Source organism: Macrosteles quadrilineatus, unplaced genomic scaffold, assembly GCF_028750875.1.
Source record: "Macrosteles quadrilineatus isolate MER2022 unplaced genomic scaffold, UCM_ALF_1.0 Scaffold_1__1_contigs__length_201487025, whole genome shotgun sequence".
NCBI classification, from domain to species: domain Eukaryota; kingdom Metazoa; phylum Arthropoda; class Insecta; order Hemiptera; family Cicadellidae; genus Macrosteles; species Macrosteles quadrilineatus.
The window spans coordinates 95,514,806-95,750,567 of record NW_026542594.1 but is presented as its reverse complement, the minus strand read 5'-3'; the positions used below and the strand labels follow the sequence as shown (position 1 = coordinate 95,750,567).

The 235,762-nt window shown below is 35.7% G+C and overlaps 1 protein-coding gene across 2 annotated transcripts; it reads right to left on the bottom strand.

Moving 5' to 3' along the window:
* Window positions 1-105,940: 105,940 nt before the first annotated feature.
* LOC128990869 (mutS protein homolog 4-like) lies at window positions 105,941-228,187 on the bottom strand. 2 transcript variants are annotated; one of them, XM_054413536.1, is made up of 17 exons: window positions 227,888-228,187; window positions 204,569-204,917; window positions 194,027-194,151; window positions 192,540-192,688; window positions 190,797-190,987; window positions 187,237-187,358; window positions 171,218-171,438; window positions 159,967-160,164; window positions 158,328-158,514; window positions 152,819-152,958; window positions 139,423-139,526; window positions 122,309-122,528; window positions 121,305-121,406; window positions 111,791-111,904; window positions 111,096-111,304; window positions 109,218-109,395; window positions 105,941-107,902 (listed from the first exon to the last, which is right to left on the bottom strand). In XM_054413536.1, the coding sequence occupies exons 1-17, from the start codon at window positions 227,973-227,975 to the stop codon at window positions 106,562-106,564; spliced, it is 4,038 nt and encodes a 1,345-aa protein (XP_054269511.1). In that variant the 5' UTR covers window positions 227,976-228,187; the 3' UTR covers window positions 105,941-106,561. The 2 variants fall into 2 exon arrangements, with proteins under 2 accessions (XP_054269511.1, XP_054269592.1); XM_054413617.1 differs by lacking the exon at window positions 121,305-121,406.
* Between the last annotated feature and the right edge of the window lie 7,575 nt (window positions 228,188-235,762).

The window sequence follows — 235,762 nt, the reverse complement described above, 5'->3', positions numbered from 1 at the left end:
TCAGTAATCGGACCACCTCAGTCTTCTGGCTCCCTCAGTAATCAGACTACCTCAGTCTTCTGGCTCCCTCAGTAATCGGACTTCCTCAGTCTTCTGGCTTCCTCAGTAATCGGACCACCTCAGTCTTCTGGCTCCCTCAGTAATCGGACTTCCTCAGTCTTCTGGCTTCCTCAGTAATCGGACCACCTCAATCTTCTGGCTCCCTCAGTAATCAGACTACCTCAGTCTTCTGGCTTCCTCAGTAATCGGACCACCTCAGTCTTCTGGCTCCCTCAGTAATCGGACTTCCTCAGTCTTCTGGCTTCCTCAGTAATCGGACCACCTCAGTCTTCTGGCTCCCTCAGTAATCGGACTTCCTCAGTCTTCTGGCTTCCTGAGTAATCGGACCACCTCAGTCTTCTGGCTCCCTCAGTAATCAGACTACCTCAGTCTTCTGGCTCCCTCAGTAATCGGACTTCCTCAGTCTTCTGGCTTCCTCAGTAATCGGACCACCTCAGTCTTCTGGCTCCCTCAGTAATCGGACTTCCTCAGTCTTCTGGCTTCCTCAGTAATCGGACCACCTCAGTCTTCTGGCTCCCTCGGTAATCGGACCACCTCAGTCTTCTGGCTTCCTCAGTAATCGGACTTCCTCAGTCTTCTGGCTTCCTCAGTAATCGGACTACCTCAGTCTTCTGGCTCCCTCAGTAATCGGACTACCTCAGTCTTCTGGCTCCCTCAGTAATCGGACTACCTCAATCTTCTGGCTCCCTCAGTAATCAGACTACCTCAGTCTTCTGGCTTCCTCAGTAATCGGACCACCTCAGTCTTCTGGCTCCCTCAGTAATCGGACTTCCTCAGTCTTCTGGCTTCCTCAGTAATCGGACCACCTCAGTCTTCTGGCTCCCTCAGTAATCGGACCACCTCAGTCTTCTGGCTTCCTCAGTAATCGGACTTCCTCAGTCTTCTGGCTTCCTCAGTAATCGGACCACCTCAGTCTTCTGTCCACATCAGTCCTCGGACTATCCCAATCTTCTGGCGATCTCAGTAATCGGGCCACCTCAGTCTTCTGTCCACATCAGTCCTCGGACTATCCCAATCTTCTGGCGATCTCAGTAATCGGACCACCTCAGTCTTCTGGCTTCCTCAGTAATCGGACCACCTCAGTCTTCTGGCTCCCTCAGTAATCGGACTACCTCAGTCTTCTGGCTCCCTCAGTAATCGGAAAACCTCAATCTTCTGGCTCCCTCAGTAATCAGACTACCTCAGTCTTCTGGCTTCCTCAGTAATCGGACTTCCTCAGTCTTCTGTCCCCATCAGTCCTCGGACCATCCCAATCTTCTGGCTTCCTCAGTAATCGGACCACCTCAGTCTTCTGGCTCCCTCAGTAATCGGACCACCTCAGTCTTCTGTCCACATCAGTCCTCGGACTATCAAAATCTTCTGGCGATCTCAGTAATCGGACCACCTCAGTCTTCTGTCCCCATCAGTCCTCGGACCATCCCAATCTTCTGGCTTCCTCAGTAATCGGACCACCTCAGTCTTCTGGCTCCCTCAGTAATCGGACCACCTCAGTCTTCAGGCTTCCTCAGTAATCGGACTTCCTCAGTCTTCTGGCTTCCTCAGTAATCGGACCACCTCAGTCTTCTGTCCACATCAGTCCTCGGACTATCCCAATCTTCTGGCTTCCTCAGTAATCGGACCACCTCAGTCTTCTGTCCACATCAGTCCTCGGACTACCCCAATCTTCTGGCCAACTCAGTAATCAGACTACTGCAGTCTTCTGGCTCCCTCAGTAATCGGACTACCTCAGTCTTTTGGCTACCTCAGTAATCGGACTACCTCAGTCTTCTGGCTTCTTTATTAATCGGACTACCTCAGTCTTCTGGCTTCCTCAGCAATCGGACCACCTCAGTCTTCTGGCTCCCTCAGTAATCGGACCACCTCAGTCTTCTGTCCACATCATTCCTCGGACGACCCCAATCTTCTGGCCATCTCAGTAATCAGACTACTGCAGTCTTCTGGCTTCCTCAGTAATCAGACTACCTCAGTCTTCTGTCCACATCAGTCCTCGGACTACCTCAGTCTTCTGGCCATCTCAGTAATCAGACTACTGCAGTCTTCTGGTTCCCTCAGTAATCGGACTACCTCAGTCTTCTGGCTCCCTCAGTAATCGGACCACCTCAGTCTTCTGGCTCCCTCAGTAATCGGACCACCTCAGTCTTCTGTCCACATCAGTCCTCGGACTACCCCAATCTTCTGGCCATCTCAGTAATCAGATTACTGCAGTCCTCTGGCTTCCTCAGTAATCAGACTACCTCAGTCTTCTGTCCACATCAGTCCTCGGACTACCTCAGTCTTCTGGCCATCTCAGTAATCAGACTACTGCAGTCTTCTGGTTCCCTCAGTAATCGGACTACCTCAGTCTTCTGGCTCCCTCAGTAATCGGACCACCTCAGTCTTCTGGCTCCCTCAGTAATCGGACCACCTCAGTCTTCTGTCCACATCAGTCCTCGGACTACCCCAATCTTCTGGCGATCTCAGTAATCAGACTACTCCAGTCTTCTGGCTTCAACAATACGCCTAAAACTCATATCGTGAAAGAATTTTTTTATCATGGAAAATACAGTTTACTTATACCGGGGTCCGAAAAAGAACTGAAACATTTTAAAGGCAAATACTTGTACAAAATAAGCGACTATGTTGAATGTCTTATATGTATATAAAGCTTAAATTCTCTAGTTTTATTAGAGACTTATAGCTCGATATGAGCACTAGTGACCCGGCTTAAATCTAAGTGAAATTTGACCTCTTCCCAGGTTTTGGTCAGTACTTCAGGGGATATAAACGGTGTCATTAAATGTGGCATGTTAGATGAGTATTTTTCACATACTTGGGTGAAATTGAGATGGGGAATGGCTCTGTCTATTTTAAATAGAATGGAGCGCCGCCACACTACGGTCAGCCTGTGCGAGAAGCACTGGATACTCGATTCGACGATCGGTGGATTGGCAGGGAAGGGCCCATCCAATGGCCTTCTGGAGTCCAGATATGACTCCTCTAGACTTTTTCCTTTGGGGGTAGTAAAGAATTATGTCTACTCGGTGCAGATTCGGGGTCTGAATCACATCCGACAAAGAATAGTCGCATGTGTTGGTGCAACATCCCTTGACTGACCAATACCTGGGAAGAGGTAAAATTTCACTTAGTTTTATGCCGAGCCATTAATAGTCGAGTTATACTAAGTTTCTAATAAAACTTGAGAATTTAAGCTTTAAATACATATACAAAACATTCAACATAGTCTCTTATTTGGTTAATTTGTCTTTAAAATGTTTCAGTTCTTTTTCGGACACTCGGGTATAATACTTATTACTTTTTATCATCAGTCAGACATATAACAGTAATCGTCCCCATCAAGACATTCGATCAAACATTCTGAGATAATGTACCATCTGTGAGAGAATGTAGCAGATGGCTACACATTGTCCCGCACAGTAGACGAGTACGCCGGTACGCCCCGTGGCTCATGTTGACAATTGATGTTTGATATTCTCAACTGAGGTAGTCTATTGTCTTTGCCAGCTGATTTATCAATCTCGTCTCTCAACGTTCCACTGCTAACTTAATTAACATCAGCTGAGTCAAGCCTGTCGTCGTCATCGTCTGTAGAAGCTGCTGTAGTCTTGACATGTACAATGGGACCTTTGTGCTTGCTCCCTTTGTTGACATTGAAATTATGCTGTCAGTTCAAGAATTGTACTGTTGAATACATATAGTTGTACTTTTGTTGCTATAATTTCATGGTTTCTTTTTAAGAATATTATTACATGTGTATCACCAGTTATGAAGGAATGAAGTGTTGTGTTTATAATTTTACATGTTATCAATTGAACTTCAAAAGATACCTAATTAAATGACATCAAAAATTAATATATAGTCTGGATTAATATATAAGTATATATATTCGCCAGTTCAATTGAGACTTCCGCAAAGTTGGCTCACTCTCATAACTTTAATGTATTAGTTTATCTTAAACACATTTTTATTATCTTAAGCATACTAGCTGATTGCCGAAGTAATTTCAACTGTGACTGTTGATCTGTTAATAAAATGGGATGAAAAAACATAAATTTAGTAAGCTTTTTCCAAGCTTTCGAAATGGAGTTGAAATAATTTATTTAATATAAAATAAGCTATACGCAGGGGTAAAACTAAACATCTTCTCCTACGATTATAATTTCTACACAGTTACTGATCCATATCGGCCTGTAGATTAAATTATTTAATTTAATTATTATCGCTTGAATTTATTTATTTATTTCCAACGGATTACACCAATTACACGTGAGTAGTACATATGAATTACGTAGTAAGGTTTCATGAATGCATTAACAAAATATATCATAAATATTATGAGGCAAGTACTCATGCCAATGTAACACCTCATAGGTATGGACCTAAAAACCTGACATCATTCTCCCTACCGTTGCAGTCCATAGATAGTGTATTATATCAATAAAATTCACAGCTACACATAATACTGACAGAAACAAGACATTCTCAACAGTTGACCTCAGTATATAATGTCACATGCTCGTTGCACGCTGTATAACCGTGGTGGACGTGTCAACAGCTGTAGTAATGAATAAATCAGCGAAACAAGCACGATAAATTACAGGCTTGAATCCACCAATTTGTGACTCAATTTATATTTATGAAACATTACTATTTTTAAAGGACAATTTTAGAGAAATTCTGGAAAAATTATGAAATATGTGAGAATAATTATGATTTGAGAAAATTACAAATATTTTCTTCTACTTTCCACCAAACAAAGTTTTATGAAAAACATCTTTATTACAACGGAAGAAAATTATTCAACAAACTACCAACTAATATTCAAAACTTAAAATTAAAGGAATACAAAGAAAAATTAAAACAAATCCCTACTGAAAATCCATTTTACTCTATTTAAGACGTCAATGAATAATGCATAAAAATTTAAAGAGTTTTATTTAATACGAAAAACAATTGTACTGTCGATTCAATTTTTATTGTCAAGTCAATAAAGTATTTATTTATTTGTATTTTCTTCGTGTATACAATTCTCCAACAGCTGAAAATAAATCCTTAAAGGAACACTGAAATATTCTAGGTAAATGAAATGTTTTTATCTTGGAGAAAACTAATGTGGTTAGAAAAAAGAAAATTCCTTTACTATGGTTTTGAGATGTTTTGACATAATGCACACGAACATTATGTAGCTAAAGTAATAAAAATGTCCTTATTGTATTTTCTTGACCCATCGATCAATTTAATATAGGCTTACTGATTAAAGACAAAGTCATTTATAAATAAATATTTTTTTTAAATATAACTTTTTTAAACACACTAAAACAGTAGAAAATAATTTATATATATATATACGTGGAGAGAATAAATACGTATAGGATTTAAAACGAAAAATGTGGGGCGCATGCAGAAGCTAATTTACGATTTTGTTCATCTATTTAATTATTAGCTGTTTTTAAACTCAATTATGAAATATAGATGTAAATCATACAAACACGATGTACTGTGTGAATTGGTTTGTTTCCTATCAACAGCTACCCCCTCTTTATTATTATATATTGCATGTGCCCCACGTTTTTTTTAATCTTACAAGTATTTATTCTCTTCACATATTTATCAATTATTTTCAACTTTTTAGCCTATAATGTGTAAATATTTTAAATATATTTTATGTGGCCTGTTAAAACATAACCAAAACCTTTTTATTTGTAATAAGATGTCCTATCTTTACTTTGGAATGTTTGTTTGTATTTAAAATCTTTTGGGAGCAGAACCTGTACCTCTTACCTCTGCTCTTTGAATGAACTGTCAAATTAAAATATTTACAGAGGACTTCAATTGACATTTTTTCTTTTTTTTCCATTTACAATCTGTTCTTTAAATATGTTGAACAATAAGTAAATGCCATGTAATACAACAAAGTAACTTTTAAGCATTTAAATAGCTGCTAAGCACTGTCAACAACAAATATTCTTAAAATATCACACTACAAAAATCTGAAGGGCAGGTTCAGAACTGAGGGCCTCTTAGAAAGTCTGTAAATTATACCCGTGTTGTTGAGTAAGTTAAATGCTAAATGATTTTGACGAGATTCTAAGTTCGTAATACAGTATATCTTTCAGTCTTTCACTTAAGGTCATGATTTTGTCCTTAACTGTAGGCATCTTAAGGTCTTGATGTAGCGTTCTATTGGTGACGTACCAAGGTGCATTAGTTATCTTTCTCAGCATTGTCGGTTGGTATGTTTGGATAATTTCGATATTTGAAGTACTCGCCGAGCCCCAAAGTTGCACTCCGTATTTGATATATTTGATATATTTGACTATTTATATTCTTTCAAAATGCAAACATTGAAACTTTGGAAGCCCGGGGCGTAGCCCAAGGGAAGTATGAAAATAAAATGATTTAACATTGCATTGTCATCCATTAATTTGTGAGCTATGTTTCAAGTTTCAATTCTCTAGCTCATCGGGAAGTTAGTTTAAAATCGATTACAAAATTTGTACAGAAAAGACAAGAAAGCGAGCTAATAAAAACGTGTTAAAATATAGGTTTAGTATCAAGACGTGTATTATACAATCAATAATACAATGAATTAATAAAATCGTTATGCCTTGCATGGACTTCTATAATTCCTGCCAGAATTATTGTTAGCTCAAGGTATTGACTCTAATAGACATTTTTTAAAGATTGTCTTAATTCATGGTGGAAGGGTCTTAATTATTGTTTATATAAATTACTAGCAGTTACCCGGTGCAAGTTTCTGCGCTAACAACTATTATTTTAAATGGCAATTTGTTCTTCACGATAAATAATAAAAATGTATAGGTACCAAAAACAAAAATAGAATATTAATTTTACTTAATTGCCAGTGGATAAACAATGTTTTTGTTTTTTTCATTAGGTATATAAATATATTCGTGTACCACGTGAGAACGCAATATACAGCTGTCCGTGTGAAAAGAATGCATGTACTAAATTTAAACCAGCAATAGTCAGGAATTGCCCTTGTGCCTTATAATGGTGATTGTGAAACCAAGGCGCAAAGGAAATTTTAGTCGCTTGAATTCAAAGGGTAATTCGGAAGAAATAATCGGTATTCTAAGGATTAATACTATTTCTCCTTTAAACTTACCACTAATGACTGTTGCTTCGATCAAGTTTGGTATCATTTTTTAAACTGTCAGTCTGTTTCCGTTGCACAGCTTGGGTTTATTTAAGTTTTGCATTAGTATTATTGGAGTTCCTTCTTTAAATTACAGTAATGTGTAATGTTAATGACAAATTAGGAGGAATTTGAATACCTGAATTAGCACGCACGATTATTATTCACTTAATAATTTATGTTAGTTTGGATGGGTATAGAACAAAAGATAAAAATATTAAGGCATTGCCATCCCTTTTATTGATTACAGTATAATACTTTGTTCAAGGGTTTTACTTTTTTTATGTTTAAATATTTAATAGTGGAGGATTTAAACTTTGTTGAGTACACAGGTGTGCTGCACTCGAGGTTTAATAAATTGGACTCGTCCCAAGTAAAATAGTTTTCTGTGGTACATTCTGTGGAAACGGTCTGGCACTATTTCAAATCATGACTAATACAGAATGATGTGATTATTCAAACTACAAAACAGTTGGTAAAAGAAAACATCTGTTTTTAAATTATATTTATTTGTAAATATTGTAGTTCCAAAAGACTGACATTGGACCATTGGACCCCTTAAAACCCTCTGGGGCGTAGCCTTTTGACAGATCTGCACCAAACTTCACACAAAACCATCCTTGAATAATGTTTAATAATTCCTGAAAGTTGCATAACAATCTGTCGAGTGGTTTTGGAGCCCATAGGGTATATACATACATACTTCATCTTTTATAGAGATAGATTTTAATATTGTTTTCAAAGATGTTTCATAGTCTGTTTTTATGCCTGTTTTAGTCTGTTTTATAGTATGTTAATTTAGATAAGTGACAAGCTTTTTTTGGAAATCAGAATCCTTTATTAAAATCGCTTGCTTGCCTAATAAGACATTTTTATTCATTTACTTCCATATGACTTTCTTACGTATGTACACCACACGATCCATCTCCATCTGTCCAACCACTCATAGATGTCTCTCTCCTGTCAGCCTTGTCTCATTGTTCAACCTTGAATTAAAGCATAACTAGGCATACATACTTGCCTCTATGTAATAGAGTCGAAACATTCCTTCAGTAGTTCATTTTATGTTTTATGTATGAACCAGTGTATTTATCGAAATACTGGAGCCTTTTTCCAACGAAAGAGCTGGTTTGTAATCTCTGTTTGTAAAAACTGTTAATTTAAATAGTCAATGACAGGTAATTTCAAATACTTTATTAGTTTGTATGCTGCTAAATATGTTTAGATATTAACTATATACATCGTATAATACTTAGCCAGTTAACTTATTTATATAACCTTTTTGGCCTAATTTTAAGAGTCTAAGTAGTTATTGAGTGTTCTTTTTTTTAGCAAATTTCCCTATAGGGAAGTAGCTATTAGGTCTCATGGTAAGACTTGAGCCCGGCACCGATTTACTTTGTCATTTTGACGTCCCCAGAGGCCAAAAACACTAATCTTTGCAATTTTTATATGTATATATATATGTCCATAAACGCGATAACTTGAGTAACTTTTGTTAGCTTTTTTTGAAATTTGGTTTGAAGGTGTAAGGCAGAATCAACTTGAATGAGTTAGTGAACCAGCATGATTGGACGATGGGAACAGGGTTTTCGGGGAGTTTTATTGAGTAAAAATTGGGTTTTCACATTTTTGTCCATCAAAACACATAATTTCTTAATATCTCTCTAGAACATTTTAAATAGTTTAAAAACACAAATAATTTAGTATATTGACGTGTGTTTGTCCGGTTGTTGGTTACGGAGAAAATTCAAAAAGTTGTAAATTTATAATTACCATGTTATTCTTATGGAGAATATTGTAAAATATTTTAGTTCGCTTGATTATGGATATATTTTTATCAAACTTGGCAAATTATTTTTTTTATACTAAGCTATTAATATTTTACTAAAAATCACACTTTATTAGCCTCCCTGTAGCAGTAAACATAGGTACTCGTTTAACTTAATGTTATTTGAATAAATTTAATTTTATATCAATTCAGGCAAATGGAAATTCGCTTAGTTTGCAGGTTTTGCTGCGGCGGAGGTATTTCTATTCAGATAGGTGCACAACATTATTTTAACTAGACAAAAAAAACATACTACTCGTTAGATCCTGCAGAAAATGTGTCTAAATTATCCAACTTTGTTCAACTTCTTTGTCTCACTCGTTATACTGTTTACAGCTAGGAATTGTTGACTTTTATAACATGGTATCACCGAGCAACTGGCTCATTTACAAACCAAAGTTTAAGGATAACGCTTTATTGCAAGGATATTCATCAATGCACTGTTGTCTTTGACGATTTGGATTTGTTTGTTTAATTTTTAAACTCCATAAGATCAACGTTGAACAGGTAGGCCTATGTTTCACTACTACTGTACTCTCGAAAGTGGCCCATTCAGGGCAATGTAGGGGTTGAGGCAAAGGTGGGCCGAATGAGTGCGGAAAAATCTCTCAAACGCTACCTATGAACTTTATCACGATGCAAATACACCCAAAGTTTCTCGGTTGATACATTCCACTGCATAGTTGAGTATTTACCTGTTTAAGATAACTATCTAAAACTGTAATAGCACAGTTAATTGGACTGATAATTGATTGGAAAATTTACTTAAGTCTTTTGGTTGAGCAATAATAGAATAATAATTCCAATAAAATAATAGATAAATAAATACTCCTGTTGACCTAAATTGGAACATCGTTCGTTTGGGTTACGAAGAATATGACAAAATCATAAGTTTTGATGGTTTGGAAATTGAAGATTTTCGGCAGGCTTAACTGTTCGAAAGCTATTTCGTATACAGTGTGATGGAAAATTTGTAATTCGATGTTTTTGACGGATTGTGTTTTATAAGGGATAAAATAATATGTAAAGATAGAGGGGTGTGGCATTTTTAATTTGATGAAATCGATTGTTGATTGGCTAGACTTGAACCCAGGACGTCAGGGACCGAAGCCCCGCCTCTACCACTGGAGCAACAGCTCTCACTCCCCCCAAGCAACCTAATAGATGATTTGTTCCTCGCGTTGACTAATAACCTGAAAGTTGAAAGAAACCTAGTCCAAGTCCTTGAGGTAGCCCCCGGTCTATTGTATCGTCAGAGTGTTGTAGGGTCCAACAATGGTGGTAGGCGACACGCAAACAGTTGCATCACTGAGGCTCACATTGATGCGTAGTGGTACACTTACACTGCCTTTTATATCTTGTCCTATTTTGTCACATTTAATAACAGTACTTACCTCACTCCGCCTCCGATCTGAGTCAGCAGAATCATGTTGCGATCAGTGTGGGTATGTTGGCTCAATCAAAGGCAGTTAATAGTGCTGCAGTTATTAGATTGCATTAGCTGGTAGGTAGGTTGCTAAGCATTTAGTATTGTCGGATATTTACCATAGCATATACTATTACATATATACTACTAGATGTACCCGCGGGCTTTGCCCCGTTTAACTTCATAAGTATTCGCATGGCTCATTCAAGTCCTGGTTGAAGTTCGTTCGCTACGCTCACTCACCTTTTGGTTGGAAATTGGCTGTTGTCATCAATAAAAAAAAAAATAGTGCTGCACCCTGTTGGTAATCCTTGTAACTTTTATGCTATTGAACATCATAGAACAGAACCAACTTGTTTAATTGAAACAGCTGTTAAGATTCATTAATTCATTTTAAATATGAAAAATCATAAGATTAACATGGGGAACTACAGAGCCACTGGGGCGGAGCCCGAAAGGGTTTTTGAGATAAGAATATGCTTTAATGTTAATCGGGAATGTGAGCTATCATCATGCCAAACTTCAGCCCAATCCGTCCAGTAGTTTATGCGTGATTGAGCAACACACACACAAACATACACACAAACTCACAAACTTTCAGATTTATAATATTAGTAAGATAATATATACATAATATATATAATTTATAACACATACATCATAATATACATACTATATATACTATTAGCATATACAGCATAGACCAATTACAGCTTTCTGAATCCCATAGTTTCTTCGAAAGTCTTGATATCATGAGATCGATGATCCTCAGTACACAAACCAAGAATGATTTGCAACACGATATGTAATATGATTTTATTCCCCTTTGACAAGGCCTGGGGAAGCCTGCTGGTTGATTCAGTTACTTTTCTGGTAAACCAAAAATAACAACTAATAAAACCGTTGCATAAAAATGGCCACAGCTCTAGCTCAAGAACTGTTAACATCCCTGATTGCTATCTCATAGTCCTACATAACGATTACACTATGCCATCCGGCTAATATAATATTATACCACATCCATATTGTTATCAGAGGTATCACAAATTAATATTGTTTATTGATATTTAAATCCTAATAATCTAAAAACTTAAGTTTGTAGTCTTAACTAGAACAGACCATTTCATTTCTTCCCATTTTCATGGAAAAAGTATTTTTTCGTCAAAATATTCGAGTTTGAGTTTAAGGTGGAAATCCCCCTGAACGTAAAAAGTGGTTTTGGAAGTGATGTCTCTGTGTGCGTGTGTGTGTTTGGATGGACGTGGATGTGTACAGATCTACAAAGTACATATATTCTGTGGTGTCTGATTTTGACGAAATTTGGTATCTGAATACTAACTCATCGTATCTCCAGGCGCCTTTTCAGATTTTTTGGAAATTCTTATTGGAATGGAGATTTTTTCTGTAAGAACCCAATTATGGTTCAAAAGTTGTCAATAGCAACTTTTGTGGTTGTCCCTATAAAATATCATAGTTACGGTGTCGTCTTGAGTTTCACAGCGAGTGCTGTGGGTGAGATGAGAACTTACCGTTGTCACTTTTTTTGTGCGGAGTAACTTTCAGTGAATCACGAGCACATTCACCTGAAATAGACCCTGAAGTATCTTCACCTTGTCTTAGTAGTGAGGACTTCTATCATGTTTAGAATCGAGAGCTTATGTATTAATTTTTAATATACCACAACAATTGTAAGCTTTGTAACTAATTATCTTTACATATGCTATACATGTGGGGCTCCTAAAAAATCGTGCCGATGTTTTGTGAAAAGTTTTTTTATAGTCCTTTTAACTCTTACTAAAATCGTACAACCCCAATTTACTTAAAAAAATAGGTAAAAGTCATCGAAACTCTTGTGGTTTTCCCCATTAAATCATTGACTTCCATCTCTTACCAATGGGCCATTATAAGGGTTGTTAACGAGCTAATCGGAAAAATTGCGTGTCAAATTGCTGATACATTTTTTACGATTTGCATTAAGAGCAAGGATTATTAATAAAAAAAATGCTCAAATGGAGAAAAATGAAATTACTGTATATGTTTTAAATTATTGATTACGAAAGTCAGAATACATTTCTACGTAGCATTGAACTTGATTTACTAAATGACATATGCCCTTCTCAGGCTACGAAATTGCAGGGTGCATCCTCAAGGTCGGACATCTACGAGTTAGTTAAGTGAAGATGGGTGTTGTACTGGCATGTAGAGGGACGTAATAACATGAGTTAAACTCGCATTACATGTAGATGGCCTTGTATACACCCGCAACTGCCGCCCATCTTCCATCGGGCCAAAATAGCATCGATGCGTGCGTACATATCGCCTTGGACACGATACTAAATACATTTTCTTCTAACAGCTGATCCGACACAATGATCTGACATAGTAGATCCCACACAGACGCCGAGGCGATTGTTGCGTAGAACTCGGCAATATTTTGAAATTCGACTTCTTTGAATTGCTTCATAAATTGAAACCCAAACATAACACCGCAATTTATTGTAATTAAACCAAGACCATTAGTTTAGACGATTTGTTGTCCTTGGTGTATCACGTGACCAGTGGAGATGAGTATCAGTGGCGGTCGCTTCGTCGTGCTGATGAGAAGCCGCGGGCGTTCACCTACGGGAAACGGACAGAGGAGCGCAAGTCGTAAAACTGTCAACCCCTCGGCCGAAGAATTCGTCGGGGGTAGGACCAAGGAGCGCAGAGGTGCTTGCGCTCCTTGGTCCTACCCGTGCAAGGAACTAATCCCCTACTTACGAGGGTTGAACAAGACAATGCTTGAGTCGACCCTGTGAGTAAATCCCATTAGTCGCGCCTCACTGACTACACCATTGATTCAGGTATATTTTTCTAGTGCAACTTATTACCAAACTAATGTATCAACAAATTACCAGGCCGTACACTTTCACTTTCGAATTTAAATTGCAATATAAAAGCTGATCCTTCAGTTGAATGTTAAACCACATTTAGATTTTTTTATTTTATAAAAATTGATTTTAAATAGGCTACTTTTTAATAATTGCGACTTGATTAAGGTAGGTGACTTTAGTCTTCATGGTGTGGATCTAAAATCAATGAATGGAAATTATTGTAAATTAGTAAGTTTATTCACTTTTAATAACTGCTTTAAACAAACATAATCTTTAAAAATAAAGGGGTATTGCACCCGTTAGTTTTACCTTAGAAAAGGTGTTGAACCCTATTAAAATGTGCAAATTTGCAATGGGACCCCTCGCTATGAAATATACTAATTTTTATGCAGGAATGGTTTGTAAAATCCTTAGCTAATTTAAATCCATGAATACAATTAAATGCTTTCAACGTGTACCCACCATTAATAAAAAAAACTAGAATTTTACATCTTAGTTTTATAGGTAAATTCAACAGACAGAAACCATCTCTTCTTTATGATATGTAAAATGCGCATATCCATTGAAGTACTTTATTTTTCCATTGATTGATAAAAAGAAAAGGTAATACAAAACATACGTACCAATACAGTATATAGTTGATATACTTTGCAGTTTCTCAGACTCGAGAGCAAGGATCGGAGTCAGAATTTTACTATGTATATTGTATTTTTGTCAAAATGATGACTTTTTATGTGGACAATTTTGTACTATTTCGAATCCCATATATTTTTTCCAAAAATACAATACGGGCCATTCTCAATTCATTTCACATTTCTTAGGAGGTAAGCTTTACTTTTTAATGCCAACAGTGATAACATAATATTACAATACCCCCGCCGCAGCAAACCTGCAGACTAAGCGAATTTCCATTTGACTGATTGGATTTACACTGAAATGTCTACTTAAAAATATAACATTTATTCTTGATTTAAATAGAATTAGTTTAACAAGTACTTAGGTTTGCTGCATCAGGGAGGGTAAAACTTTTTTTGTAAAATGTGAATAGGTAGTGAGAAATAAAAACATTTTCCAAATTTGATCAAAATATGTTCACAAACAAGCAAACTACAACAGTTTACTTATTCTCCATAAGAATAACATGGGAATTTTAAATTTACAATTTTTTGGAATTTTCTCCGTAACTATTAGGCGCATAATAACGCTTCAATATACTAAATTATTTGTTTTTTTAAGCTCTACAAAATGGTTTGGAAAGAAATTGCTAAATTTTATGTTTTTTTGCGTCAAAAATGGGAAAAACCTATTTTTACCCCATAAAACCCCCCGTAAACCCCCGTTCCCATGGTCCGATCATGCTGGATCGCGAACTCGTTCGAATAAACGTACGTTTACACGTTTGTACCAAATTTCATCCAAATCGGATCATTTTTGCTCGAGTTATCGTGCTGACGGACATATATATATATATATAAATTATTTTCTTGCATTTTTAGGGCTACTAATATAATAAAATTAATACATATATAACAAAGTACCCTTTTAGTAATTATTTTATTTAACTGAAATTGTCATGAAAAATCAAATAATTACTAAAAGGGTACTTTGTTATATATGTATTAATTTTAATATATATAAATATATATATATATATATATATGAATTTGAACGGATGGTGTTTTTTGCCTCTGGGACCTCAAAACGAAAAAAAAAATCGGTCCCGCGTCCAGGTCTTACCATGAGTACTACGGTAATAGCTTATTCCCTATATGGGAAATTCGCTAAAAACAAGATTTTACAAAGGAAAAATTTTTTAAAGTTACTTAGCCAACACTTTATATGGTAGCATGAATCAAATTCCATATAATTTTAAAGTTATTGCAATTCCAAATCATCTTCCTAATTTAAACTCAATTTGTATTACTTTCTTTTAGTTTTCGAATTATCATCTATATTTGGCGTTTATGTTGTCACCATGTAAAACGTTTGTTAAATGACACAAATTATGTATAATATAACATTGTCATCACAATGTCTAAATAGCAACACGTCACAACGTCAAACAACATAATTCATTGTTACTATTGTTTGTATAGGCCTTAAAAATGTTTAAACTGTAGGCCTATGATTTGATGTTTTTCAAAAATAACTTTGTTCTCGCTGGATAAATAAGTTTGATTATTTTGCCCTGAAATAATCAGTTAGCCTTATTTAGATGAAACCGTTATTGTTAATTTAAAGAAAAATCACAGTATATTACATTGTGGATGCTGACTAATGGTGCACTCTGATTAGGATTTATTTGCCCCAATGAAGTATTTTTACCCACGAATCTGTGACATTAGTTAGAAAATGTACCAATTGCACCGTTAACATTAACCGAGAATAGAACTTTCTTTAGGAATCTGCACCGGTAACGAATTTGTAAAATTAGTCACCTTATTAGATGTACAGCAAGAAATTAAAAAAAAAACCCACGTCACTGATTGTAAGTTACTCATTACTTATTATGTCTTATTTGATTCTAGACTCAAAAGTTTATTTTTTTATAATAGATAATTTACTTTGTAACTGGTAACACTACTTGAATAAAGACAAGTTTTAATTTTTGTAGTTTACTCTTTTTTTAGAATTCCTTTTAGAGTATGTGCCGGTTATTGTTATTTGAATTCAGCATTAAAATAGAGTAATTATGTTTATATTTATTGGTAATCCGGAGGCTATAAAATCTACTTAAACGATGCTTAAACCATTACTTTGGAAATAGCCAAGTAAATTCTGATTAAACAGATTTGTGCTTGTCTAAACAGTTGGGAATAATTATAGGATCTTGAGGAGTAAATGTTTTCATTAGATACACTTTTTTGTCGGCAATACAACAGTTAAAAAAGTAAACGAAACAAAATAATCGGGTTTTTCAGATATTTCTAACTATTTCAGAAAAACCTAAGTAATTCTTATTCAAAAAGTATTTTTAAATTTAAACAAAGCCTATGTAAACAACACTACTTTTTGAAGTAAATTTAGCCCAGGCACATTGTCATTTGGCAAATATCACTTTCAGCAGTAGGCTCACCCACCTAATCCGGAAATGCACAACATAATATAATGTTGTTCTTAAGAATTAGTTTCAAGAATGGTATGCGTTGCTCCTAAATAGTACGAACGTCCGGTAATATTAAGTCATTCAATATCCTAACCTCTATCACGAGAGAAAATGTCAGGTGTTTCCACAGGACGGAGACGAAGGTTGAATCACGGGTCGATGATCAAAACAAATCACGTAGAATCATGCATGCTATAAGTAATTAACAGTCGTCATGCCTTCAAAGCTATTTCAAAATTGTATAAACTATACCTGCAAAACAAAATAATGTAAACATTTGATTGTTCTGAAACGCAGAGAGAAAGTTTAGCTGTCTCGAATAATCTAATATGATTTTAATTATAATAGAATAATGCAAATTTAGTTCCGTACTATTTAGTGATAAATATTTAATTTTTATTAAACTGCACTTATGCAGTTTGTCTGCATTGAAAATGGGCTTATTAACGTAGGACAAAAACCAACTGTTTTTAAGATAACTACTTCGAATGCATAATACAGTATCTTGCATTGTCTCTGTTAACATATTTATAGTTTCAAAACTACTCCTTACATTTTCATTTTAAAGTAGTGTATTCAATGAGGCACGACTAATGGGATTTACTTGTAGGGTTGACCCAGCCATTGTCTCTTTTAATCCGTATAATTAGGGGATTAGTTCCTTGCATGGGTAGGACCGAGGCGCGCAAGGTACCTCTGCGCTCCTTGGTCATACCCCTACGGATTTTATTTATGACCTCCCATTAGAGCAGGTATTGTGCGCTCCTCGGTCCGCGAATCTTCACCTACACGCACGGATTCGCGGACCGAGGAGCGCACAATACTTGCTCTAATGGGAGGTCATAAATAAAATCCGTAGGGGTAGGACCAAGGAGCGCAGAGGTATCTTGCGCGCCTCGGTCCTACCCATGCAAGGAACTAATCCCCTAATTATACGGATTAAAAGAGACAATGGCTGGGTCAACCCTGCAAGTAAATCCCATTAGTCGTGCCTCATTGAATACACTACTTTTAAATGAAAATGTAAGGAGTAATTTTGAAACTATAAATATGTTAACAGAGACAATGCAAGATACTGTATTATGCATTCGAAGTAGTTATCTCAAAAACAGTTGGTTTTTGTCCTACGTTAATAAGCCCATTTTCAATGCAGACAAACTGCATATTTTTCTAAGTGCAGTTTAATAAAAATTAAATATTTATCACTAAATAGTACGGAACTAAATTTGTATTATTCTATTATAATTAAAATCATATTAGATTATTCGAGACAGCTAAACTTTCTCTCTGCGTTTCAGAACTATCAAATGTTTACATTATTTTGTTTTGCAGGTATAGTTTATACAATTTTGAAATAGCTTTGAAGGCATGACGACTATTAATTGCTTATAGCATGCTTGATTCTACGTGATTTGTTTTGATCATCGACCCGTGATTCAACCTTCGTCTCCGTCCTGTGGAAACACCTGACATTTTCTCTCGTGATAGAGGTTAGGATATTGAATGACTTAATATTACCGGACGTTCGTACTATTTAGGAGCAACGCGTACCATTCTTGAAACTAATTCTTAAGAACAACATTATATTATGTTGTGCATTTCCGGATTAGGTGGGTGAGCCTACTGCTGAAAGTGATATTTGCCAAATGACAATGTGCCTGGGCTAAATTTACTTCAAAAAGTAGTGTTGTTTACATAGGCTTTGTTTAAATTTAAAAATACTTTTTGAATAAGAATTACTTAGGGTTTTCTGAAAGTATATAGTTAGAAATATCTGAAAATAAATCGATTATCTTGTTTAGTTTACTTTTTTAACTGTTGTATTGCCGACAAAAAAGTGTATCTAATGAAAACATTTACTCCTCAAGATCCTATAATTATTCCCAACTGTTTAGACAAGCACAAATTTGTTTAATCAGAATTTACTTGGCTATTTCCGAAGTAATGGTTTAAGCATCGTTTAAGTAGATTTTATAGCCTCCGGATTACCAATAAATATAAACATAATTACTCTATTTTAATGCTAAATTCAAATAACAATAACCGGCACATACTCTAAAAGGAGTTCTAAAAAAAGAGTAAACTACAAAAATTAAAACTTGTCTTTATTCAAGTAGTGTTACCAGTTACAAAGTAAATGATCTATTATAAAAAAATAAACTTTTGAGTCTAGAATCAAATAAGAGATAATAAGTAATGAGTAACTTACAATCAGTGACGTGGGTTTTTTTTTAATTTCTTGCTGTACATCTAATAAGGTGACTAATTTTACAAATTCGTTACCGGTGCAGATTCCTAAAGAAAGTTCTATTCTCGGTTAATGTTAACGGTGCAATTGGTACATTTTCTAACTAATGTCACAGATTCGTGGGTAAAAATACTTCATTGGGGCAAATAAATCCTAATCAGAGTGCACCATTAGTCAGCATCCACAATGTAATATACTGTGATTTTTCTTTAAATTAACAATAACTGTTTCATCTAAATAAGGCTAACTTATTATTTCAGGGCAAAATAATCAAACTTATTTATCCAGCGAGAACAAAGTTATTTTTGAAATACATCAAACCGTAGGCCTACAGTTTAAACATTTTTTAGGCCTATACAAACATTAGTAACAATGAATTATGTTGTTTGACGTTGTGACATGTTGCTATTTAGACATTGTGATGACAATGTTATATTATACATCATTTGTGTCATTTAACAAACGTTTTACATGGTGACAACATAAACGCCAAATATAGATGATAATTCGAAAACTAAAAGAAAGTACTGTAATACAAATTGAGTTTAAATTAGGAACATGATTTGGAATTGCAATAACTTTAAAATTATATGGAATTTGATTCATGCTACCATATAAAGTGTTGGCTAAGTAACTTTAAAAAATTGTTCCTTTGTAAAATCTTATTTTTGTAATATTATGTTATCACTGTTGGCATTAAAAAGTAAAGCTTACCTCCTAAGAAATGTGAAATGAATTGAGAATGGCCCGTATTGTATTTTTGGAAAAAATATATGGGATTCGAAATAGTACAAAATTGTCCACATAAAAAGTCATCATTTTGACACAAATACAATATACATAGTAAAATTCTGACTCCGATCCTTGCTCTCGAGTCTGAGAAACTGCAAAGTATATCAACTATATACTGTATTGGTAAGTATGTTTTGTATTACCTTTTCTTTTTATCAATCAATGGAAAAATAAAGTACTTCAATGGATATGCGCATTTTACATATCATAAAGAAGAGATGGTTTCTGTCTGTTGAATTTACCTATAAAACTAAGATGAAAAATTCAGGTTGTTTTTATCAATGGTGGGTACACGTTGAAAGCATTTAATTGTATTCATGGATTTAAATTAGCTAAGGATTTTACAAACCATTCCTGAATAAAAATTAGTATATTTCATAGCGAGGGGTCCCATTGCAAATTTGCACATTTTAATAGGGTTCAACACCTTCTCGAAGGTAAAACTAACGGTGCTATACCCCTTTCTTTTCAAAGATTATGTTTGTTTAAAGCAGTTATTAAAAGTGAATAAACTTACTAATTTACAATAATTTCCATTCATTGATTTTAGATCCACACCATGAAGACTAAAGTCACCTACCTTAATCAAGTCGCAATTATTAAAACGTAGCCTATTTAAAATCCATTTTTATAAAATAAAAAAAATCTAAATGTGGTTTAACATTCAACTGAAGGATCAGCTTTTATATTGCAATTTAAATTCGAAAGTGAAAGTGTACGGCCTGGTAATTTGTTGATACATTAGTTTGGTAATAAGTTGCACTAGAAAAATATACCTGAATCAATGGTGTAGTCAGTGAGGCGCGACTAATGGGATATACTCACAGGGTCGACTCAAGCATTGTCTTGTTCAACCCTCGTAAGTAGGGGATTAGTTCCTTGCACGGGTAGGACCAAGGAGCGCAAGCACCTCTGCGCTCCTTGGTCCTACCCCGACGAATTCTTCGACCGAGGGGTTGAAAGTTTTACGACTTGCGCTCCTCTGTCCGTTTCCCACACGCACGACCCGAGGACCCGTGTATGCTACCCCCGCACCTGCGACACGGGTACAGTATCTCGAGCTGTAACCACACGAGAACCTATATATGCTTACAATACCTACATTCGTATGGTTGTCTTTTCAGAATAAAGTATCCCGCTCCTGGGACTAGAATAGCTTGAACAGGCTGCAGAAAGAAATAGCAAATGGCATTTCCTTCGAGTAACGACAAAAATCCCATGTTTACTTCCATTCCTACGAGTTGAGTATTGACCCTGAGCAGTAAAGTGCTATTCAATACACGCATTTAAAAACTGACATCTGTATCTTACGCGTTATTTAATAGCATCAAATATAATAGTCGTAATTGTTATTGAGTGATTTATTGTGTTAACATAGTGCTGAGGCTGTAAATTTAATGTTAAACTGAACTGTAATTTTTATTAAATAAATTCAATAGGGCTTGTAGTTTAGGATATCATATTTTTAGGTATCAATCTGCATTTATTTAAATTAAAAAATATACTCGTCTGGCCCTCGAAAGCCTGCATCAGTTGTTGCAAAATGCAATAGAGTTTAAAGAATAAGGGGCCGACTCGCCGTTCCGCATCTGACATGCTGATAGAGTAGTGTTGGACCGGCAAATCACACAGCCAAGGATCTATAATCGATTGTCACAGAGTGGATAATCGTCATTTGGCTTTCCTAATGAACGACCGCAACATTGAGAAATATTTCACAAGAGTGCCATAGAGCGGGTGACGTTAAATTTGATCATGCCGTCTAATAATGTCAATCGTGGTGGTCTCTTGGAGAAATTTTGATTGAGGCTGCCCAAGAGAGGGATATTGGCTAATCTTGTGAATGTTGGCACTTCCAACTTATGTTTTAAAAATCAAATGTAAATATAGTTTATAGTAATGTAGGTCCGAAAATAGGTCGGGCTTCGTTCATTCCATTAGGATAGAGCCTAGGACTCTCACGGCAAGATATCTCTAAATTTAGATTATAGACTTTGTGATTCGTAGTTTGAACTCTGCAGCACAGCTAGGATGGAATGTTAGCATGCCCACATTTTAACCATACTATGAACCTACAAGTAGTCCCCGGTTGGTTTGGTTACTTGTGACTTGTGATCTACCAGCTGTATCGTCATTAGCCACACAATATTTGAGTCCTACATTTATAGTTATTTTTTATCTGGTTGGATCATTGTATTTTATATCCATTCTCATGGAATAATAATAACTTTTAAACAAACGTAGAGAATCCCCCAATAATAGGGATTGGGACCGTCCATGCTACAATTATTGTTATTTTCCTAGTTGCCACTGATCTGTTAGGCTTCAATGCCTCTAGTTTATTGACGGTTTGCTTAAGTTACGCTAAACGAAAGTGTGAGTATCCAGTGCCCCACCCTGTCCATAGTCGTCACCCACTGGCACTGTCATACTCAGTCCCACACTCACTCTCGCTGGCTAAGTCTACATCTTGAAATGTAGTACAACTTTTACTTTCATGAAATCGACAGCGTTTTAATTTCTAAGTGTTGACACAAACAAGACTCTCGACCTTTCTATTACGTTCAACCACCATTAGGGATATATTTTGATGTCGATTGCCATACATTTAGGACTCATATGTAAAATGAATTGTCGTGCTTATAAATATAGCTTATACTGTACGATTATATATCAACACCAACTCAGGATACCATGATACCAACCGTGAGAATATTCTCGCGACAGACCAAGATTAGTATTGTCATATGGCTTGGTACCTACAGTAATAAACATGTTGATGACGGTCTCGAGGATATCGAGTGACCAGGTGCAGTAGTGTCAGGGCAAACCCAGGCTAGAGTTCTAAAGATGTTGATCATCACGACGGTCGCAGGGATATGATTAGCCCAATTCAAGATTACTTTCACCTACTCAACATACCAGGTGCAATACCGTTGCCTCCTAGCTAGCAGATATTTAGAGAATCCTATTTGCCACACGTTACGTAACCCTACGTCTTTACCACTGTATCTTATGTGATTCATCAGATATGGCGGTTTAGGTATAACATTGAGCGGGACTATATGGCGAGTTGGTCGTAATTTTGCCACAAGATTCCGTCTAGGCAGGAATATTTACTGCGACGACCACCAAAGCTATGTACGGGTTATGGCGACCGTCACATCCCACACCACCTCCTCCATATGTGCGAGGTCCGAGTCTCATGACCGCAGATTCATATCACACAGCACAGCACCAGCCGACCCTTGGTCAGAGAGTACATTTATACACATTCATTTTACAAAGACGTGTGATCAGTTAATCTCAATTAACTATGCTCATTGCGCTATCACAGTCATTGGTACTATCTAACAAACGGTCGACATTAGACAGAAACAAGGCCAGAGCTAGAACCGTCCCCTTACCAAAACGTTAACAATGCCAACGACGTAGACCACGACGTTTCTTGTGCAAATAAACTCAAACAAAATCATACTGTCTGTTGTCACTTTTTTTGTTTGAAAATACAACTTCCATGATTTTAGTTCAATTCGATGTATCAACTAATAATAAAACTTGATATCTTACTGAATAAGTGGCATTGAATAGGGTCAAACTCAGTGCTGCCATAATATTTATCTAAACACATCTGTCATAGTTAATCCTATCAGGCGAATATTTACTAATTTTTGAATCATGAACAATACACATATCTTCAAAAATTAATTACTTAATGAGGAATTTGCTCAGAAATACAAAAGCAACATTGACTGTCTTGTGTTAAAAGAGCGTTCATACATTGCACAGTTTGGTACTGTAGCGTAGTTTACATGCAAAGTTGATCACAGTATGTCTACTGTTGCCTACCTTTAGACCACCACATGGAAGCAGAAATGAAGCCCAAACATTTTATATTAGCGTTGTATAATGATTACCTATTAGAGTTGATCAGTAGAAATGTGCTAATGTTTGCATACACGTGTGTGAATCGCCCATCGCCCGCGCAGTTCACTACCCAGCATTACGACACGGGAGACCCAGCGACGACCCACCCGGGCTGTCGACCCCATCAAACTGCGAGTCGTTTTAGATAAACCAATTTAATGGTCTAACAAATTAAAAATTAGAGTTGTTAGACCGTGGGAGGTGTTTGTGTAATGGAGTTGTTTTCGGATCGTTGTAGAGGTTTGGATTAAAACTAATTTAACACCTTTATGGCGAAATAAACCCAAAGAACGAAAAAAGTGTGTGTCTAGAACTGTGTGGGCTAATACCCACATCCTGGGCTACAGGCATATTCGTCGTCTTAAAAATTAGTTTAGTTGTAAAGGGTTAATGTTGCACATGTTCACTTACATTATTTTAATGTAGTATTGGTGTTTGCTTGAAAATAAAGTAATAAAGTCCAATCATATCTCGGATACACCGTACACATGCTAAATTAACCTGGTGGTGAAAGGGTTAAACGGAGTTTAGAGACTCGTAAAGACTTTTAACTTGACCATTTCAGATCTTAAGTTAAATTAGGTATACAACGAAAGTTTTATATGCCAAAAATATTTTGGCAAATGTTCAGTAAATTTGGAGTAAACTCTCGTTGATCTCAACATATCGGATTGAAGACCCCACCCCCATCACTTTGTTCCATCAACTGGAGCAATACTATTGAGAGGTTCGTATACACTCTTCAAACTCAAAGAGGACTAATTTTATATTATTATGTGCTCAGTTCATTTAATTACAGTAAATATTTCTAGGAAACGTTGCTACAGAAGTTGTTACTTGATTGATTCCTGCAATATACGTATCTTTGGATCATTTAGAAGCTTTTACCTGTCCACACATAACCAAGCGTCCACATTGCTCACATAGTACACAAGAAGTTTACCATTGCTAAAGTAATAATATCAATTTCCACTGTGATTAGCCATAGCTTAAATGAAACATAAAAAACATCTTCATCGATCACAATTCTTGTAAATTCCAAATAGTTTTATTTATGCTATGTTGACTCATTGGCTCGTAATATAGCCGATGACAGCGAATTACGTAATTTGCTAGAAATAAAATGTGACATTTGGTGAATAGTTCAAGAACACAACTAAGGAGGGAGATTGCCTTAATGAAGGACAGCCAGTGTATGAAGTAATTAGAACCAATGTGTTCATCAGGAAAAGCTGACGAGCTACCGATCTTCAACTACTGTATGCACCGCCTTGCTACAGAGATTTAACCATTGACTATATAACACTAGTAGTGTTATATAGTCAATGGTTTAACACTACCGGGCGAGTTCCTTACAGTTAACATTCTGTTGAGGCAAATACATAACTTACTATTTTTTTGCTTCAGTAAACATCGTAATAAACATCCTTCGATTGAATTTATTCTTACCATATTTTACTAGATAACTTTTTTCTAAATAGTAGAGAATTGAGCGAGCCTGTAAATGAGATTTGATTAAGCAGTTTTTATGTATAAGATTAACAACTTATTGACAACTTATACGATCTCTTAGTTTCTACATTATAGTAGTTTACATGCAAGATGAATAAAAAGTCAAGTCCCCCCCTCTAATATTTTTCCAAGTACAGAGATATCCTTTTGGGGGTCGTTCAATCTTAGCAGGAAGTTTCATTTTATGATTTTGAAATTTTTGAGTGTCCCCCCAAAAGGGGGGATTTGGGGGACAACTCAAATATTTTAAATGTAAGGCCGGGCGCACACCTGATGCGGCACGGCACGGCACGGTGCGACGTTTTGCCTTAAGGCGCCTTATAAGACTAGATTTATATTATTTCAAATGGGGGTGCCGCACACATCATCGGGCACGGCAAGGCAAGGCAAAACAGCGCCGTACGGCGCTTTGTTCTGCCTTTTCAATTTTCGTCTTTTGGGCAAAAGGCTTGAGGCAAAACGATGTGCGCATGCGCGAGGATCGACACCACGTTCAGCGCAGTGACAGCCCCTGTCAAAATCAGTGTGCACTTCCAACGATTAGTAATTATGATTTTTTTTCCGGATCTGCTAGTTCTGCAAAGAATGGTTTCAGGTCCTTTTTTGGTTGATGGGATGCACCAACGATTCTCTGTTAGGGAGATCCTCCATTACATTCATTAGGTACCATCATTGACTATATAAACACAACAGTCAATGGTACCATATAGCAGCGATGGCAGCAGCATCTTCTTCGCCTTCTGCATCCATTCTCACAAAAAAGTGTAGTACAGAGTGTCACAAAATGTACAAACAACCTCATAACACAAAGTATCTCACTTTACTGAAACCATGGGATCGACCATGTGGGTGCTCAAGTCGCCTTGCCGTGCCGTGCCGTATGCATCTCAAATCTCCATCGGGCACGGCAAGGCGAAGCAAAGACGTCTCGCCTCGCCTTGCTGTGCCGTGCTGTATCAGGTGTGCTCATTTTGAAGTGTTTACAAAAACTTAAAGAATGGTGAAAAGTAGAGGTCGCTATCTCTTCCCTATCCAAAATGGTAGCCAATATTACCATTACGAACCAATTTTACCATTGATTTTCCACAACATTTGACGGGCTACCATTATTATTGACTGAGGAAGTCTTAGTGTGTGCTACTGTGTGTGTGTGTTACTACGATAACACTGGTGGTTGTATGTTGTAGTTTAATTAATAACAAACCCGATCTTCATCAAACATTACAGAAAGTCGTCATTTTATGTCACTAGCAATTCTAACTTTTCGATGATCCTGGATGTCTTCAGTAAATATGTACAGTTGCATGATCCAGGTGTAAAATGTCAACCTAAAGATTTGAGTAGATACAATAATGGTCCAAATAAAATAAACAAGCACAAATGGACATAGAGTGCACATAAAATACTCTCTTTATTCCATACGCAACTCTGCAATCAACTGCATCATAATGTGGAAATATATTGATAGTATTTGTACTTAAATTGGGATGTACACTAAACTTACATTTATTTGTATATCAAACTATATGCCTACTTATAATGTTAGTAATCATCGAGCCTCATACATCTCTTAACTAGACTACCCTATCTTCCAGCTGAATGCTCTACCAGTAAACATAACGGGACCGCCATATATCCTTCGAGTTTACTGTCCAATTGTGTTGTTCAAGACTAAATTACCTGACTTAATTCGCTATTCAGGAGAGTTAGAGGATTGGATGGTGACTTTATAAGCAGCCGGCCACGAGGCCACTGACCAGGCGGCATAGGAGCGAGTGGTGTACACTCTTGTCCGACTAAAGACCATTAGAGCTCAGCGAGCGAGCCGCTGGTCAATGACAGTATATTACAACAGTAACTCTACACTATAACCTGGGGCTGGTGCCGCCGGGAAATCGTCAGCTTCATCACTCGAAGGAGTCGTCCGTTCCGTATGTTAACAGGCTGTTTCGGTATGTACAGCATATAAACATCGTACACTAGCAGACTGGGCTTGTGTTAAAATACGAGGCTACTGCAGCTCAATTGTTTTTGAAAATACCATTTTCGGAAAAGCGTGTATTCAAAATATAATTACTCGTTAACATTCCAGTACGGCTTTTGAGACAGGCTGTTACTCTGTTAAGGTAAACACTTGTAAAACAACGAAACCGAGAAATTATCGTGTGATTATTAGGATGAACACAACTAACTTTTGAAAGATTGACATAGTTCATTTACTTTGAAAGCACGTTAAAATGAGAAAGATATATTCGGGAGAGCTTAATAAATTATTGGATAGGTGATAGAACCCAATTAATGCTAGAAATAATCATTCTACGATTTTATCATTTTAAAACTCCTTACATACACTTAAAATCATCTAACCATAGTAGCCAGGACTACTAACATCTTAAATCATAGTTTAATACCGGTACTACACAATAAAATCTCTTGTTTGATCAACAGAGCAGCAACTGCTACTCTATATTTTCAAAGCTTTAACTTTCTCACCTTGGACAAACTCTTGGTGATAAAATAACGGAAGGTGACAACCCTTTTACTCACGATCGAACGCCAAAGATCAGTATCTCGCAAATCAGGACATTCACAGCCGTGCCTCCCCACTACGAGGGCTCCTGCTAGGTGATGTTATTGCACCGTTATTATTCCTTACATGGCGTAAAGATACGATAACTCTGACGATGTTTTCTAATCTGGGTCCCATCTGCCAACTGTGCCAGGTACCGTTGCGGTTGGGTCGCGAGTGGTTTACAATGTTATTGTGACTGTGTGGGGTGAATGCCCAATGCAGATGTTTTAAAACAGGTTGTTTTAAGTTGAGAATTAAAAGGATATTATAAGTTTATATATAGTCCAGTAAAATAAGACATTTTGGTACCGGTATGCAAAAGGTCGGGTAGTTCTGATTTTTGGATATGTTGTTAGTATTGGGCCCATAACATAAAATCCAAGGGGCGCACATGAAAAGAGCCCAAAAACTCAGGCAGACGCTTGAAAAGCGCCCGGACCTCCAAGGTCCCAAACAGGATGGTGCGAAAAGAGCCCGGTCTCTTTTTAGAACTTTCACAACGGGTCTTCAAAATATAAAGAACAAATAACACAGTTGAATTACATGAAATTATTTACAATATTAAAAGATACACTTTTAAAAGATACATTAATAAAATATATATTATTCAAAGATATTTACAATACTAAGATATAGTCTGTTTACCTAACCTAACCTAACCTAACCTAACCCAACCTAACCCAACCTAACCTAACCTAACTTAACCTAACCTAACCCAACCAAACACAACACTATTTACTAAAACACTACTATATATACACACACAATTTATAGTCAGCTTCCTCCTCCTCAGGTACCTGAGGAGACCCGGGCTCTTTCCATGCTTAAGATTAGTGAACCTTTTTGGGGATTAAAATTTTGGGCTCTTTTCATGCGCTCCGAATCCAAGTTATCCACCTCGAGATGCTGCCGCTCGCCGCGGGGCGCGCCACTTGTTATCGAAATATCAAAAATATGGCAATTCCTATTGTTTTTCACTGAATCTCGCGAACCGCTCATTTTACCGAAAATGTTATATTATTACATTAAAGAAGAATAAATTTGTGACAGTTTAAGCCCAACAGCAAGTTTGTAGCGTAAATAATGGTCAAAATACAGACCATCAAAATAAATATATTTTCCAAAAACCAATAAAAATTGTGGTTTTTTCAATATTTCCACAATATAGTTGTTTGAAGCAAACACCGTATTGATTTAGAGAGTATGCCAGTTTATTTGCTATTAATAGAAAATAAATTTAAGTATGAATAAAAATACCCCCACCTCAGCAAACCTACAGACTAAGCGAATTTCCATTTGCTTGATTTGATTTTCAACATTAGGTTTAACTGGTGCATAGGTTTTGCTGCTACAGGGAGGGTAATATAGTATATAAAATAATAATAGTATGATAAGAAAAAAAAATTACCCAATTTTATAAAAATGTGTATATAAATAAGGAAAAAACAATAATTAAAAAATCTACGCTTTTGGAATAACTTGAGGTTTTTTTAATTTACATTTTTAATTTTCTCCGTAACCAATATCTGTAAAAAAAAACATTTTAATGTACTAAATTATTTGTTTTTAAGCTCTACAAAATGGTCTAGAGATATGTTGTAAAATTGTATGTTTTAAGGGTCAAAAATACGAAAAACCCGTTCTTAACAAAAAACCCCATAAACCAACCGTTCCCATGGCCTGATCAAATCAAATCAAAATCTGTTTTATTTCCAAAATTTTTTTACAATATATACATATACAAAATACGAACAATAGTCCCGCATAGGCCGTAAAAGACCTGTACGCAGGACGAGCTCTATTACAAATCAAATTAGAAATATTCTTAAAAGTTAAAACTAAATTAATCCAAATACTATTTACAACTAAGCTATGAGACAGCTACAGGAACAGTTAATGTTAAGTAAAAGGTAGTCGAGTGAATGGAGTTGCAGTTACTAATGTCTGTACGCTAAATATTGTTTGGTGTACTTGTGTATTTATTATTGTTATGTATTGTATACTGAACTGATAAGTGTCTCAGACTGATCGAACCCAATCTCCGACAGCCAACTGCTTACCGAACGTTTATAAACTGGAAGAGATACCTGTAGATCTCTAATCTCTGATGGTATATTCATATACAAAAAATTCGCAATTTAAAAAGAATTGGTAAGGTTTGCAGACTTGAAAACTCGGGGTACCTGCATACCTACATTTACAGCTTTTGTGGTGGGATAGTTATGTGTGATTGGCGTCACTATCAAATCTTGATTGGAGTAGGTACAAGTAAAGTTTTGATAAAAAGTTGACGCAACGAAAGTAATTGAGTGTTTTTTAATAATAAATTTGTAGGGAAACGCCTGTTGAATTAAAAAGCTATTTTAATAATTAGTTTTTGTATGACAAACAGTGGCTTTAAAATATTGCTACTAGCTCCTCCCCATACTATAATTCCATATTGAAGTACCGATTGGACAAATGCATTTTATAACATTTTTATTTCATTAATGTTAAGAATTTCGCGTACGTTTCTAAAAACATAAATTAATTTCCTAAGTTTTGTCCTATACTTCAATGATCATTTTTTTCAAATTTCACTACAAGACGTACAGACAAGTTCTGGTGTGGAATTTGGTCTGATTAGGCCATCGAACAGGCCCTCATAAAGACAATGAAAAGCTCTGGTGGATTGACTCGGGGACGAGGGATAACAGACAAAATGTTGTAACTTGATGGGCGCTTGGGATGATCCGTCCTAATCAAATCTGTAGGAAGTTGAGAAATATTATAAAAAATTACGTCAGTTGAACATTAACAGTGAGCAACATGTTGACGTGCGCAATTCTCGCATTGCTCGAGACAACGAAATTGATGAAAAGATGCAATAGTGGTTTCCTCAAAACACACCATTCAATATAAATGATATGCTGATTATTAGCAAATTCCCCTTATAGGGAATACGCTATTACAGTAGGTCTCATGGTAAGACCTAGACCCGGGACCGATTTACTTTTTCATTCTGGTATTCCAAGAGGCCAAAAATACTGTTGGTTCAAATTGTTATAACATATACAAATAATATATACCGGGTGTCCGAAAAAGACTCCATAGTTTTAAACAAAACTCACGATACTCTTGTTCAAATAAATGAGTAATAATCATTTCGTGCTGTGTAGAGTATACTTCAAAGTTTTAGTTTTGTACGTTGGCAATGAGTTGCGTACACCTATTTGACCTTGAACATAGTTTTGGTAATAAATTATAATACAAATAATAAAATATTAATGATAAAAATTAGTAAAAATAGCTTACATGTCTGCAGGGCTACAAATGGTTCGCATATTGAGGTGTGATAGTGTTAAAATAACTTTTATTTTATTACCTTTCATTTAATGTATCAGCATAGCCTTCTCTATGGTATCAGTCGTTGAACAGTAGTTTGTATCTAGTACAATATATAAAAAAAAATTCAAACTAGGTAAGTTTTTTGGAGACCCTGTATCCAAAAAAAAAAAAAAAACTAAAGATTTTACTAAACTGTATCCAAAAAAGTTATTATCGTCCGTTAGCAAAATGATTCCCAAAAATCATCCGATTTAGTGGAATTTGGTACAAACATTACTTTTATTTGTGAATCAAGAGATGGACTATTTATCATATTTACTTTATATTGTAAGTGACTTAGCCTATTGCTTTTGCTTAATGGCCTATATAAATCATTGAATCATGCACACGTACATTTATTTATTAAAACGAAGTCGCAAAGCATGATCGGCATGATAAGGCCATAGGAACGGTTGCTTTATAGGTATTTTGCCGGTAAGAATTTTTTTTTTCATTTTTAACCCTCAAAACATACAATTTTACAATTGTATCATTAAATAATTTTGTAGAGCTTAAAAACAAATAATTTAGCACATTAAAATGTTTTTTTACAGTTATTGGTTACGGAGAAAATAAAAAAATGTAAATAAAAAAACCTCAAGTTATTCCAATCGCGAAGATTTTTATTTATTGTTTTTTTCCTTATGTTTAGACACATTTTTATAAAATTGGGTAAATTTATTTGTTTCTTATCATGCTATTATTATTTGATATACTATATTACCCTCCCTGTAGCAGCAAAACCTAGGCACCAGTTAAACCTAATGTTATTTAAATAGGTTTGTGAAAATCAAATCAAGCAAATGGAAATTCGCTTAGTCTGCAGGTTTGCTGAGGTGGGGGTATTTTTATTCATACTTTAATTTATTTTCTATTAATAGCAAATAAACTGGCATACCCTCTAAATCAATACGGTGTTTGCTTCAAACAACTATATTGTGGAAATATTGAAAAAAACCACAATTGTTATTGGTCTTTGGAAAATATATTTACGCTACATACTTGCTGTTGGGCTTAAACTGTCACAAATTTATTCTTCTTTAATGTAATAATATAACATTTTCGGTAAAATGAGCGGTTCGCGAGATTCAGTGAAAAACAATAGGAATTGCCATATTTTTGATATTTCGATAACAAGTGGCGCGCCCCGCGGCGAGCGGCAGCATCTCGAGGTGGATAACTTGGATTTTATGTTATGGGCCCAATACTAACAACATATCCAAAAATCAGAACTACCCGACCTTTTGCACAGCAACCCCATATTTTCTGACAGATTTACTGGACTAATATATTTTTAAAACGGTTTTATTAGCTGGCTTTTTTTGTCCGGTACAAATTTTGCAATCGATTTTAAACTAACTTCCTCATGAGCTAGAGACTTGAAACGTGAAACATAGCTCACAAATGGATGACAATGCAATACTATTATACTAATTACTATTACTATATTATACTAATAAATCAGTTCATTTTCATATTTCTCTCGGACTATGGCCCATAGGCTTCCAAATTTTCAATGTTTACATTTTGGAAGAATGTAAGTACATCAATTGAAGTCAGCTGTAAATACTTTAATTTTACAGTTTGTTTTAAAGAGCAGAGGTTCTAAAGTTTTATGATTATGAGAACTGGCTGTTACCCACGGGCTTCACCCCGTTTGACTTCATTTATATTAATAAAACTATTGATTGGTTAAGTTAAGCTGAAATAAACAAAAAAGAACACAGTAATACAAAGAAATAATCACACCTGATTTTAGGTAATAAATTGAAAGAATAATAAACAAATAAATACACGTGAGGTATTTCTAACATTAGGTACATGGAAACTTCCCTCTAGAAAGTAATTACGACCTTAAAGGGCAATTTATGAGATAATGGATGGTTTTGCAGAAGGTTTTTTTAGTTTTTTGACGAACATTTTAAGTATATATGGTTTATGGGGGTGTGACTTGTTTTCTCAAAAGTTCATGGGTACTTTGTTATTTATATATGGATAGTATGGTTATGTATTAACAGGCTATTTATAAAATATATTTAGTACATTTACACATTAATGACTAAAAACTAGAAAATAATTTATAAATGTGCGGGGAGACACTTGTAAGAATTAAAACGAAAAACGTGTGACGCATGCAATAGATAATCTATACTAGTTTAATAGGTGAAGATAATTGTAAATTAGTTTTTAAAAACGTGGTAATTTAAAAGGTTTTTTTATTAAAAAAAATTATTTATTTAACTGTTCCTCAAACTAATTGACATCAATTCAATTTTCACCTCCAAAATCGTTAAAATTGTCCAAAAAGTCATACTTCAACAGTTAGTTTTGGGTTAAGTATTTTTATTTGTAAGCTGTAAAAAATATGAACGTAATATATAGTATGGACAAAATACAAAACAATATTTCGCAGATAAATCTTTTTCCGGCTTTAGTGAAGCTTTAAATTGTTATAGCAGTTTACATTTAATATGGAAAAGGAATTAAAAAGTGAAGGTCAAATAAATTTAAAAAAAAAATGGTTGCAAAATATAATTTTTGATCTTAACAAAATATAATTCGCAGAGAGTAATACTTTGATTACTTTGTACCCAATCCCTGATTCCACTATCAAATCATTTTGCATGAGGAACACTGTGTGTTTATTATTTGTACATTTAATTATTAATAAAATAGCCTATTTTTCATCTACATATTGCAGAAGTCTCTCAGCTCTAAAACAGTGTACTTTAAATGTAGTCTGGGGAATAACTAGTTTGTTGCTTGTTTAAAAGATGATTGTGACCAACTTATTTACCTTGTGGCAACTATGAATTTTGCCATCATCCACTACATGAGTATCATTTTAAGGAGCTTGGTGGATAACCAACACAGCATGCTCTGATTGGAGGAAGGAAAGGCGAAAGTATTTGGTGAAGCAATAAGTGATTGCAAACGCAATTATCAGCCAGTAAGTTATGCTTCACTGAGTAAACTTTCCCGATCGCTAATTGAGGACGGACAAGCCATTATGTGGCCTTCGTTAATAAATAAAACTAATACAACTGGGCAAACTCAAATATGCAGTCCATATTTTTAAAGCGCTTAAATTGCATTTGGAGTGTAGAAATTATTCAAATATTGTTTCTTCCGGTAGCCACATGGATTTACCATCACGCAAAAAATTCAAACAAATAAAAATAAGAATGATGGATATTCAAGAGTCTTTATTCCGTTGATCTATAAACATAGAAATAGGAACAGTCAAATCGTACTAATTGCTAATACATTCAATTAAAATTAACTAAAACTATGTACACTAAATTTAAAATTTACATTTAATTCAGACATTTCAAATTTGTGAATTGAATAATATTTCATCCCTTGGGCCTAAATTGACTATATTTGACCCGAGGTCAAGTTTTACGATCGAGGCAAAGCCATGATCGGAAAATGAGCTAGTCACTTTTTGCCCGCGTGGTGAACTATATTTTTCGTCGTATAGCATCATTAATTAATTAACAAACAAAGCTAGAAAACGAAATAATTTTGGTGTAAAGATAGCCTCTCGAAACGACTTCAAGCTTTTTTCAATTCTACTAATGCAAATAAGCAGCTGTTTTGTAAGTGATTCCATTAATTCAATTTGATTCAATTCGTAATTTCGTCTATTACGATGGTGTTACAGTACATTATACCATCGATATCTCGAGCAATCGACAACAGCTAAAACCTCTCCTAATTAATCAATCGATAGGGGGTGAAATTTGAAAGATTTATTTTTGTATGGATAAGTACTTGGTAAATACAAAGGTTTATTACTGTCATGATATCAAGTCTGATAAATAATGGTTAAGAGTGTTCTCCTTTATCTACTCTACACATAGTTCTCAAGATGTTCTTTTGAATCACGAGAATGTCATGTACAGCACTAGAGTGCCCCCACAAAACTATTCCATAACAAATATGAGATTGGACAAAAGATAAATAGGATATTCCTAAATATTCATCTCTCACACAATGTCTAAGCTTCCACATTAAAAAAGACTCTCTAGAAATGTTCTATCAAAAACCATCATTCCAACCAAGCCTACAATCCAAATGAAAACCAAGAAGCTTTAAATATGTAAAGTCACTTCCACCTGTCGTACTCAGGACTAAATCTCCTGAGTTTTATCATTATTGCCAAGCAACTTATTTGATGGAAACCAGATTTGAGCAGCGTCGTAAGCATGATTTATACTCTACTCAAGAGTTTTCATATTGAAATGTGATGAAAGTAACGTGGTATCATCTGCATATATGACTGTCTTAGAAAGTATGTTGGAAGGTAGATCTTAATTAAAACTATAAAAAGAAATGGGCCAAGAACTGAACCTTGCGGAACACCAGTGGTTACAGTTAATGTTGTAGATTGGCTGGAATTAAAATAAACATATTGCTTGCGATTAGACAGATAAGACTTCAATAGGTTCAGAGAGTTATGTGAAATGCCATTTTATTAAGAGAGTTAATCAAGGAGAATACGATATTCAACACCTGGTACCCAAACGAAAAACATCGAAACCCGAACTGGTAGGGACTAAAATGATTGTTTTTTTTTTTTAAGTAATGATTCAGCTGAACACGCAGGAGTGACTCAAAGACCTTATAGAGGATGGGAACAATTGAGATTGGTCGATAATTCTGTACCAGAGCGTTACGAGAGTTATACGATGTAATAATGAATTTAAATCATTTCCAGCCTACTTAAATGCAGCTATCATTGCGTCCATGGAGTATTTACTTCTTTTAAGAATGTACGACGTACGTTGGTTTATAATGTTCTCTAAGACGACTCTAACAAGAAATTTCGTTAAAGAGCCAATTAGAATATTAAATGCAGGATTTTAAGTGCATTTTTGCTTTAAAATGGTTCAAACAAAAGTAACAACTGCTTATTCGCCCTCTAACGCTATGTTTCAGAGTGGACAATCTGTCGGTAACTGTAGTAACAAGTAGACTTAATGGCGTTACTCTTACTTGATTGCTTACTGTAGTTTAAAACAGGGAAAAGCCAAATATATGTAATGGAAATCAACACTTGGTATTCGATAGCCGATTAATTGTAGCCTATCGCAAAGGTGACAAGCTCGTAGAGGTAAGGCTTGTAACAGTAGGTTTAAGTTGGGACATACAAATAACCATGAGGTAAGGTGCCGGGCTTAAAGATGTTATTACAAAAAATATGCTTACCAAAGTTCCGAAAGAATACCTTATTTATTAAGTTTAAGTTATTAGTTAAGGACGTGATAGACAAAGGCAGCATTTTTAAGAAATTAAATAAGCATACCGGTATAGTGAAAGAAAAATATGATAGCATATAGTGTACAGTATACTTTATTGTCTAGTATAGTGAAGTAAAATGCAGATCTTAATAGCGTGGTAGGCTTATTGTAGAAAGCATTCAATAATCTACATATTTAATTAATACGGCTTATTTGAAAAGTATTAAGAAGGCATTTTCTCAAGAGGGATATCTTTAAAATGGAATATATTTTTGCGATAATATCAATTAACACGATTACATATCTAAATATACTTCAACGATTCGGCTATTCAATTGTAAGATTTCGAGCAGTAACCAAGATTGTGTTATTGTTTAACATCACAGTAGTTTTCCTCGGTTTACTACTGCTAATACCAGTTCTGTGTTTATCGAATCGTGACTCCGTTTCCTGCAGCAACTCTCCTCGGCCAATATTTGAATGTTTTGCGAGGCTCCGTTATGATCCTGCCATGTTTTTCCACCAGTCTCTCACCACGAAGGTGAGTCAAGGTTTTCTACGGGTGAAAACCAGACTACTGTACTGCTTTCGACGTTAAAACATGAGACGTTCCAGTTCTAGATTTTATACAGAATAGTTTTAGGAATCAAGTGAAATCGTTTCAATTAAAGGGTTGACAATTTAAGAGGTTATATTGAGTATGAACCATACTACCGGTCACATAACTTAGTATTTAGGTAACGTAATGACCCTTCCATCAATCAACTTCCAACTATCCCAGGGATTTCTTACACCAATTTTTTTCCGATGCCCGTTATCTCGTATTTTGTCCTCTTTCTACGAATTGACTGTGTCCGCTAGAAAATCAGGAAGTTGATATTCAAACTGGATATGACACTTCTTTCGAACATCAAGATACACTTTAACAATGTGCAATTGCTGCAAAATGTAAACATTATAAAAAGATTAACCCCATTCGTATTAACAATAATGTTATTCAAGAAATATTACGAAACTCATTTTCTCATGATCAGAGACCCTTGCAGAGTTCTGAAACGCGTATTGTTTATCATTATAGCCCACTTTGTATCATTACAAACGTTCTACTTAACCCCTTATTTTCACCTATGTATAACCTGTGATTAACTATCTGATCGCGCCAAAAATCTTATGTGCCCTCTGAAGCATAGGATCGCGCGTGGGCACTTAGCACGTTCTTTGGGTATGCGGGAATGGGGATTTCGGCAATTTGTAAATGATCCAACGAGCTGGAGAGGGGGCTCGCTGGACCATTGGTAGAGGTTGCAGGGGGAGGGGAGATGAGGAGAGGCCGGTTCACAGCGGTCGCCGACCTTGTGACGTCACCCTCACTTCTGCACGCTGTCATCCTCAGGATTTCCGCTCGCAGCTCGCAGCTACGTCGGTGGCGTCTGCAGAAATCAGTATGCAGGGGGTAATTGTGGGAACAGGGCGGTCCCGCGCGGCTGCCAAATAGAGAAAGCAGTAATAATCACGGCAAGAACATAGTTCAGATAATAACTAATACAACATGATGTACAACCCTAATAAAAGTTTTTAGTCGGTGTCTCGATCGTATAAATAAAAACTATGAATTAGAGGTACAGCCCTATTTAGTTAAAGTTGTTTATGTGGTGCAATTCCTACTACTTTCAAAATAGGTACAAAGCCGTCATATTATACCTAAGAGTTGCTAGATAAAGTAATATTGTTGAGATAACTTTCATTCTCAGATCTTTAGCAGGTTTTCGGCAGGATTTATATGACGTATCAAATAGTTCTACAGTGCAGTACAGTTTTACGCCTACGGTGATACCGCAGTTCAGTTCCTTGTATACACATTTGTGTTGTGTAACACATACACTACAGTTTTTTATACCCCACCTTCACATCCAATGACCTTAGCCTGGAACCGTTTCACAAATTACTTGAGGCTTGGCTCAGAAGCTCGTGGCCTTATCACATACAGTAGGTAGCTAGAAATCAATGAATTGGTGGGATTTTAACAGAGGATTGGAACCCTGCGTTCTGCAACTGTGCCAATAATTAGGAATATTGTAATATTTCTAATCGGACCTAGTAGGCCTATGTGGTACGTTTGTATCAGTAGCGTAATACAACCATAAATATACACCTGGTTCTGGTTGATTATGATATTATTAAATTAATAGTTTAAAGAACATTAGAATGGTATGACCAGATTAAATGCTAGTACATGTCAGGAGTGAAACATTCCGCCCTGCAATAAAGAAGTCGGTGTTTGTGTGTGCAGAACGCCTCGCTTGATGCTAGTTCTCTAGCTGACTCACTATGTATCTTCAGCCGCTGCTCAATATTTATACCTCGCTGACCGCTTCCTTTCCCGGCTCTCGTCGCGGGGGTCATCGCTTCCATCGACTCCCCCTCCCTCTTCTACCACTGGCCTGGCTGACGTGTGAACTAACAACAGATCTAGCGCATCTCCACTTACCGCAGGATTTATTCTCTTTTCAATAATACTGTACATAGAACCTAACACCTGATTACTCAACTGAAAATAAATTATACTTTATACATTTATTATATAAACATGCACATTTGCACAACTACACAAGATATTAAAATTGCCAACTAAAGCACCAGATAAAACAAAATACGAATTGTCATTTGGTGCATTGGTACAGAACCACTCTCATAATAGTGGAGAATGTAGAAGTAGTACAGACAGCGCCGAATGCACACAGCGCCGCGCCAGCTATTTTAATGGGTTGTGTCCATTTTGAGGCGGTCGTCTATTTTCCAGTCAAGAGTAAAATCGTCCATTTACCGTTCAACCCAAAAATCTTGCGGGGTGCCTGAAAAATAGTTTTCCATTTTGCGGTCACATTTCAAATGCCAAGAACAAGTGAGCCAGGTTGATGACGCATAGCAGCGAGACAGGCAGATGACGTGAAGGTATGGTGTACACCAGTAGGGATAAGCAATCACATGTTTTACCGTCCCAATGATGGGGGATATCTTGTTTACATTATTACAAGTACCTGGGGACTAAGCATTGCTAGTGGTGTTTAATTTTGTCAACACGTTAAGAAATAAGCATTGGCCTTCACATAATATGGTATATTATGTACGATTTCCATGATATTATAAAATACAGCATGTAATAAAAAAAAATGATATAGGTAGTGTAGTCTCATGTCATTGTAGGCATAAATAACACACAAATCTGACACAGAACAAAATACAAAAAAAAACTGCATTTAAAAATATCATCATTAGGTATTGTCATTTTTTAAAGCTATCATCATTAGTTTAAGACTTATTGTTATAAAATGTTAATCTCATATTTTACAGCTTATTGTCCTATATTTGACATAGGGTTTCTTCTACCAATGAATTGACTAAGCCATTAAGACATTAATACATCGTACAGTTTTATGATTGCCCTAAGAAAATGTTATTTAAAAGAAACAACGAATTCCATTTGTAAATCTACTCTTAGAAATATAGTGTACACACTCTAATTTGTAATTTTATTCATTAACTTGTAATTTTTTGTACATGATTTCCTATATTGAATGGACCTGTATTTTATTGTGTATATACTGTATAAATTAATAACTGGTATTTTTTTTTAGACAGATTCATTAATATTCGGAATTTTTATGGAATTATATATTTTGACGGAGTCATGCTTAAAAGTTGTTCCGTCAACAACTTCTCATTAAGATGTAAACCTCGAAATCTGTACAAAATCAAGAACTGTTGCTGCTCTATATAAATGGAACCACTATTCATTCAGTTAAATCATGTAATCTAGAAATAAAAACCTGACCGCAAAATAGAAACCTTCAACGCTAGAACCTCCTCACCGCTCACGCATTTCTACACTTGACCGGTAAATGGACTGACCACAAAGTGGAAGACGCCTTTAATGAGAGTAAGCAGTTTTGACCTTTGGATAATTAGTACAGGTAAAATAATACAAAAACACTCCATATAAACAACAAAATTTGTACATTCATGAAATTTCACCTGTGAGTTACTAATAATATGAGAAATGAAGATCCGATGAGTCCCCAAAATTTTGGGCGTGCTAAGGCCCTTTTTGGGGCCCTTTTTGTTCCGAAGGGCCCTTAATCCTGAATAATTTTGTTTTTACGTTTAAGGTCGTGTGAGGTGTGGTTTTCGATGGTTTTAGTTATTTTAAATCGATTGGGACTAGTTTTATGTGTATTAAACCACTCCGTACAGGGTGTTTAGAAATATTATTACTTTTTACGATATTTAAACATTTATTCATAAAGTGATAAAATTAGTTACCTCCATGCATGCTCTATATAAAAGGGGATTATTGAAAATAACTAATTCTTTACTATATAAGAGGGAAGGATCTCAAGGAGTAAGAGAAAATATTAAATACCCCCGTCACAGCAAACCTGCAGACTAAGCGAATTTTAATTTGCCCGATTTTCAATTAAATCTAATAGTTTAATGAAATGAGGTCTAATAGTTTAATGAATACTTAGGTTTGCTGCTACAAGGAGGCTAATAAAGTGTGTTTATAGTAACATCTTAATAGCCTAGTATAAAACAAATAAATTTGACAAGTTTTACTAAGACATATCTATGAACAAACAGACAAAATCATTTTACACTATTCTCCTTAAGAATAACATGGAATTTTAAATTTACTATTTTTGAATTTTATTCGTAACTAACACACTTACAAAACACGTTAATATACTAAATTATTTGTTTTCTTTGAGCTCTTTAAAATGCTGTAGAGAAAAATTGGGAAACTTTGTCTTTTGAGGGTCAAAGATTACATATTTTTACCACATAAAACCCTGTTCCATGGACCGATTATGCCGGTTTCGTTAAAATTGAACCTAAATTACTCGAGTTATCATGTTTATGGACACGTATATAACATGGATATATTATATTATATATGGATATAAACACATATATACTATTTTGAGTAGATGGTGCTTTAGGCTTCTGGGGCCATCGAAATGAAAACGTAAATCGGTTTCGGGTCTATGTTTTACCATGAGACCTTCGGTAATAGCTTATCTCCTAAATGGGATGTTCGCTAAAAGGGGATGAAGGGGATGGATGAAGTTTCACACTATAACATGATAACATAGGTTACTAAGCAAAAATTTCAACTTTTAAGGTGGTGTGAATAATCTTTCAACGTGTTTATTATGCAAATCTATTAAGACCAATTTCAAATTGATATGTATTTTTCTAAGGTAGTATTTAAGTTATTTTTTACATTTATTAAAAATTAAAACAATTGCATTTGTATGGGTGGCGCATAAAGAACGCATGGATTTGAGTTGAGTGGTGAGAGCAATAGGAGCGTCCGTGGAGGGACAGGGCCTGGTTGTTTTGTAGGTTAGGGTGTCCAGTTTTAGTAGCAATGGTGCAGTGGTCCGTGGTACATCGCATTTTTGCGGTAGAACATTTATTCAAAAGTAATTTAATCTGTTAAAACTGTTCAATGGCTTTTCTGCACAAAGTTCAATGCTCCGCGAGTCCTCAAAAAAGTACGGTAAGGCCCAAGAATTTCCACTTTCGAAAGTTACACCAAACGTTAAGTTTCAAATCATGCAGTGGTTTTTGATGCAATTCTTTTGGGTCTTCTGCTGCCAAATAGCGCCAGTTTTGCCTATTGACATAACTATCCAAATGAAACTGCGCTCCATCATTAACATCATAAACAAAACGCCATCAGAGGCAAGAACATCAACCATTCTCTCAAAACAGTTTCTATTTTTCGTAATCACGTTCATAAATATTCTGGACGATCATAATTTTGTAAGGATGAAATTTTAACTCATCTTTCAGGTTGTCCTGCAAGGAGCGTCAAGACAAGCACACAGTTGGAGCGCATCGCCTAGTGTAGCGGCGAGGGCTTTGAATAACAGACGCCCTTACTCTGTCGACATTTTGTGGAGTTCGTGCCGTGCAAGGACAACCAAACCACTTCTGCTTCATAACTGATCCAGTTGTGCAAAAAGAAGCTACCGAACAAAGTATTGTGTTGCGATCGGGTTTTCTTTTGAACCATTGAACTTTGCACGAAGTAGCCATTGAACAGTTATAGCAGATTCATTATTTTTTTATAAATGTTCTACAGCAAAGACTCGATGCGCCAGGTCGATTATATTATTGCTACTAAAACTGGACGCTCTAACCTACAAAACAACCAGGCCCTGTCCCTCCACGGACGCTCCTATTGCTCTCACCACTCAACTCAAATCCATGCGTTCTTTTATGCGCCACCCAGTATATAACCTTACATTACATATTAAAATGAAGTACTTAAACTAAAGCTATTTTTCTACAATTTATGTAGTATCTCTCTTTACAATTTCATTATCACAATAATTATTCTCAGACGACTCATTAAAAATTTTATTATTCTTAGCAACTTGTCCATCTTTACTGATTTTGTCCAAGTTGGTGTTCAAGCAGGATTCCCCTTTACAAACCTAAAACCTTGCATATTGCAGAACAGGCAACACCAATCTTAAAGCACGAACAATGTGGTGCAAAAACACCTTTCATACATACTGACGTTTGCAACTTGTATCTTAAGTTCCTCAAACTTATTTTCAATCAATCCAAGTACAGTTATCTTTCGTGGTTATGACGACCAGGACAGCACTAAGACATCAGAGCAGCATTGTCGGCACAAGCATTTTTGTCCTGAACAATGGGAACGAGGTTTATGGGGTAAAAATTGGGTTTTCTTATTTACTTTACCCTCAAAACACAAAGTTTCCCAATTTTTCTCTAGAACATTTTAAATAGCTTAAAAAAATAATTTAGTATATTAACGTGTTTTTGTATGATACTAGTTACGGATAAAAATACTAAAATTATAAATTTAAAATTCCCATGTTATTCTTATGTAGAATAGTGTAAAATGATTTTTTTTATTGTTAATAGATATATTTTGATCAAACTTATTAAATTTATTTGTTTTATACTAGGCTTTTAATATTTTACCATAAACACACTTTATTAGCCGCTTTGTAGCAGCAAACCTAGGTTATCATTAAACGCAACGCTATTTTAGATTTAATTGAAAATCAAGTAAGTAAAACGGAAATTCGCTAGGTGTGCAGGTTTGCTGTGACGGGGGTATTTAATATTTTCTCTTACTCCTTGTGATCCTTCCCTTATTTTATAGTAAAGAATTGCAGTTATTTTCAATAATCCCCTTTTATATAGAGCATGGAGGTAACTAATTTTTTTCACTTTATGAATAAATGTTTAAATATCGTAAAAAGTAATAATATTTCGAAACACCCTGTATGGAGTGGTATTTGTTTTATACTAGGCTGTTAAGATTTTACTATAAACACACTTTATTAGCCTCCTTGTAGCAGCAAACCTAAGTATTCATTAAACTATTAGACCCTTTTTTCATTAAACTATTAGACTTAATTGAAAATCGGACAAATTAAAGTTAGCTTAGTCTGCAGGTTTGCTGTGACGGGGTATTTAATATTTTCTCTTACTCCTTGAGATCCTTCTCTCTTATATAGTAAAGAATTACAGTTATTTTCAATAATCCCTTTTTATATAGAGCATGCATGGAAGTAACTAATTTTATCACTTTATGAATAAATGTTTAAATATTGTAAAAAGTAATAATATTTCTAAACACCCTGTACGGAGTGGATTAATACACATAAAACTAGTCCCAATCGATTTAAAATAACTAAAACCATCGAAAACCACACCTCACACGACCTTAAACGTAAAAACAAAATTATTCAGGATTAAGGGCCCTTCGGAACAAAAAGGGCCCCAAAAAGGGCCTTAGCACGCCCAAAATTTTGGGGACTCATCGGATCTTCATTTCTCATATTATTAGTAACTCACAGGTGAAATTTCATGAATGTACAAATTTTGTTGTTTATAAAACCCTATTTTACCTGTACTAAATAGTGAAACAAATAAACTGCAATAATAGGATTATGGAGGGTTAAAGGCTATTAATTCAGTTTCAGCGTAATGAGGTTGCCTGCAAAGTCCCCTCATTTACGGTTGCACTGACATAAGCAAATTGAACCAGCTGTGTGGAAATGTGAAATCTAAATTCAATTGACAGTTCTGCTTGTTTACATTTGAACTTTGTTGATTTGTTATTTGTTACCATGAAGACCAATCAATATTTACTTTGAAAACTCTCACCTCAGAATTTTTAAAACCCGCGTGACGGAGCCCTAGGTCAATACCGAAGCGGGAATAGTTCTATAAATATCCTCGGAGCTGTAGCTTTATTTTTGTCCAATTTGAGCACAGCCGGTTTAGTAGTTTTTGAATTTGTCACATATAAACACACACACAGATAGACAGACATACACCACCTCTTCTTCATAATAGTATAGATAGGCCTAGATAGATATTATATTTTTATTTTTTTTTTTAAATATTTTTTTATTTTTTACATTGGAACGCCCTTACTTGTCTATGTAAATTAGAATTTAAACAAATATTTTTAATCAGCTGTTTTAGTTAGTACAAACTGTCGAAACAATGTTTATACTAATAAACGAGTGATTTTTACAATCGACTGTAAAATAAATCAATGTGTTGTGGATTGCCACTTTAAAATTCCAATCATAATGAATTTAAATTACACTGAAACTGAAATAATAAAAGCCAAAATTAGTTGTAAATAAAACGTGACTTTTCTTTATATTGCTTTTACAAATAAACTATACCAAGCCAAACGGCCGATGTTGGGATTGGAGTTGTACATATTCACGCCCAAACATTTCATTTGAAATGTTTAACTAGTTTTTATTTAAAAATTTGCCTTGTTACCTTACTAATGTATATTTCCTTGACGAAACGTATATTTTTAGGTGTTGAAATAGAGAAGAGGTTGATAATGTGTGCTAAGTACAGTATGGTTTGGTAGTGTTGTAGCACGTGTAGTGATAGAAATAACCACGGTAGAAATAGGTTATATTGCCTATCCGTGCCGTGCGGACGTTGCTCCTAGAGAACAGAGACCAAGAGAAAAGCATTGTTATACATATCGGACTTGCTATAACAGTGTTAACCTAAATTACTTACAACAAACAGCGTTGCCTTAGAAGCGAAATAAATGTATCATTTTAAGCTGTGTCACATCTTGTTATACTTGTGGCTAGGTCAGATTTAAAGCAGCACAGCTTTTCTTAGTTAAGTTCCTTTTTCCTTCTGCTTTGCCATTTATATGTCATGACAATTTATGACTTAAGTATGATTACGATGTTTGGTACACCGGTTTATCACTCTGAGACCGTGACAGACTACGTGTACGTAAGAATGCTGATGAATTCAAATCCACACTTTGGCCAAGCTACAAAACGTTGTTAAAAATTGTGGAGACCATAGCTCTAAAATCGCCTTCAAGAAAGCCACAAAAAACTCTGAACGTTAATATACTTGTCTATTTGTCTACAAACCCATAACATTTTAACTTTAGAAAGACCCTAAAGGTATGGGACCTTAGGTCTACGAAAAATGAGAAAATAACCTTCCACCACCTTGTTTGTTGTTGACATTTTAATTAAAGTTTATTGGTATTATTGAATTTCCCATATAGGGAATAAGTTATTACCGTAGGTCTCATTGTAATACCTAGACCCGGTACCAAATTACTTTTTCGTTTTGAGGTCCCCAGAGGCTAAAAACACCCTCCGTTCAAATTCATATATATTTTTGATGACTTAGTTCTTCTCCGATTTACCGAGACATTTTTCTTAGTGGCCTTCAACATTGATTTAATTCGAAATTAAATGTTATATTAAAATATACATTATTGCTATACTGTGTTCGCTTCAAGTTCCTGAAATGAACGCCCTTAATCGCCCTTTGGAGATAAATTCATCTCCCAGCTCTTTGGGAAGAATGTTTGTTTCCACATTTTAAACTTTAAATCTGTTTAAAGGAAACATTTCTAAAAATCTCTTATTAAACGCTCGTGCTCACAGCCACAGAATGACCGCCATGTGTCATGCGGTCGTCATGACAAGTATAAGTGAGCGGGTGGTCATAGAAAGAATAAACATATGTTATTAAGACACTTTTTTGTCTTTGATTACATATACCAGTTATGAATGCTCAAAAAGTATTTTTAATTGTGTCATCATAACTATTTGATCGTGAAGGACGTTTTCACAACTTCGCAAGGCCTCGTGTCCAGTCTGTGTTGCAAGTCACACATGGTCATGTCATGTAACTCTGAGCCATCTCTGATGTCAGCTTCAGGCTCTAATGACATCATAGCTGCGCATCATCAGGATGTGCAGAAATACACTGTACAGAAATAGGAATGTACGGTTGGGTAATTGCTTCTAAAGAGTACTGAGTGATAAATAAATTCAAATAATTCATCTTCATAACGTCGTATTATTTTCATTAATTCTAGTTTGACATTTAATGAACACTGTTGATGTTTAGAGACAGCTATGGGATGAATAGTGATGATTTTTCAATGCACCGAGGAGATTAGAGGAGTTAATTGCTGTAAAGCTTATATTTTTCTAGGGTCAAAAGTTTGATTATTATTTTATCTTCATTGTCATTGCGTTTTTCAAATAATCTACGGTACAAGCATTGACTATTGGATACTAAAGGATATTGATATTGGTTGTATTAATAGTCAAAGCCAAAAGTGAGCACGAACCATGAGTTACTTAAATTTGTAAAATCTCCTTAGGGAAAACGGTTTTCTGAGATAATTAGTAGTGTCTCAGTAATGGCCCCCGGACGGGGGTTCCCTAGTGGGTTCCCTGGTGGGTTCCCTGGTGGGTTCCCTGGGGGTGTCTACCATACAATCCGTGCCCCTATGTGTGTTCTTGTCAACCTGTACACACAATTTCAAATTATTTGTTTGCTGATATTAATATTGCAATATTCAGATACGAACTTCGGAACAAAAAATTAATTTAATTTGTATAGAATTACCGGGGGACTGAGTCATGGCTCGGTATAGTTTATTTACATTGTAATAGTTAATTCCAATGTAAAGAAAATACACGTTTTATTTACATTTAATTTTGGCTTTCATTATTTAAGTTTCAGTTGAATTTAAATTTATTATTATGGTAATTTTAACCTGGCAATCCAAAACACATTGATTTATTTTACAGTCGATGGTAAAAATCACTCGTTTATATTATCACTAGCTGTTGTACCCGTGCTTTGCAACGGGAAGAGGACACGAAATAGAAACATTTTTAAACTTTACATCTGTTGATAAAATAGTTACTCATACGCCAACACTTTTAGGAACAAAATTTAACCTTTATGGCCTTTATAGGAGCATTTAAGGCTTTTTGATCTGGTAAGTAGTGGATACAGCAATTTTGGTGCTGATTAATTTTCAATCTTGTCTAGGGTGATATGTGAAAATCTTATATCTTTTTCTTTATATTTTAAATTTTAAATTTCAATCTTGAAGTTGCAAAACTACCAATTATTAAATTTAAATAAACAATTTTGTATGTCAATATTCTTTGAATTAAATCACAAACTAGTTGCTCTGCCCGTGCTTCGCTACGGGGTGAGGATGCAGAAAAGAATCATTTGGTTTTACTTTAATATACTATAAGGTACAGTTACAACACACTTACCAGGAAACATATAGGCAAAGGCTCAATCGTACCTATTGATTATTTAAATGAATATCTCTTAATGTATTACAGTACCATCATTTTATATAGTGTATATAATTTAAAATATATGCAAAAGTATAACTCATTGACCACATGGCACCAAGAAACAATTCTCCTTGTAAACAAATTAAATTAAATAGCAGAACAGCATTTCTGACAACAGCTGTAGTTTCATAACAATGTTTTTCCCCATGTTAATCTTATGGAGAAATACGAAACTTTTAAGGGCCCCAGGGCCTCACTCTCTAACTATTTCCCTATAAAAAAGGTTTCCTGCACAACTTCACGTTACGCTCTTTCCAATGACACCAAAAACATGTCAATCGGTTCAGTAGTTTCGGAGGAGTAATTGTCACAAAAAATCTGCTTGCGTATTAAATAAGTAATATATAGATTCTTCCATCTTCACTCACAATAAATCATTAGCAACACTAACATCAGCTGTTATAAACTTAAAATATAGTTGTGTCTTATCAATTGCCATTATAAATACACCTTAAAACAATAATGTTAGAGAAACTATATCTATACCATAAAAAGTTTAAATTATTAATTTAGCATTACATACGACAGACAAAACTAATATGATTATCAAAACATCAAGGACTAAAGGGTGTAATAGTAAATACAATATAATATACTTAGAATCAGTTATGCAATGGCACACATTATGTGTCATTGCATCTCTGCTTTTACTCTACAAAAATATCAACAAAAACATAATTGTATACAAACCAGTTCTTTTATTAAGTTCTTAGTCCATTGCCTTTACATTTCTACACTTACCTTTGATTAAGTAAACATATCAACAGATATTTCATTGGTTTAAAAAAACAAAAGAACACTGTGTACAGTGTAGTGTTATGATATTTTCCTTGGTTTAATTTAAACAGTGGTTTAGCAACACACAAAAAATAAATTTATCAAAATGCACTTAAAATTCTAAACGTGCTAGCTATGTTCAGATAAAATAATAGTATTTGGTATTACAGTACCATTAAATATATTTACAAATCTACAACGAATTCTATAACAAAAAAATTATCGGTGTACAATTTAGTTATTGATGGTATTCTTAAGTTTAATTTAAGCATAGTTGTAACAAAATACAATAAATAAATTAACCTACATGTAAAAAATCAATGAAGGGTAAGTTATGTTACGTTAATTACACATGTTAATTTGTTGAATTTCAAAATAAATCCTCAGAATTCATACAAAGCATCTATACATTGTAATTTGTATACTTTGATACTGATTATACTGATTACTGATTTTGTAATTTTGATACTGGTTCCATGAAAAAATATCAATCACATTATTTTCATGACTTAGATACTTTAACAAATTTAAGGCAGAGACTGGGTTGCTACAGCAACAGTTATAGAATCCTTTTTATTTCTATAACCATTGACATGGTTTAATAAAACATATTCTATGATAAAGTTTAAGATTAATTGAGCCTACCACATAGTTTTGTAAAATATTATATTTAATTCTTTGGATCAGCTGTCTGAAATTGTGAACAGCAATTTGGCAGTTCTTCCGGTTTACATTGAAATGTCAAAGCAAATTTAAACATTGCGATTGTTCTCATTACAGCCGTGGAGACGAATCAATAGTTTCTTTTTCAAATCCCGACCTCATAACATTATTTTATTTCAATGAACCAAAACCACATTGATATTTGTTAATAGTTAATTTATTATTGCAATTCTAATATTTTTCTGCAGCGTTTTGTTGCGAGTTGTTTCAAATTAGATGTTGCAAAAAAAATAATAATACTGCACCCTGTTGGTAAACTTATACAGTAATAACTTTTTAATGCTATTTAATATCATCAAACCAACTCGCTGAAACTCGTTGAAACAGCTGATACAATTCTTTTATTCCTTTTAAATATGATTACTGTAAAGGTTAACATGGGAAACTCCAGAGCCACTGGGGTGGAGCCCGAAAAGGCTTTTGAGATAAGAATGCGTCTATATATTAATCGGGAAGGTGAGCTATCATCACACCAAATTTCAGTCCAATCCGACCAGTATTTTTCGCGTTTACTTGTCACAAACATACATACATACATACCTTCATCCATACATCCAAACTTTCTCATTTATAATTGAGCGGAGCGAAGCGAAGCTCTTTGGGATCAATTTCAATGCAATCTTTACAACACTTAATCCCAATAACGGCTGAATATATTTCAGCCAAACTTACAAAGGTTGTTTTGTCAGATGTTTAGATGGTTTGGACGTAACAAATTTCAATTTTTGATAATGCCTAGATATAATTTTTAAGTAACTCAAAGTTTTTAAATTTTAACATTGGTCTTAAGGGTTGCCAAGATCGATTGTTACAAAATAACAACGTAAATGTAAACAAAACAAAGAATCATAGCATATTTTCAAATCAAGCCACGACCTAAACATAGTACAAAGGGAAAAATCGGATGATGAAAACTGATCAAATAATACAGAGAAAGTCTTAGGTTTATATTTAAGTCGCAATTTAAAAACGACCACTGACCGAATAGGTACAGTCATAGATAAATCATACTTTCTTAGGTACAGTATTTAAAAGATTTGATTTTTACGTAGGTAAATAAAGTTATAACTAATAACATTGTATTCTAAACAATTCGTAGGTGAATCACATTCAGATCCATGTCACAAATTAATGGCAAACTTAAACAGGTCCACGACGTAGGAAGTGTTGAAGGAAGTGATAAATGCAAAAAGTGCGGAGTTTGGGAAATGTTTGTGGCACTTACATTAATGTATCTGCAATCCTAAAATGCTATGGGAAGGGAGGGAAACAGGTCCACGACGTAGGAAGTGGTGAAGGAAGTAGTAAAGGCTAGCAGTTCAGAGTGTGGGAACGCTTTAAGGGAAGCTAGATTAATGTATCCAAACCATTAAAATGCTATGGGAAGGAAGGGAAACAGGTCCATGACGTAGGAGGGGGTGAAGGAAGTAGTAAAGGCGAACAGTCCGGATTGTGGGAACGCTTCAGGGCAGTTAGATTAACGTATCTAAAATACTAAAACACTATGGGAAGGAAGGGAAACAGGTACATGACTTATGAAGCGATGAAGTAAGTAGGGCAGGCCAGCAGTGCGGTGTGTGGGAACCGTCTGTGGCAGTTAGATTAATGTATCTCAGTATCTGCAATCTTAAATTGCTCTAGGAAGGGAAGAAAACAGGTCCACGACGTAGGAAGTGGTGAAGGAAGTAGTAAAGGCTAAAGGTGCTGAGTGTGGGAACCCTTTGTGGCAGTTAGATTAATGTATCCGTATCGGCAATCCTAAAATGCTATGGGAAGGGAGGGGAACAGGTCCACGGCGTAGAAAGTGGTGAAATAAGTAGTATAGGTTAGCAGTGCAGAGTGTGGGAACTTTTGTATTTTGTATTATATCTGTAAACATTTTTTTTCATTTATTACTGAAAAAACCGCGAAACATAATTGCTCCACTCAACTGGCTTTCACTACTCTGAAAGCAATCCTAGTACAGTACTGTATTATTAGGATAAACATTGTTTTGACAGTTTGTTCAAATGAAAACAGCTAATTGAAAATGTATGTTTAAATTCTAATTTACATGAAATAAATATAATATCTTCCTTTCAATTATAAAGAAGAGGCGGTGTCTGTCTGTCTGTCTGTGTGTGTGTGTTTGTATGAGCTAAACTCAAAAACTACTGAACCGACTGTGCTCAAATTGGACAAAAATAAAGCTACAGCTCCTGGATACATATAGAACTACTAGTGGCTTGTAGGGACATAAGTCCCTAAAAAGTGCAATAATGTAAAAAATTATTCTTTAAACAAACGCAGAAATATGTTATCTATGTGTCAGAATAGATGTCCCTGTACACCTTATCTTTTGTGTAAAAAACAGTTTGTTGTTTGTCTTTGTTTGCCTTTGTTGATGTTATCTATCTATACTATTATATAAAAATGTAGTGGTGTATGTCTGTATGTTTGTTACCAATAGGCGCATAAGCTACTGAACTGACTGGGCTTAAATTATACAAAAATATAGCTACCATACCAAGGACCTTTATAGGACTACTCACGTTTCGATACTGACCGTAGGCTTTGCCCCTTTGGCTTTAAACGTTCTGAGGTGAGGATTTTAAAAGTAAATATTGATTGGTCTCCATGGCTGCGATGAGAACACATACAATGTTTGCAATTTGCTATGCCACCCAAATGTAAACAAGCTGAACTGTCAAACCACATCAATTCACAATTCCACAGCTGGTTTATAAATGTAAATAGGCATATAATATTCTCTACAATCATGTGACATGTTTGTTTATTCTTATATTTGATGGTTCATTGATTACTGATTTTATGAAATAAGTGAGATTGTATATCTGTTGCTGTATCTAACCCTAATTAATTATTTAAAATTTTGTTAATGTGAATTGGAAGATTAACATATTGAAAGATTTTGGTGTAAAAAATAGAAAGATTTCACAATTTTGGGGTGAAATTATAAAGTTCACAATTACTTGAATCATTTTAACATTTTTGAACAATTTATTAACATGACGTGTTTAGAGTAGGGCACACATCTTAAAAATTTAAACTTTTTTCTCAAGGAGATAATTAGTTGTATATTTTTGCCATTTAGAGAGAAATATTGTTCACACCATTTGCCTTTTCACAAATTTTTTAAACTTAATTTCATAATCTACCCATAGATTGGTTGTGATGTTTTCTAATCGAGAGGTAGCTGCTATTACTACCTATCTATATTATAACTTTTGACACTTCTTGTAGATTTCACATTCTATTCTAATAATGAATAACTTTTTAAGAGCGTTTCATGGTCATTACATGTATATTTTCAACCAAGTTCCCCTTAACTTAACCTACCCTCGACATAAACATTGTTTGAATAACGTTAAATTTCTTAATTCTAAGCTGGTATACAAATATTTCAATAAAAAAAAAAACAATAAAAAACTAAGTTGTATATGCACTTTCCTTTGGTGCATGAATTAGTAGGAGCTATAAATAGTAGGGCTAAGTATATTTCTGTTTGTTTTTGTAGTAAGAGTGTTAATGTTTTTGTTTGTTCACATAGTATATAATGAGATATTCTTATAATAAATGATCAATGCTTTTTAGAAGCAAGATCACATGTTTATTTTCATTCAAACCGTAATATTAACCAGATGTTGTAAATTATTGTTTGTCTATGTTTGATTTTATCATTTAAAAGTAAGTAAAAACTTTGAGTTTTTTTATTTGTTTTATTGTTTGAAAATGTTTTTGTATGTAATTAGTAAGTTAAAAGTTTTTGATGGGTACATTTATTGGAATTGAATCTTATTTTACACTGTTTTTCATTTCAGATTTCAAAAAGCAACATTTAAACATACATCAACCCCGGACGAAGGACGGGTGTACTCTGATAGTTTTCAATAATTCATTTGAATCACTACAAAATAGGTTTAACTCTGCTAAAGGCAGTAAACGGCATATAAGAGTATATGATTACTTCATCTATGATATAAGTATAGGTTAACTTCAGCATGGTTGCTTATGTCAGTGCAACCGTAAATGAGGCGACAAAAAATAAATAAAACTGTAAGAGGGAACATTATGGGAAAAAACAAAGGGCTTTACAAACCTGCATGTGATATGACTCTATATACTCTATGACTCTCCAGAAGGCTTGTTGTTTCTAATTGTTTATTTTGAATATCTGTTTAGGATAATGTACCACCACCAATGAAGCAGTGAGTCGCCTAACTTCACATGCTCAAGGTCATGCTTAGACTTACATGTTTCGAGTTACAGTACTATTTGCCACGAAGTACGGTTGTGGAGACAGGTCGACAGTCGCCTTGGCCGAGGTAAATGACTGTGTGGTTAGCCCGTGTCATCAAGCGTGTGGTGGTGACGTCACATGAACCACTGCCACATACTGACAAGCAACTAGCTTAGAGTGCTCAAGGTCGTCTGTTAACTAATCGATACAAGGTATGGTTGAGGCAGAGGAGAAAACGTAGTATACACCTAGCCGAGGTGGGGTTCTAATTTTTATCAATCTTTTAAAAAATTAAGTTTTTCCCTAAGATCAGTCTTAGTAGTAGGTCGAAATTACTTAGGGAGTTGTTTAATAACATTTTGAATTACAAAAATTCAAAGTTTTAAATTTTAAGGCAAATAAAATTGTAGACTGTGTTGCAAGATGTGTAGAAAATTCGCACAGTATGCAAATCATGCAGATTTGTTCTGAGTAATTTATTCATTCGTTCGCCTCAGCAGCCATTGAATGGGTCGTTGTCTTGAGAATGCGCCCGCGGCGAGAGATGTTCCCCATATCAAAGATATTCCTGCAAGATTGGCCGTTTGATTGGACGTTGGTTCGCGGCCGTAGTGAATGGCATTACACGGTCCGAGCATTAGCAGTTGAAGGTTTATGGGGCTTTATATTGCGAGGACGAGTCGTTAAACTCCAAATTGACTTTGAGGCTCTGCAAAAGAGAAGTTGAACGTAAAAAATAAAAGACGCAGAAAATAATAAACAGAAATATGAAAAGTAAAAATATGAACATACGAACAGAAAATAATAACAGAATGACTTCAAATCTGTTTCACTTGGCACTGCCTAAATACAGAATTTGCTATGTATGATGTTTCTTGTTGAATCCCAATCTCATTAGTTTCCTACGCATCTAGAATGTTTTTGCTAACCCGCGAAGCCATATACGCAGCCTTACTCCACCCACACATTGTAGAACGTGAACTTGTACGTGTAACAGTGAACATACCTACTTTACCAGACTCATTTTACCGTGTACATCGACATGCACAAACCATGTCTGCACGGTATCCCCTCGGTTTCTTTGAATTTGATTTCTGTGGTTGGATTAAGTCTCAGCTCGTTATCCAATTAAAATCCTTTTGAACACATCGGCTAAGCCTAATCGATATTTCAGCCCGATACAGCAAGTCTCAGGGAATTCTTAGAAGAACCGACACATTGGCTAAATGAGAACACTTGTCAGGCCAGAACATGTCCGACCGATCCTTGTATGGTGTCTCCGGACCAATCAGCGTCCGGCTAATATTATCGCGGAGAGGTGATTGGACGATAGTGGCGTGGATTTGTATTGAGAGTCGTGAGCAGGCATCAATCAGCCTAGACTCAGCCGCCTCTGAGTTAACAAGTGCCGAGTACGACTGAGACTGACGGCCAAGTCGTGTAGCAGGTGTCGTTGAAACTGATCAGCTCCCATCTGTTTAGTCCTCTAACTAAGAATTAGTCAAGAAACTAGCCTATGACAATTAATTTTATATGAGAGCAAAGCAGTTTGAATGCAAGCTCTTTTTATTCCCTCCTTTGGAGTTAAGTTAAAGCGTCAATTTTTTTGTGTTTTAGGGGTAAGTTTTCAATGGAATTAATTTTTGGGACTCTGTCATAAATATTTACTACTCAATAAATAAACATCAATTTGGCGTTACTCTTACATAGGTACTAACCATGATAATTTAAATTACTAAAGAATTTAAACCGAGTGCATTACCATTCTTTGTCTGATAGAAGCCAAAATGACTACTAGAGATATACAGTAATTGTATGGCCCTACATACCAATCCATAAAGCCCATGCTTTAAAAGAGACTGATCAAATTAAATATAGGCTAGGTAAGAGACGTGAGGGAAGTACTTTTTGACCAGAGGACTCTCAAGGAAACTCAAGGACGAAATCCCGCACAGGTCATTAGTGCTACTCAAATGCTTTTCAACACACAACAGACATAGACCTAAGGAGGTTAGTAAATTTGGGCCACATAAACTAGCACTACGAACAATCATTAAGTTAACAGTAAGCTAATTAGTATTCCAAGAGTAGTTTGATTTCGTCCTTAATTCCTTAGTTCCTTTATTTGGCCATATTGACATTAATCAGAAGGCTTATTCAGATTACATACAAATACAGTTTAAATTATAAACTAAAAATAACTATTAAATTTACATTTGATAAATTAATTCATCAAAAAAGCATACCACCCACCATGACTAGTCAGCTATAAAATCACTGATACAATAATACTTGCGTTACACTAGTAATTATTGAAGGGATAAAAACACATAGGTTTTGAACAAATGTTTGGATGGTTTAGTAATGCATTAAATACCCACGCCACAGCAAACCTGCAGACTAAGCGAATTTCCATTTACTGTCCGGCTGGATTTCCACTAAAATATTTCCTACGGAATTGACACTGAAGAGAAAAATTTGATGTTTAAATCTGTTGTATAAAAAAGTTACATATCCGTCTTTGGTTTCAGGAACAAAATTGATTTTCCATGATTATATAAAAAAAATATTCTATAATTGTTGCTGCATCAACACCGGCTCTGCTTTCGATTTTTTTAAGTGTCTAAGTTATGAAAATAATTTTATTGAGATATTTTCATGGAATCGGTATGAAAATTACAATGTGTAGATGTTTTGTATGAATTTAGAGGCTATGTTGTATAAATTTGAACTACTTAACATGTTTTGGGTTAACTTAACATAACTTGCACTTCACATTGCCTTTTTATATTTTAGTAAATTTATTATTTATGTTTTGCTACACCACTGATTAAATTAAACCATGGAAAATATCATAAAACTAAGCAGTACACAGTGTTCTTTTGTTTCTAAGATCATTTAAATATCTGTCACTCTGTTTACTTAATGGTAAGTGTGAAAATGTAAAGTCAATGGACTATGAAACTGATTGAAAGAGCCTGTTTGTATATTATGTTGTCCGTTGATATATCTTTTTAGAGTAGAATCAGAGATGCAACAAAACGTATACTGTATTTACTATTACATTTTTTAGTCCTTTTGATAATCATATCAGTTTTGTCTACCACCTGCCTGTAAATTAAATAATATGCAGTAAAGATGTAAAAATTAAATTTTCTTTATTATTTTATTAAAATTAATCCTTATTGGCATTACTACTTACACGAGCTAAGTTAATAGTTTGAATCTTTTTATAGTATGGGTATAGTTTCTTTAATATTTCTAAATAGTGTTGCTAATGATTTATTGTGAGTGAATATGGAAGGATTTGTGATTTAATTTGAAGAAGATTGATCTAAACAATTGTTAATTTAAATTTAATGATGAGTAGTTTGAAACTTCGAGATTGAAATTTAAAATGTCAATATAAAAAAAGATATGTAAATAAGGGAGATGAAGGTAAATCTTGTATGTGAAAATGTTACTGGAGAATTTTGTAAGTTTTTCTCATACAGCCTACAAATGATTTATCAAAACCATTAAAACCAAAATGGAGGTTTCCACCACTTACCAGATTTAAAAGCCACAAACGTTTCTATAATGGCCATAAAGGTTGAATTTTGTTTTCAAATGCGTTGGCAGATGTGTAACTATTTAATACAACAGATGTAAAAATGTTATAAAGATCAATGTTTAGGTGAGTCGGTGACTCAGTGGGTAGCGTCGCGGACTTCGGGCCCAAGGCAGCGGTGTCGTGGGTTCGGATCCTGGTCACTGCCACAAACTTTTATGAGTACAATTCACCTTTGTACTGTACCGGCTCACCCCTTGCTTTGCTGGATACGTTCCACGCACAGATCTGTAGTCTATGTGGACGGGCAAATGCAAGGTTAAAGAGGCCGCCTACCTCTAAAAAAAAATAAAAAACTGTATTTCGTGTCCTCTTACCGTTGCAAAGCTAGGGTACAACAGCTTTATATTAAAGCGTTGTTGTACGCTAAAATGGTTACTAAGAAAGGTTCAAAACACTGATTTAATTTAAGCCCATAATTAACTGCAACAGTTTAATTATTGATTGAATTAAATATATTGAATAATATTGAAGGGAAAAAGTCAAATTTGATCAAAATATGTCTTAAAGCAAATTATTTACTTTGGGTTGTATTTTGGTCAAATTTGCCTTTTTCCATTCCATAATTATTTAATAATCCCCCCGCTGCAGCAAACCTGCCGACGAAGCGAATTTCCATTTGTCTGAATTGATTTTCAGTAGGTTTAACGAGTACCTAGGTTTGCTGCTACAAGAAAACTAATAAAGTGTGTTTTTGAGTAAAATATTGATAGCTTAGTACAAAATAAATATATTTGCCAAGTTTGATCAAAATATATTCATAAACAAGCAAACTACAACATTTGACAATATTCTCCATAAGAATAACATGGGAATTTTAAATTTACAATTTTTTTATGTTCTCCGTTACTAATAATAGAACAAAAATACTTTTATATACTAAATTATTTGTTTTTTTTTTAAGCTCTTTAAAAAGGTCTAAAGAGAAATTGGGAAATTTTGTGTTTTGAGGGTCAAAAGTGAGAAAAACCAATTTTTACCCCATAAAACCCCCCGTAAAGCCCCGTTCCCATGGTCCGATCATGCTGGTTCGTGAACTCATTCAAGTTTATCCCGCTTTACACCTTTAAACCAAATTTCATCAAAATCGGACAAAAATTACTCAAGTTATCGCGTTCACGGACGTATATATATATATATATTATTAATATATAAGTCTATATTAATAATTGGAAACATTATAACAACATTAAGTACCCTTTTAAATTTAAAAGGGTACTTAATGTTGTTATAATGTTTCCAATTATTAATATAATAGTAGCCCTAATCACAACCATAATTATTATAAGTCTATATATATATATATATATAAGTCTATATATATATACATATATATACATTTGAACAAATAGTGTTTTTGGCCTCTGGGGACATCAAAATGAAAAAGTAAATCGGTCACGGGTCTAGGTCTTACCGTGCTACCTACGGTAATAGCTACTTCCCTATAGGGAAATTCGCTAAAACGTAAATTCATGCCATACTTATTCATTCTATGCCGTACTTACATTCCATTCATACTTATTCATTCCATACTTCGGACATTTTAAATCGATATTTCAGTGAAAATCAATTCAGGCATATGAAAATTCACTTAATACAAGTTTGCTTTCTTAACTGAATTTAAAGTACACATCATATTCAGCCTTCACACATAAATGCATGACGTATCCCCATTACGAGAAAGCAGTGGGCAAAGAATGAATGGTATGGATTTTCCAATGGGGACCTTGACAGAGTTAGAGATTTTGATTTTTCCCTTCAGCTGGGCACATAAAAGTGATAGGAATGCATGGGTAACTACTGCCACGATAGAAATGCTCATAAATACCGTATAAGAGAACTTGATATATTGGAAGGTTGAAAACTTATTTGGCCTTGTTCGTAGATCGTATGAAATGCCTTAAAATGTTGTCCTCACTCAGTACACCCTGACTCCCTTAAAAAAAATAATACGGAGAGGCCTTGTAGCCCTATAGGGAAATTCCAATTGGCTTTTAAAATAATAGACAAATGTATGACAACAAACTGTAGTAAAGATACATTTGGAAAACCAGCCTTCTCCTTTTAAAGCAATTTACAGAAGTTGAAACAGAGTGTTAAGAAATACAATTTGTTGCACATAAGTCATTGAATGGTCGCATATTATACATGCATTTTACAGTTTAAAATTGTATTAATCCCCATCTTACCATTTCAAGAGTCTCACAATGAAGCGGGACACCCTGTATATAATGAAAAAAACCTGTTCAGGATCATGTTTTACATCTAAGTTGTGACGATTGTCAATACACTTAATTTATGTGTTTCATGACAATAAATATTCTTGATTCTTGATCGTTAATATATATTCTAGAAAATCTTACTTTCAATCCAGTAAATTACCGCAACCTTAAACCCATAATTAAATTCTGGTAATAATGTATTATACAGTATTTCTGATGATATTTTATGTTTCCTATCAAAACACTCCATCAGAAAGAATCGTTAAAAAAAACATTGAAGGAAAGTGTATCCGAATCTAGTTAATAGCCTAAAGGTCATTCAGTAATTATACATTCACTGGTTATACCCAAAGCTGTGATTCAGTAAATAACTGGGTGTTTTAATAATCAATAATTATTTTAAGGAGCTGAGCTTAAATGATAGTTGGTTTAGTTATGGCTTTGATCTTAAATTAAGTACAGAATTGTACCTTAAAATTTTTACTGCGAATAAAATATAATATATTGCACTTTGCATCATTAATCAAGGAACTATGACAAATACAACCTTTGTTCACTAAATGAGTAATAGTAAATGAAATATTGAAGATGAACTGGTTGGAACAATTAATTTTGTTTCTGTTACAAAAGGACGATTGGCCCTTTCTTTTTTAACTATTGACAGAGTAGATTCAAATCTGCCCCCAAAAATACTTTTAACACAGTCTGTAATAGTCCAGGAAAAATAAAAAAGCGTAATATTATGTTTTTGGTATTCTAAACAACTGTGGTTTACTGTGTGAGGAGGGGTAAACACCCACATTTTTAGATTCTAAAAGTAATTGAGCGGAGCGAGCGAAGCTCTTATACGTTGACTCTTATGCATTTCGTAATACGCAAACTCCTCCTAGACGGCTGAATCGATCGTTTTCAAATTTTGTATGGTGATAAAGACCATATCGGTGAGTGCCAACATCTATATGGCGTTAAAAGATACTCTCAGGAATCCGCCCCACTGGGTCTCAAAGTTTCAATGTAATCCTTATGGAAGCAGTATTTGACACATAAACAAAGACATATGATCAGCTGTTGACTTTTAAATTTAGTAGATAAAGAAAAAGCTGATATAATTATTACACAGATATTAGAACAGAAACTGTATGGATCGTAAATATAATCAAATGACGACACTAACTTGAGGCCCGTGACGTAGGAAGTGGTGAAGGAAGTAGTAAAGGTGAGCAGTCTGGAGTGTAGAAACTGTTTATGACGATTAGATTAAGGTATCTGCATTCCTAAATTTCTATGGGAAGGGAGAAAAACAGGTCCGCGACGTAGGAAGTGGTGAAGGAAGTAGTCAAGGCGAGCTGTCCGGAGTGTGGGAACTGTTTATGACGATTAGATTATGGTATCTGCAATAATAAAATGCTATTGGAAGGGAAGGAAACAGGTCCACGACGTAGGAAGTGGTGAAGGAAGTAGTAAAGGCGAGCTGTTCGGGGGATGAGATCTGTTTATGACCATTAGATAAGGGTATTTACAAATCCTATCATGGTATGGGAAGGGAGGGAGACTGGTCCGTGTCGTAGAAAGTGGTGAAGGAAGTAGTAAAGGCAAGCAGTCCGGACTGTGGGAACTGTTTGTGACGATTAGATTAAGGTATCTGCAATCCTAAAATGCTATGGGAAGGGAGGAAAACAGGTCCACGACGTAGGAAGTGGTGAAGGAAGTAGTCAAGGCGAACTGTCCGGAGTGTAGGAACTATTTATGACGATTAGATTAAGGTATCTGCAATCCTTAAATGCTATAGAAAGGGAGGGAAACAGGTCCGTGAAGTAGGAAGTGTTGAAGAAAGTAGTCAAGGCGAGTTGTTCGGAGTGTGGGAACTGTTTATGACGATTAGATTAAGGAATCTACAATCCTAAAATGCTATGGGAAGGGAGGAAAACAGGTCCGCGATGTAGGAAGTGGTGAAGGAAGTAGTCAAGGCGAACTGACCGGAGTGTAGGAACTGTTTATGACGATTAGATTAAGGTATCTGCAATCCTAAAATGCTATGGGAAGGGAGGGAAACAGGTCCGCGACGTAGGAGTGGTGAAGGAAGTAGTAAAGGCGAGCTGTCTGGAGTGTGGAAATTGTTTATGACGATTAGAGTAAGGTATCTGCAATCTTAAAATGCTAAGGAAAAGGAAAGAATCAGGTCCGCGATGTAGGAAGTGGTGAAGGAAGTAGTCAAGGCGAGCTGGCCGGAGTGTGGGATCTGTTCATGACGATTAGATTAAGGTATCTAAAATCCTAAGATGCTATGGGAAGGGAGGAAAACAGGTCCGCGATATAGGAAGTGGTGAAGGAAGTAGTCAAGGCGAGCTGTCCGGAGTGTGGGATCTGTTTATGACCAATACATTAAGGTATTTGCAATCCAATTATGCTAAGGGAAGGGAGGGAAACAGTTCCGTTTCGTAGGAAGTGGTGAAGGAAGTAGAAAAGGCGAGCAGTCCGGAGTGTGGGAAGTTTTTATGACGATTAGATTAAAGGATCTGCAATCCTAAAATGCTATGGGAAGAAAGGAAAATAGGTCCGAGACGTAGGAAGTGGTGAAGGAAGTAGTCAATGTGAGCATAGTGTGAGAACTGCCTGTGGCAGTTAGATTAATGTATCTTCAATCCTCAAATGCTATGAGAAGGGAAGGAAACAGGTCGATTGTCGGTTGGCTGGCTGGGTAGCTGAGTGGTTATAGTGCTCGCCTAGTAATCAAAAGGTCGCCGGTTCGATCCTGAGAAAAGTTAGTAGCTTTTTGATGGTTCGAAACTGGACCCAGCTGTTCCTGATCATTGGGCTTTAAATAAATGATCCTGACTAATGAAACCGCTGATCGTAGTCAGTAACAAAGCTACACAGGTCATCACACACCATTCTAAACTCATCCTTCACTCATATTTGGGTTAAAATATGCACCTAGGTGGCGTCCCCATTTCAATAATTGATTGATTGATTGATTGGTCTATGACGTAGGAAATGGTGAATGGGAAGTAGTAAGGCCTGAGTAGTTTTAGTAGAGAGTGTGGAACTGTCTTTGGCAATTACATTAATGTATTTGCAATCCTAAAATGCTATGGGAAGAGAGGAAGACAGGTCCACGACGTAGTAGTTATATATCGATGGTAGGGGGTGGTGAAAGAAGTAGTAAAGGTGAGCAGTGTTAAGTGTGGGAATGGACTCATGTATCTGCAATGCTAAAATGCTATGGGAAGAGACTGTAGACTGTAGGTTAAAATGATTACGAATTACGAATCGATAAATATTTTCGATACATGCAATCATTTGAAATCTAAATTCACACCAGCTGATTTTTACTCCATAGAGGCTAAAAACGATTTTTACTCCCAAAAGAGTAAAAATGCTACTTTAGACCCGCAACGCATGCATTAAAAACGACTGTTTTTACTGCAGTACGACAAAAACAATACCATAATATGCAGGGCCGAACTTACCTAGGGGCGGACGGGGCGAGCGCCCGGGGCCCCCGGGCCTAGGGGGGCCCCGAAAGGGGCCCCTTGCACAGTAGTTTTTATTAATATCTTCGAAAATTAGTCAGACACTTACCGAATGGCCTTCTGTTTTAACAGCTTTATTGTCGTTATCCTATATTTAAGGTTATTGTTAGGTGAATTTTAAGGTATTACTAGAACCAAAATTCTTGACTCTAAGGGACTTTTCCTCAGGGTTGCACTGGGCCCCGCGCTTAGACCCAGTTTACACGAGCATAGCTGCTAGGCTGTGACGGACCAGTTTGAGTTTCAATGAAGCCGTTCACACAAACGTACGGCCGCGGCGATCGAGTTGAAGGGGGCCCCTTCGCTTGGGGCAAAAAATACAATAAATAATATGAAAACTCTTGTCCTAACGTAGAACGTAACTTGTACAATTGTGTTGGGATGGAGATTCAATGGATTTCTAATACTTTTGAAAAATAAAACATTGCTCTGTTTATGTTTTATTAGATGTTATTCTTTTACCTCTAAGTATATGCCAATCACGATTTTAAGGGGCAGAAGTATTATATTAACCATTCAATTAAAAGGTTTTGTAAAATAGTAATTAAGTTATACGTCAAAATTTGGATCTTCAATTTAGTCGTTAGTCAAAATCATACAGCGCCAGTAGGCTAAAAAAATCTATATAGACATTTTATGACAACTAGGGTCGTCTGATGTTGACAAAAAATACATTATTTGGGAGCGGGCGAGCGTTGTAGACTGAAATCGTAAAAAAGCAACAAGCAACTGCAACAATAAATGATAATGAGCTGATAAGGGATCCTGTCTAGTCCTGTCTGTCTCACACGCATACACATACATACAATGTCTTATTGCCTATCCAAAACAATTTAAATCACTTTACTCCCAGTTCCCAGTGTGTTTTTGGTTGACATTGTCGTACTTTTGTGTTGTATTTTATTAATAATTCTGCAAACACTACAAAGAACAAATTAATGTTATATTGAATGTTATGTTTGTGTTGTATTAATCTGAGATATTGAATACATTTAAACATCTTTCAGTTACTCATATAAATGGTTAGCTTGTGATTGGTTATTAGACTTGTATTGTAACATTTTACTCGTCAAGAAAAAACTCAAACTCGTTAAAGTTCTTAATGGTACTTTTCATGCTAGGACTTTAACATATTATACTAAACGAGAATTCCATGCCAAAACCACTATGAAAATAAACATAAGTCATAGTTTATGGTTTTATAGTTTTAGTGCAGCCAAGAAATGTAGGAAAAGGGGGTTTTAATTGCCATGCCAACGTGACCAATGTATCAGAGTAGGAAGTGACATTTATTTATAGGGGAAATAACTATGTTCTAAACCTTATAATGATTAATCTATAAAAAGTAAACTTTAAAATTGTTTTGACTTGTATCTTATAAACTTAGTAAAAGGTTTGTTAGTAAAATTATAGTAAGTTATAAAATATATTAAAGCTTTAAAAGTTTATGCATTATCTCTGACTTACATCACATGTTTAAATATAACTTATTCCATTAATTAATGTTAGTTATTTTTTATTTGTGTTTTCATTCAAGCAAGAATGTGTATTACAGTAAAAAATTAAACTAAACCTTGTTATTTTATTTTTATTTTATCTATAGTTTTCATTATTTGTTGCAAAGGATAATAAATTTTAATGTATTGCAAAAAAATGTGTAAGGCGTTGGTATTAGGTATACTAAAATTTTATAAATACAATTACAACAAGAACAAATCATAACATAACACCGTACATTGTAGCTATTTTCAGACTTAAAATATTACATAAAATTAAATTATGCAAAATACAGCATACTATTCTAACAGGTTTACATATTAATTCACCTTGAAATTGCCTATTTAAAATTAGTGTGCATGTAATATGCGTTACATTGTGTACCGTATTTGTTCTCGTATAATCATACTGGGGGCCCCATCGGCAAATTCGCCCGGGGCCTCTGAAGTCCTAAGTCCGGCCCTGATAATATGAACCCTTGATGGCTCCGCTCAATTTTGTGAATGCCTCTGCGAACGCCACCTAGTTTATTTTAGTATTTTATCTTTGTTACAGTGCGAGTGATATAAGTACAATGCAACAGCATCGTCATCACAAAAGCCTGATGAGATCACTATCCTTTTACAGGTCTTATTTGAAATGTTTGGTAAAAACAAACAACCAGTTAATCATGATCAGTTATTACTAGTATTTACCAATAGTGGCTTAAACGAAAGTGGGATATTATATAATATAGTCATATTTTTATAGAAAAAAGTTTTCCAAACAATCTTTATCGGGTCATTTTGGCCCTATCAACTTTTATCAGTCTCTCGTTTGACCTGACAAAACTCGTACATTTTTACACCGGACTTCGTCAAGCGTTTTAATAGGTTAAAAAGTAATTGCTCTCTAGGCTATAGATTCTTTGGAAGCTATTGGCCAACTTGGATAATTCCAAACAGCTGCTGAAGAATTAATTATCATCCAAAAATAGTTTTTCAAACAGCAAAGTGATTTAAATATCTAGCATACTGTGAGATTGGAAATGTTGTTTGAATGTATTTCCAAGGGAGTCCATGGAAGCCAACAGTTATCTTGAATTGCCCACTATAAGAGCAATGTTAATTTTGTTATTTACAGCCGCTGAAGAGTTATTTACCACCTCAAAATATTTTCCTACCAAAATGATTTTAATTTAAATATCTAGTATACTGTGAGAGTAGAAATTTGCTTTTTAATTGTTTTATGAGTTAGAACGTCTATGCTCCAGGGACTCTGAAGTTTAAGGACCGCGCTGGTAAGCACAGTACCAGTACCATTGCATACTGACCATTAACATGAACTATCGCTACCCGCTCGAACACCGCGCAGCACTGGTCGTTGTAGCGGGTATTCGTGCAGAAACCAGCTTGTCTGATCCTCGCCATTATACTAATTATCTGTTAGCTTTATAGTCCGCAGGTCCCATCTGCTGACTACATGCTCGAGTGCAGGTTGGGCGATACACATCCGCATGATGATGTTCAAAATGATATTACAAGAAACAAGTCAAGCGTGAGGTGTAGTGCACATCGAAGAGAAACACACACTTTTGCAAATGCCGAAATACTTAAATGTTTAATCAGTACAACTATGTTTGTGACTAAGTATTTGGTGAAATCGAGGGGATAAAATAATCGGTGGTTATAATATATATAGTTTTAGGAATTCTAAAACAGTTTAAGGAATTTTTATCTGTAGCAAGATTCAATCAGAGATACATATCTCTCATTCCATGATCATTAAGGGATCAAGCAAATCCAAAAGTATGTCTACTCATTTTATGTTTGAACAATCAAATGTTTAAGTTTGTAAATACAGGGTGTTTTTTTTTAAACTTGCATCTTTATTTATGTAAAAACCGCAATAGATAGAAATATGCAGTTGGCGGGAATCATCTATTGACATAGGGGGCACAATTTTTTTGAATTCGACGTTACATTCACATTCCCCCCCTTTCCCCCCCTGACCCCAACTTAATTTTTTTAAATAGCAAGGTACCCCTTGTGACATATCAAATAACGGAGCATAAAAAAAAGAAAATGTTTGATAAAAAAAATTGAAAATCGGTTCATAAATTTGTGAAATATTCCCCCCATCCCCCCCCCCGGAACTTAATTTTTTTTAATAGCAAGGTACCCCTTGTGAGATATCAAATGAAAGAGCATAAAAAAAGAAAATTTTTGGTGAATAAAAATTTAAAATTGGCTCATGAATATGTGAGATAATCCCCCCCCTTTCCCCTACCCATAACTTGTTTTTTAATAGCAAGGTACCCGCCCTTGTGACATATCAAATAAAAAATAAATTTCACCAAACATTTTCTTTTTTCATGCTCTTTCATTTGATATGTCACAAGGGGTACCTTGCTATAAAAAAAATTAAGTTCCGCGGAGGGGGAGGGGGAAATATCTCGCAAATTTATGAACCAATTTTCAATTTTTTTTCATCAAACATTTTCTTTTTTCATGCTCTTTCATTTGATATGTCACAAGGGGTACCTTGCTATTTAAAAAAATTAAGTTGGGGGCAGGGGCGGGAAAGGGGGGGAATGTGAATGTAACGTAGAATTCAAAACAATTGGGCCCCCTACGTCAATAGATGATTCCCGCAAACTGCATATTTCTATCTATTGCGGTTTTTACATAAATAAAGATGCAAGTTTTTTAAAAAACACCCTGTATATCTATTTACAGTGCATTACTTTAGCAAGCTTTTACTTGACGGAGATGATCAAAATCGTGTTAAAAATGGTAGTGTATTGCACCACACGATACAATACCAGTACGTAATGTAGGCGTGGTGTATGCCGTAGCGACGAGTCACCAGGCATTTGTCTCTTTATAACGCACTTTCCACGCATTGGTTTAGTACGGGAAACAGTTTTTTTCACCTGCTTAAACAACTAGGATTTCATAGCGGGCGGTACTCTAACCATACCTCAGGGTACATCAAAAGTAAATCGGTCATCGGTCCCGGGTCCAGTTCTTACCATGAGACCTACGGTAACAGCTTATTCCATGTATGGGAAATTCACTAAAATGAACGTATCATTTAAAGTGCAACTGTTTGAAAGGAATTCAAATTAGCATGAAGTTAATTAATTTGAGTTTTAAAGTGATCTCTACGAGACTGTAAAGAAGTGTTGGGATTTGTATATCCCACTGTTCATAGAATTATGCAATAGACTATAGATCCAGGTTTTATAGAGCATCTAAAATAAAACTTTCAAATCATCGGAATTTTATTTATTTTTTAAAGATAGATTTGTTTTAGTGACAAAGTAGTATTATGAATTGTATCGTCTATGAATTTAAGAGTCCGCCATCCTTCGAAAAACAAGATTTACGAAAACGATTGTAGGATGGACAACCAATAAAATGGTCAGAAAACATTATAATTTTCTCATAATTGTCACCAATTAGAAAATATACAGCATCGTATGAACATTTTTATGGAGTAAAGGTATTCAAAGTTTGTTTTCATTAAAAAAAATAGCAGTTCGCGTCGCCATTATCACCGTATCACGGGCGTCGCCGTGGTTGAGTCACCAAGTTTTTGTAACCGGATCTAATGTAAAGTTTAAGGACAGATAATTGGCGCATGTGTCAGATCTCACGCCCTGAATTATTGATGAACCGACATATATCGTACAATATGGCGGCTCTGGAACAGTTTTTCGACATCTGTAAAGTCTTTGCACTATTATTTATGTTTTTATTAATTATTATTATCATTATTATTTATTTTTTATTATTAAATTTATTTATTTATTCATTTTTCTCCATTTTTTTTGTTATGACCCTTTAAACATTGTACATTTCTGTAAAGTGAATTAAATTTCCATCTTTTTTGCAGTTTGTAACTTTTTTATCAACCATATGGTTTTTGAGTTGTTAAGCTTTGAAAAATAATAATAGCCGCCATTTTGAAATTACAAGTAGAAACTTGATGCTTTGCAAAGGAATAGTTCCTAGTCATCATACACATACCAAGTTGGTACCTAAAGTGGTTCCGAAGTTATGAGAAGTTATGTAAATTCATACACACTGACAGACGGAAAACGAAGCGAGATAGGGCATATGTTTATATGATATTTTTTGTTTGTTTTGACCTAAGGAAATGACCACGGAGATTCGGGAGGGAGTTTTGAAACACCCTGTATATTGTCGAGTCTGATAATTGTGCATAGCCAGTCGTATTACACATGCCAGAATCTAGAAAAGTTGACCTATTACGTAAAATGGTTAAACTGAAAAATACCCTTTGTTGTCATTATATCTCAGAGCATTCTCAGAGGTGTAACATAATACGTAATAAATCACGATAAAATATACGTCGAATGTAACACATTATATTGAGACTTTCTTTGGATAAGTTCAATTATAAAAGCTATTTACTTGTATTCAATTACTATGATAGGTTAAAATATGTTAAGTACGACTTTGATAATTACAATCACTGCATTGTATTGCATTGCATTGTTGTAATTATCATATGTACATCGTATCATATAAAAAATAATTAAATATAGACTTAATAATTGCATAATAATTAAGTTGAATAATTAAGTTGAAATCATTGCATTTTTGTAATTTATCATATTATATACAAAAAGAATTTAATATAGACCGTCAGCTGTGCTGCGGTTAACATTGGTTTTGGTTTACACCGCTGGGAGCGCCATGTAGTTACGGCGTTAGCGCTACGTAACTGCACGGCGCTCCCAGCGGTGTGCGCCAGAACCTATGGTAACCACAGCACCGCTGACAGTCTATATTTAATTCTTTTTGTCTATGATCATATGTAATCATTGTAATATTTGCAATCATTGATAATTACAATGTATTATTGTTGTAATGATGTTTATCCTGTGATAGACAGTGGCTGGGGCGGTGCGGGTAGTCCCAGTCCCAGTCCCGGATAGTCGGGAGGTACTTGTAGGAAGGTTGTCCCAACGGCCTTGTCTTCCACCCAGCAGCAGTTCAAGGTCGTTCACGGCTCCTGCAATCATCTTCAGCGAGTATGCGAGTGTGTGTGTGAGTCACACGACCCTGGCCTCTGGCTTCACCTGACTCCTCGGGCTACCGACGAGCAATCACAAGTAAAAATAGCGACGAGTCAGAGTCAAAGGTGGCTGGACATGGACGAGGTCAATTGCGTAGAGCATCACAGCTCATTACTTGCTGTTTATTGCACAATGGTAACCCGTCGCGTCGTGAGGAGTCCTCCGCAACTGTGCTGAGGATTCCTGTTAAACTGTAATATTTTTTTTCAGTAAAACGAATTTAACACACAAAAAATATACATTTTTTGGTGTTTCGATTTTTTAATATGACACTATGATTGAGTAAAAGAGAAAATGTAGTTCACGCTTTAACCTCCAAAGATTTCGAATATTGATTTCCAATCAAACAACCAAACTCTACTGACTGAGCTAGCCTTTGTTTCATTCAATCGGTACATGTTGAGTTGAACAGACTTATGTCGTGATACTGGGAAAGAATTGTATCCTGAGGTTTAATTTTCAGTCGACCGTGGTAGGTTATTTACCATTACACAATTTTAGGCAATCCCTTTTTTATAGAATAATATATGCTTTTAGTCTATATATATGCTTTTAGTTTTAGGTAAGGCGAGAATCCAATTAAAAGCGTAATAACGGGATTTGTATTGCGTAATAGTCTTAAGAAGTCCGCCAATCATCCTAACGTCTGGTAAAAATTTACGATGCACACTAATGAAATTATCTAAGACGATAATCAAATCTTGAAGGGTTTAGTTAGCTTTATACCTCTACCGGCCATTGCCGTTTCACATATACACTTTCGCAATCGATGGGTGTAGTTGTGCCGTTACCTGTGGCATTTAACGGACAAAGTGCAGCCCGGGCTGGTGGCTGGTGCAGTTGTAGGCGAGGAATGAGTCTGTTACAAGGACACCGCACCTTTCTACGGGCTTAGGACCTCATGAAACATTATGGGATACTGCGCAATGTTTTATAACAAACTATCAGCAAAACCTGACGTTTTTGGCTGAAAATGCAATTTACATCAATGGTTAAAAAACTAATTAGAAATCAACAATTAATGGTTTTGTTTATTTAGTCTTAGAATGTTTCCCTCTTTAATGTTCACAATTTAAGTCCGTGTTTCGTACTAAAAATGGTAAAACTACGGCTAACATTCTCGTCCACCATTTGTAGGAACCAATGTTTTGTTCTTAATTGTTATATGGTAACTAAGCAATTCTTTAACAATCATTACCAGTATCCATATTTCTTCTACTTGATGGCGTTCTATGACTTTTCTATTTTTCCATAATGTGTAAATAGGTTCTTCTAATGATCGCTCAAGAAATGCTTAAGTACTGCGTCGATTTAGTTACTAAATCAAAATAAGCACAATCAAAATAGCTTAAAATTGTCCTAGCCATACATTGAGGGGTCTGAATGCGAAGCCCTCCACATTTATTGAGCACATTTCACGTAACGACATTCAACTTTAAAGTAGGCTCTTTAAAATCACACAAAAAACCTCAAAATAAATTGAAACTCTAGAAGCTCTACTAAAAAGATAACCAACAAAATTAACTATGTATATAGATAGATTAATTGCACATTTGATATTGAGATTTTATCCTGAACCGACCCCATATATAATCAAGCGAAGCGAGTGAAGCTCTTATACTACACTCCTGCTTTTGTTTTATAAATACTCCTACTGAACAGCTGTTGCGATCCGCACGAAATTTAGCACAGTCATAGTAACCAAATATGGAAAGGTATAAATCTGAAATTGTGCAAATCGGACTACAGGGCTTTTCCCTACATGAGTTTGAACTTTTAGAAATTTAACATGGGCCTTTTGGGTCTATTGGTCTCCAAGACATTATTTGAAAGATAACAACTAAAAGTAAACAAAAGAATTTTAACATATGTTTATCAACAAATCAACAAATCATCAAAACCATCACATTACAAATACATAACAAAATGGAAGAACAATCGGATTAGTACCGTTGAGCATAATTTACTACGAAATTAATACCTACTTAGTCTGATGCACCATTTAACTTTTGATAGTCCAAATATGCATTCCATTTATGTGAAACAAATGTACCATTGACTTTGTATACTGCAAATAGACGTTTTTATGTGATCGAATATAGCATTCACTTTGAAAACTGCAAGTAGACATCTCATTTACGTGAACCAGATGCAGGATTGACTTTGGATACTGCAAATAGACATCCTATTTATAAATACCCCCGCCGCAGCAAACCTGCAGACTAAGCGAATTTCCATTTGCCTGATTTGATTTTTAATTAAATCTATTCAAATAACATTAGGTTTAACGAGTACCTAGGTTTGCTGCCTACAGGTAGGGTAATAAAGTGTGTTTGTTTAGTTAAACATTATAGCTTGGTAAAAAATTAATAGATTTGCCAATTTTTATCTAAATATATCCTTTAACTTATTCTCGATAAGAATAACATGGGAATTTTAAATTTACTATTTTCTGTAGGTTTCTCTCTAACCAATAACCTTACGAAAACACTTCAATATACTAGTTTATTTGTTTTTGGAGCTCTTCAAAATGGTCAAGAGAGAAATTAAGAAATTATTTTTTTTTAGGGTCAAAAATAGTCCAGTGCAATTAGGTTATGACCCGGACAAAATTGATAACAGGCTGAAAACTGGTGGAAATGTTCAAGACAATGTCCTGAGTGGCCCACACAAAGTCCCAATAAATCCCAGTTGGGGAACGGCCGCCATCTTGAAAAAACTGCCGCCATCTTGGAAATTTAGATTTCTTGCTGTATCTTTTGAAGTAATAGTCCGAAAGGCATTATTTATGTCTCAAATTAAACGTTTTGGGCTCATGTATAAGGGTAATATATGATTAAAGAGTTTATTATGTTCTAAGCATTAGTTTTATTTATATTAACCTAAAAATATCTATAATAATGATTTAGATACGGTTATGTCCCATTTTTTATAAGAATTGTGGATATTTATAGGCATGCAAGGTGGATGGGATGCTCCCTGGTGTGGATTAACGTCCGCACTAGTGAGTACTATGACTATCCGCAGTACTATAATGTAGTTCGGATTCCATAAACTGTATGCCCCTTAGTTGCCATTAGCTGCGTGGGCTACTAATTAACATCTGTGTCTAAGGAACATGTCGGCCTTAGTCACTAACAACACTACAAGATCTTGCCACTCATCCTACACTCATCCTTCAGTCATATTTGGTTAAAATACGCACATAGTGGCGTCCCCATCTAAAATAATTGATATAAATATACAAAATAAGCTTTTTTCTCTTTTTTCGTAATGTACTTGTTTAAGCCCTTAATCCTATTGCAATTTCTTGCACCCCACAATGCTTAGTCTTTGGAATTGGTTAAATATAAATATAATATCCATTTAACTATGATAAAGCTTTGAAAAGGAGACAATTAATACAGCTCATGCAATTATTACTGCAGCTCGACCACGATCTTTCATATCGCCCCTGCTGCTCGGCCTTCACAGACGGTATGGCTCGAAGTTGCTGTTAGACATTCTATCGTAGCTCGGAGTTTGCTCGACATACAAGATTGTCGTCAATTATGAGACTTCGATAGCTGATAATGTATCACCTTCATTAGATGACGGAGCTTACGTTCATTATGTTTTCGACAACGTGGATTACAACGTTAAAAAACTTTATGGACATGGTACTCTTCACGCCATGGGTGGCATTGAGTGCATAACACCAGCCGAAATGTGTCAATGCAAGTGCTCCTGTACCACGATCAGCAAAAGCATCCCAAAATCCCTGTACATCCCAAAAGCAAAAAGTGTCCTTCTATCTCATGGCTTTCAGCCAGTGACACCTTACCAACGTCCGCCTAAGCCTGTGACATCTTTAGTAGTGTTGGGAGATGTCAGTACAGCACAGCCCTGTCCGAACAAAAAATAGTTGTAGATGCTTGTCTTGCTGACACCATATGGCTCATTAACTACCAACTGAGACAAGACTACAAGATCTCGCCACTCATCCTTCACTCATATTTGGTTAAAATACGCACAAACCAAGTCCATGTTGAAATGGATTCTTGGATACAGTACAACTTATGGAACCTTATGGTCTTAATTGTACCACGATGCATGGATACTGCACTGGACACGGATGTGCCAACCGCGCTAGTTACAAAGAAGATTACATCACCGTCAATATTATTTAACAGCGAGTAGTTACATTGTAAGTTTATATGCAATATTAAAATATAATGGTAATCAATTATAGCAACTAGATGATTCTATTTTTCAGATCAGAACAAACGAAATTATTAATTGCTTTTTCATAATTTATTTTTAACTTCATTGTTAAATTGTTGCTTTTCTAGGCAAGACTATATTTCCTGTTACCGATGTTGCTCTGCTCCTGCTATAGATTTAAGTTAGTTGAGTTTTCTGTTAAAATGCATGTTGTTACTACTTAGGCTTCTTGAATCCACATTGTAAATTAGTGATCTTGCTGTTGGAATAAATAAATAAATAAATAGCAAATTAAAGCATCTATGTGAATAAAAAGTCAATACCCCCCTCTCTAATATTTTCTAAGTTAATATACAGAGATGTCCTTTTGGGTGGTCGTCCAATCTTAGCAGGGAGTATTATTTTATGATTTTTAAATTTTTAAATATTCCCCAAAAAGGGGGGATTTTGGGGGAAACTCAAAAATTTAAACGTAAACCCCCTTCAAGTGACATCTCATTTTAATGTGATTACAAAAACTTTATGAATGGTGAAAACCAGAGTTTCCAATTTATCTTAATTAAAAATGGTAGCCCGTCAAACGTTATGGAACATCAATGGTAATATTGGTTCGTAATTGTAATAGTGGCTACCATTTTGGACAGAGGAGAGTACTCAAATATTTTAAAATCATAAAATGAAACTTCCTGCTAAGGTTGCATCACCACTAAAAGGATTACTCTGTAATATTTACTTAGGAACAAATTAGAGGGGGGGGGAATTACTTTTTACTACACAAGAAAATTAATGTGTAGTAAGTTCCCATTTATTATCGTCATTAAACTTTTGACGGGCTACCATTTTGGATAGAGAAGATATAGCGAACTCTGGTTTTCACCATTCTTTAAGTTTTTGTAAACACTTCAAGATGAGGTGTCACTTGAATAGGATATACTTTAAAACTTTTGAGTTGTCCTCAAAATCTCCTTTTTTGGGGGGGGACACTCAAAAATTTCAAAATCATCAAATGAAATTTCCTACTATGGTTTCAACAACACCAAAAGGATATTTCTGTATATTTACTTAGAAAATTATAAGAGGGGGGGGGGGTCTTGACTTTTTATTCACCCCTTATTTAACCAATTCCAAAGACTTAACATAGTGAATTGCAAGAAATATCAAAGGGTTAATGTCTTTAACTAGTCCACTAAGAACAAAAGAGAAAAAGCTTAATTTTTTAAATATTTTGTAAATTTATATGATTTTTATAGATATATTTTTAGGTTAATATAAATGATATTTATGCTTAGAACGTATTAAACTCTTTAATTATATACTACCCTCATACATGAGTTCAAAACGCTTAATTTGAGACATAAATAATGCCTTCCGGACTATTACTTCAAAAAATACAGCAAAAAATCTAATTTTCCAAGATGGCGGCAGTTTTTTCAAGATGGCAGCCGTTCCCCAACTGGGATTTCTTGGGACTTTGTGTGGGCCACTCAGGACATTGTTCTGAACGTTTCCACCAATTTTCAGCCTGTTATCAATTTTGTCCGGGTCAAGGTAATTTTTTGTCTAATTGCACTGGACTAAAACGAGAAAAATCAATTTTTAATAAACCAATTTTTAAAAGAGCCACTACCTCAGGAAAATTCGTTATTCTTTACACAACTCATTTGAAAATTTAAAAATTAAACATTGGGCATATGGGTAGCCAAGTAACTATGTTGGTTGAACAAAACAAGCCATCCACAGTCTACTAGCAAATTACAATACTCAGTGCAAAGGAAAAGCATAAGTTGTTGCTATTTAGCAAATATAATACTGAAAATTACACGATTGGGAAAATAGTTCCGATCAAAAACTGATTAATTAATCAGCCCTCTCTTGCCAAAAAATTGTAGATACTATTTCTTACATTTATTTTTATTTTGTTTTCTTACATTTATATTCCGAGTGAACTAATTACATCTGGGAGTGGGGGATTTCAATTAGCATACAAATATACTATATGTTAAACCACAATGAAAAAAAACAGACAGAATCTCAATTTATGTAGAAGTAGTAGTAAAAAGGCAAACATTCGATGTCAGAAACCGTTTTGAAACTAATATGATTTTGTTTATATCATATTCATATCTGTTGTCATTGGTGAGCACGGTGAGCGTAAAAGTCGACAAAAAACTAGAAAAAAAACAACGGGTTCAATGACTAGAGGGGAGGAAAATACTGTGCGAGTAGCACTTAAACTTCAAGGTCATAAAAGTGTATCTTATTTTTGTTTAATTGCATACATTTACATTACAGAGTGTTTATTATTTCAGCGATCAAATGTCTATGGTTTGTAATAAAAATATTTTTCGTAAATTATAAATGTCTGTTTACAATATTGTTTTAAGGATTAAACCCAATCAACCACAACCGAGCAAGCTCGGTCCCCTGGTACTAGGCATATAAACTGAAAGAGGTGACTAGGAGGTAAACGCTCAATGTTGGCGGCCACCTCGGAGGACCCAACAGCCTCGGAGCTGCCAAGTGTAGGGACGGTGACGTAGATGTGATCAATCACATGAGGCAATGATGATGTGATAGGAGAATGTGATCATCCTTGTGCCAACCCAAGCAAGGCCCAGCAGCACGTGAACAGCTTAAATAATTGATAAATACACAGCACGGAGAGCCTGGAAGTACCAAAGTGCTGTTAAGCATCTTCAGTTATTTACTATTTCTTTAGGTTTTTAGTGTTAATACAAGTTTGTCCTAAGACTGATATTGTCTTAAAATACATTGCCCAAGACACTGTAGAGCAGAGGGCTTATTTCTTTGCAGTAAACGAGTTAGTTGTCTTAAAAAATACTTTTCGAAATAAATATAATACATATTAAATTAGCGTTCACAGCAAGCAGCCTAAAATACGAGAGTTAGAATTGTTATACTTACAAACCAACAGGACTGTTTGTGTGTCCTCAATACGATGACTAAAAAAAAAACAAATCCGAATTTGATTGACTTCGAGACGAATCATATACAAAAATACATAATCGCTTTCCATTTAGACAATCTTATTTGGGTGGGATCGTGGTGGTTTACCCAATTTTTGAAATTTTGTAACACTCGTATTTCAAACATAAGTTTAAAAAAATGTCATTCTGTATGGGATGCACATTATTTTATGTCGATTTCATGTAAATTCATTTGCCGTAATTATGCAGGTTATTTTTTTATATTTTTGATATGCTTAGGATATTTAAAAAAAACCCCATCAAAGTAGAGTTTTCCGGGTTTTTCCTAGGCAGCGAACACGCAATAATCTAAGCATATCCTGTGTCTGCTGATCCTTCTAGTGTTATCATATTGGGATTTTGAATGGTAAAATTTTCCATGCTTATTACAATGTTTGAATTTTAAAATGTATACACAAAAATAAGCATTAAGTCAATCTCCATGACAGTACCCCTCAGACATGCAGCACTGCAGCAGTGATCCTGTCTTTTTCTGCAGAAGGACTCTCAAGCTGCAAGGTCTGTAGAGTTGACCTTCGCCCCCGGAGTTTTTGTTCAGCAATTGCGTCACCACTGCCACTGCTGTTTGTAAACACTCTAGTTTATGTTGTGCTGTGTTTGGCCTAACCCGCATACCGTGTCGGTCTGAGTGCCTCCTTTGCATCGATAAGTGTGTGATACCCTCCATAAAGTAAAAGTTTGTATGGCAAGTTCAACACCATTAAAACGCGACGGTACCTCGATCTTGAGGAAAGTGCCCCTGGGGTGTTCAACAATTTGATACTTCATGCAGAATAAAGGTTTTAACGTTCTTTAACATACTTTGGGCGCTCCGTTGAGCCATAGATAAAACATACTGTTGAGCATACCATATTTTACTCATCAGTTGTCAGTTTTCTTACACTATAATTTTATCAAATCATCGTTAAGGTCAATAATTCAGTATCCTTAGATGAAATTGTCCGATGTGACTTCTCAAAAAAATGATAATACCCGTAACAAGGTTATTGTACTATTCAGTACAATAATCTCTCATACGTAACATAAGTACAAATGATCTCAGCACAGCAATAAAAGAATACAGAGTTAGGGAGATGCGAACCGAATCGCTCAGTCGTAGTTGTAATAAAGAAGTGGGGAAGTTAATAATAGGCCATTAAAGAGGGTGATTGGAGGCAGTGGCAAATAACACATATTCGGTAAAAGCAGTTCCTTGTTGATTCCTTCACAATCACACGGTCCAAGTCGCGACCATAAGAACCTCTTGGAGGGAGACAACATTGATTCAGAATCAAGGAAAATACTCATAAAAATATAACAAATTATAAATACCCACGCCGCAGCAAACATGCAGACTAATTGAATCTCCATTTACAGTACCCGGCTGGAATTCTACTAAAATATTTCCTTAATATTGTTAGATTCATTAACATTGATTTTAATACCCACCTAATTAGAATTGCTGCTATTAGAAAGGTATTGAGGTGTGTTTTTATTGAAATGCTGATAGCTAATTACGAAAAAATTGCCAAATTTGATATATATATATATATATATATATTAGTAAAATATATTTATAAACAAGCAAACTACAACAGTTTATTTATCCTCCAAAAGAATAACATAGGGATTTTAAATTCGTTTTTTGTTATTATCTCCGTGACCTTTGACATACAACAACGCTTTAGTTTACAAAATTATTTATTTTTAAAGCTCTACAAAATATTGGAAAGAAATTATAAAATTTTATGTTTTAGAGTCAAAAATGGGAAACTCCAATTTTTACCACATGCAACCCCCCATAATCACCCGTTCCCATAGTCCGATCACGCTGGTTTGCGAACTCGTTCAAATAAATGTAGGCTTATACGTTTATACCAAGTTTAATCAAAATATGATCATTTTTGCTCGAGTTATCGCGCTAACGCACACACAGACACTTATATATATACTAGGAGAGTACCCGTCCTTCGTACGGGGTTGAAGTATAAGTATAAAATGCTTATTACAGGTTATACTTGTGCTTTGCGTTTGCAATGGGGGAGGACACGGTTTGAGATAATTTGGTCCATTAAATGTATGGTATGCTATAGTATAACACATCTACCATAGCCATAATTTTCTATTACTGCACCTAAACATTAGAAAATCGAAAATTATCAAGCGTTCACACAATATAACATATTATTTATTAAATTAAAAACACAAGCATAACCGTTAACAATCATACTTTGACAGTTGTCATTGTAATATTACAGCACAGCTTTTGGTTGCTTGTTAGTTCAAATTAGCTGTTTTCATAATACTGTAGTTGCAATAAAATTAATATTGCTGTTGGCCTCTAGGGACCTCAAAATGAAAAAGTATTCGGTCCTGGGTCCAGGTCTTACCATGAGACCTACAGTAATAGCTCATTCCCTAGATGGGAAATTCTCTAAAACTACAGTCAGCTTCCTTCACACGGGGTGAGTTTACAAGCTACTCGCCAGCGTGTCGGCGACTGCGCTTGTAGTCGTTCACACGATGCTTTTTCCACTCGCTCAAAAAATGGCTTGACCAAATCCTCCGACATCTTTGAATAAACGCACAAGCACAAGCAATTGTGTTCACACTGGGTTAATTTTAGATATAAAAGTAACAAATTTAATTTATTGTAAATAATTAACTAGTGCGTGGTCTCAGGTCCGCCATTTAAGCGGAGTGAACAAAAAAGTAAACAAATAAATCATGTTTATTTCTAAATATTGAATTTAAAGGGGACTATGACATTAAGACATCTCTTAATGATCAATACTTCATTGTTGTATTATTCTTCAATAATACATTGTACGAGTACCTAAAGCCCAAATTATTGTTTTATTCATGCTTGTAACCCTTCCTATCAAAAATGGCTTAACTAGCAAGCCCTCGATAGTTCTTGTTCTGACTCTTGACAACCCTAATTAATTGCAATCGTTAAAGTGAATTGTAACTAAGGTTTTAGCGAATTTCCCTATAGGGAAGTAACTATTACCGTAGGTCTCATGGTAAGACTTAGGCCCGGGACCGATTTACTTTTTCATTTTGATGTCCCCAGAGGCCAAAAACACCATTCGTTCAAATTTTTATATATGTATATATATATATATATATATATATATAGATTTATATATATATATATGTGTGTCCGTGAACACGATAACTTGAGTAATTTTTATCCGATTTTGATGAAATTTGGTTTGAAGGTGTAAGGCGAGATAACCTTGAATGAGTTCGCGATCCAGCATGATCAGACCATGGGAACAGGGTTTTATGGGGTAAAAATTGGTTTTTCTCAATTTTGACCCTCAAAACACAAAATTTCCCAATTTATCTCTAATTCTTCTTAAAGAGCTTAAAAAAAAAAACAAACAATTCAGTATATCAAAGTGCTTTTGTACGGTTATTGGTTACGGAGAAAAATAAAAAAATTGTAAAAAAATTCCCACGTTATTCTTATGGAGAATATTGTGAAATGTTGTAGTTTGCTTGTTTATGGATATCTTTTGATCACACTTGGCAAATATATTCATTTTCTACTAAGCAATAATTATTTTACTTAAAACACACACTTAATTAGTTTCCTTGTAGCAGCAAACCTAGGTACTCGTTCAACCTAATGTTATTTAAATAGATCGATTGAAAATCAATTCAGCCAAATGGAAATTCGCTTAGACGGCAGGTTTGCTGCGGCGGGGGTATTTTATTCTTTTAGGAGCGTTTCTCGATAAATGGAGGAAAATGCCAATGAAGTGAATGTTATGCCTTGGCTGCTGACCGGAGTAGGTTGTATATGAGACCCGGAGCCATGTGTAGCTGCCTCAGTGCGCGGACTAGCGGTCCCTCTCACAGCCTAATGATGCCATTATGTGTTATATATGTATGCACTGGTGTAGTGTAAGACATCCTGTTTACGACCCTTCCACCGTGGACTCTCAGCGAGACGCTATACCGTAGCGTTAATGAGAAGACATACCTGTAGACGCTCAAGATTTATACCGGTACCGTATTTGAGGATACTTATACGCAGATTTTTGCTTTCTAGTGACGATAGATTAAAGTTTATAATGATAATGGATATTATTATGAATAATAAATATAATAATACAAACAATTTGTATGAATTACCGGCTAGGACCGTATTTTGAACCGAACTTGGACCGGACAAGTCCGAAATCGTCGCAAATCCCAATTTAAAACATGTATTATTAACGAAAAGACGCGTGTGCAAAATCTATTTACTTATTTAAGGCAAATACCATGGCCTACGACGAATAAGAATAATAATTTATAAAAAAATCGATATATTTGACTGTTAGTTTGCTAAAAGACTGTTTACTTATACATCTAAATTCAAAGTCATATGCTTTAACTGTTTTTGACCATATAATAATGAGTTAAGAGTGTTGTTGTTTGCTGAAAGGAACAAAGTTAAGATTGTTTTGTTAACATTTCATTTGAGCGAATTATCCTATAGGGAAATTATAGAGAATTAGGTGGCATGGTAAGACCTAGGCCCGGGACCGATTTACTTTTTAATTTTGAGGTCCCCAGGGCCAAAAACACCATTCGTTCAAATTTATATACATATTTCATACTAATATTATAAATGTGAAAGTTTGTGCGTTTATTTGTTTTTTGTTTGTTTGTTTGAAGTTTAATCACGCATTAACTACTGGTCGGATTGTGTTGAAATTTGGTATGATGATAGCTCACATTCCCGATTAACATATAGACATATTCATACTTCAAAAATCCTTTCGGGCTCCGCCCCAGCGGCTCTAGAGTTTCCCATGTTAACTTTATGAGTATTTATATTTAAAAGTAATTAAATAATTTTGCCAGCTGTTTTAACTAGCCTACACAATTTGTTTCTATGATATTCAATAACATTAAAAGGTTATACGGTGCAGCAACAGTTCTTTATGAATTTATGACAACAGCTAATTTGAACCAACCAGCAATAAAAACCTGAGTGTGAGAACTTTACTTATTTCTATTGTTAAGGTGAAGTGGTAGAACATTGTGGTAATGGTATATGTTCTATATACTATAGTATACCGTAGATTATATTAAACAATTTTTTTTCAAAACGAGTACTCTCTCCTTGCAAATACAAAGCACGAGTATTTAACTACAATAAGCATTGTATACCAACCCCGTACGAAGGACGGGCGCTCAGCTAGTATTTATATATCAGTTAGCACGATTACTCGATCAAAAATGTTCCGAGTTTCATGAAATTTGTTTCAAACGTGTAATCCTACATTCATTCGAACGGGTTTACGAACCAGCATGATTGGACTATGGGAACAGGGGCTTATGAGGGGGTTAAAAATGGTAAAAATGGGTTACCCATTGCCGTTTTGTGTGCCTTAAAGTACGGTTTGTGTTGTTCTTTGCTTGACTTACCCTTAAAAGAATTTCAAGTAAGCAATATTTACGAATGTAAGTAAGTACAAGCAATTTCACCACGTAAGTCCTTTTGCTGAGCCATTATAAACATAATAACATTATTTTAAAATACAAATATTCCAATTTATGTTGTAAAACACTAATCCCACGAATTTAAATGAAATAAAACGTTGTTTCAGATGAGTATACCTACAAGAATATGTAATACGTATTTAAATGCATACCTGTCAATCATGTTGATTGGCAATCGCTGTTTGGATCAACTATTGATTATTCTAAGGCCGGGGCCACACGACGCGGATCATTCGCGCGGACGGTCCGCGCGGATGATCCGCGTGGTACGACAACACATTGAATCAAATGAGAGTGGCCACACGGGGCGATCCTAAGCCGCCTGGGCGGATTGTTCGCGCCATGTCGCGGATTGTCCGCGCGATCATAAGCCGCGTTGGAGGGGATGACACACGTAGTCTTATGAGAGTGGCCACACGATACGGATTGTCCGCGCGGTTGGAGCTCATTTTCAAGCATTTGTAGTTGTTTTTTGTTTTTGTTTTTTAGTTTGTGCTTGTTCGTTTTGTCTTATAGGTGTAAAATGTTCGTTACAAATACATAGACTTGTTAATACAAATCATGTCTGTGGGATTTCTCATGTTGTATTTCATGTTATACATTTCTCATTAGAGTATCTTCCTTTTAGTTATATGCGGTCAAAGCTATTGAAGTAGCTCGTCAAACGATGCTATTTACATGCAATAGTAAAAAAAAGCTCCGAACTATGGTTTCGCATGTGCTCGTAAAAGGTTTGGGACACAAATGGTTTATCGGTTATGAAAGGATGGACCCAATGATTTCGGTTAACCTTAAGCTCTAGCTCACCACACGCTTCTAATTCACAAACTAACGTGTTTCGTCCATGACTACAACAAGAACGAGTGAATTAAACCATGTTAAATCTCAGTACGTAGGCTGAGAAACCTCAACCGGAAGCGGTTCATCCGCCCCGTGTGGCCGGGACACCTTTGCGCGGCTTATGATCGCGCGATCATAAGCCACGCGGACGATCCGCCACGTGTGGCCCCGGCCTAAGTCAGCTATGGATCTCATTTCAAAAATTACTTTTCAACTAGCCTTAATCTGTAAACTTAGGACTATTAATAGACCTAATCAGATTTATAACATTAAAGTTGAAGCTATACATGTTGATACAACAATACAAAACCACGATAAAACAAGTGATGGATAGTGTTCCCTATTTTATGATGTATTTACAGTAGTTTTTTTAACCATTAAATAATTCAGATAATATTGTGTGCATTGTAGCTATTGGAGACGTCAACGACTGGCTGTACAGAAGACGTAGCATCTATTATCTATGTTACAGGCAAAGTATATAGTAGCTCTTTGGAGATTAGTTCATACCACTAATTTTCGGGAAATCTTCACACTCTAGGCTAAGCTTATTTTTCACGTGCCATATTCCTATATTATTATTTTGTAAGAGGCATTTAACGATAGCCACAAATTTGATTGAACCACTTTAATAATATAGAACCAATATAGTTTTTATATACTATTTCAGTTAAAAAGTAACCGTACTGTATTGAAATATTTCACTATTTGTGTTCTTTAGGTTTAGAATGACGTTTTATGGACATTGGCTGTTTTGGCTACATTTACACCATGTTTTTATTTGCCCAGCGCGAGATGTCATATGCCCGGTCATGAACCGTTGCCCGTGTAACGCTTCGCCAGCTTTATGTGCTCAATTTCGGGATGTTGAACTCTGGGAGTGCTGGTTTGGTCTGCTGTTACGCCATTTGAGGAGACAACACGATGGATCAAACGGCACACGATGACGTTGAGATAAGGGATATCACAAAACAACAAGCTAACCCCTGTGGGTCAAACATATGGTTTTGATAATATGTTTCTGTGAAAAAAACATGTAAAGGAACCGAGAAGCTCTTACAAACGCACTCATGTATATTTAAAAAGTTGACAGTAACATCAAAGTTTTAGCTGAACGTGCGCCCAAGTTACTCTAAAGTCAATTTGCTACGAGTTGTATATTATTTTTTAAATTGAGAAACCACGTTTACTAACGTTTACATATGAAGGAAGCAAACCGATTTATCTTTAGTATATTAGAAGTATAACGGTCGTAATACACATATTACCGTTGTATAAAGGTGTAAAATTATTGTTAGTGAACAATTGTTAGTGACGAAGATGTATACCAAGAGAGTTGTCACAACGACTATAGCACCAATGAAAATAAAATACACTTTTAACCCTATATTATTATGTAGATTACTAATTTTTTTATAAACTATCCTTGAAAAAATAGCAATATTTACACAGATTAGATTGCACGTACTCGCAATTACAACTACGTCATCTCCTCCAGTCAGGCTGTGTAGGTAAACAGAGGTGATTCAGTAATTATTCGCATATTATCCAGCATACCTATAATGCTGTAGGCCAGGCCTACTATTACGACCAGAAGCTCTCTCAGAGTACGGCGCCATCTTGGTCTGTCTCTGTCCGCCGCGGCCGGTGATCAGCACTCAGCAGTTGCCGCACAGATCAGCTGTTTATTGCAGTAGTCAGCCGTTTGCATACAATGCCCTCGCTTCCCTTCCTCCGCCTGTTTGTCTGAGGAAATCGCCGGCTGTCTCCAACATCGTATGTTCTTGCTAAATTATTTCATGTGAAAACGGACAAACCTGTCTCTACTCCTTCGCTGGCAAAATACTCAAAAAAAAACTACTGTACAATCACGGCGTACCAGGATGGGGGTGACTAAATTGCGCGGAGCCGTAGAGTGGCAAATAGCCGCGGCTATAACATGGGAGAGATAGGGAAAAACGCGACGCGCGCTGATTCGAATTAAAATTGCTGCTAAACTAAAAACACCTGTGGCATTCTCCGATGGCATTCTTAAAGTATTTTAAATTTCCTATCGAATGGTGTAAATCTTTTTTGTGAAAACTATCATTTATTGTTTACTATTGAAGATCAAAATTGAAAGAATTGTCTTGGACTCTAAACATACGATAACTTAAATTACGTTTTTAAACAAAAGATTGATGTATACAAATTAACTTAGGTTAAATGGAAAAATTTAATTTGGATAATGAAATACATTTCAAATTAACATTTTTCTTATTTTCTTGATTTGTAAATCTCATTTCTTGCTTGTTTTAATGCATTTATGTGCTAGGCAGGTGATTTTAAATTTGCAAAGTTAAGAAAAAATCAAAGCCGCACTTTTATTACACCAACAGCCGTTCCAATTAAATTATGAACATAAAAAGTATAACAATTTCTTGGCAATTAGATTATTGATTTTTTTAACCCTATGAACCATATTTGATCGGTTTGTTAAGAAATATCAAATAAACATCGGGTAAAAAGTGAAAACCTTCAGCTATCGCGTCTTCTGACGCCATAGGCCTAGTGCTTTTATCATTCTTCTGAAGAATAAAAACTTGTTTTATTTCTTTTTACGGAAAATTTTTCTAATAATATACTCATGATTTTAGTTTTGAATTATGAATTGTATAATCAACTAGCAGTTATTCGGCGCGCATTGCTGCGTTTAACAACTATTATTTTAAATGGTAATTTGTTCTTTACGATGAATAATAAAAGTATATACCAACAATAAAATAGAATATTTTACTTAATTGCCAGTGGATAAACAATGTTTTTTGTTTTTTCATTAGGTGTAAAAATATATAAGTTTTTAGGCGTACCTACCTCCACGTGAGCCCGTAACATAGGCCTAATAGTTCAAAAAGTCTGACATTGGCCCACTAAAAACCCTCTGGGGTTTTACCATTTACATGGTGCAGATCCGTCCCTTTTGACGGATCTGCACCAAACTTCACACAAACCATCCTTGAATAATGTTTAATAATTCCTGAAAGTTTCATTACAATCTGTTGAGCGGTTTCGGAGTCCATCGTGGACGCCGCGCGGCGCTGTTGTCCGGCTGTATGTCCATCCGGTGGTAACTCGCGCGCCGGACATAGTGTGAAAGGACTCATATACTCCCATAGCCCTACGCTGGATCCGGCGGGCCCCGCACGGCACGCGCTGCGTCGTGTGAAATAGACGTTAGGTTTCCACGATTGGATTACGATTCAAATTTTTGTTTTTTATTTCCATCGCATGATGTAGTCTAATTTAAAATATTTAACTGCCATTTCTGCAGCCAGTGTCGGGATTTCTTTGTTTTTCCTCGTCGGGATTGGTTAATGCTTTGAACAAGGTTTACAAGGTTTATGACACTATTCGGCTTAAGATAAAATTATAATGTCACTAACGCGGCTGGCACAAAATTCATAGAACGCAGTATGAGCAATGAATACAGTACGAGTGGGAGGAGAGTAGCGCTGCCTCCCTCCTCCTCAGTACGGCCGGCGTGCCCCCTCCTAGGGCTAGGCTTGGCCCAGAGGTTGCGGCATTATCACTTTAAAAAATAATTTGGTTATTTGGCGGGATTTGAACCCGGGACCTCAGGGACCGGAAGTACCGCGCTGTAGCCACTAGACCCCCCACTGATGGCTTAGGATAGTAATGGCGATAAATATCGTACGTCACTCGCCAACAGTGTGTTTAGGTTTCGTACTCGTATGGTAATCCCGCATCCGACAAACGGTCACACTAGTCTGGTAAACGCCTATTTTCTGGAATAGTAACGTAATAGTAAAAGATAACAATAACCTACAAGGGTATCTTTAATATCTCTGGCCATTGTAGTTATACTAGAGGTCGTCAAGGTGGTAGAAAACTCGACCAAAAATATGTAATGTACGGATTTCTCTATTTTCACCGTACGCTGTAAATAAAACGTGTGATTGGAATCTCTTCCGTTTATTTTTATTTTCTGTTTATATTGCGTTGTTATTTCGTCACCAGCATAGCAACCCATAAGGTCCATATTAATTTCTTAAAAACTTTAAATTAATTTGTTGTGCTTATTGTTGAGCCTATTTTAATTTTTGAAGGGATTTAGCACATCTACAGGCAAATATCTTCCCAACAGTATGTGTAGATTTCCTCTGCGATACACAAGAGCTGAAAAAAGATTTTAAAGAAACATGCTTGCCTATTAATGTATAGAAGATTAGCAATCCGAGTCGCCGACAAGGTCTAGAGCATCTAGCATATAAATCAGCTGACAGCTAATTTAGCAGTGATGATAACGTCACTTCGATAGCTGATTGCGAAGAAACCTTGGGTTGTGGTAGGTAGCGCTGTAAATAACACGATATTCCGAAACATTACTAATAAGGCACAATTATGATTATTGATAGAATGCTATAGACACCTCTACTAAGCTTATACGCCCAGCCGTTCTCTCAAATTGGTGCCACAAAAAACCCCTGTTTCCCTCCAATATATAAGGTGAATAACATGGGAAGGGAATTGTAAAGGCTGCTGGGGCAGAATCCCAAGGCAATTGATCTCGTTTCTCTTTTGTTGTCTCATCTACAGACCAAGAGCACCCAAGAGCTTTCTTTAGACACCTCTACCAAGCTTCTACGCCCAGCCGTTCTCTCAAATTAGTTGCCACAAAAAAACCCGTTTTTCCTCCATAAGAATAACATGCGAAAGAAATGTTGAAGGCCACTGAGGCAGAGCCCCCAAGGAAATTGACCTCGTTCCTCTTTTGATTGCTCAAATAGAGACCAAGACCTTTCTTTAGACACCTCCACCAAGCTTCTACATCCAGCCGTTCCCTAAAATTAGTAGAGACAAAAAAACATGTAGCATATTAAATACTGTATGTAGATTATTATCATACATCGCGCAACTTATACATCGTTCTTAGTACCTAGCCTAATAAGTTGTCACCACCTTCGTAAATCATAATAATGATGATTTAACAAATTAACGCATATTTGTATTGCGCTTGTTAACGTTATGCCGATGCCTCCTTGCTTTTCCAACGGGGGCTTGAAACATAGTTGCAAATCTTCCATTGTTTTATAGAAACAACATTTAATTCTACAGGGTGTCACAAAAAAGTGTGATGGGCTATACAGTACCTAATTCTACATGCAGAAATAAGTCAAAAATGAAGAATAAAAGTTTTTGGATTTCGGCTTAGTTTAGCCGTAATCCGCCATTTTGTTTTTTGGGGAAAATATTTATTATTTCAAAATCCCTTTGAGATATTTTTACGAAACTTGGCAAAATTGTTTACACTATAGTAAGTAACATTTATAAAAAAATTATTATTTTAACTTTCCGGCCGTTTGAATTTTGTAAAGCCAAATTTCATGAAATCCGGTACCTAAATCTAAATTTTGTAAGACACAAAAGTTTTAGTATTTATTATGACAAATCCAACAGAACAAAAATGAATAAAATCGGTTCATAAATAAAGAAGCTGTGTTTATTTTAGTAATTTAGACTGAAATTATTAATATTAAAATGTATTAAATGTAATGTAATAGTTTATGTAACGTATTAAGTAATTTCAGTCTAAATTACTAAAATAAACACAGCTTCTTTATTTATGAACCGATTTTATTCATTTGTGTTTTGTTGGATTTGTCATAATAAATACTAAAACTTTTGTGTCTTACAAAGTTTTGATTTAGGTACCGGTTTTCATGAAATTTGGCATTAAAAAATTCAAACGGCCGCCATTTTGAAATTTGGAAAGTTAAAATAATAATTTTTTTTATAAATGTTACTTGCTATAGTGTAAACAATTTTGCCAAGTTTCGTAAAAATATCTCAAAGGGATTTTGAAATAATAAATATTTTCCCCAAAAAACAAAATGGCGGATTACGGCTAAACTAAGCCGAAATCCAAAAACTTTTATTCTTCATTTTTGACTTATTTTTGCATGCAGAATTAGGTCCTGTATAGCCCATCACACTTTTTTGTGACACCCTGTAGAATTAAATGTTGTTTCTATAAAACAATGGAAGATTTGCAACTATGTTTCAAGCCCCCGTTGGAAAAGCAAGGAGGCATCGGCATAACGTTAACAAGCGCAATACAAATATGCGTTAACTCCGTACGATCTTACCCTATACGGATATTCTGCTAGTGTCAAATATATCATTTAGTGTCAAATAAAACATTTTCTTGTACTTGTAATAAAAACATTGATTCCTATAATAATCACAACACACGACGATAACACACTATGTCAGCAAAGTGATATACAAATTTAAATTGCATGACAGTTCAAGGCGCTGAGCTATAGCCTGTCACAGTTCTGGCCAAACTAGTGGGTCAATTAATTTAGCATAGGTGATTTTCAACGAAGTAGGCTGGACTTTGCCCTTTACAGACACGCAGGACAGACTTGTATGTTTTTTTAGCAATGGGCGTTCTTGAAAGGTTAAGGTCAAATGCCTTCACTGACAGCTGCTGAGCAGACTAGACTGTAAGCAACTCAATAAAACTCTGTTCAACTATAATAGAAATAGTTGTCCTATGAATTTTAAGAATAATTTTAATAATTTGCATGTCCATAGCCTCACCGGATGACATGTCAGGTTCTAGATGGGAGGTCAAGAGACAACAATCGTGTGAAGTAGGCCTAGGTAATGTCACTTGGGTCTTGACCTACACAATGACAACTCTAGTGCTGGCCTTCTGACCTCTTCTAATGATTATATAGCTGTGTTTCAGTGTTTGGCATCAACACAATGTTATTATGGTATTAACACGCAATGTTCTAAGCGGTCCAGATTTTATGGTCAAACTAGATGTGTACCCGTTCTACGTAAGGGTTGAATAAAATATACAGTGCAAACAATACAATGAGAAATCTTATTAGCCTACGTCAAGTTATAATTCAAACATCTATCTTTCTATAATATTAAAACGAAACAGGGGTTTTTTATTTCACGATTCTGAATCAACCACTTGACGGATTTTCATGATTTTTGTGTTGAAAGAAAGATAATTTTGAGAACTAGGGAATGTCGAAGCCATAATTTTAGTTTAGGGTTTCAGTTTTTTAGAAATTGAGTTTTAATTTTTTTAAAGTCTTGCAGCCGACGCTAGCAATTTAAAGTATTTTCAATGCTGGTTTAACTACCTGGTTTATAACTGTCATTGAAATGTTTATTTTACGAGTACTTTGTTTACAAAAATATTGTTCGTTGGTGTTTGCCTACATACTATTTCACTTTAAAATGTAGGTAGTTTTCCCCTACCATGAAGGATCTGCGTTATCAGGAAATGTGTTATTTTGAACTAAACATCTCAAACACTTACGTTTACTCAAGTTTTGTCGTAAATGCAATCTGTGTAATTATTTAGTTTATGCATTGCAAATTTTAACTCATATTTGGGAAATATTTTTTCAGCAGTTTATCGCTTAATTGTTTAAGATATAAGTGGTTTACGTGTTGATACCTACTTCTTTTTCTCTATGTTTGAATGTGAGTAGTCGGCATACTAAAATTTTGTTTAGTAATGAAAGCGTCAATCGGTGTAGTAGGTCTCTATAAAACTGTCAAATAAACTGCAGGTTGCAGCAGAAACCAAAGTCGACTCATACCATACCAACTATCCCCGTAGTACTGTCGATTCAGAAACTTGGGCACTGACCAAAGAACCGAAAAACCTTAATGCTGGGTTAGATAATAAAGTGCAGAGAAAATATACAGAACAGTTCAAGATAACGGCCCGGAGGTCGAAATAAAAAAGAACAGAGAGCTAAGAGAAATGTGTTAACACCCAAATATAGGGATGCTTTCCAGAAGTAGGTAAAGCTTGGATGGACAGGCTGTGCATAAACTTTTAAAAAGTATATTCCAAGGAGTACCACACGATAGACGGGAAATATCAAGTTATGAAGTACATCCTCAGACTGGGATCTAAATTTTGAAGAGGCAGGTGATAGAAGAGAATCCTCATAAAAGTTTCAGTGGTCACGGAGGTAAGATAAGGTAAGTACATAGGTAAGTAGTACAGTATGCAATTGGAGGTGGCATGTAGCTACTCTACTCAAAACCAGTGTAAATCGGTCGCCAATCTCACTTCAAGATTTTTCAAATCGACACAAATGCTGTTTTATGGTAAAATTATCTGATTTAAAATGCATATCGCCATATTTTGGGTATATATTCGAATGGAATGAATAGGTGGTCATGTTAAATTTGTTTACAAGGTGATCTTCCCCATTAAAACTATGCGTCTATGCGTGTAAACTAGATGTTCTGAATTATTCCGTTTTAGTTGACAACTCGATTCCCGTACGTAGGACGGGCCACCAGCTTGTTTAATTCACAGCGAAATAAAAAGAATTATTTATAGCTAACACAATAGTAAGAACAGTATATTAAAAAGAAATACTACATGGAAATAATGTCAGTCAAACTAATTGTAGTACCTATTTAGAAGATCTTCTTCACCCTTCTTTCACCCAAGGTTCTTTCGTTGTCAAAGAGGTTGTGTGTGGTTTATCTGAGTGCATGAGTATGTACTCATGAGTGTGTACTCATGAGTGCATGAATACGTAGTGTATGAGGAGTCATACACTACGTTTGCTAGTCTGGTCGTCTGGAGCACGAATGAAGAGGCTTTTGTTGGATCTCACTCTGGAACTGCCCGTGAGAGAATCATGCTGATAACCTCAGTTCCACCCCGGTTGTGGACAACGTCTGGTCTTGTGATTTATTAATAGTCATGGCGAAGAAAATTGTGACCGAGAACTGTAGCTGCTTGAACTCTTACAGGTAGTTGCTAGGAATTAATGGAATTATTGTGATAAATGCATATTCCCCAGTAACACAACCCGTGAGAATCTCTGCTTCAATAAAGTATCACTGGAGACTGCGAATACGAAGACGCGTTCCATTACACAATTTGGCTTGATGTAAGTTTCTTAGTACTGTAGCATCATTGGCGCTCCAACCTTCAGGGTGAGCTCATAGGCAGGCAAACCGGGTGCTGATACTGAGTCGAGAAACTCTGCCGGGTAGTTTACAGCACCGTCTTCTCTCAGGACGGAGTTCACTGATTCATACGTACGTTCTTTTAGTCCAGTCGATTTGATTGAGTAATACAGTTTTGTTCACCTTGCGTTTGCTTGGGACTCGTCCGATTTGAATAACTAATAGCTTAATGAAAGCTGGCATATCACTGAAGGGTCTTAGACCAAAATATATAGGATTATATAAATATAACTTGTGAAATACATCTTAAATTGAAGTATGAATTCGATTTGAATCAAATTATGTTTTTTGGTCAAGTAATAGACTAGTGTAATACAGTAGGTAAATATATGGCGATGCTTGATGTGAAGTCTTTGTGTGCATGCCTTCAATTTGAGACCTCAATCATGAAAATCGGTCGGATAGATGAGCCAAACGAACTCGGAAAAGAGAAACTATTTTTTTAAATATATAAGATGTGCAGCGATTCAATGAAAACTTCTCTACCAATTTTGATCAAGTTTCCACCGAAAGTGTTTGGTGAGTGCATGAAGGGGTTAATAGGTATTCCAAGATGTTAAATATTAATGAGTGTTTCAAATAACTACATAGCAAAGATATTAATAAATAGTTATAGGGCCGAAACTTACAGTTTTCAACAATTTGCTTACATTAAAAAAGAAAACAAACTTTGTTCGGCCGTATCCCAGTTAATATTGAGTCTACAAAATTGTTTTACCAACCAAAATTTTGAAACTTTTATGTTCTACAACTTTGTAATGCACAATGGTACACAGAATATGCTTAATTTACAACATATACACAAAAAAAACATCAAAAATACTGAAAATTTAGAAGTTTTTGACCTTTCCTAAAGTTAGCACAGGGTGCTAGAGGTTGAAAGGATATACATCCCAGAGTACCCCCAGGCAACATGTGAAAATTCCACCAGGTTCGGAATACTTTCCAGGTAAAAAGTGTATATCTACTGGACTATTTAAGGTGGAAGAGAATATAGTCACCGCCTAAATGTTTATCTGCGTTGCTTGCTCGTTTTAGCGAATTTCCCTATAGCGAAGTAGCTATTACCGTAGGTGGCATGGTAAGACTTAGGCCCGGGACCGATTTACTTTTTCATTTTGATGTCCCCAGAGGCCAAAAACACCATTTGTTAAAATTTGTGTATAGTCCTATGTATATATATATGTAGATTTATATAACAAGCTAGATTAGATTTAGAGCTAGTTAGATTTAACTAGCAAAGTACCCGTCCTTCGTACGGGGTTGGAATATAAGTATAAAATGCTTATTGCAGTTATACTCAAGCTTTGCGTTTGCAATAAGGGAGGACACAGTTTGATAAAATTTGCTTTTTTAAATAGTCCAGTAAATATGTCAAGAAAATAGGGGGTTGCTGTGCAAAAGGTCGCGTAGATTTTTGCAAGTTATCCACCTCGAGATACCACCGCGCGCCGCGGGGCGCGCCACTTGTTAATGAATTACAAAAATCTGACCATTCCTGTGGGTTTTCACTCTATCTCGCGAACAGTTGATTTTACTGAAAATATTAATTTATATAGGGTGATTGATATGGGTAAGGTTCATTTGTCCGAGTTTTCAACTGTCTGAGTTTGTTAAAAATTACAAAATATTTGAAAAATCAGTTGTCCGAGTTTTCATTTGTCCGAGTTTTGATAAATAACTAATAATAATTAGATAAATCAAGTGTCCGAGTTTTCATTTGTCCGAGTTTTCAACTGTCCGAGTATAGTTTAAATAATAATAATATTTGGTTAAATCAACTGTTCGAGTTTTCATTTGTCCGAGTTTTTAAATTATTTAAAAATATATCGAAATATCAACTGTCCGAGTTTTCAACTGTCCGAGTAGGGTCAACATCAAATGTGACACTGTACGCCGAGACTAGCGTGTCCAAGGTGCCTGGCCAGAAGCCGATGTAAACCTCTTCTGCGAAGGAGTCAGGCGTTGTGCGAGCCGCGAGAGCCCCTCGCGTCGACTTAAGAAAAATTATATTATTTTTATTATAAGACTAATTTTACAATTTTTAATTATAAAATCAAACTGCCATCACCTAACACAACCAACCAAACTTGCTGATAATAAAAAATACCCCGCCGCAGCAAACCTGCAGACGAATCAAATTTCAACTTGTCTGATTACATATTTACTAAAATATTTCCATAAATAATTGAGTGCTTCGGTTTGCTGCTACGGGGAAGGTAAAGAGTGTTTTTTGACAGGACAATGGGAATGGGGGTTTATGTGGTAAAAATGGGGTTTTCCCATTTTCGACCCTAAAAACATAACATTTTGGAATATATTTCACAACCATTTTGTAGAACTAAAAAAGGAAATAATTTAGAATATTGAAGCATTGTTGTATGCCAAATGGTTACGGAGAAAGTAAAAAAATGCAAATTTAAAATTCTCATGTTATTCTTATGGAGAAGATGAAAACTGTTTTAGTTTTCTTGTTTATGGATATATGTTGATCAAATTTGGAAATCTTATTTATTTCATCCCATGGTGGAAGGAAAAAAAAAGCCGCAGCAAACCTGCAGATTAAGCGAATTTCAACTTGTCTGATTACATTTTTACTCAAATATTTCCATAAATAAGACATATTTATTCCCTATTTAAATAACATTAGATTTAACAAGTGCTTAGGTTTGCTGCTACGGGGAAGGTAAAAAGTGTTTTTTGACCATACGTGAATAGTATGGGATGAAATAAATAAATTTGCCAAATTTTATCAATATATATCCATAAACAAGTAAACTACAACAATTTTTATTTTCTCCATAAGAATAACATGGGAATTTTAAATTAAACTATTTTTGAATTTTCTCCGTGACCGTTAGGCATACAAAAGCGCTTCAATATACTAAATTATTTCTTTCTTTAAGCTCTACAAAACGGTTTAGAAAGAAATTGCAAAATTTTTAGTTTTTTGGGTAAAAAATGGGAAAAACACATTTTTACCCCATAAAACCCCCCATAAACCCCTGTTCCCATGGTCCGATTATGCTGGATCGCGAACTCGTTCGAATAAACGTAGGTTTACACGTTTGTACCAAATTTCATCAAAATCGGATCATTTTTGCTCGAGTTATCGCCCTAACGGACACGCATGAACAACATAATAACAAAATGCAAAACACTAACTAAAAATGAGAAACAAAACTTGAAAACTATAAATCCCATAGCACCAGTTTTAAGAGGACAACCAAAACATTTGGTATATTTGGTTGTGTGTACACAAACCAAATATACCAATCAGACCAATTGTAAATTATCAGAATGCTCCAGCATACAAAACGTGCAAGTACTTAAACAAGACAATTAACGAATCCATATCGAACAGTACAGATTATACTGTGAAAAATTCATTAGATTTAGTAACAAAAATTAAAGATATTGAAATACCAGAGGAGGCAATTTTCATTTCATTTGACATAACAAACATGTACACGCAAACATTCCAATAAAAGAAACATTAAATATCCTTGAAAATAATTTATCACAAAATGATTTACACAAACCAAATATACCAATCAGACCAATTGTAAATTATCAGAATGCTCCAGCATACAAAACGTGCAAGTACTTAAACAAGACAATTAACGAATCCATATCGAACAGTACAGATTGTACTGTGAAAAATTCATTAGATTTAGTAACAAAAATTAAAGATATTGAAATACCAGAGGAGGCAATTTTCATTTCATTTGACATAACAAACATGTACACAAACATTCCAATAAAAGAAACATTAAATATCCTTGAAAATAATTTATCACAAAATGATTTGTTAACAAAATTTAAAATTGGCGACATAATAAAACTAACAAAAACCGTCACAGACCAAAACTACTTCAAATATGAACCCAAATATTACAGACAAATCAATGGACTCGCCATGGGATCGCCACTATCTGGTCTACTAGCTAATATATATTGAAACAACATGGAAGATACAAAAATCTTAAACGACTGCAATCCACACAAAAATGAGATTATATATTGGTATAGGTACGTAGATGATGTAATTTGTCTTTTCAAAGGGAATGAAACTACATGTAATTAGTTCTTTAATTACTTAAACACAATATCTAACCAAATAAAATTTACAATAGAAATACAAAACTTTTTAGACTTAACAATTACAAGAAAAAATTCAAAACATTTATTCAAAATTTATAGAAAAGAAACCCAAACAGACCTCATTATACCGATAAATTCCAACGCCCCATGGCAACACAAAATGGCAAGTTTTAATTCACTGATACACAGAATGCTCCAAATTCCAATGACTAGACAAGACTATGAAACAGAAAAATCAATCATAGAAAACATAGCAAAAGTCAATGGCTATAACCCTAATTTAATAAACAAGAAAATCTACAAAATCAAAAAACAAAAACTCAAGAATGAAGAAGAAAAACAGAAAACAGACTTTATATGTCTATAAAGTGCTTTAAACATTTAAACATTTAAACTGATGATTCAGTACCTCGATCGATAAACCATTAAGAAAAACATTTGACAAGTCAAAATTCAAAATTAGTTATAGAACAAGAAATAACTCCTTCAGATTAATACAACAAATGTCCAACAATAATCGGCTACCAATGAATAAATATGAAAAACCAGGAATATACCAAATCAATTGCAAAGATTGTTCTAAATTTTATATCGGGCAAACAGGACGATCGTCTTAAAATTACATTTTCTACCGGAATAGGCCCTACACCATAAAATACAGGGTGTTCCATAAGAAAAATCAGTGTTGGCGACCATATTGGAAAAATGGCGGCTAAAATAATTTTTTCAACTCGACTACAATTTTTTTAATAAGAAATCCAAGGCACTTACCTTTTAACTTTTTTTTATATCTCTTATGGTTTTCGAATAAAACAGCTGGCACACTTATATCAATCACCCTGTATAATTAAACGAGGATAAATTTGTGACAGTTTAAGCCCAATAGCAAGTATGTAGCGTAAATAACGGTCAAAATACAGACCTTCAAAATAAATAAATTTTCCGAAGATGTATAAAAATTGTGGTTTTTTTCAATATTTCCACAATATAGTTGTTTGAAGCAAACACCGTATTGATTTAGAGAGTATGCCAGTTTATTTGCTATTAATAGAAAATAAATGAAAGTATGAATAAAAATACCCCACCCCAGCAAACCTGCATACTAAGGGAATTTCCATTTGCTTGATTTGATTTTCATAAACCTATTTAAATAACATTACGTTTGACTGGTACCTAGGTTTGCTGCTACAGGGAGGGTAATATAGTATATCTTTGAATAAAATAATAATAGTATGATAAGAAACAAATACATTTACCCAATTTTATAAAAATGTATCTATAAATAAGGAAAAAACAATAATTAAAAATCTTCGCTATTTGAATAACATGGGGATTTTTAATTTGCATTTTTTGTTTATTTTCTCCGTAACCAATAACTGTAAATAACATTTTTATGTACTAAATTATTTGTTTTTAAGCTCTACAAAATGGTTTAAAGATACATTGTAAAATTGCATGTTTGAGGGTTAAATAAAAGTGAAAAAAAAAACTATTCTTACCGACAAAATACCTATAAAGCAACCGTTCCCATGGCCTTATCATGCCGATCAGGCTTCACGAACTCGTTTTAATAAATAAAGTTACGTTTACATGTGTGTACCAAATTCCACTAAATCGGATGATTTTTGCTCGAATTATTATCGTGCTAACGGACATAAATACAGGGTCTCCAAAAAAACTCACCTAGTTTGAAAATTAATTTATTTATTGTTCTAGATACAAATTACGACTTATACCATAGCGGTGACTATGCTGATGAAAGGTAATAAAATAAAAGTTTTTTAACACTATCACACCTCAATATGCGAACCATTTGTAGCCCTGCAGACATGTTTTAAGGTTTTTGGTTTAAAGGAGTAATGCAGGATAAACTTGAATGAGTTTGCAAACCAGCATGATCGGACCATGGGAACGGGGTTTTACGGGGGGTTTTACGGGGTGAAAATTGGTTTTTCTCATTTTTTACCCCCAAAACACAAAATTTCCCAATTTCTCTTTTCTCAGTTTTTCTTGTCATCTGACAACACCTAGTGAAGGAGAGGCGGTTATTATCCAATTTGTATTTTATAATGTTCCATCTCAACCTTCATTAGAGTCTCTGGGAATTCCACAGCTTCACGTTGATCAACACAAACGGCTCTTATATTTAATATGAGCGAGAGGCCTATATGGTTGGCCACAGAGTGGATCGCTTCAGAGATGCATTGATCTCGTCACCCCTCCTCCCCGCACCACAACAGGCAAAGTTTGTCTAAAGTCACCAGAAAACATCACAGTTGTTACTCCCCCATGGTGGCTGGGCTGTTTCTAATATCTTTCAATGTTCCGTCCAATGCTTCAACTACAATCTATCTTACAATTTTACTACATGTTTCTCATAAAAACCCACTGCAGACAGCCCCAGACCTTGACTCTTGACTGTATTGTCCAGGCACCCCACCCCTCCCACTACTCCTCCCAAATAACCCTCATAACCATAACCAATAGGTTGGGTTTTGCAGAGTTTTATGAGCATTTTGCAATAATCAAATCACTGAAAGTAATTTACTGGGAAGACCTGTTCAAGTTTTACGACCATGGCACAAAAATATACCAGTTCTAAAATTGCTTTGAGATTCTGTGATTCAATTTATGTTTACTACCAAAACCAGACTTGCTTAAAGAAGATATTTGCAAGATATTTGCTTAAAGAAATATATTTAATTTGACCTCACTGACTACACTGTAGTTTGGAAACTAGTAAATTAAAAAAGAGAGAAGAAAGAAGAGAACAGTTGTTGTCTCAAGAATCAACAACTACTTTTGACTCTAGTATTCCCATCCCAGCACAAGCAAAAGTGCAGTAAGTGGTTGCAGTGATGACAAAAATAAAAGCCGGTTAAAAATACCTCAGCGCTGTACTTATTTATATGTTATTCTTTCAATTTAGTACCTTATTGAAATCAGGTGTGATTATTTGTTTGTACTACTGTATTCTGTTCATTTTAGCTTAACTTGACCAATCAATAGTTTTAATAATACTTATGAAGTCAAACAGGGTGAAGCCCGTGGGTAACAGCTAGTATGAATAACAACACATAATCAGTTGGGTAATTAGGTAATTATATATAAACAATGCCTTAGTAGAATTTATAAGTATCATCATCATACTCGTACTTTTAGCGAGTTTGTTATATGTTATTGAGCTTGATCGCACCAAATCAACATAATTTTACAAAGTATCTTGTGTGAGAAAGATGACTTTTGATAAAACTATGTTAGTAAATAAATAAATCTGAAATGATCAAATGTGTAATCTGCATTGCTATCATGATGAATTGAACTACTTCTTACGAGTATATTAAGATTATTTACTATTGTGCTGTCAAACTGACATATTAGAAGTATTTATCTTTTTATAAAATGCTTTATTGTATTGGTTATGTATTTATATAAGATCCAAACATTACAATTGTTAGTTAACTGGGGTTCAAACTTCCAAAACATTTAAGTTATTTTTTCAGTTTCTTAAGTTGTGAGTTGGGCTTGCAGTTTACAATCTAGGGTTTTATGACGTTAATGGACTTAATTAATTAGTAGCCTGCTGATTTTCTCTGTGTCTCTTGTGGTGCAAGAAGCTGATATAAACTTACTTTTGTAAAAAACCACATTGGTAGAGAAAAATCCTAAGTTGCTGGTAACAGGAGTTAATTCAAGATTGTGAAGATATAAGCTTTGGTGCTTTACAAAGGATTCATAGGAGGAATTAGGTCAATAACCTACTTGACTAACTCTAGAAGAATCAGAAATATTTATGCAGTCAATTTGGATATCTGTTATGGGTTTTATTGTGCTTGTTCTAGTGATTGTACTCAGCTCTCTATAAAAGTCTATGTTCGGAAGAAAAATGTTTTGCGTCCTTAGTTTAGGAATTGTTTTTAGCTATTTGTAAGGTGGTACATTTTACAAATTTACTTCTGAGGTCTAGGTGAATAATAATAAAAATGTCTTAGAAAAATTTGCTTTGGTAAATATTCTAGCTTTAGTGCCTAATTGTTTTCAGGTTTTGCAAGATTAAAAAAAAATAATTTAAGTAGGCTACTTCATTTATTTAGAAGAGAAAATTTACATTAAAATGCTATCATATGTAAGTTTATTGATACTTATTTAATCTAAAAAGAGTTTAATTTAGGGCAGTTTCAATTCTTTAAACAGGACGAGGATGCTATAAACATCCATTTTCTAAGTCTTTCTGTTTTTGCTAACTAAAAAGCAGAAAATGTTGAGTAACATTTTTTTCTTTAGCTTAGCCATAGTTTACCATTTTGTAGTTTGCTTAAACAATTAATAACTCAGAGGCCCTCATCAGTTATATTTTTACAAACTTTGTATGCACTTTAAGGAGGTTGTTATTAAAATTCTCCAAAAATATTTTTTATCAAACTATAAATTTCAAAATGGCAGCCTATTAAAAAGTTTCAAAGTGAAATTTCATAAAAACAAGTCAACGTAAAATTATCATATCATACTAATATTATAAATGTGAAAGTCTGTGTGTTTGTTTGTTTGTTTGAAGTTCAATCACACATTAACTACTGGTCGGATTGGATTGAAATTTGGTATGATGACAGCTCACATTCCCGATTAACATGACATATTCTCATCTCAAAAATCCTTTTGGGCTCCGCCCCAGTGGCTCTAGAGTTTCCCATGTTAACCTTATGAGTATTCATATTTAAAAGGAACTAGTATACCTGTTGCTCGAATTCAAGCAATTGCTAAGTATTACAGGCGTTATTTTAAAACGAATAAACAGTCATAACTTCTGATGACTTTAAAAGATTCGACTCAAAGATTATTGAAATACTCAAGATGTACATATAACAACGATCGATATAATCAACATTTCTTGTAAATATCTTATCATTTTTCAAAAGCTGATCTTGTTTTTTAGTGTTTTATACAAATAGCATTAGTCATAGCCACATTAGGTTGTCCATAATAACTAACGATTATAAATTCTAAAATACCCCCGCCGCAGCAAACCTGCAGACTAAGCGAATTTCCATTTGATTTACACTGAAATGTCTACTTAAAAATATAACATTTATTCCCGATTTAAATAGAATTAGTTTAACAAGTACTTAGGTTTGCTGCATCAGGGAGGTAAAACTGTTTTTTTTTTATGTTAATAGTTAGTAAGAAATAAAAACATTTTTCAAATTTGATCAAAATATGTTCATAAACAAGCAAACTACAACAGTTTACTTATTCTCCATAAGAATAACATGGGAATTTTAAATTTACAATTTTTTGGAATTTTCTCCGTAACCATTAGGCGCATAATAACGCTTCAATATACTAAATTATTTGTTTTTTTAAGCTCTACAAAATGGTTTGGAAAGAAATTGCTAAATTTTATGTTTTTTGGGTCAAAAATGCGAAAAACCTATTTTTACCCCATAAAACCCCCCGTAAACCCCCGTTCCCATGGTCCGATCATGCTGGATCGCGAACTCGTTCGAATAAACGTAGGTTTACACGTTTGTACCGAATTTCATCAAAATCGGATCATTTTTGCTCGAGTTATCGTGCTAACGGACACATATATATATATATAAATATATAAATATATAAATATATATATATATATATATGAATTTGAACGGATGGTGTTTTTGGTCTCTAGGAACCTCAAAACGAAAAAAAAATCGGTCCCGCGTCCAGGTCTTACCATGAGTACTACGGTAATAGCTTATTCCCTATATGGGAAATTCGCTAAAAGAAACATTATTTATATTTCTTCTCCTTGGTGATGTTCTATGACATTCCTATCTTACTAATATTATAAATCTGAAAGTTTGTTAGTTTGTGTGTTGCTCAATCATGCATAAACTACTAGATGGATTGGGCTCAGTGGCGTAACAAATTTTTATGTATTGAAATACTCAAGATGTACATATAACAACGATCGATATAATCAACATTTCTTGTAAATATCTTATCATTTTTCAAAAGCTGATCTTGTTTTTTAGTGTTTTATACAAATAGCATTAGTCATAGCCACATTAGGTTGTCCATAATAACTAACGATTATAAATTCTAAAATACCCCCGCCGCAGCAAACCTGCAGACTAAGCGAATTTCCATTTGATTTACACTGAAATGTCTACTTAAAAATATAACATTTATTCCCGATTTAAATAGAATTAGTTTAACAAGTACTTAGGTTTGCTGCATCAGGGAGGTAAAACTGTTTTTTTTTTTTTTTTATGTTAATAGTTAGTAAGAAATAAAAACATTTTTCAAATTTGATCAAAATATGTTCATAAACAAGCAAACTACAACAGTTTACTTATTCTCCATAAGAATAACATGGGAATTTTAAATTTACAATTTTTTGGAATTTTCTCCGTAACCATTAGGCGCATAATAACGCTTCAATATACTAAATTATTTGTTTTTTTAAGCTCTACAAAATGGTTTGGAAAGAAATTGCTAAATTTTATGTTTTTTGGGTCAAAAATGCGAAAAACCTATTTTTACCCCATAAAACCCCCCGTAAACCCCCGTTCCCATGGTCCGATCATGCTGGATCGCGAACTCGTTCGAATAAACGTAGGTTTACACGTTTGTACCGAATTTCATCAAAATCGGATCATTTTTGCTCGAGTTATCGTGCTAACGGACACATATATATATATATATAAATATATAAATATATAAATATATATATATATATATATGAATTTGAACGGATGGTGTTTTTGGTCTCTAGGAACCTCAAAACGAAAAAAAAAATCGGTCCCGCGTCCAGGTCTTACCATGAGTACTACGGTAATAGCTTATTCCCTATATGGGAAATTCGCTAAAAGAAACATTATTTATATTTCTTCTCCTTGGTGATGTTCTATGACATTCCTATCTTACTAATATTATAAATCTGAAAGTTTGTTAGTTTGTGTGTTGCTCAATCATGCATAAACTACTAGATGGATTGGGCTCAGTGGCGTAACAAATTTTTATGGGCGATAAACTGTTTTTGGGTCCCCTCTCATGAGTTATTTTTAGACCACGATACAACATAATCAAAAGCCCTCCCCCTCCCACAGAGTTATTTTTGGACCACCGATACAATGATCAAACAGATTAATCATAAAAAGAGTGGTAAATAAATTATGAAAAATATTAAATTAAAAAATTAAAATATTAAATTAAAAGGGTTCCATAAAAGGGTGTGTTCAGTATATCAGTCGTGGCTTGATGAAAGTGTTACATCACTACATCATTATATCAATATTAGGGTTTGTAAATAGTTTTGAAATCAAATTAAAAAAAAACCTTATTTTCCATCCGTCTATCAGAATGTTAATACTGTATCAAGGAGGTTAAAAATTTTAAGTTTAATTTAAATCACACATGTTATAATTTTTTTTACCCTGATAGGCCTAATTAGACTAATTCGTTAATTACAAGGCAAAAATGTGGTTCGAATTCCCCTATTAACCCCCTTAGGCCCCTTAATTGCCTTTTGCTGTATTGGCTATTAATTAACATCTGTGTCTAAGGAATATGTCGGCCTTAGTCCCATTCAAAACTAAAAGTTTGGGCCACTCATCCTACACTCATCGCCATTAATTCTTGGCTTAAAATACCTACATTGGTATGGTCGCCATTTCAAAATAAAGTATTAATGTCAATCAATCAATTATTTAAGATGGGGACACCACTATCTGCATATTTTAACCCAAATATGAGTGAAGGATGAGAAAGTATTAATTTATTAGGCCTAGGTTAGTTTAATCTTTGGTTATAATTAACTCATACACTAAAAGCTGGTTAATTTAATAGATTGACGTACTTGTATCACAGGCTAAAATAGCCTATTGCATTTTTTATTTTATCTTTGTATGGATTTCAAGCGTCTTATGTTGTAAGCGTTTATCTTACAACAAATGTCTTTAGTATTTGTTAATTGAGAGGTAAAATAAGATACGGGATAACAAACACCGTCAGTAGAGTAGCAGTATATTGTATTTAACAAAATACAATCAATATTACCGGTAGCACAAAACTAAAATGTAAAATGGTACAATATTAAAAGCCCCAGCCAACGTTCATGACTCCAGGCTCCAAAGTAACAAAATGTTTGCAGACGACATAAGCAGTGTACGAAATCACCGTGAAGTAAAATACCGTATTTCTTGGTGACGAAAGTAAGATTGCATAATAATTAAAGAGCCACGTTACAACAAGTTAAATTTGTTACCCTAGTTCGTTATCACTGAAGAGGCCTAACAAAATGAAACAATAACTCATAAAACAACATATTATTAATAACATCAATGTTATTACTTGTTCAATACAATTATTGAATGATTGATAATACATTTAAATAAGAATGAACTCTAATTTTTCGGACCCACTCGTCTCACGGGCCTCTCTGCTCGGCGTTTCCCGCTCACCGGTTCGCGGGCTCCCTCAGCTCCAGGGCCCCCCCCCCCCCCGCATTGCGGGCCCTTCTGTTACGCCACTGATTGGGCTGAAATTTGGCATGATGATAGCTCACATTCCCGATTAACATTTAGGCATATTCTTATCTCAAAAATCCTTTCGGGCTCCGCCCCAGTGGCTCTGTAGTTTCCCATGTTAACCTTATGAGTACTTATATTTAAATGGAACTAAAGAATCTTACCAGCTGGTTCAACTAAACAATTTGATTATGTGATGTTCAATAGCATTAAAAAGTTATTAGGTTTACCAACAGGGTGCAGCACTATTATTATTTTTTTTATTATGAAAACAGCTAATTTGCAACCAAAAGGTGAGTGAGCGTAGCGAACAAACTTCAACCTGGAGGCAAGTTAGCGCAGCAAACGAGCTAAACCAGAAGGCAAGTGAGCGTACAGCACTATTAATTATTTTTGCATTTAAGACAACAGATAATTTGAACCAAGCAGCAACAAAAAGCTGTGAGAACTTTACTTTTTTGATTGTTTAGGTGCAGTGGTAGAACATTATGGCTATGGTAAATGTGCTATACTATGATATACCCTATATTGTAGTAAACCACATTTTCTTAAAAAGTTTCCTCTCCCATTGCAAACGCAAAGCACGAGTATAACTACAATAAGCATTTTATACTTATAAGCCTACCCAGTACGAAGGACAGGTACTCTGCTAGTACATCATATAAAACTTTAAACAGTTAAAAATTCAAAATGCAATGACTTTTTTACTGTAAAAATCGGCTGCTGAGAAACAACATTTTATGGTAATAATAATCCAAATTTCAACATGGCGTCCATTTAAAAGTCACCAAAGAAAAAATCTAGCCACTAAATCAAAATTATTCACGGTGTCAATATCACACTTAAAGCAATTCAAAATTCAAATATAATGGCAGTTTAATTATTGTAAATATAGGTTAATAAATAAAATTAATCAAGTTTTGACAGTTTGTAATAATGATCCTTTAAAAAAGGCAACTATTTAAAAATTGCATTCCTTACAAAACTGCTTCCATTTCCAAAACACCTTAACTGATCAAAGGTATATGCTTTACCAATAATAAAAGCGTTTGGTTCAGATATTAGTCCTTCCTGAGCAAAACTACTGACTAAACCCCTTACAAATACTAATGAAGACACAAAAAGGCAAAGGCTACCAACACTGTGTACAACTTTACTTGGAAGCAGGTGAACAAACAAATTGACTAACTAATCATAAAAGTTATGTTCTTATTTAATTCTCAATTGTGTGTTGAGATCTAAATATAATATAAAGCAAACTCTTCAATTAAATTCATCAGAACAATTTAATGTCTCAAATTTGCAAACTGAAACATATGCGTAGGAGGTCCTATTCAACATCCACCTTCCTTGGTATTTCCTTCTCTGAGGTTTTTGGTTTAAGTACAGGTATTAGATAGTCAGTATTGTCACCGGTGCATGGTGATAAATTAGTCTAGTTAAAGGTTAAATCTAACAATTATTTTATATTGAAATAATATTAAGGACATTTTGAATTGAAACCTTAAAATAGTGTTCTGTTTTGTACCATCTGTCTACAATTATTATTGTATTTTCCCTTATTTATCACCCTATCGTAACAAAGGACTTTAATATTAAAATAGTTACATTAATTTACACGAATAATTAACACTATTAACAGTTAGAATTATATGCATGGGGTTATAAGTTAACATCCTTAAAAAATATCTCTAAATTTGAAACTAAAATCTTAACTCAATTTTAATACTCACTAATACTGTAGTTGTATAATGAATTGAAACATTTTGAGTGAATTACTCTAAAACTACGACTGATACTAACCACACGAGCAAATTTTATCTTAACTATTCCTATTCTTCTAGTTTTCTATCCTCACATTGGTCTGAATCGCTATCGATGAGGTTTCTTGGGACATCTTCAAAGCTTGGAAACAAGTTTAAAACCATTGGGGTGTTTGATCTTGATGAAAAAGGACTGTTATTAGGTGCTCTACCTGATAGTGGTTCAATATTGCTAGAGGTTTGAGAGAATGGAGTTGGTCTTGGTGAAGGAACAAAATCTTCTGCCATAAAGTGGACTCTGTGTTCTAATGATTCAGTTAGACTTTCTTGAAGCCAGATGTTTCTCTCATGATTTGACTCACCTCCACTGTTTCTAAATTTACTGCTCTTGTCAAACACTGGAGGGAGATTTTTAGAATCATCATGACAATCAAAAGATCTCCTAGAAGAGAAAAGTGATGTTTGCTGGATTGTAGGACCAGGAGACCTGAAACCTGACTGAGTGTGATGCTCACAAGGACTCTTGAGGTTAATTATAGATTGTTCAGTAGTCGTAGGTGAATTTAGCAGGGTATGTGTAATGATTGGTGATTTTATCCTATAGTTTAATAAAGACACATCTTCATTATTGGTCTGTTGAATTTCTGATTCAAACTTGTGATGAAGACTTGTAAGAGGGGTTTCTACTGAGCCTGGAGTTTGATGTCCAAATTGCCAGCTATTGATTGGTGAGTTTTCTTCTCGATTATCATTTCTGATTGATTCCATGGATGATGCTTTAGATGAATTTCTAGAGTTTATTCTAACGTTTTCACCAGATTTTGAAGAATAACTAATACGTTGAGATTTAAGGTCTAAAGGCACTTTGAAAGCATGAAACATGTGTTCATTAGGATTCTTAGGGTTAGAGAATTGTGAACTTGGGCTTACGTTGGAAAGGGGAAATCTGTTTTCAGGTCGGGATTGAGATGAATTACGAACATTTGCACCTATATCCTGAATATTAGGGGACACATGAAGTGGCGAGTGTTCACTACCTGATCTAACCAATGCTGATGTCTTACAAGGGGTTGGTGATATTCCTTGTGTAACCTTACTTTGGTTTGACCTAACAGAAAGTGCATCATCTTGATCAGATTGATAAAGATTGGTAAGCAGTTCTGGTGATCTTGGGTCATCATGTACATGTTCATGGTTGATATTTGACCCAGTGCTACCTTCTGAAATCTCACTTACATCACTTGCATGTCTATCACCAACATCTAGACCATATCTTTTTCTTAGCTTCATCTGAATTTTTGATACATCTGCCAAAATAAATCTCTTATCTTCTAAGAGGTAGAGTAACTCTTTAATATATTCCTGATCTTCCTCAGCGTCAGTTTTCTTTTCATCGTGAACTGGTGTCTCCTATTCATCATAATGAAACCATTACATTCTGCAACTAAACTATGCAATATAAAAGGTACAACATTATTTTTGAGAAAAAAGTCACATGAGATTGTAAATGTCAGACCAGACCAGCAATGGATAAAGTAATAAAATGAGGGAGGAGGGCAGTTCAGAGAAGAACATTTTGAAGAGTTGAAAATATATAATATGTGATGTGTGTTTGAGTGAAACTGATAGTACAACTAATAAATAAAACTAGTGCACTTGTTGCTCGAATTTGAGCAATTGCAAAGTATTACAGGCGTTACTTCAAAACGAATAACAGTCATAATTTCCGATGACTTGAAAGAGTAAACTCAAAGATAATTTAATCAATCACTCAACTTCAGTTGTCCAAACTGAAACCGAACTCATTCTGAAAACGAACACTCTTGTGCGTATAATATGTTTACTATGAACAGCTGTAATTATTACAAAATATTCGTCTGTTTAAGTAAACAAAATCTTTTCATCATAAGACATACATTGGGATTTTGATGGCCTGTGGGGCAAAGCCCGAGGGCTTTTATTACAGAAATTGGTGAAAGGGGGCGTCTACACAAAAAATACTTCATTTTGACACATCGTTTGTAAAAATCTGTCCATTATTATCGGAGGAGTAGTGTTTCGTAGAAAACGCCTTCACGTGTTATATATAAGGATATCATTAAAATAAATAATTGATGTAAGTTTTGGAAATTATTTGTAGGTCCTGAGAATGTTTTGGTTGAAATTGGTGATTTTAACAATAACAAAGATCCTTAATCTCCAGTTCCAATATTATTTAAGAGTTACTATCTCCACGAAATTGACATTGAATGCCTGTAATATGGTTACAAATACTGAAAATACAAAATAACAAATCAATGTAATAATTAGTTACAAAGCAAAAGCTGGATCGTGAATGTTGACTTCAAAATGAAGTGGTACAGTACTGCAGTGCATACAGTATAGAGGTTGACTTGACAAGCACATGATGTGAAGATGAATGTTTGGAAGCAGAATTTAATATGTGGATTAAGTAAAATTTACATTCCATACTATAGGTCAAATTATATTTTTAAATTATCCAACCCATTTTAATTCTATCTAGTTTTGCATTCATTTGGGAATATTTTTATAACTATAATAGAGGATAGAAATTTCTGGTTAGAGGAAAAGCCAGAATAAAGTTACACAATTTTTATTAAAGTTGATTAAATGTTTAGGTGTTTTGTAACTACCTAAACATTTAAGAGATGTTTTGATGAATATAATACCTACAGAAGCAAATGTAAATACTAAAAACAGTTACCAGTTTATTCTTAGTCAGACTGTCATACAACTCCTGGGCCCTCCGCAACACTAAGGTAGGAAGAGCTGAGAGCTGAGCAAGCTTCAAGCCATACATCGCTACCTTGGTGACTCCTGGCATCAACTTGTGTGTGTATACCAATCTGCCGTGTGCTCCGTCCTCTGCTACCATCTGATGACTTATAAAGTCAAACATCATAATATGTAAGCAAATTGAACTATATGGAATCTAAAACATCTGTTGACCCTTCTTCCAAACAAGCTGCTGTTGACTTTCCTCAGCAATTACTCACAGGCCTGAAGATAGGTCCTCAGTAGCTTACGGTACATGTCACACACTATCATAAAGGTTTTGTATCACCAAGCTGAACAAAATGTGATCGCATCATAGACTAGGGATGCAATAGATTGTTATATACAGTCCAAGCAACAAGACTTATGTCATTGGTACCTATCATTTGTTCTATAGCCCCATTGACTGTGGTGGTTGTTAAGATTACCAATAGTAATCACGGGTTGGTTAAACATGGGGAGATCCCGCGGGAAAAAAGGCGAGAGTCACTTTTCTGTAATTTTTGAGGAGAGCACTTTTTGTGATTAATTTTGTCACAGTAAATTTGTCAATAGAGTAAAAGCTTTGAAATTTGGCATATCTTTGTTACTGCAGGGTAATAAAAAAACTAATTTATCAATTTTAACATTTAAAAGTGGTAAACTACATAAAAACTTGTGCAAAAATGGCGAGTCTCATAGGTTAAAAACCAGTCAATGCTTTCAGTGAGGCAGGTTGTTTGGAAAAATTTTTTCCTCAGGAAAAAAAATGCTTCAAGTTCATTAAATCTTTATATTTTGCATCTGGGACTAGAATCTTTTATTAAAAGAATTTGTTGGCTTTTGTATTCAGCAAACCGATTCCTAAATATTTATTGTTATAGGCATAGCCTATTGGGTATCAATTTAAAGCTCTTATCCTGTAGATGTGCCTTTAGTGGGTTTGGATTTCCCCTAAAAGCCCATTGCCCTATAGGCTTTTCAAAATTTCAGAGTTTGTACTGAATTCTGTTTTCCTCTGTTACAATCACCCACTGTAGTGTGATTTTTTACTTTACACTTTACACAACCACCATTAAAGCGCCGTCAATGAGTGGAAACCTTGTTTGTAAGCTATTGGCGACGATCATTAATAAATTTAAGATTCCCAGCCCTATACATCACTGATTCAAGGTCTTCTTACTGGTTATCAAAACTCAAGAACAATTTTATACACAAAGAATCTCTGGTTCCTGACTTGGATGATGACTAGTTATTTAATTTCACTTACGGTTACACTATATTATTGCACTTGCAATAATAATTAAATCCGTTATGTTAGAAAAACTTTTTTAATATCACTTGGTTGGGATTTGCTTTCAAAACGTGATTGGAAATGGTTGCGGTATTTGTAAACAACATTTGTAAACATATCAGTGACAGCTAGAAAAATAATCTTGATCAGAACAGATGTTCGTTATTTAATAGATGATTAGGTGATAAAAATTGGACCAAAACTTGACAAATATCGCACAAAACTGCATTTTTGAATGTCTGTATTTTATTTACAAAGTAGTGAGGCCATATTTTTTTTTAATTAAAGACACTCTCGCCAATCCAGTGAATACATTAAAATGACTTGGATCTTGATAGATACTCTCGTTTTCCTGGAGAAGATAGCGTAAAATGCCATCTTGAGTGTTACAGACACACAGAAAGACAGACATACAGACATACAGACAGAAATAGAGATAAGACTTGTTTCTGCTTCTTTAATGTATAAAACATAAAAATATTTGTAAAGAGTAGGTTTATAACAGAGCGAAGGATTACTATAGTTGTTACCTACTTGGATACATTTGGATATAGAGTCTGAAGCTTGCTGAGTGTGTGGTAATGTGTAGTGAAGAACACAAAGGCTTTAGACTGTAGAAGTTGTTCACACAACACCCATGCTACTGCTGTGCCCTCCTCACTATCAGTGCTGCGACACAGCTCGTCAATAACTATCAGACACTCTGACCTGGCAGATCTCAGGATGTACTGCATCTCTTTCATCTGACAAGTATTATGATGTGTTTAAAATTATTTGAGAAATTGCATTGAAATCAAATCACAAGTCCATATTCAAAATAACATAGATAACTTTATTTAACTGTTACAAGTGTAACAAGTTAAGTTATGAGGTGTAAAAATTTGCTTTGTTATCTAGTAATCCCTTACAATTTTATAAGACTAGTATATTATAGGGAGAACAGAATAAGTTGAGTCATGCAAATACCGAATTAGTACTGAACATTTAAGAGTGGTCATAGCACTTATTGAAGTCCATCCCAAACACAATAATGTTGTAAACAAATGTGTTGAACTTCATTATTTGTTTTTATTTGTATTAAAACAAAATTGGTTTATAACAATTTCACTACAACATTTCTTAAAATGCTGATTAATTAATTTTTTTACATTAATTGCTAAGCATGTTTCAAGGTTTAAAAAAAATATTGTAACAAAAGGACTATTTTGTGTCACTATTTGGGAAGTTACCTCCATAACAAAACTGGAAGCATTATATTCTATGCTGTCATCAAACCCCATACGGGAGAGTATTTGTTTGGTGATCCTAAACTTCGCTGACTCGGCAGGGACAAAACATCCAATCTGCAACAAATATGATTTATAATAATTGTATAGGGCCTATTAAAAAATCTGTGCATCATATAATAATAAAACACAGACCTACACTACATTGATAGCCAAGGTAGCTGAGTGGTAAGAGTGTTTGCTTTAAAAACTGAGGGTTTCTTGTTCGATCCTGCCAAGGCTCAGTAATTACTTGTCATTTGGCTATTAATTCAATTCTTTCCAACAACAAGTCATGTGTTCTATGGCCTAGTAAAAAAACAGTCTTAGTAACATTCCCTAACAATAATAATAGTATAACAGCCTTTAGAAAACTCAAATACAAACATAGGAAAAGTCTACATGACCGATTGTTGCTCTATTGTTTAAGTTAATAAGCCAGGAAAAAATAGTAAAAAAATATGAGATGTACGATTGTTAAAATTAATAAATATGCAGTAATATACATTATGTATCTACGGATTAATATTTATTTTTAAGAAGACAAATATAAAATCTATTGTCAAATAGTCAAAGGTAAATATACCTTAACATGCTATCCCCATGTTAAAGCTTTCGCCAGTTTTAGCGAATTTCCCTATAGGGAAGTAGCTATTCCCTAGTAGCACAAATATATATTAAATACATATGAATAAATATATTTAAAATCTATTTTATATATCTCAAGTGTGTATTAATGTCAATTTTATATAATATTTAAAATATATTAAATATATAAAAAATATGTTTTTGAATCTATTAAATATAAAAAAAATATGTTCCAATAATATATTTTAGTGAATAATATTTAAATAAAAAATGTATTTAATATCTCTTCCAAACATCCCATGGGGCCTAAACATAAAAACACAAAATAATAATGATTTAGTATGAAAAACACAATTATCAGTTGAGTAAATTGATTAAATAGTTCATAAAAACAAATTTTGAAAAAATTACTGGATACAATTTTTTCAGCTCAGGTGGGTCTCGAACCTGGGTCCTTCGACTTATGAGCCTCCTACCTTACCTCTGAGCTACTTGTGACTGTTGTTAGCATTGGTTTTCAAATGGTGAAAGAGTGGCCCTCAGTTGCAATGGTTGCAATACTTGAAATATTTTTGATACTACAGTATAATATGATTCTGTTAATCTGTTTTGGCATCAAGTAGTTGAGTTGAATAGTGCTGTAGTGGATAGTGAGTAGTCTCCACGAATACAAATACAGTAAAGTACAAAAATTAATTTAAATACTATGACAAATATTATGTAATTTATGGCATATGTAAATCAAATAATTATTTTTAGAACGTCATATACAACCCTAATTAGTTTCTTAAAAGGTCGCCAGTCACTAGCACCCTTTTCTAGCCAATCATTCGAGATTTCTATGACCACATTCATTGGCACATATTGCAATTAAAAAAAAATAAAACCCATCAACACTTTTTTTTTGTTTGACCCAAATGTAGCTGTCGAACATGTATACTGCCTCTTAACTATATGCTATTTTTTCTTTACGTGTATGATATAGTGACACCATTCAGAGTACGTATTAATATTAACTTAATTTTAACGCTTTCACAATAGCAATTACAAAAAATGCATGTATAAATTGATAGACACTATAAAAAACAAAAAGATGCAAATTATTTATTTGCTAATTATAAAAGATTATAGGCTATATATTCTACAAATATAATATTATTTTATTAATAAAAATATCTGACGTGTTTCAAAATATATTTATAAATAATTTAAATATATAATATAGTTTCAAAAATATTTTATATATATATTTAAAATATTCTCAACACATAATTTATTTAAATATTTAATAGGAAAAATATACATATAAAATATGTATATTATAGATTCTATACTTGTTTTATCAATATATATTATGAATCTATTTTATATATTCAAAACTTATATTTAATTTATATTTTGCATTGCTTTTTAGTAATATTTTAAATATATATTTGAATATATCAAACTATTATTAAAGATATATTTTATATATATTTTATTCGAGGTTCTATCAAATACAACTTTAAATATATAAAATATTTATAAAATACATATTTGTGCTACTAGGGTTACCGTAGGTGGCATGGTAAGACCTAGACCCGGGACCGATTTACTTTTTCATTTTGATGTCCCCAGAGGCCAAAAACACCATTCGTTCAAATTTTTATATATCTATATATATAATTCTGTAAGACCAAATTTTTACCAGAAAATTGTGGACGTCTGGTAAGTCGCAGAAAGGTGGGAGGGGGTCTTAAATTAAAGGTCTTGACCCCAGGGACTCGGGAAAAATAGCAGAATTCCCATAAAGTTACCAGAAAACGAGATATAACGTAAAGTGTTCTCCATAAGAATATCATTAGAAGCCATTTACTGCCGATTTTTGTTTACTTCAATACAGCTGATCGTGATTTATCATCAAGCCAGTACTCAATGTTAACATTTGGATTACTTAGTTGCCAGTCAATTCAGCAATGTACTATATAAAAAACAAGAAGGGATAACGTTAGCCTACCTATAATAATTAAGACTTTTTAGGTACGTTATAGAATGTTGAAATAAATTATTTTACTGTGAAACTTTTTAAATTTGTGTATTTTTTACTTTTAAAATGAAATAACCCATTGACTAAATAATTAACGATTCATGATTAGGCCTAAATGGTAAACTCCTGCTTTGTTTTTATTTAAAAACATATGTTCAAGATTTATTCTACACGTTCTTTGTAAATTTACTTACATTTGAAATCTGAGATTTATTGTAGTGTTTAATCAATATTTTGTATGAAGTGGAATAAACTCAATGGCCACTTTTAGAAGACAACCTGGGAATAAATATGAAATAGGTTCGTACAGGAAATTTATATTTGTTAATTAAGTAAGTACTATGACAAGTTCCAATGGGAGGAAAACAATATTGTTTGGAGATTTTTAAAAGGTACTGTCTGTCTGCTCTAAGCAAAAGAGGTTAAAATAATATAACCTAGCATGGATGGTACATAATAGCAAATGGAGCATCCACATATAACAGTAAAACCTAGAGGTAGTTCCCGTTGCTTTTCGTTTCTTAAACAAACCAAAAATATACATGTCATTGATGATGAAAAGTAATGACGTTATTGGTAATAAAACCCTAACCAGTCGCAAAAGGGTTAAGAATCAGCCGATGATTAGGCCTAATTTGATGGAATATGTAACGTCCGTTTAAGAGGAATACCACCACATAATCTTACACTAATTGTAGTTTTTTTATGATGACCAGAAAAAATCTAGGGTTAAGTTTGTCAATGGGATGTCTTTACGTTACACTAATGTTGTTAAACCTTAACAAAAGGAGTATAAACTTAGAAATATTGACTGAGTAGGGGATGCTAATTTAGCGGGGATGGCCAAGAACTAAGCTTACTTCAACACACCTTTATTTGGTTTTTTTTTATATTTGACGAAGACAATTTCCAAAATTCCAATCAGAGAAGTCTTTTTTTATTACCATCAACCACAAGACCAAAGCTAACTTAATAAACCAGTATTTATTCAAAAACAATTATATGTTCGCTGCTTTTAGCTGAGTTGAACCTATGTAGTGATTCAAATTATTTATTGAAAATAATATCAACAAAGGAAAACAACAAACTGTTTTTTGCACAAAAGATATGGTGTACAGGGATATCTATTCTGACACATAGATAATATATTTCTGAGTTTGTTTGGATATTAGAATAATTTGTTTTACATTATTGCGCTTTTTAGGGACTTATGTCCCTACAAGCCACTAGTGTATATATATATATATATATATATTAATTTAGGTGTTCACGTAATAGGGCTGCTGATATATTAAATATTTAAGTAAATAAGTACTACTGAGCACCCTGTATATTATATTTTATAAAAAGAAGTAGTGTCTATTGCAATCCAATAATGCTAAGGGGAGGGAGGTAAACAGGTCCGTGACGTAGGAAGTGATGAAGGAAGTAGTAAAGGCGAGTTGTTCGGAGTGTGGGAACAGTTTATGACAATTAGATTAAGGTTCTTTTTATAAAATATAATATACAGGGTGCTCAGTTGTACTTATTTACTTAAATATTTAATATATATATATATATATATATATACGTCCGTGAACTAGAGTAATTTTGGTCCGATTTTGATGAAATTTGGTTTAAAGGAGTAAAGCGGGATAAACTTGAATGAGTTCGCGAACCAGTATGATCGGACCATGGGAACGGGGCTTTACGGGGGGTTTTATGGAGTAAAAATTGGTTTTTCTCACTTTTGACCCTCAAAACACAAAATTTTCCAATTTCTCTTTAAACCTTTTTAAAGAGCTTAAAAAAACAAATAATTTAGTATATAAAAGTATTTTTGTTCGGTTATTAGTAACGGAGAAAATTAAAAAAATTGTTAATTTAAAATTCCTATGTTATTCTTATGGAGAATATTGTCAAATGTTGTTGTTTGCTTGTTTATGGATATATTTTGATCAAACTTGGCAAATTTATTTATTTTGTACTAAGCTATCAATATTTTACTCAAAAACACACTTTATTAGTTTCCTTGTAGCAGCAAACCTAGGTACTCGTTAAACCTAATGTTATTTATTAAAATATATTTAACTGAAAATCAATTCAGACGAATGGAAATTCGCTTAGTCGGCAGGTTTGCTGCGGCGGGGGTATTTTTTATCAAAATCATAGTAGTTGATGTGAGCCACCGATAGATTGTGCTGATCTAAACTACTGATTTACTGATTTATCTTAGTTACTGATTTATTTAGCTTAAAGTTATTTAAATTACTGAATTTTAGTATTCAAATTTGTTGCTTTTTATGTTGCAACCGGTTTCAACTCTGTGGAGGCATCTTCAGGTGTAGCCTACAAGGATAATGTTGTCACTTCATTTGAATCTGAATCTGAATCATCTTTAATCTGATGGCTAAAAATAATGTAACAGTTTCTTTCATATCTACCAATAAACTTAAATCATTATTGAAGGAACGTATGAGCATTATAAGACCAACTGTAATGATTGTCCAAAATACTACATCGGCCAAACCTCCCAATCTTTTAAGGCAGAGAACATTATTATTATTATTATTATTATTATTTTATGGCCAGCATTGGACCACTTAAGCCAACATAATGGTCAGGTTCTTTTTAAATTCTGTCTCTTCTTCTTGTCCGCCCAATACTTCTTCATTCTTTCCGACCGTTGTTTTCTTTCTTCTTCCGAAACCACTCTTCCTTGTCTCTGATTGTTTGCTCCTAGAGTATTGCAAGCACCTCTGACTTATTTTCCAAATCTTCTAATGATATTTTCAACCTTCTCATGTCCTCCTTAATCTCTGTAATCCACCTAAAGTCACTCTTGCTATTCCACAACTTGTCAATTATTTTCTTGCTTATTCTATTTTCCGGTGTCCTTAAAAGATGTCCAATGAATGAAATTCTTTTCTTTTTAATTATACTTGTCAATGGCTCTATTTCCTTATATACAGTTTTATTTGAGGCCAGTCTCCAAACTCCATCTTTTTTATATTTTTTGTTTATACACGTTCTGATGATTCTTCTTTCCATTTTCAGTATTTTTGAGCGAAGCTCTTATACGTCGACTCTTATGCATTTCGTAATACGCAAACTCCTCCTAGACAGCTGAATCAATCGTTTTCAAATTTTGCTTGGTGATAAAGACCATATCGGTGAGTGCCAATCTATATGGCGTTAAAAAAGTCTCTCAGGAATCCGCCCCACTGGGTCTCAAAGTTTCAATGTAATCCTTATGGAAGCAGTATTTGACACATAAAAAAGTCATATGATCAGCTGTTGACTTTTGAATGCAGTAGACAAAGAAATAGCTGATAGCATTATTCCACAGATATTAGAACAGAAACGGTATGGATCATAGATATAATCAAATGACGACACTAGCTTGAGATAGTCCTGAGCTTGAGGTCCGTGACGTAGGAAGTGGTGAAGGAAGTAGTAAAGGTGAGCAGTCTGGAGTGTGGATACTGTTTATGACGATTAGATTTAGGTATCTGCATTCCTAAAATTCTATGGGAAGGGAGGAAAACGAGTCCGCAACGTAGGGAGTGGTGAAGGAAGTAGTCAAGGCACGCTGTCCGGAGTGTGGGAACTGTTTATGACGATTTTAAGGTATTTGCAATCCTAAAATGCTATTGGAAGGGAAGGAAACAGGTCCGCGACGTAGAAAGTGGTGAAGGAAGTAGTAAAGTTGAGCTGTTCGGGGTATGGGATCTGTTTATGACCATTAGATTAAGGTATTTGCAATCCTATGATGCTATGGCAATGGAGGGAAACAGGTCCGTGACGTAGAAAGTGGTGAAGGAAGTAGTAAAGGCGAGCTGTCCGGAGTGTGGGAACTGTTTATGACGATTAGATTAAGTTATCTGCAATCCTAAAATGCTACGAAAAGGGAGGGAAACAGGTCCGTGACGTAGGAAGTGGTTAAGAAAGCAGTAAAGGCGAGCTGTCCGGAGTGTGGGAACTGTTTATGACGTTTAGATTAAGGTATCTGCAATCCTAAATTGCCATGGAAAGGGAGGTAAACAGGTCCGTGACGTAGGAAGTGATGAAGGAAGTAGTAAAGGCGAGTTGTTCGGAGTGTGGGAACAGTTTATGACAATTAGATTAAGGTATCTGCAATCCTAAAATGCTATGGAAAGGGAGGGAAACAGGTCCGTGACGTAGAAAGTGGTGAAGGAAGTAGTAAAGGCTGGCAGTGCAGAGTGGGGGAACCGTTTTGGGCAGTTAGATAAATGTATCTAATACTTAAATGCTATGAGAAGGGAAGGAAAAAGGTCTATGACGTAGGAACTGGCGAAGGAAGTAGTAAGGCTTGCAGTGCAGAGTGTGGGAACTGTCTTTGGCAATTACATTAATGTATCTGCAATCCTTAAAGGCTATGGGAAGAGAGGGAAACAGGTCCACGCTGTAGGGGGTGGTGAAGGAAGTAGTAAAGGTGAGCAGCGTTGAGTGTGGGAATGGATTAATTTATCTGCAATGCTAAAATGTTATGGGAAGAGACTGTAGACTGTAGGTTAAAATGATTACGAAGCACGAATCGATACATATTTCGATACATGCAATCGTTTACAATAGAAATTTACAACTGAGTTGACAACAGCTGATTTTTACTCCATAGAGGCTAAAAACTATTTAAAGAGTAAAAATGCTACTTTTACTGCTACATACGACTGATTTTACTGCAGTATTACAATAACAATATAATGTGAACCCTTGATGACTCCGCTCAATTTTGTGGATGCCTCTGGGAACGCCACCTAGTATCTATTGCTACAGTGTTGGTTGTTTTAAATATAGTTTCACTTGCCTATGTTATTTGTGGAAGTATAACTGCTTTGTAGTGTTTCAATTTTGTTGCTATTGATAGGCATTTTGTGTTGTATGTGTTTTTAGTAATATGTTGCATTCTGATTAATTTATTAATTATATTTTGCCATGATGGATTTCCTTTAAGATTGTAATGTTATAACTTCACCTAAGTATTTGAAATTTTCTACGAGTTTGATGCAATGTTCTCCAATTTTGATTTTGTTAGCCAATGGTGGTTTTGTTACCATTATTTCAGTTTTCTCAAAATAAATTTTTAGACCTATGCTCTGGGCTATTTCCTGGAGTGATTTTATTTGTTGCTTGGTTTCTTGGATTAGCTAGAAGAGCCAGATCGTCAGTAAAGCCTAAACAGTTTAACTTTATGTCATTTTTTGTTCCAACAGTAATATTTTTTGGGTTTGTTTTAAGCCATTCCCTCACAATGTATTCAAGTGCACAGTTAAAAAGAAGTGGTGAAAGACAGAGAACATAATATACCAAGAAAAACAAAATCCCCTCAGTCTTCAAATTTTGCCGATCACCTAGTTACAAATAGTGATAATTTTACAAGTATAGACAAATTTCACTTTTTTTTGCAAGATCGTTTTTTATAGAAATGAAATACATTAGAAGAATTTGAGATTTACAGAACTGTAAGATCTGACAAAGAGAACGTGCTGAAGGACTAATCATGATACTGGTGGAGAGGGAAGGTAGAAGGGAATGCGACTATCGATGATAAGAGATAAGAAGGGCAACGTCATTGACCTGCAGGGGTGGCCGAAAAGTCCCTTTACAAGGTAAATTCAATTGGTGTTGATTAAAACCATAGAAATCTATTTTAGTCAGACATTTATTGTGGACTACACCAATATATTTGCGAATATTTGCTTATCAGTCGTGTTTAAAACAGTGTAATATGTCCTGTAATATTGTGTAAAAGGGACTTTTCTGCCACCCTGTACACACCACCACTCAGAAAGTTGCTCACTGTCTCAGAAAGTTTTTTAAAGTTAAACGTTAGTGTCCCTTTGTTCAATATCCGAGTTAAGTGTTTTTCCGTTAGTAAAAACGATGATGACCTTCAAATGAAGTGTCAACTTTATCCTTGTACGCCTGAAGATGACTCCACAGAGTTGAAACCGGTTGCAACATAAGAATTGAATTTTAAGTATTATACAGTAATCCGGAGGCTAACATCCATCAATATGATTTATTTTGAATACACACACTTTTTTACCAAGTCAAACTGATGGAACGACTTATTGTGAGCTATAGCAGCTGTTATGACACAGCAACTATGCCAGCAACAAAATAGTATAAAATAGAATTTTAAGCATTTAGGGCATTCCAGGACTTGATCACACAACTATGTTCTTTTTTAGTAAAAAATTTATGACAGCTATGGGTGGGATTTCTACTCAGTATCCCCTAAAAAAGCGTAGGCCCTCCCTAATATGCTAATACATTTTGACATAATTTATTTTTGTATTTATAAATAAACTTCAAATTGCTCAGCCAATGACTATTTTTAAACTTTGAAACCTCCAGGATACAACTTGTAGATGAAACCCAAAATTGAATGCGGCTAAAATAAATGAATTTGAATTACCAGTGCTTGGATTAATATCAAATATCTAATATGATACTGATATAAAATTAATTTAACTTATTTATTCATCCAAGTGACCTTATTGTCCATTCAAATAGATTTGATTGGTTGGTATTTAATTTTGACATGTATATTTATGCTTTTCTATTTCTTTTAACAAATACTAAAAAATTTTAACAAACATTTACAAATCTAAGATCAAACCAAGAAACCAATAAACTTTAGATTTGAAGGTGTGCACTAAAACCAATCAGCTATCAATTTATCAAAGTTGTGTTTGATTTGTATTATAATTACATCATTCTTCTTACGTTTTTAGTTTTTGTATTCTAGCTTAACTATTTTGATAAAAATAATGAACAGTAATAGACTTTTATTTTTATTACAAGAGCAATGAGTAGTTGGGATACATAATATTTATAGGGCACAAATTAATGTCTAACCTGGGCCATGACTTGCAACAGTGCCACTTGCTTGATGTAGATGCTTTTACCTCCCATGTTGGGGCCTGTGATGATGTGGAAGTTCTTCTCTGAGCTGGCAAACTGTACAAATTTGGGTGGAAACGGTTTTGTTAAAAAATAATTTCAATTTTCATCTAGGATTGTCCTCTAGAATGGCAGAATCAACAAATAAAGGTTTATAATAGAGTTGTTTTATTATATAAACCTTTATTTGTTGATTCTGACGATCCAGATGCCAATCCACTGAGTTACTGTTGGAACGATCTATTATTATATGTAATCGTGTAATGTAATTTTATGAGATCGTTCCAACTGTAACAAAGTTATAACTTAATTCTTTGTTAATTATTTAAAATTCATGGTGTCATTCGGTTAATTTGAAACCGTTTCCATTGATTGGGAAATTACCTAGAAAGGGTTATTTTTAGGCAGCATAAATAATAAAGGTTTTTTTAGGTTGATTCACAACAAATTTAATATGATATGTTTCTTAAATTACTTAAAACTATTTTTGTTAAATAGCTCAATGATTTGGTTTATATCTAACTTAGAAAACAAGATTAATGCATGTAGATCATTTGAATTGGTAATCAATTTTTGTAAGTTTCTTTTAAATAAGCATTCGCAAACTTTGAAGTCAAAATAATTTCAAGTGAAATATGGATCCTATAATTGACTATACTTTATTTGAAATAAGATTAACTGTTATAGATAGAATGCTTTTGTGTTAACCAATAAACAATTACATAACTCTTAGTAGATAAAAATAACGATTTATCTACTGAGAGATTTATCTATTGATTGATGACATAAATCCATACCCAGATAAGTGTTATGATGCTTTGTAAGTGTAACATGAAATTCCATAAGAAAATTGTTTCAATCAATCCTAACCTTACACTAAATGTCAGGATTGTAATAATTTTGTAACTGACATTATTATTCAACACCTTAAAGCAACAACATTGATATAAAATACACACCACATTGTTAGCAACAGGAGTTGATGCACTAATCGCATCCAATATCGGATGTCTAGAACTTTTCACATCCATTTCATTTCCAAAGTTGGGAGGAGCAAAATGATCAGCTGAACTGACTTGAGAGAACGAGATGAGTAGATCAAGCTCAGAAATTATCTCACATAAATGGTACAAACAGCTTATATGCATCCGCAGCTTTCGTAGTAGTTCTTGCATGATTCTGCAACATTTTAACAGTTAATAATACAATGTTTTTTTTTTATCTTAAGGAACAGAATATTTAGTTTGGATATTTATATAAATTCTAGTTTATTGGCGATTGTAGCTTAGGACCAGAATGAAATTTTAATAGAATAAATAAAATAAATAAATAAATAAAATAAATAAAATAAAAGAAAAAAATATTTTAAAATGTTTGCTAAATCTAAGATTTTAAATGTGGTTCTTGGTTTTTACATGATGAAACAGATTAACTCTAGGATATATTTTACATATATATACATTGTGGGTGAATCCATCAAAGTTCAGATAATTTAAATTAAAAGGAATATATATATATATATATATATATATATATATATATCTAATATATAAAATTCTCGTGTCACAGTGTTTGTCTGCAAACTCCTCCGGAACGACTTCACCGATCGTTATGAAATTTGGTGTGTAAATTCTGTAGGTATGCGAATCGGACGTAAACTATTTCCCGTTTCGAAATTCTTAAAAGGGCTCTGCCCCAGTGGCTCTGGAGTTTCCCATGTTAACCTTATGAGAAATGGAATTAATGAATCTTAACAGCTGTTTCAATTAAACAAGTTGGTTCTGTTCTATGATGTTCAATAGCATTAAAGTTACAAGGATTACCAACAGGGTGCAGCACTATTATTTCTTTTACATTTATGACAACAGCTAATTTGCAACCAAAAGGTGAGTGAGCGTAGCGGACGAACTTCAACCTGGAGACGAGTGAGCGTAGCGAACGAGCTAACCTGAAGGGAAGTGAGCGCAGCGAACGAGCTCCAACCTAAAGGTGAGTGAGCGTAGCGAACGAACTTCAACCTGGGGGCGAGTGAGCGTAGCGAACGAGCTAACCTGAAGGCAAGTGAGCGCAGCGAACGAGCTCCAACCTAAAGGTGAGTGAGCGTAGCGAACGAGCTCCAACCCAAAGGTGAGTGAGCGTAGCGAACGAACTTCAACCAGGACGTGATTGAGCGATGCGAACGAGATCATCTTGAAAATTAAACGTAACGGTACTTTCTTTCCATCGGTCTGTCTTAGGGGAAACCTATAACTTAGGCGATACGAAGTTCGCCGGGTCAGCTAGTATATATATATATATATACATTACTGTATTAAACACATGAAAATTAGAATGTATCATGATAGAATAATTTAGGTAAAAGATTTTATTAGTATAAACCAACTAGAAGTAAACAATAACAATTAACACATGATAATATAAATCTAGAATTACAACTGTTAGTAGAGCTAACTGTTGTATCCGCTAGTGGGTGGGGTGTCCAGAATAAATACTCGGGCGTGATGTTATTTGGGTTCATTTATTAAGCGGATAAGCAAATAAATACAAATTATAATATCTTAATAAAACATGACTACGCTAATATCACAGAGAAATCCCCATTATTAAAAGGGTATAATTTAGAGGGAGGGCTACCTACTACTGAACCAAGGGTCGGGCAATGTAAATCTCCTATTAGCCTATCACCACATACCTGCTAATATCAGCGGGAGAATCATGACCAGCTAGTTGTTGGCTGGGCCGCGCCTAGGCTGACTCTGACTGTAAGTTGGTGGTTCACAAGGACCGACCATATCTAACCTCAAGGTGGTGGGGGTTGTGACGCAAATGCTGGTTTCCAGAATTACCTCAAACCACATTTGGTACTGGATATAATGTTGCAAAATCTCAAAGTTAAAAACTACTTTTGGCTGAGCTCCCTGCTCCAAATATAAACGGAATCAAACTGTAAACTAATAAATTAACCCATGTGAATACACAACATTCGCCCCTTCTTTCTAAAAGTGAGACCACACTCAGGTGGTCTAACTTTTACCAAAAATAAAAAATTTTGAAAGAACTATGTGTTTTGTTTATGTTAAATGATCCTTGGCCCTTACAATTATAGGAGATACTCTAAGGGGAATTCTCTGCTTGTCTAAGCATTAAAGCTACACCATAGCAATGTCAAAACAAATATCTAAAATATTCTATGGTTAAAGTATATTCATATTTGATACGAAATTACAACAACAAAGTCACAACAGAGATACAGGCTTATCATTGACCGGCTTCCCGCAGTGATTACGCCTGCGGTGGCACACGCCGCCTCAGTGAAACAGTTGGACATCTACAACTGTATGCACAGTGAAATGATGAATCATAATTTTGATTTAAATGTAAATTAACAAATCCAATATGATAAAAATAGAAATAATTAATACTTTGCCTGATCTCATAAGCGACTATCTCTGCTAAATATTACCTAAATGTCCTAACATATACACAATAAACCACACGACAATGATAATTATGTTATTAAAATTGGCAAATGAATAAGCAAAATACAATACGAATACCAGTTAACACACTATAACACGCTAATAAACTTTTCCATCTACAAAATGCATCTCTTCTCTTCCCCGCTTAACATAGCGCATCCCTATCTGAACTACAATACACCCTGACTAATTAGCCAATACTCCATCTCTATTAAATCAAACTCCCAAAATAAACACAAAGAAATACAATACATCAATTTAAATCACAAAGTAAACGCAAGACTATAATTGATTAATTCAAACCACACAATCCATCAATGTAACCACAAATATTTTTATTTTATTTTATACTTTTACTATTTTTTTTTTTTTTAATTCTTTCTCTTTATATATATACATATACCTTATTCTTTTACACACACACACACCAAACAACTACCCTACTTATTACATCATATTATTATACCTTTGGTGAAACATTTTATATTTCCAAAATTAAACACCACTTTCTGCTTCTATACCCCGACAACCTTTATGCATATTTAAAATTGATTTTAACTATCTTTATGTCTCAAAACTCATACAGCAGCCGTCACTGGCTACGTTGACTATGTTCACACCATCAGACACAATCAGGAATGTTGTGGGCAACTAGTTATCTGAAATATTTGCCTCAAGGACAAGTAAATAAACAATCCTGGAGTTGGAGTTCTGTTATCTGTATTGGCGACAACAGCTGTTTGGCACAGACCACACTACTGGCCTTCAAAGATAACACTTCTGCATACCAGGTCTATTTAATGAATGACCAACAATGTCGAGGGGGTAAAGACCTCCACTCACCTCGCAGACTACAGCTGTCTCCGTAGTACTGTCACCATGTGTCAATGCTTACTTTTGCCCAATTGTGACAATCCCTTGACGTATCCACATTAATGTGTGACTAAACCAATTACCACGTGATTCCCGAATTGTGCTTAATGGCTGTTCACAAAATAAATAAACTACCAATTAACAACAAAGGGTATATCCACAGTTAATGGAACATCCTAACGTTATGCATTCACACTCCATAATCCATTCATACAGACATTTTGCCTATTTTAACACTTTTTTTTTCAAACACTATAAATACTTCATTACACATTTAACATTCCACAATTAATTCATAAACACCAAAATATCTAAGATAGCACCCTCAAACTTAAATTATAAATAATACAACCTTCGCTTAAACACTTAAGGAACATACAACCCGTTGCATTAATACTGCTTACAACCTGAGGTAGACAAGGAGGACAAATAACCCTGAGGACGGTATAACATGACTAAAGGGACCGCTTGAGCCTCAATTGGCAGGGTGCGGTTACCCAAAACGAACAGGCAATCTTTTAGGACCTGTCCGGTCACTGGGGTGGCTCTTAACGCCTCGAATGGCATGTGGCTATTACGTGACAATTTTGAATTTTGATTACAATGAATTTCAATAGATTCGGAAAGACACATGCTTAGAGACCCGCCGTCATCATCAATTGACAATTACTGCCAACATCAATACATTGCTCATATCACCGCAGCGTTACTTCATATTTATTAACTGGGATTCGGTAAATGCACATGCTATATGTACACTTAGCGAACCCGGTACGCGTACATACCACACGTATGTACCGCACCCGGGTCAATACTAACGCGTTTAGCACTGATCTTGGTGCTTACCATTTTGCTGCGGCTACAACATAATACATTACTTAAATTCTACAATACCATAATGCACGCAAAATAACACAAATATTGCCCTTCACTCACTACACTTGCACATTCACACGAATTCACCGATTTGGCGATACTTCTGGGGTTACAAATTGGTTTCTTCTTGAGCTGAGGTCTCCGCCAGGTGGACTTCTGCTGCTTGTGAACGGTCGAGGGTGGACATGAGATTGATTCCTGCGTGGCTGCTCCATCGGACCCCTGCACTTGGAATGATTGCTCTCCGGTACATGGTTGGAGTCGGGCTAGGCACCTCGCTGTCTACAGTTGATGATGGTGGTCCCGTCTGGGCTCCCTGACAGTGGCTGATCACCCAAAATAGCTGGACGACCCTTCCCAACGGCTTTCGACAGTAGCAGGTCAAACAAGCGATGACGCACAAAATGATTACTGTGCCAGCTCCCCAGGCTACCTTCCGCACCGTTTGCGCCGCTTTCAGGTCTCTTTGCTGTATCTGTATGTGCTCCAATACTGAAGTTAGGTGGGAATACGTTGACCCAAAAGTACTTGCAGATCTGACGACTTCTTCAATCGGCTTCAGCTCTGTAGTGTTACGTGTTTGGATGACGTACGACTGCACCAGCGCCTGCTCTTTGATGTCCAAGAGTGTCTCCAATTCTGGCAGAACTATGGATTCTCGAAAATTCTTGAATTTCATAAAACCAGTGCTATATGGAAGAAGCGATAGGTTGCTGTTGAAAATGTGACAATGAGACGAATTTTGTAATATTCCAGTCCCGTTGATTCTGATCGTTGTTTGTCTCACTTCATTTCTGCATTCAAAAGTCAATGTTATTGCTGTTGTTGTGCTGTACACCCACAGCCCTTGCGACGGCACCTGGTGAAACACAGTGTCCATTGGTCCATGATGCACCCTCCTCTGACAGACTCCTGGGATCGTCGTTCCTCGCTCGGCTAGCAGTTGAGCTTCACAGCTGGATTCTACACGTAGGTACACTGGGAATAGTGGTTGACACAGTGCCTGTTGTCCCTGGGTACAGCGCTGGAGTTGTTCCTCGCTCAGAGTGGCATACCGCTGTCGATCTGGTGTAATAGCTAGATATGGGGACAGACTATGGAAACTTACATATGCCCTTAATTTCTGATCATATACAGGGAGGTTAAAGACTCTAAACAACTCAAAGGATCTATCTGGGGACTTTAACGGAACAGTAAATATCACTCTAATCCCGTCCTTGTACGCTACAGCATAACCCTTACATAATTTATAATGAATGTGTATGCTCCCCAGGTCAGGTTTTGTTATCAACGCCAAGCCATCCGGTAGCTTCTTACTTACTTCCGCCAACAATTCCGCCAATTTAAATGGAGATATTAATGCTGCTGATATAAACCCTTGTGCCAAATCATCGATTGCTTTTTGGATTTGAAGTAACTCAGTGCGCAAATTTTGAGTCGTAAACTCAATACTTCTGACTAGTGAATACAACCCATTTTGTAAATTTACAGTATAATTTAATTGTGAGACTTGCAACTCCACTGATTGTGTACGCATTGTAAACTGACTAACTTTATTTTCAAAAAATCTTGCAAGCCCTATAATATCCGAATGTGTGACTTTCAACCCATCCTGTAATGTTTTTACATAAGTTACTTGTTCCTGACTAGCATGAACTATCTCCTCCTGAATGATTGCCAATTTCCCAATTTTATCATTTAAATTATGAAAATCTTCCAAGTCTAACGTTCCGAATACTTGACGCATACCTGTCCCTATAGAATCAAATATAGCCCTTTTTCCCCTTATATTGTCCCTATCATCCTCCCCATCTAACAAAAGTTGCAGTTGGTCCGTTATCGCCCGTAAATGCATTACTCCCTCCTTCATCCGCATTAATTCATCCTCGGGAATAGGCAACCCTATCTCGGAAACGTTGTCTGCAATACTATACACCGCATCTGCTAACGCCGACACTAGTTCATCATAATGTTTTACATCTAAGGTTGACGCGACCTTCCACGTGTCCCCTGTAACTATCAAATCTCTTTCCTTGATGAACATTACCCCTGCTGGCAGCAATTCACAATGCCTTGCTCCACATACTAACTTCCCTTCGAGACCAGGGTCTAGTGTGGCCACGCTGCAGAGCGTGCCTGCAAACAAACGAAACACCGCCTTAGTAATAGAAGTACCGCCATATCTTACGAATTGAAACAAATAGTGTTAGTGCAACACATTGTTAATTTTTTTTCCCATTCTTTCTTACATTTATACCATACGCATTTTACACATATACCGTTATCTGCATATATACAACAAAATCAATAATTATCAGAACAACGCCGCATACCTACAAACAATAACGTCTCGCGTTTCAGCCAGGAAGTGCATCCAAGTTTCATTTGTTAAAATACAAAATTAATTTCTTTCATTTAATTCAATGACATAAATTTACTCAAGGACTGGTTGCTGATTGATTTCTGGACTTGTGCCTAGTATTGTACGGATGAGTCGTTACTCTCGTATCTGGCGCGTCATCTTTATTTTTGGACGGTGCCCAGTCAACATTCCTCGGATCATCAATCATAGTTAAATTACCAGTATCCTCCACACGGCTTGAGCTTTCTGAGCCTAATGACTCAGTCACAGAACATGGACTACCCAAACCTCGGAAAGTACTTTGGTCCGAGCTACTACTGGTGTTTGCCATATTCATATCGCCCGTGTCATCTTCTATTTCTGGTACTTCCGGCGCCTCGGTTCGCCGCTTCTCCGGGACGTGTGCCAGGCCACTTCCGCCGTACTCCGGCCTAATTCCGACAATTCTTGGTTTTGCAAAAACCATGGCATCCGGCCGCAAATTTTGATCGATCCTGTCAATCACCGGACGTTCATCCGCCTTATCACTTACCACAACCGTATCGTCCTTATTGCTAAAATCATTACCAATAATTTCTTTGAATTTATCATATTCCAACACTATCTCATTTCGCAAACTTTCCCTGTTTGCCTTTAATCTATTTACATGTAGATTTGTTTTACGCTCCCCTAATTGAACTTCATAAACTAAATCTGATAACTTGGATAGAATGGTATGAGGCCCTGACCAGCACTTAGAAAATTTCTGCCCTGGTGCATTTTTAATTTCCGGGTGAAAAACATATACTGTATCTCCCACATTAAATTCCATCAATTTCTTATTTTTTTCATAATACAATTTACTCTTTTCCTTAGCTGCATGTGTGTTTTCCCTTGCTAACTTTAGCGCTTGGCTCACTGCATCTACTAAATTACCGCACTTAGACTCCTTTTTATCAAGAAAACTCAGGTCATCATCGGCAGGAAGTCTCATTTCCCTTCCATGAAACAGATAATAAGGTGTAAACTTTGTGGCAGCCGATTTTGTATTCCTCAGAGCCATGAGTGCCAATGGAATATACTTATCCCAATCGCCTTCATACTCCTCTACATAATGTGCTACCATGGTTGCCAATGTGGCATGATTTCGTTCAATCATCCCATTACATGCTGGATGGTATGGTGTGGTATTAAGACATTTGATGTCTAGGATCGCACACATTTCTCGAAACAATTTACTAAGAAACACTGTTCCCCGGTCTGTTAATAATTTATGCATTACTCCGTGTCTAGCAATAAAATTCATTACAAATGCATTAGCTACTGTCTTAGCCGTAACATCCTTAATAGGGACGGCATCGACATATCGAGACAAATGATCTACAAATGTTAAAAGATAAGCATTTCCGCTGCTTGTAACTGGAAGTTTTCCTACTATATCAATGGAACATAATTCCATAGGTTGACTCACTGGCTCAAAAACGCCTAGTGGCGCGGTTACCTTATTTCCGGGTTTCCGCAACGCACATTTCTGACAACTATTGATAAAATTAGTTACATCACGCAACAAAGTAGGCCAAAAATATCGGCTTTTTAACAACTCTTGCGTCTTTTGTATCCCCAAATGACCCGAAAAGGGTGTATCATGGTGATGTCTGATAATTGGCAATACCATGCCCCTGGGAACTACCAATTTCTCCCCGTCATTTTCCTTTTTGAAAAGCAATTCATCTTGATCCATAATAAAATCCGAATCTTCACTATTCCTAACCTCCCTAAACTTTTCTTGACAAAAAGTGTCCAGCTTTTGCGATTGCCAAACCATATCTCGGGACCATATGGGACCCTCAACAGCTGCAATCCTCGAAAGCGCGTCTGCCTGAATGTTCTGACAACCCTTCTTATGTACTATTGTAAACTCAAATTCTGATAAAATAAGTCCCCATCGCATTAATCTAGATGACGGATCACGCATGGAAAATAACCAGCGAAGCGCTATACAATCTGTCACAAGAGTGAATTTCCGCCCATACAAATATGGTCTCCAAACCTTTACTAACGTTACAACCGCTAATAGCTCTCGTTCAGTTGCGGAATAATTACTCTGAGCCTTATTAAATAACTTCGAATAATATGCTACAGGATGTTCTGAACCATTTATATTTTGTGAGAGCAATCCCCCACAAGCAAATTTACTAGCATCCGAAGTCACGGTAAACGGTTGTTCCCAACAAGGATATTTTAGTATAGGCTCTGTCGTAAGTGCATTTGTCAGGTAATTGAATGCTTCCTGCTGCCTCTCACCCCAACTGAACTTAATATCATTTTGCGTTAACTCAGTTAATGGCTTTGCAATTTCACTAAAATTTGGAATAAATTTTCTATAATAATTTACCAACCCCAAGAAACTACGTATTTGTTTAACATTTACTGGAATAGGATATGCGCGAACAGCTTCTATTTTCCTTGGGTCTGGCTTCACGCCTTCACCACTGATAATGTGTCCGAGATAACTGACTTCCGCCTTAGCAAACACGCATTTAGATGGTTGCACTACTAAATTAGCTGCTTTGAATCTTTCAAATACTAATTCGAGTCTCGTTGCGTGTTCTTCTATTGTAGATGATGCTACTATGACATCATCTAAATAAACTAACACACCCTCTCCTAGCAATCCCTGTAACACATTATTCATCAATCGCGAGAAGGTGTTTGGCGCGCTAGAGAGCCCAAATGGCATTCTCAAAAACTCATATGTAGCGCTGGGTGTTATAAATGCTGTTTTGGGAATATCCTCCTCCTCCATCCGGACCTGGAAATAGCCCGAGTGTAGGTCAAGTGTAGTAAATATTTGGCAACCTGACAAGGAGTCAAGTGTTGTTTGTATTAGTGGCAACGGATAGTTAGATTTTATAGTCAGCTGGTTAACCTTACGGTAGTCAATTGCAACACGATATGACGTATGATCCTCCTTTAAATCTTTATCCTTATCTATTGGATCTACGGGTCGCTTTTTCTTTACCACGACAATATTAGAACCCCACGGACTATCAGATGGGCGAATAATACCCTTTCTTAGCATATCATCTATATGACTTTGTACCACGCCTTTCAGAGATTCTGGCAACCTATAAGGAACTTGTTTCACGGGCGCCGCATTTCCGGTAGGAATTTTGTGAGTTATATGATTAGTGCACCCCAACGGACTTACTCCATCATAAAATACTCCCTTATATCTAGCTAGCACTGGCCTCATAACCTTTCTATCCTCCGAGCTTAAATGCTCCAATTTTGAATCAATTAGAAGATCAATATCTATTTTGCCTTCCATGGCAAACATTTTATCCCACTCCTCAGAAGCATCAGAATTATCATTCTCCTCTTTTATTTCTCCCCATACATCACTACAAATAATATCTTTAAATTCTACACAATTTTCCTGTTCATTAACTGAATGGTAGGCATTACTCACACTGGCTACACAACTATACTTAGGTTTTATTTCTAACACATCTAATTCATAACTATTTAACCCATTTTTCAAATCATTAACCCCTTCGGCCCTCGCGACCGGTACTTTACGAGACAAAATAACATCATGAGCATTTAAATTCACTATACAACACTGAACGTACGACTTGTTATCACCTTTTTCAACCACTTGACTTACGGACCTTACTAAAACCACATTACTTCCATGGTTACAAATATCCTCAATAAACAACAACGCAGGTACCACGACCTTTACATCAACAATACTTCCACAAGTATTACAACGTTACCACACATATTTCTCATTTTACCCGGCTTTACCCTAGCCACAAACACAACTTCCGTACTCGCCCGGGCTACGATGTCTTCGACTGGAAAGACGTTCCATAACCTACGATACATATGGGTGCACGTGCACGTCTCTACCCCTAGCGTCTGATCACCCTCCGGTTCCAGAACTGAGTCGTCACCCAGCTCCTTCCCCCGCGAACTTCTACCGGACTGCGCGATTTCCGGCGGACTTAGGCTATTTTCGTCTTTCAGGCAACAGTCATCGAAAAAGTGAGTACAATTAACCGCCTCGACATCTCGAAGCAAGCCCTCCCCACGGGCTTTACAATTTACCACGGCTTCGACCTCTCGACCCGTGTCCATCCCTTGGACTCCCCCGAAATCTACCACCGCTTCGACCTCTCGAAGCGAGTCCACTCCCAGGATGCCTTCATAAGAAAACCCAGTAAGGTCCGCAACATAAAACCGCAACTTGTATAACTTACGTTGCACGATTACCTCCATATTCGCCTCCCCGAATATTTTTAATCGTTCTCCTGTTATTCCCGCTGCTCTCATATCTGTCTTAACCAATTTCCCTTGGAAGACCCCTTTATGAATCAGCGAGATTTTTGCCCCAGAATCCACAAGAAATTTACACGCCCTACCATTCACTTCAATCCACATAGTTAAATCATTTCTACCATCTATTTTTACACTTGGGATTACTTCTGGTGCCACTTCCTCGCTGAATACGCTTAGTCCAACAGTCGGGTCTACTTCTCTGTTGGACGCGCGGAGTTTAACTGCCTGCCTTGCACTCCTACCCTACAGTCCCTGCGTAGGTGCCCTAACTTACCGCACTTAAAACAGCTTGTTTTTGACAGCCAAAACGATCTATTTTCGCTGTTTGTAGGTGTTTCGTCACTGAACCGTACACTTCGCTGCATGCCCCGTGCGCTTCCTCCACGCCCTCTGTAAGGGACGTCTTGGCCTCGCGAGCCCCCTCGGCCCTGCAAGGTGTACGCTCCTCTATTGTCATCAACCCTTCTATAAGAGTTCCATCCACCATTTTCCCTACTTGTGCCGGGCGCGGGAGACCGATCTCGCGAACCCCGTCTCACTCTGCGCTGCGGACATTCCGCACTTATGTGACCTTCATTATTGCATGAATAACAAATTATCGAGAATACCCCCGAATCTACATCAGAAGGATGCGATTGCTCCTCCATCTCCGCACAGTTCACAATTTCTAGCGCTTGCTTGAATGTCTTAGGAAATGCAAATCTGGTTATCTCACCGACCTTCCCCTGTAGACCGTGTAGGAAAGCAGCTAACATACGCCTCTCCGCCTCCTGGTCAATTATAGCCCTCGCGGCAGGATCATCTGATTTGGTGACCGTCTGGGCCCCTAGCTGCCGAATACGTTCCGCAAACACGTCTACGGACTCGTTACGCTTTTGCGTAGCGCTGTGCAACGCTAGAAAATTATAATGATCGGTTTTCTTACGCGTAAATCGCTCAATACTTGCCTGTCTGATCTCCTCAAAATTCAGATCGGGAAGACCCTCACTGTCTACTTTACCGAAATCAAATCGAGAAGTCAAAAATGCTTCCGCAGTAAATTGCACAGGACGCTTGCATACTTCTTTCGTACCTGCATTGAACGAATACCCACAAGCGTACTGCTACTACAAACCCTAATAATTCCCGGTAGAACGTCCCTGATATCCACTACCTCATCTATTACACTCGCAGATATCAACTTCAATTTCCTCGAAAAATGCTGCGTCAGCCGCTCGCACAAAATATGTGTCTTTGAATCAGATACGTAAATGGAAACTAACACAGCTATTTTATCCTCAGTAAATATGTGACTCAAGCAATCATAATAAAATTGTGTTCGAAAAATGTCAAACTCCCCGTCAGTAATTCCCGTCATGCCCACATAATTTAGATAAAACTACTCATTTTAATTATCTCCCCTACTACCCTTTTTACAAAATTATCAAAAATCCATCCTTCCAAATTAATTTAAAATTCCTAAACTAAAATAATATACCCCCTGAAAAAGGACATTCCCCTAAAAGAGCGAAACCCACTAAAAAGACAATCCCCTTTTTATAAAAAAGGAACACTTCTGGCACCAAATGTTGTATCCGCTAGTGGGTGGGGTGTCCAGAATAATTACTCGGGCGTGATGTTAATTGGGTTCATTTATTAAGCGGATAAGCAAATAAATACAAATTATAATATCTTACTAATACATGACTACGCTAATATCACAGAGAAATCCCCATTATTAAAAGGGTATAATTTAGAGGGAGGGCTACCTACTACTGAACCAAGGGTCGGGCAATGTAAATCTCCTATTAGCCTATCACCACATACCTGCTAATATCAGCGGGAGAATCATGACCAGCTAGTTGTTGGCTGGGCCGCGCCTAGGCTGACTCTGACTGTAAGTTGGTGGTTCACAAGGACCGACCATATCTAACCTCAAGGTGGTGGGGGTTGTGACGCAAATGCTGGTTTCCAGAATTACCTCAAACCACATTTGGTACTGGATATAATGTTGCAAAATCTCAAAGTTAAAAACTACTTTTGGCTGAGCTCCCTGCTCCAAATATAAACGGAATCAAACTGTAAACTAATAAATTAACCCATGTGAATACACAACATAACCATTACATCTCCCTCTTTAAAGGTTGAGTTTCTGGAGAGGTTTTATAAGTCATCTTGATCTGGATGTTATTTTAGCTGAAGATTTCCCAGAGGTGTCTGGAGGAACCACCATTGAAAAGTTTCTTATGCCTTCATCGATTCGATGATCCATCTGACCACTTGTTGATGGTTGACGTTTGTGGTTAACCGTTGAAAACTTGGTTATGTACGTACCGTTGTCTCCATAGATTCGATTATCCATCTGACCACTTGTTGATGGTGGATGGTTGTGGTTACTTGCCTTTTGAATATTTGGCATTGGTCGCAGGTGAAACCGGTTTCTTCGAACTATGGTTCCTTTGTCAGTCAGCACTTTATAAGATCGTGGTGAGTTTAGCTTTTCTACCACTTGTCCTTCACATTCCAAATCAATTATCCAAACTTTGGTTCCTGGGTTTACATTTGATTAAACCCTGCAGTAAATTTCAATGTCCACAGTAAATTTAAATGTCCACAACAAAAATACTGTGTGAGTCATTAGATGAAATTTAATGATATCATAAAACTATTATTTCCATTTTTAAATGAGTTTGGGATTTCATAGTTACTCTGGTAGTAAATGATGAAAGTCGTAAAGGATAAAAGTGAGTATCAATTACAGTGATAAAACTTGTATGAGCTTAACTATTGCCTCTATTAGTTCTTGGAAGTACTTGGCATGACCTGCTTGAGTATGACAAAATGATAATTGTCATGATAAAATGTCAGTGAATTTGGGACTGCTAATGAGATTTTTATTGCATCATTACTCTAAAGAAACATAAGATAAACCTTTTATGTCCTACTAACCAACTATTGATGATCACGTCAAATTGAGGCCTTTTCCGAAAAAAGGGTACATAGGCCTATGTGCCCTTTTTCCGGAAAGTAGCTCAAACGAACCGCCATATTGTACTGTGTAACCACAGTCAATTTTGTTTAGTTATCTCAACAGTTGGCTCCCTGGAATATTTTTTCCTAACAATGTGTACAGCATATAACACATTTTGTTTATCATATAAAAACATAAATTAACGACAAATTTTGAGTAATTAACATTTTGAATATTAAAAGCTGAATAGTAACACAATTAGATCTAATAATTAGATCTAAATTAAAATTATTTTAAGGTAATGTTAGGAAAAAATGTTGATTATGCAATTACAAGAGGAATACTTTACGTCTCAAATACTCAAAACTGCATTTTGGCCTATGTGCCCTTTTTCCGGAATAGGCCTCAATTGTGCAATAACCGATGAACCGAACAAATTTTTTATGTCAATTCTTGATTTAGTTTTTTTTTGCTAAAACCCGGTAAACTGACAACCAAATTAAGCAATGGACCAAACAGACTTTTTATGTTGATTCTCAGTTCAGGTTTTTTTGCTAAAACCAGTAAACGGACGACCGACTTAAACAACGAATCCATGAAATGAAATGAAATATTACTTTACTATCACAAAAACATTTTACAAATCCAGCGTTAGCCATCCCTAATATATATTAGCAAAAAAATAATTGACATAAAAAAGTCGGTTTTAAAGCGTACATGTTTGAGTGAAAATTTAAAAAAGTACGTTTTCATGTCCCTGGCCTTTTACTTCGTAGATACTGGATTTGTAGTTTATTATTATGTGTTTTAATATTTTTTGGGACGGGGGCAACATGTTACACACATTCATTTAGTTTTAAATAGGTTCTAGGTATTTTTTTCGTATTTTTAAAGTCTCGAAATTCACGACCATGACGTGTCCCTAGGGTACATTTTCCAACTTTCACGCTGTTTTTAGACTAATTATTCATGCCGAAATGTATAAAGCCATATTTTTATGTCATCAATAGTTATTAAACTTACAAAAAAGGAGCATATTATAATTTTATTGTCATTGAAAACTGGCTACCATGACAAAATAAGTCTGTCCCTCGATTTGGCGTCACGACCATTTGGGAAAAATTTTCATCTTTGGAGCACGACAGTGGCAAGCCTGGCATCGATTGCATCAGTTTGTTTTGGAGACTAGTTCGGGGTGTACGTCAAGTTTGTTGAGCCGGTCGTTTTGTGTTGAAAGAAGTAGTTACAAGATTAATAAAGGTAAGTTTGTGTTTTTTGTAATTTTGGTGTGTCCATGACCGTACGTAGTCATTTGATGAAGTAGACGTGGTGTTAATTTTTGTTCATATGATATTTCAATTGCTAAATTAACCTAGAAGTCCACTTTTTATCCTCGAACATGAGGTGCAGGGCTACCGCCAGAACAGAGCCAAATAACACGTAATGTCACGACCAAAGTTTCGCGTCCATCGTGGGTTTTTTCACGCCCAATCCAGCCTTATGGATTATACTGTGTTTGGTCGTGACAATAACTTAAATATCATTGTAAATTGAACAGTTTAGTTCAATTGAAACACATGTTTTTATCATAACTAACAGTATAATTGAAGGATTGTTTATAAAGATTTAGATTATTCCAGACAATTCACGACCGTACCGCTTTTCCCTGACCATCACGTTTATGATTTCTATCATAAAAATTTCAAAAATTAAAATATCATCATATTTCAATGTTTTATACACAAAAGAAGCACACCTCTATAAAACATAACGATTTTTCGGGTCTCAGCAGTGCCGGACATAGGGTACTTGCGGCCCTAGGCCAAATTACTTGAGCGGCCCTACTCTTGTGGTGGAAATTCCTTGAGATCACGGAAGTAATCGTGAATATATCCTATGCATCAAGGGGACATCATCATCGACACCCGTGATCGTGGATGAAATCGTGGACATCTCTCCTAAACCAAGTCAAAGCCATCATGGGTATCCGTGACCACGGCAAAATCGTTAACATCCCCGCGGGCTGCAACAAAGGGACATAACCCTCGACACTCGCGACCGCGGCGAAATCGTAATCATATCTAGTGAGCTGTGACCTTGAGGACATCACCCCCGTCACCCGCGACCACAGTAAAATCGTGAACATCTTCCGTGAAGCAGCAATCATGGGGACTTAATCATCGACACTTTCGATCGCAGCAAAGTCGTGTTTAAAAGATCTACCGTGGACTGCGATCATGAGGACATCATCATTGTCACCCGCGGCCGTGCCAAATCGTAAACATCCCCCTCGGGAAGCCATCACTGAGACATCCTCATTGATATCCCCAGACGCAACAAAATCGTTATCATCTCCCGTGAGGCGCAATCGGGGGGACATCATCGACACTTGCGACCGCTGCTACTTATTGAACGTCTCCCGTGAGCTTCGATCATGAGGATACATCACTGGCACCCGCGGCCACAGCAAAATCGCAAACATCTCCCTTGGTCTGTGGAGAAATCATTATGGTCACTTGTGATCAAGGCAAACTGGTGGTTTGAAAAAACTAATTATTTTTTAATATAAAAAAACTTTTTTCAAACCTCTGCGGCCCCCTTTTGCTTGCGGCCCTAGGCCGTGGCCTAAATCCGGCACTGGGTCTCAGGTAATTTTTTTTGGAGTTATACAAACTTAAAAGATTTTATTGGCTTTTTTCAATTTTTTTACTTTTTTATTTTTTTCTAGAAAGGCCAAATATACTAAAAGCTTAGTGAGCTGTTTATTGTATAATGGCCATCAAAGTAAATTAATTTATAGCAAAACATAGTTATAAAAATAATATTAACTATTTTTAATATTCAGTTTTATGTCCGTGATGGTCGTGACAAAATTTTGTGTTTTTCCATCAAAGATGCTCTATTAATAAAAAATCACCAAATATATTGCGTTTACCATGGACATTTTATGAAACTTCAAATGTCAATTAAATAAAAAATATAAAAAAATTTCAAAAAACGGAACAAAAAATTTTAAAAGTGCGTTTCCTGAAAACGTACGTTTTTAAATTTTCGCTCGTTTATGCAACTTAATTACTGTTTGCCTTTTAGCAGTAATTGACATACAATGTTATGCCTTTTTAGTCTCCATTTTAAATCTAGTTTACATTTAAAGACAATTAGAATCTATTTTACATTTAAAGACAATTATAATTGAATAGAACATACACATTGCTCATCATCTGGATCTCAAGAAGGATCTGTTTGATTCGGTGGTTCAAAACCACAAGCTCCTCTGTAGTCATTGTGATGAGGTTCCTGTTCCTGGCAACCTGATGGAAACCACAAACACCACTGTTAACTGTAAGAGTTGATGATTAAAAAAAGTAGAGTTAAGAGTAAACCTTTACTAGTGTACCCGTTAGAGTAGTTGATTCAAAATAAATCAACACTCAAAACAGTTTTAGATTGAATCATGATAGGAAGCTGATTAAAGATTAAGTAACTTCTAGTACTACTCATCTATACTATATACAGGGTGATCAACTCAAGTAGGCCACCATTGGGATATCGGAAACGGTAAGAATTAGAGAAAACTTTAAATGGGGGACATTCCTTTATTTTTTGTGGCAGTTAAAAATATGATTTTATTTTTTCGTAATTCAGCCGCCATTTTCCAAAATGGCGGCCAACTTTGAAATTTCTTATGGAACACCCTATTTTATCATGTTTTCGGATAGAACAGGCAATTTAAAAACTTTTTTATTCTTGAAATTTTTTCGATAAACCCACTCGTTTAGGAGTTACAGCCTATGGAAAAATGACTTCCGGTGTACATTTTACATCATGTAGCTCCTAAACAAGTAGGTTTATAGCGAAAATTCGAAAAGTAAATAAGTCTTAAAATTGCATCCACATTCCAAAAAGACCATAAAATTTTAAAACTATTAATTCTATTATTTTAAAAATGGCGGCCATTTTCCAAAATGGCGGCAAACTTGAAAAGTGGAAAACTGTGTATTTTATGGTCTTTATGGAATGTGGATGCAATATTAAGACTTCTTTGACTTATTTACTCATCGCATTTTAAAATAGGGTGTTCCATAAGAAATTTCACAGCTGGCCGCCATTTTGGAAAATGGCGGCTGAATTTCGAAAAAATAAAATCATATTTTTAACTGCCACAAAAAATAAAGGAATGTCCCCCATTTAAAGTTTTCTCTAATTCTTACCGTTTTCGATATCCCAATGGTGGCCTCCTTGAGTTGATCACCCTGTATACTATACTATACTATTATATAAAAATCTAATGGTGTCTGTCTGCATGTGTGTTACTAATAGTAATAGGCACTAAAACTACTCAACCGACTAGGCTTAAATTTAAAAAAAATATAGCTACCATATTAAGAATGGTAGCAGATCAATTCACACTTCGATACTGACCGTGGGCTTTGTCCCTTTGGCTTTAAAAGTTCTTAGGTGAGGATTACAATAGTAAATATTGGTTGGTCTCCATAGCTACAATGAGAACACTCAGAATGTTTACATTTGCTTTGACAATTCAATGTAAACAAGAAGAACTACCATGATAACAGAAGAATAAAAGTTTTTCCCTTGTGCCTAAATCAATTAAAACGCTGGATTTTGTGACAGGGATTGAGTCTGCTGTTTCTCAGTTACCTGAGTCTCAGGGGATCAGTTCCGTTGTGAAGCTAGTATTTTACTAAAGAAAATTCCCACTCATAAACCTAATCTTAGTAAAGAGGAAACCATAGCAGTATCAGTCCTCGGGAAAGACGGTACTGTATAGATTTTGCCCGCGGATAAAGGGAATGCCACGGCAGTTCTTAATACTGTGACATACGAAGAAAAAATGTTCGAAACTTTGCAATCTGGCAAATACACCCAATTGAAAAAAAGACCCCACAGAAAATTTTGAGCGTAAAATCGCTAGTACTCTAAGAAAACACAAACAGTTTTTTAGCGACAAACAAAGGACTCGGTTAACACCACACCATTCCAAAATTCCACACATGTACAGGTTACCTAAGATCCATAAACCTAACATTCCACCTTTGACTTCCACTGAGACCGATAGTTAGCTCCCGTGATTCTGCTTGTAGGGAATTGTCTAAAGTCCTTCTGGATATTTTAAAGCCTTTAGTAGGAAACACTGGTTCGTTTTTCAAAAACTCTAAATATTTCGTAGAAAAGTCTAAATCTATCGTACTGGCTGATACTGACAAACTGGTCAGCTTCAATGTTGAAAGTCTGTTTATGAATGTCCCCGTTTCGGAAACCCTAAAATTAATTGAGACTCGTCTCACTAACGACGATTCTTTAGCAAATAGTACAATTTAATGGAACTTTTGGAGTTTTATACTCTATTTCCAATTATAGGGTAAATTATACTGTCAAGATGAGGGTATAGTCATGGGGTCACCATTGTCACCTATCTTTGCCAACATCTTTATGGAGGAGTTTGAGCAAAAAGCTTTGGCTTCAGCCCGGCTCAAACCGAAGATATGGTGGAGATATGTCGATGACACTTTCGTGGTTTTCCCTCATGGAGATGATAAATTGAATTAGTTTTTAGAGCACCTTAATAGCGTTTCATATTTCATCTTCTATAAAACTAACCATGGAGGTGGGAATACAAAACAAACTCCCTTTTTTGGATATGTGCGTAGAAAAGCATTTGAACAGTCTTAGAACATCTGATTATAGAAAGAAGACACACACAGAGCAGTATTTAAACTTTCAATCAAAACACCAAATTTCTGTCAAGCAGAGCAGGGGGTTGCTTACTCTCTGTTTGACAGGGCTAAGAGCATTTCTTACAATCAGGATGAGTTAAAGGATGAAATAAAGAAAGTAGAACAGGATTTGGCTAGTAATGGATACCCTCGATCCATTATAAACAAATGCAAGAAAGATAGGGCTACGCGTGAAACTTTACAAAATCGCAAGGAAAAGCTCGTCCATATTTCAATCCTGTATGTGTCAGGGCTGTCGGAAAAAAACAGATGGGTTGCTAGGAAATTTAATGTGCAAACAGCGTTTAGAACACAAAACACACTTAGGCAGAGTCTCGTCAAAACAAAACCCAAAAATGACACTCAGGATACTAAAAACTGTGTTTACAGAATAAATTGTAATGATTGTTCCAGGCCTTACTATGACGAGACAAAAAGGCCATTGAACATTAAATTCAAAGAACACAGGGAAAACACCAAAAAAAGGTTTAGTGGAAAAATCTAAGATCGCTCATCATTGCTGCTCCGAAAATCATCGTATGAATTTTGAAGAAGCAAAAATTGTCCATAAGGAACCTCATTTTTTCAAACGTAAACTCATTGAAGCCTGATACATTAAAATAGCGGACCAACCAATCAGTCAGTCTTCGGTTGAAATCAGGCCACTTTGGCTACCCATTTTGAACAAGGAAGTAAAGGATAGGGAACTTAATTGTTCAATAAATAGGGAAATAATGAGTTCTCCTCAATATTTGCATGTTATGTTAACTCGTAGTAAAACTCGTGATAGGAATAAACAGAATTAACACCCATCTTGCGGCATCTTACATCGTTCCGCCATTTTGTTGGTTTTTCTTTTCCAGGGACTGGAAGCCATTTCTGTTGTCTCCGTGTTTCCGATTGGTCGGCCATGTTGCTTCAGTCTCATTGGTGGAGTCATTGCGAACGGTGCTATTAGTGTTCCATTGTGTGAGCTTTTTTTATACTACACCTATTATAGATTACTAGGGTACCTGTTGCTCGAAATCGAGCAATTGTCAAGTAGCGGTATTATACAGAAGTTATTTTAAAACTACAGTAATAATAGTCATAATTTTCGATGAGTTTAAAAGACCCGACAAAGTGCTTATGTAACTAATTGAAATACTCACGCTATTTAATAGCGCTTTGAAATAATAAACGCTTCTTGTAAAAATATTTTAGCATTTTTTGGACCCGGCCTTATTTTTTAGTGTTTTCTACAAATGTTTCCCGACTTAAAGCTGTTACCAGTAAACATTTCTTGCATGTATTTATTTGATCTGACTTGAGGTAGGTTTACTTCAAGCCGTACGCCTTGGGTTTACTTTACCACTGTGACAACATGATGTGTATATTCTTCAATGTTTTTTTTACTTACAAAATAAGTTGCTTAGCATAACTGGCAAAAATCATTCATCTCCACCATTGATTGTGTACCTGGATTCCTTACTGTGAGACCAGGCCTCTCCTTTACTCTTCTCATACGCGTAAGATTTCCTATTAATTGTCTCCTCCTCCTGTTTTCAATATTTCTCGTTTAATCTCAAGAAATTGTCTGTTCTTCCAACAAAACTGATTGACTGTTAAGATTTGTCTATAACCTCCTAAATATTACAAACATCAATATTTACTCCCAAAAAGCTGGCGAGTTTCATTTTATATACAGCTGTTTTTGTTTTTAAATTTGTTTTCAATGTAATTCTTATGGGGGAAAATGCGACCTTTGAGAGTGTCTCGTTCACAAAAAACAGCCCTCACGTATTAATATAAGAGATAGTGTTTCGTGATTGGTTATTATTTGTATGTTGTATCATGACTTGACTGCTAAACAGTGCATGTTTTTTTACTGCTACCCTCTGTGACGCATCAGACTTAAAATTAAGACAGCTTGAGCAAGCTCATCAATTAATACTTAAATCTAAAACACCTTCCGGTCTAAATTTGAGATAGTATATAAATCATTTTTTCTTTTTTTCTTTCTATCAACACTTTTTTTTTACTTCTTTATCAATTATATGTATTTTGGATTTTTGCTAAAACCATCTGATTCAGAATGGTAAACACTTATATTTGTTATTGTTTGTTTGTTCATGTTAACCCCTTAACCGCCGTCTAAGTAGCCTAGTCAAAATCCGCGATCGCCACGTATTTTTGCCGTTTTTTGACGATTTTGACTTGTCATCTTAAAAATGGTACTAATTGTTTTTTTAAAGAAAATATTTATCAATATTGTTTGTTTGTAGACATCTTCAAAAACATTAAGCTTTAACAATACTAAAATTTGAGATGGGGGGGAGGGGGGGGGGTTCCTTGACTTATAATAACAATTAGGCCTACAATAAAGTTTTTTATAACAGTACTCACCTTTTTTTCTTGAGTTTAAAATAAATGTTCCTTTGAAGTAAATGAAAAACTAACTATTTACAATATGTACACAAGCTGGTTTAGTTCCTTTTAGTAGTGCTTCAGAGTGTGATATTCTTTGAAGCAGGGAACGACGCACAAAGCAACGCCGCAGTCCTCGCACATGTAACGCGACTCCCGCCTTGCTCGTTCCCGCTTCGACGTGTGTTTGCAAACGTGACACTGACGTGTTGGGTATTCCTTTTTATCTGTGGAAGGTACACACGTCGGGAAATGACGTTGCGTAAGTCTTAGTGGGGGATCTCCAGGGGATGGGCGGCCACCGGTTTTCTGACGAGGGGTCTGAGTTTGCATGTTATCTTCCAAGAGTTGACGAATTATCTCAAGATGAAATCCTTGAAGTGTTGGTTTTTTACCAGTTTTGCAGAGGTATATAGCATGACTGTTGAGAATCGCAAGATCCACTAAATGCAAGAAAAACTTTTTATACCACTTTTGGGTACGCCTAACACTTTCAACATAACTGAGCATCATATCACTTCTGTCAACAGATCCCATGTTGAGATTATACTCTTGGACACAAACGGGCTTCATAATCTTTTGAGCAGTGAGGTAGTGAACTTTGCCACTATCTACCATTTCGTCCACATGTTCACTTGTTATCATCAAGACTTGCCGTTTATCGACCCATCTGACAACTAAACTAGTTTTGTCGTTACATGTCTCCGTTTGACCAACCTCTAACTCTTTTTCAAACTCAGGCATCCCTAATCGATCACCTCTAACCGTACCACAGGCATTGGTCTTATTCAAGTGTAAGTACGTGAACAGATCGGGGCTGCTGTACCAATTGTCGACAAACAATAAATGACCCTTGTTCAAATACGGTGCCAGCAACGTAGTCACAATCGCTCCTGAAATACCTAAATCCTCAGTATTGTATATATCACTGTCAATTCCAGTGTACACAATCAGGTCCAGCACGTACCCTGTCTCACAGTCACATAACACGTAGGTTTTTATACCGAACCTACTTCTTTTAGATGGGATGTACTGTTTGAAGGACAGTCTGCCTTTGAACTTTAGTAAACTTTCATCTATGCACAAATTTCTAAATGGAATAAAACTAGTAGAAAAGGTTTCCCTAAACATATCAACCAGTTCCTTTATTTTGGAAAGCCTGCAATTCTGATTTTGCTGAGTGTTGTCTGAGAAATGTAAAAGGCGCAAAATGGTGCAATACCTGTTTCGAGACATAAGGTTTGGTATGTAGTTTAGTTGAAGTTTGTCAGTTGACCAATAATTTTCCAAAACATTTTTTTTGTTGTGGACCATAAGCAATGTGATAGCTAAAAAAAACTTTGAACTCTTCTACTGTCAATGGTTTCCATTTCTGAAGCCTTGATTTAGGTGTTGGGGCCTGATTTGAAATCACATATTCATAATGCCGGTTCGTTTGATCTACAATAAAACGTATTGTTTCATCAGGAAACATTTTATCAAAGCAGTCTATTTCACGGCAAGGATCGGGATATAAATGTGGACTAACTATACCACTGGATGTATCATCGTAACGGTGATTTTTAGGAACAAAAACATCATTACTCCAAACATGAGGATATTTATTTTTATTCTTTTTTGGTTTCTTTGAATTCCGCTTTCGCTTTTTTTTTGGGTTTGAAAGTCTTAGTTTTAGGTTCTTTTTTTGCGGGGTTTTCTGGCTCTTTTAGAGGTGCTAGGGGTGTTATCAAAATCAGAACAACACTATCTGAATCTATTTCACTTAGGTCATGTGTAATAACGCCATCTTGATCCACACGGTCTTTCTTATTTTTACGTGCTTTTTTATGCGGGGTTTTCTGGCTCTTTTAGAGGTGCTAGGGGTGTCATCAAAATCAGAAGGGTAATATTCGTTACTTACAACACTATCGGAATCTATTTCACTTAGCTGATGTGTACGAACGCCATCTTGATCCACACGGTCTTGGATTGAGGCGTCATTGATCCAGTCACCGTCGTCTGAGTAGTCTTCGCAAGGGCCTAACTGTGAACTGGGAATTTCTAACAACTCTAATAAATCGTCATCTTCAAGCATGTCACCAGCCATTACGAATAATATTTACTACTCATTGAACACTACCAAGTAAATAACCACCAAAAACCACAATTATAATGACACGCACAGTAAACGTAAGGTTCCGCAAGCACGCGTTTTACTGAAACTACGAACGGAACTGATCGGGACTATTACTGACCTATAATACCACTAAAATCCACCAGATTGCAGCACTAGTCAAGCAGCACTGTCAACAACTCGTTTACGTACGTATATCAGAGATAAGGCGGGAAGTCAGCTGTTAAAAATAAAACACAACAGCTGATTACGTCAAAACGAGATAACTCGTTCGTGGCGGTTGCTCTGAAAACTAGTATCGCCCGGCATATCTTGTGCGTGGCGGTTAAGGGGTTAATGGCTAATTTCATATATATGTATGACCATTGATTAATCTTTATATTTCTGTTGTATGGTTTATTTGTGAAGATTAATTAATTATCACATGTTTTAATATTGTTAAATGAGTAAATAAATAGTGATTGAAATGTTGTACTGAAATTGACTATTCTTTTTTTGACTTTGATAATTATTGACAATTTAATAGCTCCTGAAGAAGACTTATGCCGAAATATAGAGCTTATTTAAAAAGTGTGTGATAAGTTTATTTTGGAAAATGATTTAGCCGTTTGGCAATATTATGAAGAAACATCTTTTTCTCCATAAGAATTACATGGGAATTTTAAATTACACTATTTTTTAATTTTCTCCGTGACCGTTAGGCATACAACAGCGTTTCAATATACTAAATTATTTCTTTTTTTAAGCTCTACAAAACGGTTTGAAAAGAAATTGCAAAATTTTCTGTTTTTAGGGTCAAAAATGGGAAAACCCCATTTTTACCCCATAAAACCAACCATAAACCCCTGTTCCCATGGTCCGATTATGCTGGATCGCAAACTCTTTCGAATAAACGTAGGTTTACACATTTGTACAAAATGTCATCAAAATCGGATCATTTTTGCTCGAGTTATAGCGCTAACGGACACATATATATATGAATTTGAACGGATGGTGTTTTTGGCCTCTAGGGACCTCAAAATGAAAAATAAAATCGGTCCCGGGTCCAGGTCTTGCCATGAGTAGGAGCCATGAGGGTAATAGCTTATTCCCTATATGGGAAATTCGCTAAAATCTAGTGGTGTCTGTCTGTATGTGTGTTACTAATAGGCACATAAACTACTGAACATACTGGGCTTAAATTTTACAAAAATGTAGCTACCATACCAAGGACCATTATGGGACTATTCACACTTCAATACTGGCCGTAGGCTTTGACCCCTTTGGCTTTAAAAGTTCTGAGGTGAGGATTTTAAAAGTAAATATTGATTGGTCTCCATGGCTGCGATGAGAACACATACAATGTTTGCAATTTGCTATGCCACCCAAAAGTAAACAAGCTGAACTGTCAAACCACATTAATTCAAAAGTCCACAGCTGGTTTATAAATAGGCATATAATATTCTCTACCATCATGTGACATGTTTATTTATTCTTATATTTGATGGTTCATTGATTATTGATTTTATGAAATAAGTGAGATTGTATATCTGTTGCTGTATCTAACCCTAATTAATTATTTTAAATTTTGCTAATGTGAATGATTGTATTGAATGATATTGGTGTAAAAAATAGTAAAATTTTACAGAATTTTACTGCAGAACTCCAAGCACGTTTACACTCTCTGCTTGGTGGTGCAAATAGCAAAAGATCACTTCCTGTGCCTTGGACCCCGGAGACTGAGGAAGCGTTTCAAGCTTGCAAGTCTAGTTTGTCATCAGTGACACTACTATATCATCCGAAACATGACGCCCCTCTTGGACTGTTTACTGATGCCTCTGACGTCAGTGTAGGAGCTTGCCTTCAACAATTTGTTGAAAATTCCTGGCAGCCACTTGGATTCTTCTCTAAGAAACTTTCACCAAAGCAAAGCTCTTGGCCGGCGTACTACCGTAAACTTCTTGCTGTGTATGAAGCAGTACAGCATTTTCGTCATTTTTTGGAAACCACAGCATTTACCATTTTTACGGATCATAAGCCACTCATCTTTGATTTTCATCAACCTCGTGAGAAACTTCCACCTGTTCAACTACGTCAGCTTTCATTCATATCTGAGTTTTCTACAGACATAAAACACATCGGAGGTTCAGAAAACATTGTTGCCGATGCTTTATCACGTGTAGAGGCTATTTCATGTTCATTGGGTCCTGAGTCGATTGCCAAAGCACAAAGCTCAGATGACGAACTCATCAACCTCATAAACAATAACAATTCATCTCTCAAAATACAGAAGATCCAAATCCCTGGAACAAACTCAGTAATCTTTTGTGACACTTCAACAGGGACACAAAGGCCTTATATTCCAGTTGAAGTACGGAAGAGGGTATTTCATTTGCTACATGACCTCAGCCACCCAGGCATTAAAGCTACTGCAAAGCTTGTAGCAGATCGATTTGTCTGGCCAAGTATTCAAAAAGATTGTCGTAACTGGGCTCGTACTTGTGAGCGATGCCAACGTTGCAAGCTCCTCTATTAACATTTTCTTTACCATCATCACGCTTTGAGCACATCCATGTTGACATTATTGGGCCTTTACCACCAGCAGGACCATACAAATACTGTCTTACAGTCATAGACCGTTACACTAGGTGGCCTGAGGTTCATCCTTTAAAGGGGATTACTGCAGAAGAAGTCGCTGAAGGTCTAGTCTCGTGCTGGTTTACTCGTTATGGTGCTCCTTCAAGAATAACTACTGATCAAGGCCGCCAATTCGAATCATCCCTCTTTAAGTCCCTTGGAATAACTTTCGGCTCTGAAAAAATCAGAACTTGCAGTTACCATCCCTGTGCCAATCCATATTCTGTAATTTCTCGTGATGAAAAATCCTTAGTAATATCACAGAATGGCAAACAAGTGCGAGTGAGCTTAGACAGGGTGAAGCCTGCATATGTGTTACCTGACAAATGTAATCATCCAACAATCAAAGAGCCTCAAAATATAAAAATACAATCTTCGAACACATCCCTGAAACCTCCAAACCCGGCATCATTGTTCAGAAACTATACAACTCGATCTGGTCGAAATGTAAAGCTAAAGCTTCCTGGACTTCCAGTCTCTGCGGGGGGCTGATGTAGCGTCAACTTAGCCACATCTGTGATGCCTTTGGTCTATACTAATTATTTAATATTTATTATGTAACTAGCTGTACCCGCGGGCTTTGCCCCGTTTAACTTCATATGTGAGCTCGTTTGCATGGCTCAATCACGTCCTGGTTGAAGTTCGTTCGTTACGCTCACTCATCTTTAGGTTGGAGCTCGTTCGCTGCGCTCACACGTCCTGGCTGAAGTTCGTTCGCTACGCTCACTCACCTTTACGGTTGGAGCTCGTTCGCTACGCTACCTCGCCTCGAATATGTCTGATCGCTATATTCAAAATCGTCGGGTGAAAGTGAAGGCCTGAGTGCAAAATTCGTCGAATATAGCGATCAGACATGCCAAGAGCAGCAGCTTGTCTACGCGCCGGGCGATGCGGGCTCGTTAGCACAGCTTGTCGCACTCGCTCCACGTTCTCAGGCGTCCTCACTGGCCTTGGACGGCCTGTAGGCCTACGTTTTGCAGTTGATCCTGTGATCTAAAGGTATCCACCCACAATTTGATGGTGTTTCGGGATGGGATAGGTTCCCCACGAGCCACATTAAAATGCCTCCGAAACTTATGTTGCGTACCAACAACAGAATCGCCATTTTTAAAAAACGCCTCAACGGCAAACGCGCGATGTATACTAATCCACTGCTCCATGGCGACTGAAATGGCATCACTTGGCCTTGAGAATGAGCCGCTCCCCACCACCCCCCTCCACTCGGCTGCCGGACTGTACTCGCTTGAAAACCGTCAGATATTTCTGCCGCTCCCTGTATAATCGGGAACATAGTCAAACACTTTTGTTACTAAATAAAACTATGGAATGTTTGTTAAAAGCACTCTTTTGGAGATTTTAGTCCCAAAACATAATCTTTATTGTAGGCTAAAAGTAAAACCTATCTATTGCCATACTTTTCTCCACGTACATCGACTCATTCTGCAATGCCTTTAAAAAATACCAGGGTTTCAGATTTCAGTCAAAATACTTTTGTAAACATTGACAATGTGCTGTATTAGCACAGTTCATTCCTTGACCACGATAGTTTTTACTAACTAGAGAAAAGACTCTGCTTACAAAAAGTATTTGTAGGCCAAGATGTTTGTAATTTTATTTAAATGTATAACTGCAATTGCTTTTAAAAAGAAATAAAAAAACTGACAAATGACTTAGATTAATACTTATAAGCCTATTTATAAATTAGAGGAAACTTAATTAGATCTCATCATAGTCAAATTCAAACATTTACAGTATTTTAAAATAATTGACACTCTTGTGTAATTTCTGATTTCTGATAATGGAAATCTGCAAAGGACTGAGGCCGAGGGTGAGGGAGGGCATGTGAACCAGGCTTTAGAACAAGGGCAAATTCTGACAAACTTTCTCTTTTCCGCCCCCATGTCCCGTTAGACAGTGGGCGGGGCTTCACACAATAAACTCAGTTCATCCATTGAATCATTCACAGTAGAGAAGAGTTTTTGTGGCAGTGACGTATGTCACTTGTCTGCTCTTCATAGCTCACACATAGACTTCTTAAAAAAAATTATAAGTGATAATCTTTATTAAAAATAACTAATAAGTGAAAAACTGTTGACATTTACAAGGAAAAAAAGTTAAGAAATAAAAGTGTTAAAAATGTTGTTTGATTAATTATTCTGTATTTCAAAAATATCCTCATTTATGAATGTGTTTTCAGCTAGACTTGGTGACTTTTTCATAGTTAAACAAATTTTGAAGATATATAATTAGTGAGAAAATGTCATTATACAGGAAGTTAGTTTTTACTCACTTGGGGGGAAAAACTTACCTTACAAAGAGTATTTGTAGGCCAAGATGTACGTAATTTAAAAAATAATTTATAACCTAATGAGTTAACTAAGACAATTTCATGCAATCTTACTAATATTATAAATCTGAAAGTTTGTGAGTTTGTGTGTGTGTTTGTGTGTGTGTGTGTGTGTGTGTTGCTCAATCACGCAGAAACTACTGGACGGATTGGCCTGAAATTTGGCATGATGATAGCTCACATTCCCGATTAACATTAAAGCATATTCTTATCTCAAAAACCCTTTCGGGCTCCGCCCCAGTGGCTCTGTAGTTCCCCATGTTAATCTTATGATTTTTCATATTTAAAATGAATTAATGAATCTTAACAGCTGTTTCAATTAAACAAGTTGGTTCTGTTCTATGATGTTCAATAGCATAAAAGTTACGAGGATTACCAACAGGGTGCAGCACTATTATTTTTTTTTTTTATTTATGACAACAGCTAATTTCCAACCAAAAGGTGAGTGAGCGTAGCGAACGAACTTCAACCCGGAGGCGAGTTAGCGCAGCGAACGAGCTAACCTGAAGGTGAGTGAGCATAGCGAACGATCTTCAACCAGGACGTGAATGAGCCATGCGAATACTTATGAAGTTAAACGGGGCAAAGCCCGCGGGTACAGCTAGTTTCAAATAAATACAAAAACTGACAAATGACTTAGACAAATGACTCATAAGCCTATTTATAAATTAGAGGAAACTTTATTAGATCTCATGCTTTAGTCAAATTCAAACAAATTCAAACATTTACCTATTTTAAAATAAACACTTAGTTCCATATTTTTGCAATTGTTTTTTGCAATTAATAATAAACCTTTAACACCAAAATATAAGTTTGATACACATACATATTGTGTTTTTTATATGGTATAAAAGTTTTTGACCAGGTCTATTTTTTTGTGAGTTGAGAAATGCTTTGTTCGTAAAAATAAAGATGGAATATATGTAAAATAAAATTGTTGATTTTCTCGTAAACTACTCGACTCGACTCGATACTCGAGTATTAGGGCTAATTACTCGACTCAACTCAAAAAACACTACTCACCCATCCCTACAATATTTACTTTTGAAAATCTCACCTCAGACCTTTGGACATCCCCGGGGAGTAGCCCGAGGTGAATTCAGGGAAGTAAATAGGCCTATGACATTCCCTGATATATGGACCATATTTCTGATTAATTTTGGCTATAAGGGTTAGTATTTTAGTCGTGACAGCTGCACAGGCACACACCACCTCATTTAAAAAATAGTATACTGTAGATTGATGGATGGATGGATATTAAATAACCTAGCAAAGTTTGACTATAGTAGCAAAAAGAAGAACTTTATGGTCTGAACGCGTAATATATATTTAGAAGAAAAAGAAATATAAAATGTTTATTCACTATTTTACTAAAAGAAAACTGACCTGTATAAAAACTGATGGAAGATCCTTAGCAGAAAATTTCTCATTTCGTTTTATACTCAGTTGAATGTGGAAACCCTTGCTGCTTGTTGAGCAGGTTCTCAATGGCAAGCCAAATTCTTCTCCCATTTCTCCAACTCTGGCTGAATGGAAAAAACTGAAATTGATATTGGTCTGCTATCATATGACACGACAAGAGTCTATCTGTCTTTGGGCTATCACGGTAGTTAACGATGCTTTCTACTTTCTATAACAGGTTAATGTTATATTATAACAAAACCAGGGGTTTCCTTTGCAACGGGAGAACACAAAGATATTGTGGTTCTTAACGTCCACTGGGGACTGCAGAATGATTAGGAGTCCTTGTTCTTGATGTAAATCAATTTGATCAATGTTCATGTCTTTGTCGTAAAGAAAAATACTCTTCGGATAAGATATTTTTATGAGTTGGAACACATAAGGCTCCTCCAAAACTATATGGTTCTTTGTTTCACGTAATTATACAAAACATGTCTGCAACATCCATTACTTTGTTTTTTTTATATAAGAAACTGAACTAGTATGTAAATAATTGGATGACTTAGGCTATATAAATTACTAGCTGAGTACCCGTCCTTCATATGGGGTTGGAGTATAAGTATAAAATGCTTACTGCAGTTACACTCGTGTTTTGCGTTTGCAATAGAGAGGGTACGGTTTGAGAAAATTTGGTTTTTTAAATTTACAGTATGCTATTATAGTATGACACATCTGCCCAGGGCTGATTTACCGAATAGGCACGGTAGGCACGTGCCTAGAGTGTGAGGCAATTGGTTTTTATAGGGGCACCAAAAAATTGGAAAATAAAAAAATGGTGGTTGTATTTGCATGCGATCGCGGTAAACTTCTGATAATCCCTCGCGGTCGTGTTGACATTGTAATCGTGTCCCGCATTTGCGGCAAAATTTGCACTATTTTCATTACTATCGTCTTCTACGATCTCGACAATATATGAATATATCCCGCAGTCTTGAGGAGATTATCATCGTCCACCGCGAATGAGGTAAAATGCTGATCATCCCTCACAGCTGTAAAGACATCATAATATCGTCCTCCCCCTTCTCTCCCCCCCCCCCCCCCCCGGGCTGTGGTCATATGTGTGGACATAGTAATCGCCTCCCGCGCCCACAGTCATATGATAATCGTCTACCGCAAATGATTATCTTTTCTCGCGATCATGTGGACATTATCATCGTCTCCCGCGATTGCAGCAGAATTTTAAATCCGGCAAAAATATAATGATAAAGGTGAATATTTTAGTGAAGGATGAGCGTAGAATGAAGTGAGACGCCTTGTATAGCTTTGTAAGACCAGCTGTTTTATCAACCGGGACCGTTAATTAATAGCCCAATGATCAAGGACAGCTAGGTCTAGTTTCAAACCATCAAAAAGCTATACACTAGTTGACTTTTCTCACAAACGAACCGGCAACCTTTTGATTACCAGGCAAGCACTATAACCACTTAGCTACCCAGCTATTCTAAAATACACTAAACTAACCATGCAACAATGGCTATTGGTTATGCAGCCTTACTTATTTCCATAATCACTGGTATGATTTTGAATATAGAATATAACATCTTGAAACTCCATTTTCTGGTATGGTTAATGTTATGGTTATTACAAATGATTCCAATTACTCCAAATCTAAATAAATCTGTAAACTTAAATAAACCAGTAACTCGAACAAGCCAAAAACACTATAACAGTTTGAGAACCAATACCTAACTATGTAAGTACAACCTCGCTAATCCGTCCCTATTGCGACTGGGGGTATGGTCGGAACGCAAAAAAGGCCAATAAGAGGAGTATTTTATTTACAATTAAACTTCAAAAAATGTTAATCCAACAGATTCTAAGCAAACATAACCTCAACTATGTTATAGAATATGTTTTGGAACATAGAGCAAAGCAAGTAAAATACGGTACTGGAACGGAAAAAACATTAGGCCTACTTTATTGGAACTATAAAAAAGAAAATTTACACATAGGGTTATAATTTATGGTAGGTCTTATAATAGGCCTATACACACAAATAAAAACACAACAACACACATAACATTATTGGTCTTCACTTTATTAACTTCGTATGATGAAAGAAGTCAGTAATGTTCTTTCGCTTGGCAGACGAAAACCGTGATTTTGCTATGTTCCTCCATTTCCGGACCCACAAATTGTCCATTGATATAGACTTTGAACTATGCTCGATGTATTGGAGCACTATATCAAATTCATTTTTTGCATCTGAATGTGAAACCCTTGGTGCAGGCTTCGTGGCTCCATCCTCTATGTCCTCTTGCTTTTCATCCGTTCTTTCTGTAACAGTTCCGATTATTTGCTCATCAATGAGTTCTTCTTCCATTGAACAATGCATGTCGGCATTTTCAATCCACTCGTCGACATCATTGGGCTGAACTTCTGGTCTTGAGTTGAAGATCCTTTAAGATTGCAGCCGTGTCTTCTATGTCTTTATTTATAGATAATCTCATCTGGATTTTCAAGGTCGGTTTCTTCTTCATTATGGTTTTATTTTTCATGTTCGGCCACAGTTTGCGCCATGACTTTTCAAGTGTTGAAGGCGACATCTCCTCCCATGCTTGTGTGAACTACATCCTTGATATTTATCAGTTTTAAAACCTGAACCAAGCTACTACTTTCTTCAGTTTTCTCTAGGATTGACCCGATAAACTTACGACGATATCGCCTCTTCAGCCACTCAATCACTCCTTGATCCATAGGTTGAATGAAATATGTTATGTTTGCTGGGAGAGTTCTTCCTCTGAGGGATGGGAGGTTGCGTTGTCCAGGATCAGTATTGCTCGCTCTGGGAGCTTTTTTTCTTTGAGGTGGTTTTTGACCGAGGGGACAAACTGCTCACCAAACCACTCCTTAAAAATCATCGAATTCTTCCAGGCTGATCTCTGATTCCTGTAGTAAACCGGCAATGAGGCCATATTTATATTCTTAATAGCCCTGGCTTTTTTTAGCTTTCCCTATGACAAACAGGGATGATTTATGACTACCATTGGCATTGCTACATATCGTATGCCTATGTTTGGTGCTGCATTTTGTAATTTAAGCCAGATTCGTCAATGCTCTAAACCTGGTCAGGTGTCAACTGTCAATTTTAGTTTGTGGTTAATGTTTTTAAAACTACGAACCAAACAAGCTCTATGTTATAAATCACAATCTTGGTTCACAAATTTTTTTACAAACAAACAATCTTTTTCCAAGACTAGTTTTTTTCAACAATTAGTGATGTGTTGATACCGAAACCAATTTTTATAATTTAGCCAAATTTTCTAATTCTACACCAACCTTTGTCTTTGATAATGGAGTGTTTTCAAGTAAAGAAAAAATTAAAGCAATAGAAAATTCTAACTTTGACTAAGCCAATTTTGGATTTTTTGGATGATGAAAATTTTCCACGACCAAGTAGACATCATCATTGACTGCCGCGGACACAGAAACGTCAAGTCAACTCCTGCGGTCTCGGAAACTTCATCGTCGTGGTGTGACGCTCGCGTCACAGCTGAGCCGCCATCAACCTGTTCAATCCGCCTTAGTCGCGAACTCTGGAGGGAGTTGGGAAGGGGTAGAAGGAGGTCAGTCATTGCCTGGAGTCCCCGGAGTGTTCACATCGTCGAGGAACGGGAATGAGATCGATAAGTTATAGTATTAAGCAGTACGGGGGGGGGGGGGGGGGGGGGGGGGGACTAAGGGGTTAGGGATTCTATCATTAATTAAATATTTATATTATGTAAACTGAGTTAACAGTACCTTTCGGGCCCATATGGCGCGAAGGGAGTTTTTAGCTTACTCTTATTTATTAGTATAATTGGTACAATGCATTACTAAATTTAAATCATCAAAATGGCTGTGATATAAATGTGGTTTGGCTCAGTTATTTAGTTAAGTTAAATAAAATATTCTGCCTTCAAATGGTAGCACGCACAGGAAATCTCTGACTTTAATTGAGCCTCAAATGGATCCTATGAGCCCAGTACCGCTACAGTGGTGTCTACAGATGGGACCACGAAAGTTTGCAGTTTGCGGCAGCCAATCACAAGAAAAGGCTAGTGCGACGTTGCCATATCGCCCGATTACGACACTAATTAAAATACTAAACAATATTTTCAAATCAGCTGGTATTATTAGATTTGGCAACACCGCCGTGTCCTCATTTGCTCCTTTGAAGTCACGTGGTAAATAGGCTCCTCCCTCAACTGCAAACTTTCGTGGTCCCGACTTAAGTTTATTTCCATTTAAAAATTAAAGACTAGTTCCACACTTTTCAAGACTAATTCCAGATTTTCCAAGACTAGTTTTTTCAACAATTAGTGATGTGTTGATACCAAAATGTATCGATTCTCAATTGTCGATACCGATACCCAATTTTTATAATTTAGCCAAATTTTCAAATTCTGAACCAACCTGTCTTTGATAATGGAGTGTTTTCAAGTAATGAAAAAATTGCAGCAATGGAAAATTCTAACTTTGACTCTGCAATTTGGATTTTTTGGATTATGAAAATCTTCCACGAGCAAGTAGACATCATCATTGACTGCCGCGGACACAGAAACGTCATCGTCACCATCCACGATTGCGGTAAAATCATGAACATTTCCCACGGCTGTGTAGACATCATCGTCGTCTCCCTTGGTCACGGAAACGTCATCGTCATCTCCCGCGGTCTCTGAAACGTCATCATCGTCATCCACAATTGCGGAAAAATCGTGAACTTTTCCCGCGGTCGTGTAGAAATCATTGTCTTCTACCGCGTTCTCGGAAACATCATCGTTGTCGTCCGCAATCCCGGCAAAATCATGAACATTTCCCGTCACTGTGTAGACATCATTGTCGTCTACCGCGGTCACAGAAACGTCATCGTCGTTGTCTGCGATCGCGGCAAAAAGATAAAAATTTCCCGAGGCCGTGTAGACATGTGTAGCATGTTTAGACATCATCATTGACTCCCACGGCCACGGAAACGTCATCGTCGTCGTCCACAATCGCGGCAAAATCATGAAAATTCTCGACTTTGATATCAAAATAAAATAAAGACTAAATCCCAACTTTTCAAGACCATTTTGAAATTCAATACTAATTCCCGACTTTCCCGTTTTTCCTGACTACAACACACCCTGTAAAATTATGGGCCATTCTTAAAAGGTTTTCTAAAATTGTTATTTATATGGGCTAGAGTTAAGACTTTTATTGATGATTAAAACAATCCTGCTCTGTAGTTTATGGTTGGTTAGTTAATGCCTATTTTAATTAGTCCCCCAAATCAAGGGGGGTAAAATTCCACCTGCGAACAAACTTGAGATCGCCCAGGTTACTATATCATAGTGCCGTCATATTTATTGTATAATGGTGTCAGTTTTGCTTGGAGAGTAAATTTCAGTGGGGAAAAATTCTGGAAACCCGCTATGTATCACTGTAATTATTGGGAAATTACTGTTCTGCTTACCATGAACTTTGGCCACTATATCTGAGTATGAGGCCCTGGCTACATCTAAGAGGCCATTAATGCCAGTTTTTATAGCAAAGCACCGCTGAAATGTGGAGGCAGAATAACCTTTCTTGGTTTTGGCGTCTTCATTTACAACTTCCATGATTGTATTTGAAATTATTCCAAATTTTTCATGGTCAAGATCCTGCACAAATAAATATTTTGTTAGTGGAAAACTCTAGTTAACACATTAGGTAGGAAAAAATTTAATCTTTGTTCTACATATGTTATTTAAACACATGAAAAAATGTTGTTTACTGAACGCCAGGAACAAGTTTTGAGCCGTTAATGATACTGCTACAGCATTGAGCATTGAGTATCTGTAAGTCTAGAATTTAGCTTCTTAAAACTTTTTACTGGAACAGGAACGTTGCATTTCAAAAAGAAGTGAGCAAAGAAAGTATTTGTAACTAACAAAATTTCATTGGAGTTAAATAAACTCTATTATTTTAATAATTAATTAACAAACATATCCTAAGTAATATTATCATTTTTGTTATTTTGAAAACATCAATCATCTAAACAGCCCTTATCCAACTTATCATGTTAATACACTACAGTAGACTCCCTCTTATCCGGACACCTTTTAACCGGACATCGGTTTAACCGGACTACACTCGGCGGAAATGACATCTCTTTAACCGGACAATTTTTATCATCACATTGGTTTAACCGGACTAGATCGGCAGGAAGTGGGCAGTACTAAAACGACTGTTCTCGTGGGAAAGATTTGAGACCAGTGATCACGTGTCTAAATACAATGCTCTCCTAAATTTAAGTATAACTAGCTGTAACCCGCGGGCTTTGCCCCGTTTAACTTCTTAATTTTCAAGATTATCTCGTTCGCATGGCTCAATCACGTCCTGGTTGAAGTTTGTTCGCTACGCTCACTCACCTTTAGGTTGGAGCTCGTTCGCTACGCTCACTCACCTTTAGGTTGGAGCTCGTTCGCTACGCTCACTCACCTTTAGGTTGGAGCTCGTTCGCTACGCTCACTCACCTTTAGGTTGGAGCTCGTTCGCTACGCTCACTCACCTTTAGGTTGGAGCTCGTTCGCTGCGCTCACTTGCCTTCAGGTTAGCTCGTTCGCTACGCTAACTCGCCTCCAGGTTGAAGTTCGTTAGCTACGCTCACTCACCTTTTGGTTGCAAATTAGCTGTCATAAATGTAAAAGAAATAATAGTGCTGCACCCTGTTGGTAATCCTTGTAACTTTAATGCTATTGAACATCATAGAACAGAACCAACTTGTTTAATTGAAACAGCTGTTAAGATTCAATAATTCCATTTCTCATAAGGTTAACATGTGAAACTCCAGAGCCACTGGGGCGGAGCCCGAAAGGATTTTTGAAATAAGAATATGCCTATATGTTAATCGGGAATGTGAGCTATCATCATGCCAAATTTCAGCCCAATCCGACCAGTATTTTTCAAGTTTACTTTTCCCATACACACATACAGCAACCACCTCTTTTTTATAATAGTATAGATAGATATCACAGTAAACAATCCATTTTAACGAGTTTTTGGGGACGTTGGTTTAACCGGAGGATAAGAGGGAGTCTGCTGTATAATATGTATGTACAATAATTGTTCACCTTCAACACTTTTTTGAAGTACGGTGTCTGAGCTGGCTGAAGACTTTCTTTCAGTACAGGTAAAGTGTCCAGGGTGGTTTTTAGCAGCAGAACAAAGTTAGTTTGTAACTCAGAAGCTTTCTGTTCATCTTTGAAGTTTGGCACTTGGACACTCAGCCACAGTAGTTGCTCCACATCATGGAACTTTGACACTACAGACTGTAAAACACAGACATAGAGAGTACATGTAACAACAAACATACACATTTTACTAATATGTAGCTTAGGATAGATAACAAAAGACATTACAGACAGTATGATTAGATAAAGCGTATTGAGGCATCAACTTTCTTGTAAGAAGTTATAATGAACTTTTGTATCACAATCCAGCTTACTTTAGACATCTAATTTAATTCCAATTGATAGGTGATGATGGCTGTAAATGTAAACAATGTGAAATTAAACTTAAACACATTGGAAAACCAAAACAACACCAAACTATTATTTCCATCATCTCCTTACCCTCCCTCACAGTCACCCTTTTAATTTCTCCATAGTGTGAAAGCAGGAAAAACTAAAAATCATCTTCTTGTTACGGGCTTGGAACAAAATAGGTTAAACTCACAGTTTATTTATTTACGAACACACATAACCATCAACCATCATTTATAAGTGACTAGCTGTACCCGCGGGCTTTGCCCCGTTTTACTTCATAAGTGAGCTCAAGACCATCATACTGTTATCATCATTATAGATGGCAAGGAGGCTTAGTAAGACGTTAGTGATTAAGCCTGTGAGACTTAGTGTCTTGTAGTTTTCACCATTTTCAGTTAGGAATGTGACTTTATTAACCTAGCTAAAAAAGTAATTTTTTTCCTTTTAGAACGTCGTTAACTCATTGTACTGCCTTTAAACAGAGCATATTAATTTTATTGTTTATCAGCTGGGTTATTTGTTTGTTTTTGTTTTTATTTGCTTTAAACTGAATAAATTATGTTCCATCATGTTAGAATGACGACAAGGATGAGGAAGGGTGGTCGGTAGACACCAAGAACTAGAGGGGGAACACATTTTCATACCTAACAAACTTGTTTAGTTCTAATTTTGATAAATTTGATGAAGACAACGAGACCTGGAGCGCCTACTTGGTAAGACTAGACAACTTGAATGTAATCCAAAGATCAATGAAAGTTGCTTTGAGAAAAAATAAAAGGTACTCCACTGACGCTCTATTCCGTGGGACAGGAATATTTCCAGTCAGACATCTTTTCATCCAGTTTCTTCTTAATCACACATTCAAAAACTCAAACACGATTCTTACAGCAGTCACACATGAACACTTCACAAGATACTACATGTCTACACAATGTTAGAATATCTGTTCCTCAGCTACATAAATCAGTTCTAACTACCAACTGTTTTTATGGTGCTCAGATTCTCTATCGTAATTTAATTCAAAAAAATGATATTCAACACGGTTTTAGTTTACCCTCATTACAGAAATTCAAAAATCATATTCTTGTTTCCAAAGAATTCTTATTTCTTATTCTTAATTCTTTCTTCTGTTCTTATTCTCCATTACCAAAGAAGAGGCCGAGACTTTGATTAGACCAAACCATACTTGACTCTGACTAAAAATCCTTGACCTTTCGACCCCTTCAACCTCTAAATGTCTTCTTTTGATTGAACTGGCTTTGGTTGTCGTCACCGACATTCTTACAAACACATTTCAGCTTTTCTTTCAAATAATAAGGCTAAAAAAATCTTTCCCATATTCAGTTTTTTTGCCCTTAATTACGTAGACTGATAACAACCAGGCCTACGCACAGGCACCTGTCCATGTAGGCCTATCCCATAAGTATGGCAGATTCATCTGACAATTAATTAATGTTGTACTAGTTAAGCTTGCTGTCTGTTTTATTACCTTTCTGTAATGAAATTGGGATAAATAAACATATTTAATTTAATTTCACTTTTTTGACTTTTAAATGAAATTACATCAGAAGTAAAGAAATAGCAGTATTTAATAAATTTGTTAACATCTAAAGTATTTCATGATCTGACGTGCGAATAGCCACTGCCTATAATGAATTGTTTGAAACTTTACAACCATTACTTGAAAACAAGGGTAGTATGGCATTATCGTGGAGCAACACAAGTTCATGAAATATGTCCAGAAACCGTTTGAATCTGTAGGTAGTTTTGCCAAAAACCTCAAAAACCTTAGCCAGTTAATGTGATTTCAAATTTCCAAAATTTTATGCATCGAAATCTGATGTCCACTTGCAGCAGCAGTTTATTTTGGTACTGATGTAAGGTTGTTATCAAAATTAATTGAATTTCGCAAACAAATTTAACCAATGTCTCGAACCAATCAAAAGCAAAACAACAAAAATCCAAGAATCAATTAAATTTGTGTTCAAAAGTGAAAGAACAATTTCAGAATCAGATAAGAAAGAACACCTTGGGTACTCGCATGAAGAAAAGGTAGTGACTTAGCTTGTTTCATCAGGTGTGCGGGTGTGACGGCCTAGAATATTTCTGCTTCATTTTGTTATTAATTCTTAACTTTGAGCTTTATTTAGTTGACTGGCCATACTCCCTATACCTGGCCTAACGGCTAATGCCCGATATTCATTAGGTTGCTGTACCAACCATTTCTAGCGGTATTGTATTTTATTTAACTTCAAGCTTCAGTTGTCACATTGAATCATGGGCTAAGGGCTCGGCATGCTCTGATTGGTACGCGACGGTCATGTGACCGCGTCAGCATGGCAGCACAACTGCGCCAAACTGATGATCGCGACAAGATGTAGGACCTATCAGCCAGGTTTGCGTTGCGGCCTCCCCTTATATCTTACTGCTTCTTCTAGATCCGGTTTCTAAATTAATATCTCAAAGTTAAATTAGTTCTAAATTGATGTTTCAAAGTAAATCAACGTTTTCGTGTGATCCAATGCCCTTTCTTTTTAAATAAATTAGTATAATTGCACATTGTGAGTTATTTATCTTCGCCTCCCTGCTCCCGTCAGCGAAGAAAGTGAGGCGGAGATCGTCGTGTAGACGAGCTTGAAATGGAATTCTGGACATACCTTCCCTGTATATATTGGAAACTGCTGTATACTGCCGGTATCAACATGTGCCTATTCAAGGTACTGCTGTGCACAGCCACGGGGCAAGAGCAAGTAAAAGTTTTTGCACTGTCCAACACCAAACCGCTGCATTTGAGAAACTTCCTTCTCAAGTAGGTGTCAGGCTCCTTAACTGTCTTCCTGAGAGGCTTAAAAGTCTGGAAAGTTCCCATCTATTTAAAACTAAACAGAAACGTGACTTGAAAAATCAGGTGTTCTATTCGGTTGTGATGAGTACACTGCACACTGTTGGAGTTGATGCACAGAAATATATTCCTTAGGGGTTAAGTGTTAAATGTTTGAAGGCTTTCCTGTCAAATGTATAATGTTTTGTAGTTTTCTTCCGTTTCTTTTTTCATGTATTAATTATTTGTTAAAAGTTAACTTTTATACATATGGTGATTTGATAATCAAACCTATGCAACCTATTGTACTGTAAATATTAATTTTACTGTAAATACCGGGTGTCCACAAAGTCTTGGTCTGATACAGAAACCGCATAGTATGAAAACGAGTGATCGTGGGATAAAGATTTATTTACAGATATAACAGGCAACTTCTTAAGATTTTATAACTATGTACAAACGTAACACAACTCTATGTGTGCGCCTACAGTGGCCTTGAGATATTCTATCCGTCTTTTCAGACTGTCCCAGGTTTTAGTTTTAGGTTTTATATCCTGGGTTACAGACGCCACAGAATTCCTGAATCTCTCCCGCAAGTGTGTGTAAATTATGAACCGGGGAAGAATAGACAGTGTCCTTGACAAATACCCAAAAAAAGAAACCCATGGGGGTTACATCGGGGGAACTAGGTGGCCATTTGGTCAGGCCATCACGCCCGATCCAGCGACCGGGGAAGTGAAGATTTAAAAAAATCCCTCACACATTTAGCCTAATAAGGCGGAGCGCCGCTGTCTTGCTGAAAAATTATCATGAGTTGCAGTTCTTATAATTGAGGAATTACATACAACTCCAACATAACCAAGTAAACAAACCCATTTACATTTTCTTCCTCAAAGAAAAACTATCAAATGATTCCATCATGCATTACACCGCACCAAAGATTTAGTTTTGGACATGACCCTTTCATTTTTAATTACAGTCCTGAGATCTTAGCTTCCCAAAATTCTACAATTATTGTGTCTGTTAATCTTCCCACTTAAATGGATAGTCGTTGTACTGCTATAGGGGATTGGGTTTCGTGAAACAACAAAACAAACTGTATTTTTTTTTGTAATTTCACCATTTCTGATTTGTAATTATATTGAATCATAACTTGTATTGTTGTCAATCAGCTATGTTAAGGTGTAACTAATTTCATTAAATAAAACTTGGATAAATTCCCTTAAAAAAAAGGCATACAAGTTAAGTGTGGCTCTATGGTTTTCGTACAGCAAAGCTATTAAATCAGACCAAGACTTTGTGGACACCCAGTATATTGTAAAATTAACTATACTACAAAAGTAATAATTGTCTAAAGCAATGAATAAAAAAAATAAAGAAAAATAAACCAGTTGATAGATTTGGTGACAGACGTCACAGGGGAAACCATCACATTAGTAACTGCAAAATTCCTGCAGACATAAAGTGTTGGAATCGTTTGAGAAAGGGATCTTGGCAAAGTTTGTTGGAGAAAGAAGCAAAAAATGTGACAAGCTGATGATGCTTCGCCAGATAATTAATATGGCGATGAGGATGAGTAATATCCACCATTCATGGGATAGGCAGAAGAAATATTGTAAATTATCCAAACTCTCTGATGATGGATATCGAGACGAGAAATGGTCTACAGGTCAGGAAAAATTATGTAAAGCCGTGTTTACACCGTAGTTAATAACATTTGTTATTAACATTTGTTGATAACTTTTAAAAACACTTCTAACTGGTCAGTAACATTTCGTGCTATTAACACAAATCCTATGTTTCTAACAAATATTTGGTTAACCCACAAGAGTTGGTAACACTCTTTGATCCTCCCAGAATGTTAATAACATTTTGTTATTAACAAACGTTACTTCATATTTTGGATGTAATTAACTAGTATTGCTTTTTGATAGTTCGTGTCCTGATTTGAAATCTGGTGACCCAACATTTGAATCAAATATTCAAAGTAAAAATAGCCATTGGTAGGAAGTTCTTGAAGCTCCCGTCACACCTTTAATCACTCGACAAGGGATCTATGTCATCATCTTTTAAATCTTGCAACATGTCACTTCCACTAGATTTAGTTCTTGCCTTAAGTGAAGGCTTAACCCATATTCTTCTTGGTTTACTCTGCTTTGCCAAAATCAAACAGGCATCCGCAGTAAGAAACACATCCTGCTCAATGCTCAAGATTGACATTGTAGTAGGAACTGGCGTGGAAGTAGCAAAATGTTTATAACAAAAGTTACAAGTCAAAATAAAACGTTAATAACATTTTTGTTACTAACTTTTGTTAGTAACATAAATACTCCCACCGCAGCAAACCTGCAGACTAAGCGAATTTCCATTTGCCTGATTGGGGAGGTCTCCAACTAAAATATCACATTTATTACCTATATATAGCCTAAATATAGCATTAGTTTAACGAGTGAGAATCAACCTTGGATCATGCTTAGGTTTCTCATCAACATGATAATAGAGTTATTTTTAGCATAGGTATATGAGGTAACGAAATTAAAGGGCTTAGTGAGTTAAAAAAGAACTCCAATGGATACAACATAGCGTTTTAAGTCCCTTGGTAAAGAACTGAATCAAAACTGATATAAACCGTTTCCTGTTGGTAACAAATTTGACACAACATAACCATTCATTGAAACCTGTAGTAAAGAAAAGATAAGAGGTAATATTTGTAGATAGGTTTCTTTAATATACTAGAATTGTTGTTAGGTATGTTAAAATAAAGGCCATGTCGCAAATAAAGAAATATAAAAGCTAAAGAATCCATGCGGTTCTTAATTTTGAATTGTTCTTGCTTAGACTTCTTTAAAGTAAATAATCTTATTTCATTTCATCTCCAGGGTTAATTATCATAGAAAGAACAGACTAAGTTTTTTTGTCGTCATGGATGCAGTAAAAACAAAACACTCGGATTTGAGAAATAAATATTTGTTTGTTTTGATTATTTAATTTACATGTTTCATCTGATTGAATAACGTAAATAAACATTTCAAGAAGAAATAATTGAATTCTTGGACTCTCCACTTCAACTTGACTTTCCTCTGGAAAAATTCAGACCTACAGAAATTAAGGCAACCATTGACAAATCGCTAAATCCGAAAAAATCTCCTGGTTACGATTCTATCACTGGGAAAATGTTAAAAGAACTGCCAAGGAAAGGAATTATTTTTATTGCATTTCTCTTTAATTCTATATTGAGACTAGACCACATACCAACTCAATTTAAGAAAGCCCAATTAATTGTCATACCAAAACCAGGAAAACCTCCTCATGAAATCACTTCCTACAGACCTATAAGTCTAAGAAGAACCTATAGTGTCTAAGTTGTTTGAGAAATTGTTCCTCAAAAGACTACAAGCTCTTTTTGAAGAAGACGACGTCATTCCAGGACACCAATTCGGGTCTAGACGGAGACATGGCACCGTGGAACAGGTCCATAGGGTTGTTCATACAATTCGAAACTGTTTGGAAAACAAACAATTTTGTTCTGCTGCTTTCCTTGATGTCAGTCAGGCGTTTGAGAAAGTATGGCACTCTGGCTTACTATTCAAAATTAAGAAGTTACTACCCCATTCAGTTTTTCCTATTTTAAAATCATATCTTACCAACAGAACTTTCCAAATTAAACATCAAAATTACTTAACTGACCTTTACCCTATAGAATCAGGAATCCCCCAAGGAAGCGTGCTTGGACCATACTTGTATATTCTCTATACATCGGACCTACCAGAAAGTGTAAACACTATGGTTGCTACATTTGCGGATGACACGGCGATTTTATCTGTCCACGACAATCCAGCTCAAGCTACAGCAAATTTACAGCTAAACTTAGATGAAATTTCTCATTGGTTTAAAACATGGAGGTTCAAAATTAATGAAAATAAATCAGCACACATTACTTTTACCTTAAATCAGGCTACATGTCCTCCAGTATCCATGAACAATATTCACCTCCCTCAAGTAACCGAAATAAAATACTTGGGCATGCACTTAGATGCAAAGCTTAATTGGAAGGCACATATCTGGACTAAAAGACAACATCTAAATTTAAAAACAACTAAACTTAATTGGCTTCTTGGATCTAAATCACAACTCAGTACACAAAATAAATTGTTACTGTACAAAACAGTTCTAAAACCAATTTGGCAACTTATGGTATTCAGCTTTGGGGATCAGCAAGTGCCTCAAACATTGAAATTATTCAACGTTACCAATCAAAATTATTACGTAAAATTGTCAACGCTCCTTGGTTTGTTACCAACAGAACACTTCACAATGATCTTCAAATTCGAACAGTAAAAGAAGAAATTACAAAATCTAGTGAAAAATACATTATAAAATTGGAAAATCATTCAAATCATCTTGCACTTAATTTATTGGACAATCACAACACCATTTACAGACTGAAGCGACATACGATATTGGACCTACCATTCAGATTCGGCTAAGTGTTATCAAAATTCTCTTTGTTAGCTAGTGTTGACGGTGGTCAATTACTAGCTCATGTTCTTCAAGTTATTTTTGTATTACTATTTATATCATTTGCTTATTGTTCAACTTGAACAGATTGTAAATTAAATAAAGTTAAAAAAAAGTCTAAATTACTTGAAGAATTATAAAATAGAAAATGTTTTACAAAAAACTACTGAAAATAGAATGATTGTGTTATTTGTTTGTTTACTTTTGTGTTTTGATTTGCTTGAACTGAATAAATTATGTTCCATATAATGTTAGTTTTATTTTATGTTAAAAATAACTCACACTTATCTGGCCTTACACGACACTTAACTTACACGCCTGGTAAAATACGCAGCCTGGTGTCTCAGTGTAGTAAAAAAATCTAATCTTATTTTATGGTAAACATTGTTTTATTTCAGTCTAGCTATGTATATCATTCACATTTTACAATTTCTCTCACTAGACTTTTAATGTGTCACCAAGCAGTAAAAAATAACGAGCAATTGGCTTGAATCCTTCCCTTTACTGTTTAAATAGTTGAACCATTGAAGGGTGGTGAAAGTATTTTTAAGACTGTTCATCCTAGAAACTCAATAGCCTAATTAGTCCAGTCAATAAAGGGGTTGTAGAGGACATGGAGAGGGGGAAATTTTTTTTCTGCGGGAATGTGTTCGTGGTAGTTAGAAGATAAAAATACCAAAAGTCCCCGCCCCTGACCCTGCTGCTTCAGCGGGGAGAGGGGGGGAAAGACCCCATTTTTTAGTTTTTTACTTCTACACTGAAAACCGTGCATCGTACAGAAAAAATTTAAATTATAAAAAGAAAGATGATGAAATTCTCTACAAGAATGGTCATATTCAATTCTTCCGTATATGCATTGGTTTAAAAGATATTCTCAAAATAATATAAAAATTCTCAAATAAATTGATTTTTCACGCGTTTTTTGTCAAATAAGTTTATATAATCCATTAGCTTGTTGTTTTTTCACATCAATCAGGATGGAAAACAGGTTTTTGAACACTAACCTATATAATATAATATATCAATCGTATATATTGTGTAAAAAATAGTTTATATAAATTTAAATAAGTTATGTATATTTTGTCATGGAAACAAGTAATTTTGGCATAATTATTACACAAAAAATTTAAAAGATTATGTTTGTAGCTATATTTGTCCAAGTTTATTAATAACAATAACCGAAACCAAGACTTAATATTATTGTTCATGGTGTGGCTCACTTGGGACGAGAGGGTCCGACTTCTGTCCCAAAAACTGGTGCCATCAGGAACTGACAACCACCATCTAGGACATCTCCATCATTCAATTCTTGTTGATTAGACTCAATATTGGCTATCGAAGTGAGAATTTGGTGTAGGCATGTATATTCTTCATCTTCCTCATTCATCAGAATGGGCATTTCATGTAAAAAGTTCCCTTAGCAGTTCTGGCATAACGGAGAACAATTATTGGGCATTTTCTTGCATGCACAAATTATACATCTGGCACTGTTGTAATCTTTGGTACATTTGTAAAAACTTGGTTAAGGGATTAACTGTTCCTAGTTACTATAATTTCGGTGATGAATAATAGTATAATATAGTAAACGAATATCTACTGACCAGTGCCGGTTCCTTGGTGGGGGCCGGTGGGAGGTATATATTGTCTCTGAAATATTTTATAAGCTAACATAAATACTATTGGCTTGAAGATATTTTAGAGCTCATATGCATATAAAAATACGTTATTGTGCTTTAAATTCCACATTTTTCCGGGGGGGGGGGGGGGTTAACCACCGGAGGCCCCTCCCCGGAAATTAAATCCTGGGACCGCCACTGCTACGGTACTGACTTTTTCAATCTGTAGCGTCTTTCTTGGTCTGCCATCTTCTGAATTGCTGTTATTGCTGTTCTGAATTGCTATATCCATCAAAAACAACAATGCATTACCTTACAAGGTAATAATAGGTATCCACGTACCTCACGTATCCATCACATATCGCAGACACTGAAGATCCCATTTGCCATTATAACCTTGTGCGTGAGAAATACCCCATCGATAACCAAATTAAAGGTCGTTAAAACTGTTGTTGGTTGGTTCCAAAGAACTTGAACGGTGCAGGCATTTTTGGTCTTTACTCATACCACTCTCATTAAATAAAGGGAAATGGAGCAAGTTCAAATTGTTAACAATCCTTTAAATCTTGATAACTTTTTTAACTTATACAAATCCTTTGAAACAGAATTAAAGGTTTTGCTGCAACGTTTTAATCATTGATATCGATGGTTGAACTCACAGAGGACAAAGGGAGAGCCATATTTTCCCGTGACAGCTTGTTGTCTGAAAATGATTACAATGCGATTAATTACTCGCAGACTACGTAATACAGCATCGTAATAGTTAACGGATTCATCTCCTACAACCCCAGATGCTATTGACATGATATCTTGAGTTTCAGGGAAGAATGGATCGATTTTCAAACATTGCTGTCAGTTTAGAAATATATGACATTTCATCATTTGTATCATTTAATCAAGGACAATTCTGTTTGGAAAACCAACTACCCTCAGAAATGTGGGATTGGGAGCGCAAAAAAGGTAATCTATTCCCTGTTTTAACCAATGAACCACCTAACCCACGAGAAATGTTGGGATTGTTTTTTTGCAAATATACTAAAGATTGTAGCAATGAAAGATGTACATGCAATGAAATGACCATTAAATGTTCCTCGTTGGCTGTTATGCCAGTAAGGGGACCGTTTAAATAGAATGCCAATTCTGATAAATGAGGATGATGAAGAATATATACACTAACCAATAAAAGGTTACAGTACCTGCAGACTGCCTTGTGGGTTTTTTGTAATCCAGTAGGATTACGTACGTTTTGGCAAATAAATTGCCATCATCAGATCCAGAACAAATTTTTAGTGTAATAATTATGCCAAAATTACTTGTTTCAATGAAAAAATATACATAACTTATTTAAATTTATATAAACTATTTTTTACACAATATATACGATTGATATATTATATTATATAGGTTAGTGTTCAAAAACCTGTTTTCTATCCTGATTGATGTGAAACAACAACAGGCTAATGGATTATATAAACTTATTTGACAAAAAACGCGTGAAAAATCAATTTATTTGAGAATTTTTATATTATTTTGAGAATATCTTTTAAACCAATGCATATACGGAAGAAATTAATATGACCATTCTTGTAGAGAATTTCATCATCTTTCTTTTTATAATTTACATTTTTTCTGTACGATGCACGGTTTTCAGTGTAGAAGTAAAAAACTAAAAAATGGGGTCTTTCCCCCCTCCCCCCGCTGAAGCAGCAGGGTCAGGGGCGGGGACTTTTGGTATTTTTATCTTCTAACTACCACGAACACATTCCCGCAGAAAAAAAATTTCCCCCTCTCCATGTCCTCTACAACCCCCTTTTGAGTATTCATTGACTGGACTAAATACAGTACGTGTATTTATGATTGTTTAAGAGTTGGCATTTCAAACCTGCAATGAATAAAGCAGGGTCGGGTTCTGTGCAAGTTCAGTTACGGACAGCAGACGAGAGTTGATGAGCTCCAGAGTGGTCGGAGGTTGCAGAATATTTGCCCTGAGAGATCTCTTGCCTCCCCACGTGCTGCAGTGGTCCAGAACTCCAAGCAGACTGCCTTTAGAGCCTCTCCCGTTCAAAGACAGCACCAACTCTAGTTTTTGAGCAGTTTTCATGTCTGCATCAAACGTGCACAATACTCATCACATTTAATTAATAGCTTTTAATGTCTTTGTTAAAATACTAGTACATATTTCTTTTAACTAACTGCAGATTCAACAAATTTTTACATTAGTTATTTGACATGTTATAAATACTTACTGGAATGCATAACCTTTAAAGGAAGATGTAAACATAAACTCCATACATGGGGGTTACCAAGTAACCAGGGCCGGATTTAGCATTTTGGCGCTTCTAGGCCCAATAATCTTTCCGCCTCCTAGTCTGGTTTATGTTACTTTCATATAAACCTTTGTTAAAAACTGGCCTATATCACGCCTAGTCTACTGCTCAACACAATTTTATCATTGCAAGTTTTTTGAAGAATTTACTTGGTTCTGGCCTTATCAAAATGCAAACCCTTTTAGAAATGTTATGTATTAAATAGTGAGCTAATGTCGTTTATGGGACTGAAACAAATAAATTATCAAGCAGAGCATTCCTGTAACAAAGCATGGCCATTGCTGCTGCCGCAGTGGCTTCCTTCAAATCAAATTGCAGGCCAAAAAACATGAACTCCGTACAGTACTATGGTTCATTCAATTTACTTACCTACATGATACCATAGATTAACATACTCCCTTAGTAGATTTGTTATACTTTTGGATCAGCTGAGGGAAATTTTTGTTATTTCAGTAATTTAAAACCTCGTTTAATCACATAAAATGATCTAATTATAAAAAATAGCTCGTCACCTGGTTGAATATAGTATTTAACAAGAAATTAAACATACATTTTAAAATTAACCCTGATATATCTTCATAAAATATACAAAATACACGTAAATTAATTGGTAAAACTTTATTCTAGAACTAATTCAATTCAAAAGATAAATGTAAACAATAACAAATAAAAACAACAATAATCATCTGATTATTTAAGCATATGACAATCCTCCCCCCTATTAAGCTGCTCTTAGTTGGTCGCAGTGTCTCTTAAATAACCGCCCGTCTTCTGATTTAACGAGGTACATCACATGTCCAAGCGGCCTTTCGATTGTTCCTGTTGACCACTTTTCTCCTGAGACGTTTGAGTAATTTCTCATCAATACACCTTGTCCCTTTGAGAAACTTCTTCTAGTTATAACTTGACTTTTATTTTGCGGGGTAGGTTTAGTCTCAACCATTAAGTCCATTTCGGTTCTTATGTTTCTTCCAAACATAAGCAAGTATGGAGATTGTCCTGTTGCCGAATGGCGTGTCTTCCTCAGCTGTTTCAGTATCATGTTTATCTTATCCTCATTGTGTCCTCCCCCACAAGCATGTAAGAGGTTCTTCACCGTTTGAACTACCCTTTCTGCTTGACCATTAGATTTTGGACAAAAAGGAGCAATGGTTTTATGTGTTATTTGATACTTCTTGAGGTAATTTTCAAACATAGTTGATGTAAACTGAGTCCCATTGTCTGAAACGAGGATATGAGGAAAACCAAATGTTGCAAATAGTTTGTCTAGTTGTTTTAAGCACCAGTCAGTTGTTGTCGATTTAGTCGGGATCACCTCTACCCATTTACTGTAAGCATCGACAACAATGAAGTAACTCCAGCCTTTTAGTGGTCCTGCAAAGTCTACGTGAATACGTTCCCATGGCCCACTTGGAGGTTCCCATGGATGGATCGTTTCATTAGGTGGACTTTTGAGTTTCTGTTGGCATGAATAACAATGTTTGACTAAATTTTCTATCTCCTGATCAATATTTTGCCAATAGCAGTAACTTCTAGCCAGAAGTTTCATCTTCGTCATGCCCATATGACCGGCATGCAACTCGTTTAGAACTTCTTTTCTTAATGTTAAAGGTACACAGATTCTATTCCCTCTGAACACACAGCCATCCATTAAGCAAAACTCGTTGTCACTTAATCCAAGTTCTTTTAAACTTCATAATGATGTTATTTGGTCCAGGATCACTTCTTGAAAATTAAAATGGTATAAGATTACCTGTTTCTGTCTGTGATCCTAATTTGTAGTATGAGCTACCGGTTTCGAGGTTATAACCTCATCATCAGGCTTCTTGTCACTCTTGCGAGGTCGTCGAGTTTTATAAACACACAAAACACTAACATTTAAATAAATAGTTACAAGACATTGACGGATACGATACGAATATATTTAACATAAAAAACTGGAACTAGTTCCCACACGACGCGGCACGGGCAAACGTTGAGTCATGACAAAACGTTTGCCCGTGCCGCGTCGTGTGGGAACTAGTTCCAGTTTTTTATGTTAAATATATTCGTATCGTATCCGTCAATGTCTTGTAACTATTTATTTAAATGTTAGTGTTTTGTGTGTTTATAAAACTCGACGACCTCGCAAGAGTGACAAGAAGCCTGATGATGAGGTTATAACCTCGAAACCGGTAGCTCATACTACAAATTAGGATCACAGACAGAAACAGGTAATCTTATACCATTTTAATTCTTTTAAACTCTTCCCTGTGTTTAAATAGTGTAATATCACTTTGAGATTTTCATCTTTCCTTGTTTCCTCTTCAATTTTTTTTCTTGTCACTGGCATTGCTTCCACTTGGTTTATCAGGTACTGCTCGTGATCATCAATTACATTTTCTGGAACCTCAGTGACCGGAAATCGAGATAAGAAATCTGCATTAGCGTGTTCTGTTGTATTGCGGTATTCAATTGTGTAATCGAATCCTGATAAAAAGTGAGCATAATTAAACATTCTCGAAGCTGTCATTGAAGGTAAGGTTTTTGCAGGATCAAAAATGGAAACGAGGGGTTTGTGATCTGTTATTAGAACAAAATGTCTTCCATAACAATAGGCGAAAAATTTCTTCAAACCCCAGTAAATACCTACAGCTTCTTTGTCGATTTGGCTGTACTTTCTTTCTGCTTTAGTGAGAGTCCTTGAGGCGAATGCTATTGGTTTCTCTGATCCATCTTGGTATCTGTGAGATAAACAAGCAATGAGCTAATATTCGTTCACTGGTTATTTCAGCTTTGATCTTCACAAAGGCATCTTCGCACTCTTTATTCCATGTAAACTTCTTTCCATGTCTTAGTAGATTGTTTAATGGTTCCAGATAGGTTGACATGTTAGGCACAAATCGTGTGTAGTAATTTGTGAGTCCTAGGAAACTTCTTAGTTGAGTAACATCTTCGGGTCTCTTTGCTTTACTTATAGCTTCGACATTTTCAGGTGATTTATGAAGGCCATTCTCGTCTATAACATGACCTAAATACTTTACACTTTTCTTGAAGAATCTGCATTTGTCCCGATTCATTCGTAAGTTGTATTGTCTAATTCTTTGAAAAACTTCTTTTAGTCGACTCATAGTTTCTTGAAATGTGCTCCCTTGAATAAGTATGTCGTCAAAGAAACATACAGTGCCTTCTAGTCCATGGAGAACCTTGTCCATAAATCGTTGCCATATACTTGGCGCTACTTTTATGCCGAACATTAGGCGATTTACTTTGTACAAACCTAAATGAGTACTTATGGTTTGTATTTCTCTTGATTCTTCATCAATTGGAAGGTGCAAATAGGCATTACTTATGTCCAAGGTGCAGAAAAATTTCCCTTTGTTCATGTGTGTAAAGATGTCTTCAATGCGAGGGATAGGGTACTTCTCATCTAATATTAGTTTGTTTGCTGTTACCTTGTAGTCAGCGCAGAGCCTTACACTTCCATTAGGCTTTTTTACGGGAACAATTGGTGTTCCCCATTGTGAGTTTTCAACTTTAGAGATTATACCACTGCTCTCTAGTCGATGTAGCTCATCTTCAACAGCTTTCCTTAGAGCATAAGGTACTTGTCATGGTTTGACAAAAATTGGTTTTGCCCCTTCCTTAAGCTGTATATGTCCTTGTTCTGAATTTATTTCACCGATTTCTGCCTTGAAAATGTCTTGAAAGTTTGTTAGGAGCAGGGCCGGACTTACCTATGGGCGAAGGGGGCGAACGCCCGGGGCCCCTGGGCCAAACCAGACAGTAGTTTGTACAGTAGTTTTTATTAATAACTTCGAAAATTGATCAGACACTTACCAAATGGCCTTCTTTTGTAACAGCTTTATTTTTATTTTCGTTATCCTATGTTTAAGGTTATTGTAAGGTGCATTTTAAGGCATTACTAGGAATGAAATTCTTGACCCTAAGGGACTTTTTCTCAGAGTTGCACTTGGCCCCACGCTTATAGTGCGTTCACACAGCCGTGGCACCTGAGGGATTAGGAGGCCCCAAGGGTTTCCATGGGGTGTCCTAATCCGTCAGGTGCCACGGCTGTGTGAACGGAGTATAGGCCTGGTTTACACGAGCATATGTGCTAGGCTGTGACGGACAAGTTTCAGTTTCAATGTCCTACCTCGCCCGAACGTACGGCCGCGGCGAATGAGTTTAAAGGGGGTCCCGCGCTTGGGACAAAAATACAATAAATATGAAAACTCTTGTCCCAACGTAGAACGTAACTTGTAAAATTGTGTTGTGTTAAATGGAGATTTACTGGAGTTCAAATACTTTTTAAAATAAAAACATTGCTCCGTTTATGTTTTATTAAATGTTATTCTTTTCTTTTACCTCTAAGTATATACCAATAAGGATTTTAAGGGGTAGAAGTATATTATCTGTTCAATTTAAAGGTTTTGTAAAATAGTAATTAATTAATTTATGCGTCAAAATTTTGATCTCCAATTTAGTTATTGGAGTCAAAATCATATAGCACCAGTAAGATTTTTTAAATCTATATAGACACTTTAAAACAACTAGAGTCGTCTGATGTTAACAAAAAAATTACATTTATTGGGATTGGGCGAGCGTTGACGACTGAAATCAAGCGAATAAGCAGAAGCAGGTGCAACAATAAATGATAATGAGCTGATAAGGGATCCTGTCTAGTCCTGTCTGTCTCACGCACGCGCATACACACACATAAAATGCCTTATCGCCTATCCAAAACAATTTAAATCACTTTATTTACTTTACTCCCATAGTTTGTCCTTTGAGACTATTGGTCACGTCAAGTTGGTTGAAATTGTCTTATTTTTGTGTTATTTTATTGTAATTCTGCAAACTAACAGTACAAAAAAAAGCTGAAGTGAGTAATGTGGTATTCAATGCTATGTTTGAGTTGTATTAATCGATATTGGATCCATTTAAACATCTTTCAGTTATAAATAGTTAGCTTGTGAGTGTTTATTAGACATTGCAAGATTTTGCTCGTCAATAAAAAACTCAAACTTGAAAGTCCTTAATGGTACTTTTCATGCTAGGACTTTAACATATTATAAAATCAAGAATGCCATAGGTACCAAAACCATTATGAAAATAAAATAATCACACCTATATTGTAGTAATATTGAAAAACCATACAAATCGACGGCAATAATCGATAATTGAAATACGTAATAAACAAAAATATATCAATACTTATAATCCAAATATATGATGGTAGCCTACCATGCTACCATACCAAATATGCCGTCACTAGTACTACAAAGCAACACATTTTTATTTTTTGTGTAAAAAATTAAAATATACTGTATATAAAAATATGTTAAAATAGTTATATTTTAAGAACAATTTTTTATATAGAACTTATTGCTTATTTGGCCTTAAATTGCTCTATTTGAAGCCTAAATTTAGAAATTTTTCCCGGGGGAGGACCCCCCAATCCCACTGGAGGACCCCCCCCCCCCCCCCGCGAACTGAAATCCTAGGGCCCCATCGGAAAATTTGCCCGGGGCCCCTGAAGTCCTAAGTCCGGCCCTGGTTAGGAGTTTATCAAGTTCCTCTGATGTGTTAGTATCTTCAGCCCAATCCATCTTGACTTCTCGGAGCGACTCACGTCCAAAAATTGGGTCTACGTTTTGTTTTAAAACATAGAGCTTCCCATGAAAACTGAAATTTCTGTACTTGCATTCAACAAAACAGACTCCCACAGGCCTTATAATTTCTCCAGTGTACGTTCTCATTTCCACTTCCGTCTTGAATAGACGTTTATTAAGTTCAAGTTTAAGAAAATTACTGTATGATAATGAGCTCAAAGCCGCTCCATAGTATCAAGTTCCATATTCAATGACTTGCCTTCAATAGAAACATTAATTATAAACTTGTCATTCACGTTTGGTGTACCCATCATGTAAACCTCATGGACGTTGTCATTGTCATCTTCAACATCAATTTTATTTGATTTCAACTTGTAAGCGCTCTCACTTGCATTGCTAACCCTGTTGCGTGCAAGACAAACATTCGCAATGTGTCCAATCTTGTTACACTTCCTACAAAATTCATTTTTAAATTTGCAAGTATCAGCTTTATGTTAAATACTGCCGCATCTGTGACATTTACCTCTTAAATCTTGAAAGGTAATATGCGGTTTGGTTTCATTTCTACTCTTACTTGTTAACCCAGATTGTTTACTCACATAGTTAACATCCTTAGTTTGTTCTGTAACATAATGAGAGTACTTAGGTTTTATTGCATAACTTTCCAGTTTGGACTGTTCAATAGAAATAGCCATTTCTACCACTTCCTTAAATGATTGTGTATTTCCTTTTTCTTGAAGAAGCCTAACTCTCACTTCATTATCTCTTAATCCTCGAATGAATTGCATCTTCAAGAACATATCACAAACTGAACGTTCACAGTTGTAACACTTAAAATCGCAGTCAATTGCCAAACGTTTTAGTTCTCGAGCGTACGTAGAAATTCCCTCTTCAGTATCTTGAACTACTGATGAACCTATTTTGGGTAGCAAGTACACTTGGAGTAGGTTCCAAACAGTTTTGCAGTATATCTGAAAGTTCTTCAAACGATCTGTCACCTGGTGCCTCGGGAGCAATCGCGTCACATAATGCCTGATGCATTTCGGGTGTAAGAGTACTAAGAAACAGTTGTGTTTTGGTTTTTGACTCTGTGATTTGTTTTAGGTCCAAGAAATTTATAAACCGCATTAGGAAATTCCGAAAGGTTTCATTTTCCGTGTAAGGTGTGAAACTCACATTCGGTATGTTCAACTTATGCGGATTATTTCCTTCACTAGAGACATTCCTCTCTACTCCTGTTTGCTTAATAGTGACAAAGAATGGTTGTAATAAAGCTCTTGCCTCGAGGTATGTTTCCTCTACATCTGTACGGTAATCTTCTTCTCTTTCAATTTCATCTTCATCGTCTGTAGTTGTTATAATTTCTTCATGTAACAAAGTGAATCTTTTCCACGTTTCATCCAGTAGAGATTGTCTGCCCAAAGCATCGTATATAGATGAACCTTTGGTTTTCAGCACATGTAAAGTCCTTGTAATTTGAGACTTTATGATTCCTCTTTGTTGTTTTAATTTTCTAGTTTCATTTTCACTTTTATCACTCGTCGCCATTGATATATCTTCATAAAATATACAAAATACACGTAAATTAATTGGTAAAACTTTATTCTAGAACTAATTCAATTCAAAAGATAAATGTAAACAATAAAAAATAAAAACAACAATAATCATCTGATTATTTAAGCATATGACAAACCCTAAAATAAAACAAACAAAATTCTGTCGTCACTATAGTACCAGTGTCACAAACACGAACTACACAAGAATAACAATATTTAGAATTTGCAATGTGGTGAGAACTCTTCTTGTGTAGGTTGTCTATGGTGAGGTCATATAGCGTGGCTATAGTGATACTGCATCAAGATTATATTCGCAAAAAAACAAAAACAAAATATTTTGACCAATCATACCGATCCTCAGGCCTGAGAAGAGAATACCAGAATTTAAATGAAGCTTTGGAGAGTATTTGATCTTTCTAAAACCTATTGCAAACTCAGATTAATATTTCGTTAATTGGATGAACTCGTCTTTTTTTTACATTTAACACAACGTATATTTTAACTTGATCCTAGGTTAGATAAGTTAAGATAAGAATATATATTTATTTCCAAAATTACAAATCAGAGATTACAATCGTGGCTTAAAACAAATGTACAAAGGAAAAACATATGGTTGTTGTAAGCTAATAAAAAGATTGGTTATAACTTTTGATTTGCGAGGTGAGGGTGGTAACAGTGTCTCGACAAAAACATTGGCACATGCATGTGCTCCTATTATAAGCAATCCCAAGTAGTAGCGCCAACTGCCGAGCCAGTATAATGGCAGTGGTAGTACGATTCGTAATGCGTACTGCTCGACAACATCCCTACAGCCTTCTCCCGTGTTTAAGACCTTTATGTTGCTGCGTAGTGTCTCAAATACATTAATTTAAAAAATTTAAAACTCAAATCATAATGCTTTATTAGCCAGAATTTTAAAAAATCAATTTGCAATAGTATATTTTGTAACAAGTGCGAGTCATTACATATCTGAGGCCATGTTTGAAGTGCGAGGTTTATCGAGCACTTTAAATGGTTGAGAAAATGTATAGACCCCTTTCACTCGTGTTTTGAACGTTACTTTTCACTACACTAAAAGAGACTAATTATTTTCTTAATTAAAACAAACATTGGATATTTCTTTCAGTTAGGGACATTACAAAACTCATAGCATTTTTAGGTTATTCCTTCAATTTAAAGTTAAAATTTACTTTAGTTATACAGTTTTGTTTGTTGAAAATTGAAACAGTTGAGAAAACAATGACAAATCTTTGTTTGTTTACGTCGGCAAAATCCAAAAAAGATAGTAAACATTAGGCCTACTTTCGCATAGCAAACATTCTTTTTCCATAGTAAACATTGTACAGTAATGCTTAATTTTTGCAGGTAATAAACATGTAACGAAAACCGTTCATTTCTCAGTTGTGTAGCGAAAAATAAGTTTAGTTATGGCTACAGATTTTTATTTCTAGAGGTATTTAAAAAAATATTTCCCCTTCGGCCGTGCGCCCCCTCGAGGGCTTGCCCCCAAAGGCCCAGGCCTACTGGGCCTATTGGGAAATCTGGCCTTTGAGGTAACCAGCTGGGTTATCTAATATCTTCCACAACACAGATGAAGCACTCAATTTTGGATTAGAGAACTAGATACCAATGTTTCTGTAAAAATGGTTTTGCTTTTGATAGCTTTTAAAGTATTGGATCTGGCCACTCGCTACTGTTATAAAATACTATTGTTACAAGTTAAATAGAATGAAATGAAAAGAATACTTTACTGGAAGAAACTTTTATGATGTACTAAATTGGTCAAACTTATTTACAGAATAATTAATGAACAACAGAAAACCATATGTAAAACAAAAACATTTGAATTCTCATAAGGAAGTCAAAGAGTACTAAATATAATAAACATAGTCCAATAGTTATTATATGCAACACTCCCCCTACTCAAGGCTTCCTTAGAGACTTCATGGGAACGTTAAGCCAGTCCAATTTTCTGTCTTAAAACCTTCAACCTTGGTCCAAGAAGAGGTTTTGTAAACAAATCAGCTAGTTGTTCACTTGTGTCAATTTTCTTCACTTCCAGGTTTCCTGCTGTCACTTGTTCTCGAATGAAAAAGTGTTTTATTTCAATGTGTTTGGTTCTTCTGTGATGCTCTGGATTCTGTGCTAGACATATAGCAGCTTCATTGTCTACGAAGATCACAGGTGTACTTTTAAGTTCAGTTAATGAGCTTAGTAATCGCTTTAACCAAATTGCATCCCTGGCCGCCTCACTCGCAGCTACTATCTCTGCTCCCGTAGTGGAAAGTTGAACAGAAGGCTGTCGTTGGCTGATCCATGATATCGCTCCACCTGCGTACAGAGTCAGTAGTCCTGTTGTCGATCTCCTGGTTTCATGGTCACCACCAAAGTCTGAATCACTGTAGCAATTAAGAACGCCACTTCCAATGTGCTTCTTGTACACGATTCCACAATCTTTAGTACCCTGAAGATATCTGAGTATTCTCTTCACTCGACACCAATCATTTATTGTAGGATTTTCTAGGCTTCTGGAGACGACACTCACTGCGTATGCTATGTCCGGTCTGGTACTAACCATGAGGTACATAAGAGCTCCAACAGCTTCTCGATACGGAAAAGACGTCTCATCTGTTCTTTTGTCTTCCTGTTCAGATTTTACTATAGGTGTTGGTGCTGATCTGCAGTTTTCCATGTTGAATCTTTCCAAAATTCTTGAAACATATCCTCCTTGACTTAATTTGATATTTTCACCAGATTTGGAAATCTCCAATCCTAAAACATAATCTGCTGGTTTTGACTTGATTTTAAATTCTTTTTTCAATTCTACTAGGAATGAATTTAAGTCTTCATCATGAGTTGAAGCAATGAGTCCATCATCAACATATAGAACAACGATTAACTTATGTCCATTGTTGTTACGGATAAAAAGACATGGATCATCATCACTCTTTTTCAGTCCCAGTTTTGTTAGGACCATTCCAACTCTCTCGTTCCAGCATCTTGGTGCTTGTTTCAAACCATACAAACTTCTATTAAGCTTGCAGACGTGATTACTGTTATCACTGAATCCTTCTGGTTGATGCATATAAATTTCTTCATTTATTTTGCCGTACAAAAAGGCAGTAGACACATCAAATTGTGTGAGTTTCATTCCTTCATTAGCAGCTACTGCGATAACACTTCTGATTGTTGGCATTTTTGCTACTGGACTAAAGGTTTGATTATAATCAATTCCTTTCTTCTGTGCAAATCCTTTCACTACTAAACGGGCTTTGTATCTCTCTATGGATCCATCCGCATTTGTTTTCACTTTGTATACCCATTTACAAGGTATGGCTTTGTGACCTTTGGGTAGTTCAGTAAGTGTCCACACTTCATTCATGTGAAGTGAGTTAATCTCATCTTCCATTGCTTTTTGCCATTGGAGATGATCTTCACAGTTCGATGCCTCCATGTATGTATTAGGTTCATAGTGTGTGTTCCCCATAACAGCACTCATCACAAAATCTTCAAAACGAATGGGCTGCCTTACCATAGCTCTATCTCGGAGTTGGCGAGTTTGCACAACGTTTTCTTCATGTTGTTCTGCTTCCTCGTCTGTCAATTTATCTTCTTCCGATTCATCTTCAGGAAAGAGAATGGGGACATTTTCTACTACAGGGGCTGAACAGTTCTCATCTTTTGCTTCATCGGGGACTTTTTCTTCTGAAGGTATAGGCCTATTTACTATGGATTCACTAATAGGCTCTTTCAAAAATTTTACATCCCTGGATCGAATGACAGTACATTTCCATGAATTCCAGAGACGATATCCATCATTACCATCATATCCAATAAGTTTGCATTTCATCGCTTTCTTGTCAAACTTACGTCTTCTCTGCTTTGGAATATGGACAAAACAATCTGTCCCGATAACCCGTAAATGTTTTATCGTAGGTCTTTTTCCAAACCATGATTCATATGGAGTCTTTCCGGCAACTGATGACTTAGCAGTTCTGTTCAAAATATAGGCTGCGGTGTTTATCAATTCAGCCCATAAGCCTTGAGGCAGATCACCGTGAGCATGCATCATTGACCTTGCACATTCAACTATGGTCCGATTTTCTCTCTCTGCAGATCCATTCTGTTGTGGTGTGTATGGCATTGTGATCAACTGTTGTATTCCATTCACTTGAAGGACTCGTCTAATACTTTCATTGTCGAATTCACCTCCTCCATCACATCTCAACTTACATATTACATGGCCTGTGACTTTGACTTCTGCAAGAAACTGCTTCAGCTTCTCTACAACTTGAGATTTTGTCTTCATAAAATAAACACTGCGGTAGCGAGTAAAGTCATCCTTGAACAATACAAAGTACTTTGAACCTCCAATCGACTCAAAGAAAGGTCCACAAACATCAGAGTGAACGATTTCACCAGGTACTGAAGCTCTGTGTTCATCTCTGCTTCTGAATTGTGTCCTGTGCATTTTCCCATAAGCACATCCTTCACATACCTCATTGTCAAGCTTGAGATTAAGGTTCAGTTCTCTTCTTGCAAACTCTTGTACATGAGTTTTGCTTTGATGTCCTAGTCGTTCATGAAGTAACTGCAACTGATTAACAATCGGAACTCCTTCCATAACAGCCATGAGGTCTACTGATTTTCTTACTGCTAATTTAAACAAGCCTCCGCCTTGACTTCTATGTCCTTTGATGAGTGGTTTACCATTTCTATCAAACAAAGTGCAATCCTTGGATGTCGATACAAATTTACTATTTACATTTAAATCTTGAGCAGCGGTTACTGAAAATAGGTTTGCGAAAATACCAGGTACATACCATACATTGGTTAGTTTTACTGAATTCCAAATACCATCCAAATTTGCTTCCATGCAAATTGTTCCTCTACCAATAGCACTTGTCTGTTGTCCATTTGCCATTGTAACTGCATGAGGTAACTCAAATTGTTCAAAGTCAGTAAACATTTCCCTACAATGCGTAACATGGTTGGTAGCACCACTGTCCACGTACCAATCATGTGATGCGGTAGTATTCTGGGTTTGAAAAACACAATTGCTTAATATGGTTAGTGCTGCTTGTTTGGATTCTTTTTCCAAGCTTTTCTTTTCATGTTTTCTTTCAGGTTTTCCATCCGCTATCCATTTCTGACACTCTTGCAACCAATGTCCTTTCTTGTGACAATAGTGACATGGAAACTTTTTCTTTTTATCATTGTTCTTGCTGTTTTTCTGTAGACCTACTAAGTTACCTTTGGCTTCATTAGATCTATTGACTGCCATTAAAGCTGTATCTTCTTTCTCTTTTTCCTTTGAAGTAAACTTTCTTGCTTCTGTACACAGCCAATTTGTAAGATTGTCGAGGTTTCTTGCTTTATCCTTGTGAATCATTAACCATGTTGTCTGAAAGTTGGAATATTCTGCTGGTAGGATTTCAAAAATCTTGCAAATCAACAATATCTGAGGTAAACTATCTTCTTTCTTGTCTTGAATTTTCTTAATTTCTTCTTGAAGCTTTACCCATAACGACTTGATTGCAGATAGGTTCCCAGCCATATCCAAGTGTTGATCCCATTTGTAGGTGAAGAACAGAGAGCATATATCATAGGCTTTATTTTCCTCAATTTCCGCAAATAGATTATGCAGCTCCTTCCAAACCTCATCTGGTTTTTCTAGGTTTCTTACCTGAGCTCTTACTTCCTTACTTAATGAAGATGCTAACATAAACATTACTTCTGACTGTGTTTTGTTATACTTATCCATCTTCATTTTGTATTCTTTCATTTCTGCAGCTTGTGTTTCATCTTTAGGTTTCTCTGGCAATTCCATTTTACCAGAAATGGCTTCGTATGCATCTGGGATTCCTTTAAGCCTAATTTGCATGAGATATTTCCAATCATCCCAGTTGTCCTTTCCATGCAGCAATTCCATTTTTTGCATAACAAATTCCATACTAAAGATTTTATCTCAAGCAATAAATTATTCTATTTAAAACCTGTAACACACAATATAAGGGTGTCTGGGCCCATAACCTGTTATAAAATACTATTGTTACAAGTTAAATAGAATGAAATGAAAAGAATACTTTACTGGAAGAAACTTTTATGATGTACTAAATTGGTCAAACTTATTTACAGAATAATTAATGAACAACAGAAAACCATATGTAAAACAAAAACATTTGAATTCTCATAAGGAAGTCAAAGAGTACTAAATATAATAAACATAGTCCAATAGTTATTATATGCAACAGCTACAGCTATTGCAGATTATAATTTATTTTTGTAAAAAAATACAACCGACTTCAAACGCTCTAAAAAGAATGAAATAATTTCAATAAAATAAACTTTTGTATTAGGCAAGCTCACGTATTTTAAGTCGGCGCGGCTCTATGATGATTTTTGATACAAAATTGAATGAGGGTGTCCATATTGCAGGTGACTATCTATGACTAAAGGTGTTAATCTGCATGTCTTTTTCATAGTTATGCGTTAAGTGTTATTTTATTACCGTAATCAGAGATCGGCATTATAGTGGTATTAACGAGTATCTTTAAAAAGCGTATAACGCATTTAAATGTTTCTTAATTGGAAAAGTAACGTTTTAATACTAAACTAGCTTCTTTTCCCTATCATAATATCAAACAAAATTATTTTCCTATTCATATAGAACATTTGTGTGTGTTATTTTCATAATGCATTTATTCTGAAGTAGGCCTAAACATAAAATACAAGAAGATATTTCCTTTAATATATAAACGAAACAGTTCAGTATGTTTTTTTTATATATTTATGTTATCCAGCTACAATTTATTAATTTTCAAAATACACACACAATATTTAGTTTCAATCATATTTGCAGTTTGAGCCGCGCCGACTTGAAATACGTGAGCTTGCCTAATACAAAAGTTTATTTTATTGAAATTATTTCATTCTTTTTAGAGCGTTTGAAGTCGGTTGTATTTTTTTACAAAAATAAATTATTTCATGATTTTTAGTGACTGTATAATTTTTTATATATTAATTACTTGAGGATTTTTGATAAGCAAAACTGTTTGACACAATAAAAAGTTCCACAGAACAATCATTATTTTAAAACTGCTTGAGTCACCTGTTCAGGTTACATAATCAATGGGTATGAAAATAAACATTTTTAGATATTCCTTAAGAAGGAAAGAGTTGTCCATTACATTAGGCCTAATGAAAAACTAATTGTCTTTTCTAGATACATTGACATGTCAGACATTATCGTTTCCTACGATCGGTGTACTTCTACATTATAAAAAGAAATGCAGTAACGTCTCAAGCCTTTTGGAATGAAAGTTATTCCTCAGCTACCAGCACTAAAAAATCTCTCAAAAGTGGAAAATTGGTTGTTAACACGTATAGTACCTTTGGAAAATATTATATAAAAGATTGGTTCAGCTTAAAGTGGTGTAAGTCATGTAGGGGGTTTTGTTTGCTCAAGATATAGCCTAGTCGAAATTGCAAATCATCTTCCTCTAGGACTTTCCGAAGCAGGCATAATAGTATTGATCTGATATAGTAACTGGGTAGAGAATATTAATAAACATTCCACATCTGCAAATGAAATATGTATATGAAAGATTGGTTCAGCTAAAAGTGGTGCAAGGAATAATTGCATTTAATTTATATTTAGAATTGTTTTACGAATGCTTTGGTTTTCACAATACACCTTTATTTGTCAATATCATACAGCTATTCACTGAAACATATATGTTTTTGTAAGTCAGAATATCCAATACTAATAACAGAATTACTGTATACACAAATCAGGTCAAACGTTAAAATACATTTTTTATAGTAACCAAAACAAAATGCATTTTTCTCAATGTAATTCAAAGGCTTCATGGCAAGAAATAGTTTATTGATCAGTATGAAGCAACTGTTTCATTAAGAATTGTCTCTAGCTTCATTTAAATGGTTTCAACTAACAGCTGTAGGAATGTTATTATTATTTATTGCCTTCTCTGCACAAATGTAAACAATATGCACAAATGTAAACAAAACAAATGTTGAATATTTAAGGTTTTCAGAATATTTCACCGAAACAAATATTATACTTAAACATAATATATAAGGTACCAAATAGAAATCCTCCTGGTTATTTTGGTGGTGGAACCACACTGATCGGTAAAAGAATCACAGAGAAATTGGTGAACATACATAGAAAAAAAAAAAACATCGCCACAAACAAATTGAGAACCTCCTCCTTTGTTGGTAGTGGGGAAGTCGGTTAAAAAATGGTTGGTACCATATGTGTATGTATAACATTGTCTGAGCTTGAGCTATTGCCACCAGAAGTGGAGTGCTAAACTTCAGGCAACCACTGGAAATATAAATTGAACCATGCAGAGAGATTCCAAAAGCATCTTACTTAGTTATAAGTTATAAGCTGCTTACCAATAGACATGACATTTTCAGGAGAATGGTATTCTATTCTAAGGGATTTGGGCATAAATATCTTGTTTTTCTGAAACTCTATATATTTCAAAAGTGCAGAAGTGGCAGACAGTGCATAGAATCTGTAAACATAATAATATTTAATATACGGTAAACATTTGATTTTCCGTTCTTTCAAAAGTTTATGTTATTTTTCCATTAATCTAAGGGGGTGGTTCTAGTCAGACTAAATTCAACTAGTTCTGAATGTATTTTTCTACACTTCACAAGGTTGAGGGGCACTACCTACATCAGTCATTTTCAAGATCTCACTTTGAAGTTGTGCTAACCCTAAAATGAGCTTATGGCAAGGGCTTTGCTCCATAGTGGCCCTTAAAGTTGCCATGTTAACCTTATGGAATAATAATATTGAAGATAGCTGTTAATTTATTTGTTTTTAATTTGAAGTATTTTAACTTTCAGGCGAGATTCTTATTTGTTTATTTAGTTTTGTAATTATTGATTGAGCAAAAATAAACAGTAATAGGCCTATAATGAACTCTAGGATTGGATGTATCTAATTCATCACACTTAGTGAAACAACAGTAAACATTTGACCTATTCTCATTTAGAGTTTGCCAATCTTATAAAACAACCTGGAGATGGGGAACAATGATTTGGACACTGATATTATACAGATACGATACCATCAGCTTTTTTATAAATGGGCTAAATATAACATGAATATTGTAAAAGAAATAGGTAAAGACAAAAGAGATTTTATATAAACTTTGGAGTGATGTAAATTGCAGACAACTATTATTTTGAGAAGTTTGTCAATATTTAAATGGTTCACACACAATATTTTGATATTTGTCTCTGTCTGCTGTTTAACACTTAAACTGTTGATAAAAATAAAATTGTTTATGCAGACCTATATATTTTTTGTGATGAAATTTACATTGAATGTCAATAGGCCATACTTTTTTTAATAACACAAAAAATATGTAAACAAAAACTCATCATAAAGTGATGTTATCAAATTATGGGATGCACCTAAATCATAAGCAAAGAGGATGTGTTTGCCGTGAGGAACGGCAGTGAAGTCATTTACTGATTCACTTATAAATCACTCAAACAATTTGCTTTGTTTGACTACTATACAAAATTACTAAAATTAAATATTACAGTACATGAGAAAACACACACTCCATGCCCTAAACACACGTCAAAATAAAGGGTGGGGCTAACGGACGAGACAAAAGATTAAGCCACATAACTCAATATCACTGTAAAAAGCAATGTGAAAATGCAATTCACTATTAACAACAAGCTATACAGGGTGGCTGAAAAGTAACTTGCACCCCCCTTAACTTTTCAACCATTTGAGATATTTGAACTCGTTTTGCGGCAACCTTCTTAGATATGAGAGGCTACAATAATTATGGTCAATTTTGAATTCCAAAAACCATGAGTTTCGTCAAGACCTACAAAATGAAAACTCGACTATACTTGCTATTTGAAAATTTTGAGCTACCCCCTACCACCGCTACCCCTAAGGGCAAAATTTTCAAAACTGACCATAATTATTGTAGCCCTTCATATCCAAACAAGTTCCCGCAAACCGATTTCAAATATCTCAAATAGTTAAAAAGTTAAAGAGGGTGCAAGTTAATTTTTTTGCTACCCTCATGGTTATTTGGATTTGAAACATTTTAGGACGCCATTTTGTTATTAGTGAGCCGATTTTGGTTTTCTTTATGTCAATGTTTATGTTTCCTCAAGACCTGTAAAATGATACCAAACTCGACTATACTTGTCATTTGAAAATTTTGATCTACTCCCTACGCCCGCTACCCCTAAGGGCAAAATTTTCAAAATTGACCATAATTATTGTCAAATTAAAGCCTATAATTTACTGATTATTTTGAGTCTAAAACATATAAAAAAAACATAAACAATACTGAAGCTATTGATTTTTAATCATAGATAACCCTTATAAAATATAATTTTCCTTGCGTTTGCTTGAAACTCGTGGAATTTGAATAACTAATAGCTTAAATGAAAGCCGGTATTTCACTGGAGGTTCTTAGACCAAAATTTATATGATTGTATAACTGTATAACTGTTGAAATACGTCTTAAAATTGAAGTAAGAATTCAAAAATAAATCAAATTTATGTTTTTGGTCGAGTGATTCAGTAGATAAATATGTGCCGATACTTTATGTGAAATCTTTGCGTGCATACCTTCAATTTGATACCTCAATCATGAAAATCGGTCAGGTTGAAGAGACATGGTGCCTCTAATTGAGACTGCCGCCGACTGTAAAGTGCACGCTATAATACGATTTTTAAGTGCTAAAGGTGTGAAAGCCATTGAATATCATCGACAGATTACTGAAGTGTACGGCGAGAACATTATAAGTGGCATAATGGTACGCAAGTGGATAAGGGCATTTAAATACGGCCCCACCAACGTTCATGATGAGTAACGCACTGGGCGGCGTCATTAGGTACTGTCCCCGTACCCAGCGCGTTGCTCATCATGAACGATGGTAGGGCCGTCTTAAAATGCCCTTACCTACTTGCATACCATTCCGTCACTCATAATGTTCTCGCCATACACTTCACTAATCTGTCGATGATATTCAATGGCTTTCACACCTTTAGCACTTAAAAATCGTATTAAAACGTCCACTTCACAGTCGGCGGCAGTCTCAATTGGAGGCACCATTTTGAATGCTTAAAACCGGATGTAAACACGGCCGATTGTTCTCGAATTTCTGGCTAGATCATACCAGTAGATGCCCATACACAGCGCAAATGTCGAAAATGCCAATCGCAGGGCTGGAACGGAGAAATTTTAAAACTGTACTTACTTAAAAAACATGCCTCTTAAAATTCAGCTAGTTTTATTAACAATTATAATTTTTGTTATGAAACACTAATACTGTACATTAGTAGTTTGTAACTTGTAACTTGTAAACTATTTTTTACTACTAATATTAGTATTGTACTATTGTTATAAAACAGACCCCTGGCTGATTTATTAAGTTCGATATAGATTCACTCACTAACTTAATTAGAGATTTTAGCAAGTCGTAACTGCTCATTGCTATATCTAAGTTCAATCAAAAAAGATTAAATTACCTGTGTCCATCAATTGGTCGTTGTAGTAAGTTATATTAGACATTCCATCCCCAAATTAAATTTGTAGCCAGTATTTTAACCAAAAACGTCGTGGTTGATGTGAGCCACCGACAGATTGTGCTGATCTAAACTACTGATTTCTGTCGAAAACACAAACGTTTTTACCAATTCAAAGTAATGGAATTACTTATTCTGAACTATCACAACTGTTATGACCCATACACTTGGCCAGAAACAAAAAATAAGGTATACAATAAGAGTTTTAGTCGCTAGCGCATTCTATGACTGGCTCACACAACTACGTTCTTTTTTAACAAAAGATTGGCAACAGTTGGTCCATATAGATGGGACGCCTACTTCAGTATCTAATAGTCAATGGTTATATGTAGCTATATGTAAGTTTGTATTGATCAATTCAAAAGTGGCTTACTTTTGACGGACCACCATTTCTACATTCGCATACTCAGTGAGGCACAGAGACTGGACTAGCTGCAGTCCTATGTTGTCACTGAAGTGCCGGCGTTGAACTGTTGTTATTAACACTTGAGGAAATGTTTCATGAATCAGTGTGAACAACTTGTTCTTCTCCTGAGTATCGATGAATGTATTTGGAACTAGAATCTGAAACATTTATTTTGGTTGTGTGTTGTTAAATAGGTGTTCTTGCTGAAATCTTATCTTATCTTACTAATATTATAAATGTGAAAGTTTGTGTGTTTGTTTGTTTGAAGCTCAATCACGCATTAACTACTGGACAGATTGGGCTGAAATTTGGCATGATGATAGCTCATATTCCCGATTAACATATAGGCATATTTTTATCTCAAAAATCCTTTCGGGCTCCGACCCAGTGGCTCTGTAGTTCCCAATGTTAACCTTATGAGTATTCATATTTAAAGGGATTTAAAGAATTTAGTCAGCTGTTTCAACTAAAAAAGTTGGTTCTATGATATGAAAAGCATTAAACAGTTATAACATCAACCAACAGGGTGCAGCACTATTATTTTTTTGCATTTATGAAAACACTAGCTGTAACCCGCGGGCTTTGCCCCGTTTAACTTCTTAATTTTCAAGATTATCTCGTTCGCATGGCTCAATCACGTCCTGGTTGAAGTTTGTTCGCTACGCTCACTCACCTTTAGGTTGGAGCTCGTTCGCTACGCTCACTCACATTTAGGTTGGAGCTCGTTCGCTACGCTCACTCACCTTTAGGTTGGAGCTCGTTCGCTGCGCTCACTTGCCTTCAGGTTAGCTCGTTCGCTACGCTAACTCGCCTCCAGGTTGAAGTTCGTTCGCTACGCTCACTCACCTTTTGGTTGCAAATTAGCTGTTGTCATAAATGTAAAAGAAATAATAGTGCTGCACCCTGTTGGTAATTTTTGTAACTTTAATGCTATTGAACATCACAGAACAGAACCAACTTGTTTAATTGAAACAGCTGTTAAGATTCAATAATTTCATTTCTCATAAGGTTAACATGGGAAACTCCAGAGCCACTGGGGCGGAGCCCGAAAGGATTTTTGAAATAAGAATATGCCTATATGTTAATCGGGAATGTGAGCTATCATCATGCCAAATTTCAGCCCAATCCGACCAGTATTTTTCGCGTTCACTTGTCACAAACATACATCCATACATCCATACATCCAAACTTTCTCATTTATAATATTAGTAGGATAGCTAATTTTAACTAAGCAGCAACAAAAAACTGTGATACACAATGAGAACTGTCAAAGTAGGAATTTTTACAGTAATGTTTATGTTTTTAATTTCATGAACCATTTGTGATATTTCGCGAATTTTTATAATTTTTTTTATCTTTATTGTTTAGGTGAATTGGTAGAAAATGATGGCTATGGTAGATATGTAATACTATAGTAAACTGTAAATTTAAAGAAGTGAATTGTATCAAACTGCGTTCTCCCCCCATTGCAAAGGCAATGCTTGAGTATAACTGAAATAAGCAATTTATACTTATATGCCAACCCCGTACAAAGGACGGGTACTCTGCTAGTTAATCAATAAACAAAATATTCCAGACACAGGTGGAAATAAACAACAAAATAAATTCACAATATTAACTTTTACTACTGTTAATGTTTTTTTTATTTTTATTTTTATGTTTATTGTATGCTGTAAAGTAAATGGCCGGCCAAAGAACAGTGCAACCTACCTCAGTTGGATGTAATACATTTATTTTGGACATGGTGTTGGTGTATGTCTGGCAATCACTTATTTGACTCATTATGAGATAGGGACTGTGAATATCCAATGCTGCAATACCCACTTCTCCTCTAGCTAATCCTCGTCCTTCAGTTATTGCTGAAACAAACATTATTTTCACTAACATAAAACTGAAGAATAAATATTTTTGTCTTGATAATCCATTATATAGTTGGTATAATGTCTCTAAAGGAAAAAGTTCACCGCAACATTATCACAGGAGGAGGGGCAGGATATCGCCATTAAAATTTGCCTATAGTGACTGAAACTGGATTGAAGAGCAAGCGGTTCAATAGTAAGGAAAAAACATAGAATTGTCATATCTTCATTGCAATATGTTGGAAATGATTCAAAAGCAGTGGTGGATTACCCATTAGACACGATAGGCAACTGTCTTGGGGCCTCAGGTCTCAGGGGCCGCAGACCAAAAATTAAAAAAAGTTTTTCCCCAAGGCCATTATATTATGGCAGCATACGACATAGACAGACTGCTGCAAATGCCAAAATGTTTAATGAACTTTTGATAATAGACTGCTGCAAATGCCAAAATGTTAAATGAACTTTTGATAATATCATAGATGAGTTTTCTGTATTAAAAGCAAGAAAAGTTAATTTGTTAGGAAATATCATAATATAAATTAACATTTAACAAATATAATGTCATTACTAAAAAATATGTAGGCTAAATAACAAGTTTACTAACCCTAACCCACTAACTGAGTTTTAATTGTAAGTTCCGACCTTTCTTGGTTTTTTTGGGGGGCGGGTGTTTAAAAGTGCCTAGGGGCCTGCTGAGGTCATAATCCGCCACTGTTCAAAAGTCAATACTTCTTTTGCAGTATTGTATTGCCTTTGTGGTAGAAAAGCTCAGTAAGTATCATGAGATTTCTTCTAACTTAATAAACAAAATAATATTATTATAAATTAAAGAATAGTTTGCCATTTATATTTAAGGGAAATAGATGTATAAAATGTATCACAACAAACATATCACTAAGAGAAACTATACAGGTTGACAAGAGCAAGATAGGGGCCTGCTGAGGTCATAATCCGCCACTGTTCAAAAGTCAATACTTCTTTTGCAGTATTGTATTGCCTTTGTGGTAGAAAAGCTCAGTAAGTATCATGAGATTTCTTCTAACTTAATAAACAAAATAATATTATTATAAATTAAAGAATAGTTTGCCATTTATATTTAAGGGAAATAGATGTATAAAATGTATCACAACAAACATATCACTAAGAGAAACTATACAGGTTGACAAGAGCAAGATAGTTGTCTTTTGTAGACACTGCAACCTTTGAGTCAAAAGGTCTTAAAACTGTGGACTCCTATGACTAACAATTTATGACAAGTGAATACTATATATTTTAATGATTACTATGTAGCTTAGTGGTTGTATTTTGACATTTAAAACGGGTTTAGAAGATGGATACCAATAATCATGTTTTGGGCACTCTCCAAACTTGACAATGTTTTTGGTGTCCGAGGTGTTCTAGGAGTGCCAGTGTGGGAAGGAGTGGGAGTGGACCGTGGTCTAGCACCACTGCTTGTTGATGATCTAAAACAAAAACAGGTTTTTTTAAATATGTAGCATCAACAGTGGTGTGATAATGTACTGTCTTAAAACAGATATATTAAGCTGACTTAATTGTTTATTTTGTTTTTGTTTTGTGTTGTCTATGATTTTGAAATGAAGTAAAAACTATGTAACGTAATTTTAGTTTCATTTTATATTTAAAACTGTTTATAATGGCGACGAGGATGAGGAAGGGTGAGAGACACCAGGAGCTAGAAGAAGAAGGTATATTAACACCCAGTCAATCTATTTTCTGTTCTAATTTTGATAAATTCGATGAGGACAATGAGACATGGAGTTCATACATGGTAAGGTTAGACAACTTTTTCGACCTAAACAGAATCACGTCAGAATTAAAGAAAAAGCAGTATTTGATCAATTTGTTAGGACCTTAAAGTATTTCACGGCCTGAGAATTAATCTATGCCCATGTGACATTGAGGATAAAAGTTATGACCAAATTTATGAAGCTTTACAATAATTACTGGAACCTAAGGGATTTATTATTGCAGAACAACATAAGTTCACTAAACGACTCCAGAATCCGTGTGAGTCGGTAGGCAGCTTCGCCAAAGATCTGAAAACCTTAGCCAGTAAATGTGGTTTTAAATGTCCAAAATGTAATGCATCAACATCTGACGTTCACCTGCGGCAACAGTTTGTTTTGGGAATTCATGATGGAAAGTTGCTGTCTAGATTAATTGAAATTCATGAAAATAAAACGTTTAACCAATGTCTTGAAATAGCAAGTAACTTAAATAGCAAATAGCTAATAGCTAAATAGTAAATAGCAAATCAAAAGTGAAACAACCAAAATCCAAGAATCAAATTTATAATCAAAAGTTGGAGAACAATTTCAGATTCGAGGGAAGAAAAGCACTGGATATTTGCAAGGAAGAAAGGGTAGTAACATATGTTTCAGGTGTGGGGGACACCATCACATAAGTGCGTGCAAAATTCCAGCAGATATTAAATGTTGGAATTGTGAGAGGAAGGGAGATCTCAGAAAAGTTTGTCGGAGAAAGAAACAAAACATGCGACAAGCTGATGACGCTTCGGAGTATGAATAGGAAGATGAGTGTCAAAATCCACCTTTTATGTCAATGTTATCCATTGTAGATAGAAAGAAGAAATGTGCTAAATTGTCCAAGCTCTCGGATGATGCATATCAACCCGAAATGGTCAACAGGCTGGGAAAGATTATGTTACAGTGCACCATTGACGATAAGCCTAACTCTTTTGAGTTAGATACTGTTGCTGCGATCAGTACTATACCGCTGCATCTGTTTAAGAAATTATTTCCAGATAAGATTCTAAATAGAACAAGAATGCCGTTAAGAGCCTAAACAGGAGAAATAATTCTCCCGGTAGGGTTTGCGACTGTCGTTGTTTGCTATGAAAATCAAATATCTGTGGGAAACCTGTATGTTATTCGGGGAAATGTAGACAGTATTTTTGGAAGGGAGTGGTTAAAGTTGTTCAAAATTGAGCTTCCTTCATTAAGTCAGGTATCAGAAGATCATACAGATCATAAGAAAGACCAGTTTATAAAGAATCTTAAGAGCGAATTTCCAAATGTTTTCTTACCAGGAGTGGGTAACCGAACTATGAATCTCATTAGAGTTTGAAGCCAAACTCTAAGCCAGTTTACTTGCCACCTCGCCCTGTTCCTTTTGCTTTAAGGGATAAAGTCAATGATGAAATCGACAGGTTAGAAAAGGAATTATTCATAGAACCATTGCACCCTATAATCCGTAGAGCAATGGCCAAGCAGAACACTATGTTCAAGAAGTGAAAAGGTACATAAGAAAAGAAGTGGACACAAAAGGGAAACCTAAAAGAAAAACTTCTTAAAGTTCTCTCATCTCACCGGCGAACACCGACATCGACAACAACAAAAAGTCCGGCGGGGTTGATGTTTGGAAGAAAACTGCGGATTTTGTTAGATGTGTTGAGACCTTCACTAGAGTCAACGTTGAAACCTACCTTTCGCACAGCCCAACAAGGACGTACATCTTTCAAAGGAACCATAAGAGAGTTCAAAGAAGGTGAACATGTTTTGGTAAGAGAAATGTGAAAAATGGCAAAATTGTTTGGAGAAAAGGTGAAATAAAAAAAAGAATTGGAAGAGTGATGTACTCCGTTGCTGTTGATGACATGCTATGGAGACGGCACCTAAATCAACTTCGGAAGATATAGAATTCACAGTATCCTTTGAATTATTTCATGGGGGAAGAGTTTGTACTGTCTTAAAACAGATATATTAATTTACCTAACCCGCCACGTTAAACTTCCCTATCCCAAGCGTGATGTATACAACTTCCTTACTTCTCGAGTGATGTAAAGTTGAAAAAAACTCACTCGGTGATGTAATGAAACCCATTTAAATAACATTGAGTGCTTAACTTAAAAAATATACCTCTCGAGCCAACGGCCAACGACGTTCAACGCTAGAAATCAGCTGTGGGCTTGAATTTTATTGTTATGTTTTGAAGAATTTTCCTAACCTAGCTTTAGTTTGCAAATGAACGTTACTGTTAGAAGATGAGTGAAATGAATAGTGAAAAATACTGTTCGTAGCCTCCTGTATGTTGTCGGGTCAGGTAAAATCTTGTACGTTACACGTTACTCAAGAGCGTGTTTACATCACTTAGGTAAATTATGCAACTCGCTTCCGCTCGTTGCACAACATTCACCTGCGTGATGTAAAAACGCTCTTACTACACTTGTAAGGTAAATAGCTATTAAATAGTTTTCAGCTGACTTAATTGTTTGTTTGTTTTTGTTTTGTGTTGTTTATGATTTTGAAATGAAGTAAAAACTATGTAACATAATGATAGTTTCATTTTATATTTAAAACTGTTTATAGATAAACAGAGCAGTTATTCACACCCTTTTGTATAGGTATTATTAGGATTTATTCAGCATTACCTCCAGGATTGATTTATGACAAATTAAATAGGTTTAAGTACCTTACGTCATCAATTCTATTGAAGTCTGGGGTGACTAGTTTTGAAACAATTGTTTAATTTTCAAGCCTTTGACACAAATTTTACATTTAACTTTGTTGTCTTGAGGTTAAATTTGTGTGTAGCCTATTGACGGCGACATTATGTGCAAATCATTTTATGTGAGACAACAAGGGCTTAAAAATGAAAGACCCGTTTTGAAACTAATCGCCCGAGACTACAATATGATTGAGGACATAAGGTATGTAAACATATTTTACCTAACCCGCCCGCCATGTTAAACTTCCCTATCCCAAGCGTGATGTATACAACTTCCTTACTTCTCGAGTGATGTAAAGTATCAAAAACTCACTCGGTGATGTAAAGAAACCCATTTAAATAACATTGAGTGCTTAACTTGAAAAATATACCTCTATGGAGCAAACTACGTTCAACGCTAGAAATCAGCTGTGCACTTGAATGTTATTGTTATGCTTTAAAGTATTTTCCTAACCTATCTTTTGTTTGTAAAAGAACGTTACTGTTAGAAGATGAGTGAAATAGATAATGGAAAATATTGTACATAAACCAATGTATATTGTCGGGTCAGGTAAAATCTTGTAGGTACGTTACACGTTACGCAAGAGCGTGTTTACATCACTTAGGTGAATTATGCAACTCGCTTCCACTTGCGTGATGTAAAAACGCTCTTACTACACTTGTAATGTAAATAGCTATAATTTTTAGGATGTAGTTTAGTGTCACATAATTCTGAAGATGCCCCACCTTGTGGCTGAATGAGCATTTGTGAACTAATGAACTTCAGAACTATCAATCAAATATATACATAACTAAAGGCAGTCAACAAAATAAAAGGTAACTTAACTATTATTATTAGTCTTCAAAATACATTTTAAGTTGGAAATAATAAACACACATCATCATCCGCTCACAAAATGCCTGGAGATTAAATAAGTTTTTAACTCAATATAGCCTATTTTAGATATTTATGGCTAATAAAGAGTAATAAAACATTCTTAATTTATTACGAGCTGTTAGCCCGTCCTACGTACGGGAGTAGTCAGTTAAACCCGTGTAGGCCTATAATTCAGAACAGCTAGTTTACACGTATAAAGAAAAATTTTATTGCAGCCTACAGTAGAAAGAGTAATTATCAATTGAGAAGTGTATAGGCCTAGTCAATGATATAACCTTCCATCGCATACCTGCCTCTTCCATAATCAATATCACCACAATACAATTACTCATACTATACACAATTTTCAGTAGGTCTGAATTGAAACTCCCTAAAATATAACAAAAACATCCAATAAAATTCACAGTGCACATAATTATAACGTTGGTGTCCTGACATCATTAAACGAATCGTCTACACACATCCCTTATGTCAATTTCACTGCATCAATTGCTAAATAAATAGGTGTAAACAAAGAAAAGTAAACACAACAACATAGTAGTTTGTTTTGTAAACCCCTATAAAAAAGTAATTTCTGGCCATATATGGCCATATCAAAATTCCATATATGTTTTTATAAAGCCATATATGGTTTTTTATGACCGTATATGGAAGCATATATGGCCAGATATGGTTGTATCCATATATGGTGGTGTCCATATATGGTCATATATGTAGTATATATATGGAATTATTGGCCATATATGGCCATACATGTTTTCTATATATGAAACTATTGTCCATATATGGCCATACATGTTTTCTATATATGAAATTATTGCCCATATATGGCCATAAATATCCTCCATATATGGAATTATGGTCTATATATGGCCATATATGGTATGGAATTAAATTACTCATATATGGAATAATAATTTTCCATTTTTGCTCATGTATAAATGAGTTTTTGACAATAACTGGAATTATTATAAGGAATTGTTGCCACATTTGGATTATGTAACTGGCCTCCCAAACACTTCTTATAATATTATAAATCTTAAAGTTTGTGAGTTTGTGTATTTTCTTGTTGCTCTCGCAAGCACAAATTACTGAACTGATTGAGTTGAAATAGGGGGCAGATAATATAGGCATTACTCCTTTAAAGTAGTTAGTAGTAAAGTAATTAAAGTATCCAGATTTGAACCCAGATGACAAAATCCTGTACATACATCTATTGTAAAATTTTATTATAACGCAACAAAATCTTAAAACTGACGTATAATTTTAAAATTTAAGTGTAGTAGGCCTAAATAAGGAGAATATTATATTAATAGTTAATTAATTGTACCTTTGCTATCAAACGGCTGCAAATATCAATGTCACGTACTTAGGCTATATTAATAATAACTTTCTTCAAATGACCTAAAATGTCTAAGAAAAATCTTGTTTTACGAGACCAAATACAGCTTCTATCATTCGTAATAGGTTTTGTTAAGTCACCTAACATGAAGCTGTTGTGGTGTAGTGGCTAAAGGGGTGGACTCACACGCTGGAGTCCCAGGTTCGAATCCCAGTCGGATGCATGCAAATTTTGTTTAGAATTTTTTGAATTTAAAATTTTTATTATAATTTTAATGCATAGTTTATACCATTTAATGTGCAAATATGTTAAATTGTTATTTTTTTATTTATTTATATATTTTTTATTGAAAAATTTCCATATATGGGGGATTCCATATATGATCATATCTGGTTATATTTGGTCCAAAACCAAATATAGCCAGATAAAAAAAATTTAATATGGCCATATATAATCTTTTTCATAAGGGAACAGCTGAGCCAAAAATAAAATAATATTCATTTGAACAAAAGAACTGGCCACATGTTGAAGGAATTTAAAACGTAAACACGCTAGTAAAGCTATTGACGTAATTAATTGTCTATTGATAATCAAACCACCCTCATTGAATCAATGTACATCGTAATTTTCCATAGTCATTTATTTAAACTATACAATATTCAGCGCCTACAAACGTAACCACAACTAAACACACGCCAAACAACTTTTTAGATTTCATAAAAGGATGGTTAGTCTAATTGCAGTATCCTAGGTCAATGATGACGTTGTGTTCAATCTATGTCATTCATCTGTATATCTTTGGATAAAACCCGTCTGAGGTTGTGGTGGTAATTTGAAATCGTATTCCTGAGGATTCTTGATCTCCATCTTTATGACATCAATATTTCCGGCCTAATCCAATAGTTATTTGTGTAACTAGGGGTGAAAGTGGCACTTTGCTGCACACGAGAGCAATGTTTACGCACGAGCCGCAGGCGAGTTCGGAATCATCTCGAGTGCAGCAAAGGCCTTTTTCACTCGTGTTGCACATTATATTTTTCCTACAGTCACTATAAAGCATATAAATCATTAGTCTTTCAAACACTATACAACACGTTTTTAGGTTCAGCTGGCAACACAAATGGTGCCCTAGAGAAAGTAGTACTCGCGGTCCGTATCACTCCGCTATTTTTCCTCAACAAGAAATGTGCTCCGCGTTTTGAGAATATAGTTCCGTATGTTTTTGTAATTTGAAGTGCTTTCCGCCCCTAAAAAAAATGCTTTAAAGGTATTTTCTTGTTTATTAAGATTGTAGGAATGTTTTAAAAACATTTAAATGAAAAGTCCAGAAAGTTGAGAAATACCTAAACTATAAACACGAAATGACAGGTTAAATCGTAGTTATAATAGTCAATCAGCTGCTCATAGTATTATTATCTTTAAGTGTTGCCAACCTATTTCCAAGCGTACACGGATTACGTGCATAATAGAACCACGCTGTTTTGTGTTGTTTCGTTGGAATCCTGATGTGCGGCAAAGTATAAACCGTACGGCAAAGTATAAATATGCAGCAATTAGCAGCTTTCTGTACTATAAACAGTACAAGGAAGCCAACTTTGTCGGATGACTGTAGGAAAACAAAGTTTAAGCATTCAAAAACATTGATTGTAAACAAAACGCTGCCAAGATGAATTAAAACATGTAAAAATTGTGATTTTCGTATCCTTTCCATAAAAGTTGGGCAGTAAAATAATTTGCATATTACTTTTTTTTTTTTACTCGTGTACAGAGCCTCGACTTGTACACATCGATGGTGTTACTTATCTCGGTGGCCTACTAATCTTACTTATTTCCTATAATCAATGACAAAATCAGAGTAAATAACCTCATAGTTCTATGGGAGATTTTTATAATTAACCAGCTGTTAGTTAAAACATATTATATTGCACTAAAACAAACCGAAGATTACAAAGATTACTTAAAATCTTTGATACATTCTACTCTATTCTATTCTATTCTAAAATCTTTGATACCACCCATGTTGGAGGGTGATAGGCTAATTCACGACCCCTTTGAGGTTGCACAGTTGTTTAATTCTTTTTTTGTGGAGGAAGTAAATAGGATTGCTGCTGCTGCGTCGACTGGAGTTGATCTAAATGATGCAAATATAAATGAAGTGGAAATGAACCTGCCCCATACGGCAGAAGAAGAGGTGATGTCTGTTCTAAATCACGTAGGAAGAGGAAAATGCGCTGAAATTGATGAGGTACCTTGCTACTTACTTAAATATTGTAACACCATTGTTGTAAAACCCCTTACAAAAATAATTAATAAATCACTAAGCACAGGAGTGTTTCCAAATCAAATAAAAACTTCAAAAGTTGTACCAATTCATAAGAAGAATGAAAAGAAACTTGTAAATAACTACAGACCTGTTGCTGTACAATCGGTTTTCTCTAAGGTCTTTGAGATTATTTTCATAAATAGACTTATAAATTATTTAGAAATAAATCATGTTATTACTGATAAACAATTTGGATTCCGTAAGGGTAAATCTACGTCTGATGCCATTTTTACACTCTTGGGGTCAGTCTATAAAAATCTGGATCTTATGGAAGAAACTCTTTGTCTATTCTATGATATGACTAAAGCGTTTGACTGCATAAATCATTGTAAACTGAGGATTAAACTAATTAGTATGGGAATAAGAAATACAGCTTTAGATTGGATAATGTCTTTTCTTCAAGATCGAACACAAGTAGTTTCTATAAAATATACAGATTCAAACCAGACATCAAAATTTGTCAAGTCAAAAATTTCTCCTTTGATAAACACAGGTGTCCCGCAAGGTTCAAACCTCGGGCCTATAATTTTCCTGCTTTTTATTAACGATCTGCCATGCTCAGTGACAAAGGGTAATATTTGGCTCTTTGCAGACGACATCAGTCAACTATTTACAGGAAAAGTTATCAAAGAAGTAATTGATGAAGCTCAACAGGGAATAAATGAAATTGTTTCATGGTGCAGCTCAAATGGATTAAGGGGAGCAGTGCGTGAAAATGCTCAAAATATTAACTTTTATTAAATGATGACAAAATATTGTGTATTTTGCGCTGTTTAAGAAAATATATAACACTTTATACTTGGATATTTTCTTACATAAGAAGGAATCTTTAATCCTCCTTTAAGATAAATTAAGGAAACTACCCATTTTCCCGGGTTTTCCTGATTTACTAAGCTTGTCATAGTATTATCTTCAATCAAACTGCATATTTGCATTTAGGATAAAAAACTGAACAATTTGAGTACCCATAGTCTAATATTGTAAATAAAAATAATTTTCCCGGATTTTTGAAAGAGGGCTTCTGGATTTTACCGAGCCTGCCCTTCAAGGGTTCAAATGTGAATTTCCGAAAGTTAGTTTTAATAAGTTTAGGTACCATTCTAAAGAAACTACTTAACTAATCAAGCCCAAATTTTACACAATACTTCCTGTTACCATGGTGAATAATTTTATGCATTTTTTGAATGTTACCATTAATTTTACTTTAAAAATAAATTGTTTATTATAAAAAAAAAAAACACAATTAAAAATTAGTAATTTTTATTAAATTTTATATTTTAAAAACTGTACCTAATTTCTTGTTTATATAGCATGAAATCATAGAAAACAATCTAAGGAATGAATATAAAAAAATTTAAGTCAATATCTCTAACGGTTTTAAAAATAAATGTACCTATCTAATCACATGTTTTCCCATAAGAATAACATGGGAGTGGTATTCGCACACTGCTCCCCTTAACACTAAATCAAAGCAAAACAAATGTTCTTCATTTTTACAATAGGAAAATTCCAAATTGTTCACCTTTACTCAAAATGAATGGAAATAGCATCAAAATCAACCATAGTACCAAATATCTTGGAATTACAATTACAGAAAATTTGCACTGGACTGAACATATTGATAGTATGATAAAACGTTTGAAAGTTGTATACTGCTTAGTAAGAAGACTCCAAAACATAGTTGATCAAGAAGTATTACTAAAAATATACTATGGGTGCTTTCAGAGTGTAATAGCCTATGGCGTACTCTTTTGGGGAAATAGCCCTGATGCAAAGAGAGTTTTTATCCTACAGAAAAGAATAGTTAGAACAATTTGTAAGCAACATTACTTAACACCATGTGCACCTTTTTTTAAATCACTGCAAATTTTAACCTTACCGTCTCTTTACATATTTGAAGCAGCAGTAACAGTTAAGAAATCTCCCCAATGCTTTATTCAAAATTACAACGTCCATAACATTAATACGAGACAGAAGAAAAATTTACATGTACCTCAGATTAATTCAACTTTAGCAAGAAATAGCCCTCACTATCAGTGTGTAACAATTTTTAATAGACTACCAAATGAGATTAAGGAAGAACCTTCGATGGAATCCTTCAAAGAAAAATTGAAGAATATATTAACGGAATCACCGTTATATAAAATTGAAGACTTTATGGTAAATCCATAGAAAAGAAATAAAAACTGACGTCCACGGCGCAGCAGCGCTTCCAGTGGCAACACATCAAGTATCAAGTAAGTATCAAGTAAAAAAATAATTTGAACATCCTAGTATTTTACTATGAGTATTTAATTAATCCGTCATCCTCTTATCGAAGGATTAAACGTATCAATGATTAGCATTACACATAGTATAAATAAGTCAACCCTTAGTATGTCTTTTAATTTGATCCAAATGCTGAATTTGTGTTACAAACGCTGAATGTTTACAGCTGTTATGTTAAGCAAATTATGTTATACCAAAAGCTAGTTTAGAATCTTAGCGTCGGCTGCTAGACTTTTCAAAAATTAAAAGTTAATTTCTAAATAACTGGGACCGTAAACTAAAATTATGGCTTCGACATTCCCTAGTTCTCAAAATTATCTTTCTTTCAACACAAAAATCATGAAAATCCGTCGAGTGGTTGATTCAGAATCGTGAAATAAAAAAACCCTGTTTCGTTTTAATATTATAGATAGATTTTTTGGTGTTACAAAAAAAATATGTTGGATTAAAACCTCTTTTAAGCACACCCAAAGTTTGCATTCAAAGGTACTATCACAGTTTGCAAGCCTCTACAGACACTCAAAGGTTTTGAAAGCAGCCCTTTTGGTACAGAGTGATTTAAAATCAGTATGTAACACACACCTAGGTTTCCTACCACTTCCTGGACAAGGAGGAGGAACACTTTGCAAAAGTTCTTTTTGTCGATCAGATATTTTACTGTTTGAACTGCCATTGAGAGGCTTGTCTGAGATATTTAAACATTCTGCCACGAGCTCATTTGTAATCTCAGGGTTATTGCTATTGACTGATCTATTCTTGAACATAGCAGAGAGACATGGGGTCCGAAAGGCCTGTTCTGTAGAGCGAGAACTACCACTGTTTCTCTCAGCTGTACTAAGAACTTGGCCTTGGTTGTTGTTCAGAGTGAATGCACCATTGCTTGACTGAAGACTGCCAGATGTCTGGTCTCTTGGCGTCCTTGGTGGAATGTCTAAAACAAATAGTACGGAATAGGCTACATTAGATTAACACAATATAATTTGTTATGTACTTGAAGCATTTAATCAACATTTTACTTAAAATGAATAAGTTATTCAGATGTAACAGATATTGCATCGGTGGTATGCATGCAAATAAGCTATTTTGGCGTTTGTACTTACATTTTACAATTTAGTTATAGAGTGAAAATTTTCAAACGTACGTTTTTATGTCCCTGGCCTTTTACTTTGTAGATACTGAATACCTATGTAGTTTATCATTATATGTTTTAATATTTTTTGGGTTAGGGGCAACATGTTACACACAATTATTTGGCTTTAAATAGGTTCTAGGTATTTTTTTTGTATTTTTAAAGTCTCAAAACTCACGACCGTCACGTGACCCTAGGGTACATTTTGCAACTTTCATGCTGTTTTTAGAATAATTATTCATGCCAAAATACATAATGTCATATTTTTATTACATCAATAATACACAATACAATACAAATCATCTTTATTCATCAAGTATTTTACAGCAAATACATGAACTGCGTCACAGAAAGGAAAAGATAAGCAAAAAATTAGGTACCTATACAAGTATCCTAAATAATACAAACATAAATCATAACATAACATATTTCTAATCATTTAAATTCCAAAACTCTTCAATTGAATATAATGATTTAGATTGCAAATAGTTTTTCAGTAGTTTTTTAAAGCTACTGTAATTATGTTCATTGAAAATATTTTTGGGTAGGCTAAATAAAAATTTTTTGCCAATGAAACTGGTTTTTTTCTCAAATAACTTCAATCTGTGTTGTTCTACATGCCTGGTGTTTCGTAAATTGTAACTGTGGAAATTTTTAGTTTGATAATCTGAACTTTTTACATGTAGAATAGTTTCAAAAATGTATAAATCATAGATGGTCATTATACCCAATTTAGAAAAATATTTTTTAACTGATTCTCTGTTTTTTATACTAAAGATAATTCTAAGAGCTTTTTCCTGTTGACGTAATAGTTATTAAACTTACGAAAAAGGAGCATATGATAATTTTGTTTTCATTGTAAACTGACTACCTGACTAAATAGGTCTGTCCCTCGATTTGACGCCACGACCATTGGGGAAAAATTTGCAACTTAGAAGCACGACAGTGGCAAGCCTGTCGTCGATGGAGTCAGTTGGTTTTTAGAGACTAGTTGGGGGTGTGTTGAAAATGCCTGCATTTTTTTAATTATTTGTAATAGTCATACAGATGATATGAATGTTGTTTTAGCGAATTTCCCATATAGGGAATAAGCTGTTACCGTAGGTCTCATGGTAAGACCTAGACCCGGGACCGATTTACTTTTTTGTTTTGAGGTCCTCAGAGGCCAAAAACACCATCCGTTCTAATTCATATATATATATATTTATATGTTTATATATTTATATATTTATACATATATATATGTGTCCGTTAGCACGATAACTCGAACAAAAATCATCTGATTTTGATGAAATTTGGTATAAACGTGTAAACCTACATTTATTCGACCGAGTTGGCGAACCAGCATGATCGGACCATGGGAACGGGGCCCTAAAAACATAAAATTTTGGAATTTATTTCCCAACCATTTTGTAGAGCTTAAAAAAAGAAATAATTTAGTATATTGAAGCATTGTTGTATGCCTAAGGGTTACGGAGAAAATTCAAATAAGGGCAAATTTAAAATTCCCATGTTATCATTATGGAGAAAATGAAAACTGTTGTAGTTGACTTGTTTATGGATATATTTTGATCAAATTTGGCAAATTTAATTATTTCATCCTATACTATTGACGTTTGGTAAAAAAAAACACTGTTTACCTTCCCCGTAGCAGCAAACCTAAGCACTCGTTAAATCTAATGTTATTTAAACTGGGAATAAATAGTTCTTATTTATGGAAATATGTAATCATGTAATCAGACAAGTTGAAATTCGCTTAGTCTGCAGGTTGCTGCGGCGGGGGTATTTTACTATCAGATGTCTGTTTTTGTTTTGTCCAAATTTGTTCATTATAAAGTTTGATGAGAAATACTTTTGCTTTTTTTTATAGTTTAAATTAGTTTTTCATCGTAGTTATACTTAGATTATTCCTAAACACCTCCACTTGGGACAATAATAATTGAGGTTATGGTCGCCAGCATCGTTTTAAGTACATGCCAGTGTTGGGAAATCTAGTCTACTACGTACACGGTAAGAAGAATTTATTCTGACGTAATTTTCTGTCTCAAGAGTATTATTTCTTTGGGATATCTTTCGTTCGATCGAGTTCGTCCAGCTCTACAAATGGAATACGTTTAAGGTATAAAACCATTGAAAGGAGCAGAAGATAGGCCGACGTGGAAAGATCGAGTGTTGGACGTTCTAGAGTTGTTCGAAGCGGTTGATATCGTCAAGGGAAAGAGAGAAAAGCCTACCCTCTCTGAGCCTCCGACTAAAGCCGAAAAGGAAGAACTTCAGAAATTCAACAAATCCATGGCTCAGGCAAAAATAGTCATTTCTCAGTGTGTTAGTGATGATCTACATCAACGTATTTCCAGGAGATTATCAGCTAAGGAAGCGTGGGACATTTTAGTCGAGCAGTTTGATAACAAGGCAGAAGACCAGTTGTTTCGTCAGTGTTTGGATTTCTTCAGTATGGAATGGGATGATACCGAGGATGCCCCGACCGTGCTTTCAAGATTGAAGAATCAAAACTGCAAATTTGCAGCTGGCCTAAAAACACGTAACATCCAAACAGTCAAAGATTTTCTTGAGCTCCTGTTTGTGTCAAAAGTGTTACACATTTTGCCGAAGCATTTTGAATCGTTCAAGTCTAGCTACTTACTTATGAAGGCAAACGAGAGCAAGAAACTTGAAGATCTTTCATCTGCATTAATCCTTCATGAGCATAATGTTGCTCCTACGTCAAAAGCTGGTGACATTCTTAGTGCCACAAACAGCGGTGGTCAGAAGAATAGGAAACCAAAAGGTGACACTTCGTGCAAATGCTGTTCGGGGAAAGGCCATTGGATTCGCTAGTGTTCTAAAATGGAAAGCTGACGGCAAGCCTGCGTATCTAGCTCGAGCTAACGGCATTAGCACTAGCTCAAAAACGAGTGACACTGATAAGAAGAGAACGAAGGGCTCGGAAGTTAACGTGACCGACAATCGTAGTGCGCTGATTTCCATCAGTAGTGACATTAATATCGTGACCACGAACGACCAGTGGTGGATCGACAATGGCGCTACGCGGCACATTACGTCAAATCTGAGTTGGTTCACGGAGTACAAACCTTTTCCTGCAAACTCGAACGCAACAGTAAAGGCGGCGGGAAAGGAAATTATAAAAGCTCTTGGCAGTGGAGTCGTTGAAGTAGCGAACTATGAAAATGGAAAACTGAAAACGATCACACTCAATGATGTCTGGTATGTTCCTGACGTTTCTCGGAACTTAGTGTCCATTCTCGCAGCTCATGATCGAAACCCTAATAGCAGGTTTGAATCGACTAATACCGAGTGTCGGTTCACTATTAACAAACAAACACTGAATTCAAAGGTCCTCGAAACTGTGGTGGAACTTTGTATCATGCCTCATTTCACACATTTCAACCATCTGAGGTTTGCGCTAATGCAGCAGAAGACAATCGTATTCTGCAGTTGTATCATGAGCGCTGGGTTGAAATGGATAAACGCTATGTCCGATCGAAGCTCGAATCCGAAATGGGTATCAAAGTGCCAGCCAACTAAGAGATCTGCGAACTTAGTCAGTTCGGAAAGGAACACCGTCTACCATTTGGAACACGAGAACGCCCCTCAGCCCCCGGTGAGTTGTTATCCGGTAATGTTTGCGGCCCGTTTGACCCATCCTTCGGAGGTCGCCGATACTTGATCGTCATAAAAGACCACTTTTCAAGGTACCGATACTGTTTTGTCGCAAGGGAAAAATCTGCTGTGAAGGAAGCGTTGCGTGAAGTGTTGTCTAAAGCTCGCTAAAATGGTCATCACGTCAGGGAGTTTCTCAGTGACAACGGTGGTGAGTTTGACAACGCTGAAGTTCGTCAAATTCTCAGAGAATATGGTGTAAACCAACGTCTGAGAGCGCCATATACACCCGAACAAAATGGTGCTGTGGAGAGAGAGAGAACAGAACGATTGTCGAAATGGCCTGGACCTTCAAGTACGCCAATCCAAATGTAACATTTCCTGCGGCTATCTGGGCGGAACTTGTCATCACTGCTTTCTATGTTTTGAACCGAGTGGGAAAGTCAGCAGTTGCCAACAAATCACCTTTGGAGCTCTGGATTGGTCAAAAGTCTAGGATCAAACATCTGCGAGTGGTCAGCTCAAAGTGCTACGTCCATGTTCCTGTTCAGAGGAGGCGGAAAATGGACAGGAAAGCTGTAGTTGGTTATCTGGTTGGATAGGATGGTGAAGAACGATATTGAATCTATGTTCCAGAGAGAAGAGATATCGTAGTTTCTCGTGACTTCGTTTTTCAAGAAATTGTTGGAGACTCTGACAAGAAAGTTGAGTGGCCTATCAAGATTGAGAAAACCAATGACATCGAAGAAGATTGGCAAGAAGTTGAAGAGACTATTGACGAGCCTAGTTCTCCAGTGAAGGGTGATGATGAGCCTATACCAACTGAGGACACGTCAAGTAGCAGTGATAGTGAAGATGCAGAGTTATCCAGCAATGATCCTGCAACCCGGCACTCGACTCGGGAAAGAAGGCAACCCGAGTGGCTAAACGGTTACGTCTCATCTATACGTCTCGCCATCCTAAGTTGAGGCAGCCCAAACTGACCGGGAGGGTCATTACCGGCTGGACCCGCACGACCCTTTATAATTCGATTAGCGTCACTTCCGTGAACGCTCTAGTTCAATAATTATCATTAACAAATTTTAAATCTGATGTATAGATTTAGTCATTTACATTAATAACTTTGATTTAATGCACATTTCCGTTTTTGTCCCATCAAAAACGGACAATGTTTACAGATCGTGAGCTATAAACTAAAACACTACTTGGCATCCATGAAGAAAGAAGAATGGCATCCATGCATACACACGGTGCATGGGAATTGACCGAACTCCCTCCGGGAAAGAAGACTATCAACAACAAGTGGGTCTACCGAATAAGCGCAATCCTGATGGAAGTGTTGACAAATATCGAGCGAGATTGGTCATCAAAGGATGTGCGCAAAGACCTGGTATTGATTATGCTAAAACCTTCAGCCCGGTTGCTTGTCTGGAGGTCGTTCGATCAATATTGTCCATCGCAGTGGTTGAGAAGATGGTTCTACGGAAGTTTGACGTCTCAACTGCGTTCTTGTACGGAGACGTTGAAGAAGAGAATTTTATGAAGCAGCCTGAAGGATATTCAGATGGGACAAATCGTGTTTGTTGTCTCAAACGCAGCTTATACGGCCTGAAACAGTCACCTCGATGCTGGAATAAACGGTTTGACAGCTTCATGAAAGGCTTAGGAGATCGACAGAGCCGTGAAGATCCCTGCGTCTACATTTGTCCTACCCCTACTGGAAAAATCATTGTTGCACTCTATGTTGATGACGGATTAGTCGCAGCGACTAGTCAGACTGAAATGGACTTATTTATCGGGCAACTTCCTTCACAATTTGAAATTGTTGCTAAAGAAGTGTCAAACTTTCTCGGACTCAAAATTTCTCAAAACGATGGTGACATTTTGGCCTGCCAATCAGCGTATATCAAGAAGATCGTTTCTCGATTCAACATGGAAAGATGCAAGCCAGTACTTGCTCCCATAGAGAAGTTCACTGTTCAACAACACCAGGCAAAGCCTCTGATTTTCCAAACCGATCGGCAGTTGGAGCCCTACTTTATGTTGCTCGTGGTACTCGTTTTGACATTGCATTTAGTGTAAGTGTTCTATCACGTCACTAAGAAAATCCTACACAAGATGATGTTACACAAGCAAAGCGTGTTATACGCTATTTGGCCGGCACTGTGAACCAGAAGCTAGTGTACCAATCTAAACCTAACACACATCTACTGGAGTGTTATAGTGATGCGGACTTTGCTGGTTGTCCAAATACAATACCCCCGCAGGGGGCTCACGCTTGCGTGGGTACGTGGCCTAGCGACCACGCGGACCCTAGCTCTTGCCCTCCAGAGGGGAGGTAATTGCCCAGTGTTTGAACCGGCACTTCAGGTAGGCCACAGTTATGGACGACTGGACAAGCCAGCCTCTTTGGGTGGTACCCAAAGTGAGAGTACCCAGTGTCATTCCCTCCATTCAGGGTGGAGGGGTGTTCAGCTCTGCGAGACTTCGGTCTCCCACCTGCCTGTAGCTGTGGTTGTGACTGGAGTTCTTCGGGCTCGTCCTGCCTGCTGTGTACGACTGACATTTTGTGAGGCATATCCTCGGCTCTGGAAGTAGCCTCGTCCTGGGAGGTGAAAAATTGGGTAAGTTAGCCCCCAAAGGGGAAGGTAACTGCTCGGTGTCGGAATCGGCATTTCAAGTAGGTCATAGTTATGGACGACTGGACAAGCCAGCCTCTTTGGGTTTACCCAAAGTGAGAGTAACCAGTGACATTTCCCCATCCAGGTAATGGGGGGTGTTCAGCTCTGCAAGAGGTGGAAGTGCGCCACCAATCTATCATCTGCCTGTAGCTATGATCCTTTGGGCTCCGGCCCGCTTGTTGATGTGCGACCGGCATTCAGTGTGGCAAATCCTCGACTTTGGAAGTAGCCTTCCTGGAGGTGAAATCGGGCGAGTACCCGTCAGTTCACGGGGACACTCTAGGGGAATGTAACTTTCCGCAGTGTGAGGGCAACGGCTGGGCGCACTCCATCAGCCAATCCCTGTCTCTGAGACCGGAAGGTATGGTTATCTAGAGTATGGGGGGCTATCCCTGGAACCTCAATTGAGCAAAGGGTGTCGCCACCTTTGGTGGATAGGTTCATCCGGGTGGGACCCACTTCTATTCCTGCCTCCTTTTGGGAAACCCTGATGGCCTGGCAGTGATGTTGGGCTTGATGGGCAAACGAAGTAGATCGGGTGCTGGGTTCAAGCCCGCTGGGGGTGTTCAGGGATCTATCGCCTTGGTCACCTCTGGTTTCCCAGCAACTGGGTAAGGCCTCGATCGGGTAGTGGTGTAAATAGGTGGTTGGGGTTTCCCCCATCAGCTTGCTGGTGGTCCCCTTCTTCCTGGCTTTGATGGCGGGTTTTGCCTGTCAGGGATTGGATAGGTCCCGAGTGTTGCTTGCACTAAATGCGTCAGGGCATTTCACTATGGTCCTTCTGGGTTCCGTACCTGGGGGAACCCAGGTGAAGTGACGCTTAAACAAGTAGCCGGTATCCCTGGTTAGGATTGAGGGGCAACCCTCTTTCCGAAGGGTTGCTTCGGCAGCCGGTGAGCTTGATGACCTTAAGTCATCCTCCCATGGTGTACCAAAGGTCGGTGCGTATGCTTCGGCCTACATCATGGGGCCCGGGTATGTTTAATTATAGGTACCGGGTTAGCAGTCAGGGAGTTTCTTGCTCTTATGACAGAAACAAAATGGAAATGGAAATGGAAATGGAATGTCCAAATACAATACCGAAAAGCTACATCAAAATAAGTAGAACATTTCATCTTTGTTGGTCCCGAGTGTTGCTTGCCTAAATGTGTCAGGGCATTTCATTATGGGCCTTCAGGTTTTTGTACCTGCTGGTTGCAGGTGGAGTGACACTTAACCAAGTAGCCGGTATCCCTGGTTAGGATTGAGGGGCAACCCTCTTTCCAAAGGGTTGCTTCGGCAGCCGGTGAGCCTGATGACCTTAAGTCATCCGCCCATGGTGTGCCAAGGTTGGTGCGTAAGCTCCGGCCTACACCATGGGGCCCGGGTATGTTTAATTATAGGTACCGGGTTGCAGTTGAGGGGCTTCGGCTCTTTCAACAAAACAAAATGAAATGAATGTCCAAATACAATGCGTTCAACAAGTGGAGTTATTATTAAATACGCGGGTGCAGCTATCACTTGGCTTAGTCGTCGGCAGGAGTTAGTTGCGGACTCAACTTGTGAAGCTGAAATCATTGCAGCTAATCTTGGTTCAAAAGAAACAATCTGGATTGCTCGTTTGTTCAAAGAACATATAGAATTGTCTGCTGTTCCTATCCTGAAAGTTGACAACGAATCAGCAAGAAAACTCTGTGAAAACCCCGAGTTTCACTTTCGTACAAAACATATTCAGCGGAAGTACCTATTCATTCGAGACAGGATAAATATAGGTATGCTGACTGTAAAGCACATCGGTTCGGAATATCAACTAGCAGATATACTGACGAAGCCTATACCTCGACCAAGACTTCAAGTTCTGCGAGAAAATCTTGGACTCTCGGCATGACTATGCGAATAAGGGAAAGTGTTGAAAATGCCTGCCTTTTTTTAATTATTTGTAATAGTCATACGGATGATATGAATGTTGTTTTTTACTATCAGCTTTCTGTTTTTGTTTTGTCCAAATTTGTTCATTATAAAGTTTGATGAGAAATACTTTTGCTTATTTTTATAGTTTAAATTTGTTTTTCGTCGTAGTTATACTTAGATTATCCCTAAACACCTCCACTTGGGAGAATAATTCAAGAGGGTGTACGTCAGGATTTTAGTGCCGGTCGTTTCGAGTTGAAAGGAGGAATTACAAGATTAAAAAAGGCAGTTTGTGTTTTTGTAATTTTGGTGTGTCCATGACCGTACGTAGTCATTTGATGAAGTAGACATGGTGTAAATTTTTGTGCAGGGCTACCGCCAGAACAGAGCCAAATAACACGTAATGTCACGACCAAAGTTTCATGACCATCGCGGGTTTTTTCACGACCAATCCAGCCTTATGGATTATACAGTGTTTGGTCGTGAAAATAACTTAAATATTATTGTAAATTGAACACTTTAGTCCAATTGAAACACATATTTTTATGATAACTAACAGTATAATTGAAGGATTGTTTGGAAAGATTTAGATTATTCCAGACAATTCACGACCGTACCGCTTGTCCCTGACCATCAGGTTTATGATTTCTATCAGAAAAATTTCAAAAATTCAAATATCATCATATTTTAGTGTTTTATACATAAAAGAAGCACACCTCTATAAAAACATAATGATAGGCCAACCTAAACTTTACCTTCCTAATCTAACCTAACTTCAAAACACTTAATACAGCCACGAATCCGCATAAAACCCGACCTACCTTCACCACATAGCTAAATAAAGAGCTGATCATTTAGTTTAAAAACAAATTGATTTAACTCTGCATTAAGTCGAGTATATAAACAGCTGTTTGCTCTCCTCACTCAGTCCTCAGCCCACATACAGATCCGTCCAGACAGAGCCATATTACCATCAGTACCCTACCGCTAATTGAGCCTTAGATTCAAAATTTTAACTTTCGTTTTACAGCCACTTATGAATCTCTCCGATAACAACTTATTGCATTTTTGGATTCAGCGTGAAAAGAACTGTAAGTAGACATCTATAAATTACATCATATCCCATTGTAGACATATTAAATACGGTAATTGCCATTTTGACTTATGAAACAATTCACTTTCTTTCTTGTATTTTAGTAGGCCTAGTGCTGGACCTAGTATGTAAGTTAAGTTACGTTACACTTATCTGTAGACCCTAGACAAGACTGACCAAGATACACAGTGGCGGAGATAGCGGGGGGCCCGTGAGCCTTGACCGGGATTTTCGGTAAATTTTACCGGCACACGGGCCCGCGATAGTGTGACAGGCTCAGCCACACGGGTCCCCTATCATAACAATATTTATATGAGATGTCATCAGTCATGCGGGTTGCATTAACAGTCCTCGTGGATTGTGTGAAGGCGCAGTCAAAATTGGTTGCATAATAATATGGCCGTATTTATAACCAATGTGGCCTCTGGCCTAGGAAGATAAAACATTAATGTTAATCCTCCTAGTCCCCAGCGGGTGACACCATAGAGGATCCTCTATGCTGATTCGACTTAATAAACTTGACAATTTTGTTACGACCAAATCGGCAAATTAACCTAGGTGGCTAGGGCACTAGCTAATAAATAATGCCATTCTTTCACTGATGCTAAAGAAGGATTTTCATTTCATTTCATGTCTTACTATTAGGAGGCTGCCCTTTAGATTTGTTTACTTCACACTTTAGATGTGTTTATATCGAGTCAGGTAAAAAATGTTACTTACCTAAGGGCCTCAGGCCAAATCAGATCGGTTCAAAATCGGGTTGTTTTGGAAACGGTTGATTTTAATAATAGGCCTTTAATGTCGATTTTCGAGCCGAGCAGAGCCTGGACTACAAGCTTGAGAGATCAAGCACAAAGTCAGAAAATCAAGCTCGAGCCGACTTTCTCAGTATTCAATTCAATAATGCACAATTAAAAGTAAAAGCGGTACTTACGTATTAAACGGAGGCCACATTTTGTCAGCGCGCTGCGGCGGTTATGTTAGGTTGGGTTATCATAATAGAAAGTATAACTCGTCTGGTATCGTTCGATTCATAACGAAGCGAGAAAAGTCCTACACACATAATATTTACGATAACCCAACCTAACATAACCGCCGCAGCGCGCTGACAAAATGTGGCCTCCGTTTAATACGTAAGTACCGTAAAAGCTTTTATATCCGTGAGGATCACGCTCACGAAATTGAAAGAGAAATGCTTAACTTATTTCCGGTGTGCCCGAATTAATAGATAAAGACAAAACTCATACAACAGGGGTCCATCTTAGGCCCTTTATTATTCATTTGTTACTTTAGAGACTTTCCCCAACTCAGTGACTTGAGTGAACTTTGCCTATATGCTGATGATACTAATTTGAAAATCACTGCAAAATCAAATGATGAAATTGAACTTAAGGCAAATTCTGATATAGCTGTGTTAAATTTTTTTTTATTCTAATAATTTGCTTCTTAATCCAGATAAGACAAATTTCATTAGTTTTCAAACTCGAGAATTAGGAGATAAAAATAAACCAGTCATCAAACTCGAGAACACAGAAATTCTAAGTATGGACAACACTAAATTCTTGGGATTGGAAATTGATAAAAATCTGAAATGGAACAGTCACGTTAAAAAGTTACTGAAGTGAAAGGTAAAACTCACACCACAGTTAAACATAGATACTTCATTAGCCAAGATCCCAAAAGTAAGTCTTCAAGCTCAAAAACAACAATACAATAAAAACAAACATCAAATATGCAACATATGATAACAATTATAAAAATACCAAACAGCACATCTTCTCTTTTCTCTTTTTTTAATTTATTTATAAAAATCTTAATCACTGTATCTAAGAGGTGGTTTAATTACACTTCTTTTAGGTCTGTCAATTTCTTTGCTATTGTAATTATGTCCAGCATCAGTTTCAGTTCCTTGGTCTTCTTGGTATTGGTGTTCAAATCTATTTTCACCATTTTCCATAGGCCTATGCACAGCTATTATATGTCTCCTGTTCCTTCTGATCTTCCTTACCTGTGTATTTATCAGGGACCGAGGATGATTTGATTTATTCTCAACATGTCCAAAACCTTTTTAATCTGGAATCCAAACTTTGTCATTTTTACCAAGCTGTGAAAATCTCTTACACCTTTCCTTACATCGTAGTTTCTCTCATTTCTTTCCTTGATTGAAAGATCCTTCTCTTTAAACTTTTGCAATCTTTCCCTTGTTACCTGTCTGAAGTTATTTATTGACGGTAATGTTGATCGGAGCTTCCGTGAATAAAGTAACTCTACAGGTGAAAGACCAGACTCTAAGGGTGTATTTCTATGTTCTAACAATCCAAGATTTGGATCACTACATTTCGTTAGAATCCGCTTTGCTATGTCAACTGCTTTTTCTGCTTCTCCGTTTGATTGTGGATACCTTGGGCTTGATGTCACTATACGGAAACCATATTATTCAGCAAAATTTTTAAAATCCTGAGAAGTAAATTGCGGACCTCCATCAGCTCTTACCACATATGGCACTCCATGTCGAGCAAATATATTTTTCAATCTAGCAACCACAGCTCCGGTAGGTAATGCATCCACATAAACCAGTTCAAGAAATCTAGAGTAGTAGTCTTGCACAACTAAATACCATTTCGTATTACATTTCAAAAGGTCAATACCTCCCAGGGATTTTTTGGTAGTTCAGTCAACAGTAGAGGCTCTGATTTGTTACATCTTTGCTCCAGACAAACTGGACAATTTGTTACAAGTGTAACAATATCTGTTGAGCAGCCAGGCCACCACACCGATTCATACACCCGCCTTCGACATTTGACAATTCCCATGTGACCTTCATGTATTTTACTCAGTATTTCCTTTCTCAACGATTTTGTAATAAACAGTCTTGTGCCTAAAAGGAGGAATCCTTTACTGATGTTTAGATCAGTCCTGTACTTCCAATACACCGATTTTTTTTATTCCAATTGTTATTCACAATCCAGGATTTAATTCTTCCGCATTCCTCATCAGTATCCTGAGCTTCTTTGATTTCCTTGAGCCTTTTGTCAGAACAAGGAATAGCATCTAAAATACTCTGAACAAACAAATCTTGTTCCAATATGTCTTCATGTTCTTCATTTGACTTAATGGGGTTCCTAGACAAAACATCTGGTGGTACATAAAATGCCTTTCCTTTCACATATGTTACTTTATATCTAAAACAAGCCATTCTCATTCTTAACCGCTGAAGTCTTGCCGATAAACTAGCGATTTGTTTACTTCCAAGCACCTGAACTAAAGGTTTATGGTCAGTCATAAGTTCAAACTCGGTTCCTAAAACATACTGTGAAAATCTCTCACATGCCTCACAAGTCAGTGCCAGTCCCTCCTTTTCTATCTGTGCATAACGCATCTCTGTCGGTGATAAAGATCTCGATGCATAGGTGATTGGTTTCCACTTTCCATCCACAAATTGTTCAATCACCCCTCCTAGGCCAAATGACTAGGCATCAGCTGCAACTCTGGTTTTACAATTTTTGTTGTAAGACACCAGAACTGGATTTGAAGAAATTAGGGATTTAATTTTATCCCAAGCACTCTTTTGAACGTCAGACCAAACCCACTGATAACCTTTCTTAAGTAAAATTCGCAATGGAGCTGTAACTTCAGCCAAGTTAGGGATAAACTTCATCAAATAATTAACCATGCCAAGAAATTGCCGAGGTTCGTTAACATTATTTGGGGTTTGCATTTTCATAATGGCCTCCACTTTCTCAGGATAAGGCTTTATCAATCCATTTTCAATCAAATGTCCTAGAAATTTAACTCTGTTCACATTAATGTTACATTTATCCAGGGCCGGAACAAGGGGGGGGGCAGAGGGGGCGGTTGCCCCGGGCGGCAGGGTTGAGGGGCGGCAAATTTCTGGTTGCAGAAAATTTGTTTAATACAGTTTGTTTAAGTTTTTAATGAGCCAAACGTCATAAGGAACGTCAATTAAGTAATTTCAAAACTGCATAACGTAATAAACAAACAATAATTTTACAATAGCAATCAATATAAATTGCAACGGAGTAGAAAACACTGAGAGCCATAATAGCATGGTTAGCAGCACAGCAAACTTTGTTTACAATTTCAGCTGATCGCCATCCCACCCAGTCAAGACGCCATGCCGCCCTGCCTCACTGCCGTGCCGCCGCCTAGTGAGGCATACTGTATTTTGCATTCTGTTTAAGGTCGATTCACACATATCAGTTCAGTAACAGTTCCGTTACAGTCCAGTTACAGTTCAGTCTCAGTTGCATCCGCAATTTCTCAGTGAACTGTCCGTCAGTTGGTTACAGTCAGTCTTCCGTCTCTAATATTTGCAGTAATTTACAAAAAAAAATTAAATTGTAGACCTATATTCCATTAAATTTTCATCGTCCTCGTCCATCTTGTTGATTGTTACAAACAGTACTCAAAATATCAACACAATCATTTAAATAACTAAACACTATTTTCTAACGTAAAACACGTCCGTCAGGTGTCCGAATAATCCAAAAATATCGGCGAAAATAAATCTGAAATTGACTGACGGACGCTGGCAGAGCGAAGGACGGAACTGCAACGGATGAATGTAGATAGCGCAATAGAAAATCCATTAAAGAATATTTTTGTTAAATGTGACGTGCCTGAAGTGACTGGACTGCAACGTGTCATAACTGATGTGTGTGAATCGACCTTTACAGGTACGTAGCAATGTGATCAATTTCATGCAGTGGTAGGAAAAAAGTACTGTAGGCCTAGGGATTTATATTTGTTTTTGTTAGGCCTATTTAAACCAAAAGCTTCCTTGTAACTTAGTTCTTTTAAGTACCTACCCTAATTAATTGTAGTAACAAGTCCAGCCATACAATACCGCAATAAAAAAGAATTGTTAGGTAGGCCTACTGGCCCAATTTGATGGGTTATGGGAACAGGGGGATTTATGAGATAGTAAACGGTACCTATATCAGCAATCTGACAAATACTTTCTCCCATAAGCTTGTCAACAACCGTTTTCATTGGTAAGAACAGGGAGCAACTACCGTATGCTATTTTATAGGGAAAAATCACAAAACTTGCAAAAACCTTTGAACCGTAGGCCTACTTGTTACAGCAATGGGGGATTGCACCTTTTTTTATTATAAGGACCATCACACATTAATTTTAATCAAAATCAACTTTTTCCTAAAATCAGATTTTTTTATGGGGGTTTTATGAGAAAATAACATAAGTTACAATAACTTTTGAATCGTAATTTTTATGGAAATGGGATTTGAACCATTTTGTTCAAAATATAAAGGACTAAAGTTATAACATACTAAAGTTTTATTAAAATGGTTCAGGCCATTTTCAAGAAAATCTGATTTTTTTTGTTGTTTGATGGGAAAATCACCATTAAAAATCTAAATTTCAAAAACATGAAAAACGCCTGGAGATACCATGAATTAGTATCGGTACCTACTAAACCTGCATACCAAATTTCAACAAAATCAGACTACAGGTGTAGTCTGTAGCTCTGTACACATCCACACATACAGACACACATCACTTCAAAAACCACTTTTTTGGTTCAGGGAGACCCAAAACGGATATATCTACTCAAAACTCAAACTGGAAGATTTTGACAATACAATACTTTCTCCATACGGTATAGGTACTGTACTATGTATAGGGGAGAAAGTAAAAATTGGTTTTTCCAATTTATGAACATTAAAAACGTTTATCAGCCTTGCTACCTGAAAAACTATAACTGATCTATTTCTTAACCGATAAATAAAACTTTATTTCCGAATGCTTTCAGATGGGGCATATTATTTTCCCACCCAGCAGACTACAGGGGGGGAGAGGGGCGGCAAATTTTAGTTTGCCCCCATTCAAAAATTGTCTAGATCCGGCCCTGCATTTATCTTTATTAATTAAGTGTAACATTGTGTTCTCTCAATCTTTGTAATACATTTGCTAGTCGATGGTCATGTTCTTCCTGTGTTCTACCGACCACAAGTATATCATCTGCTTGGTTTACTACCCCATAGTCCATCCAAAACTTGGTATATCCTCTTCTGGTAAACCTCTGGGCCAGAATTAATACCGAATGGTAACCTCTTGAAAAAGAATCGCCCAAAAGGAGTTATAAAAGTCATAAGCTTATAACTTTCATGATGTAAAGGAACTTGAAGAAATCCATTTGTAGCGTCTAGTAATGAAAATATATGTCCGCCTTCTAAATTACTTAGACTTTCTTCTACAGTTGGTAGTTGCCACCTTTACCTTTCTCTCTGAATGCTTTTGTTGAGTTTGGTATAATCAACACATAGCCTCACTCTATCACCTGTCTTATGCGGTACAACAACAATTGGTGCACACCAGTCTGTTGGTTCTACCACTGGCTCAATTATTCCCTCAGAATGCAGTCGATCCAATTCTTCTTTGACTTTGCTCAATAATGGAGCGGACACTCTACGAGGGGCTGCCACAGCAAAGGGACGAGCATTTTGTGTTAGTGCAATTCTGTAGTTTCCCCCTTTCATTTTACCAATAGAACCAAAAACATCAGAAAACTGAGAAAATATTTCGTTAGAGAAAATCGAATCTATGTTGAACTGAATTAGGTTTAATTTCAACATTGCATTTCTACTTAAATGTGGAGTAGGTTGTTGCTCAATGACGTAAATATCTTCTACAATAGATTTATTTCTAAACACTAAAGTAGCAACGATCTTTCCAACCACTTTCAACCTAGTTTTCCCCGGACCAAATAATATTTTACTTGTTTCACTCGTTTCCAGTTTTAACTCCTTGCAAAGACCATATCCAATTATAGAAACATCTGCTCCAGTGTCTAACTTAAAATAAATATCATGCCCCTTAACATTAAGTTTTACTTTACAAGGATTTTGTCCTCCAACCTCTTCTATGGTCAATTCCCCTAAATAGGTTTTAGGTTTTTCTAATGGTTCATCACTTTTATTAATTTCTCTCACTTCAAATCCTTTGGTACAACATCTCACATAGTGTCCCTTTATTCCACATCTGAAACATGTAGGAGTGAAAATTTAAAAACGTACGTTTTCAGGAAAAGCACTTTTAAAATTTCTTGTTCCGTTTTTTGAAACTTTTTTTATTTTTTTAATTTCATTGACATTTGAAGTTTCATAAAATGTCCATGGTAACGCAATATCTTTGGTGATTTTTTATTAATAGAGCATCTTTGATGGAAAAACACGAAATTATGTCACGACCATCACGGACATCAAACTGAATATTAAAAATAGTTAATATTATTTTTGTAACTATGTTTTGCTATTAATTAATTTACTTTTATGACCATCATACAATAAACAGCTCACTAAGCTTTTGGTATATATGGTCTTTCTAGAAAAAAATAAATCAAACTCAAAAAGTTGAAAAAAGCCAATAAAATCTTTTTAAGTTTGTATAACTCCGAAAAAACTTACCTGAGACCCGAAAAATCGTTATGTTTTTATAGAGGTGTACTTCTTTTGTGTATAAAACATTGAAATATGATGATATTTTAATTTTTGAAATTTTTATGATAGAAATCATCAACGTGATGGTCAGGGACAAGCGGTACGGTCGTGAAATGTCTGAAAAAAATTAAATCTTTGTAAACAATCCTTCAACTATACTGTTATTTATAGTAAAAATATGTGTTTCAATTGAACTAAACTGTTCAATTTACAATGATATTTAAGTTATTGTCACGACCAAACACAGTATAATCCATAAGGCTGGATTGGTCGTGAAAAAACCCGCGATGGTCGTGAAATTTTGGTCGGGACATTACGTGTTATTTGGCTCTGTTCTGGCGGTAGCCCTGCACCTCATGTTCGAGGATACAAAGTGGACTTCTAGGTTAATGTAGCAATATAAATATCATATCAACAAAAATTAACCCAACGTCTACTTCATCAAATGACTATGTATGGTCATGGACACACCAAAATTACAAAAAACACAAAATTACCTTTATTAATCTTGTAACTACTTCTTTCAACACAAAACAACCGGCACAACAAACTTGACGTACACCCCGAACTAGTCTCTAAAACGAACTGACGCAATCGACGCCAGGCTTGCCACTGTCGTGCTCCAAAGTTGAAAATTTTTCCCAAATGGTCGTGACGCCAAATCGAGGGACAGACTTATTTTGTCATGGTAGTCAGTTTGCAATGACTCTAAAATTATAATATGCTCCTTTTTTGTAAGTTTAATAACTATTGATGACATAAAAATATGGCTTGATATATTTCGGCATAAATAATTAGTCTAAAAACAGCGTGAAAGTTGGAAAATGTACCCTAGGGACACGTCATGGTCGTGAATTTCGAGACTTTAAAAATACGAAAAAAATACCTAGAACCTATTTAAAACCAAATAAATGTGTGTAACATGTTGCCCCCGTCCCAAAAAATATTAAAATACATAATAATAAACTACAAATCCAGTATCTACGAAGTAAAAGGCCAGGGACATGAAAACGTACGTTTTTAAATTTTCACTCGTAGACTGATTGGCAGGACAATCATTGCTATTGTGATGCCCAACAAATCCACATTTGTTACATTTACCTTTCTTTGAAAAGCTTTGATCTTGACTTTTATTGCAAGAACTGTCCCTAAACCGATGTTTAGTGGATTGATTAATCCCCTTATTGACAAACTCAATTTCTGGCAATTCCCTCACTACTTTTTGTTGTTGTTTTAAACTCTCTGCTTGTATTGCTTTCAACATTTCTATACTTATAAGGTTAATTTTTCATCCAACTGTAAATTTTGAGAAAGTTTACTATCATTTACCCCAATTACTATCAAATCTCTATAGTTCATCTTTTAATTCCCCAAGTTTACATCGCTCTGCCAGTTTGTGTAAACTATTTATAAAAGAATCAACAGGTTCCCCCTCAGACTGACGTATTTTTAGAAATTTAGCTCTCTCATATACAATATTGATTTTGAAATCTAAGTAAGACACTCAAATCTACCCTTGACAGTGTCATAACTCTGTAATTCTTCATCTTTTAATCCGAAAGAGATTAGAAGGTCTTCTCCTTCATCTCCTAGACAGTATAAAAGCATATTAACTTGATTTTCCCCACTCTTACTGTCTAATCCTGAGGCTAATCTAAACCTTTCAAATTTTCTTATCCATCTAGGCCATTCAGAAAGTTCCCTGAAATTGAAAGGTTCAGGTGTGACAAGTTGGTATTGAACTGTACTACTCATTGCTTCAGCCATTCTTAGTTCTTTCTTCTCCTCAAAAGTTGATTTAACCTGACACCATGAAGTGAAAGGTAAAACTCACACCACAGTTAAACATAGATACTTTATTAGCCAAGATCCCAAAAGTAAGTCCTCAAGCTCAAAACAACAATACAATAAAAATAAACATCAAATATGCAACATATGATAACAATTATAAAAATACCAAACAGCACAATTTAGTGAAGGAGTTAATCAGCATTCACAATTGCCCGGACGGCATTTAAGTTACATAGGCTACTACAGCATAGAAGGGGAATTGTGATTAAAGCCTAATTCAAACTGTTCACAAATTCCCTAATTTCAATGGCATGTGACAAAAAATAAGCGTGCAAATAAAATTTTTCCGTGGTACTTTGAAATAGTTAGAAAATCAGGTAGATGTAAAAATAACAAAAAATGGTCAGAATATTTAAAATTAATGTACTTAATGGGTAAAATAGTATTCTTAAACAAGAGAAAATAATATAGAGTAGTTATTTGATACACTATAGCAAACATTTAAAAGAAATGACAAAATAATCTCACTTTAACAAACGAAAGAGCACAAATTTGTTTCATAAAATTATTGAAACCCTACTGTAATACCAATCAACCATTAGAAAAGAAAACGAAATTACATTGGTTGGATAGAATAATTATGCACTTTCCTTATAGGCTATACAAAATATTACTTGTATACTAAAAATGCTTTTTTTGATCTTGAAAATCTTTTAAAAAAACCTAGGCCTATTTAGAAATCAAATCATTAACTAACTGTCCTGTCCGCCTACATCTCAAAAACTGGAACACAACCTGGAAACTTGTAAGTAGCCTAATCTGTATTTTTTTATAGGCCTACCACAGTGTTTCTGGGGTTAGCAGCATAATTGGTTTGAAGAATAATCTTTAATGAGAACCAAAAATGTGTTTCTTTTACAGGCGGGGTAAAAGTGAACAGAGTTCACAATTGCCCCAAGATTAGGTTCACAACTACCCCCACATAGTAAAATATTAAGGGTAATTGTGAATTTGATAAAATAAAAAGAAAATTGCTTACAGGATGGATATGAGGATATATAATGCATTATACATTTGAAATTTTTTCATAATTACTGGTTTTCATGTCAATCTGACTTTTACTTTTTTCACAAAAAAAATATTTGCTAAGGTCTACACAACTTGTTTGTCAACGAAAAACGCAACTTTTTTTCAACATAAAAAAATAAATGTTAAGCGGCTCTTAACTTTCTAGAATTTTTATCCTGTGTAGGCCTACCTATAGAAAACAAACCAAATAAACATTGATTCTACTAAAATCAACAATACTCTAAGAAATTACAGCCCTAGTTCACAATTACCCACATTCACCCTACCGTATTTATTTATCTAGGCCTATTTATTTGTTGTAGGCCTAGCATACGTTTTACTGTTGTGCATTTCAAGTGTCCATAACAAGATCGATTACATGTAACTTAATTGTCTAAAGATGAATAAATGTCTTATGTCTTTTCTCCTTAGACCGAGCTAAGCTATGTTACTTAGGCTAATAGCTCAGTCAAATAAAACAAAAAATTGCCATTAGGGTGAAAAAATCCCGGAGAGTTGGAAGTTTGTTTAAATGTTCCTTTTGTTCATTGGATTGAATAAAATAAAAAGTCCTGATGGGTGGGGGTCGAGCTTTTTTTTTTATTTATTACATGCACGGCAAACACCATTTTACAAGAGAGTTGATTTGAGATTGATAAAAATTAAATGTGACTTAAGTGAAATAGTTTGACCAAGGGAAGGGCTCTGAATGTGTCTTTTTTTAGTTTTTCGCTTATAGGCCTATTGGAATCTGTAAGTCATATTGAAAAGTGTTAAATATAAAAGTTGTAGGCCTAGCTGACAAAATTCCCTACAAAAATGACTGTAGGCCTATGCATTTTTTTGTAGGACTTAACCGTTTAAAGCTAAAGGTTAAAGAAAATAACAGTATAATACAATCGTGTTTTATTAGCATTTCTATTCTTAAAGTTAATATTACTAAACATAATTTTAATGATTACAAACATGGGTCATATCGTTTAAACTATGAGATCCAGGGTTTCTTCAGTATCATCCACATTCAAGGAATCGTCGTCTACTAGAGGGCCTTTGGTTCACGCTCCCTCACAGTTCCACACATTGTTGAGAAGTAGATCCTCGCTTTACGGCACCCACAACGTGTTCCACAACCTTTTGTACAACTGCAAAAGATTATTGTGAGGATAGCGGCCGGAGTATAAGGATCTAGGGTAGTAAGGGGTTGTAGTTGTCCTTCGGTGCCCGTTGTCCAACCCCAATCAGTTAGTGGTAGTTTATCTCCCAGCCATTCTTGCACTTGCAAATATATTCTATACGAATGCTGCTGGGCAGAGCCTTCCGTTGGTGGCAGAGACGGGAGGTCTGCCTTCGGCCTAGTGGTGGATTTGATGAATGCGATGTATCGGTGTCTGCCCAGATATTTTGCTCGGGATTTGAACATCACTAGGATCATCCACTCGCCGGCTATCGAGACTTCCTTTTGGGCCGAAGTTGGTAAAATACGTTGGTGATGGTATCGAGACTATTTTCAAAATTAATGACTTGCCTTTTCTGTAAAAGGACGAGAAGGTATCACACCCAACCCGTGAATAAAGAATATACTTCTGGCAAATGCAAAGTTTCATTCAATTCATCGTCACATTTCTGTAATCCAACGTAGGAATAACATTAACTTTAGGTTACATTTTTTCTGGTTTGAAGAAGATAATTTCTTGTTCAAGTGAAGCTAATGCAATCAACAAGACCAGCAAATTTATATCCTCTAAAGGAGTAAGAGTAAGTAAGTAAGAACGATAGCAACATGACCACTGAATGCTGCTTTTTTCACTGCACAACGCAAAATTGTTGTATCAGCATCATCCTTAGAACGTCTGACTTCTATACCCTCAGAGATCATTTTCTGAGAAAGCATATTGATGAACCTCGTTTTATTTTTGTTATTACAAAGAACGTTTTCTTGCTGTACTGTCACTGTAATTTCTTCAGTGAAATCAATGTCGACTGATACGGTCTTGGTGGTGGCGGCTCCTGTTTGGCCTGTTTTGTTCTTTTGGCAGTATCTCAGGAACCATTAAACACAACAGTGCAGAATTCACCATAGTGTTTCTTTATGTACGTCATATATTGTTTGATTACAACTGAGAAAGTTAGGACTACGATCCACTTAACGCGATGTAACAAAAAGCCACCTTCAATAACATAAATTTAGAGCTTAAGGTCTGGAGTTAACTAATGAACATGGAAAAATCATATAAAGAAGACATATGTCTTTCTCATATATCTTTCATCAATTATCAATTCATCAAACAGAGCTATAAAGGGGAAAGGCGCAGCTCGTAGCACAGAAGGTCCTCTAGATCCTCGTCGTTTCTTTCAAATTGCAACTCGTTGAAATTGCACTACGTTATTAATTTTGCTAATGCTGCTCATTGAGGCCAATGATAAGACTTTGTCTTTTCGAGCCTGTTTCATCTTCCATGCAAATAAAACACCATTTTAATTTACTGTTATTTTCTTTAACCATTAGCTTTAAATGGTTAAGTCCTACAAAAAAATGCCTACAGTCATTTTTGTAGGGAATTTTGTCAGCTACAACTTTTGTATTTAACACTTTTCAATATTACTTACAGATTCCGATATATAAGCGCAACACTAAAAAAAGTTACATTCAGAGCCCTTCCCTTAGTCAAGCTCGACCCCCATCCATCAGGACTTTTTATTTTCTTCAATCTAATGAACAAAAGGAACATTTAAACAAACTTCCAACTCTCCGGGAATTATTTCACCCGATTAGCCTAATTTAACTGGGCTATAAGTAATACAATTCTTCCTGTGTTATGAAATTACCAAGGAAGGTTGGTGCTAATAAGAAAGGACAGAATAGAATAATGCCCTAAATAAGCCCTAATGTAACTTAACCACAAGTCCGGAATATAACAAACACCCTCCTGAGTCCTGTTCTGATGCAAGCTACAGAAAGCAAGGCGTATGCAAGTAGCCCTCCTCAAACCAACAAACCACTATACTACAGGGAAGGGGAAGGTTAGGTTTTCAGCAATCAACCAGTTTGTTAGCCTAAGTCACTTTGTAGACCAAAGTTAGTAAGTTACAGTTTCCATTGGCTGTAGGTAGAATATTTGTTTAGAAGAATATATGCTACGTACTTACTTAATGTTTGGAACATAGGTGCATTTTTTAATCTCTTAGGTCTACTTTTGTAGGTTTTCTTATTAAGTGTAGCTCGTATAACATTCATGATCTCGATCTTGCTTTAAGTTGTCACTTGGGAATTTAACCTTCTGTGGGTTTGATTCAACAATAAACTGAGTAGGACTAACAGTAACAGGCATTATTTGAAATCATCACTGCTTGAGGAGGATTAATCAATTTAATGTTGATTTTGGATTTTATTTTGGAACATCGATCAACCGTGCTAACATTGCTAACTTAGTTTAGATTGTTTGTAAATAATGCCGATGCTGGCGCCGCCGTTTGTATATTGTTTGTTAGTTGAAGTTAACATCAACAACAACAATCAACCAAGGACGAGAAAGGGAAATCGAAAATTGAACCTTCTTTATTTCTTTTAAACGTAGAATAAAGGGACTTTAGATTTTAGATGCATTGATTATAAAATGATTGCACAACGACAGACATTTTTATAAAACCATTATGTTAACAATGCAGAATACGAAACTTACATATAATCAATTGTGATTCAAAGTTATTTAACAATAACAGTAACAGTCAAATCAAATCTTCCTTCTACAGTAGTGGTAAATACGTCGTGTATGGTCGTGTCGACAAGGGAATAACTAGTTCCATTAACTGTAGTACAACAACACCATACTCCTTTTATGTTATAGTTTATAGTTAGGAGTATGTTTAATCTTTGGCTCAACATACTTCAATGCACGGCCACCTTTAACTCCAGGCCGCGGCCTGGTAGAATTGGCAACGTTGCAAGTGGTGTTGTCTAGCGCTAGACGTCCCATAAGATAGCATGGCAGACAGGGTGACACCAGCTCATTAATTTGCGTATCATTCATTTAAATTTAAATTTGTTAACATAAATTTATTAAAAGATTGAAAAAAAATATAGGATTAAAAACCAAAACATTATTTAAATTGAAAATCTATTTTTTTACATTAAATTGGAGTCAATATTTTCATAGCCCAGTAAACAAGCTTTTGTATTCTTAAATAATACACAAATTACCATTAGCTGCTTCCAAACAAAACAGCTGTTACAACACCACTTGCGACGTTGCCCCTTAGAAGGCCTGAAGTTAAAGCCCCCCACACACTACCAGACCAGACCTCCAGACCAGACCGTCTGGCTACAACCAGACCGTCTTGGACGGCTCTACACACTCCCAGACCAGACATTCCAATATTCGTCTTTGAGACACCGTGGTGAGAACTCCAACAAATGGATGAAGACGGTCGGCCGTCTGACAGACAGCGCTACACACTCACAGACCAGATAAAAATAGTGGTGGGGGAACCTCAGACCGTCTGTGGTCTGAGGGTTCAACCATCAGACACGCAGACAGTCTGGTCCGAGAAAATCGGTCTGCAGACAGCCCCACACACGATAAGACAAGTGCCAGACGCCAGACCAGACGGTCTGGTCTGGAGGTCTGGTCTTGTAGTGTGTGGGGGGCTTAAAGGAGGCCGTGCTTAAATGTCAGTTCTGTCCGGGTCCGGTGCCTCTAAGCTCTAGGGTCTGACTTACGGGAGGTATAAGCACACCTGTGTTTTTTCCTTCCACCCCTTCCACCATGGAATAATTAATTGTGATATTTTTAAGGAGACATTTTAGTGTAAATCCAATCAGGTACAACAGGCAAATGGAAATTCGCCTAGTCTGCAGGTTTGCTGCGGCGGGGGTATTTTATATAACCAACCAGTAAAGCAAAACACGTGAAATTAGCCCTAAAATAATAGGAACAACATTTCGTGGACACTAGCGACCAGTGTCACCGGACATAAACTAGACACGAAATTACGAAAAACGAGTTTCAAAATTTACAATGGGATTAGGAGTGTTGGTTAGTCTGTGGTGTTTAGCCAATTAGGCCTACGTCATAGCATAGATAAAACCATAGATAAAACCAAGAGATAAAACATACTCGGTTAGTCTATGATAAAACATACTCCCTTAGTAGATTGCTCATCCTAATGGAACAGCTGAAGACAATTTTATTGTTAGTTCTGTACGGTTTTATGTTAGAGGTCGTGTTTTGTTTACAATTTGTTTCCCGTTAATACAGTCATTTTGGTTAGTCTATGGTTAGTCTATGATAAAACATACTGTCATAGCAATTCGTCAAAATTATATAAAGCTTTAAAAACTCTTCAGCTTCATGGTTTTAAATATAAGCTAGCTTTTATAGAACCAGAAATTGTGACCACAAGAAGTAGTACGGTAGTGTAGTGTAGTGGTAGTACTGAGTTCTGCAGTCTGCTTCTGCTACACCTACACAAAAATCCCGTTCAATCCCGCATGATTTATTTTGTACAATACCTAGTATTATACTTGACGTATCATGTTTACAAAGATGTTTAAACATCACTAATATATTTTGCTACAGTATTTAATCAATTCGAGTTAGTTTTTCTCTAAAATTAAGTAGAAAAAAATAATAATAGTTGTCACAGCCGAAAATCCCGTTTTATCCCGCATCCCGTTTTAATCCACTGAGCTATAATTCTAACTGGAGGTAGCACTGAATGTCAACGATGCGTGTCGCCAGCCGCCATGTTTGCGTGAGGTGTGAGTTATAAAGAAGCCATGTTATTGGATGAAAAAACTCACTGCTATGCAAACCTAGTTATAGAAGCCATGTTATTGGATGAAAAAACCTGCTGCTATACCAACCTAACAAAATCAGCGACACGCTTTTGAGAGACTTCTGTCATGGCAGTGCTACCTCCAGTTATAATTAGCTCAGTGTTTTAATCCCGCGAATGGAAACACTGATCCCAATCCCTCCTGAGCTAGTCTCCTCACTAAGGGAAGGTCAAATCTCCCCTCCCTCGCTCCTCTCCTCACCACTCCCACTCCTACAGTCCTACATACACACACATACTCGGTTCGGTTTTTTCTTGAGTCCTAGCTGAAGCGAAGCTGCCTAGGTCAATCGGTCATCTACTTCATACAATCAGATTTAAGCAAATATTAGAAATGTCTCTTGCGAATTCATTGTACAATCTTCTACTGAGGAGAACCTCCACTTATACTATGACCATTGTAGCTGCAGCGTTTGTTTTTGAACGATCCTTTGATGCTGGTGTTGACTATGTATGGCGAGCAAATAACAAAGGGGTAAGTTAGGCCTACCTAGCACTTATTTTATAAAATCAAAATAAAAAATTATTATTATTTATTAATCATTGTTATAATGTAGGCTAGCACCTTGTCATTCACCAGTGTACCAATAATGTTAGGCCTAGGCTAAGTGATAATCTTTGGAGTGAAACCATATCTTTTTCAAGCCCCAAAAATCATTGATTTCTAGCGCCTTTCGCGATGTTCAAACTCGATTTTTAGGGTGAAATAGTTGTTTCCCCGGGTAGATTTCCGTATCTGTTGTCTAAAACAACTGGTTGAAAATATCGATCGATAGGTCTAGGCTATATGGATTATTCTTCATGGGTACAGTGTCTTAACTGGGATAGCCTAGGCCTACGCTAATATTGATTGAAACTATCGAATTGAAAATATCGATCAATAATCAATATTTTAAAATATGCTTAGGCCTATCTATTACAAAATAAAACTATCATAACCTAACCTAACCAACCAAACTTGCTGATGGTGAAAAATCGCATGAAGGTTTAACTTAGGCCTACTAATCGAATAGATAGGCCTGGTTTCAATTGATATTAGTGTAGCCCAGTTAAGAAACTGTAGCCTACCCTTTTTCATTCGTCGGTTCAATATATAACTTAAGTTCAGTATTACCATACACAATTTTCCCGTCATTTATAATACCCACATGACTTATTTTGTGTAAAAAGTATTGGTACTTTCCTGTTAAGGGGAACATTCATTAACTTATTATCGATGATTTCTTTTAGAAATATCGATATTTTTGTTTTCATTTCCATCTGTTTTAATATCTTCAAACACATTTAAATAACAGACAGAGAGACAAACAGACATATCAAAATGGATGTAAAACTGCCAATAAACCAACATTAAGCTATGACGTCAGCGTCAGATCAGCAGATCAAGAAGGCCGTGGCTTCAGAACTTCCTAACCTCAAATGCATGTTTCACTGAAAAATGTGGAAATCATATAATTTTGAGCAGTGTTTAAGTGTTTGTTTTACTAATGTAACTTACCATTTTTATATAACTGAGGTCCCTAAATAAAGTACAATAAACATTAATATCACTTGTTATTATTCCATTGTATCACTCTATGAACTTCCACTAACCTCAAAGTGCATTACTCGCAACAAAGATATGTAGGCCTAGGGGGGAATTGGGTATTAGGGGTAATTGGGTATGAACTTTTTTGAAATTTTAAAAAAAATACATGCCTTATATTAGAAAGAATTAAAAAATCTGTAGTGATAGCTAGTTAAGTTTTATAAACCTCAAATTTATTTTAGGTTGTTATCTTGAAATTGAAACGAGTAAAAAAATAATTTGTTCACCCCTTACGTTTTTCAATTTTTAAAGTGCCTACCAAACTTATAAGCATCTAGGCAGCCAGTGCAACTTCGAGGAACGAGGATCAGATCTGAAAACCCCCCACCACCGCTCCGTGCCGATGGCGTGACGTCAACCATTACCGCAACGATACGGATCATTGTCATGAGCCTTGGTGGTGTAGTGGATGGCGTGTCGGGCTGATAATTGAAAGGTGCCGGGTTCGAATCCCGTTGATAGCATTAACTTTTTGTCAACATTTTTTTCATATCAGCAAGTTTGGTTGGTTTGGTTAGGTTAAGTTTATGACAGTTTAATTTTATAATTTAAAAATTATAAAACTGAATTTGAGACATTTATAATTTTTTTTTTAGAACAGAACTATTTGGTTGCACTAACTTTTTGTCATCAATTTTTTTCATATCAGCAAGTTTGGTTGGTTTGGTTAGGTTATGACAGTTTAATTTTATCATTAAATTTATAAAATTTAATTTGAGACACTAATAATTTTATTTTTAGAACAGAACTATTTTTTCGATTAGTAAACCTTCATTCGAGTTTTTCATTATCAGCAAGTTTGGTTAGGTTATGACAGTTTAATTATTTTTAATTTAAATTTAACCTATAAACGATACGTTTTGACAGCGACAGTTTGATAGAGATAACAATTTTCCGCGAAGAGTTAGGCTATGCTGATGTGCCGGCATGATTCGGAACGGAAGCGTATGACATGGTGCGGTGGTGGGGGGTGATCTGATCCTCGTTCCTCGGAGTTGCACTGGCAGTCTAGACGCTAGTACCAAACTTGGCCCGAGTAACCTTGGAAACACTATACAAATTTCAGTTAAATATTTACTTTTATCTCATAAGAGCAAAGTATACATACTAATATTAATTTTCTGATGTTTAGGAATTTTAAAATTTACTTTTAAGTGTATTTTTTAGGGGTTGAAAATGTTGGCCTACCCAATTGCCCCATCATGGGAAAATGGGTACTATATTTTTTTGCCTTTTTTTAGTTAGAATATGGGTTGGTATGACTTCTGTGCATTGAATATTAAAGAAATTATGGCTTAGTACCCAATTCCCCCGTCACATCGGCTTAGAGGCAGAAGACCATAAGACAGTCAAAAACTATTTAACAAATTAGGTTTGGAATTAGTTTTGAAGCAAAAACCATATTTTTATGGACTTTGAACAAGTAGCCTACAGTAATTATAAAAAGGATTACCTAATTTATTTAAGTGTGTCTGGTGATTAACTATAACTTTTTTTTTAGAATAATCCAACTTGTTTTATGTTTAAGTACCTATGTCTAAGAAGCTACAATTTTACAACCCTAGGTTATAAGGATTTATTACAAAGAAATATCTTTGAAAAACTGTAAAGTTTTCAAAAAATAACTTTAACGCTCTATAAAATTGTCAAAAATAATGATAAGAGACTAAAACTTGTCTTAAAATGCTTATTTGTGTTTTCTTAATAACACCCATTTTCCCAGAATTTTTAATCCCCCCTTTGGGGTAATTGGGTATGAAAAATATATATTATATTTTTTTAATAGAACAAAACAACTTTCAGGTCTGAAAATAAGTGAAAAGATGTCTATTGGAAGCCTTTAAATGAAGGCATAAAAGTTGTAAAGTGATTTTAATTTGTTTTAGGCTACAAAGTACATTTTACAAAACCTAGTACCCAATTCGGTCACTGTTCTACCCTAAACATTCCTTTCAGCCTATATTAATATTAAATTTAATTAATTTGATTAATAAATGTACCTGAGGCACATACGAAAAAAAAATAATAATATAACACTGTTACTGTTATACCATAATTGAATCACGAAATATACTCCCGACGTACGAGAATGTTACAGTAAACAAAAACAACTTCAACTGGTAGAATCAGCAGAATGAGTATAAGAGTATTATTCAAATCTGGCTCGATTCATGTTGATTATTTTTATGGAGTATGTTATTTACGTATACACATGTCATAATAAAATGGCAAGCCCATTCGATGCTTATGATGGTTTCTGTATGAGGTAGAAGTTGAGCCTGCCATTTCCTAGACTACTGATTTTAAAGATAAAAAAAAATATATTTCAAATTTGGCTTGATAAATTTTGATTATTTTTATGGAGTATGTTATTAACATGTCTACACATGTTATAATAAAATGACAAGCCCATTCGATGCTTATGATGGTTTCTATATGAGGTAGAAGTTGAGCCTGCCATTTCCTAGACTACTGATTTTACAGATTTAAAAAAAATTTATTTCAAATATGGCTCGATAAATTTTGATTATTTTTATGGAGTATGTTATTTACACGTATACACATGTCATAATAAAATGGCAAGCCCATTCGATGCTTATGATGGTTTCTATATGTGGTAGAAGTAAGGCCTGCTCCTTACTGAGCTACCGATTTTTCAGATAAAAAAATTATATTTCAAATTTGGCTCGATAAATTTTGATTATTTTTATGGAGTATGTTATTTACACGTATAGGCCTACACATGTCATAATAAAATGGCAAGCCCATTCGATGCTTATGATGGTTTCTATATGTGGTAGAAGTTAGGCCTGCACCTCACTGTGCTACCGATTTTTCAGATAAAAAAATTATATTTCAAATTTGGCTCGATAAATTTTGATTATTTTTATAGAGTATGTTATTTACACGTATACACATGTCATAATAAAATGGCAAGCCCATTCGATGCTTATGATGGTTTCTATATGAGGTAGAAGTTGAGCCTACCATTTCCTAGACTACTGATTTTACAGATAAAAAAAAAATTATATTTCAAATATGGCTCGATAATTTTTGAATTTTTATGGAGTATGTTGTTAACACGTATACACATGTCATAATAAAATGGCAAGCCCATTCGATGCTTATGATGGTTTCTGTATGAGGTAGAAGTTAGGCCTGCACCTTACTGTGCTACCGATTTTTTCAGATAAAAAAAACTATATTTAAAATTTGGCTCGATAAATTTTGGTTATTTTTATGGAGTATGTTATTTACACGTATACACATAATACGCTAAGCTGATTTTTGTAAACAGAACTCCTCCCTCATTTTTGGACCGATTTTGATGATTAAAGGGCCTAAAAGAAGGCCCTTATCTGTAGTTTTGCAAAGTGTTTTTATTTTTTTGAAATATTTATGATGGATCTTTATGATGGTTTCTGTATGAGGTAGGAGTTGTGCCTGCCCTATCGTAGGCTACTGATTTTACAGATACCTGAGAAATAAATTGCATTCCCATACCATGGTTATGATGGTTTCTATAACTGGTCTAAGTTAGGCCTGTTCATTCCTACTTTCCTACTTCCTAGGCTACTGACTTGCCGATTCAGTTCAAA

Excerpts from the sequence above, each read along its gene's own strand:
- LOC128990869 (XM_054413536.1), bottom strand. The coding sequence starts at position 227,975 with ATGAATGTTATACGAGCTACACTTAATAAGAAAACCTACAAAAGTAGA. Across the intron at positions 204,918-227,887 it reads ACCTATGTTCCAAACATTAA|ACATTCCACCAAGGACGCCA; the intron begins GTAAGTACGTAG and ends TATTTGTTTTAG. Across the intron at positions 139,527-152,818 it reads TTCCATCAGTTTTTATACAG|GTTGCCAGGAACAGGAACCT; the intron begins GTCAGTTTTCTT and ends GGTTTCCATCAG.